Here is a 214,497-nt window from a genome sequence, read left to right as displayed (position 1 = left end):
ATTTACTTTAGAAATATTCTCCAGTTCTCTGGTGAATTTAGCATACTTTAGCAAATACAAACACATTTTGTTGTGATATATCATTTAATAAATGCTTTGAAATGAGTTTTGTGAACTGTTACTTAAGACATAAGAAATACATTTATGCAAAGTATAGGCAAAGAATATTTATATTTATATAAAATAGAAGCAAAGATTACAGCAAAGTGCTGTATAAGATTACAAAAGTCACCATTACTTGAAATAATCATTTTCTAAGGGCCTATCAATTTCTCAGGTAGCTGGATTAAGGATAGGAATGTTTTCTCTTAATCAAAACAAACAATTGTAGTCCTCTTTATTCTGGTTTCTCACAGAGAAGCAAAATGTTTCCTACTCCCAAATTTAGAAAATAGATTTTAAGTTTAGATATAGTATGAATTTCCTCTTTTGCACACCTTTCTCCTTATGTTTGTATATTATTGTTTTCCTATCCTTTTCAGAAACAAACCTAAAGGGCAAGAAATACATTTGTTTCTAAAGATTTTTTTTTTCATTTTGCTCAATTTTTAATTAAAATTCATTAATGATCTTATCTTTCAATTAATTCTAGAAATTAATTAATTGACTTTCTAAAATGTCCATGAAAGTTGTTTAAGAAATATTCTTCCTACAAAATTTTCTTTTGATGATGAACCAGTATTTTAATTGATGAAACTTTATGATTTGTGAAAACTGAAATTACCAGTGTGAGTCTTTAGTCTTAAGGTAGATGCAAGATCAAGACAGAGTCATCAAAAACCTGTTCACTAATATTTCTAAGCATATAGATACAGATATACATATTGCCTTAAGACAGGCTTGTAAAACCTGAAATAATACCTAATAAAATGCAAATCCAATTTTCTTACTTATTATCCTACTCTTGGTGTAGGAAAGATTTCCCAGGAGGAAAAATATTTGAAATACAGAACACTAAACATTTAAACAAATATATGCATGGATCTATCAAGATATGGAAGGATTCTTTAAATTAGTCCCTTACCTTTGCAGAAGATGCAAAGTACCACAACCAAATACAAAAATATCAACTTCATGGTGGTGATTTGGGACCTAGAAATGAAGAACAGTCATGGTGGAGAATCAGATCTGCAAGGGCTCCTGTAACTGGAGTTTTTATACCCACACATAGCACCGTCTTTCATCATGGACTAGGTATGGTAAAGTTAGTGACGACAGGGCAAAAGTAAATATCATAGCATGCCCCAGATGAAATCCATCTCAAGTTAGTTTAGTGTCTTATTTCTGTGATATCTTCTATCTTGAATCAAGTCCAGCTCACACCAAACACAGACAATGCCTTCTTGCCACCCTAAGCAAACAGCTGAGGCAGGAACTAAAAGCCCCAGGATTAAAAACCAATATGCCAGTGATATATATTTATCTGTACTCTATTGATCATTGCAAAAGTCTTAACACCTCAAGAAACTCAAATACTGTGATTAAATATTGTAATTGTCTCTCCCTTAACAAGAAAATGAATTTTAAACATTAACCTACCTTGAAACAAAGAACTCTTTACTTATCGATATATTATTAGGTATTTCCTTAGAGAAATATGTAGCTATCACATAGGGTATATGCATAGGTATAGACATACTAAGACATATTTAAGTGCAATATGTTTACAGTAATTGCTTTATTACTCACAAGGATACATAATTCTCCAGTAATATACATTTTACCATGAACTTTATAATCAGATATGTAAGTAGAAGATGTATGAAAATGAGAACATCTGAAAAAATGTTTTAGGACAAAAATTAAATTGAATAGAAAATGCCATCCATAAATTATATATGTAGATGTTCTGGGATAGAGGGAGCAAGTTCAAATTAGGATTTAAGAAGAGAAGATCTAGTCTGTGCTGAGAAAGGTAGAGGGGATTGACAATTAGAGGAATGCCTGATACTGATCAGCTGGACCTGAAAACTAGAAGGGCCGACTCCATGGTTTTGATGATGCCATCTGCTTCTCATCTGCTCGCAGTCACTACCAAGCAAAGACTTCAGTAGCCAGAGGGAAAACAATCTTTATTCCCTCCAGAAAAGCAGAATAATCCCAAGAAAAGGGAAAAGTAGCCAAACATCCCTTTCTTTCTTCTTTATTCACTCACGCCTCTGCTAATCTAAAGGAAAAAGCGATGCCTGCCTTCTTCGAGGGCCTCCTCAGTAAATACTGAATGCTTGTACTCCATGCTCCCTGCTCCAGAGAATCTCCTTAGTCTACTTACTGAATTCTTAAATCATTTTGAAAGTGGGAAGAATTCCACAGATTTAAATATTTAAAATTCATTTTCCTATTTAAGGTAACACATTTACTGAAGGCCAGGCATTTTTTAATCTGACATCAGTGAAAGTATCAGATTTTTCCCTGTGGGGCAGAGACCTGGAGAGTGGACAAACAGGAGACACAGGAGCACTGAGGAGAGGGCTGTTCATGCCACGAACAGAGAGGGAGGTAACAAAGGACTGACTTCACAGACCATAATTTTTCCAAAACCCAGCTCTGATTGTCTCAATAATTCACAAATAAAGACTGTACATTGAGGACTTTTCTCCAACACAGAAATTAAAAGTATAGCTAAGAGGGAACATTGCCACCGTTACTGCTGCCATTTAAGACATACTTTTCTTTATCATACATGACTTCATTGTGAAGGAGATTTGGTCCCGGAGCACCCATTTATCAGGTGATCGTTATGACATAATTACTCTTTTATGTGCTTGACTGTGAGCTTAGGTATGAAGGAGACCAGAATGAAACATTAAGTTACCTAGAGACTTTTGGGGGAACTAAGAATACACAGAAGATAGAAATTTTCTATAAGTCGGGTTTAGTAGGCAATCCTATAGACGTACCAAGAAAGGCAGGATTTCTTTTAGCTTGGGAGAATCAGGGAAAATTTCATGGTTTCATAGTCTAAGGGCTAGACCAAGGCTTGGACTTGCAGAATCAGGGAAGGATTCCAAGTGGAAAATGCATTATGAATAAGGTCAAATGCAATTTCAAATATTTCAATGTCCTCTCTCTTTCCAGATCACTTCTTCTAGTAGTGTGATTATAACAAACTACTGTTTCCCACTCAGAACGATAATGCATTGAGCCTATTTACCTTTCATTCACCCTCACTTCCCTCAACAATTCAAGTACCTTCTTCCTTGGTTTAAAGTCTGTGGTCAATCATTATCATTCCCTTGCATGAACCCTCAGTTCCCTTGACCCTCTCTATACTTGCTTGGCAAAACCACAACCATGGCTTAAATTAGACTCTTTCCTTTTCTCTACCTATACCAGGCAGATGAACATGATAGGGTAAAAACACATCGTCATGCTATCTTGTCTCACTTAAATTCATTACCCCAACTGGATCTTTAAGACAGTCAGTTATACTTTGTAGTCCCTTTGCTTCTATGCTCTTCTGCTTCATATTTTTTCTCTTCCCCAATAGCCAATATCTCCTTCCCATCCTCCCTCTTGTCAATGACCTTACTTCTAAATTTCCTAAGAAAATAAAAGCCATCAAAAGAGAAACTCTACATCCCCATGCAAGCACACCTACTGGTATTTGTACCCTGAACTCTGCCTACCTTCTTATTAATACAGATGAACACTATGTGCTGCCACCTAAGCTTGACCTCCCATTTCTGTCCTGGATTCCATCCAGGAGAATCATGCCAGGAATTTGCTCATTTCTATCCGTATCATCAAGGTTTCCCTCCTCTTTTGGCTTACTCCCAACCATATAAATATATGCTGTTATTTGTCTTTACTTAAAAAAATGAATAAATATAATAAAACAAACAATTTTATGGTATCTGAATTATATCTCAATAAACCTGCATTTTTAGCTATTGAACTCACTTCCCTCCAGTTCTATTCCCACTCCTCCACCGCCCTTAATGGTTAAACTTCACAAAGGAGCTACCTGTGCCAATTGACTCTGGCTTCTGACATTCTCTTGGAATGGACTAACTCCCATTGTTTTTGCTTCAGCACTGCACACAATGTGCTCTTGTCAAGAACACTGGATTCTTTTGTGAATCCAATGGTCAGTTTTCAGTCCTTATTTTATTGACCTCTCAACCTCATTTAACACAGTTGATCAATTCTTCCTTCCCAGTACACCTGACTTCTGTGATTCCCAGTTTTTTCCTGCTTCCTTTGTTACTCCCTCTTCTGCCGATTCCTTCTCATCTACAAGACCTCTTAACACGAGGATCTGGAGGCTCAAATTTGAATCTCTTCTTTTTTTCTAGCCACTTTACTTCCTTGGTGACTGTACCCAAGTTCTATGGATTTACAAGGCCCACTCCATCAGCCCAAACTCTGATCTCACCTCCAAACAACTCGCTCTTACCCTCTTTCCTCCAGCCTCAGAGGCCTCTCTGCTGTCTTTGGTGAAGCTCACCAGACAGAATCCCATGTCAGAGCCATTGCATTTGCTGTTTCTCTCCCTGGAATACTCTCTCTTCGGCTATCCACAGACTGTGCTCGCTCACCTTATTAAAACTGGAGTTTTAATGACATACTTTGCAAATAGCTAGCGTCCACTTCTATATGTTATAATTATTTTCCTCCAGAATAACTCTTTTCAGGGTTATAATTAAACTTTAGCCTTAAGAATTAAAGCCTCTCTATATGTAAAACATTTAAGTTATGGATAATTTGCATATATTTTAAACAGATGTCCAGAAAGATGGTTAGATAACATAATTATTTGTCACTATTACTATTTTTACACTATTAAATTTAATATTAATTAAAATTAATATTCTAATTTCAAAGTAAATTAAAAGCACTTTTAAATTTCTTCTAAGTTATTTTTACTTTTAAGCAATTGCTAATTCTTCCCCTAAATACCACCCCCTCACCTCATAAATCTTTGCTCAAATACTATCTTCTCATGGACACCTTCCCTGAATACTTTAAATTACAAACCTCATCCCATGGCACTTCTTCCCTCTCCCCTCTTTCTGCTTGATTTTTTCTCCATAGTTTTCACCACCATCTAATGTATCCATTTTGATTTAATCTGTTTAATACATTTAACTATTGTCTGTTGTTAGTTCTAGAATGTAAATTCAATTAGGACAGGTATCTTCATGTCGTTTGTTCACTGCTGAGTCCCAGTGCCTAGAAAAGAACCTGGCACATACTTGGTGCTCAATAAATACTGAATGAATGATTTAATGAATAATTTTGGGGGGGGCTCAAAAATAAACATTACATTAAATAATAATGTCAATAATAATAATCATAATTAGGTGTTGGTACTGAAGCTATTTATATTGAGATTCACTTCAACATAATATAGCAGGCATTCAGTTAGACACATTGTACTGAAACAAAGAAAATCTTGATGGTTAAGAAAAAGTTCCCACCATTTGAACCTTCTAGTCCAGATTTATTCTCAGTTAATGACACAGGGAAAATGCTATACTAACAGTATTATAGTTTTGTTTGATTTCACCAACTCAGATTTGCCTAGTACTGAAAAATTGTTACAAAGTTTTAAGATGTGTCCTAGAATTTTTTCACTATAAGGTTAATAACTATAGATAAAATTTGGTTTACAGTGGCGCTAAAAGTCAAGAAGACAATAAAATGCCAGTAAACTATATTTATATATGTGGTCTTGGTATGAGTTTTTTTTTCAATTTTCATTGAGAACCAGATAATTCAATGCTTATGCATGAAAGCATGTAAGCTACAAACCACATTTGTTTGACCCTAGTGCCTCTCTCCTCCTCAGACCACTCCTTTTAGGATTTCACTTCAGGTTATTCTTTTTTACCTTCTAAAGTTTCAAAGTATCCGTTATTGATATTATAAGAGGAAAAGTATTTTTAAAGGAATTGAAACTATCCACTTAGCAAATGTTAAATAGTGTTCTTAAAATAATTTTTCTAGGAGGTAGACCCATTTTTGTTCTGGAGCATCTCATTATGTAGCTCCTTTTTACAAGGAAATTAAGCACTTTAACTCTTTTGTAATAGTATATTGTTTGGATAAAACCATGTAATAATGCTAAAACATACACTGCATAACTACGGTACATAGCTTGAAAGCACATCCAACAAAAAGAACAATAGTCAAATGTTTCCTTCTTGATTTTAAAGGATGTGGCTTAAATGTCTGTACACATAATGATATACTGCCAGAGGAAAAGTCAACAGTTGAAAGAACAATAGCATCAGGGTGGGCAAGATGGTTTGTTTTATCAATAACGTTTATTCCAGAAGCAAACACAGAAAATGTTAAACCGTGTCTCTTTGGATTGTGGAACAAGTTCCCTACTTTCATATATTATTACCTGAAATTATATTCAAAAGTTGAGTGTCTGAAAATTAGAAAATTTTTACTATATGGGAAGACTCATACCAAAAAAATAATACAATTGAATTTTTAAATGAATATTATTCAGTTATATAAATAATTAAACTAATATTTAACATTAGATATAGACAATAAATAATTTTCTACAGTAAATTGCCACCTCCAATTTAACTTCCCCAAATTTTCTTAGAGTAATACTTAGTAAGCAGAAGAAACTGGTAATGTTGGAACAGACTTTCAGATAGTGATTTAGAGTAAATGAGAAATTTTGCAGGGTTCTGAGCAGGCTATTATAGTGACCTTGATACTTACAGCTATTATGTCAACTTCTCTGAATAAAATTTTAAAAGGAATTTGAACACCGACCTTCTCTTGATAAAGAGGTTTATAGTAAACCATACCCTGACTATAGCTTTATGTCTTCTCTCTGCATTTGTATCATTGAAATGGTTTCTTGTGCTCAATCTAAAGCATATTTTCAAAGATCCCTCTACCATTTGTCCTTTAAAATTACCCCCTCACCCCACTTATTGTATCAATTCCCTCTTTCTAGCTTTCTTCTACTTCTTAACATGCACTGCTGTCTTTTCATTCTTGTTGCACTTCTTAGTTAGGCATACTTCTCAACCCACTTCCATCAGCTTTCCATCCTATAAACCCTGTCCTCTAAATGGTCACCATGGACGGCTTCAACACCACATTTATTTGCTGTATTCAGTCCTGATAGATCCTTATTGAATGTTCTGTCTCTTTTGATTCCACTGATCATCTCCTCCTTTAAACTGTCTCCTCCTTGGGCTGTCCCCTTCTGTCTGTTCTGAATACAGATGTGTTCCAGAGCCTTCTTTCTCCAATGTGACCCTCTTCATTGGCCATCTCACACTTTCACATTTTTAAATCATGGTGCTATAGAATGAATTGTGATCCCTCAAAAATTCATATGTTGAAGTCCTAATCCTTAGTACCTCAGAACATAACCATATTTGGAGATAGGCTCTTTAAAAAGGTAATTAAATTAAAATGTCATTAATGTGGGCCTCAATCCAATACAACTCATGTTCTTATAAGAAGAGAAAATTTGAACAGACATGTGTAAGACAATCTGAAGACACAGGGAGAAGATAGCCATCTATAAGCCAAGGAGAGAGGACTAGAGCAGTCCCTTTCCCCACAGCCCTCAGAAGGAAACAACCCTGTCAACACCTTGATCTTAGACTTCTAGCCTCCAGAACTGTGGGAAAATAGATCTCTGTTGTTTAACCACCCACTCTTTGGTACTTTGTTATAGCAGCCCTAGCAAACCAATACAGATGACCTCTCAACAGATCACTTCCAGATCTGCCTTTGACCCATAATTTCTTCTGAGTCTTGGATCAGCATTCACAACTGCCTACTGAACATTCCCACCTGTATGTTTTACAAGAAGCTGAAATAAATGTCAAAAATGAAATAATCATCTGCCCCATAGCTGCTACGCTTTTCTACTTTCCAGTATGTCTTAATACTCAACACTCTAAGCTTAAAAGTTCAGAATTATTTTACATGTATAGTCTTAATTGTAATGTTAAAACTGAGTAAGACAGTATGTGGTGATGTTAACTAGAAATGAGTGATACATTTCACTACCTATGAATCATTTATTCCTTATCAAACCATATGCCCTACTGACACTTGACAGACTGGGGGAAAAAAAACTAAACCCAAAGAGATAAGAACTCCAGAAATTTATGAAAATTTTTAGCGTATGTTTTCAGGACAATGTTACCTCATTAAGTGCAAGTAATTAGTGTGACCTCTTTTTAAATTGAGAGATAACATGCATGAGTAAGTAAATAAAATATAAATGTGTAATCTAAGAAATTGTTATACAACAAAACCCCATCTAATCAACAACTAAGTCTAGAGATAGAACATTTTCCAGCATCCTAGAATCCCCCACCTGCCTGCTTCTCAATCATAATTCCTTTCCTCCTTTATAGAGATGATCACTCTCTTGACATTTGTAATCACCATTTCTTTACTTGCTTATAGTTTTGCCATCTATCTATGCATCCTTAAACAAGAGTTCAGTTTTTCTTTTCATTTTTGTATGAATGGAAGCTTACTGTGTATATTCTTTGTGTTTTGCTTCTCTCACTCAGTGTAATGTTTGTGAGAATCACCCAGGTCTTTTTATTTGACATTCTGTCTATGTGGAGATATCTTTTAATTTATCTAAATTTAGATTCTCAAGGTTTCTTGTATAAAAGATTGGTATCTTTCATCAGTTCTAGCCAGTTCTTTGCCATTATCTCCTCAAACACACCTCTCCCCTATCCCTCTTCTGATAGTCCAATCAGACAAATGTGAGAAATTCTTACTCCATCCTACAAGATTCTTGACTACTCAGTATATATGTTTGATCTATTTTGCTATCCCTGCTGCATTACAGAAAATCTCTTTGGATTTATCTTCAAGTTTATTAACTTTTTGTTCACCTGTCTAAAATGCTATTAAACTCATCTATGACACTTTTAACTATAATTATTATATTTTTCCTTTTTAGAAGTTCCACTTGATTCTTTTACAAATCTCCTTAGTCATAATTATGGTTTCCTGACCCCTGAAGAAATTGTCAAGTTTATCTTTGTTTCAGATTCTGTTTCACAATTCTACAATAGTATTTGGACTCTTAGACAGCCTCTGAGTTGATCCTGAAGCTTCTCGCTCATGTTGTCTTCTTTTCTTGTAGGCTTTGTTTATTAAACTGTACACTGCTTATTATCTTGAAAAACTTATTTATGTTATTTAAGAGAAAGGATAAATATCTATTCCTCCAGAGAATATGTAAGTTTTCTTTTTCCAGGCACCTAATCAATACCAGTGGAACAGCTTTCAATAGTCTCTTGATGTTTTTTGGAAACACATGTCATGTAAATTTGGTCTGTAAATCTATTACGAATTCAGAGTTACAATATCTCAGATTCTTTTATAACCACCTTGCTATGCTCAGCACCAACACAATTTTACCTGGAGGGAGAGGCTGCAAATTGTGGGATGAGTGAAGTCTGGTTTACCTTTATTCGAAGAGTATACTTCTTTGGGGTTACAGCTTTATTTGAGGAGTGAATCTACAAGTAGACTCCCCATGTTGGGTAGGACTTCATTTATGTCTTCTGTCCCTATAAATCCTTCAAAACCTCACCCCAATTTCACCAGAATTAACAAATTCACTCAAGCGATTGGTTGTTTACACATGTATTTATTACTTTCAAAATATATCAGAATTTTAGTTATCAACCATAGATGTTGTTCATTGCCACCCAGGATCCACTCCCCCAGTTGCTGGGAAGGTTGTAAACTTATCTGACAGCCTGCTCCTAGAGATGCCTCTGCTGAAAGTGTTGAAATGCCCAAGGTTACTCTGCCTTCTTCAGGTATCCCACATCTAATAACTGGCCTGGGGCCCTCACCCCAACCTAGGACAACCCTAATGTAGAAGCTTCACAGGTCTCCATGAAGTTAACTGAGGCCCTGTTATGTTTGTGACAACACTCAATTTCTCCTTTTACCCGTTGTGCTTGCTTCCCCCCTGCTCCCCCCGACCACGTGTGGATTCAGGGAGCACAAACTGATGAACTTCCTGCACAATAATTTCTATCTCAGAGTCTGCTTGCCAGGGAATCTCGCTTGCGACATCTTTTTGCAACTGATTTTATGTTAATTCAATTCTTGTGAGAGAATAAACTTGTATGATTTCAGCCCTTTAAAATTAAATGATGACCTTAATGATGTATGGGCCCTTTTATGGTCAGTTTTGTAAATGTTCTTTGCATTTGAAAAAAAAGGGGGGAGGGATAAATTAGGGGTTTGGGATTAACATATACACACTACTATATATGAAATAGGTAACCAACAAAGACCTACTTTATAGCACAGGGAACTATACTCAATATCTTTTAATAACTTATAATGGAAAAGAATCTAAAAAAGAATATATATGTGTGTGTGTGTGTATATACACATATATATATAGCTGAATCACTTTGCTATACACCTGAAACTAAGACATTTTAAATCAAAGTTTATTACAAAATAAACTTGTAACTTTGAGAGCTTATGTATAAGTTTGTTAATTCAAGATATTAAATAAAATATCTAGAGTGAAAAAAACACATACGGTAAAGATATTGGTTGCCATGTTCTTCATATGTCCATCATGTCAGTTATTCACTGTGCTGTTCAAACCTCTGCCCTCACTCATTTGTTCTTCTTCTGTCTAGTTGCTCCATTATTGAGAGAGGTATGTTAAAATCTTTCACTCTGTTGTCTAACTATTCCTTGTAGTTTTGCTAATTTATGCATACCATCTTACGGAAAAACCCAAATGAACTTTTTGCCAACCCAATATTTGAGAATATGTGATTATATAAATTTTAATGCATATTGTGCATATAAATTTAAAATTTATGTCTTTACGGTGGATTAAACATTTTGCCATTATGAAATAATCCTCTTTATTTCTGGTATGATGTTTGCCTTTAAGTTTTTTTGTCTGACATTAATATTGCTGCCTTGGCTTCATTTCGGTTATTAATTGTATATATGTATTTCAACACTTAAATATACTTAAATTTTAGACGTATCATATAATGCACACATGGATTTTTATTAAGTCTCAAAATCTTATCAAGTGGATCATTTAATTCATTTACATTTTATTTAAGCACTGATACATTAGGTTTTATACCTATGAACTATTTTTTATCAGTCCCCTTTTTTTGTTTCTATTTAGTCATTTCTTACTTTCATTTGGATTGAAAAATATTTTGTAATTTATTTTTTTCCCCCTCAACTAATTTGGGAATTATATACTCTGTACTTATTCTTTTAGTGGGTACTCAAGAATTGACACTATATACATTGTCAATATATACATATATATCTAACAAAATCTAAAGACTTTGCTTTCTCCCTAGCTAATTCCAGGACTTTAAAACACTTTTCATTTAATTAATAGCTTGGGTGATTTTTTAAAAATAATATAGATGATGCGAATTTGGGTTGTAACTCCAGGAAGGATGACTTATGGGCCTTCCCAGAAGCTTGCTGTCCCCAGTAGGGAGAGGATGGGACAGTTCCGCTTCTCGCTTCCGGAGACGTATCCCTTCATGTTCCAGCCCAGTGGGAATACCTGTCTATATTTGATTCCTGACCTTGGAGTGTGTTGGGATTTGTCCTTTGTCCTTCAATCCTTTTGAAGCTGAGAAAACTGTCGCTATGTTCACTAGGATCCGCAAATTCTCACAGGAAAAACAGCTTTGGTGTTCTGCTTAAGTCTTTGTCTTCACCTTCACTTTAATTTCAGCTTGATACTTCTATGCCATCTTACCAGATCTTTTCCTTCTGTTTACCTAGGCTTTTTAGTTTTCAGCAGATGGACTTCTCCAAATCATTGCCAACTGGAAACAAAACCAAAGCCAATTTGTTTTCATACTACTTTTATTAACACAAAGTCAGTTTCTCCCAGCTTCCACTAAATAAATGCTAAGCAAATATTCAAAGTATTAGTTTGACAGGATGCCAAGTTACTAGCTTTCTCGATCTCTGATACCCATGATATATAATCCAGAGGCCTTAGTCTGTCACTCAAGTAACACAGCAGAATGAATAATCAGCAGAATATTGGCTCCGTCTACCAGCTTCAGACATCAAAATTCACCTTTCTCTCATCAACAAATATAAAGCAGCTAACAGTTCTTTTAGGTTTGGGGATAAAAGTGATAAGAATATGCTTCTCACAACAACTGTATGTGATAGTATTTTTGTCCCTTTTGACATCTGAGGACATTAACATGAAGACAGATTAAGCAACATGGCTGGCACAAGGAGATGGGGTCAGGCCCAGGAGCCCAGAGCATATCTCCTAACTTCTACAAATTTTTTGAATCTGACACATAGAACAAAAAAAGAAATTTTAAAAGATTAATTCTGCTGTGTGTGTAAACTTTCAAGGGAGATTTTTCTACATGTTTTTGACAGGTAGGCCTTCAACTAGGGATTGAAGACAGGTTGACTATTTCTTTACTTTTTCCATTATGTGCAATTCTGCTATAAAAACCTCCTTCAGTCACTGTTTCAAGTTATGTCAGTTTTCTCTCTTCCTATTTACATTACCTTGAAAATGTAAAAATTACTTGAAGGAACAATTAAATAATTTATAGACCAATTTATATCATGACATTTAGAAAGTAAGTCAACACCTGGAGAACCATATTCTTTAATATAAAGTCAATAAACCAAAAAGTGGAGGTAAAGAGTAAAATGTCAATAGTTATGGATGAAGGACAACTTATTTATCTGTAATTGACACATACTAATTATCTTTATGGAACACCAAAATGTACAAAATAATTGAGGGCATTTTATGAAAATGGGATTGAGTTGACTTAAAAGACTAACATTTCACTAAGGGTACTGCTACATATTGTTACTACTTGTGTTTACTTTTGAAATAAATACATATCAGTGAAGACATTCTATTGTATGTGGCTGAATTTATGTTCATCTTTGAAATAAAATCTCTCTCGCTAAACAAAGATACTCCCACCTTTATTCAAGAATTCTAGTCACATAAAACTGAAATGATCTCATTTATTTTATAATCTCCTACTGCAAGAAGAAAGAACTGTCCAGAAATTATCAGAAATTCATAGAAGGTTTTGAATGCCAAATTAAATTTCCCATATATAATTATGTGCCAGGAGCATTGTGCTAGCCAGTAATGTAGCTCAAACATAGTGGATATGAAACAGATAAATTTTTTAAAAACCCATATTGTAGGAGGGGAAGGGAGCAAAGAGATGTTGAGTGTAGTACATGGAAGTTACATAGAAAAAATAATTCTGTGCTAAGGCAGAAGAGTTTTCATTGGATGATCTTCCACCACACCGCTCTCTCTACTCCCACTCCTACCCCACCCCCCCAACAACAAAAAATCAGAGTAATCTCACTCCACTCTGTACACAAAACATTACCCAGCTCAGAATAGGGATGTACCATCTGGAAATCAGCAGCCACAGGCAATTCATTGGAGGAGAGAAAATCATAAACCCTATCAAGTACACTGATCTTCATATTAAAAAATTAAGTATGTCCATAGTTAATACCATTGACAGAGTTGCACTTAATATGCTTATTTCAGTAAATACAGAAAAAAATCCTGTTAACTCTTTGCAAGTACCACTTTCATTTTGACACGAGGAAATCCCCTTGCTGTAATAGGCCGACATGGAATTTAGACCAATGTAGGATAGAAAAGTAAATCAGTAAGCAGCAATAGAACTGACAAGAAGGCAATCTTTTTTGCTACTTCTGTTCTGTTTCATCAATATATCTTACCGTCCAGATGAAAAATAAATAGTTCACACATAATCAATAATGCCTGCCAGAATTAGATTCAGAGAAGCTCCCTTTTCTTTATATCTAAACTTCCCTCAAAGTATATTTTCTGTTAAGATAAATGCTTACGTTTTGATAATGATTAGCAGTTTACACTAGGGTTCAAATCAGAAAAAAAAATTAAATGACTATTTTTTTAATAAATCGGTTGTTCTAAAGTCTTATTTTTTTAACAGTACTCAAGAGTGAACCATTCTTCTTAAGAAAATTTTTATGAGAATTTGAAAATAGAATACATTATGCCCATTGGGTTTTATCCCGAGATCCTGACAACTAGTTGTACTATAGAAAATTGAATAAAGCTCCAGGAGAATACTTCAGTTAGCAACTCCTATAGCGGAATGTCACATACACAGATGAATACAAAGTTTAGATGGATTACAGACTTATATGTGAAAAATAAAACATTATCACAAAGTTTTAAAATTCACAAACATGCTTTAAAAAATGTTTATTGCTTCATTTAAATACAATGTTCATTTACCTATTTCTCCATAATTGTCTTTGGCATATGAATACAAAGTAACAATGAGAAATATCACAGGAACAAATAGCTCCATCATTTCTGACTTTTTTTTGAACTACACAACAAATTAAAATATAGGTCCTCTGAAAAATGGAGAACCTTTCAGGGTTAAGAATTTAGTAATTACCCTTAATATAAAGAAATTTAGTCTTCATACAATAAAATTCTCAGTTTTGAGATTATTAAATGGGCTAGTTATCCTATCATAGGGAATTGTTTGAAATTATAAATATTGGCCAGGGTCAACAGATTTACCAAAAATGTATTTTCTTAAAGCAGAAATGACATTTAAATGGTTACCTAGGTACTCAGCCCCAATACTCCTACCATGGGAATTTTTTTAAACAATTTAAGTATAATTTAGAAGACTAGGTTAACAGGTACAATTATAGCTAAAGCTCCTCTCTTCTTCAGCAAACTGGTATGTTACATTCTTGTCCCAATGGTCTTAGTGGGAGTTGTAGAATTCTATAATTCTGAAAATAGTTTCTACCTGAATGATGTAGAATTTGCAGGGTCACAAATTTAGGAAGAAGAGTAGAAACATTTGGAGTGAAGAAAATTAGGAACAAGTAGCCAGTGGTCTGGCTTAGCACTTAGAATCAAAATTAAAACATAAAAATATCACTTGAAGGACTGAACATTTTATTTACACCAATTATAAAACTTCAGGGTTCCATATTCAAAGGCAGAGTTGTAACATAGGAAAAGAGAGTGGCATGTCTTTCTTGGAGAGGAGGATTTTGACAATATGTTGGTTTCTTATCAGCACGTTTCATGGCATTTTCTTTTAGATAAAGTGAAGTTGTATGAGATGTACTCCTTGCATCAGGAACAAAAAGAACTCACATCCCAACAAAGGGCTTTATTAGTGCAAATTCACTGACTATTTACAAGCATATATGATAACTTCATTTAAAAGCAATCTAAGAAGGAATGTATTACATGTAAAACTGTTCTAACATTTTTATTCTATTTTATAGAATATCTAGAAAGTAGTCCAGCAATAGACCTGTCAATCACAGAATATAAAATAAAGTTTACCTTCATTATGAGTAACAAAACAAAAAATTATCCACTTTGTAAATTTCACTACGAGTACTGCAATTAAGTACTTTTTCGATTTCCTTTCATTACTTAATCCACAAGATTAATTAGGATATATAAGAAACATTAATTTTATACATTTTTACAAAATAAAACCTATAAACAGTCCTTCATATACACAGTAGCAAACAGCAAGTAGTGGAAATACCCTTTTTTTTTTTTTTTTTTTTTTGCAGTACGCGGGCCTCTCACTGTTGTGGCCTCTCCCGTTGGGAAGCACAGGCTCAGGACGCGCAGGCTCAGCAGCCATGGCTCGCGGGTCCAGCCGCTCCGCGGCATGTGGGATCCTCCCAGACCGGGTCATGAACCCGCGTCCCCTGCATCGGCAGGCGGACTCTCAACCACTGCGCCACCAGGGAAGCCCTGAAATACCCTTTTTATATATAAACATTTTTAAAAGAATATTTACAAGATAATAATTTTCCCATCCAAAGACAAAGATTTCCAAGATCTCTCTTATTCAACAGATATTCTTCTCATTTTTTCAGCTAATTCTTTTCTCACTCCAATATGTTTTTCTAAATTTTTCACTTCATGTGGAAGATTGATGTCCCAAACAGACAAGCAGGACTGTATCTCTAGAAAATTAAAAAACAAATCATGTTTCAAAGATCTGCCATGAGACATTTTTATTTTACTTTTTGTTAATTTATATTTAGTTGCCTTGGACAAATGTGTATGTGTGTGTGTGTGTGTGTGTGTGTGTGTGTGTGTATGTAAATAATGTACTAAATTATTGCCATTTATAAGAAATTACATTTGGAAAATGTTTAAAATACATTCTATAATGTATTTTGTTCTATAACTATTAAACTTTAATAAGTGTGGACCTTTAATAACCTATAACACTTCATTTTCTGAAAGAAATAAAGATTTTTCAAACACTGTTCAAAATCAGACATAATATGGATATAGGTAATATGTAAGGAAAAATATCCACATTTAGTTTAGGTTTGAGCTAGTTCTCATTTTATAGTGGTTGAAATCTCTATTTCACCTGAAAAATAAATACTTAACACTGCTAAATAACTAAAACTTAATTTTAAACATTTATATCTAAATTATTTGCACTATAACATAAGGCAAATACTAACAGCCATAAAAGGGGAAATCGACAGTAACACATTCATAGTAGGGGACTTAAACACCCCACTTTCACCCATGGACAGATCATCCAAAATGAAAATAAATAAGGAAACACAAGCTTTAAATGATACATTAAACAAGATGGACTTAATTGATATTTATAGGACACTCCATCCAAAAACAACAGAATACACATTTTTCTCAAGTGCTCATGGAACATTCTCCAGGAGAGATCATATCTTGGGTCACAAATCAAGCCTTGGTAAATTTAAGAAAATTGAAATTGTATCAAGTATCTTTTCTGACCACAACGCCATGAGACTAGATATCAATTATAGGAAAAGATCTGTAAAAAATACAAACACATGGAGGCTAAACAATACACTACTTAATAATGAAGTGATCACTGAAGAAATCAAAGAGGAAATCAAAAAATACCTAGAAACAAATGACAATGGAGACACAACGACCCAAAACCTGTGGTATGCAGCAAAAGCAGTTCTAAGGGGGAAGTTTATAGCAATACAAGCCCACCTCAAGAAGCAGGAAACATCTCGAATAAACAACCTAACCTTGCACCTCAAGCAATTAGAGAAAGAAGAACAAAAAAACCCCCAAGCTAGCAGAAGGAAAGAAATCATAAAAATTAGATCAGAAATAAATGAAAAAGAAATGAAGGAAACAATAGCAAAGATCAATAAAACTAAAAGCTGGTTCTTTGAGAAGATAAACAAAACAGATAAACCACTAGCCAGACTCATCAAGAAAAAAAGGGAGAAGACTCAAATCAATAGAATTAGAAACGAAAAAGGAGAGGTAACAACTGACACTGCAGAAATAAAAGAGATCATGAGAGATTACTACAAGCAACTCTATGCGCCAATAAAATGGACAATCTGGAAGAAACGGACAAATTCTTAGAAATGCACAACCTGCCAAGACTGAATCAGGAAGAAATAGAAAATATGAACAGACCAATCACAAGCACTGAAATTGAAACTGCGATTAAAAATCTTCCAACAAAGAAAAGCCCAGGACCAGATGGCTTCACAGACGAATTCTATCAAACATTTAAAGAGCTAACACCTATCCTTCTCAAACTCTTCCAAAATATAGCAGAGGGAGGAACACTCCCAAACTCCTTCTACAAGGCCACCATCACCTTGATACCAAAACCAGACAAGGATGTCACAAAGAAAGAAAACTACAGGCCAATATCACTGATGAACATAGACGCAAAAATCCTCAACAAAATACTAGCAAACAGAATCCAACAGCACATTAAAAGGATCATACACCATGATCAAGTGGGGTTTATTCCAGGAACGCAAGGATTCTTCAATATACGCAAATCTATCAATGTGATAAACCATATTAACAAATTGAAGGAGAAAAAACATATGATCATCTCAATAGATGCAGAGAAAGCTTTTGACAAAATTCAACACCCATTTATGATAAAAACCCTGCAGAAAGTAGGCATAGAGGGAACTTTCCTCAACATAATAAAGGCCATATATGACAAGCCCACAGCAAACATCATCCTCAATGGTGAAAAACTGAAAGCATTTCCACTAAGATCAGGAACAAGACAAGGTTGCCCACTCTCACCACTCTTATTCAACATAGTTTTGGAAGTTTTAGCCACAGCAATCAGACAAGAAAAGGAAATAAAAGGAATCCAAATCGGAAAAGAAGAAGTAAAGCTGTCACTGTTTGCAGATGACATGATCCTATACATAGAGAATCCTAAAGATGCTACCAGAAAACTACTAGAGCTAATCAATGAATTTGGTAAAGTGGCAGGATAAAAAATTAATGCACAGAAATCTCTGGCATTCCTATATACTAATGATGAAAAATCTGAAAGTGAAATCAAGAAAACACTCCCATTTACCATTGCAACAAAAAGAATAAAATATCTAGGAATATACCTACCTAATGAGACAAAAGACCTGTATGCAGAAAATTATAAGACACTGATGAAAGAAATTAAAGATGATACAAATAGATGGAGAGATATACCATGTTCTTGGATTGGAAGAATCAACATTGTGAAAATGACTCTACTACCCAAAGCAATCTATAGATTCAATGCAATCCCTATCAAACTACCACTGGCATTTTTCACACAACTAGAACAAAAAATTTTGCAATTTGTATGGAAACACAAAAGACCCCGAATAACCACAGCAATCTTGAGAACGAAAAAAGGAACTGGAGGAATCAGGCTCCCTGACTTCAGACTATACTACAAAGCTACAGTTATCAAGACGGTATGGTACTGGCACAAAAACAGAAAGATAGATCAATGGAACAGGATAGAAAGCCCAGAGATAAACCCATGCACATATGGACACCTTATCTTTGATAAAGGTGGCAGGAATGTACAGTGGAGAAAGGACAGCCTCTTCAATAAGTGGTGCTGGGAAAACTGGACAGGTACATGTAAAAGTATGAGATTAGATCACTCCCTAACACCATACACAAAAATAAGCTCAAAATGGATTAAAGACCTAAATGTAAGGCCAGAAACTATCAAACTCTTAGAGGAAAACATAGGCAGAACACTCTATGACATAAATCACAGCAAGATCCTTTCTGACCCACCTCCTAGAGTAAAGGAAATAAAAACAAAAATAAACAAATGGGACCTAATGAAACTTCAAAGCTTTTGCACAGCAAAGGAAACCATAAACAAGATCAAAAGACAACCCTCAGAATGGGAGAAAATATTTGCAAATGAAGCAACCGACAGAGGATTAATCTCCAAAATTTACAAGCAGCTCATGCAGCTCAATAACAAAAAAACAAACAACCCAATCCAAAAATGGGCAGAACACCTAAATAGACATTTCTCCAAAGAAGATATACAGACTGCCAACAAACACATGAAAGAATGCTCAACATCATTAATCATTAGAGAAATGCAAATCAAAACTACAATGAGATATCATCTCACACCAGTCAGAATGGCCATCATCAAAAAATCTAGAAACAATAAAGGCTGGAGAGGGTGTGGAGAAAAGGGAACACTCTTGCACTGCTGGTGGGAATGTGAATTGGTACAGCCACTATGGAGAACAGTATGGAGGTTCCTTAAAAAACTACAAATAGAACTACCATATGACCCAGCAATCCCACTACTGGGCATATACCCTGAGAAAACCAAAATTCAAAAAGAGTCATGTACCACAATGTTCATTGCAGTTCTATTTACAATAGCCCGGAGATGGAAACAACCTAAGTGCCCATCATCGGATGAATGGATAAAGAAGATGTGGCACATATATACAATGGAATATTACTCAGCCATAAAAAGAAACGAAATTGAGCTATTTGTAATGAGGTGGATAGACCTAGAGTCTGTCATCCAGAGTGAAGTAAATCAGAAAGAAAAAGACAAATACCGTATGCTAACACATATATATGGAATTTAAGAAAAAAAAATGTCATGAAGAACCTAGGGGTAAGGCAGGAATAAAGACGCAGACCTCCTAGAGAACGGACTTGAGGTTATGGGGAGGGGGAAGGGTGAGCTGTGACAGGGCGAGAGAGAGTCATGGACATATACACACTAACAAACGTAGTAAGGTAGATAGCTAGTGGGAAGCAGCCGCATGGCACAGGGATATTGGCTCGGTGCCCTGTGACAGCCTGGAGGGGTGGGATAGGGAGGGTGGGAGGGAGGGAGACGCAGGAGGGAAGACATATGGGAATATATGTTTATGTATGACTGATTCACTTTGTTATAAAGCAGAAACTAACACACCATTGTAAAGCAATTATACCCCAATAAAGATGTTAAAAAAATAAAATAAAAAATAAATTATTTGCACTATAAAGAAGCTACCAATTAAAAATGCCTAAAGTTTTATAGCATATGTAATATTTACTGTAAATGTATAAACACATAATATGTTATAATCATTCACATCATTGCACTCTGCTTGGAATCCAGTATATCCTATTAAACATTACCTTTTTGATGTTGCATACCTTCAATACTCTTCCGGTTATACCCCAAAACCAGCATGACGTTTTTAAGGCTTCCTTTACAAAAAAATAAAAGTTTTCTGTTAAAACAATATAATAAGTTGGACTTCAAAGAGTACAACTGTTCATATTTAAGACATAAAAACCTTGGAACTTAACTTACAATTCCATTATTTATGAGATCCCTCAACTATACTGAATAAAAAAACTCTCCAAGATGACCAGAAATTTTTTAAAGTTAGAAAATTTGTGATCTACTCCTTATTATCATTCTTATTAATTGTGTGAATCTGAGAAAATAGCTTAACCTTTCTGCAAAATGGGTTCAATATTTATACAGTACCCCTCCAGCCAAAGTTATATGTCGAAGAGATAGTGTGTGCGAAAGTGCTTTGGATACTATAAGGCACTGGTCAAATGTGAAGCATCTGGATAGAGAGCTGCATGGACAGATAATATACTGATACCCTGTCACATAACCATACTTTATTCTCAAGTCATTCAATAATTTATTCAACAAATATTTATAAAAAGCCTCTATGTACTAGGCCCTAGGCTAGGCCATGGGAATAAAAGGGAACAAACACAAGCAGAGCCAACCCACATGGAGTTTACGGTCTAGTGAGGAGATTAGTTACTACTCAGTAACTAAGTTAACTAGGCAGAAGATGAAACCACACACATAAAACCTTGAGGTAGGGTGAAGCATAGTATTTAAGAGGGACTGAATGTTCTTCTAGACCAGAAAGAGCAGAGAGGAATATGGCAAATGATAAGGGCTAGAGAACTACAGTGAAGCCAGATCATGCCATACATTGTACATTAAGTTTAAATTATTTAAAAAATCAATAAAACCCATTGAAATCTCACTATAATGTCAGTAATGAACAACCATTTGGATGCCAAAGTATTGGGCTGGCCAAAAAGTTCGTACGGAAAAACCCGAATGAACTTTTTGGCCAACTCAATACATACAAATTAAATTAAAGGATAAAACAACCTTGGTGAGTAAGACTAGAGGGACGACCCCCTGCACACCTACTACTTTGCTGGTGTGGACGTGTGTCCTGGTAGTCACCAGTCACTAGGAGCACCTCATTCTAACTCCTGTGCAACTCTGACACCCATTCATGGACAATGGGTGAGATTGAGGAGAAACATTTATCTCAGCCCTTAATATATTCCTGTAAAAGGAATTTACTATTCTCTTTACCCTGTTAAACATTTTATTTCTCATTTGCTAAAGCTACATTAACTCTAGTTTTGCAGAACTTAACCCCATTTTTGTGATCAACTCTATATATACTAAGTCTATTCCCTAAAGCAAATAGTCAAAAGAAGATAGTTAAGTGTGAGTATCATGTGCTATCATGATTTTTTCATACTTAAGTAGAAAAGGAGTAACAAGATAAAACATAAAAGCTTGAGTAAAACATTATGATTTGTCAATATTTGTAAATTGTGAAGTTCGGCATATATTGCTACAAGAATATAAATTTATTTATAGAATGAAAAACTAGTAGGAAGCTTAAACTATGATCAAAATAAACATCTGTTTTAATTTCTTTGGTCAAAAACTTAAAAATACTCAACATTATATGTTTTTCTCTTAATTATAAAGAACAAAGAGAAAGTAAGACCCAAATTTAGTGTCAGTTAGAATAATCTGCTTCTCTTATGGGACTAAAAACATCAATTCCCTCCGTGTTTTTAAGGGCCCTATTCAAAATACATCCTGCAAAATTTCACTGTGAACTTCTGAGACACTTCACATGACGCTGGAAAGTGAAGAGAAAACTTAAATTTAAAATAAAAACATATTTTTATAGTCTTAGAGAATATGAAAAAAAAGATCTAAAGGAAAGAAACTTGCCTAACTGTGCAGTCATCATGGCCCTAACAGAATCACAAAAGCTGTGAATTATACAGATGATTCGACGAGCTGAAAGATCAAGGAGTAAGATATGGCCCCCCCCAGTCCCTATCCAGAGGGCAGTGTTCTTCTGGAGGCAGAGAGTTTTCACTCTCCCAGAATAAGACATTTGGTGTTTCGCTTCCTTGTTTGCTTTGACCAGCTCCTCCCTAAAAACCGTAAGGAAAGTATGCATTAATACTTTTTTCAGAAATAAAGAGATAAAAAAAAAGTGTGTCTCTCTCTGTATATACAGACACACACACACATATATAACATTTTAAATTATGAATACATGACAGCATACATTACATACTATTAAAATTGTACAGAACTAATTTTGCTAAATATAGTATGTCAAAGAGTCACGTTTTACTACATAAAGCATAAATGACCAAAGATAACACAATTGTCTCCTAACTTCAAGAGATTCTGAAATAAATAAGATAGATACAATTTTTATTAATAAGCCTATGTAATCCAGCAAAAAAAAAAAGAACCAATTTGTCCAATATAAAGGAAAAAAAAGTTAGTTTCAAAAGGTTTTTATGAAGTCTAAAAGTTATAGAGGAAAATAAAATTATAATCATCTACATGTAAAAGATATGAATACAAACGACTGAATTTTTCACTGAGCTAATGAGTAATTCATGACAAAAATGAGGTATCCAGAAGTAAAAGAATTTCATGAAGTAAGGGACCCTTTACCAGGCAGAACTGTCAGCTCTTCTGAACATAAATTTCCTCACCATCCAGAGAAAAACTAAGAAGGTGTTAGGAAAGTAAACTCTGAAATCTAATTTTATGGATACAGTATATAATCTAAATGTTCTCCAGCAGATAAAAAAATCTATACTGTAAAACCAGAACAAAACTATGAAGTAGCTAGCAAATAAGGCTGGCAATGGTCCTGTGTGCCAGCAGCAGCAAACAAGGGATGTGCTTGATGGGAAGTCTCCGACACACTGTATCAGACTGAGCACTGCGGCCTCAGTCTGGCATCTTGATCTTCCCTCCTTAGTGCACTGGTCAATCCAGTACATTTTTTCACCCATATTTTATATTGTTTTGTGACTTTTTCTTTGTAATACCTTGAGGAAACCATATCTATTATGTGCCTATTTTTTTTTCAAAAATGAAATTTGTTGGATACCAACAGATGGTGCTGAAAAGCATTAACAATTTTGTTTCTGAGGGTTGTTTGTTTTTTTTTTTTTTAACATTTTTCCATTTAGAAGTAGAAAGGAAGAAAAATAAGCCATACTTCCTCTCTCTGTGAAATATGAAGTGTAAGGACAGCTCTTACAGGCATAAAATAAAGAACCAATGACACTGTACCTACAGTCAACAACATATTGTACACTTAAAATTTTGTTAATTGGGTAGGTCTCATGTAGTATTCTTTTCACAATAAAATTAAAAAAATAATAATTTACTTTAAAAAGTGCACACAGTCTATCAGTTCACAGAGTTTTTCAGTCTTCTTGTCCCATACTTCCACAAATGGGCTATTTTTCTTAGCAACATAAAGAGCCGTGTCTACCACCACTGCTATGATGTTGGAATCACTGAACGATGCATAAGAAAACCTAGGGGGAAAGAAAAGAATGTCATTTCATTTTTCTAGTATTTCAAAATATAATGCAACCTTATTATGTTAGCTCTTAATGCATATAAAGGATTAACACTATTTTGAAAAAGAAACAGGCTAGAGTATTTGGCAATTATTTCATATTATCCCCTGAATAGAATACTTTGCGAACAAAAGTCCAGGACCAGAGAGCTCCACAAATGAATTCTACCAATCATTTAGAGAAGAGTTTTAACATCTATCCTTCTCAAAATATTTCAGAATATTAGAGGAAGGAATGCTCCTGAATTCATTCTATGAGGCCAGCATCACCTCAATACTAAAAACCAGACAAAGAAAACACATAAAAAAGAAAATTACAGGCCAGTATCACTGATAAACATAGATGCAAAAATCCTCAACAAAGTATTAGCAAACCAAATCCAACAATACATTAAAATGATCATATACCATTATCAAGTAGGATTTAACCCAGCAATGCAAGTATTTTTCAATATCCACAAATATCCACAATATCCACAAATCAATCACACCACATTAACAAACTGAAGAATAAAAATCATACGATCATCTCAATAGAGGCAGAAAAGGCTTTTGACAAAATTCAACATCCATTTATGATAAAAACTCGACAGAAAGTAGTCATAGAGGGAACATATCTCAACATAATACAGGCCATATATGACAAGCACATAGCTAACATCATTCTCAATGGCGAAAACCTGAAAGCGTTCCCTCTAAGATCAGGACCAAGACAAGGATGCCCACTCTCGTTACTTTTATTCAACATAATACTGGAAGTAGACACAGCTATCAGACAAGAAAAAGAAATAAAAGGAATCCAAACTGGAAAGGAAGAAGTGAAACTGTCACTGTTTGCAGATGACATGATACCATACATAGAAAATCCTAAAGTTGCTACCAGAAAACTACTAGAGCTCATCAATGAATTCACTAAATTTGCAGGATACAGAAATCTGTTGCATTTCTATACACTAACAACGAACAATCAGAAAGAGAAATTAAGGAAACAATCCCATTAACAACTGCATCAAAAAGAATAAAATAACAAGGAATAAACCTACTACAGCAGATAAAAGAGCTGTACTCAGAAAACTGTAAGACTCTGATGAAAGAAACTGAAGATGACGCAAACTGATGGAAAGCTACACCGTGTTCATGGATTGGAAGAATTAATATTGTTAAAACGACCATACTACCCAAGGCAATCTACATATTCAATGCAATCCCTATTAAAATACCAATGGCATTTTTCACAGAACAAGAACAAATAATTTTAAAAATTTGTATGGAAATACAAAAGACCTGAATAGCCAAAACAATCTTGAGAAAGAACATAACTTAAGGAATCACACTCCCTGACTCCGGACTATATTACAAGCTACAGTAATCAAAACAGTATGGTACTGGCACAAAAACAAACACATACATCAATGGAATATAAGAGACCAGAAATAAACCCACCCACTTATGTTCAATTAATCTACAACAAAGAAGACAAGAATGCACAATGGAGAAAAGACAGTGTCTTCATAAGTGGTGCTAGAAAAACAGGAAAAACAGCTACATGGAAAAGAATGAAATATAGAAGATTCTCTAACAGCATATACAAAAATAAACTCAAAGTGGATTAAAGACTTAAATGTAAGATTAAGTACCATAAAACTCTTAGAAGAAAACATAGGCTGAGCACTCTTTGGTTTAAATTGTAACAAAATTTTTTGGGGGGATCTGTCTCCTAAAGCAAAGAAAATAACAGCAAAAATAAACAATGGGACCTAAGTAAACTTAAAAGCTTTTGCACAGCAAAGGAAACCATCAACAAAATGAAAAGACAACCTACTGAATGGAAGAAGATATTTGCAAATGATACGATTGATAAGGGGTTAATATCCATAATATATAGACAGCTCCTATAACTCAACATCAGAAAAAACAAAAAACCCAATTAAAAAATGGGCAGAAGACCTGAACAGACGTTTTTCCAAAGAAGACATACAGATGGTCTGCAGGCACATGAAAAGATGCTCAACATCATTAATCATCAGAGAAATACAAATTAAAACCACAGTGAGATATCACCTCACACCTGTCAGAATGGCTCTCATCAAAAAAACCACAAATAATAAATATTGGCAAGAATGTGGAGAAAAGGGAAACCTCATACACTGTTGGTGAGAATGTAAATTGGTGCAGCCACTGTGGGAAACAGTATGGAGGTTTCTCAAAAAACTAAAAATAGAACTACCATATGCCCCAGCAATTCCACTCCTGGGTATTTATCCAAAAAAATGAAAACACTAATTTGAAAAGATACACACACCTTAATATTCATAGTAGCATTATTTACAATAGCCAAGATATGGAAGCAACCTAAGTGTCCATCAACAGATGAATGGATAAAGAAGATGTGGTATATATACATATAAAATAGAATAATACCCAGCTATAAAAAAGAATGAAATTTTGCCATTTGCAACAACATGGATGGACTTAGAGGTTATTATGATAAGTGAAATAAGTAAAAGAAAAACAAATACTGTTTGATATCACTTCTACATAGAATCTAAAAAATAAAACAAACTAGTGAATACAACAAAATAGAAACAGACTCACAGATACAGAGAACAGACTAGTGTTTACCAGTTGGGATAGGGAAGGGGGGGAGGGCCAAGATAATGTTAGGGGATTAAGAGGTACAAACTACTATGTATAAAATAAATAAGCTATAACAATATATAGTACAACACAGGGAATATAGCCAATAGTTTATAACTATAAATGGAATATAAACTTTAAAAATTGTGAATCACTATGTTGTACCCCTGGAACTTATATAATATTGTAAATCAACTATACCTCAATAAAAAAAGAAAGAACAAAGAAAATTATACAAAATACATGTGTTAAATCCATATCTTTAGTAAAATAATGAGTTGCTGCCTCTCAAATTCCATGTTTAATTTGATACAGAGATAATGAAAATAATAAAAAATTAGATTGATAGATACTACTAAAATTACTATGAGTTTTCATATTTTATCCCAAATGTGATTAGACTGGGTGATTTTTTAATGTTCCTCTGCTTTCTAAGTTCTATAATGAATATTTAAATTTACAATAGAAAAATAAAGTACGCATTTTGAAAGATCTTTGTTTGGGATTATCAATAGCATTACTGACTTGATTGTAAAGAATAAAAATGAAAAATATGGTAAATGAGTTGCATAGATAAGAATAACTTACAGCTGATTTGTCCTGGTCTCAATCCGTTTCTGAATGGTGAAATCATCAGAAAATGAGAAAACTTTTGTACCACATCCTCCCCACATAATGTTTTTCTCGGTTGAATTCACGGATTCACTCAAACACATCAGTGGAGTGCTGACATTTCCTATATTGAGTGTCTTCAAAGGAGCAGCTCCTTTACACTTTGCCAAAAAGAGAAAACACATTCAGTAAATTGAGTAGCCACAGAATGAAACAGTGTAAAATTTCAGCTTTCTAAAAACTACTTTCCCATCTTAAATGGTTAGAGGTATTAAAATAAAAATTCAGGATACATTTTTCAAAGGACTTATAAAAACAGGATTTAATTCAAATGGTATTCAATGTGTTATCCTTATAACCAATCTCTTCACTTCTCCATGCAAAACTTGTACCGGAAGTAACTTAGGGATTATACTATAATTACGTCTTTGTCTCTCATTAGATAATAAGCTTTTTTGATAACAAAGAGTATGAATGGGTAGGATGTTGAATGACTAGATAGAACCACAGATGAATGATGGATGGAGAAATTAATTCTTTAATGATAAATGTGAATCTTAATAACAGAAAGTCACATGATTTCTTCAAGGTTAAAGAACAGGTTAACCACCTAGAGAAATGGAAATGAAACAAAAGTAAACAAATGGGACCTAATGAAACTTAAAGGCTTTTGCACAGCAAAGGAAACCATAAACAAGAATGAAAAGACAACCCTCAGAATGGGAGAAAATATCTGCAAATGAAGCAACTGACAAAGGATTAATCTTCAAAATATACAAGCAGCTCATGCAGCTCAATATCAAAAAAACAAACAACCCAATCCAAAAATGGGCAGAAGACCTAAATGGACATTTCTCCAAAGAAGATACACAGATTGCCAACAAACACATGAAAGGACGCTCAACATCACTAATCATTAGAGAAATGCAAATCAAAACTACAATAAGGTATCACCTCACACTGGTCAGAATAGCCATTGTCAAAAAAATCTACAAACAATAAATTCTGGAGAGGGTGTGGAGAAAAGGGAACCCTTCTGCACTGTTGGTGGGAATGTAAATTGATACAGCCACTATGGAGAACAGTATGCAGGTTCCTTAAAAAACTAAAAATAGAACTACCATACGACCCAGCAATCCCACTACTGGGCATATACCCTGAGAAAACCATAATTCAAAAAGAGTCATGTACCACAATGTTCACTGCAGCACTATTTACAATAGCCAGGACATGGAAGCAACCTAGGTGTCCATCAACAGATGAATGGATAAAGAAGATGTGGCACATATATATAATGGAATATTACTCAGCTATAAAAAGAAATGAAACTGAGTTATTTTTAGCGAGGTAGATGGACCTAGAGACAGTCATACAGAGTGAATTAAGTCAGAAAGAAAAAAATAAATACCGTATGCTAACACATATATATGGAGTCTAAAAAGAAAAAATGGTTCTGAAGAACCTAGAGGCAGGACAGGAATAAAGACACAGACATAGAAAATGGACTTGAGGACACAGGGAGGGAGAAGGGTAAGCTGGGACGAAGTGAGAGAGTGGCACTGACATATATACACTAACAAATGTAAAATAGATAGCTAGTGGGAAGCAGCTGCATAGCACAGGGAGATCAGCTCAGTGCTTTGTGTCCACCTAGAGGGGTGGGATAGGGAGGGTGGGAGGGAGGGAGATGCAAGAGGGAGGAGATATGGGGATGTATGTATACATATAGCTGATTCACTTTGTTATACAGCAGAAACTAACACACCATTGTAAAGCAATTATACTCCAATAAATATGTTAAAAAAAAGAAAAAAAAGAAAGAACAGGTTGGTAGCAAGCCAGACTTAAAACTTGTTTCCCCTGTTTTTTCCACAATGTATTTATAAGAAATTATCTACTTCACTTATATAAAAATGGAATTATTTCCATCCCTAACCTTATAAAGCAGATCTCATTTATCAATTCATCCTTGGTTCATTCCTATAAAATATACAGTTAATCAGTAAGTACTTATAGAGAATGTACTGTGTTCAACACTTCCTGAAGCAATAGAAAGGTAAAAAGCAGAATATATGATCCAGAATCTCAGGGAGTTTATATCAGTTAGAAGGAAGGTGGTGATGAGTAAACATAAAACAAAGAACTTAAATTCTCATGCAGAATGCATTCAACATTTACCTTAACCGTTTTATCTTCAAAAATTGCTAAGTTGCCATCAGCAGTTCCCACTAAAAGGAAATTTTTCTGCTTGCTAAAAGAAAAAATGTCAGAATTGTTACAAAAATAATGCTTATATTGACCAAGATGGTCTTAACATCCCACCTACCTTAACTAAACTTTAGATAGGTTTCTTCCTGATTATTGGCCTCTACCTCCTTTTCCTTAGAGCATTTACTTGAGAAAACTTACATTGCAACTTCTTTCTCTGCCCATTTAAGATGTAGAGCTTCTTCAAGTTTTACAACTCAAGAATGTCTTTTCTCAAGGATCTGGGTGCCCTCTCTGAAATGTCATCAGGAAGGATGGCACCCCTTCTCCCATTCTTTGTGGGAGGGTAGGAGCCTACTTCAATAAGCAACAATCAGCAAACACAGATAACCTAATCACACTGACCCTCCCCCTCCCCCAATGTCCTCCAGTACTTTTCCACTAGCTCATTACAGGGTTTAAAAAATCTCCCACCTTTTATTTCAGCAGAGCTGAGTCCAATCCCTCTCCCCTATTGCAATAATCTTAAATATAAAGTCTTCCTTGCCTATTTGACTTCATCTGATGAAATTTTTATTTGACAGTATCCAAATAATTTCAACTCCAAAATTGCCAGTGGAGTTTATATTTTAGCCACCAAAAACTTGGACTTCACATTTTTCTAATACTTTTTATTTTCCAGTACTGACTTAAACCAGAGAAGTATATGGTGCATAATCTAAATGGCTCCTGGAAATCATACTGCCCCAAATATTACAGCAACCAACCTGTTACACCTGAAATTCTGCCATTTCGATAAATTCCTGAGATAAAATCTTTTCGACTGATAATGGTTAAGCCATTTCACTATTGACAACTTCTGAACTCATCTACTGAAGTTTTTTTTCCAATTTGGTAGTTAGTTAAGTGATATGCTTTAGACTGGCATTAACAGTTTATTGATATACATGTATTCAAAGTAAGAATGAATGAGAACTCATTTTTGAAGAGGCTCTACAAAAATCAACTGATGTGCTGAGTGGTGAAGAGTTAGAGCCATAGTTGAGATAAAACCAGGAGCAAGGCTGGAAGCCTGAAGAAATGACTGACCTATTTTTTAACTGTCTCAGCTTGATCTGTATACAGAAAAATGCAAATATCTTCGTGGCCTCCTATAGTTCCCTTTAATATATGCAACCAATGGAAAAATGTTAAAAATGAGCAACCTTTCTTGATACTGTAACAATTTTGCACACAATTAAGTCATCTAAAAGATATGTAATTTTCCCCCAATGGTCAAAATCACTACCTTACCTTTGCTTGGAAAAGGAATTGCAATACAAGCAAGTAACAGAATCAGTCATCTTTTCAAGAGTGTGCCTCTTTCTCTCATCTTCAGTATTGACGACGAGGAGCATGCCAGACTGTGTTCCAGATACAATCCAGCTTTCCTTTTCAACAGGAAGATGCACCAAGGCTAGGCACAATATTCTACTATCAGTAACTTCCTGTTAAGAAAAGAAAACACGCTCTAAAGGACTTGGTTCTAGCTTAAGTGACCAGAACTTACATAGAATGAAAATATTATGTAATCCACATACTTAACTCTTTTTACTTTCTTGGTTTTCATTTTTAAAACAATGCCAATTTTATTTAACTTTCAACAATAAATGAGTTAACTGGCAAAAAAAAAAAAAAAAAAAAAAAAAAAATGCCTGCCTAGAATGCACCTGAAACTAAAAATTGAAAATTACTTCTCCGTATCATTTCCCACTCCATCAAAATAATATAAGAGGATTGTTCAACCTTAAGAATAATGTTTAGGTACAACATTTCTTTCAAGGCAACAGTCAAAATATAAGGTTTTTTTAAGTCTAGAAATTTACCTTATATTTCCCAATATAATTTATTGATCCATCTTGCAGAAGCCATGCCCAGATCTCCTCTATCACCCACCCCCAGCTGCTCTGAGTGTTGGCTACTAAGAGCTCAGAGCTGCACCCTTCACTACCTTCAGCTCATGGGAGCTGGCTTGTTAAGAAATGGTTGGGAGGTTATGCCACCCCTACCCTTGGGCAAATTGCAGCTGATGACTGACTGATAAGTGGGAATGAAATACTGGACCCCTTGCCTGGTGAAGGGATAAATCTGTGCCGTTATTCACATTCCAGAGTTTCTTGTGGGTAAAGACTGAGGCTAGACTTCCTCAGACACTACATTTTTGCTAAGCTTCTTCCCCTGATCTATGTGGCTTCCCATACCTCCTTAAAAGTTTCTCTCTCCTTGAATCACTCATATAAGATTCTCTGTTTCAGGCTGTGTTTCTAGCATTCCTGACCTAAGACACACATATACTGTGATTTTAAAATAAAACACACACTACTTCATTTCATGTGAATACACTTGTTTTAACAGGAAGCTAATTTAATAACACTCCTATATTATATTATATATATTATATATATATTATATATTATATATATATATTATATATATATATATACACATATATATATATATTATCGCAAGTAACTTTTTTTTTTTTTTTAAAGAACCAGTCACTGCAGTCCACTTGAAAGTCATGGACACCCTCGGGAATCTCACGGGCCTGGTTCTTGGCTGGGCCCCTGACAAAAGGTTCTGCCCAGCGGTTGAACCCAAATAGCTGTGTCCAAAACCAAATGCCGGTTCTTCAAGTCCTGGACACTTCGCACCTGCACACTGAGTACCCCTAAGTAATTTTCAATTGGTTCATGCTTTAAAATAATTTGCAAAGTGAGTTTTCTGGAGTTTCACTAATTTAAATGGTATTTGGACTTACCGCAGAAGTGTATCTTTCTGTATTTAAGTCAAGAAAGGAGAGCTGTCCTTTGTCAGTGTGCCCACAGCCCAGCCAAATGCTTGCATTCTTGCTGTTATGATTCATAGCAACCATGCATTCAACAGTAAAGTTTTTAGGTATTGATATACGCCTCATCAGACAGATTAACTCAGCTGAATTCAAAATGTCAAAGACCTGAGAAAGTTTAAAAATTAACAAAATAACACACATCAGGTTAACACATGCTCTCTTGAAAGATCATATCATTATGCATAATGTAGTATTAAATGTTACAGCACTAAACCTAAATCTTATTTAAACTGTGACCCATTCGGAGCAACAAGATTAACAATCAAACTATAGATATTAAGATAATACTTATTTTTAAGCTATGCATGATATACGCACTTTTGTACATATGGTATGTTTTGTAACTTGAAAAGAAAATCTCAAAAGTGCCAAATGAACAGAATTTAGCAGAGTCAGGAACTATTCTTCATTCAGTTTCATACCGCAGAGACGCATCATGTTGAAGGGCCCACGATAGAATACACCTTCTACCAGTTGAAGGGAAAAGACATTTTGATTTTGGTAACAAAACTCACAAATCACCTCTAGATTCTGTTTTTATATTTTTCCTTCAAGCACTAACGAACTAAAGAGATGGCAGAGAGCCAGTGCAAGGAAACAGAACCAGGGGTCAGGAAAATGGAATTAGAGCCCTGCGTCACAGCCACTTACCTGCCACTCATGAGGCTCCAAGACAGCTCCATTTCTCCCAGTGACTCATCTGACAAAGGTGATGAGTTTACGCACCTTGCCTAGTACACACTGTATTCTAAAGACTAAACGGGTATGTGAAAGTTTCTGAAAACTGTCATGTGCTAAAAAAAACCCTCAAGATTGTTATGTAATCTGTAAAATACAGGTGAAATATAAGTGAAAATTAAAAGAAGAAAAAGTAAAATAATAATTAAGCTCTGGAAAATTTTGCTTTGATAATTTTTTTTTAAAGTCTGTGTAATTAACACTGGTAGCAACCAAAATTAAAAAGTCAGTAAGGCAACTAGTCAAGATGATTATATGATGTTTGATAAAGGCAGTGTATACATGTCCTCAGCTATTTCTGAGTAGGAAATTTAAAATTGAACAAAAATTTTTCAATGAATTATTATACAAAATTGAGAGTCCACAACATAAAAACAGCTCTTATTTTGATCTATTAAAATCTATTTCATTTAAAACATAGTGAGAGTTCTGTTTCCAATAATATGGTGGAAGAGGTTATTTGGACAAAACTTCCAGCTGAATACAACTTAAAATGCTGAAGAAATTATTTTTTAATCTCTTAAAAACATTAAAGATCTGACAACACCATATAGAATTTTCAGGCCAAAATATTAATGAAAGACAGAATCCAGAGAGGTCAGATGAACCCTGAAGCCCAATTTTCCCTTTAGGCATTTATCTATTGAAGCAAAATTGATGTGCGGTTTTTAGTGCCTTGTGAGGCCAGTGGGAAAGAGTTAAACCTATGACCTGCCCAAAGTGGAGAATGTAGTCTTGTTCCCATAAAACTGGGATCCCAAAAGGACTGCATATTTAGAATAAATGAGAACCAGATATAAAGCCACTCCACACTCCCACTCTCACTGGTTTATAAGAAAAGTTGCCTTGGGACTTTACAGACACAGGGGGAGAGAGCAAAAGAACCCTGAGAAACTGTTTATTAATTAATAAGCTTGTTCTCAAGATTTGTAGACCAGATTCTCATCACCTGGGTGATTCAAAAACATCTCAAGCCAGGAATTGAGTGTAAAGCAATTTATAGCAAGATAATCCAGAAAAAGATGTGCAAGACCTAGATGCAAAACTTTATTGAAAGACACTTAAGAAGACCTAAATACAGAGATAACCCATATTCAAGAATAGAGAGACAATATATCATAAGGATATTGTCTACAGATTCAATGCAAGTCTAATCCAAAGCACAATAGAATTTTTCATAAAAGTTGACAAAGTGATTTAAAATTTTATATGGAAAAACTAGACTGAAGAACAGCTAAAGCATTCCTAAAGGATAAAAATAAGGGGGGAAAGAGACTATTATAAAGCTTCAGGAATTAAGACAGGATTGTACCGGAGGAAGAACAGGTAAATTGACCAATGGAAGAGAATGTGTGTGTGTTTATCTTTGAGTGTATATTACAGAGTGGAAATGGAAAATAAAAAGATCAGTAGAAGACAATGGAAGAAACAATTTCATAGATGAAGCTGGAAAAATTGGTTACCCATATGGAAAAAAGGAAATTGGACCTAGATTAAAATGTCATTTCCTGATAGATTCAGAACTTAACTATTAAGAACAAAACTTTTAAACATTTTGAAGAAACAATAGGTAAATATTTTTGTGACTCTGAGAGAGATAAGGACCTTTTAAAACAGGACCCTAAAATTAATAACCATAAAAAGTATTGTTAATTATCTCTGTTAAAATGAAGAAAATCTGTTAATCAAAAGGCACTCTTTAGGAAATAAAAATGCAAACCATGAATTGGGAAAAGAAATTTGCAACATATATAACCAACAAAGTTTTAGTATACAATGTATAAAGAAGCGCTTTTTAAATTTTATTTTTACAAAAACAACTCAATAGAAAAATGGCTAAATAATGAACAGGCATTTTCCAGAAGAGGAAACATATATGTGACCAATGAATATATAAAGAGATGCTCATCTTTATTAGTAATTAGGAAAATGTAAATCAATACACAAGACTGAATCTATTTGGAAAAAATTAAGAAGTCAGATAGTACAACGTTTAGGGAGAATATATTAAAAAAAACAGCTACCTTAATATACAGGTGATGGAACTGTTAAGCTAGTACAACTTCTTCAAGAAATGATTTAGATATTCCCATATCCCATGATTCTGCAATTCAACTCCTGGTTAGATACCACAAAGCAATTCTGATACAATTTGCACTAGGTGACATGTACGACCGCACTCATTAACAGCACTATTTATAATAGCAAAAAACTAGAAACAATACCAATACCCACTGATATGATCATGGGTAAATACATTGTTGTGCATTCAAACAATGGAATGGAATAGTAGGGAAAGTAATCAACAGCTATGTTCAACAACATGAATGAAGCTTACAAAATAATGTTGGGAGAACAACTGAAAAAACTCAGAACAGCACGTGACTATGATTCCATTTTAAATAAATTATAAACTGGGTAGTAAAATCATAAGAAGAAAAATAAACAATGATTATCATGAAAGTCAGGAGACTGGCTACATATAGAGAAAAGAGGGTGATGCAATCAGAAAGAGGCATATGTGCGTTTCTGGGGTGTTGGCCCTTTATTTTGTGCCTGGGGTAGTGACGGGATAGAGGAGTTTTGCTTTATAACTGTTTTAAACTGTGTGTGTTTGTTTATATGTTTGAGTATATATATTTGAATATTACATATATATTTTTGATGTTCTGAACAAAATACTGATAAATTTTGACTACACAAATACCTGGGCAGAAGTAGGTCTTTCCTGAGGATTTTCTTTCAAACATTTTTTAATTAACTTCTCAACCATAGGCCATGGGGCACAACCATATTCTTTAACTGGATCTAAAACATTAAAAAACATATCACGCTTAAACACTGGACAAATCAGAACAATTATTTTATTTCTTCTCAATGTGTATGAGAGGTCCAGACATTGCAAAGGAACCACTGATCTCTATAATCCCATATATATCATGAATCTACTTATCACCCTTAAAGCTAATTTTGTTAACTGTCTCCACTAGAGACATCAAGAATGAGTTCTTAATTTTTACAGTATAAAAAGAGACACAAATACCAACTGAATAAAAATAGATTTTCCTTTCATACCTTCATTTCAAATAGACTTTGAAAACACTTTTGTTCATATAATAGACTGCTTTGCAAATACTTTTTATTTTAATATTCAATGTAGACAAGCATTTAATCCATTTAATCCAAAGTTACCCCCACAGTCACTTTGTGCACATTTGTTTTTTTTATAAGAGGTATGCCATTTTTCTGATTGGTATAGAATACAGACCTGAAAACTTTCACTGGAAAGCTAACTGATAAAATGAGGGAGATGACCTAGATTGTGCACAAAGTTTAGTCGAATAATAATAGATTTCCTTCTGTTGGGAATCTTTAAAGGTTCCCCAGAAGGAGATAGTTAAAGCTGTATTCCCTGCAGATGGAACATAGTATACACTCAAAACTTTTCTTAAATGAAAAGAAAAGCAGAAAATATGAGAAACTAAATATATTTAAAAGAATACTTTAGAATGAGAACTGAAGAGTTAAGGAATGAATGACAAAGCCCTAGAATTTCTTTAAAGCATGAGGCAACCATTCAAAATGAGATTTGATTTCATTAAATACTCATTTACTAATTCTTACTAATATTTACTACTAAAAATTATTATTGTAAATAATTCAAGCTTCCATTCCTGCATAGAAATTACTTCACTCCAAGAAAATGAAAATAGCCCAAGCTAATGGACACTTAGTAACTCCTTACAAGAAGAAAAGTCACTAAACCTGGAGTTCTAATAGTATTTCCTTCTCTGAGTATTCTTCTAAATATAATACCAAATATATCAATATTTGGAATATTAAAAAGAAGCCCTATAAATTCTATTTTTCTCATATGATTTTATTAATATGTCACAGAATTTAAGAATATTCATGGACTAAAAAAATTTTCAGCTGTGAAATGAATTACTATACAACTACAATTAAATAACTTGGAAATGAAGCTGCTATTAAAAAATAATAATAATCTTTATTGTAGATAAAATAAAACTTACCAGGTAATTTTCCTTGTATTGCCAATTCATCAAACTCATTTGGGAACTTCAAACCCTCTGCTATTCTACCTCCAGTTGTCAAAATATCATAGAGTAGCAAACCAAATGAATAAACATCAGCCTGTTGGTTATAAATAACATTTCCTCTGGCAACTTCAGGTGCACGAAACCCTGAAAGTAAACAGACATATTAATAAATATGCCCAACCCCAGAACTTATACACCCAGGGAGGTATATACTTAGGCATATGTGCTGATGAAGAGACAGGAAGATGAGTTCTAAACAGGCCACATCACCTCTATAAGAAGACATCTTAATCAAGTCAATTAACAGCCCTGTCCCAGGACATTTCACCCCAAGGTCCATCTTGAAGAATAATAAGGATAAACATTCAATAATAAATTATTAAGTGATATTTCATAATTAAATAAATAAAGCCTAAGAGGGGGGAAAAGTCTACATCATTCTTAATAATAACTATTCCCAGAGCAGTGTTTCAAACAGAGGAGGAGACAGGAGGGAGATTTCTAGACTTCACTCCAAGTCACTTTAACCTGGCTGCAATGCTAATGGCCTTATCATTCCAAGAATTGTGACTCTGCTCCTTGAACCCAACTGAACACTAAAAAGAAAACCTCGAATAAAACGAATAAAAGCCCTCTCTCTCAGGTGTAAGTTCATGCCTGAAATTCTCTGAAAGAAAAATAAAACCTTTCATTTTGCAATAGAGATAAATCATTTTTAAGCACTTCAGGGAAAAAAAAGTAATTTCAACATTACCTGTAATAGTCAACAATCTAAGGAAAACCAACTATGTTCTATATATAAATATTTGAAAAATAAAAACATTAAATTATCACTTTTTGACTATTAACTTCATGAAGATTAAAAACAATAACAAACCCAGAATGGGAAATAGGTGCTCTAATTCAAGTTTTGAGGGAATTTTAATTGATAAACCTTTCTAGAAGGTAATTAGTATTTCAAAATTCAAAATATGCCTACCCAGCAATATGATTTTTAGAAATTTAATGTTTAAAAATTAGTTTCATAAATGGGAAATTTTTAATTTACAAGTCTATTAATTAAAGCCTTTCAATATATCAAAAAGTTCGAAAAAATTAAATATACATCAAGATGTGGTTAAGTAAATTACTGAAATATTATGTAACTGTTAAAACTGGTATTTGACACAGAAAGATGTCCCTGAAATATTAAGTAGAAAAAGAAAACAAAGACGCAGAATTTACAATACAGTATGTATATAAAACACTCAAGCACATTAAATCTAGATATATCTCTTTGTTGCCGGAGTGTTATTTCCACTAATTTATTAGAAACACATCTTTTGACCTGCTCAATAGCATTTGCTGCTTTCAACTCACAACCTTATGTTTTGCAAATCAAATCTTAATTTAAAACATCATGGAGTATTTCAACCAAAATGGGGAGGGGAGGGGGACTGAGGGCATCAAGACCTAAGCTACCAACATAACATTTAACTATCAATCTAAACCATAAGATCCTCCAAGCTACTCTACATGTATCCTTATCACTGAGGACTTCCCTGGAAAAGCAACTGCAATTTCTTCAAAAACTTTTGCCTTATTTTTCAGTATACTGGTCACCATAGTAGTAACAGGAAGAATAACATTTCAAGCTACTCAATGTATTCACCACTGAATTTAATTTGGGATGAAAATGAACACTTTTAATGTTACTTGTCACCGGAAGGCTAGAAATAGAAACATTTCCTGCCTGTTTACAAAAGAACAGTGTTGTCACCTGATCTAATACTGTGAATGATCTATGGCAGTTATGGACCATGCTACTGTACTACACGGATACCCTCTTTAGCACTGATGCCCCTCAAAGACTACAAATGTTAAGTACTAACTAAAATCCTAAATGTACGTTGTATTAGGCTGTTCAAATAAGTCGTTTATTTAAACATGTATCACTTCTACTTCTAGGTAAGATAGAATAACAGGGACTAGACTTACCATTCTGCATAAAACAATGAAATAACTAGACAACATGTATGAAACTCTGGACACCAGGAACACAAGACAGTGATCTCTGAGAGAGAGCAAACAAACAAGATGAGTTTTCTGAATGCCCTTCAGAGGACAGGGAAAGGGAAGGCAAACAGAGCCTTCTGTGTTAAGAAGGGGGCCCCCTGTGTTAAGAAGACAGAGCAGAGGGCTTCCCTGGTGGCGCAGTGGTTGAGAGTCCGCCTGCCGATGCAGGGGACACGGGTTCGTGCCCCGGTCCGGGAAGATCCCACATGCCGCGGGGCGGCTGGGCCCGTGAGCCACGGCCGCTGGGCCTGCGCGTCCAGAGCCTGTGCTCCACAACGGGAGAGGCCACAACAGTGAGAGGCCCGCATACCGCAAAAAAAAAAAGAAGACAGAGCAGAGAGTCCAGGAAAGAAAAGACACCTAAGGAATGTGCCAGGCATTGTGCTAAACACTTTACATGAATTTCTCATCTGATTTTCACAACAATCCCCTACAACAGATACTATTATTAGGTACTACTGTTGAACCAAGGAAAGGAATTAGGTAATTTCTCCAGCCCTGGCTAGTAAGTGGTAGAGCAAGGATTCAAACTAAGACACTGACTTCATAGCCCAAGTTTAACAGAATCTAGACAGTCAATAATCATTAGGTCATATATATCTATCTCCAGAATCCACTGCGGTGCCTAGAATGTGCACCATTGAGAAAGATTAATTTAAAACAGACATTTGCTCTTTTTATTTGAACATAAGTCTAAATGCTATTCATATTTACTCTCATAACTTTTTGCTTATATCACAGGCTAATACTCTCAAAATCTAGAGTAAATGCTAATCATCTTGTTAAAAGTTTTTCTGCAAATAACATTTTCCCCAATGTGAGACAATACCACAATTTGAGCTGCCCATGTTATAACTGATTTATAGAGGCAATGACACTATTTATATGATGAAGAGATGGGAATCACCTGGGGATCATTTAAATAACCTCAATGTCTGGGCTCCACCCAAACTATTTAAATCAGAATCCTGGGCATGGGGTCCTGCTACCCGTACATTTGAAAGTCCTCCAGTAGCTTCAAACATGTGGCCACATTGAGAGCCCCTGCTCCACACCTACTAAAATACAACTGTAAAGGACACAACCCTAGGGGATATATCCCTTAAGCCCTACATGTTATCTAATATACAGCCAGAATTGAAAAACATAACCAAAGAATCCTCCATCCTCCATCTGTCACTTAGACCGCATGGAACTTCTTGCAGTTATCGGAATGAGACAAGTCATTTTCTACCTTAGCACGTTTTGCCTGAAATGTCTCCTCCCACTTACTTATTTATTTACTCAAACCTCAAACTTCTCCTTTAAGATGTCATTCCAGAGTCACCTCCTCTATGAAGGAAGTCCTGACGACCCATAGCTCAGTTAACCACTTGCGTCTTGCACTATCACTGTACCTTGAACTAGATCTCCTGCTGAAACTAATACAATGCTTTATGATTATTGTTTACAGCCCTGTTTCTCCTGGCAAAACGTGTGCTTCTGGAGATGAAAATTTACATTTATTAATGCCCATTCTCCAAGTTCACCACTAAAACAGCTAACACACTTGGCGCAACTGCAACATGCCAGCTCTTCTCTATGTTACTTACATGGGTTACCTCATTTTACCCTTAAACAACGCTGAGGTAGGCATTATTTTTCTCGTCACAATTTACACAAATGAAAAGTGAACCCCAGAAAGTGAATCTTGAGCACCACACAGCTATTAAGTAGTGACACCAGTTTGATATTTGGTAAACATTCAATAAATTATTGCCAGATGCATGAATAAATGAATAAAAAATAAGAATACCTTTCCCTTAGAGAATTATTACAAGTCACAATGTTAAAATAATTGGGAAAATATGATGCATTTGTCTAAAAACTATATTTAGAGATACTTTTCCAGAGAAGTCTGCATTTAAAATACCCATAGATCAAAAACATGAGAAATTTATAAATTAGGTCTGACTATATATCACAAAGTACACAGAAACATATACTTTCTTTTTTACTTTCCAAAAAGTCTGAGTAGAGCATGTTTCATAATTTCTACCAGATGATTGGTATAACCAGAGAATAACATTTTTGTTTACCCAAAGACTGTTGTATTTCTGTGGATGTTGGCGGGGTGAAAGCCATCAGTCAGCATCCATCTCAGTCAACAGTGTAACTGTCATAAGACCCAGAATTAACCGTTGCTACTAACAGGATATAATACATACATACCCATTTGACTGAGTTAAAGTTGAATCTCTCCAAATTATTTGAAGTTGAAAGTTTCCATCCCATATTTACCTTTGAAAATGTAGACAGACACACTGCTGTGGTACTTGCCAATAACCGAATTGTTTCTACCTTTGCGCTCCAGCTATGATGGTACCTGGCCAGGGGCTGTGTTCTCAGGAAGGTTGGGTTTGTGTCTTATGTGACCCTATAGACATTTTTAATGGTCCCTAAGCTTTATTTAGTTTCCTTATCTGTAAACCAGGAATAATAATAGGACTCATGTCAGAGGGTCATGAGGGTTAACTGAGATAATCAACCTATGCAAAGGGCTAAGCATGAGACAAGCACTCTGTTCGTGCCACGAAAGGTTTGCTCCCATTACCATATTCCCTGAGACAACAGCAATGAACCCACACTCACATGCACACACGGTGTTAATGCACCACAGTAAGAGTTAGTATAAAACTTCACAAAAGTTTAACAATAACAAACACATGGTGTTTTGTTTCTCTAAAATTTCCAAGTTAAACCTTATATTTTGTTTCTCATAAAGTTTCTAAGTATAACATTAACAGGAAGATCCATTAAAAAGGAAAAGACAAGGAGAGAACTAAAATCATATGAGAGGGAATGATTTTCTTCTCAAACATAATTGCTCTGGGGAAGGAAAAGTTTGGTGATGGTGGCAGCAGTGGTGACAATTACTGTTATTTAAAATTTTTAATTTGAGTTTAGGGCTGAGGTGATTAGAAGTGCTCTAACAATAATAAATACAGTAGAGATAAAGAGAAGGTCCAAGATATAGCAAGGAAAAATGCTTACCATGTATTAAGCAGCCTGGGGGAAAAGCGGGCAGAACAGAAAGAATCGGGCTCTGGGTTTCCCTGTCATGATCTTGCTCCATACTTGTGTTACTGCACATTGATACAGCAGATTAAAAGGGGTCAGGAACAAGTATCTGGCTTGGTATGAAAAATCAGTTGGATACTGAACTATAGACAGGTGTTGACCCAAACCAGGAAGACACATAAAATGAAGGGCCATGAGTTTGAACAGAGTTGAAATGAGCTGGCTGCTGGCTTGCCCAGCCCCCTGAGGGAGCACAATCTACAAGGATCAGAGAGGTCCACTGCCAAGTAGGGGGTTGAGGCTTCAACAGCAGGATTTCCTCTCCACGAACACAGTGACGTGGCTGGGGGGAGGGGGAACGAATTGCAGGCCCCAGATGAGTGGCCTGGCCCACCTTCATGAGACATGACAGTAATGAGCAGATCTTCCAAGAGAAGAATGCCGTCATGTGCCCATTTCTAGGTGGGTTTACGAGGCCTGTGGAATCCCATCTTCTAAGACTATTCTTCCAAACCTGTACGTGACAATATTTGTGGTTTCTGGCCCTGTAATTTTGCTTTGTTTATTTGGATTTTTAATAACTAAGGTTAAGTAAACCTCTTTAAGTGTATGTCATAGTTGTATGTGATCCAGGAGAGCGACTACAGGCATACCTTGGAGATATGGCAGGTTTGGTGCCAGATCACCTCAATAAAGCAAGTATCGCAATAAAGTGAGTCATACAAATTTTTTGGTTTCCCAGTGCATATAAAAGTTATGTTTACAATACTGAAGTCTATTAATGTGCAACAGCACTATGTCTAAAAATAATGTACAATCCTTTATTTAAAAATACTTTATTGTTAAAAACTGCTAACGATCATCTGAGCTGTTAGCAAGTCACAATCTTTTTGCAATAGTAATGTCACTGATCACAGATCACCATAACAAACATAATAATAATGAAGAAGTTTGAAATATTGTGAGAATAATCAAAATGCGACACAGAGACCCAAAGTTAGCAAAGGCTGTTGAAGAAAACAGCTCTGACAGACTGGCTTGATGCACGGTTGCCACAAACCTGCAATTTGTAAGAAACACAACATCTGTGAAGCATAATAAAGCAAAGTACAATAAAATAAGGTATGCCTGTATAGGACTTAAAGCCAAATAGCTCTGGATTCAAATGTCATTTAGACTGAGCTTTATCTTGGCCACTTACTGCATGACTTTGTGCAAGTTACACAATCTCACTGAGCCTCAGCTTCCTCATTTTATAGATGAGAAGATAAAAGCTAACTTTCAGCCCTGGCATGAGGATAGGATACCATGTGTCTAATGTATCTGGCCCTGAGCCTGGGACACAGCAGGTGCTGAAGAGATAATTATTTTATTATTATTGAACAACCCAGAGACACTTGAGCCAGAAAATATACTTTGAAATGTTTATGAGAATGCACACTCTACTTCCAACAGATAGCCATGTAAAATGAAAGAGATGATATGTATTTGGAGCAAAAATAAAACCAGGCATTGGAAGCTGGGGCCATTTGCTTATCTAAGGACAAAAATGGGGAAAGGGGAAGAGGGTAGGGGACAATTTTGCCTAGTCAGATATCCTCTAAAGTACTTTCTTCTGTCTTAAGAATGTGTTTTAACTGATCTTCAATCATCAAGATGATGTAAAGCCACCTGTAATTTTATTTACAAATAACTAACCATGTAAGATTTCTCCAGAGCTAGAGCTGCCCCCCACTAAACAGATGTCAACCCTTCAATTTTCTATTCCCACGCAAACTGAAATCTGAAAGACAAGATGTCTGTACAGATTACTTGCCCTATGACTGTTTCTTACTAATCGGAAGCTGAGATTCTGATGAATCTATTATTAGAAGAGGAAAGAGAGCTGAGAAAGGGAGGGAGAACTCCACGTGGAAAGAACATGTCTGAGTATAAGATCATGAAAACCCAAGAACAAAGGAAATAGAATTTTCACTGGTAGAAAGTCAGTTTACAGTTAAAGTAATAGGAGTATTACAGCAGGCATGACAAGAAAAGAGTTGGGTATGACACTTAAAAGCAATATTAAAATCTAAGGTAAGAAAATGATGCCTGTGATTTCTGGAGACCATAAATATAACAGTACGCAAAATGGGTATGTCTCATTTTACATAGTAACATGACTCTACAGTACTTTTAAGTATTGAAGCATTAACAACCTATAAATTATGAAGAAAGAAAAACAAAGTTCAATGTTTGAAGGTTTAAATTACTGTACCAGTCAGAACCCTCCTACACTATTGGTGGGGATGTAAATTGGTACAGCCACTATGGAGAACAGTATGGAGGTTCCTTAAAAAACTAAAAATAGAACTACCATATGACCCAGAAGTCTCACTACTGGGCATATATCCTGAGAAAACCATAATCTGAAAAGATACATGCACCCCAATGTTCACTGCAGCACTGTTTACAATAGCCAAGACATGGAATCAACCTAAATGTCCATCGACAGAGGAATGGATAAAGAAGATGTGGTACGTATATACAATGGACTATTACTCAGCCATAAAAAATGAAATAATGCCATTTGCAGCAACACGGTGGACCTAGAGATTATCATACTAAGTGAAGTAAGTCAGACAGAGAAAGACAAATCTCAGATGATATCACTCATATGTGGAATCTAATTTTTTAAAAAATGATACAAATGAACTTATTTACAAAACAGAAACAAACTTAGAGATATCAAAAACAAACTTATGGTTACCAAAGGCAAAAGTGGCGGGGAGGGATAAATCAGGAACTTGGAATGAACATACACACACTACTATATATAAGAAAGGTAACCAACAAGGACCTACTATATAGCAGAGGGAACTCTACTCAATATTCTGTGATAAACTCTATGAGAAAACAATCTAAAAAAGAAAGAATATATGTATATGTAAAACTGAATCACTTGGTTGTACACCTGAAACACAACACTGTAAATCAACTATACTCCAATAAAATTAAATTAAAAAAATCTTTTAATTAAAAAAAGTTTTTAAAAAGAATAAGAAAGTATGCTTGTATCAAGAACAGTGCAACTAAGAACTCCAGTCCCAAAGTCCCTACCTGAAACTCTTGGAGTTAGAAGTATTTAGGAATTTATACTTTTTCATATTTAAGAAAGTAATAATGCATATAACAAATTACATAAAATTCAGTGGGATCAGAGCCAACACCCTGTACTCAAACATGTTTATATTTCTGCTGTGAAACATACACACATTCACAGTGAATATGAGAAATAAAGATCCTAACAAGGATCAATTCAATCGGGTCAGATTTTGCCACCGAATCAGTTATAAAAAAAAAAACTTTGGATTTTCAAAGTTATTTGGGTTTCAGAGTTACAAAAAAGGGTTTGCGAACCTGAATTTGGTTTGCCTCATTTTTAGGTAAGTGTTATCAGTAGCTAGACTAAAACTTTGAGGTTCCTTTTCACCACCTCTGGAGTATTTAAACATTTTTAAGTCCAACTTTTAAAAATATAACTTGACATAAAACATACTCTATTTATTTAATTTGTTTTTTACCCTGGAAAATTACATCAGTTGATTTTTTTGCCCTACAGGATATAATATTCAAAATCACAAACGTACTGGTCACAATTATTCACATTCTGGTCACAACAAATATCTGTTCACAGTGTGATAGGCTACAGTGTTCTCTTGATTCTCCTGAACTCACAACTGAAGTCAGTGGTTATCCATTCTGAAGAGGGAATTATCACACAAACCTTGTCACCCACCTGGTGTGCCCTCTGACGTTTTTATCCCCATTCTACAGCAGTACTGAGCAATCCCATAGTCCGCAATCTTGGCAATGATGGCGGCATTGGGATACAGGGTGAAAAGCAACACGTTGTGGGGCTTCAAGTCACGGTATATAATCATGGCTGAGTGGAGGTATCTGCCGTGAAATGCACAGGAAACCTTATTAAAATGTGATTATACCATAATAAATTTTGTCATTATTTTTAAAAATATATGTTTATTACACAAAGCATCAAAAATTCTGTGCTAAGTTTCACCTTCAAAGTTAAGAGATATTGCAGAAGGAAATCAAAACCTACAAGTCCAATATTACAGAGCAAGCTTATGCTTTTAAAACAAACAAAAAGACACGTCAATCCTGATAAGTGATTTAAACTTTAAGGCACAACCACTTTAAGCAAAGTACCAATTTTTGAAGACTTACCTTTTGTATACTTTAAAAACTACTTAAAAGGAATTCTGAATTCCCTCAATACCATGTGACTATTTTAATTAGTTTAAAATGTAAATATGTTAAATAAGAATTGATAGTATTTTGTTATAACTCCCATTTATTTAAGTTTTAATTTTCTTAAAACCACAGAGACGTTTTTCTTAGCTTTTAAAATTCTCTCTATTCCATCTCTCCTTTGATATTTATTTTTTTCTGACTAAACTATTTCCTAATTTTTTGGAAAATATTTTCTACTTTTTCAATAGTAATAAATCAAAATAAAAGACTTTTCTAGCTATCAATACTGTACCGTTTGAAGATGTAATTTACTTTAAAACCCAATTCCGTTATAAATTATCAAAGAACATTTTAGACCAAGAGTTGGAATGAGTAAAACATTGTCTTGGGAAAGGTGATATGGGGGATTTTAAAGTCTTTCCTTTTAGAAACAGATCCATTCAACCATCAGCAACTAGAGCTGGACACTCACTGTAGGTGAAGAATAAAAACTAGTTAATATAAAAAATAAAAAGTTTTCATCTCAACCAGGTCTTGTCCATTCTGGAAACATGGCCGAAGAGCCATTACTTTGCCCCAACTACTAAAGTAACTCTATTACCTTTCCTTACACACTCGTAAAATTCAGATTTCCCCCACTCTGTTTACCCTGCCCTGTGACATTAAATTTGCCATAGCTCTGCACATGATCTCACAACTACATTATGTCTTACCTTGAGAAAAGAATTTTTCATAGAACTTAATAGAGGTAAATTTAAATCCATCGTTTGTGGCTTTTGGTTTAGGTTCACATTATATCAATAAATATTTACTCCATTACCTAATACCAATCACTGCTAGGGGCATTAGGAGCAGAGTGGCAGCAATACCCTGAACTTTCCACTGATTGATGGGAGTGTATGTATCATTTAACGGCATCAACTAATGCAGGAGAAGATTCTTTCTCTTCCAGGATGTAGTTAAGACATTTGACATTAGGCCTATTCCTTTCAGTAAACATATTTTTGGTTGAAAAGTAAGATAGATGTACTAATGAAGTTGACCTTAATAATAAGTTATGGGCTTAAAAGAAAAATTTACTAAGGGCTTACTGGAAAGCCATTAGCTACTTTGCCCTGCTGAAGAGAAAAGCTGGGAGATTAAGAACAAAAAAGTTAAAGCCAAGTCATACATAATTGAATGGCATCCAAATCCTTCATAATGCGTGCCTCTTTCAGAGTATTTATAGAATACAGACTCTCTCGGAATATTTTCCAAAGGTTAAAAAAAATTAGTTAAACTTAATTTGAAATTATGTCAGTGGGAGAGAAAGATTATCTGGATTAGTTAAAATGTTCAGTTATAGAATTTAATCTTAAAACTGCAGTTTTAATAGTTTTTAATAGAATAGCAGAATAGCTTTCAAAATATTAACAAGTACAGATCTTGTCTTACTAAGAATAATTCAGCCATAATTTATGTATTACATGACAGCGAGCATTGTCAAATATTTTATTAAAACAAACTGGTCTAAACTCAACTAGTCGTTTTTAAATTGTGATTATCATCAATGTTGCTAAGAAACTCGTATAACTTAAAGTAAACTTTATCTCATCCTAAAGAGAATTACTCTAAAAATAGAATGTCTTCATTCATTTAACAAATATATATTGGGCATCTATGAGGGACAGTCACTGGGGATAGAATGTCATCTTTGTCTCCCTGCTCTTGAGGGGCCACAATCTAGGAGAGACAGGTGCTCAAATAAGGTTGCAGAAATGTGATGAGTACCAAATGCTAGGGAAGCCAGAGGAAGAAAAGCACAAAGGTACAGATAGCAAAGCAGACTCTCCCACTAGACTATAAGTTTTAAACCTTGATAAGAGCAATATAATCCCTATCTTTCCTTCTTCAGCAGCCAGCACAAAGTCCTGCATGGAGACTCAAGAAACATGTGTTAGCCAAACCAACTCTTCATGATGCAGTCAGACATCATTGTGGAGATGGTATGTGAGCAAATTCTAGAGGAAAATGAGTTCTCTAGGCAGACAATTTTTTGAAAAGACAGGAATGACAAATGCAAAGACAGACATGGATGTCAGTGAGAAGTCAAGCCCTTCAGCATGGTTAGAACGAGGGCAGTGGAATGGGAGGAGGCTGGAGAGGCAGGCTAGAGGATACATAAAGAGTTTTGACGCTATGGCCAAGGAGTTTAGATGTATTCTGCAGATAACTTGGAATGCCAGGGAATTTCAAGGATAATTAGATTTTTATTTTAGAAGAATATAATATCAGAAATGTTCTGATAGTTCCCCAGAGGTACCGGACCAAGTCAGCAGTAGTGGCATAAAAATAAATTAATCAATTAAAAAGATGATGTAAAATAGTCAAGGACCTGGCGGACAAATGAGTACTTACTTTTGTGGGAGAGGGGGTTGCTCTGGATGTGACTACGAAGACCTTTGTTGGCAAATGGGAGATACAAGATAAAGAACAGATTCATGGTGGAAGGAAAAAGAGAAAGCAAATTCAATTTTGAACATACTGAAACACAGAAGCTTATGGGAAATATAGGTGACCATATCTTCAAAGTTAGTTGAGAATTATAATAAAGAGCTCAAAGCAGCAGACAGTTAGAGGTGTAAACTAATAGCTGAAGGCAAGACTGCAAAAGAGAAAATATGGAACATGAAGAAAGTTCCTGTATGTCACTCTAAACAGCACCATCATTTAAGGGACTGCAGAGGCGTGCGACTTTATTGTCTCTTTCTACCTCCATAGTTATAGCTCTGTGCTAAAATATATTTGGGAAGACAGACCCTAATGCTGAGATTTTTAAATACTTAGTGCTGGGAGAAGATCGATTGCTACTGAAATCTACTAGCCTCTTGTAGCACAAGACCCAGAAAGCTCCCTTGGCATTATGCTGAGAACAAATCAGGCAAATGATAGGAAAATATGATGAGATTTCACTTACTTTAACAGAAACTGCTGGATTTGTTATTTTAAGTAAGGTCTTCAAGTTATTTAAGAGATGAGGTCTTTCAAACAGTGATGAATTTTTAAAAAAATCAATTATTCATTTTATAAATAAGCACTTTGGGAATTATGTGGAAGATTTAGGGAAAAACCAGGACCTGGAGTCGGTTTAATCAAGGAAAATGACCAATACAGCTTTTGAAATACATAAGACATAGTTGCCCTTTATCTAGATTAATTTAGTACAAAGTTCCCCCTGGTGTTCAAAAGTGGATGTAGCAACCCAGATCCAAATCTTTGCATTCCTGTTTCATATAATAATCTGTGTTTTTCAATAGCTTCCGGACTCTTTCAGGAAAGGAAATCTACTCATTTTATTCTCCTATTATATCCCCTATACAGTATTAATAGTTATATCGTATATATCAATAGTTTAGTTTTATTTGTTTGTGATCAGTGTTTGTTCTCCTTACCATCCATTCTATTTACATTTCTGGATACTGCTCAAAAGGAATAGACACTATTTAAGAAGGAAAGGAATAGAAGGAAATTTGCATCCACTTTGTGGCTACCATGCACCAGGCACTGTCTTCCTTCCTTCCTCCCTCTCTCCCCAGTGGCAACATGTGTAATGAGAACGCACCGTTCTAGGTGCTGAGGTACAACGGTGAACAAGAGGAAAAATCCTTGCTATCGTGGCACTTAGATTCTGGTGGCAAAGACAGACAATAAACAAACTTTTAAAATAAAAACATAAAGAATACCCGGCAGTGATAAGTGCTACAGGTGCCAAAGAGACACAAGGTAGTCAGGGACACCCTCCCTGAGGAGAAACCTGAATGAAATGAGAAGTGAGCCAAGAGGATATCTGGAGGTTCGACATTCTGGCCAAGAGAATAGCTGGCATAAAGTCTCTGGCATATTCCAGAAGCCTCGGGGAGGCGAGTGGCTGAGCACAGTGACCAGAGTGAGGTGGGAGAGGGTTGGTAACAGGAGAAAGATGTGATCCAACTTCCATGCTAGAATGATCACTCTGGCTACTGTGTGAAAAGCAGGTTATCTGGGGGGCAAAGGTGAAAGTAGGGAGATCCGCTGGGCGAGAAGAGATGACAGCAGCTTAGACACTGCTGGGAGGGAGAGAAGTTAGGAGAAGGAGCTGCATTGAGATATGTTTGCTAAAGACATTTGCTGAAGGATGAGCTGTGGGATGTGAGAGAAAGGAAGGACTAAAGGATGATTCCAAGGTGACACAACTGGGTGACCGGAGATGGAGAGCAGTGGAAAAGGGGGAAATCAAGAGTTTGACTTGGGATGTCTTCAATTATTACAGAAGAACTTGAAACACTATTCACTAAGTATTAGGCACAGTTTAGAGACTACAAGAAAGAGAGAATCAGAGATATAAAATCAAAGCAAGTGTGTGGACAGTCCCTCTGTCTCCAAAGGCCATGGCCTTTCCACCCTCCAAGGCTCTGTCCGGATGCCATCTGGCTGCGGGGCTGGGTGCACCTCTGAGACACACTATGGTCTTACAGGACAACCCAACTCAAATCACTCCAGTCCCCTTCAGAAATATGGCCTCATCTTTCCTCATTAGAATTACCCATGATAACTGACACTTTCCTTGATACTTTGAAGCCTTACCTATATTTTTTAGGGAAGGTAGGTCAATACAGGGTTAAGATCATGGGCTCTGGAGAAGGCCTCCTGGGTTCCAACTGTAATTCTGCTAGCTATGAGATCTGCACACTCTTCCTACTCTTATTTTATGAAATTATAAAATCTGATCAGGGAAATGGTAGTTTTACACCCAAATAGTTTGTGAAATATTACCAGGACACATTGTCACAGGGCAGCGCACTTCTCAAAGTCTGAGAGTAATTTTGGGCTCACACTCATCATGCCCTGAATAGAAAACAGCATGACCTAATCTATTACCTCAGACCATCAGCCACATGTAGTGCAATCCTGTGCTGCAGCGTTCTGGTGAGACTGGCTTTGTCTTGTTGAAGCAGGCGATCCAGGGAACCCTTGGAGGCTAACTCCATCACCAACATTCGGGGACGAACCCCAGCTGCCAGCAAAGATATTAAGCTGGGATGGTGGAGGTGGCAAAGCACCACCAGCTCCTGCAAAGTCAAGAATCATTTCAGAGTCATAGACAATCAGCTTTTACCCAAGTGTCTCCTTCCTTAAGCCCATCAACACTTGGAGCACTTTTCCCTGAGTGACTGGATTATAGCAAACTTTCCATTTCTTCTTTGAGCTTTTTTACATTTTCCACATTTTCAGAATTAAACCACTGGTTTTGCAACCATATTCTGAATTAAAATTTTAAGTTCTCTTTTTCCGTTTGCTCTGCTTTACTGGAACATTTAATGCTAGGACAGGACACTGTCCTATTGTGGCACACTAATAGGTCATGTCAGTTTTGCCTACTGAATCCTCCTTAGCCACAGAATCCTTCTCAGCCCAACATCCTGAGCAGCCACTACTAATCAACTGCACTTTGAGGCATGTGAGGTACAACCTGCCTATTATCTCTGGTTTAATGACTAGAGAGTTTTCTGGAGAGAAATGTCTAAGTCTAGAGAAATGTATGGCATTGCCCCTGCCTGAAACTCTCTAATGACTTCCTGTTACTTTTATTGGGTTGGCCAAAAAGTTCGTCTGGGTTTTTCCACAAGGTGTTACAGAAAAACCCAAACAAACTTTTTGGCCAACCCAATAGATTAAGATCCCATGAACTTAAACAGCCATTGCGGCCTGACCCGATCTGCCTTAGCCCATCTTTCAAACCTCATCTCCTTTCTCTCTCTTCCTTATTCACCACCCTTCTGCCACATTGGTGTTCATTAAATCCCCAGCACCGCACACACCCAGCTCCTGCCTTCCAGCCACAGAGTCTTTGCCCTTGCTGATCCCTCTGCCTAGAAATCCCTTCACCCTTCACACAGCTAAAGGCTTCTTGCCATTCAGATCTTAGCTCAAAACTCTTACTTCCTCAGAGTGACCTGCCTTGGACCACCCTTACTAAAGAAAGCAATCACCAGGTGCAACAACCTCTCTCTAATCCAAGAAGTTAGCTGGAACAGAGAGGTCTCCAATCTGATTCCTAGGCCACATCTTGTGAGACTTTACAACCTGTTTCATGATACTGTTGTTTTGAATTTCATACATGTTATTCTGTATATTTCACTCTACTCTGAAACTGTATTTAGTTGAAATTTATAGCTTATGTGGTATTAAACTGATTCATGTTTTTTTGTTTTTGTTTTTTATGATTTTGCGGCACGCGGGCCTCTCACTGCTGTGGCCCCTCCCGCCGCGGAGCACAGGCTCCGGACCCGCAGGCCCAGAGGCCATGGCTCACGGGCCCAGCCGCTCCGCGGCACGTGGGATCCTCCTGGGCCGGGGCACGAACCCGCGTCCCCCGAATCGGCAGGCGGACTCCCAACCACTGAGCCACCAGGGAAGCCCTGATTCATGTTTTAAATTATGATTTCTGCAGAAGCTCTGCTTCTTAACAACCAGCTTCAAAGATGAGTATCAGTGCCAACTGCATTTATCAGGAAACTGATGTGTGAAGAATTCTGCAAGCTGAAGAATAAAGGCTCAACGCCCTGAGAGGGGCTTTTTCAAGAACACGGACTTCAGACTGCAATCATACTTCCTTAGTAGATAAAAATCTTTTTTTCTTCTATGTCTGATTAGCTCAGTTGGCTAAAACTGATGAGAACAAGTCAAGTTGGCTTTGTTTTCTTTCATAAGCACAGACTGGAGCCTAATCCAAATTTCCTATCCTAGAAAAACAGCTCACTGATTGCAAAGAGAAAGGAACAAAAAGAGTGTAACAGATCAGCCCCGATTCATGACCACAGGTAGAATGACCCTTAAAATGCAGCACTGAATACAAGTGTTTTCCTTTCCTTTTCTTTTTTTCTAAAGAGGCATATTACACACACTCCATTGTTTCTATTTCTTCTACTATTTCCTTGGTTCACCTAGCTGCCCATACACTAATCAGTCCCATAAACCTTTCTAGTGTTCTGATTTCCAACAAGGTTCCCTGAGCACATTACATAAAATTTGAAACATATTGAAGACTAATGATCAAGACTGAAAAATTACAATTAATACAACAAACTGCCTACAGATAGAAAGAGATTGTGCTCACATTTGGTTCACTGACTTATAAAATATTATATACAAAATATTTATTAGCTTATTCCTAGAGCTACAGTGTAATTTTTGGTACTAATAATCAAAATTACTCCAGGATATTTTACACAGACATGAAATTATTTTCATTATTCAGAGTAACTAATATATTGCAACTGTATTTTTTGTTGTTTATATAAGTTATTTAGATTCAGATTCAGGCACAATTTTTTTTTAATAAATCAAGAAAAAAATAAGAAAGAACAGATTCAAAAATATGGTTGAGTTCTGGTGTAAGACTGCAGAATTCACATGGATTTTATCTCTCCTCTCACCCTGTCTCTCTCACTCATCCCTACTGTTAGGACTCAGAAAAAAGAAATAAATCCCCACCAGTATTCAAAACAAGAGAGGGTACTGGAGTGACCACTCTTTGTTATGCATGCAATCAACTTTCACTCTTCCTAACAGTACCCTGACTTTTGCTGAGGTATCCAACCCTCAGCCAAGCAGTCCATGAACTTTAAGGGGAACTGACCCCAATCTCAGCTTCAGGGAAAGGTGGGGATATTTTAAATAATACCCTGCTCATTATCACAGTGATTGGTTCAATAACACAGGCCTAAGCCAATCAGCAACAGTACTGCCCTGAACATTGGAGCTTGCAGAGAAAAGAACGTGTGACTTAACTGAGGCCAAGAGAAGTTTTTAAATGGACTACTGTTGTATGGATTTTGGTTCCTCTGAATTACAAAAATGCAAAAAAGGTACCCTCTTTTCTTCTGTGCTTGTAAAGCCTGGAACAAAAATTCTCAGAATACTGTCTTTGTTTTTCAACAGGAGTAAGCTATTTCACTCCATAAAGAAAGGACAAAAGTAGGATTTCATAACTAAACTCAAGTAAACTTTGAGGGAAAATACGGTAATTACAAATGCATGCAAAACAAGAGTTCCAGGAGATTAACAATGTATGATTTAATGTAATAATACTGTTGCATTTCTTACTTGTCTTAACAGTCTAAGTGATGTATGTTTATTAAAAATCTTCACAGCCACTTCTTCTCCTTCATAGGACGCTCGATAAACAGATCCAAAACTGCCGTCACCTTTTGAAAAGAAAGTACAAAGCACTTAGGTTAATCTGTGCAAGCAGAAAAACTCAATAAATTGTATCTTTTGTAATTACATCTGTTTCAAAGATAAATATGACCCACTAGTTTCACTGAATCAAGTCTCCTTTAATGCTTTCTCTTCCTTCTTCTACTCCATGAACTAAGATGGAGTTTCAGGGGGAAACGAAGGCTATAGTAACAGTTAAGTATTGGATTCAAAACAGGATTGGGCAAATAGAAGAAGGAAAAGAGAAGGAAAGCAAGTGGAGGGGGAAGGGAGACAAGAAGAGATGGAGACTTAAATAATAGACATATCCTGCTCTGATTCCCTTCAATCTGAACAAATACTGACAACAAAGAAAAAATTTAATGAGCAGAGAAAAGAAATACACTCTAGGGAAACATAAAATTTTCTGGTGGGAGTAGTAGAGATTTCTAATTTTTTAAAGCCCTTCCCTATTTCATAATCACTGCCATATTAAATTGGAGTATGGGCTGTCGTACCCTTCAGGTAACTAAGAGGAAAAATAAGGTTAAGGACTGCTATTGTGTACTTGTGACACAAAGGTGTGAAAAAATTGACACATAATACCACTGAAGTATCTTCTATTGTGGCTCTCTGGAAAAATAGTCCATTACAGAGGAAATGTACCCCCTCCCATAACTCTTCAGATAGACAAACAAAACCCCATATATGTGTATTTTAAAATATTCAGTTGACCCTTGCACAACACACAACATGGGGTTAGGAATGCAGAAGCCCCGAGTGCAGTGGAAAATCTGCACACTGCTGTCTCTGCCTCAAAAACAAAGGAACTGAAAAATGTCTCACCCAAGGAAAGGAAGCTGAAAACAGTTTAGATACAATCAGGACTCAAACCCTAGTTCTTTTGATTTCACACACTATAATCCCTAATTGAACACAAACTTTTCCCTACATTTAGTTAAAGATCTGTAAAATAAAAATACAGGTACTGTATTTATTGAAAAAAAAATTGCAGATAAGTGGACCCATACTGTTCTAATCTGTGTTGTTCAAGGGTCAACTGTATTTACAAAAACAAGTCTACTAATATTCACAAATCTATTAATATGTGTCATATTAGTCACTGCCTAATAGTAACTGCTATCTGGGAAGGAAAGGGTTAACCGAAGCCCTAAAATTCACTCCTGTCCCACAAAGAAAATGCCGAAGGGAGGGAGATGAATGACCTCCCCCAGATCATCCCAGCATAAAGATACCAGGGTGTTTCTGATTGTAAAATGTTTTTAGAAGGATTTATCTGATTTGTTCAGATCAGTGGCTCTCAGCTAGGGTGACGTTGCTCCCTATCCCCAGCCCCCACCTTTGACAGTGTTTGGAGACAGTTTTGATTGTCAAATCTGAGACGGGGTGAAGAGATACTACTGACATCTAGTGGGTAGCGGCCAAGGACGCTGCTAAACACCCTGCAATGCACAGGACACCCCTCATAACAAAGAATTATCAAGTCCCAAACAGCATCAGTGCAGAGGTTGAGAAACCTTGACCTAGATTGCTTTTTGTATAATAAACATGGAATTTATGAGTTTACGAGAAATGGGGCTAGAGAATGGGGAGTACTCTTATAAACATTTTCCTATCTGCATAATTAAAGAATATAAAACACAGGTGCTTTTGAAGGTGGTCAAAAGGTACAAACTTCCAGTTATAAGGTAAATAAATACTAGGGATATACTGTACAACATGATAACTACAGTTAACACTGCTGTAGGTTATGTATGAAAGTGGTTAAGAGAGTAAATCCTGAGAGTTCTCATCACAAGAATAAAAATACTTCTTTCTTTTTCCTTTATTTTTTATATATATGCAATTATGGATGTCAACTAAAGCTACTGTGGTAATCGCTGCACCGTACATGTAAGTCAAGTCATTATGCTGTACACCTTGAACTTATACAGTGCTATATGTCAATTACACCTCAGTAAAACTGGTGGAAAAACACAGGTGCTTCAAAAGTGAACTTTTTGAACATTTCTACATAACATTGCTCAAAACATGTCCATTAATCTGAAACACAACTTAGTGCACTAAAAGGGTATATTTGGGGGAGCTGTATCTGATGGCTTGAGACTCTTTCAGAGAAAGAAAATAGTATGTCTGGTACTTGTCTGTATCTTTCAAATCACAAGTCAAGTTTGGTGTTGGTTAAGATCTAAGATTCAGTGTTAACAATTCAGCATTTTGCATTAGCCTACTATTACTAATATATTCACTCTCAGAGTGCAAAGGCATTTAAAATCATTCAAAATTTCCCAATCAATGTAAAGAATAAAGGTACAAAGGAGTTTATTTACCCCTACATGTCATATCCCAAATTTTGGACATTGTTTGTTAATAATATTAATATCCTGACACATCGTCTCATCATTCTCTCTGTGGAAATTTAATTAAAATAAAATGTATACACACATAACAACAACAAATACTCCACAAAGTAAAGTCAGAATTGTCTTCAAATACTTTACATTAAATCAACTCAATACGCTCCATAGCTCCCAAGTATTCTCAGGAATGTTTAGAACTTGAGTACATCACCAATTTAATGCTTCTGAATTTTTAATCTCAAATTGGCTTTTTATGAATATTTTAATGAAAATTTATGATTGTCATACTTAGCAACAAAATTGCTACAATGACTACTTAGAGGTGTTCTTCCTTTACTTATTCTTTTTGTGACTGAAAAATGGCTGCATTATTCAACTGAAAACTTCCTAAATGCCTTCCCTATCACTGAAAATTAAAGCAAATGCAAGGACATATTTCATAAATATGTGTGCTTCCATGGTGGTCCCATCCTCAACTCAAACCCAGCCTACAAAAGTGTTGGGGTTTTTTTTTTGGCCGTGTCGTGCCACATGCAGGATCTTAGCTCCCTGGCCAGGGAATCAAATCCGCGCCCCCTGCAGTGGAAGTGCAGAAACTTAACCACTGGACCACCAGGGAAGTCCCAACATGATATTACTTTAAAATATATTATCTCAAAGGAAAAACGTTACAAAAAATATATGAAGACACTAAAAACTATGACAATATAATTATATGTAAATATTTTCTAGATTATAAATAAAAGCTGCACTCTAATTTTTATTCTCAAATCAACAAAAATAGTTACCTAAAAGAAACTCTGGAGCTTGTTCAAATTCCAATTCATCATTATTCAACATAATATTTCTAGGCAGGTCAGCCAAAATCAAGTCAGGAGCAATCTGAGATATTGGAACGGTGAGCCTTGGTTGGTCTGGATTCACTAGGAGGTCTCCTGAGAAGTACATAAAACATTTTTTTTTAAAAGGTAAACTATTAAGGTTGTACATAAGTTTGTCCTTTTGATTTACAGAAATAATCACATATTTTCTATGATTTCTAATCACTCTTTAAGGTTTTCTTACCAATCTTATTTTTCTCTAGAAACTGAGAAAGTTTTAAAAGTTGAATTAATACCTATCTACTAGGAATTTTAAATACTCATTCCTAGGTTCACTCACTAGAAAGTAGAATTCAGAACTGCCTTAGACTATTGATACATGACTAGGAAATTATATATTCTTTACTTTTACAACATTCTTGGAGCACTTAGCCTATGGTTATCATTGCTAAGTTACTTCCATGTATCATCTATTTTAATCCTCATAACAATTCTATGAGGTAGTTTTGGTCAGTACTCTTATTTCACAGATGAGGTTATGTTGCTCAATAGCCAGTATTCAAACTCTCAAACCAACATTTTTTCTGAATCTAGAGTATAAGATCTTACTGGGTAATAAATATATTTTTCTGAACTGTCACTACAATTGAATGTAGTATCCTCTAACTCATCCCTTATGGATAAGAATAATTTTTACATTTATTTCAAACCTCACTTCACAAATATTGAAAGGATCACTTAAAAACATTTGTAAGTTGTATCAACACATACCTTCTTCTACTTTCTTCATCAAGTTGTCAAGTAAGATTTTCTGATGTTCTTCACCATCATTAAAACTATATAATGCCCACTTCTTCAACAGAGTTTCTCCTTCACCACAAATATCAATCTCCAATAACCCTGGAAACCACTCTTCCATGAGAGAGTCAATGTGGTCCACAACTTGGCCCAAAAGAATACAGCCTACATAATCCAAAGAAGACTTCATCAACACCCTAGCTGAACCTTATTCTGTCACAAAACTGGAAAGAACCTTATTCTGTCACAAAACTATAAAGTTTTTTTAAAAAGTTGAGATTTCTTTAGTGGTACAATTCAAAGTTTTTAATTAATTTCCTTACCTTTTCTACAAGAAGGAACTGTAATTTTTAAGAAACTCTCTGGGTGATTATCTAAGACTTCAGATCCTACCAAGCAATAAGCTTCAGGAGACCAATTCAAGTAGATGCCTTGTCGCCAATACATTCTGTTTGGGCGAAGTGCTCGTTCTGAAAGAAGTTTAAATGAACCCACATATAGTCATTAATTATTAGCGGCTCCATAAATTAAAGGGGAAAAATTCACTGCACACACCACAAATGACAGTAAGAGAGATATATTTGTTTTGAAGGAAAGTACTGGAATCGTTAATGACATGAGTCCCCATCCATATCTATTAAATATAATATTAAATATTTTATCCTCAATTTTGGAATGAAGTAAATAAAATGCCCAGTATACAACCTAAGATAGATTTCAGGTTCATGGTGTTAAGTAGTTTTGTATGTGTAATAGATGAAGAAAGAGAATCATAAATAAGTTCCCATAACTTTTAAAAAGAGGTTGGTGGTCATGCTAAAACCAACACTTTGACGTGATGTAACTTTCTATATGTCGATTAACTGCAAGCAACATAAGGTTTACTTCAGAATACAGTACCATCTCCATAAAGCTGATTTTTAAGCACATAAAAAATTATTTTTTCCCTTTGGAGCACTAAGATCTCTCTTTCTTCCAGGAGGAAGAGCTAGCATTATAAACACCCATTTTTATTCTTTTTTGTAAACCCCCCAGGGATTGTGCAGCAGAATAGAGCTATTATAGACCCTACACAGAATGGTCTGAATGGTCAGGAACTGTTACACTGTTAAACAAAACTCCCTGACTGCAGTGGTGGCCATTCCTAGTTTTTCTTTGCGCGCACGTGCGTGTGTGTGTGTGTGTGTGTGTGTGTGTGTGTGTGTGTGTGTATGTGTAGGTTGGGTGGGTGTGTTTAAACAAATGATGCTTACTAATTTCACCTTTTAAAATTGCTACTTCTAGTCTGCTTTGGCTTGCAAAGTGAGATAGTCATAGGCATTGTAAATGTGTCTAAAATAAGCACACATGGGCTTTGAGGAATTTTCTTCTTAACAAATTGCATGAATTTATTTGAGTGTATGTCTTTATATTGGCCACTCTGAGGTCTTTTGAGCTTATTTTCTGATTTTCAGCTGTCTTTCAAACAAGTAAACTCTGGGAAAATGACATTAATTTTAATATGCTTTCCTCCTAACTTCTCTAAATATTAATTCTTCATTAAATACATACCTCTTCCTGAAAGCATGTAAGGTGAAATTTCAAGTAATCGATTGATTAATCTCGACCAAAAGCCCATTGGAAAATAAGGCATTTCATACAGTCGAATGATAATTTCAGAGTTCTCACAATGGGGAAGCTCTATTACAGGTCTGTGGTCCGACAAACTAAAGATAAAAGGACACTGTCATTATACAGCTTCATAAAATACCCAATCATGTTGACCAAAGTGCTTTACTACTTGAAATCAATGAATTGAAGATAAATATTCTAAGCAATTGCACTTTTTATAATGTTCTTTCGCTACATGCTCTTCCTACTCAAAATTTAATGGTTATTTAATTAATTCAAATGCATGATCAGATGTAGATGCATGAAATTTTTTCAATAATCTTATTTATACTATAAATAAATTATTACAGTTCGTTATGCATAGACGAGTAAAGGGATTATGTAAAACTTGAAAAAAATTCATGTCCTAGAAAAGAGTTATATCTATTTTTAGAATTAGTTACCATCCATCAACCAATGCAACTTGCACTTTTCAATGTCATATTACTTTGTAACATTTCCCAGGTGCTTATAAAGCAGTAAGAATTTCTACAGTACAGGGCTATAACTTAGGCCTCCATTGTGTTGCCCATACCTCTGAAAATTCACAGCCATAAATTATTTTAAGACTATGTTGAAAACTCATTATATCCCCAGAATCTGCGTAATAACTCTTCCAGTACCATGTAAGGACACACACACACACACACACACATGCACACGCACACACACACACACAGACTTATCTCCACTATTAATCTTTATTAAATAAATTAGGCAGTGCTAAATCAAATAGTAATTATATACATAAAATCGGTCATTTACTGTATCTTTAAATGTCAAATTCAGTGTTTTCATTAAAAGAAAATGTTATACTTCAGTACAAAGTTTACACAAGAAGAAAAAAGTTAGTACATTTATCACAGACCAAAGTTACTTTGACTACTAAAACAATATAATATATGGTGAATTTCCATAGGGTAATAAAATTTTAAGTTTTGGCTTACCTGCTTGGAACCAGCAAATATTCTTCTCCTGTTGGCAAGGCAATCTGGAATTTTTCTAAGAGTTTAAAGTACTGTGACATGTAGTTCTTTGGAAATCTCTTTTTCTTTGAAAGAAATTTTTCCACATCTCTACGTGAAATAATTCCCTTAGGATGTTTTGGACAGCCCTCCACTTTCACTGTCAAAATCTGAAAGATTTAAACTTATACATAATCACTAAAATTTATTTTCTGGAAAGTTTTGAATTTAAAACATTTCCTGTGCTCAGTAAAAATGATTAAAACAATTTTAATGTTGTCAAGTACAACACAGGACCTAATTTCTCTAGCTAGCAGCCAGGTAGCCTAGAAGCCCAGTGGGGCATGTACTCCCTATACACACAAAAAAAATTTTATTAAATTAAGGGAGTTAATTCAGATCAGAAATTCTGGAGATCCTCTGAAACCAATGAACCACAAGCCTTCCCCAACTCCAATTAACACATCAATCCAGTACCCCACATCCTTGTTACAGTCTCATCAATAGTATATTCCTTGGGAAATTATCTTCCAGACTGTGTTACCACTACAGGTTTGCAATAGAAATGTTACTTTACATTTATATAATAGGAGATGGTTTCCATCAGCGAGAAGAGAGGTAGCTTAGCACATTGCAGTGATTCTCAAACAAAGTAAGTAACCCCTGAATTCCACTGGACTCCACTCAGTCTGGATCAGTAGGTCTGAGATGAGGCTTGAGAATCTGCTTTTTTAACAAGAAACTCTGATGATTCTAATGTGGAGACCATACTTTGAGTTTCGATCATCATCATAACAATTAAAAATATAAGTTCAGAAGAACTCAGGTTCAAATCCAGGCTCTACTGCCAATTGTGTGACCTTGGGAAAGATATTTAATTTCTTTACCCACAGTTTCCTTCTCTGTAACATAAGATAATAAAAGTGACTGTCTCTTAGATTGCCATGAGAACAAAATAAGATACACATAAAACATGCAAAATACATACAACAATTTTTAGCAAATAGCAAGCCCTCAAATGTTAGCCATTATCTACATATTCCTATTCATTTTACTTGGCCAAATTAATTTTCAAAAGAGATTTGTGCTTAATTTTCTTTAGTAGATCTATAATGTTTAAGGGATACTTAAATAGGAACAAACATTATTTACATTATCATGTAGCTGGGTAAAATACTGGACTGTAAAATCCGTAGGCCCGAGGACTTGTCTCACTCAACATTATGTTTCTATTTTGTACGTATACCGTCATTGAATCAATGAATACATGACTGATTGAATATAATGATATCTAATGCAATGTATAATGGGTCATTAAATAATAAAAACTATAATTTGGGACTTCCTCCATATTGTATAGTTTATAGCCCAAACTGCTCTTACACTTTAGGTAGTGAAGAAAACTGCTGTTTTAGTGTTTTTAAAGTTGCTAAGACCTGTCTGACAAACTCACTCTCTAGCCCCAGCCATACTTTATATTTTCTTTGTAGCATTCTGTACCACCTAACATGTTAAGGATCCATGTTTTGGTTATTTCCTCCCATTTGAACGTCAACTCCATGAATGCAGGAAACTTGTTTTGTCTACTGCTATCGCCCCAGCACCAGAACAATATCTGGAACATCATTAGGTGCTGAATAAATACTGCTGAATTCGTGAACTGGGGGAAAATAAAGTTTGGAGCATTTTATCCCAGGGTTAGGTTCATAGGCACTGGAGTCAAACCACTTGGTTTGAAATCATAACTCTAATTCTCCCTGAATATGGAGTCAAACCACTTGGTTTGAAATCGTAACTCTAATTCTCCCTGAATATGTAACTTTGGATAAATTATTTAACCTCTCTGTCCATCAATTTCTTCATCTTCAAGAATGGGCACTAATAAAGTACCATTTAAAAGAGTTGTTCTGAGAATTAAATGAGATAATCTTTGAAAAGCATATAAGTAACCTCTCATATGTCGGCCATTTTTGTATACTTATTCTAATTTATTTTACTTAGCCAAACTGATTTTATTTTATTTTATTTACTTTTTTTTTTGCAGACAGGAAAACCTTTTATTTTAAACCACAAATAGTCAGCAGGTGGCCACAACTATCCATGTTTCATTAAAATCACATAAAACCTAGGTAGAAAAGCACCACTGATTATTACTCTAGAAAAACTGCATGAAAAAATTCAAATACACAGTAAAAACACCACAGTATGCACAGGACTAAATTTTTAAAGCAAGTGCATGGAATGGTGAATCAATTTTACAGACAGCTTCCTATACTAAATTGGTATTTATTTTACTCAAGGATGATGGGAATTTCAAAAAATCATGACTATGAGAAGGTAAAATGTCCTTCCTTATATATTTTTGTATGCCAACTAGTAGAGTCCTAAAAAATTAGCATTTACAAAATACTCGGTAAAAATAGCTTTTAAAAGTTGTCCAAAGAGGTACATAAAATCAACCCCAATTTTCATGACAAATCATTCTCTTTCGTTTACAGATTCAGTTTTCTGTGCCTTCCTTTCCAGCTTCTTGCTTTTCCTCCTTCTTCCCTTTAGCACCTTTTTTAACCTTTGTTGCCAGTTCTTTCTCAGTAGGGCTCATGTGAGGATCTATGCACAGGATAAGGGCCTTAGCAGATGTTTTTCTTGGTTTAGGTTCAGGTTCTGGGGCAGCAGCTTTCGCTGACAACCTGGCAGACCATCTGGTGGGCTCCTGTTTAGTTACTTTGGATCCATCCTTGCCCTCTGGATTCTCTGGAGACTTTCTCTTCGGCATAATGACTACGTTGGTGCAGCTAAAAAGTAAAGCAACGGGCTGGAACTGCTGGCACCGCCGCTGGATGCTGCCCCTGCCGCAGCTGTTCACGCGCAGGGCTCGGCGTAGCACGGCCTCCGACAAACTGATTTTAAAATATAAGTTTGTGCTTGATTTTTTTAGTAGATCTATGCTGCACTACCACTATCTGTAGCAGATAGTTTCCAAAGATGGACACATTAATTTTTTCTCTCTCTACATGTGGGCTGCTTAATCCTTCAAGATATAGAATCCATCCATTTCCCTGAACAAGACTTGTGGTTGCTCTGCTCACTAGAATGTGGTAGACCTGACATTTTACCAGTTCTGGGCCTGGCCTTTAAGAGGTCTAGGCATATATGAGAGACCACATGGAGGAGCACCAACACACCAAAAATGTGAGTGTAGCCTTCTTGGACTCTCCAGCCCAACTCAATGAGGAAGCCAAGCGAACGACCCCTGTCAATGCCATGTGGAGCAGAACCACTTGGCTGAACCCAGTCAACCCACAGAACAGTGAGAAACAATAAGCTGTTGATGTTTTACTCCAAGTTTACTTGTGTACGCTAGGTTTTGGGGTATTTTGTTATATAGCAATAAAAAACTGAAACCTTATCTTAATTTTATCACCTTTGAAAGACCTCTTATTATTCCTTCAGCCTGGTAACTTCTAAGGCTAACTTATGCCCTTGTGCAAGGAAAGAAAATTTTCCAAATTTCTCACACAACTTTTTATCGAGATTAAATTGCCATGCAAGTTTTATAATACTCTACCAGTAAGTCCCTTTCATATCTCTTTTATCATATAGTTAAATGAGTTTTGCAAATTTCTCTGTGTGTTGATGGAAACTTTAATAAGTTTAGTGACCTAACAGCTCTGGGCACAAAGAGGGTGGCTGGGCTCATTAGAGCTTCTACACCATGAAATTATTTCTTCCCTTGTCTTGATGACTCACTTGGAGGTGAATAACCCTATTTATTTTTGCTGGTTTGGTGTCAGGCAGATCATTCTGTCTTCACGTGATTACTTATGGCTTTCATTCTCTTTAAACCTTAATAAAAATGACATATTTCAGTATATCGCATAAATAAAAATGATGGCATTTATCTTTCACATTAAGAAATTTTACTGACCCTTTAGATCTATCTTTCAAAATAACTTGAGCTGTTCAAATTCTTGACTTAATTTTCAATTAAATTAACATGTTTATAGTATAACTAATAGTATAACTATGCTAATGAGAACTTTCATGGAGTTTCAACTTAATTACTCCATAGTATCTTCAGGGATTTTATTGCATCATGATGGAAATTTGCTTCTGTTAAAAGATAGTGATTCTGGGCCTCCCTGGTGGCACAGTGGTTGAGAGTCCGCCTGCCGATGCAGGGGACACGGGTTCGTGCCCCGGTCCAGGAGGATCCCACATGCCGCAGAGCGGCTGGGCCCGTGAGCCATGGCCGCTGGGCCTGCGCGTCCGGAGCCTGTGCTCCGCAACGGGAGAGGCCGCAATGGTGAGAGGCCCGCGTACCGTAAAAAAAAAAAAAAAAGATAGTGATTTGATGGAAACCACTTTGTTATTCTATTGAATAAGATGTACCCACTCTAATATTATCCACATGTGTGCAACTTTAAATAGTCCCAATTTACATGGAAACACATCACTTTTTGGTGCAACTTTAGCCTTTTCTTGACTATACAGAGTTCAGTTATTTTCTGATACAGGTGCCACCTAACAACAAATCTTCAGGGTATAATTAAAACTCCCTTTTCTACACAGAGTGCATATAACTACACATATTGTTTTATTTAGCTCCATACCTGGCACACTTTCCAAAACTACATGAATACATCTTTACAGTTTTGAAGATTTTTTTCATTTCCTGAGATCATAAGTCTTTAATTACCAAATAGGTCAAATATAAACTTTTGCTAAAACTTACTATTCACTTATACTGAACTAGGGAGGCAATGTAGAAGATAACATTGTTATTATCCTTATTTTACAAGTGAAGAAACAAAAGCTTAAAACATTAAGAAATGTCAAAGTGAGTAAGGATTTAGGAGAGATCTGAACGCAGGTCATGCTGACTCTAGAGCTTGTGCTCTTGACCACTATACCTTCCTGGCTCCATTCTCATTAGGTAGATGAGTAAAATCACACTTTCCATGGCATATGTGCAGAAGGATGAAAATCTACTTTAAAAATATCTGCCAGACGGGCTTCCCTGGTGGTGCAGTGGTTGAGAGTCCACCTGCCGATGCAGGGGATGTGGGTTCGTCCCCCAGTCCGGGAGGATCCCACATGCCGCGGAGCGGCTGGGCCCGTGAGCCATAGCCGCTGAGCCTGCGCGTCCGGAGCCTGTGCTCCGCAATGGGAGAGGCCACAACAGTGAGAGGCCCGCGTACCGCAAAAAATAATAATAATAATAAAAACTGCCAGAATAGTAATAACTGTCCCATTACAATTAATTGCCAATTGCAACGTTTCAATACATTCTCAAGTTCTGTGGTATAGGATTTAGCCACAAATGAATTCCCTCTTTAAAATATCTTTCTTATTCTTCCTTAGATGAAATTTAGGAACTACTATTCAAGATTACCTGAGGGAATTTAATTAACATTATAGTTGATTAGAAGTGAGCTTTCTGGGGCTTCCCTGGTGGCGCAGTGGTTGAGAGTCCGCCTACCGAAGCAGGGGACGCGGGTTCGTGCCCCGGTCCGGGAAGATCCCACATGCCGCAGAGCGGCTGGGCCCGTGAGCCATGGCCGCTGAGCCTGCGTGTCCAGAGCCTGTGCTCCACAACGGGAGAGGCCACAACAGTGGGAGGCCCGCGTACCTCCAAAAAAAAAAAAAAAAAAAAAAGAAGAAGAGAGATTTCTAACATAAAAAAATACAATCATTTTAGTGACTCAAAAAATTATACTCATAAACAAAATAGCCACCAGTGAGTGCACATGCTGGAGACGCCCTCTCCAGGCTCACTTCAATTCATGATTCATCCAGATGCAGTTGTTCTCACCCAGGGTGATTTTGTGCATCCTAAAATATTTGGCAATGTCTGGGCACATTTTTGCTTGTCATACTGGGAAGGTACTACTGGCATCTAGAGGGTAGAGGCCAAAGATGCTGCTATCATCCTACAATGTACAACAAAGAATTATCTGGCCCAAAATGTCAATAGTGCTGACACTGAGGAATCCTGAGCTAGTGTGTTCTGTTTGAATGGTTTTCTGTGGCAAATCTATAGAGGTGGATTATGATAGCTAATTAATATAAACTCATTGGTAACTGTTATTGGGAGAAGAAATAATTTTCCATATGAAATATAAATAGAGAAAAGACAGCCATAACCACCACTATTCAAAATTTTTAAAATTGTAAGCATTTAGACCTTACATTCCACTGAAGAGTCAAAATTTTCCTCCATGTTGTCTAGACTGAGGTTTCAGAGGCTCATCAACCCAATTTTCGTATATGTACTTATCCCAAAGATTTTCACAAAGCTTTCATTCAATTGAGTATATCAATAACCAAACCAAAGCTATCATCAGGATCTAGAAAAGTACTACGGAACAGAGCAGTACAAACACCTGTCTGTGACTTGAAAACAAAGACATTAAAGTAAATTCTAAGATGCCTTCTCTTCTTTCATGAAGTTCTTCTTTATGCAGTCTTCTACACAAATTGTTCTACAGTTTTCTATATTCACAGTAGTTTCTACCTTAACTGAACACAAACTCTATAAAACTCAATGCTCTAGGTGTCACTTGTAGTTTTCTTCAATCATTAATCCCATGCCACAAAAATATAATATACCAACCTGGGCCATGACTTTACAAAGCCACTTGGGTTCCACAAAATATAAGTCACTTAACTGCAAGGCTGGGTCTTGAAAATGAAGGAGAACCCCTGGAGTAAAAATCAAGAGTGAAACATGGAATTTAGAATATGCAAATATCAAGGGGCTTTAGAGAGAATCTAGTCCAACCTCCTCATTTTACAGATAAGTAAACTTCAGTGGCAGAGCTGAGACCCGAACCCAGGCAACCCAGCTCCCAAGCCCTGAAATCCAAATGTTATTTTAGAAAGTTATCTTTTGAACTATATAAAATGATCATATTTAAGCATATTTAAGACAAAGCCATACATTGAAGAGCATGTATTTAGAAATAAATAGAAATTCATAAATATTTTTGGCTTTCTAATTACATACTACAAAGACACATCTTATTTTCGAATACAGGTAAGAAACACAAAATATCAAAGGAAGTTACTGGTTTAAGAACAATGAGGAAATGAATGGATCAGATTCAATCCACATGAAGATTATTTTTCATACAGCAGAATCTGGGGATCAAAAGCAACTTCCCAACCACTTACCCGAGCACTACAAATCAACTCACACATTTCTAGCAAGGTTATATTGATCAAGTACACAATTAGCACCAAAGTCTGTTCAAGAGTTTTCATCTGTGAGGTCATGCTGACAACATGTTATGCAACAGAGCAAGATCTGCCACTCAGTAGCTGCATCATCTCAGGCAACCATTGATCCTCCAAGTGCCAAGTTAAACCATCCCAATAATAATTCTTCTTTTCAGTGTACAAATAGCCTCCACATAGGGTCTCACAGGTCCTGAATAGTACAGTCAAGTTCTACAACCCATGTTTTAACTCCTGCTCAGAGACCTGTTCCACTACTGCCCTTAGATAATTTCTAAATTTTTCTCTTATGACATAAAACATGAATCAACATCAATGCTCATGATGATCTTTCAAAAAGAAAAACAAATCAGTTACCTATTAAAGAATTTTGTCAATATTTTGTTAAATTTTAAATGTAAGTTCTATACAAGGTTCAGGTGCATTTTCACAAATTACTACAGCAGAGCTTTCAAAGAATATGCAATAAACAAACCTGATTCATTTAGGAAGTGAACTGCATGAGGAAGCTCATTTTCATCTAACTGCAGCTGATGTTCTTTCACAAGCTGTAATAATCGTTTCTGGTCAATTACAGGAAATTCAACTGGCACATTTTTACGCTCTGATAAAATGATTTTCTCAAGTTCTACATAGCAGTCTGGAATCAGCTGCCCAACAACAGGCTGATCTCGGATCTATGAAATTACAAATGACAAGCTGTAAAAATCCATTTTATTCATCGATTTGTCATGTGGGTGGTAAATTCTATGCTAATCATTCAGAACTGTATTTTTTAATAAAATAAAAATGTAATGTAAAACCAATTAAATTGTGAAGAATAAACAAGATGATCTTAAAATAAGAAAAAATATGAACACAGAAGCCAATTTGGAAAGAACTATCAAATAATATTACATGGAAATATTTATCTAGCTATTCAGAAAATCCATGGCAAAATCCAAGATAAATCATTGACTGTAAATAAAGGACTTTCTGTTTTCTAAGACATTAAACTTACATGCAATAGATAGGCTAGCATAAGAAGTCAGCAAGTATTGTAAGAGCGTTTGAACCTTATTTATTAGATGAAAATGTGATCCACAACCCAAGGTAAAACTAAATTTTGTTCTTGCTATTTGCAAAATGTTGTATTAGTGGAATGTACATATCAACAGTGAAATCTGGAGACAGACATAAAATTTCCTCACCCAAGCTATGCTTTTTCGTGGAAACTTGAACTTGGAAAAATAAGAAATCATCTAAACCCCAATGATTCTTATATGAGAGGATGATCTGGGGTCTGTTACACTTAGAATCTAACAACTGTCTACTAATCAAGAGATACATAAAATAAAATTTTAAAAGAATGACCTTAAAGTGATAGTTTCTATAATTATCTTTTCCAAACTTTTTTCTTAAAAATCTAATTTTAAATAGAAATGCAACCCTAACAATAGTAACTAAAATACCTTTGAGAACCACCAGGTGGCACACTCTCCCCATTTCTCAACCCATGAATATATTCTTGTATATTCTTTTTACCTGACAATAACTAACATAATTTCTACTTGAATTCTTCAACTTATTACAAATAGAAATTGGGTTTTATTACACACATGCACACACACACTTTAACTTGCTCTTTCTACTTTTAACTAGAATCTTAAGGAACTTGATTTACAGCAACTGTAACCATTACTTTCATATTTACCTCCAAACATTCAAGATTGTTTCAATGTACGCTTTGAACCAGAAAATTAAATATAATTTCACTAACCTGCACTTTTCATATTCTCTCTCTTCATCATTTATAAATTAAGATAAAAAAGAAATTCAGACTGAAATTTATGTTTTAACCCAAGAAGGGAAACCTACATATAAAAGTAAACAAGAGTTCTCACAGAAAGCAATCAAGGAACAAAAGGATGAACTTTACAGGGCTGGATTACAGGGCCAGCAAAGGATCCCACTCTGCTAAGGGGCTGGACAAGATTGAGAGGGATATGGTTGGCACTGAATTCTGTTTTGTCCTCCTTGTTTTAAGCTTTATTATCAGGTCACCAACAGCCAAAAACAAAAAACCTTTTATTCTGAAGTCTGCACAGACACATGTTAATAAGGGTGAGACAGGGAAAGATTAGAAAAGAGCCAAGATAAAAGGAAAAGATGAAAAACAAATGAAAGGGCAAACAAAAAAAGATTTCTAGTAGATTAAAAGCTGTTGTTTGAATACAGGTTGAAGCACCTCAGGGAGGAAAGAATATTCAAGTTCTGGCAGGTTTATTGTTTTGGGGTCATCTGAGTCACTATTCTGCAAAGCAATCAAACAGATTTTCAAACCAATATGCCAGAATGACGTATCCATTAGCAATAGATACCTTTCTTCAAATAATACTGCCATTTCTCAAAGCATTTGTTTTACTTCCTTATCTGGTATTGCCTTCAGAGTTCATGTACAAGTGCAGAAAGAAAATTGGTCTCATTGATTGATAGTGATAAATTGTTATTAGCCTAAAGCAATACCAGTCCAGCTTGATGAACCACCTTATCCAGACTTTGCTTCAACTAAATTCAGGCTTTCTCAAAACAAACTCATCCTCCAAGAAGTCTTTTTTAAAATATGATAAATGCTCTAATACCAGTGATAAAAAGAGAAGATATTAAAATATTATAAATAACAACAAAGTTCTGTAAGCACAGGTATAGTCTCAAAAGAAAACTCCCTGGGTAAAGAGAATATTTAATTGAATATATTAATTTTGCATATTTGTTTCTTAAAAGTCATATTACTCTTTAGTCATATGTCCCACAAAAAAAGTAAGAAAATCTACAAATAAATGATATTTCATTCTTCTTATATAAAATGTCACTGATCCACCATTTGTAAAAGCTTTTAGTGACTGGGATAAATGTGCTGAAAGATACAAATGTGCAAATTCTCTCCCTGGGCACCACAAAGACCAGTTTATAAATGGCTCATTACGTTTTGGATAGGAACATAATCTGTGGAAATGGAAAAGAACTAAGCTAACTAGCCAACACATTATAACCAAGGTGACCATATAATTTATCATCCAAACTGGAATGCTTCTGAGAATACAGTGGGACACAATTAATAATTATGCTGGGACTGTCCAGGCAAAACAGGACCCTTGTTATAAGCCATGGCCTTGATCATTAGTGCTAATGAGCTAAACGAACAGAGACTAACAGTGAAATCCACCATTGTGTTGTTATATTGAACTATTCAGGGTGTTTTTCAGTACAGTTCATACCATGCTGTCTGTAGAACCCAGGTAAAATTTCTTTCTCTTGCAAGTATTAATAACAAGTGTTCTCACTGTTAACCAATTTATTTGTGTTTTATGAACTCTATGAATTACATTTGTCTTACCAGAAGAAAACTTTGAAATCAAAAACATAATTCCCAAAATGAAAAAACCCAGTTTGTATGAACTAAAAATTGCTTAGACATTGATGAAAACCAAATTAGTGACCCTGATTATCAGATGAAAGAAACTTCTCCCAATATTGAGAAAAAAATATTTGGAAGGGAGATCACAGTGACAAGAGACATGAAGGAACAACAAAGAAAATCAAGGAGAGCATAAAATAAGAACTCGAAAAGAAAGGAGCAGATGGAAAATATAAGAAAGATAACCCCAAGACCCCAACATTCGTCTTTATCCTTTGGATTGAATCACCACTACAGGAAGTTGGGAGAGAAAGGGCATCAGAAACATGTCCCCAGATTCTCTCAGGAATATTCTCTCAGCCTCTCAGATATCCTCTTAGTTTCTCTCAGTATCCTCAAATTATTTTTATTCCCACTTCTATGAGTTTGAAATAAAGTATAGCATAAATAGTTTTAAAATTGAAAGTACTTTAATAATGTTAACAGCTCTGAAAAACACCCACAATTTTAAGATAGCTGCTCTCTTCTCAAGACTTTTGACATTTCTTAGCAGTTGCACAACATGAGAATTAATAAATCATATTTATCTACTACCTAAAGTCGGCAATGAACCATGTTACCTTGAAATTGAGGCTCTCATTTATGATGGTTTTCCGAAGTTTTGCCAAAGCATCGGATTCCTCAGTGGCATTTACAAAGTGGTAATCCCGTATTGCAGGAAACCCTCGTTTGTTCAAGAGCTCCTTGGTGATTTTACTGATACAGGCTTTGCGCTGCTTCTCATCAGAAACATCCAAATGTGTCCCAACAAGAATCACAGGGGACGAAGAAGCACGAGCCTATGGGGAAAGATACAAAATACTTTTGTGTTTTTTTTTTTAAATCAAGACTGCTTACATTTCCACTGACATTCACTTTCTATGAAATTCACTTGAGTGGAAATGAGAAATCAAGACTTCTAAGAAGAAAATAACAACTTCCTTTCCTTCCTTAAACCTAAGAAAAAACTTACCCTTACGAAATTTTAAAAGTCAATTTTATGCCCCTTCTTATCCAATTATTATCACTTTTCTTTCAGGTGGCCTATGTAACAGTAATAGTATATTTTTCTTTTGCTTTTTCCGTGCCTTAAAATGGGTTATTCTCTAAGTGTGCTTTGGTCTTCTAAATAAAATAGTATTTAATAACCCCCAAATTATTTCAGAGTGATACAATTTGTTTTATATTTTCTCTTCCTTACCTGTAAATTCAATCTCCTTAATTCATATTAAAGTCATTCAGTGTGGAGTCTACAATGAAAAAAGTCACTAAAGCAAATATTACTGCGACTATAGTATTTTCTCACTTTGGCTAGCTATAATAAAATCAAAAAAAGGAAGTTTAAAAAATTACCAAAATGACAAAACAAGCTTGATGGAGCCGAAATTTCCTGACAAATCTTTTCAAGGGCTTGCCTCACAGAAGAGCCCACTGGAGCATCATTCAAAGACCATTCACTCTTACTTTGGTCTCAATTCTGAAAAGTCATATATATTTAAAACCATATATACATAAATTAATAGCTGACAATATGACAGCAAGGGACAAATTGGAAAAATTGCAAAATTCCAAATATACTATTAATCTGGGACCATTTAAAACTGTAAGATCTGAAGGACTTCACACTAAATTGCCTCTGAAGACAGAGTTGGTGATGCACAGATTGCTTTTTTTCACTATGGTTTATTTTAAATTAGGGAAGTTCATATTACCCTTAAGAAATAATATCAGGGAATTCCCTGGTCACCTAATGGTTAGGATTCAGGCTTTCACTGATGTGGCCCAGGTTCAATCCCTGGTCGGGGAACTGAGATCCTGCCAGCTACGTGGCACAGTCAAAAAAAAAAAAACAGAAATAATATCAAATAATATCAAAATAATATCAAAAATAGTTTAATTTATAAACTCTCAATTTTTATAGCTTAAAAGGGTTTCCAGTTTCTATAACTCTCACTAATATAGAAAACACTATTTTCATGTCACAACTTAATTACTTTCCCAACTCAAAATTTTAGTGCTTCTTTCTTTTAAAAAATTATTTGAAGAGACTATTTGAAGCACCTGTTTGCCCCAAATAAATTACCTTACATACCAAAAAAAACCCAAGAATTATTTTCTATTTTCAAATGATTAGAACAGATCACCTTTATATTGAAGAGCCAAGGCTTCATGGCATCAACTTCAGCTTGCCCTTTGCTGAGGTCATAGACAGCAAGATACAGGGCTCGTTGGGTCATAAAGTGGGGGTGAGTGCTGTAGAATTCCTCACAACCTAAATAAAGATTAAGAATTTTTTAGTCTTCCAGAAAATAGGCAAGAATTCTTCATCTTCTTCAAAAATAAAATTAAGTGATACTATCCACTATTTATCACACAAGGAAAGAGAAAAACTATAAAAAGATGATGGTTACATGGCTACACTGGCTTTTTACTAGGGACTGACAACTTTTCACATGTGTCAGCTACTTAGCTTCAGCTGGCATGTACTGGTTCCTAACATTTCCTTCCATGGCTTCTCCATTCTGGTGGCAAGGGTAGAATTAGGAGAAATAAGTGGCTTTGGAATAATTCCATAGGATCCACCAGGTCTCTTTGCAGTATTGGAAGAGAAAATTCAGTTTTTAAGTCCCTGTTTTAAAAAGATGTGTGAATAAAAAATTCTAGCAAAATAAATACCTGCAAAATCCCACACATTTAGAATGAGGTCTTTCTTCCCTTTGCCTCTTATTTGGATGGGCCAGTCTTTCACGTCTATGCCAACTGTGGCACCTTGCATCCCAAGATCTGATTTCTTGATTTTCATTAATTGCTGCAACAAGGTGGTCTTACCACTCCCGGTATTTCCCACAATCATAAGTTTCATTCGGTTATAGGGCACAGCTTTTTTTAACCGCTGTTGAAGAAACCTGGTATTTGAAAAACAAAAATAAAATAAACTGCTTAGCAGTGTACTTATGATATAGGTGAATTCTTATGCACTGAATTCTTTCAAATATCAAACTGTTCTAAAATACAGTATGCAAAAGAGTGCATAGCTCATGTAACTAATAATGCATGTGTCTTTCAAGGCACTATTAATGCATATATTTTGTTAGTATGTTGGTGTAGTTGATAATGATCGGCAGCATTATCAAATATAATGATATTCTATCACCAGAAATAATCAAAATTTCAAAATATGTTTGTAATACTCATTAGAATTTTATACACACACATAATTTCTTTAAATAACACAAATAAAACCCTAAAAATTATAAAGTATAATTTTTTTTTTTTTTTTCAGTATGCAGGCCTCACTGTTGTGGCCTCTCCTGTTGCGGAGCACAGGCTCCAGACACGCAGGCTCAGCGGCCATGGCTCACGGGCCCAGCCGCTCCGCGGCACGTGGGACCCTTCCGGACCGGGGCACGAACCCGTGTCCCCTGCATCGGCAGGCGGACTCTCAACCACTGCGCCACCAGGGAAGCCCAAAGTATAAAATTTTACAAAGCACATAGGATAAACAATCAAGGTAGAGTATATAAGCATACTGCTATACTAAACTTTGATAGTGAGGTCGTATTTGGTACATTATACATGTGTATGCATACATATATTCACGTATGGTATACATAATGTATATATTCATATATATCATACATGCATATACATAATGTAAATGGAAAGGGAGAACATATTGGTTAAATTATAAACTGATACATATAAATGATTATACTATCAGCAGATAATATGTTGCTGTTCCTAAGTCTTAATGCGAAAATAATTGAAACTAACTAGAAGTGCTGCAGGTGGCTAGCAATACCACCTTTAAATTAATAGTACATTTAAATGTTCTCAAAAATAAAATGGAAAATTTAATTTTTATTTAAAAATAAAATGGTTTTCATCACCAATAAACAAGAAAATCAATGGTCCAAATGTCTATTTATTAAGAATTCATTTTTTGTCATTCTTTAAAAAAGCAAATGAGGACTACAATTTCTAAATTACTCCAGGTCTATGTTCTCTCTAAAAATGTTAAATATGTTTAAAAATATTTAGTTATATAGTAGCTTGATAATATAGCATAACACATCGAAAACCAGTTCTACTAAATGTTTAGTAAGAATTGAATAAATTTTTATATGAACATCTTTTCCAGTTTCAGGAAGGAAAATCATGGGAAATAATTGTGTAGGGTGCGGGCTAGTCACATTTATTTAGCATAGTTGGTGAAAAGATCTTTTTTGTTTTTTCAAATTAAATCACACTCAGGAGAACGAAAAAAACCAAATCTTTGTTCATAAAAAGAGACAAAAAGCTAAATATAAGTTAAGAAACTTTAAAGAAGAGATTTAGGTAACTGTAGTTCACTCGTAATGCAACAATTATTAATTGTATGCCAGACTCCGTGTTTGGTGCCAAGAATGAAATAGTAAATGTAGCCATGGTCCTTGACTTAGTGGACATTATAGGCAAGTCAAGGATACATTAAGAGGTGATAACTGAGCTGAAACCTGTAAGATAAATATGGATAGCAGTAGTTTTGTGGAAATAAAAATAAATGATTTTACAGGTAGGTAACAATAAGAGTAATGTGCTCAAACAGTAACAATAAGACTAATGTGCTCAAAGAGTAATTAATGTGCTCAAACAGTAACAAAGAGTAGAATAAAGTTCATTATTAAAGATATTTGAAGTTCATAAAATATAAAACCAGAAACAGTGATACGTGGAAGTTTTGGTGGTTTCAAAGATGATCAAGTTGAGTAGGTTATCAGCTTCCTAAGCAAAATTGATGTAATTTTATATCATTTAAGTAACTATAATGCTTTAAGATATAATAGACATACAATAACTATTTGCTATATGAAATGCAGCTTGAGAAGTTATAATACTATGCTTTATTTCTTTAGATTGTATAACTGGTAACAAGAGACCAAATAGTAATAATTTCCTTTTAGAGTCCCTTTCTACTGAAAAGCATGATAAGGAGAAGCCATTCTGTCAACCTTAACTTGGCTAGGAGGAAATGAAAAACTCTGCAGTGGCACCAAACAACCCCGTTTATTAAATAAAGGGCAAATGACAAATAAACGTTGGATGGTACTATATATTTTTTTCTTAAATTGTAACTATATATCCATCAAAGTCACAAAGAAAGGATATCTGAAACAAATTTAATAAAAACAAATGAAAATAAAATTATCTAACCTTATGATGTCTTTGGCTTTACATCCTATGTGTTTAAAATCAAAATTAAGATGCAGTTCATCCAAAGGAAGATCCCATATTTTGCTTAATTTCCCCATTTCATTGGGAAAGGATCTCAGCTCCAAGTTGTAACTAACATCAAGAGATGTCAGATTTTCAAGACAGCCAATCTCAGGAGGAATCTTAATGAAATAAAAAAGGGCAAATCCTGTTGGTGGGAAGAAAGAAATGTGTGCTGCCAAAACACAAGATGCTAATATGAAACGAGAGGCTCAGAGATCCCATCAGCACCTTGCACAGCCTCTCAACGGAGTTCTAAAACAAAAACGGAGTTCTAAAACAAAAAAGGTTTGTCATAGTTTTCATTATAAATGTTTGAAAACATACATATAAAGGACTTACTCCAATCTATGTCATTTATTTATAATCTTTAAAAACCCATTCTGCCTCCTTAACATATTTCATCACTTCACAACACTGAAAGTAAAGAAGTTCTTTTTATGTATCCAAAACCAATCATCTGTGGCTTCAGTCTATTCCCTCACACTGTGTTTTTCAGTAAAACTAAACATCTAATCATCACAGACGTATGTACAACTTACTGTTCTTAAAATACAACTAAATGTTTATACCTTAAGTGGCATAAATATTGGAATTTCTTTCTGTTCCAAATTTTTAAGCAATATTCATTACTTCTATAATAGCAAACATTAATTTGCTGCAAAAAAAGTCAGGTATTCCAAAATATTCAGAGTTATTCTGAACCTCATGGTTTCAGACACTTTACTGTTTTTTTGGCTTTTATAGGCAACAGACTTGAACCTAGCAAAAAAAAAAAAAATTTCTGGGACGAATGGATAATAAATTTCAGATTTATAACAGAGACCTGTCCATTTGGGTGAATGCAGAAATTTAAGAATGTGGAAAAGAATGTCAGCTGAAAAACACAGGCTATATATGGCCCGGAGGCAACTTGAGAAATACAGCATGTCTGAGAGTCTGTTAACAGATTAGCGATTTTGTGATAAATTGTCACACTTAAAGCATTACACACATTCATAATTAAATATATATATAAAAATATTCAAAATAAAATAGAGCACAAAAAGTGATTTTTTAAGGAAATTAAGCATTGTTAATATACCCATTTACCTCAGGGTAGGATTAGATCTTATTCAAAAAGTAAGCAATATCAAATAACAGATTTTGAAATGATCATTTGTGATAATGCAAATTATAAAAGCATATTTTCAAACTGGAAATAATTCTAAACAAATAAAGATGACCTCTTACCTCTTTCAGTTTATTATGAGAAAGATGTAGTTTCTCTACTCTAGACCATGCACATGCTTTTTCACTCAAGTCCAAGATACTGATCTGATTATGACTAAACAAGAGTTCCCTTAAGTTCAAAGATCTCCAGTGCACAGGACCTGGTAGATATTGGATATCATTGTTGCTCATATCTAAGGACCGCAGGCTGAAACAATACAATGTCCAGATAAAAATCAAATGAGTGTTTCCAAAATACATGAAATAACATCACAAGTAATTTTCACCAGAGTGAGAATAAGGTATAACTTTAAAACTAACATTATTTATATATGAGTACATACGTGTTTTTTTGTGTACATAAAGGTATATACAGGCTAGAAAAAAAAGGCATGTCTCAACAGGAACATTTTAAAAAGGACCAATAAAAACAAAATTGAGGCCTAATTTCCCTACTTCAGAAACATAAAAATGTCAACCATAAGGAAAGACCAAGTGTTTTACAAACACTTATGATGCATGAGAAATCATAATTAACAAAGGCAAAACCAGTCATTAAGATTCCTGCCTTCTATACAAGATTTACAAATATGTAGCCTCCATTTCTCTGTTCAATTTCACTCATACCTGGAGGGATTCTTCAGAGGTTGGGTCCTTAAGTTTACTATCATTTTTAGCAGCCAGCCTCAGTGTGAAAAATATCATAACATTGAGCATGACGTCTTGTATACAGCAGGCCCTCAATGTAAATTTGTTGCTTTCAGGCAGGAATAGCTACCCAAAATTTGCAGGAAATAGCAGAAAAACACATGTCACATGTAAACGTACATGTGTAGGAAGAATAAAGATAGTCAACAATTGTGGTATATTTGACTATGTAAAAGGTTGCCTGGACTTTTACTACTGTATACTGATCCCTTTCATCCAGCATATTTGAAGTATTATGAATTAATTCTAAGCTCAAATAGCTGTACTGCCTGCTAGACCAAGATTCAGATCTGCAGAGCAACATTATTGCTCTAATTTTTAAATGATCTAGATTTTGCCCTAGTTACCTTATAAAAATGTTGAAAACAAGAAAATTAATTTGACTATATTAAAGATAAGACATGTATGTCTAACAAACAATGCAACTGAGACAAAGTTGAGAATCGTCAGGTTGTTCAAAGGCAGTGTCTCTTAGCTTTTAGACTAAGCTTGGAGACTGAAGCTGGCCAACCACACGCTCATTTGTGAAACAAAAGAATAAATTTAAAAAATACATATAAAACACTAAAATGTATGCCTGAAGATGGTGTCTAAAGGTATAGTGTAATTAGGGACTGCATAATATTTTTAGTTCTCTGGGAAGAAAGCTTTCTTATGACATGCATCTTCTAATAAGCTTTTTTTTTTTTTTTTTGCGGTACGCAGGCCTCTCACTGTTGTGGCCTCTCCCGTTGCGGAGCACAGGCTCCGGACACGCAGGCTCCGCGGCATGTGGGATCTTCCCGGACCGGGGCACGAACCCTGAATCGGCAGGCGGACTCTCAACCACTGCGCCACCAGGGAAGCCCTCTAATAAGCTTTTATAAATAGGTGGCTTCCAAACACATTTTCAAGAATAAATTATGTTTAAAATATAGGACCGCCCACCTGTATTCTATAGATGCCTGTATGTCAGAATTAAGAGTCTGAAATCAAACCACCAGTGTTTAAGAACTGTGACTTCGGGCAAGTTACTTTCTCTCTCATGAAATAGAGTTCTCATTATAAAGTGGAGATGATAACAGTAAGTATTTCATAGGATTATTAGGAAGATTAAAAAGATGATCCACTGTTAAGCAGTAAACTACAGTGTCTGACACATTCTAAACCTAGACTTAAATTAACTATTATTCATCTGTCTCACACCTTCCATGGCTAAATTATAACTAAGTATTATTTGCCTGTATATGTATATATTTGCACATGTACCTTGATGGATTTTATTTATAATAAATAACACTACTAGAATAGTTATTTAAGATTACAACACATTTGAAATCTAATTAATGCCTGGATTTTAATAGGAAGCTTTTATTTTTAATGAAATTAACCAAAAATATCCCCAAATACTTGGAACGACATAAATTATCCTATTCTTCACCAAAAATGTCACTCGAACATAACAAGTATAATTTCAAAGTTAATAGTGTTTTAGCAACATAATCCCCAAAGCAAGTGAAATTTTAAAAGTTAAAGTGATAGCCGGTACAATCTCATTTGATTATAATAATGCAACAATTAATTACTCTTAAATTGTTTCTACACAACAGCACATTAAATTAATATAAAAGTTGAAAAGTCCAAATAACAATTCACATCTTTTGTCTAATATTAAAAGTCAAACATTCATAGATTTAAAAACATTAAGTTTAGTAGGTTTAGAAATCAATTACATTTATATGTCTAAGTTAAAACCATATTTCTGAAGGTTCTGTTCCACCTCGTGTGGTTTTTAAAGTTAAAATAGTAAACTTACTGTGGAAGATTTAAAATTGCTTCTGGAACACATGTAAATCTGTTTTGAGATAATTTTAGGCTTGTCATGGAAGAAGGCAAAAAAGGCATAGCAGCTAAGAGAAAATGAAAGTGAGATAATGGACATTTTAATAACTTTAACTAGATTTCCATTAGATTCTACAATAAGAGCAGCTACCAATGATCTGTCACATAATTTAATTTCCATTCTCACACTGACAATAAAATAATTCTACTTTTAAAATAAATTAATACTACCACAAAACATTAAAACAATACACCATAATTATAAGACTCTTTTAACCTGAAAGCCACAAAAGTGTCTAAGTATAAATTCATCTGTCCAACATCTGTACAAAGTAGAAATCATTAGAATATTCATTTCAAATTATGTGTGATATTATGGGACATACATTATAGATTAATTCAAATTACTCTGAAGTAAGTCTAACAAAACATTTTGGAATATTTTACTAATCCACAATATAATATAAAAATAAAAATTTTCTATAACACCATCTTGTAAAGAGTATTCTATGGAATAATTATGGATGTTACTTAATAAAAGTATTCTTTGATCATATGATCTTAAGAGATTAGGGACCTCTCCACAGAGATTTCTACCTTGAATTTGGTGTTATTTCGATACATGCTTTTGTACTTTTATGATGTATGCATCCACAGGTAATGCATATTACTGTTTTGCATTACATAAATATTATCATATCGTACATGTCTATATTCAATTTGCTTTTTCATGTAACAATTTTTTTAGATTTATTCTTCATGTTGATAAATACATCTTATTCATTTATTTTAACTGCTACATAGCATTTCCATTGTATGAATATAGCCAATTTATTCACTCTCCTGTTGATAGACATTTACATTCTTTCCAATGTTTGGCTACTATGAAAAATGCCATAATAAATATTCCTATGCTTATGCTTACTTGCTGAATACTCAGTGCCTATGACAATGTTTAGCAAATTGTCAAAAAAAACCAAAAAGCAAAAGGGTCTTCTGTGAACAGTGAGAGGATGCCTCTGTTGTATATAACCACTAGTAGAATTCCTGAACAGTAGGGCATCTACAATTTCATTAGAAATGCCAAATTTCCCTTTAAGACAGATATGCCAATTTTGTCAGTTATTCCTAAGGTATTTTATATCTTTTGAGACTAAAAATATATACTTTACAAAAAAAAAGGGATTAGGGAAACATTATGCAAAATAAAATTAAATATTTCAGAGCTGTCAATATTCTGGTATATTTTATGAATTTCCAAAAGGGAAATACAGTACGAGGTACCTCCAAGGAATAAAATTCTATGGAACATAATTTTGGAAACTGAGCAAATCATACAGACTGTTTTCTCATCTGTAAAATAGTGAAGCTAAATCAGATGAACTCTGAGATTCTTCAGAGATCTGAAAATCTGTGGTTCTATGAAAGTGGCTTGAGAAATTATTTCTTAGCATTTTCAAGGTTAAAAATATGGGTTATGTTTTATCCAGAAAATCTTCGAGGGTCAAAATGTTCCAGGACATTACTAGAAGCTATTTTCCTGAGAAGCAGAAAGGTACATGCTATACTTCACCTATTTCCAAAAAGTATTTGTAGCAAAATAAATTAGTAGAAATGATTCTCCAATTAGGAATTAAAAGTCTTAAGGTTCAGATTCTATATGGAAGACTGATAAAATCAAAGAACTAAAACTTCATTTCACATGGGAATTTTTTTTTTTTTTTTTGTGGTACGCGGGCCTCTCACTGTTGTGGGCTCTCCCGCTGCGGAGCACAGGCTCCGGACGCGCAGGCTCAGCGGCCATGGTTCACGGGCCCAGCGGCTCCGCGGCATGTGGGATCTTCCGGGATTGGGGCACGAACCCGTGTCCCCTGCATCGGCAGGCGGGCTCTCAACCACTGCGCAACCAGGGAAGCCCCCACATGGGAATTTTTAATGGTTGTGGTCCCACTCAGGTATGACCTCCATAATGCGTCTTTCCAAATATAAAACCACTTCTAAAATTATTACAAAGTCGTGCAGTGCAAACATTTTTTGAACATAGGTATGTTCAAGCTTTCACAACTAATTAATTAATTCTATGCCCCTGAACATGTCACACAAAAATCTCAGAGCTTCAATTTCCTCAGTCAAGCAGAGATCATACCTGTCCTACCCTATAGGATTTTTGTGAGATTCAGCTGAGATAACATATTGACCATAAGCTAGCCTTAGGGTCCCTCAGATGCTCTTCTTTCCAGACTTAATTAAACGTCACAGACACAGACACACTTCCCTGCCTCCACAGTCTGGATCAGATCCCCTTGAGGTACCCTCATAGCATCTTGAAACTTCTCCTCACAGCACTTAGTACGATATACAATTACATTTATTTATTCCATCATTATTCAATGTCAGTCTTCTGCACTTAACTACACGTTCCTTAAGGACAGAGACTGGGTTGCTTTACTCACTAGTGAGTGAATCACTCTATTCCCCAGTTTCACTCTCATGGTAAGAACATTGTCAATATCCAAAGAGGGTGGAAGGAAGGGAAAAAGAAGGAAAATAATTCTATGCAAATTAATATGGATTTTATTGTTAGTAGTTTCTCAAAGTTCTGGGAAAATAAAATATTTTAAGGTAAGTTGTCAAACTATATTCTGCAATTAAACAATATTAAAAATTATTTTACCAAGTCAGGTATAGGTATGTGGGTGGCAAGGTATGCATGGCCTCCATTAAGGAAGATAAAATAGGGAAAGTTCCCACTTATTTCCATAGAAGTATTCTGTTCCTCAATATTAGAACTTTCAGACAGGCTACAAATGAACATAATTCCCTGTTGTCTCACACGCTACGAGAACATAGAGTATTCCAGGATTTTTAACAAAAGTGATGATCATATTGTGTATTATTATAATATTTTGCACAGAGCAAGAGCTCAATGAATACACATTAACCTAACTAATTTAAAAACTTTTAAATAATTAATTTTATTTCTAAAAAATAATAATAGTGGGCTTCCCTGGTGGCACAGTGGTTGAGAGTCCGCCTGCCGATGTAGGTAGGGGACACGGGTTCATTCCCCGGTCCGGGAAGATCCCACATGCCGCGGAGCGGCTGGGCCCGTGAGCCATGGCCACTGAGCCTGCGCGTCCGGAGCCTGTGCTCCGCAATGGGAGAGGCCACAACAGTGAGAGGCCCGCGTACCGCAAAAAATAATAATAATAGTACTTATACTCCAAAAATCTGCTGAAGAAACTTCAGTAGGAAACTCAGTATTTCTGCTTCAAGCAGTTCAGTCAACTTATAAGCATTTTTAGTATAATCGTGTAAAAGGAACCACAGTTTAATGACTATCTGCAGTCCAAGATATTGACATTTTAGCCTATGACAATAACAACATGTTAAATACTGTAATACAATTTTTAATATTAAAATTTTAAAATATTAAAAACGCCTTTTTTTAGAGCAGCTTTAGGTTTATAGAAAAATTGAGCAGAAAATATAGAGAGCTCCCACATCTATCTATTCCCCTCACCATCACCACCCCAGACACATGCATCTTTTCCCCATTATGAACAACTAGAATAGTTTGGTATACTTGTACGTATAATTGACGAGCCTATATTAATAAATTATTATTAACTAAAGTCCACAGTTTACAACAGAGTTCACTCTTTGTGTACTATATTCTGTGGGTCTTGACAAATGTATAATGACATGTATCCACATTACAGTATCACACAAACTAATTCCACTGCCCTAAAAATCCCCTCTTCTCCACCTAGTCATCACTCCCTCCCTCCAAAATCTTGGAAATCACTGATTATTTTACTAACCCCTTAGTTTTGCCTTTCCCAAAATGTCATATAGTTGAAATTATACAGTGTGTAGCCTTGTCAGATTGGCTTCTTTCACTTAGCAATATGCATTTAAGTTCCCTCCACATTTCACGGCTTGACAGCTCAATTCTTTTTATCACCAACCTGCTAACTTGATATTTAAAACTCCAGCATAATATTTAACTGAAATGCCACCTTTAAATCCCCACCTAAAATGTCCATATATGGCTCATGCAATTACATTTATTTGTTGCATTCGACCCATACAACACTCAAAAGGACGGAAGGAGAAGACTCATATAAAACACTTACCAAGAAAATTCATTCTGGCACTTAAACTCTCCACTTTAGGACAAGTCTCAAGAAAGTCCTCTGATAGAGATGAAATGTGGTTTTTACTAAGGTTTAAAATCTTCAGTTCCTTCAGGCTCAAAGGGGAATATATTCCTGATATTTTATTTCTAGTCGTAAGAGACAAAATGAGGATTAAATTGCATAAATTCACATGCTTTGAAAATAGTCAAAATATCTTCAAAAATAGCATTAAAGCACATTTATTAATTTTAAAATTAGTTTTAAAAATTTAAGTCAATTGAAAGAAGCTGTATTATGAATTTCCTCAGTCTTTTATCACATTACCATGTAAAAGTCATTACTATGGAAACAATGTCATTGTATGTCAACCTTATGAAACTTCAATGTGAGGTGACCCTTTTTTCTTCAATGAACCCCTTTCTTACCCTTCTAAAATGAGCTGTTCAAGTTTCTCTACCACATCACCGAGATTCTCAGGAAGAAAAGATAGCTGATTGTAGGACAGGTTAAACTGTTTCAAGGTTGAGCACCTCACAGCCCGATCCAAAACTACTGAGGGTCCAATGTCGTTTCGAGAGACGTCAAGGTTGGCAATACAATTCATTTTCAACAAGTAAGGGGGAAATGATGTAAATTTATTACTTTGCAAGTCCAAATGTGTCAAACACTTCAGAGTCTGGAAAGACAATATTTTAAAATTTTTTAATGAACCACCTGAACAACTTAAGTTTAGCTAATATTTCTGCCTTCCATACTTCTGGTAACTAGAACCATTAAGAATTTTCCAAAAAACTGAAAACACAATCTACAAGAGAACTTCAGTATACTGACTGGTACTACCTGCTCTGCTAATAAAATGGGTAAAGCCAGGAAAAATATAACAGGTAGAAGGTCAAAAGCACGCTCATAGAAATAAGGTTTAGAGTCTAATTCAGCTTTTCTCGTAAACTATTCCTGCAATGAGTAAAATGGAAGAATACTTTTGAACTAATGACTTAATGAATAAGCAGTATAACATAATCCTGGGAATATAGTTTTTAACACTAGCTTTTAGAAATTGTTACACATTTTAATATAAATAAGATTTACCATAAAGTAGTCATGTATATAATACACATTTTATTTTATAACCTCCTTTTTATTTTCTATTTTTTTATTTTTTAATTTATTTAATTTATTTATTTTTGGCTTCATTGGGTCTTTGTTGCTGTGCACAGACTTTCTCTAGTTGCAGTAAGCAGGAGCTACTCTTTGTTGCAGCTTGCGGGCTTCTCATTGCGGTGGCTTCTCTTGTTGCAGAGCACAGGCTCTAGGCACAAAGGCTTCAGTAGTTGTGGCACGCAGGCTCAGTAGTTGTGGCTCGTGGGCTCTAGAGCACAGGCTCAGTAGTTGTGGTGCACAGGCTTAGTTGCTCCGCGGCATGTGAGATCTTCCCAGACCAGGGCTCAAACCTGTGTCCCCTGCATTCGCAGGCAGATTCTTAACCACCGCGCCACCAGGGAAGCCCTAACCTCTTTTTTCAAATGAAACGTTTTGTTTCAAATCTCTATTTTCTATTTTTAATCAATTTCCAATTTTACTATGATAATAGCAAAACTTCCATTTATGTATCATATCAATTTTTAAAATGTTTCGTATGAATTATTGTCAAAGGGCTAAACTACCAAAAAACAATCACTTCCTTATTCTCCTCCTTATATATCAATATATGTACTTATTCTCATATGGAATTCTAAACAGTTTAACATGATTATAAAGGCTTATTAATGGATCACTGACCAAAAAATCGGTTTCAAAATTTCTATCATTGTTTCAGATACTACAAGATTATTCAGAAGGAAAGATTTTTACATTATTTATTCCCAAGGTTTAATCACCAAATTTTCTTGTAAAGAAACAGCTAAAAGCAGTAACAAAAAGTCCCATCTAGTGGTGCTGACTTGAAATTTCCTTAGAGAAAGTTATGAGCTGGCCCAGTCTTTGAATGCCCTAATGTATCTCACCTTGCCATGCTCTCTTCATTCTCTTTGTTTCCACTAGGCTAAATTCTAGTTTTCTTTTACTTAATATTTAGCAAATATTGACGGTCTACCAAGGGTCAGTCATTAATTCCTTCACAAATTAGTTCAGTAATCATCTATCAAACGTCTACTATATGTCATACCTTAGTAGGCACTGGGGATACATGTGAACAAGTCTAAAACAGTTCCTGTTCTAAAGGAGTTTACAATTTTGTGAGGACAATATACTTTAGATCAAAATTTATAGTAATGAGCACTGGAAGAAAAAGAGTGGGTGCCGGGGAAAGGTAAACCAGATGGTAGCCAACCTAGCCTGGAGGGAAGACAAGAGAAGAAAGGAAGAAGATGGTAAGGAAGTGGCATTTAAAATGAGGTCCTTTGAAAACTTCCCTAACATGGGAAAGGAAATAGTCAATCAAGTGCAGGAAGCACAGAGAGTCCCATACAGGATAAATCCAAGTAAAACACACCAAGACACATATTAATCAAACTATCAAAAATTAAATACAAAGAAAACATATTAAAAGCAGCAAGGGAAAAATACCAATAACATACAAGGAAATCCTCATAAGGTTAACAGCTGATCTTTCAGCAGAAACTCTGCAAGCCAGAAGGGAATGGCAGGACATATTTAAAGTGATGAAAGGGAAAAATCTACAACCAAGATTACTCTACCCAGCAAGGATCTCATTCAGATTTGATGGAGAAATTAAAACCTTTACAGACAAGCAAAAGCTAAGAGAATTCAGCACTACCAAACCAGCTTTACAACAAATGCTAAAGGAACTTCCCTAGGCAGGAAACACAAGAGAAGGAAAAGACCTACAATAAAAAACACAAAACAATTAAGAAAATGGGAATAGGAACATATATATCGATATTCATACTTAAATGTACATGGACTGAATGCTCCAACCAAAAGACACAGACTGGCTGAATGGATACAAAAACAAGACCCATATATATGCTGTCTACAAGAGACCCACTTCAGACCTAGGAACACATACAGACTGGAAGTGAGGGGATGGAAAAAGATATTCCATGCAAATGAAAATCAAAAGAAAGCTGGAGTAGCAATTCTCATATCAGACAAAATAGACTTTAAAATAAAGACTATTACAAGAGACAAAGAAGGATACTACATAATGATCAAGGGGTCAATCCAAGAAGAAGATATAACAATTGTAAATATTTATGTACCCAACATAGGAGCACCTCAATACATAAGGCAAAGGCTAACAGCCATAAAAGGGGAAATCAACAGTAACACAACCATAGTAAGGGACTTTAACACCCCACTTTCACCAATAGACAGACCATCCAAAATGAAAATAAATAAGGAAACACAAGACTTAAATGATACATTAAACAAGATGGACTTAATTGATATTTATAGGACATTCCATCCAAAAACAACAGAATACACTTTCTTCTCAACTGCTCATGGAACATTCTCCAGGAGAGATCATATCTTGGGTGACAAATCAAGCCATGGTAAATTTAAGAACTCTGAAATCGTATCAAGTATCTTCTCCGACCACAACACTATGAGACTAGATTTCACTTACAGGAAAATATCTGTAAAAAATGCGAACACATGGAGGCTAAACAATACACCACTTAATAACCAAGAGATCACTGAAGAACTCAAAGAGGAAATCAAAAAATACCTAGAAACAAATGACAGTGAAAACATGACTACCCAAAACCTATGTGATGCAGCAAAAGCAGTTCTAAGAGGGAAGTTTACAGCAACACAATCCTACCTCAAGAAACAAGAAAAATCTCAAATAAACAACCTAACCTTACACTTAAAGCAATTAGAGAAAGAAGAACAAAAAAAAAAACCCAAAATTAGCAGAAGGAAAGAAATCATAAAGATCAGATCACAAAGAAATGAAAAAGAAATGAAGGAAATGATAGCCAAAAAAGATCAATAAAACTAAAAGCTGGTTCTTTGAGAAGATAAACAAAATTGAAAAACCATTAGCCAGACTCATCGAGAAAAAAAGGGAGAAGACTCAAATCAATAGAAAGAGAAAGGAAAAAGGAGAAGTAACAACTGACAGTGCAGAGATACAAAGGATCAGGAGAGATTACTACAAGCAACTCTATGCCAATAAAATGGACAACCTGGAAGAAATGGACAAATTCTTAGAAAAGCAAAACCTACCAAGGCTGAACCAGGAGGAAACAGAAAATATAAACAGACCAACCACAAGCTCTGAAATTGAGACTGTGATTAAAAATCTTCCAACAAACAAAAATCCAGGACCAGTTGGCTTCACAGGCGAATTCTATCAAACATTTAGAGAAGAGCTAACACCTAGCCTTCTCAAACTCTTCCAAAATATAGCAGAGGGAGGAACACTCCCAAACTCATTCTACAAGGTCACCATCACCCTGATACCAAAACCAGAGAAAGATGTCACAAAGAAAGAAAACTACAGGCCAATATCACTGTTGAACATAGCTGCAAAAATCCTCAACAAAATATTAGCAAACAGAACCTAACAGCACATTTAAAGGATCATACACCACGATCAAGTGGGGTTTACCCCAGGAATGCAAGGAATCTTCAATATCTGCAAATCAATCAATGTGATACACAATATTAACAAATTGAAGAATAAAAACCATATGATCATGTCAAAAGATGCAGAAAAAGCTTTTGACAAAATTCAACACCCATTTATGATAAAAACCCTCCAGAAAGTAGGCATAGAGGAAACTTTCCTCAACATAATAAAGGCCATATGTGACAAACCCACAGCCAACATTGTTCTCAATGGTGAAAAACTGAAACCATTTCCTCTCAGATCAGAACAACACAAGGTTATTCACTCTCACCACTATTATTCAACATAGTTTTGGAAGTTTTAGCCACAGCAATCAGAAAAGAAAAAGAAATAAAGGGAATCCAAATGGGAAAAGAAGAAGTAACACTGTCACTCTTTGCAGATGACATGATACTATACATAGAGAATCCTAAAGATGCTACCAGAAAACTACTAGAGCTAATCAGTGGATTTGGTAAAGTAGCAGGATACAATATTAATGCACAGAAATCTCTTGCATTCCTATACAGTAATGATGAAAAATCTGAAACAGAAATTAAGGAAACACTCCCATTTACCACTGAAACAAAAAGAATAAAATACCTAGGAATAAACCTACCTAAGGAGACAAAAGACCTGTATGCAGAAACTATAAGACACGGATGAAAGAAAGTAAAGATGATACAAACAGATGGAGAGATATATCATGTTCTTGGATTGGAAGAATCAACATTGTGAAAATGACTATACTACCCAAAAAAACGTACAGATTCAATGCAATCCCTATCAAACTAGCAATGGCATTTTTCACAGAACTAAAACAAAAAATTTCACAATTTGTATGCAAACACAAAAGACCCCAAATAGCCAAAGCAATCTTGAGAAAGAAAAACGAGCTGGAGGAATCAGGCTCCCTTACTTCAGACTATACTACAAAGCTACAGTAATCAAGACAGTATGGTACTGGCATAAAGACAGAAATACAGATTAATGGAACAGGACAGAAATACCAGAGATAAACCCACGCAATATGGTCACCTTATTTTTTATAAAGAAGGCAAGAATATACAATGGAGAAAAGACAGCCTCTTCAATAAGTGGTGCTGGGAAAACTGGACTGCTACATGTAAAAGAATGAAATTAGAACACTCCTTAATACCATATACAAAAATAAGCTCAAAATGGATTAAAGACCAAAATGTAAGGCCAGACACTATCAAACTCTTAGAGGAAAACATAGGCAGAACACTCTATGACATAAATCACAGCAGGATCCTTTTTGACCCATCTCCTAAAGCAATGGAAATAAAAACAAAATAAACAAATGGGACATAATGAAATTTAAAAGCTTTTGCACAGCAAAGGAAACCATAAACCAAAAGAAAAGACAACCCTCAGAATGGGAGAAAATATTTGCAAATGAAGCAATTGACAAGGCATTAATCTCCAAAATATACAAGCAGCTCATGTAGCTCAATATCAAAAAAAGAAACAGCCCAATCCAAAAATGGACTGAATAAGTACAGACATTTCTCCAAAGAAGATATACATATTGCCAACAAATACATGAAAGGATGGTCAACATCACTAATCATTAAAGAAATGCAAATCAAAACTACAATGAGGTATCACCTCACACCAGTCAGAATGGCCATCATCTAAAAATCTACAAACAATAAATGCTGGAGAGGGTGTGGAGAGAAGGGAACCCTCTTGCACTGTTGGTGGGAATGTTAATTGATACAGCCACTATGGAGGTTCCTTAAAAAAATGAAAATAGAACTACCATACGACCCAGCAATCCCACTACTGGGCATATACCCTGAGAAAACCATAATTCAAAAAGAGTCATGTATCACAATGTTCACTGCAGCTCTATTTACATAGCCAGGACATGGAACCAACCTAAGTGTCCACTGATAAAGAAGATAAATGTATAAAGTAGATGTGTCACATATATACAATGGAATATTACTCAGCCATAAAAAGAAACAAAATTGAGTTATTTGTAGTGAGGTGGATGGACTTAGCGTCTGTCATGCAGAGTGAAGTAAGTCAGAAAGAGAAAAACAAATACCGTATTCTAACACATATATACGGAATCTAAAAAGAAAAGAACATGTTTCTGAAGAACATAGGGGCAGGACAGGAATAAAGACACAGACATAGAGAATGGACTTGAGGACACGGGGAGGGGGAAGGGTAAGCTGGGACGAAGTGAGATAGTGGCATGGACATATATACACTATGAAATGTAAAACAGATAGCAAGTGGGAAGCAGCCGCATAGCAGAGGGAGATCAGCTCGGAGCTTTGTGAACACCTAGAGGGGTGGGGTAGGGAGCTTGGGAGGGAGACACAAGATGGAGGAGATATGGGGATATATGTATATGTATAGCTGATTCACTTTGTTATAAAGCAGAAACTAACACACCATTTTAAAGCCATTATACTCCAATAAAGATGTTTAAAAAAAAAATGAGGCCCTTGTAACTTGGGGGATTTATGCAGGTAAAGAGGAGAATAGAGTGGGGATATACTTTAGACATTGGGGTAGCGTTAGGGATCACCTTTTTTTCTTCTCTCTCCCCAGATATACAAACTTTAGGGGAAAGATACCACTTAAATATATTTAAAAATCATGCAATGTTGCTCTTAAAATATGTCAAAATTATGGTAAATTTTAAAAATTAGAAAAAGGGAAATGTACTGGCAACAACACTAGTTTATAAAAACAGGTATAATTCTTTTTCAAACTTTGCAGTTCAGTTCAAGAATTTGTTTAAAAATTTAAACATTTGTATTAAGATCGTTTTGTCCGTATATTTTCTTTGACTTCTGATCTATAGTACATAAAAAAAGGATGAACAAAGTCAATAGTCAGAGGACTACCCTATCAGCAGACTATTTTATACTTTAATTTTTATGAAATAGGAACTTTGAGCATAAAAATCAATTTTTAAGCTGCATATAATTTCAAAACTCAATTAATGCCTTATGGATAGTTTAGTTGAGCCTCTGTATTTTGCAGATAAGAAAATTAGGGTCTACAGCAGTCAGAGTAATATGTTCTTATTGTCACACAGTTGGTAGCTGAGCAGAGCCAGGATCACCAAACTAGGTCTAACCTAATTTAAACAGTTTAAGTTGTCCTACTAGAATTAAATAATTGAAGGCATAATCAACACATAGCCTTGCTAGACTTTAATACTTACCATGTAGCATCAGGACAGAAGCTCGAATTCCTTTTTAATCACATTTCCATTTCCATTACCTGTCCCCAAAGATGCTTCTGGAATACCACACAGACTAAGATACTTGTATGACAACCAGAAGAATGGGGGAATTATTGTCCAATGACACAAAAACAGAACGTTCCTTTTAAAGATTTAAGCATGCAAGTTAGATATAAATGTAAAAGCTCTTCAAATATCCTGAGAATTATAAGGATAAATTAAACTTACTTCACATAGTTGTTGTGGAAAGCTCGTGAGTGCATTCTGGTGAAGTTCCAGCTTTTCAAGATGCTCCAAATGACCACTTATACAGGATTTCTGGCTCAGGGCATCAATATCTCTTAGTTCATTTGCTGAAAGGTCTAAAGATGTAATATATTCTCTCTCAGAAGACAGGGAAGAAATGCTCTCTGAATGCCTCATATGTGATTGGAATTTTGATGCTCCTTTTGTCAAAAACAAACAAACAATGGAAATATAAGCAAGAAATTTAAGTTCATATGGTAAACGTTTATGGATCACCTACTACTGTCAGGCTCTCTTCAAGGCACTGGAAATTCAACAGAAAACCAAACTATGGAACTTACATTACAGTGGCAGAGATAAACAGTAAATAATAAATATTTAATCAGGTGGTATAAGTAGTGTAAAAAAACAACAGACCTGAAGAAGAAGAACATCAAAAGTGGCATTGGTGAGGGTATTATTTACATTTCAGGAACACAGTAGAAAGGATAAAAAGTGTATGATGTATAACATCATAAAGGCTAAATTTTTAAATCTATAATTGTATTTCATTTTTCTACAGTCTATGGAATCATTAGGTAAATATAATTTGAAGGTTATGTGAAATTGGCATCAAGAAAATTTGCATAATCAGAGGAAATTTATCAAAGTGCTGTATTCTGCTCAAAATATCTATTTACTTGTGATTACTTTCAAATACTTACTGAGTGAATCATCTGAAGTCAATATTTTTCTTTTTCTCTTCAGTAAATCTTCATGATCAAACATGGGTCCCTATTAAATATTTATAATAAAATTACCATCATTTTTTGGAGCAAAGAGAACATTTTCCTATCTGGTTTCTTTAGGAGTCACTATAAGATTACTAGCTAAAATATTCATGGGACCAAGCCATACCATAAGACACAGACCTAGTCTGGGCTCCATAGACATGAAGCTCTAAAAAGAAAAAAGAGTAAAACCATTTTAAAGTGTACAGAGCACCTATATGCCCCAAACATGCTCAAAAGTCTACAAATGTAAATTTAAAATCGCATACGTGCACGCACACACACACGTGTGTATAAAGAGAGAGAGTTTTCTCACATTAGGGAATTTCTGCACCAATAGCTCCTAGCTTTGGCACACAATTTCAGTTATTGAAAGAATGTCAAAAAATATACAATATTTAACTGCAGTTTTTACAGTATAACTTACCAATGAATTGGAATGTCTTTGCAAATTTGGTGAGCAACGCTGCAAGGCAGGATCTCGGTAAAATTCTCCTACGCTAATTGAATTTGATTTCTTTTTCACAAGAAATGAGCCTTCACTTCCTATTTTTAAACAATAACATAAAGGCAAGTAAGAAAAGCTGACCTAATCATAAGATGCTAGCATAGTAGTTCAATCACAAAACATTAAACACATTTTCATGAATGGAAATTGCCCAATTCCTTTTGTAACATCTTTAAAATAGAAATGATAAACTGTGTCAGCTTGTCATTTTCAAATTCAACTACATTATTCTTCATCCACAAATATTTATTGAATGGCCGTCACAGACTAGACACTGAGTAAGTGCAGGATAAAGATAAGCAGGAAAAATAATCCAGGCCTCATATGAGCTCATAGTACAGCAGGAAAGAGCCAAGTAAAAAAATAGTACAAGTGCTACAATAAATACATGCATGTTCAGGAAGCAGAGAAAGTTTATACATAAATCTGATCAATGTTATTCCTTTCTGTTTCTCTGAATTTTGCTTAGAAAATTTTCGAATCTTGTTTTAAATATTGGAATCACACTAAATTATTTAACATTCAGTAATTTTGAGTACATCTCTGTTTGAATTACATATTTTATAGTTTCATTTATGAAATGACATTAAAATAAACACAATGAGTTTAGTTGGCAATATTGTTTTGAGAGAGAAAAGAATTACTTTTAAAATTATGGATTTTCAAGAAAATAAGGATCAATATTAGTCATATTTTAAGGATAAATAATGTAGAGCCATTTTTAAGAACTCATGAGATTTTAAATTCTATCACTTTTTATCTTAGAAGCATAAAGAATTAATTGTGTCAAAACATTATAAAATTTACAAATCCAAAAATCAATTATTTTTACGTTAGCATTTCTGATGTTTTCCTTTATTTAAAAATATTTAAAGAGAATTCTTCTTTCATCTATGATGGTGTAACAAACACTGAACTTAACCTCCCCACAACGAACAACTAGAAAATTGGACAAATTTTTTTAAACAACTGGTTTCAGACATTGGGCTGCAGAGAGTACAGGACTGTGTAATCCCTGAAAGAAGGGAAACAAACTATGTGAACCTTATGATCACCCTGGCTTTCTGCCTGGAGGCAATTTAAGGGCCATAGGCACAATGAGAAGGAATTTAAACAAAGCACAATGGCTTTCTTGAGATGAGGAAATGGAGATCAGTGTTCATGGAGACTAACTTAGCTGGGAGTTCCAGGAGAGAGTCATGGAAAAATAGCTCCAGTAATCTGCATAGGGATTTCCTATAGCTGTGCTCTAGAAGAAATGTAAAAGGGAGCTCTTCAGGAGGAAGGAAATGATACTAGATGCAAACTTGGATCAATATAAGGAGGTTAAGTCATCAAAAAAATTATAGTATTTAATGTATGTTCACCCAGTAACAGAGCTTCAAAATACACAAAGCATAAACTGATAAAATGAAAAGGAAAATTAACAAATTGACAATTACAATCTCAACATTTTGTTCTTAAATATAACAAGTAGAGAAAAAATCAGTAAAGATATAGAGGACCTGAAAAACACTATCAAACAAGTTGACCCAATTTCACCCAACAACAACCAAATACACATTTTTTTAATTGCACATGAAACATTCACCAAGATAGACCACACAGTAGTCCACAAAGCATGTCTCAATAAATGTAAAAGGACAGAAATCATCAGAGTAGGTTCTTTAACCACAACAAAATGAAATTTGAAACCAATAAGAGAAAGCTATGTGGAAAAATGTCCAAGTATTTGGAAAATAAACAACTCTTCTAAATAACTCATGAGTCAAAAAAATCACAAAGGAAATTAGAAAATTTCAAAAGTGAATGTAAACAGAATATATAAAAGTTGTGGGATGCAGCTAAAATGGTGCTCAGAAGGATCTGCATGGTCTTAAATGTTTATATTATAAACTTAGAAAGCTCTAAAAATCAGTATTCTAAGCTTCCATGTTAAGAATCTATAAAATAAGAGTCAAATAAAATCTAAATAAGTAAAAAAAAAGAAAAAGAAAGAAAAGAAAAAGCAAAAATCAATGAAAAATAAAGTGGACAATCAATACAGAAAGTCAATGAAACAAAAACCTGATTCTTTGAAAAGATCAAAAAAATTGATAAATCTTGAGCTAGACTGAAGAAGGAAAAAAAGGAAAGACAAAAAATATCAATGTCAAAAAATATATATAAAAAAAATATATATATATATATCAATGTCAAGAATTAAAGATCAGATATCACTAATGATCTTATAAACATTAACAGGACAATAAGAGATTATAAATAACAATAAATAAATTTGGCAACTTATGTAAAGTGGACAAATTCCTTGAAATTTCAAATTACAAAAACTGACAAAAGAAGTAACAGAAAAATCAAAAGAACCATAAATTTATTAAAGTTATTATATTTATAATTTAAAAGCCTCCCCCCCTACCACCAAAAAGTATTCCTAACCTACAAGGCTTTACTCATGAATCCTATTAAACATTTAAGACCTCTCCTACACAAATTCTTTCAGAAAACAGTGGAGTCAGGAGCACTTTCCAATTCATTTCAAGAGGCTAGCATACTCTCATAGTTACAACAAAACAAAACTACAGACCAATATCCCTCATAGATGCAATATCCTTAACAAAATTTTAGAAAATCAAATCAAATAATATATTAAAAGGATAATACACCATAACCCAGTAAGATTTACCCCAGAAAAGCAAGTTTGGTTTAACATTAGGAAATCAATCAATGTAATTAACTAAATAACAGAATAAAGGGAGAAAATATGCCCATTTCAACAGATGCAGAAAAGCATTTTCCAACACCCATTATGATAAAAAGTCGCAGCAAATAATTACTAGAAACAAGTTTCCTAAACCTGATGAAGGATAGCTATTAAAAAAAAAAAAAAAAAAAACTACATATAACATCATACTTAATGATGAGAGACTGAATGCTTTCCCCCTAAGTTTGGAAGCCAGGGAACAATGCCTACTCTTACCACTTCTATTCAGCATAGTACTGGAGGTCCTAGGCAGTGTAATAAGACATGAAAAAGAAGAAGAAGAAAAAAAGATATACAGGTTAAAAGGAAGAAGTAAATCTGTCTGTATTAGCAAATGGCATTATTGTGAACATAGAAAAATCTGTGGAGTCAACAAAAAGCTGTCAGAACTCATGAGTTTTGCAAGCCCACAGGATACATTAACATACAAAGAAATCAACTGCATTTCTATAAACCAGCAGTGAATGAACTACTGGAAATTGGAATTCAAAAACAATACTATTTACAATAGCATCAAAAAACATGCAATACAAAACAGTGGTGGGAGAAATTTAAATGACAAATAAACGGAAATAAATACTACATTTATATGTCAGAAGACTCATTATTAAGACACCAGTTCCCTCAAATTTATTTCTAGATTTAATCTAAAGAAATTTTTATTTATATGTTAATTCTATATTATATAACAATAATATTATTTATACATTAATTCTATATTAAATGTATATCTAGATTTAATTCTAATAAAAAATCCCAGCATAAAATTAATTAGTTGATTCAAAATGCATATGGAAATGCAAACAATCTAGTATAGTAAGAAAAATTTTGAAAAAGAACACCACCAGAGAACTTATACTACCAGATTTCATTAAGCTAAAGTAATCAAGACAGTATGGCATTGGCATAAGGATAAAGATTTAAATCAACGGCACAGAATAAAATCCCACTCCTAGGCATATACCTGGAGAAAACCATAATTTGAAAAGATACATGCACCACAATGTTCACTGCAGCACTATTTACAATAGCCAGGACATGGAAGCAACCTAAATGTCCATCAACAGAGGAATGGATAAAGAAGATGTGGTACACGTATACAATAGAATATTACTCAGCCTTAAAAAAAAGAACAAAATAATGCCATTTGCAGCAACATGGATGAACCTAGAGATTGTTGTACTGAGTAAAATAAGTCAGACACAGAAAGACAAATATCATATGATGATATCACTTATATGTGGAATCTAAAAAAAGGGTACAAATGAACTTATTTACAAAACAGAAGTAGAGTCACAGATGTAGAAAACAAACTTATGGTTACCAGGGGATAAGGAGGGGAGGGATAAATTGGGAGACTGGGATTGACATATACACAATACTATATATAAAATAGACAGCTAATAAGAACCTACTGTATAGCACAGGTATGTCTACTTCATACTCTGTAATGGCCTATATGGGAAAAGAACCTATAAAAAGAGTGGATATATGTATAACTGATTCACCTTGCTGTACATGTGAAACTAACACAACATTGTAAGTCAACTATACTCCAATAAAAAAATTTTTTTATTTTTTTTAAAAAAGAATGCAGAAACAGAACCACACCTATATGGTCAGTTAAACTGGACAAACATGCCATTAATTCAATGAGGAAATATAGTATATTCAACAAGTGATGTTAAAACAACTGGATATCTATGTGGAAAAAAATAAATGTCAATTCTTCACTGACACTATATACCAAAATTAACATGGATTATAGACCTAAATGTAAAAGCTAAGAATTTAACACTTCTATGAGAAAACATAAGAGAAAATATTCACAAATTTGAGATAGGAAAAGATTTCTTAAATGGGATAGAAAAAGCACAAACTAGAAAAGAAAAAACTGAAACACTGCACTTTTCAAAATTTAAGACCTCTGCTCTTTGAAAAATAATATTAATAAATGAAAAAACAAGCTATAAACGAAAGAAAATATTTGTAATTCATATATCTGTCAAATGACTTCTACTTAGAATATAAAAAGAACTCTTAAAATAACATAAGACAACAAGACAATTAAAAGTTAGGAAAAATTTGAACAGACACTTTGCAAAGAAAATATCAATATATGAATGGCCAATAAGAACATGAAAATATTCTCAATATCAATAGTTTTCAGGGAAATGAAAATTAAACCCAAATAAGCTAGGACTGCAGCCTCACTAGAATGGCTAAAATTAAACTGACTTACGATACTAAGTGTTATAGTGTAATGAGGATTCAGAGCAACTAGAATTTTCATACATTGCTGGTGGGAGTATAATATGGTATAACCACTTCAGAAAACAGCCAGACATAAAAAAGGACATACTGTATCCTATTTATATGAAACTTGAGAAAATACTAATTTAATCTATTGTGACAGAAAGCAAATCAGCGGTTGCCAAGGGACAAGGTAGGGGGGGACGTTTTTTGTAAAGAGACATATAAAGGAACTTTTTTGGATGATAGAAACGTTGCATAACTTAATAGTGGTGATGATTACATGGATGTATAAATGAAAACATATACTTAAAATGGGTAAATTAGTATATCTCAGTAAAGTTGCGGGGGTTTTTGTTTATTTATTTATTTTTGGCTGCATTGGGTCTTCGTTGCTGGGTGTGGGCTTTCTCTAGTTGCGGCGAACGGGGGCTACTCTTGGTTGTGGTGCGCAGGCTTCTCATTGCGGTGGCTTCTATTATTGCAGAGCACAGGCTCTAGGTGCGTGGGCTTCAGTAGTTGTAGCACATGGGACCAGTAGTTATGGCTTGCGGGCTCTAGAGCGCAGGCTCAGTAGTTGTGGCGCGCAGGCTTGGCTGCTCTGCGGCATGTGGGATCTTCCTGGACCAGGGCTCGAACCCATGTCCCCTGCACTGGCAGGCAGATTCTCAACCACTGCACCACCAGGGAAGTCCCAATAAAGTTGGTTTTAAAGAATGTTTGGACTTGAGACATGAGATTTTGGAATAACTCTTATTTCTGCCCTCTCAAATGTCTTTATTCTATCACCCAAAGGTTTCAATCATACTATTTTAATAAAAAAGCACCTCACCCTATTTTTACCAAACTGTATTATGTTAAATGTCAGCCTTAATCACTGCCATTAATATCTTGCCATGTTAAATTTTTGTTATTTCAGGAGTTATTAAAATATTATTTTTAACTCTAATAAAGATAAAAATATTTTTTATTAAGCACTTTCTATTTGCAAACACTCTCCCAGACACTTTACATACATTTTTCCAAATTCCTATAAATAATCCTGGAAGTTTAGCAACACTGCCTTTAATAAGGGTAAGGGGCTTAAACAAACCACAGAAGTATCTAGTCGATGATGGAATATGGAATCCAATTCCAGTCTGAGTCAGTGTTTTCACTGCAATAGCCACCACTCACTGATTATGGGCAGTATGATAACACTTAAAAGTGTAGACATACATTTTCTTCATTGCCTTAAGTAGTAGTAAAGTAATAGTAAGCATTAACTATTTCCACTAATGAATACAGTTTTCCTCAAGATTTTCCAAATGAAGTAAATCAGATTTTTGTCTCAATTTCTACTGTTCAATGCCAGAGGGTAAGTGTTTTAAAACATAACTGACTCTATTGTTTAGTAATAATTACCTTCACTATCCAGGTCATCACTTTGAGCAAATACACTGTCAACATAAGACTCAGGAATGAAGGTCCATTCATCAAATTTATCAAGTATTTCTTCAGAAAAAGTCCCACTGCTGCCTGAGGCTGTTCCTTCTTCCACAGCACTTTTCATCTGATATCTGAGCACCATTCTCGCTAGGGTGGATCCTATATCTAAAAATAAAACGATATACCAGCAACAACTTTTTATTTTTCAACATCTTTATTGGAGTATAATTGCTCTACAATGTTGTGTTAGTCTCTGCTTTATAACAAAGTGAATCTGCTATACATATACGTACATCCCCATATCTCCTCCCTCTTGCGTTTCCCTCCCACCCTCCCTATCCCACCCTTCTAAGTGGTCACAAAGCACTGAGCTGATCTCCCTGTGCTATGTGGCTGCTTCCCACAAGCCATGCCATTCTCTCACTTCGTCCCAGCTTACCCTCCCCGTGTCCTCAAGTCCATTCTCTACGTCTCCATCTTTATTCCTGTCCTGCCCCTAGGTTCTTCAGAACCTTTTTTTTTTTTAGATTCCATATATATGTGTTAGCATATGGTATTTGTTTTTCTCTTTCTAACTTATTTCACTCTGTATGACAGACTCTAGGTCCATCCACCTCACTACAAATAACTCAATTTCGTTTCTTTTTATGGCTGAGTAATATTCCATTGTATATATGTGCCACATCTTCTTTATCCATTCACCTGTCAATGGACACTTAGGTTGCTTCCATATCCTGGCTATTGTAAATAGAGCTGCAATGAACATTGTGGTACATGACTCTTTTTGAATTATGGTGCTCTCTGGGTATATGCCCAGTAGTGGGATTGCTGGGTCGTATGGTAGTTCTATTTTTAGAAATCAATAATTATACAAGCATAAACATATATCATACCAAAGTTCCTTATATAGTCTCCTACTTCTAAGATTTTTTATTCTTACTTCAAAGTCACTTTACAATCATGATACTGTATAAAGTAGCAGGCAATGAACTTAAATTTTTTTTTAAATTTACACAAAGCTTTGGTGTTGGTGACAAAACTGAACCTTTATGAAACTAACTTGATCCAGGAAAAGGTCTGGGCCTTGAAGCCAGACAGGCCTGTACTCAAGTCACCTGCAAGTTATACAAGCTCCCTAAGTGTCAGTGTCCTCACTCGGGAAGTGAAGACAACAATATACACAGCACAGGATTATGGAAAAAATTAAAGAATATGAGGCATGTGAAGTTTTTAGCAGAACACTTAGAACACAGAAGATAAGCAATGATATTCTTATTTTTATAAACTATTTGCTGAGTGATTCATTCTATTAGGAAATTTGATGAAATTTCAAAATTCTTCTTAACATTCTTCTTGCTATTTTACTGCATTTTATATTACGCTCTATTTTGACGAAATAAGTTGGCAGAGTTCTCATTGTCCTACATATATCCTGGAAAATTTCTTCAAATATTACTCTCATAACTCACATTACAACATGTGTGCGTAACTCAAATAGTACCTGGAAAATGTTTTAAAGCTTTGAATTCAAAATGTTCTTTACTCAGACCAGTTGTCAAAAAATTATGACTATGCCCTCCAATCTCTCAAATGACATTATATTTTTTAAATTAGGTAAGACTTGTCAATACTTGTAAAAAACTTCATACAGAAACAAAAGAATACCCTGAATGTATATCTCCCTTCGTACCTCTCCAAAGGCCCACAATTCCTCTCTATCAGAGATCAAAGATTAAAGTAAGCAGGTTGTTGGCATGAGACCAATTGAAGTGATAAAACATAGACTCTAATCATATTTCATTAGTTTCCAAGGTCCCCAAAGGCAACCAGGGCACCCATTTCTGGATTATTTTCTCAACATGGTCTTTTCACATTCGAACACTTATGACTTCCATATCCCAATTGTCTTTTCACCAATATTAGTATACTAAAAACACTGTTCTCTAACTGTTTTTTCCCTTAAGAATGCATTCTAAGGGCTTCCCTGGTGGCGCAGTGGTTGAGAGTCCACCTGCCGATGCAGGGGACACGGGTTCGTGCCCCAGTCTGGGAAGATCCCAGATGCCGCGGAGCGGCTAGGCCCATGAGCCATGGCCGCTGAGCCTGTGCATCCGGAGCCTGTGCTCCACAACGGGAGAGGCCACAGCAGTGAGAGGCCCGTGTACCGCAAAAAAAAAAAGAATGCATTCTAGGGACTTCCCTGGTGGCGCAGTGGTTAAGAATCCGCCTGCCAATGCAGGGGACACGGGTTCGAGCCCTGTTCCGGGAAGATCCCACATGTCGCGGAACAACTAAGCCCGTGTGCCGCAACTACTGAGCCTGTGCTCTAGAGCCCAGGAGCCACAACTGCTGAGCCCACGTGCCACAACTACTGAAGCCTGCACACCTAGAGCCTGTGCTCCACAACAAGAGAAGCCATCGCAGTGCGAAGCCCGCGCACCTCATTGAAGAGTAGCCTCCACTCGCTACAACTAGAGAAAGCCCGTGCACAGCAACGAAGACCCAACACAGCCAAAAATAAATAAATTTATTTTAAAAAAAAAAGAATGCATTCTATATCTGGACATTTGGATTTGCTAGATGTTTTTCTCCCAATGAATGCAAAGCATTCCACTGCATGAACATACCATAATTAATTTGAATAGTTCCTTTCGGGGAATACTTAGGTATTTCCCTAATTTTTTGTTATTATGAATAATATTTTTTTTCTAATTTATTTATTTATTTATTTATGGCTGTGTTGGGTCTTCGTTTCTGTGCGAGGGCTTTCTCTAGTTGTGGCAAGCGGGGGCCACTCTTCATCGTGGTGTGCGGGCCTCTCACTATCGCGGCCTCTGTTGTTGCCGAGCACAGGCTCCAGATGCGCAGGCTCAGTAGCTGTGGCTCACGGGCCTAGTTGCTCTGTGGCATGTGGGATCCTCCCAGACCAGGGCTCGAACCTGTGTCCCCTGCATTAGCAGGCAGATCCTCAACCACTGCGCCACCCGGGAAGCCCTATGAATAATATTTTAATGTGCATCCTTGAACATAATTTTTGTGCACATTAAGAATGCCTGGGGCTGCCCTGGTGGCGCAGTGGTTGAGAATCCGCCTGCCAATGCAGGGGACACGGGTTCGAGCCCTGGTCTGGGAAGATCCCACATGCCGCGGAGCAACTAGGCCCGTGAGCCACAACTACTGAGCCTGCGCGTCTGGAGCTTGTGCTCCACAACAAGAGAGGCCGCGACAGTGAGAGGCCCGCGCACCACGATGAAGAATGACCCCCACTCACCGCAACTAGAGAAAGCCTGCACACAGAAATGAAGACCCAACACAGCCAAAAAAATAAATAAATGAATGAATAAATAAAATTAAAAAAAAAAAAAGAATGCCTGTATCATGGACCCCTATCAGCATATTCCTGGGTCAAAAAAGTATGGGTGTACATTTAAAGTATTAATGGATATTGCCAAACTTTCCTCAAAAGAGGAAGATTTTAATTCATATCTATAATGTGTGAAGTGCCTGTTTCCACATATGCTTATCAACATAATTTCTTACCGAATTTTATATTTGCCTATACTATATTTAATGAGCACTTACTATGTGAAAAGCACTAGTATAGATGCTAGTGGTAACTGTCATCAATGTACTTAATGTATACAAGATCTATATTAACTTGAAATTACATCCTTAAGTGAAATGCGAAGTATACTAACTTGAAAATGCAAAGTATATATGTGTTTATGTTTCCATGAACATATTTTAATTCATATGTAAGCATACAAAAAGTCTAGGGAAAAAATCTACATTGATTACCTATAAGTGAAAAAATACGTTGTTATTTTCTTCCTTAGGATTCTTATGTTTTTCTATTTGTAAATGCACATTGATTATTTTTATAATAAAAAATAAAATATGTAACAAAGAAAAGAAACCTGACAGAAAGATCCCACTGTTTTGCTCTATCTTTATAAAATATGTATTTGCTGGCTCATAAAGAACTTAAATATAATGTCAGTTTCAAGCATTTCTTGACCAAAAAAAAAGATATCCAAGCCTTTACAATATTTTTGGCTTAAGTTGAACCAAACTGGAATGAAAAATAACTAAAAGATTAGTGATTTTTAAAAATACTACTAAAATTAAAACTTGTACAGACTTTTCCTGTTAATACTTACTTGTCTCTTTTCTTAAATTAGATGTCTTATCTGGAAATAGAGGACCAAGCCAAGAAGGTTCAATTTTTCCCATACAAAATCCTCCAAGGCAGATGCTATTATTGGCCAGATCCAGGGCAAGCCTCTTTAAGAGTAAGCTGATGATTTGGCTGTCGCCTTTCCCAATGCTGATTGTTAGAGCTTTCCGTACATCCTGCTCACGGGATCCACTATTCAGTAACAGTTCTACCACTTTGGGACTGCTCGCTTTCTCACATACCTATTAAAGAAAAAGAGAAGGTAAGCACATTAACAACCTGTCATTTTTCCTTTTAAGAGACTGATAATCAAACTTGGTGTGATTTTTCGCTACATCCGTAAATTCAGAATGAAACAAAATAAGGCAAAACTCATCCTTGAAATAGATTAGGAAAATAAAATAAGATTAGCACCACAAATATCAGAGCAGCATAAATCAAATAAATCTGCCACATGAGAGTCAGTTACCATGAAAAAGGCAACATGGTATGAAATAAAACTCATAGGCTTGAAGTCAGAATACCTGAGGCTCCAACAATTTACACGTTTCTCATACTTTCTGGACTTCTGTTTGCTCATTGGAAGACATCTGGGAAACTAGTACCTTAACACAGTAAATGCTACTGCCCTGCCTTCATTCGTGACACAGAATAACTAAGTGTGACTATAAATATCATAAAATTTGCTAATGCCACATGCAAAGGACAGTCATCATTTACTTCTGGTTTTCCAGGACAAGAATTTTAATTTCCACAAAAACATATCTTGTCTCTCAGTTTTCTACCTTTCCCTGAATGTTACGTTTTCAGAGCAGGTCCTCAAGGTGGGTTAGCATGCTAGCTGCTACAAAAACTACAGTGACCATAGTAAGCAGAGAGAAGCCTTAGCAACCTGCAGCATAGCACACTGGCCCAACCCAGCAACAGCTTCTGAAAGGCTATGGAATGTGATGTTATCAACTAGAAGAACAAAGTCATAGATAATATAAATATTATATGCCAGGTACTGTGCTAACTTCTGTAAACACATGACCTCCAATCCTTATTTTTAAAAAACCTATGCTGTAAAAATTATTACCCCCATTTTATAGATGAATATTTAGGAAAAATATGTGATTTGTCCAAACCCTTAGAGCTAGTCAATAAAAGACTTGGATTTGAAATCAAATCTGCTGGCTCCAAAGCCTGTGCTCCTTTCATGACCCAATATTAAGGATTAAAAAATAAAAGGAAAGAAGACCCTAAGATTCAGGGTACCAGGTCAGTGGAACAAGATGCTTGGGGAAAATTCCTGAATTCTTCAGAATTAAAGTGTGTCCAAGAGGTTTGAGGGGACAGTCCTGTGGTGTGATGGCACCAACTTAGTGCCCATAGGTCTCCAGGATCACCCACCTTCAACCCATTCTCCCCAGAGCCACTATAGTACTTTTCTAGTCTGGATATGATCAGGTCATTAACCTATTTTAAAATCTTCTAAAACCTTTCTGCTCCAGGACATTCCCCTAAATACGACATGCAATTTTTCAAACCTTATTACCTTCATTTATGCTATTTCTCTTGCCTCAAATATCTAATTCTGTTCTTCAGCCAGTAAAAAGATGTTCATTCTTGAAGGAACAGTTTTAAACTCTCTTGCACATTAAGTCCTTGCTATCAGCTTTCCAGGCTACACACACCCTTCTTCCTCCGATGCCCATCCCATTTTGTTTAACATAGCACTTAGCACACTGAACTAGACATGCTTATCTGTTTTATAACTAGAATGAAAGGCATGGATGCTACTGCAATTCAATTTGTACCTCTGTACCCTAGCACAATGCCTAAGGAATATATTTAATTTAGCAAATTATTAAAATCCTTTAAGGGCCCACAGGAAATTTTAAAGGAAGGAAGGGGAAGGGAGGGAGGGAGGGAGGGAGGGAGGAAGGGAGGAAGGGAGGAAGGGAGGAAGGGAGGAAGGGAGGAAGGGAGGAAGGAAGGGAGGAAGGGAGGGGCAAAAAAACTCATTTCTTCTCTTGGAGCCCAGAAATCTTTTATCTTTAAATTATGGCATTTACTGCCTACCTTGTATTAAGGTGATTTATGTTTTATCCTCCCCCATCTCCCAATAGACACTTTGAAACCATCTTGAAACAGGAAACACCTTTTCTATTCTTTACTGAATATCTAGCACTGTGCTTTCCACAGAGAAGATGCTCAATACATTTTATAGCAGAATTTTCCTCAGGGGACCCAAGCTATCCAAGCTGATTTCAGGGATATGGTGCCATGAAGAGATAAATATATAAGAAACAGTATCAAGGGGCTTCCCTGGTGGCGCAGTGGTTGGGAGTCCACCTGCCGATGCAGGGGACGCGGGTTCGTGCCCCGGTCTGGGAAGGTCCCACATGCCGCGGAGCGGCTGGGCTCGTGAGCCATGGCCGCTGAGCCTGCGCGTGTGGAGCCTGTGCTCCGCGACGGCAGAGGCCACAGCCGTGAGAGGCCCGCGTACCGCAAAAAAAAAAAAAAAAAAAAAAAAAAAAAGAAACAGTATCAGACAAAAGAAATAAAATTATGAAAGTAATTTCAACTTCATGAGAAGGAAAAAAAATACTGCTCAGATACAGTTTTGTATTTTAATAATGAGGATAATTCAAATATAATCAAACTGTAATTTACTATCCTTTGCCATCTTGTCTCTCATATTCTAATTTATAAATAATTCAGCCCACAATCAAATCCTAATATTTCAAACCAGCATTCAGTAATGAATGTACAACCCCCTCCCCCCACCACCACTATCATGAATCTGTTATGTAAACAAAAGATTAAAGCAGGCAGATTTTCCACTACTTACCTGTAGAGTGTCCTCAGGCAAGTTACTTAACCCTTCTGTGCCTCAATTCCTCTCCTGCATAATAGGATAGTACTAGGACTTATTCCTAAGGTTGTTGTGAGGAGTTTTATTAAGTAAAGGGCTCAGAGCAGGGCCCAGGTGATAATGAACACCACAGAAGTGTCTGCTATTATATTTATTCACAATTCATTATCCTTGCTCTTCCCACCATGACTTGATGAGTCATCTTCAGGTCTCCATTCATGCATTTTCACACCCGATATTAATCCTCCATATTCTTCTCTACCAGTCATGTACATTACATTATTATTATATTCACCTCAGAAAACCTAACAAGATTAAATCTGTCCTTGCTCTGAATAGTTCTTAATTATGCAGCATTGGTGCATGAATAGTCTTGATTATGTTACTTTACAGTGGTACAAAATAAGGTATGTTCAATCAATCTACCCACAATATTTAATCAACATTTATCATGTTAGATACAAATAATCTCTGACAACTAGGATAAATTCTTTACATTTAATACACCCATGGATGTAAAGATCTGATTTTAAGAAGAAAAGATATAAATAAGTACATTAAGTCCAAAAGAACTTGGGAAGAAGAATAAGGTAAAAAGCCTTTTGTATAGAAATATTTGGATAAATTGAGAGAAAAGTAGAAAGCACTCCCTGTGGTGAATGTAGAGTAATTGCACTCAACTGATTTTAGCTATGTTGTGTCCCTAGGAAAAATCTGAAGGGGAAGTTTCTTTTCAATCCAAGTAACATTAACTCAATGATCTCAAGATCACACAAAAGGTACACAATAAAAACATATTAAATTATTGAGGAAAATAATTTAATTATCTTTAATAACAGAGAAGCAACTATTTTTAATGTTGCTTGCTTAAATGAAAATATGACTAATTTAAATAATTTGATTATGTATTTGGCATAAATTAATTCTGCATGAAAATGAGTTACAGGTTCAGTTTCTTTTTAGGTAGATTGCTAATAGGTGCTAACTTAATCTTACAGTTGACAAATTGATTTGAATCCATAGGTGACTGGGAAATTAAATAAAGTAAGGCTTTAAAAGTAAATTATTGGAAAACACAGCACTCTGCTGGTTATTTAATAATGTATATTAAATCACTACATAATTGCTTTGTTGGAAATATTAAGTAACCAGAAAATATATGTAGTGCTTCCCGAATGCTATTATAAATGCTAAAATTTATAGAATGAAGACAAACTTGAAATAACATGTAATACACTCTGATAAATACGTACCGAATTCATACTGTATGTAAAGCAGTGAGTTAGATATTCTGAATGATACATAGATGAACCTTGTACATCTCTACTTTCACATAACTCACAAAATATAAAGAGTGTACATAAACTGTCACGGACTTACACAAGAAGTAAATCTTTATTTTGTATGGAGGTCTGGGAGTGTGGGGAGGGCTTTATTAAGAGAAGGAATTTAGGTTAGATTTTGAAGGCAAAGAAGAATTTGATATATGTGTTTGCACAGTGCATGAGGGAAGGGAGAGAAGGGAAGCAGGCCCAGTGCCACACAACTGCAGGGTGGCCCACAGCAGGGTTGTCAATGGGTACAGCACCCCAAAGTGTGCAGTACACAGCCTACAGGGCCACATGTGGTAGCCCTGAGGGGAGAATTTTCTAGAGAGAGAAACTGAAAACAGAGAAAATAGCTGAAAGATGATCAAAACAAGATAAAACCATGTGTTGTATGGTGTGTGGCTGGAGAACGATTTGCACAGAGATGCATAGTAGGAGACACATTTGAAAAGTTATTTATCAACTTAACAAGCTAGGTAGAAAAATAAAATGAATGATTAGATAATAACACCTAAGGGACCTATTACCTCTGAAATTCTGTGAATCTAAACTCCTACAAATCACAAGCATTTGTTCAATAAACTGATAAATTCTGTAGTGTAGAATAATAGGATGTAGATAAGAGCTATACAATGGCAGAGTCAAATAACAGAAAAAAACAAAAGTGAGTCCTTGAATATTTACCTGACAAATTAAAGAAGCTGCTTCTTTTGCTCGATTGGCATCCGCTCCCAACAGAAGCAAGCATTCGACCATGATGCTGTTATTCTGATCACATGCTCTCTCTAGCATCACACTTTTTAACTCATCATCCATGGCCAATTTTGCAAAGCACTTGCAACAAAGATTTAGAAACTAAAGAGAACGGAAGTGAGGATTAGAGTCAGCTAAATGTGTAACAGTTAGAATACAGGTGAAAAACATTGTACCTGTTGATCCTTTTGCTCCATGATGTTGGAGGACAACTGATGGAATATTACTGAATCAAAGGAATGATGCACCAGCAGCTTGGAAAAAGACACTGACAATTCCAGTACCGTCAAGATTGTCCGAAATCCCTGAAAGTGTGATCAAAAATAATAATAACAAAGCAATTGTGGACAATAAATAAATAAATAATGTAAAAGAGAGACTGTATATGGTACTTAAAACCTTGGATGTTCACTTAGCTAAGTAGATGTATTTATTAGGTTTGTACTTTAAAGCTATAAACCTTGAGACAATGAAACAAATACACCTTGCTCTCTCATTACTAAGAAATAAGCAGGTGCACAGAGAATAAGATGCTAGTTAACAAACTAGCATCTAGCAAAGCAGGAAAAATACCTAATACACCAAAATTTGCCTTTTAAAGATTCCCTGCCTGAAGCCATACCTACAGGTTGAAAGCCAGATACTAATCAGGATTAGAACAGCAGAGTCAGCAGTGCCACAAATCCAAATAGACCAGTGATATGAATTGTTTATTACAAGATTGCAGATCAGGTTCTCTAGATAGCTTAGCATTTCCGCCAAAGTTTTTGTGCTATCTTCTTAAATTTTAACCTCAGACAAATGCGAGTTCCTAGATTTTATTCACATTGAGTGCATCTGAGAGAAGCTCTAAAGACACTCTGAGATTTACATCCTTATAGCAAATCATTTATAAAGAACTGATCAGTACATCATTACTTTTTAGAACCACCCCAAGAGTTGTGAACTTCTGACTTGACTATTATATAGCTTGGGTAAACTCACCAAAGATCCACTTAACTTTAAAAATTTTTATCTTTCTAGTATATATTAATGAAATCATCTAAATGTTAAAATTATTATTTTGAGCTCATAAGAGGCTGAGTTTCTACAAATGCTTCCTAACATTTGACAGGAGAAATAGTATTAATCTATGCAGGTCTGAGCGGCATGTGGTCCACTAACCTCTAGAGCAGAGGTCCTTGCAAACTCAAATGAATGCAATAGCAAAGCAGGTAATGCAAATGCATAGAAGGCATATAATTCAAGTTAAAAACTTATAAACACTGAACTGGCCAAATAAAATATGTTGACAAGCCAAATTTAGCCCACTGGTCAACAGTTTACAACCTCTACTATAAAAATCCTAAAATTTATGCTTAGATGAATAAATACTGACTGACACCTTCATACCTGCACAAAATAATTTCCTTTCCCTAGGATTACTTATAATCAATTCTGCCTTGGCTTTAATCAGCCTAGGTTGAGGTACATTAAAAAAGCAGATTTAAAAAAAAAAAAAGCAGATTTATAAAAGACATTTTGGTTCTAAAACACATTTTTGCTTGTGTGTTCAGCACTTTAAAATTTAAAATCTTACATGCATTATCACATTTACTAATAATGTCTGTGCAAAGATTAGAGCTTAGACATTTTCACTCCTGGTGAAGGCTGCCATTTATGAAAATATTTGGTTTATGAAAATTGTTAACTCCATTACTAAAAAACCACAACCAAGGCAGAAACTCTTAAGGAAACTATTTGTTTTGCTAACATTAAAAGAAAAACACTCTGAAACAATTTACTTCTTAATCTCCCCTAAATTAATCTTAAACCAGTATCTTGGATTCCTTATAGACAGTTAATATAGATCCCATTTTAAATTTTGCTTGATGAAAAATGTTTAAAATATTGTTTCACTGCAAGAAAAAAAATCAAGGGGCAAAATTACTAGGTAAGCAGCTAACAATAAAACACAGAGAATGACAAACTTCAGAATAATTATAACTTTTACTTATCTAAAATCTAAGCAAATAAAGCTCAGCTAGCTGAAATTTCTTTAGCACATTCTGTGCTCTTTCATGGAAAAGATAAATGACAAATAAATATACTAATTTTAGAGATTTAGTAATGAAACAGGATATTTTGAGATTCAATCCAATTATCTTCATCTACTATAATTAAAATACTACAAAATGATAAAAAAAGGTTTTCAGTTAACTAGAATATACCCATTAACGCAAAGTGGGAGTTACACCAGCTGCTCTGAAAGAGAAATCTGTGCAAGATCGCAATTCCCTTCAAGATAATGCACATACTTTCATCTGTATTTCACCAATATCCTTAAATCGTTGTAGGCTGGAAATCAGAACTTTTGCCAGCAGATGCCCAGTGCCTATGCATAAATTCTTCTTTGTAATCAAACATCCTATAAGACTTAAACCCAGACACTGAATTTCTAAAAAAGAAAAAAAGAAACAAAATTTATTGTTTTAAATCTCAAAACTGAAGAAAAAATTCAAACATGTCCAACCAACAGCTAAAGGCCTATAAAAATCTAAATCCTGAGTTCAATTGTACCAACCTTGGTCATCTGGATACATCTGCAGTGTGTGAAGCACCGAATCAATAGCATCTTCCAGGGATAACACCTCTAATGCATCAGGAAAATGTGCTATAGAAGAAATTACTTTTAATCCACATTTCTGAATCCCAGGATTTCCAATGAACTAAAGTCAATAAGAAAATTAAGAATATTTGCTGTTAAAAAATGAATTCTAATACTTACCTTAGTTAAAGCCAGCTATACACTGATAAAATATAAACTAAGTAGTCTAAATAAAATTACTATCCTTGATTCTGCCTTATATCATGAATTACTTTTATTTATTATTAAGAATAAGAGCTAAGGGCTTCCCTGGTGGCGCAGTGGTTGAGAGTCTGCCTGCGGATGCAGGGGTCACGGGTTCGTGCCCCGGTCTGGGAAGATCCCATATGCCATGGAGCAGCTGGGCCCGTGAGCCATGGCCACTGAGCCTGCGCGTCCGGAGCCTGTGCTCCGCAACGGGAGAGGCCACAACAGTGAGAGGCCTGCGCACCACAAAAAAAAAAAAAAAAAAAAAAGAATAAGAGCTAACATTTTAATGCTTATTAAGTATCTGTTCTGTGCCAGGCACTATACTAAATACTTTTACATGCTCTTCTTTGCAGGGCATTCTTATTAAACACATACTAATATGATTCCCATTAAAAGATGAGTTTACAGAGGGTTAGCGGGGTGGAGTAGCTATTCCTAAATTCTCACAGACTGTACACTACTGGGAAGACACCAAATCAAGGACATTTGCTCCCACAGCCTAAATTCTCAACCAGAAAAATCAGTGCTGTCTCTCACCATAGAAAATACTAATTGAAAATTTACTCTTTACGTGCTTTACATGCCATATCTCATCTGTTCCCCCTCAACAGCCTCATCCAATAGGTTCAACAGACTTTAAAGATGCAGGGACAAGGTGGCCATATGTGCGTGGGTTTATCTCTGGGCTTTCTATCCTGTTCCATTGATCTATTTTTCTGTTTTTGTGCCAGTACCATACTGTCTTGATTACTGTAGCTTTGTAGTACAGTCTGAAGTCAGGGAGCCTGATTCCTCCAGCTCCGTTTTTCGTTCTCAAGATTGCTTTGGCTATTCGGGGTCTTTTGTGTTTCTATACAAATTGTGAAATTTTTTGTTCTAGTTCTGTGAAAAATGCCAGTGGTAGTTTCAAAAAATCTAGAAACAATAAATGCTGGAGAGGGTGTGGAGAAAAGGGAACAATCTTGCACTGCTGGTGGGAATGTGAATTGGTAGAGCCACTATGGAGAACAGTATGGAGGTTCCTTAAAAAACTACAAATAGAACTACCATATGACCCCGCAATCCCACTACTGGGCATATACCCTGAGAAAACCATAATTCAAAAAGAGTCATGTACCAAAATGTTCATTGCAGCTCTATTTACAATAGCCCAGAGATAGAAACAACCTAGGTGTCCATCATCAGATGAATGGATAAAGATATGGCAAATATATACAATGGAATATTACTCAGTCATAAAAAGAAATGAAATTGAGCTGTTTGTAATGAGGTGGATAGACCTAGAGTCTGTCATACAGAGTGAAGTAAGTCAGAAAGAGAAAGACAAATACCATATGCTAACACATATATATGGAATTTAAGAAAACAAAAAAAAATGTCATGAAGAACCTAGGGGTAAGACAGGAACAAAGACACAGACCTACTAGAGAATGGACTTGAGGATATGGGGAGGGGGAAGGGTAAGCTGTGACAAAGCGAGAGAGAGGCATGGACATATATACACTACCAAACGTAAGGTAGATAGCTAGTGGGAAGCAGCCGCAGAGCACAGGGAGATCAGCTCGGTGCTTTGTGACCGCCTGGAGGGGTGCGATAGGGAGGGTGGGAGGCAGGGAGACGCAAGAGGGAGGAGATATGGGAACATAAGTATACGTATAACTGATTCACTTTGTTATAAAGCAGAAACTAGCACACCATTGTAAAGCAATTATACTCCAATAAAGATGTAAAAAAAAAAGAAAAAAAAAAAGATGCTGGGACAAGAGCTTAAGTCACACAGCTAACACGTGTCAGGCCTAGTACTTGAATATAAGTGTGTCTGCTTTAAAAGTACAGAATCTTAATCACTATCTCTTCCAAACTTTTCATCTCAATTCCTCCAGAATTTGACATTATTTGACAGGTATTCCAATAGAGTCCACTTCTTTTCCCAGGCCATCCTTCTCATTGACTGAGAAGAAAACAGGCAACAACACACTTTCCAACCATGTGACAATCACAATCACACTTCCCCTCTTTTGATGTCTGTGACATATACCTAACTCTTACAGTCTGCTTTTCCATGGTGCTCTTTAAACTTCAACTATGATATGAATGCCTACCTAACAGTTTTCCTTTCAAAAATTACAATGCTATCTTTCTGAGGACTTCTGCTTTCATAGACACTAGTTTCATGGTTATCTTCACTCCAAATCTCTGACTGACCCCACCACATGTTCAACTATAAGGCTGAAATAGCTTCCAGCCAGACCTCAAATTCCGATGTAGTCTCTTCAACCAAAACCTCCTACCTTCCAGCCTGTCTCACTTCCATACTGTCAATGAACAGATTTTCATTCATTTCCCAATCTAGTCCCTCAATACCTCTAAAGTGTCCTTACTCAGCATCTTTCTTTGTATTGGTTATGGGGAGAAGCATCATTTTCTCATCCTGTGTCCTTCTCCTCCACCCCGTAACTGCTCACCTTGGACATCACTTCATCTATCATTTCAACAAGACACTCATATCCTTGCCTCCCTTGGCATTTTTTCCCATCATTATTTCCGTCTTACCAACTCCTTGAGCAGTAATAATATATCAGCTTTGAAGCCAATTAAATTTGAGTTTAAATTGTCTCATCACTCAATAGTTCCATGAATCTGAGGACCATTAAAAATGAATGAAATAACATTTCCTGAGAAGTAGTATTTACTCAGAAGGTATTATTCAAGAAATATAAAGAAATTCAAAGTGGTGCAAAGTGAAGCTGGAGGGATGGTTCAGTGTCTGTCTCGACTTCTTCACCTCTGAAATGATCCTAATAATGCAGTGTTGTTAGGAGTGTGAAATGAGATAACTCATCATCCATGCAATAAACATTGAGTGATGGCACAGTTCAGGCCTTGGGCTGAACACTCTTCTCAAAAGTGAAAGCCTTCTCACTGGGAGAGAGTATCCCTAACTTGGGCTTCCATTCCATCGAGCTACCACTTTTCCTTCATTTCTAAACTTATTAATAGAAAAGTCTACACCCACGACCCCCACATTCTTCCCACCTCTTAATTTCACATAATCAGACTTCTGTCCTAACCACTCCAAATTAAAACCATTCAAAGAAACAAGTCCTTTAACAACTGAATTGCTGCTTTTTCCTCCCTTGATTTCCATGACACAGTAATCCACCCCCCCCACCCGACCCCCCCCTCCCCGGCAATTATTCTCAAACTTTAAAACCATTCATTTACCCATCTCCTTCACAATCACTTCTTTCAACTCCAGAATTTATCCAAAGAACTTTTCTTAAAACTCTTCTATTCATGGATGGAATTTCATACACTATCATGGCTTCAAGTCACCATAACAACAATAGCAACAACCATAAGGATAATGCCAAAACCTAAGCAGCGTTTGCTATGTGCCAGACTTTCTTTTAAGCACTTCATATATATTAACTCATTTAATCCTCACAACAACCCTATGATGTAGACACACAATTATTCTCCCTATGTTACTGATGAAAAAAAACCTGAGACACAGAAACATTTGAGCAGATAACTCAAAGCACAAGTTTGAACTCTCTTAAGCTCTAAGCCCATGTTTCTCTTTGCTTGACACCAGTATCTTAAACTCAGATGTTCAAAGTTAAAAGTTTATCACCTTCTCAAAGAAAAAGAAAAAAGAAAACTCAGACTGTCATTCTGAACTTTCTGTTTTAATTAATAGTACCATCATTTCTGCCTCCTAAGCAGGGCCAGCTTCCGGGGTGCACACATGTGCAGTAGCACAGTCTCTGTGCTCAGAAGGGCCCCACACCTGGTTTAATGCTCTGCAGCTACCACCTTGAAATACTTAATAATTTTTTTTTTTTTTTTTTGCGGTACGCTGGCCTCTCCCGTTGCGGAGCACAGGCTCCAGACGCGCAGGCCAGCGGCCATGGCTCACGGGCCCAGCCGCTCCGCGGCATGTGGGATCTTCCCGGATCGAGGCACGAACCCGCAACCCCTGCATCGGCAGGCGGACTCTCAACCACTGCGCCACCAGGGAAGCCCGAAATACTTAATAATTTTTAAACAAGAGGTCCTGCATTTTCATCTGTTACTGGGCCCCACAAGTTATGTAGCTGGTCCTGCTCTTAAGCTCAAAATGCATCCATAGGCTTATTTTTATGCTAAAGTTAAGTCAAATTGATATTTATAAAGTACCTGTTCTTGTCTTAATACCATCACCTCTAACAAGTTTCTACTCAACTATTGGTTCTGCTACCCTGAGCTCCCCTAATCTCTATTTCAGGTGCAGTTAGATGATGACAAATGACTAGCAACAGGAAATCTGTGATTTGTCTATGCAGAAAGAGAATGCAGAGTATCACATTATTACATGTGATGGAGCTCAAAGAAACTATTTGATGATTTTAAATAGTGGTGTCTGATTTTTGACAGTTTCATAAATTAGAAAAATATATATATATATACACATATATATGTTATTTACAAGCTTACAATGGACTTTCTTTCACTTATCAAATGGTCTATCTTGAAAATAATGATTTATTGCATTGTTGTTCAAATGGGGATTGAAATTAATTTACTAGCAAGTGTTGTCCACATGAAATTTTTGAAAGTACCAATGGTGGACAGCTACAAACATTGATTAGAAACATCCTATTACCTATGCTTCACAATTTTCCAGATTTTTTCAAAGAATACAAATGGTTTTGCTAATGAGTGAGCTAGCCAGCTCAAGGGGAAAATGCCCACACCATTCTCTTTCCTGTCAGCTAAGTCAATTGCAACTCAGAAAAACTTTCCAGAAAAAAAATTAATTGAATGTACAGCTAGAAAGAAGACACCATAGTACATGACTAACACTAAGATAGACACTAAAGTAGATTTCAAGAAAAAGAATCCTTTGGGGTCCCAGATAAAAATATCAAATCCTTTAAAAATGGGAAAAGAATCAAGTTGGTCTCAGACTTCTCCACTAAAACATTCAGTACTAGAAGACAGTGAAATGCCTACAGAGTTTTCAAAGAAAGAAAATAAAACACCAATACTTTGCAACCAACCAAACTGTTTTTTCAAGAGTCCAAATATAGAAACAACAACAAAATGTTCAGGAAATGGAACTTTAAAAAAAAAAACAGACCATTAAACGATAAATGGAAAAACTATAACAAAAGAACTTGCAGTGAACACTGAATCCACATGACTGTAGGCACAAGATGAAAACAAAGTTATTAAGTATGGTTATAGAGCTGAATGTAAATATTTTAAACCTCATCAAATGTAGAATTAATTTATTTAACAAAAGCTGGTGATAAGATAGGTAGAAATAGTGGAAGATAGTGTGAATACTTCAATTTTCTCATCTTTTATAGCCAATGGTCAAAAGATACTTTTAAATCTAATAGTAATAACATTAACTAACATTTATTGACCGAATACTATGTGCCAGGCATTGTACCAAGTACATGGCATGAATTATCTCATAAAATTCTTCATAATAACCCCAAGTGAAAAGCCATTTATTGTCTCCATTTTATAGATAATGAGACTGTAAATAACTTGTCCAGAATACATTTGTCTGTAGGTGGTAAAGCCAGATTCAAACCCAAATATCCTGATTCCAGGACCCACACACTTAACTATTAGAATATGTTGTAGAGTTAAAGCTATAAGAGTAAACACCATATAATCTGCTTTAATTGAGTGATAGAGGGGAGGAAGACATAAAGATGTGAAAATATGCTAATTTCATCAAAAGTGTGCATAATGTGCTAACATATATGAAGGAAAAAAAAATGAGTACCTGGGTGATACATTCATATTCATGGAAAACTGTAGATAATTCCATGGCAACACATTGGGAATCTCATCTAGTTGTTTTTAATCTCTATGTAGAACTACATAACTTGGAAATAATATAATTTATTTACTTAGGACCTATTGATAAGAATTGTATTGTCAGGACAGACTAAATTAAGCTGTAGTAACAACCTCAAAATTTCATAGGCTGGAAAAAGAAAAGGTTCAATTCTTATTCATGCTTCATTTGTGTTACCGGTCAGGAGGGGTCTCTGTCCAGCACAATCCCTCTGGGAGCCCTGCTAATGGAGCAATCACCATCTCAGACATTACAGGTCACAGTGCCTGAGACAGTGTTCTGTAGCCGCAGTCCCCAGCCTTTTTGGCACCAGGGACCGGTTTCGTGGAAGACGATTTTTCCATGGACCAGGGCGGGAGGGGATGGTTTCGGGATGATTCAAGCACATTACATTTATTGTGCACTTTATTTCTATTATTATTACATGGTAATATATAATGAAATAATTATACAACTCACCATCATGCAGAATCACGGGGAGCCCTGAACCTGTTTTCCTGCAACTAGATGGTCCCATCTGGGGGTGACGGGAGACAGTGATACCCAAGTGTGTTTCTTATGTCCAATCTACTCCATAATCTCGCTTTGGTTGCTGTCACTGCAGAAAACCCTGCTTCACAAAGACAGGACGTTGGAACTGGAAGCAGGCTTTTCAGTGCTTTTGTGGCAATCTCAGGATATTCCACCTTGACTTTAATCCAGAACATATGGAGATTTGAAGTTGTCTCAAACATATGTTTAAGTCCATTTGCAATCTCAAGCAACTGATCCTCTTCTACCACGGACAAAGTCAATTCACCTGGCTTATTCACAAATGGGTCGCGCATCCATTCCTTCCCAGTTTGCGGGTCTTTTGTGCTTGGGAAGTAATGCTCAAACTCTTTTGAAAGCTGAGATAGGTGATCATGCACCAGCTGGGAGAAAGAAGACCCTGGCTCAGTCTCTTTCAAAACCTCTGCTAATGTTTGAAACATGTCAAAAATCCCAGTGTTCACTCGTCACCCCTATAATTCCAGTTTGGCTTTGAATGCAGCCACTTTATCTGCTGACTTGAACACAGTTGTCATTCTCACCTGAAGTGACAGAGTGATTGAGTGATTGAGTTCATTGAGCAGGTTGAATATGTCACACAAGTAAGCAAGTTTTTCGACATATTCTGTGTCACTGAAATGTGCTGCCAGTGGTGACCTTTTCTAAAAGAAATCTCTGGAGCGGCTCTCGTAACTCAGAAATGATGGCCAGTGACCTACCTTTAGAAAGCCATATCACTTCTGTGTATGAGGGAAGACGTGTGTGCTCTGCGTCCATCTCCTCACAAAGCTGTGAGAACAGACATGAGTTAAGGGCATGTACTTTAATGTGGTTGATAATTTTAATCACATCCTGCAAAATGCTGTTAAGTTCAGGTGACATTTTTCAGCTAGCCAGCATTTCTCTATGGATGACACAGTGCGTAGACTCACATTCAAAAGTGACCTCTTTGACCTGAGTAGTAAAACCAAAAAGCCGTCCAGTCACGGCAGCCGTTCTGTCCGTGCATATACCGTCACAAAATGACCAATTCAGTTTTCCTGATATGTAGTCATTCAAAGACTTGAATAGTTCTGCAGCTGTGGTGTTGGCTGGCAACAAAAGTGCACATAACATATCCTCATGCACATCCTCCTGAAAATATATATCGCACAGAAACAAGTTTTGCTGCCTTGTTGTCAACATCGGTAGACTCATCAACCTGCATTGCATACCACGGTGACTCATTAATCCTCTCTAACAATTGTCCCTCAGTATCCTCTGCTATTTCATCAATTCGTCTAGTTATGGTGCTAGCTGAAAGAGGAACACATGCCACTTTTTGAACTGTAGCCTCTCCTAAAAGTTCACGACAAATGCCCTTAGCAGCAGGCAGGATCAACTCTCCACCAATAGTAAAGGGCTTCTCAGCTTTAGCAATGCGGTTAGCCACTAAGAATGATGCTCTTAGTGCAGACACATTTGATGAAGTGGTGGCCTTCAATAATTGCTTCTGTTCTTCATGTTCACATTTTTTTCTTTTGAAAAACTCCAAAGGCTTGTCTTTTAATGCAGGGTGCTTGGTCTCCATGTGGCAAAACAGTTTTGAAGGTTTCATGGCTTCGCTGGATAGCCGGTCACCACATATTATACAAAGTGGGCTTGGAAAACGTGAATCACCTGTTGCAATGAACGCTTAATTTAAGGACTCGGTATTTTCTTTTATATGCAGCTTTCTTTTTGTTAGCAGTCTTAGAGTCTTCTACTGTCTCATCATTGGGTCTTTCTCCCTTTTCAAAGAAGCTCTCCAGCGATGTTTGTTTTTTACTCATTTTGGCTAGGGTTAGCTTGTGGAGGGCTTACCAAAACTGACTGAGACAAGTGTGCAGTGAAGGAAAGAGGCACGGATGGAAGTGGTAAATAAAATAATGGGAGGGCCACGTGTGGACTAAAATAAGTGTCAGATTCTGACTTAAAGCCTGCACCAGATGCAGCTTGTCACTTGCCACTCACTGATGGGGTTTTATTTATTTATTTTTTTAACATCTTTCTTGGAGTATAATTGGTTTACAATGGTGTGTTAGTTTCTGCTTTATAACAAAGTGAATCAGCTAGTCAGAAAGAGAAAAACTGATAGGGTTTTGATATGAGTCTGCAAGCAATTGATTTATTATGGTCTCTGGGCAGTCAAACCTCTCTGCTAATGATAATCTGTATTTGCAGCCACTCCCCAGCGCTAGCATCACTGCCTCAGCTCCACCTCAGATCATCAGGCATTAGATTCTCATAAGGAGCGTGCAACCTAGATCCCTCGCATGCACAGTTCATAGTAGGGTCCGCGCTCCTATGAGAATCTAATGCCGCCACTTTTCTGAGAGGAGACGGAGTTCAGGCAGTAATGTGAGCGATGGGGAGGGCTGTAAATACAGATGAAGCTTCGCTCGCTCGCCTGCCACTCACCTGCTGCTGTGTGGCCCGGTTCCTAACAGGCCACGAACCAGTACTGCTCCATTGCCTGTGGATTGGGAACCCCTGTTCTGTAAGATGCCTCACCAGCAATTAAATGTTTGGTCCAGAAATGACAGATGTAACCTCTACTTACAACTGCTTGGTCAAAACCAGACACATGATCCAATCTAACAACAAAAGGGCCAATAAATACTATCCCAGAATCACCAGAAGGTGGAGAACTGAAAACATTTGGCAAACAACACTAATGATTACCACATAAACATTTAGCTTGTTACCACATTTTTCTTACTACAGATAATGCCACAATAAACATTCTTGTTTAAAAAAACTTTGCGTACATATACAGGTATATCTATATTATAACTTCTTAGAGTGGAACCGCTGGTCAGAAAACATGTCCATTTTAATTTAGATAGATATTACTAAATTTCCCCCAAAAGGTTTTTCTTTTTTAAAATTTACATTTCTTTAATAATGACTGTACGTACTTGAGAACCTTTTCATATGTTTATATGCCAAATTCATTTTTACCTTTAAATCTCATCTACATGAGATTTAATCTTTAAATGAGTAAGGTAAATATGCAGCTTCCTTTGCTTTCTCCAAATGGCCAGAGAATTAGTTCTTCCAACACAAGCAATCTATTTCCCTCTCCAGTGGTTGGGAAATATCATATATGAATTGAACATTTGCATTTGAGTCTATTTCCTAAATCACCATTATGTGACATTGATCCATCTCCAGTGCCAATGTCACACCATTTTAATTACTAAAATTTTATAATACATTTTATAATCTACTAGAGTTAGGCCATATTAATTATCCTCTTTTTCAAAATTTGACTGGTTATTCACATATATTATTTAATTAATTTTCTCAAAATTTTATACTAGCTTATCTAGTTCCATAAAATACTATTGTTATTTTTATTAAGGGTTCATAAATCCAGATCAATTTTCATTTTTAAAAAATTAGTAATTTTATCAAAACAGAGAGTATATACATTTTCCTACGTTCAACTCTTTTTTTGTATTTACTCTCAGTTGTTTCAGTTTTCTTTAGAGTAGTTTTATACACTTTTATTACTTTACTCCTATGTAATTTCTTTTTGCTGTTGTTATTATTGTTACTTTTGCAAATAAGCTCTTTCTTTCACTACATATTATTTACAGTTGAAATAAATATCTTCAGTATTTAAACTGGGTACATTTTGCTTTAAGGTTTTTGAGAAGCACACAAGCTCTTTGACTTGTGTCCATTTAATCAGAAGATTGGTTTGACTTTGTAAGTTCCCTGGCTGAAGACAGCAGCATTGTCACTGCAGACAAAGCACAGATGTGACCAAAATGCTGAGAGTCCTATTTTCTACTGTGTTCTCCACAGACAATACTGGGCAAATCGATCTCTCTAGAATAGGTGACTGAATGTTTCATGTGCAGAAAAAGCTAAAAGGATCAAGCAAAAATGGAATGTCAATATTTCAGACATTTAACTTCAGCCTGAATGTTACTGGATTTATACATACATATTATATGTGTATATATTTACATACACACATATATATCTCCAAACACTGATTCACTTTAATAAATACTTTTAATAGTCTTCACATTGTAAATCTTAGTTGAATCTCAAATTCTACCTTATTTGGAAGTCTGCTCTCCAAGAATAGACCTATTTTTAATGGTAATTCATTTTATTACATCAGTAGTATTTGGACCTAAAATTTCTGATTCCTTGTAACATTTATTCAGAGTGAGACATGCAATCACAGAATTTTAGAACTAAAAAAAAGATACACTCATCTTTTAGAGCATTTTTTCTCAACCATGGTGAAGAATTAGGGGAATTACACAGGGGAGATTTTTTTAAATAAATAGTGTCACTTCTGTTTCCCCATGACCTTAATTCCCTGCCCACAAATGACAGCCACTGTTTAGTAAGATGCTGTGTGTCATTACTCAAGTGTGGCATGGAAAATAAAGGAAGGGGTAGGGAGGTTCTCAACCACTTCTCCTGGGATTATATAGCAAAAGAAAGTAAGACCTGGGAGCAGAGTGATCTCCTTGGCATCACAGTACTGATGGCAGTAAGCACAGTACTTCTCCCTTGACCGCCCACTCCTTCCACTCTATCACACCCGTATTCGGTAATGTTAGGAAAGATGGGATAACCAGAATCAGAGTTACCAAAAGGCTTTTCTGGTACCTCTTGCTTCTCACCAACACCATGAACAAAATTAACTACTCTCTCCTCTATGTTCCTAAAGTACTGTTCATAAAGCTAGTGCAGCTCATAAGTGCTAATACAGAACAATCTAATATGTGTTTTATGTTTTATGCATGGCCCAGCCAGATTATGAGATCCATTACAGAAGGATACAAAGCATATTCATTTCTGTCTCCCCAGTGTCTAACACAGTTCCTTCCATATACTTATTTTCACCAAATATTTCTGGAATTAAATTCAACCGATGGCTATACTCAAGAATCATATTAAGGTCTGAGTACAAATGACTCAAATATATCATAAACAATTACATTATAAAGTTCAGTTTAAATCGCATTTTTGAAGATCTCTCTGCAGGCTCTTCTAATTAATTCATGACATTTTTCAAAGTATACTAAATCACAAGGAATTATTTCCATTAATTGCTTTGACTACTCTCTTCCTTTCATGAAAACATTAACCTAATCTTCACATCTTTACATCTTTACTCTGATATCTTTTCTAAAGAACCAATTCATCTTATGTTAAATTTCAAAACCATCTTAATTCCATCAATACCTTTTGCACTGCACAATATAAACATAATGCTCCTCTTCTCCTTTTTCAGATGTAGTATGATTATTAATTTATTAATTATATTATTGCAAATGTACATAGATCTGTAAATACCCAACACTGGGAGAAAACAATGCCCACTGAGCCATTTCAGAGGTTATCCCTAAGGAGTAAAATGAAAACAAGCACAGGGAATCAAAAAAGACTTTAATGTGTGCCCTGTGTGTCTTCATGGACTGAACCTTTCAGCCTGGGACCAGAAAATAAAGACAAGCAGCCAGGAGGACAGAAAGAGAAAATAGCAGTCATGGCTCCTGACAGAGCTCGTGAGGCTTAGCTGCACATCTAGAGTTCTCTTTCTGATTGAACAGACTCGACTGGATTTATCAAAAGAGCCTGTCAAAGTCTGTAGTTGACGGTGCACTTCTCTTAGCTGGAATGGCACATCTCTTCACCCCCTACATCCCTACTGTCATCTTATGTCTCTAAACATATAACTTCCTACTATCATAGTAAACGGAACATGGAAAACTTAGGCTAATAAAAGCCCCCCTACTTCCCCAATTTCATATTGTAGTTAAGAGTATAAAGGCAGAAAACCTATATTATACGTACCCTGTTCAAAGCCGCTAGGACCAATTTGTGAATATCATTCCTGAAACACTGTTTTTTAACCATACTTAGCTTATGCTGATATTCAGTATCTTCCCTGGATTCTTCTGGGATGCCTAAATGCAAAAATAAACAAATAAACAAATGTTTTTCTCATAAAGATTTGGGCTGAATAGATTGTCACTTATTAGGAATGATTATAATTAACCCAACAATACATATATATGCTATACCTTTTTCTAATCCATGGTTCCTTACCAAAGAAATAACTCTTAGCTTTAAGAAATTTCTAAAAACAGTTCATCACTGAATATAAAATAAATACAGTGTGTGCGGATGTTCACTGAATTTAAAGTAGCAAGAAGTTACTATGGTGGAGGAATTTTCTGGAACAAACAATCTCTTTTGTATGAATAGGCTGTACTCATTACAAGAAGCTAGAAGATTTTTATGCAACAATGGACAACTTGAGAAAAGATCAAAGTTACTTGGACTACAACATAAAAAGGTCAGATATGAAATGCAGACATAAAAGAGCAGCTGGAATAACAGTGGAAAAAAAAAAGTTTTTAGTTTCAGCATTATAATGGTAAAGAGCATATAGTTTTATTAAAAGTCCTCTAAGACTGTATAAAAGTATTAAGTAACTTAAAGAAAACATATTCTTTATTCAGCTACATTGTAGCTGAACTAACCCAAAACTGTTGGAAAAACAGGAAGTCAAAAAATATTGGTTATACAATAGAACACATAAGTAAAATTATTATGAATAAATAACATTTCTAAAACCTATGACTATAGAAATAATTATTAATAAACAATTCCTTCTAATCTTTCACTTCAATAATTTGTATTAACACAAACTATAAGTTGACTGCATATAACTTTTCATTTACTTAACAAACATTTGAATGCCAACTACATGCAAGGGATTTTGCTACATGCTGAGAATACCACAGTGAATATGACAGGCATGATTTTCACCCTCCTAGAACTTTCAGTCTTCATTTTAAAATTTATTCAAACAGGTCCTGACATTCATTACAGCTGTATGACCTTCGATAAGTTACTTAAACTCTCAGTGTCTCATTTTCAGTGACCAAGATCACATTAATTGCTGAAGCTGCCCATTACATCACAAGCAGATGTGACCATTAAAAGCAGTCCTGTTGAGAAGTAAAATCTTCATGCCATATGTAAGGAGACTTATTAAATGTCTTTCTTATGTTAAGACCAAATGAATATTCCCAAAAGTTCATCTCTGGTCTTTGTTATATTACTTGAGGTTCTACTATCCAGAATGGATATAATTTCCTTTCCACATAATAGTCCTTTAAATTGTTTGAACTGCAAACTTTTTGAAGGCAGGATCCATAACCTAATCATCTCCAGGTTACCAAGAGTTCCAAGCAGAGTGCTTTAGGTATAACAGTTGTTCCACATACACTTATTGCACAAATGTGTCTTTAAAAAGCACCCACTCTGATTCAGGCTGCACAAGGTGAAAACCTGGCTCCGTTACATAAGCTGTGACCTTAAAATCTCTATATCTTATGCCTCAGTTTCAGCATCTGTGATATGGGGTGGAAAAGTAGAATCTGCCTTATGGGTTGCTACAAGAATTTTTAAAGTTTATATACATAAAGTACTTTGAATAATGCCTTACACATTTGTTACTAACTATAAATGAGTGAATTTTAATAGCTTTCATAACCTCCTGCATTATCTCCTCTCCAAATTAAACAAATTCAGCTTCTCTTATTGTTCTTAAGGATGTGGTTTTATATTCATAATCACTTTCCTCTATACACTTCCCAATATGCACATGTCCTTTCCTAAAGAATTTTTTCCTCTAGAACTGACACTAAATCAAGAAAGAACAAGTCAAATGATATTTTACTAAAATAAGTAGGTCTTTATTATTATTTTTTAAAGCAACAGGCTCAATCACTTCAATAAGTTATTGTTATAAAAAAGAGGAGGAAGTGAACAGTACCAGATTGAAAGAAACTTAAGAGACATAATACTAGCTGCAATATGTGGCCCTGAATTAAATTATACACATTTGCTATAATGCACATCTTTGTTACAATTAATAATCTGAATGTGGTCTAGTTAATAAAATTAATACATGTACATCTAAACATAAGTACCTACTTCAGCACGTCAAAACCAGAATCATATTAAACCTCAAAACTACTGGCGTACTGATATTATAGTTACTCACTGACATACAGAATGATATAATATAGAATGATAAAGTATAGTATGGTACAGTTACAGCATGGTAGAGTATGGTATCGTGTGGTATGGTATGGTAATATAGTAGGTTAGCATAGAGTGAAGTAGATGGTTAAACCTTTACCTAATAGAGAAATGTATTTATATGTTGATATGCTTATAAAATATGTCTATTAATATGGTGGTACCATAAAGTACCACCATAAAGTTATAAAATTATTTTCAAGGGCACCTGTTTAATACACCTAAACATTATTATAAAAAAAAACATTTAAATACATCATTTCATACATCTAAATTATTACTGACTATCAATGTTGCTTCAGGCTCAATCTCAGAACAATAAAAGAAAAGAAATTCTACATTCAAAACTTATTTTTGAACTAAAAGAATGTTATTAACTAACAGATGATTCATAATGTCTTTTGGTTATCTTTAAAACTCAAATCCACTGTCAAAAGAAGAAGGTTGACACCTTTAAGGGTAATCAAAAGGATTTTGTTTTGTTTTTTACAATCTACAAAGTTTAAAAAAATTCACAATAATATTTTCAAGCAACACTATGTCTGTTAAATTATATCTCTAAAGTTGTGTGACAACTATGAATGGGACATCATGATTCAATTCAAAATTTATTGAATAGCTATTTTTGTTCAAGTTACCAGGGGGTTAAAAAAAAAAAAAAAAGGCATGACTAAAGAAAGCCCTCTCCTTGAAAAAATCTATACTCTTATACAGAGAATACTCTTATACTCAGAAACATAAAATACCAATATGACTACAGATAATGGTAGATTTAGGAAGATTTCATTTAAAAAGGACCAAAAAAAATGGGCTTCAAAAGAATTGGGACTTTTACAGAGCGAAATAATAATAACATCCCTGATATTCAGTAGTCAGAAAGTCACGCCAAATGTACCTCCTAAACATCTCCCACATCCATCCTCTCCTCTGTTTTCTTTGCTGGGCCCCCACCATATCTCACCTATCACAGCCTCCAGCCTAATCTCCCTGCAGGAGTTTCCCCTCCCGTCAATCATTATCCACACCACAGTGCTACTGTTATAAATTGCAGATTTGGTTATGACACTGCAATTTTGAAACACCTTAAATAAATTTGAATTGACTTGTGCTAAAAAAAAAGCACAAATTGCTCAGTGTTGTGTTCAAGGCCCTTCCCTCTCAGCCTCTGCCTGTCCTTCCACATTTATCCCCAGGACTGCTTTCCTCACATACCATGCTCCACTCACCCCACACCATGAGCACTTTCTCTTTCTGCTTCAAATGTCCTTCCTGGCTTTTTTACCAGGTCAGCCTTATTCACCCGTCAGGTACAAATATCACAATCTCTGGCCTACTCTTTTGAATAAATTATCTGTGCCTCCATCAATACTCTCATAGCCTTTTATAATACATATATCTATAATAGCTCCTCGCAACTGTCTGGTAATTAACTATCTGTCTACCTCTAGGCTCCTATACATAGTACAGTCATGTCTTGTTTTACTTGTCTTTCAGACCTTTGCAGTCATCACAATATATAGAACATAAGAGGCACTTAATAACTACGTGCTGAATGAATGGGGGAGCAGTTGTTTTAAATGGGCTTTGGAGGACAAATAAGGTCATAACAGATGTAAGCAGGAAGTAAATGTGGGGAGGATTGACACTATTGTGGCTCATGAGTAAAAGCTACATGGTTATATTTGAGAAAGATTAATTCAACCACAGAGTAAAAGAAGGACTGGAAAGAGGCAAAAGAGGAAGTGTGAAAATTAGTTGGGTATTATTATAATTCAGACAGGAAAAAAACAAACAAAAAAACTTGGACTTGGTAAGGTCAACAGAAATAGAAAAGAAATAGCAGAAATGACACTCTCCTTGGAGGTAAAGCTCGACACTATGTTGCAGTTATTTTTTCTGGAAATAAATTATTGATATTTCTTATTAAATTTTAATCTAAATTTATCTGACTCTTCCACATCATCATTTTCCCTCTATTTTAATTTTTGGGCTAGTGAAAAGATTACATTTGGTTGGCAGAAACTGGTCCTTTAATTTTTGCCTAGAAAGTTGATATTTCATGAAAAGTCAAAAAATCCACTTAAAATGACATCTCTTCCCACAATCAATTATGTAACTTACCTGGAACTATAAAATGTAAAATAGCTCGAAGTGCCTCCAGCTGCACTGATACTGACATCTCATGACTTCTCATAACTGTTATTATTTTGCGGGCCACTGCTGCCATTGTATCCAGGGAAGTGTTACTAGAGATAAAATATTGAAATGCTTATTAAGAGTACAACCTGATTCCAATACAAACACCAATTTGAAACAAGTACGAGAAAACAGATCTATTTTATCAGAAAAGGCTGATGTGAATTCGGCAGTATGAGCATACACAATTTAAATTCTAATTTAGTTAAACTTTGACGTCAAGAAGTTAAATTTACAGTAAACTGGGAATTCTTTGATTTAGTTTCCCAGAACTAACAACTTCCTTCTGATCTATACGTGGGTCACTGGCAGCAAGCCTGGAAAGTAGGTGTTATTATTTGCATTTTCCAGGTACAGAATTTAGGCTGACAGAGGTTAAACATCAAGGTCCTATCACTGGAATGTGACAGAGCCAGAGCTGGAATGCAAACTCTGACTGCCAAGTCCAGAGAGCTGTTTATTGCATAACTACCTGCCTCTTCCAGATTAACACCACTAGACTTCTTATATGGTATTCTTAATTATTTTTTGCATTAAGTCTTGGTTTCTCTAAGGTATTTTAGCTATACTTTCTTTTACATATAAATAAATGTAGATTTCAGTAGGTGCTACAAACTGTAATAGAGGCAGCCCTTGCTTTACACAGTGCCCTACTGACTAAAACTTCCGCATATCATAACTGTGTCCTCACTTCGCGTGGGTCTGTGGTTACTGACATATAGTCCCTTTTTTCCACTTTAAAGTCCCAGCTTAAACACATCCCCTCTTTGTAGCCTCTCTCCTTTGCTCGCCCTAGCTTGGTTCACCAAGACCCTATGATTTTACACATCCTGCCATTGAATTATCACACTGTATTGTAATTATCTGTTTATAAATTAGTCTCCCCAACTAGACAGGGAGATTTTTAAGGGCAGGCACATTGTCATAGTTAACTTTGAATCCCCACAACTGGAAATTTACACATTTAATATATGAGAAAACAGGCAGAAACATTAATTGCCCAGAATGTACAAAATCTTAAACTGTCAGTTATTCCACTGCATTTTTGCCTCATATATAAAGGTTCACACACTGCCAGGACCATAAAAATCACAATTTAAGGTAAACTTAAAAATAACAATTAGAAGCCATATCTTGATTTTATCTTTTATACCTTTCACATAACACAATAATCTGAAAAACTGTTTAAGGTTATGTTCTATATAACTGTCATTTTTCAAAACATAGTCAACACCAAGCATTAAGCACAAAAGCAAACCTTCAATGTATTTCTACTTTATCACCCCTTTCAATATGTAGATAAAATAAGTCTATGTATCACTGACATGAAATTATATTGCAAAATGTTTCACTCTTCAAATGCCTTGTTTTTCCTTTTATTCTTAAAATTATGCTCAAAATATTGATATTCTACCTGGTCCAATTAATATATTCTATATAAATTCAGAAATATGTATTACCTTCCTTCAAAAAGATGATTTAGCATTTTACAGCCACTTTCAGCCACTTCAGGAGAATGTATATGCTTCTGCATTAACTCCAATACATTCAGATATATTCCTTTTGATAACAGGATCTTTCTGAAATTAACTACAAGATTTTTTAAATGTTACTTGTATAAACGAAAGCACATTCTCATAATCTTGCAAAAAGACACATACTATTAAAATAATCCAAATTCATAGGAAGGTATTTAAACTACATATTTAATTTATATTTCATTGGCAACTTAAAGATCATTAATTTTTTTAATTTAAAATATATACCATTTCCAATTTTTACACATTTATTAACCATTTGTTGAGGTTTTAGTATTAAAGTCTCATTCACAGAGTAAACTAGTGGAATGTAACCATCATCCATGTGAAAAGAGTATTTTTTGCAGAAATGCATTTTAAAATAATGTCCTCCAAAATAAGAATGAAAGTTAAATTTCATTCTAATATTTAAAACAACTTCCTAAAATAACCATACTTATATAGAGCTAAGGCTCACTAGTGAGTTGGGAATAAGTTATAGATGTGTGAAGATACTGAGCATTCTATTGGCTCTTGGGGGATGCAGGAAGTGGGGCTGAAGCCAGGCTGGGTTGCCCTCAGCCTTGAGCTACCTTCTCCATTTACCCCAGTGGACTGTACAAACATTATCATTTCTATGTGTGCCATGATATGCAAAGTGATGAAAAGCACTGATAGAGAACAAAAATAATTACATACTTTCACAGAATAATGCCAAAGCTTAAGAAACACATAGATTGCTTTAAAACTGATTGCATATTACATGTGGAAAAGTAATTATATCCCAGCAATAATTATTACAAATTAATTTTCCTCTTCATAATAAACTTTCTTCACCAAATGCAAATCCAGTGTCTTAAAGTTTCCACATTGTCTTAAAGTTTCTATATAAATATCACTTATCTTGAAACCTCTATATAAATATCAATTCCAACATTATACACTATATTTCAACACTTTGAAGGTGGCAGGAAATGAAACTTTTAAAGCTTTAAGTACTATTTTGAAAAAATAAGATATGCATCTCAAATTGGGAAAAAAAGAAAAGATCAGACAAAACTCAGAAATAAGTGGAAGTGATATATGCATTCTAAATTACTGGCAAAAATCTGAAAACTAACACCTTTTAAAGACATCCTGAATAGCACACATTAAAATATAATAAGAAGTTGGTTATTCAAGTGTTGGTGAGGATGTGGATAAAAGGGAATGTAAAATGGTAGAGCCACTATGGAAAAAAGTATGGAGATTCCTCAAAAAAATTAAGAATAGAACTATCATATGATCCAGGTATCCCACTTCTGGATATTTATCCAAAAAATGTGAAACTCCACTGATTTGAAAAGATACATGCACCCCTATGTTCTTCACAGCATTATTTATAATATCCAAGATATGGAAACAACCTAAGTGCCCATCAACCAATGAATGCATAAAGAAGATATGACATACATATATGGTGGAATACTACTCAGTCATAAAAGAGATGAAATCTTGTCATTTGCACCAACATGGATGGACCTTGGAGGTATTATGCTAAGTGAAATAAGTCAGATGGAGAAAGACAAATACTGTATGATTTCACTCACACGTGGAATATTAAAAAATAAATAAATGAACAAACGAAACAAAAACAGAGTACTAGTGGTTACCAGAGGGGAGAGGGGCCAGGGAGTGTGAAATGTATAAAGGGGATGAACTGTATGGTGATGGATGGAAACTACATTTTTGGTGGTGAGCACACTGTAGTATATACAGAAGTAGAAATATAATGTTGCATACATGAAACTTATAATGTTATAAACCAATCTTAGCCCAATAAAAAAATTTTAATGATTTTAATTAATTAATTTAAAAAAGAATTTGGTTGTTTTGCTCAGTCAGATAAGAAGTTTTAACAGCCCTTCCTAAAATGGCTAAATTCCAACCAAGGAAATACTTTAAATTATAGAACTTATTCTAGACCAGCAGTTCCCACACTTCACAGTACATGAGAATCCCCTGGGTGACTTGTTAAAACAGATTGCTGGGTTCCACCTACAGAGTTTATGATTCATTGGGTCTATATGGCACCCTAGAAATTACATTTTTAACAAGTTCCCAAATGATGTTTCTGGTCCAGAGACCACACTATAATGATCACTGTCTTGGACATTAACTCAATTTGAGACTTGAAAATTAAGAGTAGAAATTCCATCGTACAGTACACGTTGGAGAAAAAATTATAGCACGGAGTCACTTTAGAGTTTATAGAAGACTTTACACACCTTATCTCATCTACCAGCTATCTACACAATACTCATGACTTCTTCCACTCCATTTTAGCAATAAATTATCTGCTTTACAAGACCAATAACAATACGCAAAACTCCCTCCAGGCCTTCACTTCAATAGTCACCTTCTTTCCTCACTAGGCAGTGAGGAAAGTGAGGAAAGTCACAATTTCATCACCTCTGAACCCTAATATGTATACTCCTTCTTTGCTTTGTATTTTTTCTTAGTTACCTCACATATCGTATATGCCAATTAGCCTTTTTATTTATCTTCCCCACTAGAGTGTAAGCTTCATGAGCCTGGGATTTCTATTTATCTGCTGTGTCTCAAGTGCCTAAGGTTCAATAAATATTAATTTAATTAATTAATTAAATGAAGAAAATGTTACACAAGATACTTGAACCTTCACCTGGTTAGCACCATCACAAAACCCAGTTTTTCTGGCCAAGAATCCAGTCATTTTTTCTAGAAAACTATACCCAGCCCTACACATGCAATGTTCCCAAGTGTGTTTCAATGACAAGTTGCCCATGGAGATTGGTGAACAAGCTACCTAAGTTCTTAATACTCTCATAAGGCAGAACTCCAAGGACTATACAAAGGGATCTGAGGAAAGTTAACATGGCAAGTGACCAAGAACAAAGAAGTAAGAAAGCAGAAAGAGCAGAGAACTGATTCTGAACAAAGAAACCAAGGTTAACTCCAAATGTAACTAATCCTGAGACACCGTAATAAGAATCAGCCCAGGGACTGATCAAAATTGCAGAGATCAGGGCTTCCCTGGTGGCACGGTGGTTGGGCGTCCGCCTGCCGACGCAGAGGACATGGGTTCGTGCCCCGGTCTGGGAAGATCCCATATGCCACGGAGAGGCTGGGCCCGTGAGCCATGGCCGCTGGGCCTGCGTGTCCAGAGCCTGTGCTCCTCAACGGGAAAGGCCACGGCAGTGAGAGGCACATGTATCGCAAAAAAAAAAAAAAAAATTGCAGAGATCAAGATTCTTCCCAGGGAAGACCCTGAGCTCCCCTCCTCCCATGGGCATACCAAAATTACAACTATTTACAGAGCAACTATCTATGAGAATGATCTGAAGACTAGCAGAAAAGATATTCCACAACTAAAGACATAAAAGAAGAACCACAATGAGATGACAGGAGGGGTGTAGAATGTGATGTAGTCAAGACCCACACTCCCGGATAAGGGGCCAACAAACAGGAGGATAATCACAATTGCAGACGTTCTCCTCATGGAGCAAGGGGTCCAAGCCCCTCATTGGTCTCTCCAGCCTGGGGGTACTGCACTGGGAAGATGAGCCCCCAGAACATCAGGCTTTGAAAGCCACTGGGGCTTGTATAGTGGGAGAGCAAGAGGGCTGTAGGAAACAGAGATTCCACCCTTAAAGAGTGCATGCGAAGTTTCACACACTTGGAGACCCAGCACACAGTAAGTTGAAAAGAGCCTGGGTCAGACCCACTTGCTCATCTTGGAGAGTCTCCCAGAGAGGCAGAAGGTAACTGGGACTCCCCCTGGGCACAAAGATGCTGCTGACAGCCATTTTGGGTAGCATATTCTACCACGAGGACATTGGTGCTGACAAGTACCATTTTGGAGTTCTCCATCTAGCCAATTAGCACTAGGATTCAGCTGCACCTATCAGCAGGTTGGCACTAGTCCTGGGAACCCCTCAGGCCCATAGTCAGCTGCCACGGGATTCTCAGGCGCACAGCCAGCCACCCAGGGACCTGGCACTGCCAACCAGCAGGTCGGCACCAGCTCCAAAATCCTAAGCTCTGCACTCAACTGCCCCAAGACCTCCCAGGCCTGAAGTCAGCCTGCCAGGACCCAGCACCCCCCACCAGTGGGCTAGAACCAGTCCCAGAAATCCCCAGACTGTGCAATCAGCCATGCCATGACCCAGCCTTGGCCACCAGGGACCTGCAGCCTCTGCATAGGAGGTTCAGGCAGCCAACCAGCCAGAAACTGGCCCCGCCTACCTGAGCACCCATAGTAGTTGGACTCACCACAACAGAAGAGCCCACTCAGACCACACAGGGGGCACCCCTAGAAGATATACTCTGTTAACCAGAGGGGAGTGTACTCCTAGATCTAATAATATGTTCCTACGTAAGGACACTTCTCCAAGATCAGGAAACATAATCAACCCACCTAAACATACAAATAAAAACAAAAAATTAGGCAAAATGAGACAACAAAGGAATATATTCCAAATGAAGGAACAAGATAAAATCTCAGAAGAATTAAGCCAAGTAGAGATATGCAATCTACCAGATAAAGCATTCAAGGTAATGATCAAAAAGATGCTCAACAGGGCTTCCCTGGTGGCACAGTGGTTGAGAGTCTGCCAGCCAATGCAAGGGACACGGGTTCGTGCCCCGGTCCGGGAAGATCCCACATGCCGCAGAGCGGCTGGGCCCGTGAGCCATGGCCACTGAGCCTGTGCATCTGGAGCCTGTGCTCCGCAACAGGAGAGGCTACAACAGTGAGAGAAGGATGAGCGCAGTGAGTTTAACAAAGAGTAAGAAAATATAAAGAATTAAAGAGATGAAGAATACAAAAATTGAAATGAAAATTACACTACAAGGGTTCAACAGTAGATTAGATGATACAGAGGAATAGATCAGTGAACTGGAAAACAGTGTAGTGAAAAATAACATGAGCTGAACAAAAAAAAAAAAAAAAGGAAAAGAAAACCTGTAAAATATGAGTTCAATTTAAGAGAACTTTGAGACAACATCAAGCATACTAACATTCTCATATAGAGACCCCAGAAGGAGAAGAGATAGAGAAAATGGCAGAGAAATTATCTGAAGTGACAATAGCTGAAAACTTCCCTAAACTGGGAAAGGAATAGATATCCAGGTCCAGAAAGCACAGAGAGTCCCAAACAAGATCAACAGATCGAGGTCCATAAAAAGACATATTGTAATTAAAATGGAAAAAACTGAAGATAAGGAGAGAATATTAAAGCAAAAGAGAAGCAACTAGTTATATACAAAGGAACTCCCATAAGACTGTCAGCTTAAATTCTGCAGAACAGAAGGGAGTAGCAGGAATGATACTGGATGATAATGATAAAAGGAAAAAATACTCTACCCAGCAAGGCTATCATTCATTTGAAGGAGAGATAAGAGTTTTACAGACTAGCAAAAGCTAAGAGTTCAGCACCACTATGCTGTACAAGAAATGTTAAAGAGATGTCTCTGGTGGAAAAAAGAAGACCACAACTAGAAAAATAAACTTTATGAAAGGACAAATCTCATTGGTAAAGGCAAATAAAGTAAAGGTAGTAGATCAACCACTTATAAAACTAGTAGGAAGGTTAAAAGAAAAAAGTAGTAAAATCATCTATGCCCACAGTAAGTAGGTAAGGGATTCCTACAAAACAAAAAGATGCAAAATATTATGTAAAAAACACTGAATGTGGAGAGAGTAGTAAAAATGCAGGAATATTAAAATGCTTTCAAAGTTAAGAGATCATTTTCTCAAGAAAGTAACATTGGAAAAAAGAAAAATACAACAGATTAATGTTTTATATGTGTGTATGTGTGTGTCTGTATATATATCTATAATATATATATAGGAATATATACTCATAATAACAAAATAAATCCATATTTGATCAATAAATTAGAAATAAAAAGTTAAGAGATCAACTTAAAATAATTTTATACACACACACACACACATCCCTCACAGTAACCACAAACCAAAAATCTGTAATAGATACATACTGAAAAAAAGAAAATAATCCAAACATAAAACTAAAGGATAGTCATCAAATCATAAGAGAAAGGAACAAAAGAAAAAGGAACAAAAAAGAACTACAAAAAAAAGCACCCATAAATAAACAGCAATAAGCACACACCATAAATAATTACTTTAAATGTAAAGGGACTAAATGTTCCAACCAAAAGACATAGAGTATCTGAACGGATAATAAAACGAAATCTACCTATATGCTACCTACAAGAGACTCACTTCAGATCTAAAGACACAAACAGACTGAGAGTGAGGGGATGAAAACAGGTATTCCATGCAAATGGAAAAGAAAAGAAAGCTGGGGTAGCAATACTTATATCAGACAAAATAGACTTTAAACAAAGACTGTAACAAATAACAAGAAAGAACATTACATAGTGATAAAGGGATCAATCCAGCAAGAAGATATAACAATTATAAATACATATGCCACAACACAGGAACACCTGAATACATAAAGCAAATATTAACAAACATACAGAAAGAAATTGACAGCAACACAATAATACTAGGGAACTTTAACACTCAATTTACATCAATGGACAGTTCATTCAGACAGAAAATCAATATGAAAACACTGGCCTTAAAAGACACAATGGGGCTTCCCTGGTGGCGCAGTGGTTGAGAGTCGGCCTGCCGATGCAGGGGACACGGGTTCATGCCCCGGTCCGGGAAGATCCCACATGCCGCGGAGCGGCTGGGCCCGTGAGCCATGGCCGCTGAGTCTGCGCGTCTGGAGCCTGTGCTCCGCAACGGGAGAGGCCATAACAGTGAGAGGCCCACGTACCGCAAAAAAAACACAAAAAAACAAAACAAAACAAAAAAAAGACACAAGGAATCTGATGGACTTAATAGATATGTGTGTGTGTGTGTGTGTGTGTGTGTGTGTGTGTGTGTGTGAATATATATCACTCTCTATCCAAAAGCAGCAAAATACATATTTCTTTCAAGTGCACATGGAACATTTTCCAGGACAGATCACAGGCTAGGCCACAAAACAAGTCTCAATAAATTTAAAAAGACTGAAATCATATCAAGCATCTTTTCCTACCATAATGCTATGGGACTAGAAATAAACTTGAAGAAAAAAACTGCAAAAAAACACAAATATGTGCAGGCTAAACAATATGTACTAAACAACCAATGAGTCACTGAAGAAATCAAAGCAGAAATTTTAAAGATACCTGGAAATAAATGAAAACACAAAGAAAAGAACCCAAATTCTATGGGATGCAAGCAGAAGTAGTTCTAAAAGGGAATTATATAGCAATACAAGCATACCTCACAAAACAAGAAAAATCTCAAATAAACAACCTAACCTTATATCTAAAGGACCACAAAAAGAAGAACAAACAAAACCCAAAATTAGTAGAAGGAAAGAAATCATAAAGATCAGAGAAGAAATAAATGAAACAGAGACTAAAAAATCAATAGAGAAGATCAATAAAACTTAGAGCTGGTACTCTGAAAAGATAAACATAATTGATAAACCGTTAGCCAGACTCATCAAGAATAAAAAAAGAGACAGAGAGAGAGGACCTGGCCCAAATCAATAAAATCATAAATAAAAAAGAAGTTACAATCGAAACCAAAGAAATATAAAAAATCATAAGAGATTACTGCAATTATATGGCTATAAAAAGGACAACCTAGAAGAAAAGGACAAATTCCTAGAAATGTACAATCTCCCAAGACTGAATCAGGAAGAAATAGAAAATACAAACAGACTGATTACCAGTAATGAAATTGAATCAGTAAAAAAAACAAATAAACAAACAAAAAAAAACTCCCAACAAACAAAAGTCCAGGACCAGACAGCTTCAGAGATGAATTCTACCAAACACTTACAGAAGAGTAAACGCCCCTACTTCTCAAACTATTCTAAAAAACTGAAGGGAAAAGAATGCTTCTGAACCTGTTCTACAAGGCCAGCACCACCCTGATACAAAAACCAAAGATACCACAAAAGAAAATTACAGGCCAATATAACTGATGAACATAAATGCAGAAATCCTCAACAAAATATTAGCAAACTGAATTCAACAGTACATTTAAGGAATCATACACCACGGTTTATCCCAGGGATGCAAAGATGGCTCAGTATTCACCAATCAGTCAATGTGATATAAGACATTAACAAACTGAAGAAAAAAAACAGCATATGATGACCTCAACAGATGCAGAAAAAGCTTTTGACAAAATTTAGTATCAATTTATGATAAAAACTCTGAACAAAGTGAGTTTAGAGGGAACATATCTCAACATAATAATGGCCTTATATGAAAAACCTACAGCCAATATCATACTCAATGGGGAAAAGCTGAAGCATTTCCTCTAAGATCAGGAACAAGACAAGGATGCCCACTTTTGTCATTTTATTCAATGTAGTATTTGAAGTCCTAGCCACACAACACAAAGAAATATAGGGAATACAAACTGGAGAGGAAGACGTAAAACCGTCACTGTTTGCAGATGACATGATATATATAAAGAAAATCCTAAAGATGCCACCAAAAAAGTATTAGAACTAATAAATGAACCTAGTAAAGTTGCAGGTACAAAATTAAAATACAGAAATACATTGTGTTCCTATACACACAATGAGAACAAACTATCAGAAAGGGAAATTAAGCAAACAATCCCATATACAATTGCATCAGAAATAAATCTAACTACAGATGTAAAAGACCTATACTCAGAAAACTATAGACACTAATGAAAGAAAATGAAGATGACACAAACAAATGAAAAGCTATTCTGTGCTCATAGATTGGAAGAATTAATATTGTTAAAATGACCAAACTACCCCAGGCAATCTACAGGTTCAAAGCAATCCCTATCAAAATACCAATGGCATTTTTCACAGAACTAGAACAAACCATTCTAAGATTTTTATGGAAACACAAAATACACCAAATATCCAAAACAATCTTAAAAAGAAGAACAAAACTGGAGGCATCACGCTCCCTGATTTCAAACTAATACTAAACAAAACAGTATGATACTGGCAAAACAAACAAACAAACAAACACATAGCTCAATGGAACAGACTAGAGAGTCCAGAAATGTACCCACACTTATATGTTCATTTACTCTCCAACGAAGGATGCAGGAATATACAATGGGGTAAACACAGCCTCTTCCATAAATGGTGTTAGGAAAACTGGACAGCTACATACAAAAGAATCAAGCTGGACTTCCTTTTCACAGGATATACAAAAATAAACTCAAAATAGATTAAAGAATTAAATGGAAGACCTGAAACCATAAAACTCCTAAAAGAAAACATAAGCAGTATGCTCTTTGACAATGATCTTAGCAATATGTTTTTCGATCTCTCTCCTCAGGCAAGGGAATCAAAAGTAAAAATGAACAAATGGGACTGCATCGAACTAAAAAGCTTTTGCCCAGTAAAGGAAACTATCAACAAAATGAAATGGCCACCTACTGAATGGGAGAAGATATTTGCAAATGATATATCTAATAAGGGGTTCATATTCAAAATATACAAAGAACTTATACAAGCCAACATCAGAAAAACAAATAACAAGACTAAAATATGGGCAGATGACCCTAATAAACATTTTTCAAAGAAGACTTAGGGATGGCCAACACACAAGAAAAGATGCTCAACATTACTAATCATCAGGGAAATGCAAATCAAAACCATAATGATTTATCACCTCACAACTATCAGAATGGCTATCATCAAAAAGACCACAAATAACAAATGTTGGCGAGGATGTGCAGAGAAGCGAACCCTCATGAACTGTTGGTAGAATGCAAACTGGTGCAGGCACTATGGAAAACAGTATGGAGATACCTCAAAAAATTAAAAGTAGAACTACCATATGATCCAGCAATTCCACTCCTGGCTATTTATCCAAAGAAAACAAAAACGCTAATTCGAAAAGATATATGCTCATGCTAAGTGAAGTAAGCCAGACAGAGAAAGATAAATATCATATGATATCACTTCTATGAGGAATCTAAAAAAATGATCCAGATGAAGAAAGACAAATATCATATGATATCACTTATATATGAGGAATCTAAAAAAATTATACAAATGAACTTATTTACAAAAAAGAAATAGATTCACAGACACAGAAAACAAACTTATAGTTACCAAATGGGGGGAAGGGATAAATTGGGAGTTTGAGATTAAAATATACACACTACTATATATAGAATAGATAACCAACAAGGACCTACTATATAGCACAGGGAACTATACTCAGTATCTTGTAATAACCTATAACAGAAGAGAATGTAAAAAAAGAATACAAATATTTACAAATATTTACATATTACAAAGTGAATCACTTTGCTGTACACCTGAAGCTAACACAACATTGTAAATCAACTATATTCCAATAAATTTTTTTAAAAAGAAAATATATATATGCACCCCTATGTTCATTGTAGCATTATTCACAATAGCCAAAATATGGAAGCAACCTAAGTGCCCATAGATACATTAATGGAAGATGTGAATATTACTGAGCCATGAAAAAAAGTAAAATCTTGCCACTTGCAGCAACATGATGGACCTAGGGGGTTAGACTAAGTGAAATAAGTAGGAGAAAGACAAATATCCTATGATTTCACTTATATGTGGAATGTAAAAAGGAAAAGAAGTGAACGAACAATGAAACAAACAGACTCATAGATACAGCAAACAAAATGGTGGCTGCCAGAGCAGAGAACAGTGGGGGATAAGTGAAAGAGGGGGAGGGAACTTAAGCGGTACAAACTTCCTGTTACACAATAAAGGAGTCATAGGGATGGAATGTATAGCATGGGAAATATATTCTATAATAACGTAATATCTTTGTATAATGACAGATGATAACTAGGCTTACCATGCTGCTCATTTTGTAGTGTATAGAAATATAAAATCACTATGTTGTGCACCTGGAACTAACAGTGTTGCAGGTCAATTATATTTCAAAACCAGAATCATAGAAAAAGAGGAATTTGTGGTTACCAAAAGCTGGAGGAGGGGTGGAAGGGGGGATTGGATGAAAGTGGTGAAAAGGTACAAACTCCCATTTATAAGATAAATAAATACTAGGGCTATAATGTACAACATGATTAATATAAGTAACACTGCTGTGTGTTATATATGAAAGTTGTTAAGAGAGTTAATCCTAAGAGTTCTCATCCCAAGGAAAACATTTCTTTCTTCTTTTATTTTGTATCCATATGAGATGATGGATGTTCACTGAACTTATTGTACTAATAATTTCATAATGCTGTACACCTTAAACTTATACAATGCTTTATGTCAATTATATCTCAATAAAAATGAAGAAAAAAGCACAAGAAAAAGTATTTTAAAAAGTAAAAATGATACATCTTCCAACCTAAATACTACTGTCTTGCATGGAGCAGGATAAGCTTTCATCAGGGGAAACAACAATGGTTCCACCTAATCAGAGCATGTGACATCTACCTGGCCACTTTAAACTACTTATGAACTGAACCACCAGTTTAAAAAAGGAGCTACTCTCCTGGCTGATGTTACTGATCCAATTACCAAGGGGAGACAGGTTACTGCTACACAATGGTGGTGAGGAAGACTATCTGAGATCCAAGGTAATCTCTAGTCTTGATACCTGCATCCCCAACAGTAAAAGTGAATTGAAAACTACAGCAACCAACACACTACTATAATATATAAAATAAGTAACCAACAAGTACCTACTGTATAGCACAGGGAACTATACTCAATATTTTGTAATCACCTATAAGGGAAAATAATCTGAAAAAGAATATATGTATGTATAACTGAATCACTGTGCTGTACACCTGAAACTAACACAACATTGTAAATCAACTATACTTCAATAAAAATAAAAAAATTTTTAAAAAATTTAAAAAAAAGAAAGAAAGAAAACTACAGCAACCAAAAAAAGCAGTATGACTGAGGACTTTGACCTTTCATGGATGAAGGTTTGGGTCACTCCAGAACCAGGAGCAACTGAAGTTCTGGCGGAGGACATGGGAAATATGGAATGAGGAGATGAAAACAGAAACTATAGATACTAACTAAATATATATACATATACACATACACACACACCAACTACGACCTAGTGACCAATTACAGAAATGAGTACTACTATAGTAGCTTTAGCTAATGTCTCCAGGATTCTTACATGTATGTGTCAATATGTATAAAGTAATCCTTTTCTTAAAAAAACAACAACAACAAAAAAGAATCAGTTTAAATCTCACAAAATCATGGTTGTTTTGTTGACATATCAAAGATATCCAGGGAGTTAAGAACTACAACACCAACACAATGTGGTTTGTACATGGTAAGGGTTTGTCTCCTCTCTAAGGGGCCTCACACAAAAAACAGCCAAGGCCAGTGCTCATTTTCAAGAGTGAGATCCCCATCCAGATCTCTGCACAGTAGAGGATGGGTGACTCAAGAAGAGCAGTTTCCTTTTCTGCCACTCCTGCTCTGACTCATTATCCCTTGAAGGCAACCCCTGGCTATCCCTCAGGGCTCTTGCCAGCCCAAGCCTCTTATGATGGCCTTTTCAGTGCCGTCAGAGAGGTAGAGCGAGAAAGGAGGAAAACAAAGAAGTGATTTTTCTCTTGATTTGACTTAAATAATAGTGTAAGGAAACATGCATGAGGAGGTTTCTTTATTCTTTTCACTCTAACCAGGTTCTCTACTAAAAGCTGATGCTAACACTGGTCTTATTTTCAAGCTTTCAGTGTTTTTCTCTATTTTTCTCCCTCCAAAAATATCCTTCAAGAGCTGCCAAGTCCCAATGCCTTTATGATGAATTTTCTCCCAAGATTTTCTGGCAGTATTTCCTGTTTATAAGGGCAGGAATCAGAGCAGCCTGAGACTCAGTTTTAAACCTCAAGTGTTCTTCCAAAGGTATAACAGCCATTTTTCTCTCCTTAATAATGCAAAGCTATAAGATTTACATGTAAAGGACTATTTTTTTTAATTTTTATAATGGACAATTTTAGCAGATTTTATAATGGTGAATATCTCTCCACCCATTGCATTCCTAATAAAATAACAAGAAGAGTGTATAAAGGAAACTGGGGGAAAAAAGTGACCATTTGGCGATTATTATAGGTATCCAAAAAAAATACCACTGGACACAAGTTAAAAGTCCATCAACAAGAAACTGGACTATAAAATAGGAAATAGGCATACATTGGGAAACTACACAACCATTAAAAACAATAATGTGAGAATTTACATTTATCAACACAAAAAAAGAAATGTAAAATTTGTTTATAAAAAATTATATGATCCCATTTCTCCAAAAAATATAAAGCATATTGTATATGCCATGTGTAAGTACATACACAGAAGTCCAGAAGAACATCAAAATGTTATTTTCTTCTTTATCCTTTTATCTATATATCAATATATCTATATATTAGATGTATAATTTACATATTTGAAGTTTTTACAATATATTGCTTTTATAATTTAAAAAATACCACAAAACGTGTTTCTTTTTATTAAAAAATATGGTGTATCTCTTACCATTTTGTTCTAACAGAGTCGACAATGCATTTGCAGATGCCTGGAAGACTTCTTTTGATGAAGAATGCATCAGCATCGAGAGCATCACTTCCCTGTGAGCTGGGAACCTTTCACAAATTCAACCACAATATGAATAGTAATCTCTTTAATAATTAGCTCAAACATTCACTTACTGTTATCTAATCTCTCTAACAACAAATAAGGGCAGATAAACAATATTTTATGCCACCTCTACTCACAGGAGTGAATTACAGTTAAACAGTTTTGTATTTAAAAGTTATATTCAAATCCATGAACTAGTAATAAAGTAGTATTTCTGTTTCTTCAAAGTAGATAAGCAGTAGACGGAGAAAATAAAAGACTCAGCAGATATATAAAGAGGTGCTAAGGGTAAAAAGATTAAGTGAGAAAAAGATGATGTAAGCAAGAAATGAAAAATTAAAAGTCATAATGAAGCAAAGTGAAATTTTTAATGTAGAGCATAAATATGTTTTAATGATGTATTTATTTTAATGATCTCCTATGGATTTTGAGGAATTAGTGTCTATGAACTGAAATTTATAAACTGCAACATGAACCAACCTTATCCTAATTTCTTTAAAAGATTGCTCAAAGCAGATTAGAAGGCTGGTTTAACATATATTTTTCAAAATTTACTGTTTCCATTCAAAATAGATATTTAAATAAATAGCATCTGTGTCATTAATTCCCTTCTGATTGGCAGTAGATCACTCTGCTGACAGGCTGTCAGGATTTGAGATGCAGAATATTACTATTTAAATTTCCAAGGTAAGTAAGTCATTCAAAATTTAAAATCCAGAGGATATGCAGAGCCAACAGTAAAAATCTAAGCAGTTGCTCATGGACATGAAACAAATCTGATGTACTCAGAACTCGTGTATCTGTGGGAGAGATGACTGGTCTTACAAGGTTTAAATGTTGCTCCCACAGAAAGCATCCTCAAGAGCTGACAGCTACAAATAACCCTCTCAAGAGAAGAGAGTTCAACACTGCTACACCAAGTGGGGAATCACTATAGGAGGCTTCTAAGCACATCTAATTCCTGATATTGACAACCTGCTGGCTAGTAACCACAACAGAAAAGGTCACAGATTGCTCTCTGATTCCTATCACTTGAGATTAATTAATATGGCATTTTAAATGATTAGCCAGAAAATTGAAAGTTTCTTTCTTGATGATTCATAATTTACCGAATGACTCTTGATTCTAAATCTCTCAGTAATAACTCTCAAACAAATCACCTTTTACTAACTATCCAAGGCAATGGGATCAAAATATACATCCACAAGTATTTTGTGGCAACACTTAAAACATAAATGCCTACATCAAAAATATTTCAAACAATAAAAATTTCAGTTATGGTATTTCATGTGGATTGATTAAAAATATGACTGAAATTTTCTATCATATAGAATCAAAACTACTGACTGGCCATCTTCATCTCCAATCTTCTCATGTAAACTGTTTTGGTACATAAGGAGATTATTCAGGGCCCAACATGCAGCCTCCTGGATTAGGGAAGGAAAAAAAGAAAACTGTCAAAAAATAAATTATTGAACAAACAATTTTGAAAGACTATCAAATTTATGAAAGAGTCTAACCTGCACATGCTTGTTCTTTCTATGCCACGTTAATGCTTTGTAGCAGGCTTCCAGCCAAAACAATTTATCTTCTTCATCATCATTCTCCTGATTCTCATTCTTTTCCTCTAAGTCTTGATTTAAGAAAATGGTCTCAGCTTGGAAAAAATGTAAACATGTAACTTACTTACAGTTTGAATGACCAACTAAGTCCGTATATTGAAACATTATCAACAGAGTGAGGTATTCTTTAGTAGTGGCCCTGGTTATTTAAAAGACCTTTTTAATATATTACACACTTCATCATACTGCTATCCCATCTAGATAAATTACCAAATGAGCAAGAGGGTACCAAACAAAACTAATAGGCTAGAGGAAGATTAATTAAGGAAGTTAACTGCTAATAATAAAGCTAAATCAAGGATGTATTTACTGATATCTGAACTGGGAAGGATGTACTTACCACAACTTTTAGTTCCCTTGAAAGTATCATCTATTGGACAATGAGTTACATTAAGACAGAAAAGGCATTTAAGGGCTCCTTCTCCACATATGACTTTCTTGTTATAATGTTAATATTCAAGATAAAATGCACCTGTAAGAATTTCCTTGTTAGTTAAGTTACTTACTGAGGAGAGCTAAACAGCTGAGTGCTGCAATCTGTAATGCTGCATTCTCTGAATACTGCTGCACAGCTTTCACCACAAACACATGCACCTCGTTTAATACCAGAATATTAAAAAAATTACCTGAAATTTAAGTGAGATATTAGTGGAAATTCTCATCCATGGAACTTAAATTACCTTTAATCACATAACAGTATTTAAATCAACAAATTTGAGTAGTGATGACTATTCTTAATGACATTAAAACATATATTTACTTTAATTAAAATAGTTTAAGAGGATTGCATAAAGTATTGAAAATTTATTTTACGCACTCATTCAATTATCTTGCTTAGACAACGGAACTGACTGGGCAAAAAAAAAATTAAATGTTTGAGTTATATTAACTTGTGTTCATTGACTCCCTCTCATGTCATCATCATATTAAAACAATGAGGTATCTGTTATTCATGACACTACAATATTGAGTGTACAAAACAGCTTAATTTTCCTGCCTTCTAAAAGACGAGGGGAAAAAAACCTTCCTTGTCATTAAATGCTTTTGCTGAAACAGCCTTCTTTCACTTAAAGAATAGTGCTCAGAAAACCCATTGGCACACTTATCATTACCTGATCTTGTCTATGATAATCTTAGAAGAAAAATATGAGAATATTTTACTACCTCTAACCCAACCCAGGAAGACATCCCTTACGTTTTTATACTCATTCTTCTCATAGTCATATAGAAATCTAAATCCTTATAAGGAAAACACTTGTAAATGACAGTCCAAAAATATGTGCCTCCTTCCACTTAGCTTATCTGTAACTCATTAACAGTCACCAAGTTTCCTTCTAGGAGTAAGAATGAAACTCCTAGTTAGCTATATGTGTAATTAGATGATCCCTGAGACACACAGCCAGAATTGGAAAAGATTCTATACCATGAAAAGCCTAAAGCCCACACTAAATATCAATCAAGGCTTCAAAATCAAAAGGCAGATTAACTAGGGGTAGCTCTTGTTTATCAACATCTTTTTATGTTCATGCCTCTTCCGTATTCACCCATTAAGCTGACATACTCCCCAGCCCTTAGTGGTCTCTCGTCTTGGAGGGTCATTTCAAAAAGCGTTCTTTTCCACTTTTACCAGCTTATCTAAACTTGGGCTGTCTCACCTCCTTTTCCCTAGTATTATTCCCATGCCACTGCCAACAGCTGCTCTACCACTGAAAACTGTGTGACTCTGAGCAAACATCAGTGAGACTGGCCTTACCCTATTTTCATTTATATTTAATTTATGTGAAAATATATAGTAAATTATATAAGGCCTTTAAATGCATTAACCCCATAATTGAATTTCATAATTTGACAAAATGCTTAGTATTTATTTACTGACTTTGGGTTTTTATTTTAATTATGAGGAAGAAGTAAGTTTTATTCAGCTTCTTTGAAACAGTAACAGGGACAATAAATTCTCTAGTCACTAAGAAAGTACCTTTAACTAAAGATCAATTTGAGGAAATTCGCTGGTGGTCCAGTGGTTAAGACTCTGCACTGTCACTGCCAAGGGCCTGGGTTTAATCCCTGGTCAAGGAACTAAGATCCCACAAGCCTTGAGGTGCGGCCAAAAAAAGATCAATTTGATAACTTTTTACTTTCAAAAAATGTCACAGAACAATATGAAACTTATAATAGTTTATATGGTTTATTTAATTTCAACAGTATAATGTCAACCACCCTTAATGTGCTATTGTAGACCTATTTGAAATTCAAGTACAATTTCCTCAACATGACAATAAAACCACTTCCTCGTCTGGCTCATTTAAAGGATTACGGTAAACTCACATTCTTAGTATGTCATGCAAGTTTTAACTTGAGTGGTAAATCGTAGAACATGAAATAGAGAATTCTATATTAGTGTGCTACTATATTACCTAGATTTAAGAAATCAACTTTTGAATTACTTTACAACTTTACCAGATATCAGCTAGCTTGTACAACTGTGTGCTTCTTCATGAAAATATGAGTAAAATTCTCACCTGATAAAAGAAATAAACTAGTAAATGGCTACAACATTTTAGAAGAAATGCTTTGTTTTGCTTATGAATGCAGAAATTCTGTATTTTACCACTTACTGACTACATGATCTTGAATAAAACATACAGACTTGCTAAAATAGGTCCTCATCTGTAAATATGGAGATAATAAAAATATCACATCTCCCAGGATTGTTTCAAGGATCAAAAAATTATATATTGTATATGAAACTACTTTAGAAAATATGAAAGAAATGTGCAAATAAGACATTATTTTCATATCTCCACAGTTTTGGTCAAATGATAAGCATTCAATAAATGCTTATCAAGGAAAGAAACAAACCGAAGTTGTGCATGCAAATTAGAATTCAATTTATAAAAATTCCATTTTAACTGAAACTACCTAGGAATATTCCTAAGGCTAAAATCAATTGCAGAATTATACAAATTCTGAATACAGGGGATATAGCCATATTTATGTAAGTAAAAATATAAGTTGCTACAATAAAAACATAAAAATGAGTTTTTTCAAATGAATGATGTTTTTTCCCAGAGTTATAGTGATGAAAAGTCAAATGTCTATTATAATAATCCTGATTTTGCACAAAACATTTCTGGTGATCCTTTTTAGAAAAGGTTGTCGGAACCAATTTCCAACAGTTAGGGATCCTGCCTTACTATTCACCAACCATTTACTTTTTAATGCGTTGTTCTCCTCACAAAAACATCAAGGAAATCTCCAAGGTGTGTATTGAGGGAGTTGGGGAAGGCTCAACAAGGAGCTGAAACAAGAACTGTGAGCTGAAAGCAAATGGTCAAGCCAGAGTAGCCATGTGGGAAAGTATGAGTCACTGTGATCAACTAGCCTTGATCAGACTAGCCTTGTACTCTCTCCAAAGGAGGGTAGCTCAATCAGAGTCTCCCACTTCAAGTTTGAATCTTAAAAAGATTCTAAAGTGGTCCCAGATCAGTCCTGTGCCCTAGCTTCTGGCAAACAACTCTGGATGAGATGTTTAGGTCCTCAGGATTCTCAGAGATTAAACTCAATCAAAGAAAAACTCACAAACATACAGGAAAACAAGACTCCATGACAGACAGGCAGTCAGCACAGGAGCAGTAGGTTTAAACTCTCAAGAACTTCATATATTGGAATTATCAGATACAGAACACAAGATAGCTATGTATTAATGATTAAATAAATAAAATTAGAATAAAAGAAAAGAGAAAGGGGAAGAGAAGAGTGAATAAGAGTCAGTCAAAAGTTACCTGGCAGATCTGAAAATAAATATATAAATTTTTTATATTTTAGATTTTTTTATAAATATATAAAAAATCTAATAAAATGACCAAGTTGAATTTATCATAGGAGTACAAAGTGGCTTACTGTTAGAAAACCTGTACAGGCAATTCTAATTCTCCATATTATCAAGATAAGAGGAAAACAAATGATCTTAAATTTTTTTTAAATATTTGATAAAATTCAATATTCATAATTCTTTTTTAAAAGCCCACATATTAAAATAAAAGCAAACAAGAAACAGAAGGAAACTTCTTAACTTGATAAAAGCTACTTGTCACAAAACAAACAAGATTGGGGATTCCCTGGTGGCACAGTGGTTGAGAGTCCGCCTGCCGATGCAGGGGACATGGGTTCGTGCCCCGGTCCGGGAAGATCTCATGTGCCGCAGAGCGGCTGGGCCCGTGAGCCATGGCCGCTGAGCCTGCACGTCCGGAGCCTGTGCTCCGCAACGGAAGAGGCCACAACAGTGAGAGGCCCATGTACCGCAAAAAAATAATAATAATAAAAAAAAAACCAAGATTAACAACAACAATAACAACAACAAAACCCCATAAAATAAGCATTATTCTGGATAGAAGAATATAAAGCATTCCCTTTAAAATCAAGAAAACGACAAGGATGCCTACTATCACGGCTTCTAGTCAACACTGTACTAGTAATTGTGGGCCATGCAAGAAGACAAGGAAATCAAATTAAATAACTGCTACACAGAAAACTTAAGAGCATTTATAAATAACTTTTTAGAATTAATAAGAGTTTAGGTAAGATTAATATGCAAAAAATCATTTGCATTTCTTTACACATACACAGTTCAAAAATACAATTTTAAAAAAGATACCATTTATAATAACAAAAATAGGGTACCTAGAAATAACTAATAAGATGTGCGAGACTTGTATGGAAAAAATTATAATGTAAAGTTGTCCGTTCTTAAATTGATCCATATATTCTGTATAATTTTAATCAAAATCCAAATAGAGTTTTCCAAGGAACTGGACAAGTTAATTCTAAAATGTATATGGCATTGTAAAGGCCCATGAAAAAAGCCAAGCTGTAACCAAAGAAGAAGAATATATAATGACTTTACCTATTAGCTTTTGAGATATCAGGACTTACAGAGCTATAATAATTTAAACAGTTTGATATGGAGGCAGGCAAATCAAATCAACAAACACAACAGAACAGCAAAAACAGAAATACATATATTACATGTTATAAACCTATAAATAATACATACATATTATATACATATATTCAATATATGATACTACTGGGAAATGGCTGAACCATATAATAAATTGTGCTCTCCATATTATAAATGGGGGGGTTAATTGAATTCCTACTGTATAAAATAATTCCAAACAGATTTTAACACTTTAATGCTTAAATTAGAAAAATTTTGGATAAAATGTGGAATACATTTATTATGTTAGGCAAAGGAAGGATTTCTTAAAATACATTAAAAAGGTTAAATCACAAAGCAACTAATCATGAAATTAAACTATACCACAAAAACCACATAAAGAAGATAAAAAGACAGCTCACCAATCAAGACAAAATATTTTCGATACATATAACTGACCACCAAAACATTATTAGCCAGAACTAAGAATCAATTTTTAAGAAGATAGACTATACTATGAAAAAAAAGAAAAAGGCAAACCAGGTACTCCACAAAAAGAGGAAGCACCAATAGCAAAGAAATATTTGAAAAGATATTCACCTTCCTTTACACTTTCATAGCAAGAAAGATGGTAGTAGCATAAAACAAGACATAAACCAATGTCCGTGGATAGGAAAATGGATAAATAAATTGTGGTATACTCACATCATAGAATACTACATACAACTATATGCAAAAATATTCATGAGTCTTATAAACAAAATAGTCTTTAAAAACTTGCAGAAGACAACATTCAGCATGATGCCATTTTTATCAAGCAAAAACAAGCAAACATTAACAATTTTGTTTACAGAGATAAATGAATGTAGTAAAATTTAATTTTGAAAGCAAAAGGTTTATTAACACAAAACTCTGGAGAGTGTTAACCTCTGTAGAGAAAGTGGAAGAAGGGCAGAGCCCAGAGTAGCTTTACCAGCACTGGTAATGTACTAATACTTAAGTTGGGTGAGGAGTTCTTTTGCACTGTGCTTCACATTTTCTATATGTTATGCTTATTTTTTTGTATGTATCAACTATTTACACAATAATACTTTAAATATAGCATAACAGTGATAAGACTTCTCATATTGCACATTTTTATTTTTGCCACTCCTATTAAAATTCCACCTAAGAATGGCAGAACAGTTTGCTAATTTACAATATTTCCATCCAGTGTATGTCAATATTTACTTAAACATAAGCATATGTATGCTATATATACTTACATCATATAGACTGCGATAAATTAACCAAGAATTATAACTTACCTAATGTAAGCCTATGGAGCAAGCAGCAACTCACTTCTTGGATTTTTTCACTGATAGGGAATGCTATCATGGCTTCTACCACAATATTATAACACCTGACATTGCCACTCATGAGGACTTCAACATTACTGCCTAAATTTAAAGAAATCATAATTTTCAATAAGGTAATAATTTCCCCTTTTAAATATGCATACAAAGACACCTTACAGAGATTTTAAATATATGGCAGTATAATGGCTACATTTCCAAATTTAAATATACTGTTCTGTCAAATAGCTATAAAAATACTGTTGCTCGATGTTAATATAATACAATTTAGGACTCATCTCTAGCATTAAGGGAAAGTTGCTTTATTCCTGTATTTTTGGCTTAAAAACTTAAAATAAAGGGAAAACTGAGAGTGCTTTTTATATAAGTCAAAATATGTAAAGTTTTGGCTGTAAGTTTTCAAATAAATGGATTTGGGGCCTGTTTCCGAATGAGGCACTATACCATTGGATAACGGATTTTAATTGCTCCTTTCCTCAAACCAACAGAAAGAAAATCAAGATTATATCAAATAGAAGAGGCAGAATCAGCTATCATCTATTTCCTGTCCATTCCAGAAGGGCAGCAGAAGAGCAGCCATTGTAAAAGGCAGCAAAACCGAGCTTCCTGAAGGCTCTGAGATAGACAGGGAAAAGAATGGATGAAGGGGAGAGGAGGGACATAATATTAAAATGTATAACTAAGGGATAAACATAGGTGAACCACAAAGGAAGGAAAGAATCCACTGGGAAAGGCAATTAATCAATAGAGTATGTGAACCTATGTGGAGAAAACTAATTTATATGTCTGAATGAAATGTTGACTATTCTTAAAACAGACAGAAAAAAGGTGTTTGCAAAACATTTTTCTTTCTTTTCTGGCACAATCAAACTAACCAACTGTTTTCCAAAAACTACATTTTTAATGTTTAATTTGTATTTAAAAAAACACTAAATATGGAAAAAGAAGGAAATGAAATGAAAGGAAATGGCCTCAACGCAATTACCTCCTTTTATTCAGAATCAAAGATACAACTTGCTCTAGATTCAAGGTAAAGTTTAAGACACTTGCTTTTTTTTAAGTTTTAGTTGCTGCTTTCTTTGACCTTTCTTTATGAATGAGCACATTTACGCTGGAGTTATGGTGATGTGGGTGGAAAAGAATGAATTTCAAAACAACCAGCACAAAATAAATAAATAAATGTATAGCCAAGGAAAGGTAAAATGAAGAATATATTCAGTTTGTTGGCAGTAGATGACTCAGAGAAGTTTAAATTCCATTTCCTATTATTGTTCTGCCCCATCTACTTCTAAGAGTTTAACTTTCCATGGATAAGAAAATGATGGATTTTATAACCATTATTAAGAACGGGCATTCTTTCACAAGGCGATTAGTCTCACATCTGTGAGATTTCTATGTCTGAAACCATATACGCATATTATATATAATAAGCTACATATGTATGAAATACAAAGCATGTAGTAATACTGTCAGTGTTTTAACCACACTTACTACATTACATTACCAGGTACTATTCTACATTTTTCACATTATTTAACTGATTTAATCCTCACAACTTCACATGTGTGAAGATGAAATTATTACCAGATAAATGCATGTGTAAATCCTGTACAAGCCCAAACAGGTAATACATGAAATACAAAATGCTCATGTGCACTTACAAAAGTAATAGAAATCTGATGTATTATTTTTGTCCATTAGTATTCACTGGTAGCATACACAGCAAATTAATTTCTTCTTATTTGTACTTTTTTTGTTATAAAAGTGGCTAGATTTCATAGCATCACCCAAATGCTAAACAAGAATCACAATAAAGTTCCAACTCCTTCCTGTGGCTTTTCAGGCCCTGGGATCTGGTTATGTCTCCAGCCTCATCCACTGACTCTCATCGAGCCCTTCCCCTACCTCCATGAAATGGCACAGGAGCAGATGCTCAGGGCTCTACATGTGTATTACACACACGCATGCGTGCACACACTTATAAATACAGTTTACTGAGCTACTTTTATCCTCTTGATTCCTCTATGCTATCTTTTGCTCCAGGATCTTTACGCTTAGGATGCCCACTGCCTGGGATACTGCCTGCACTTCTACTTCACCTCACACCTCTCCGCACACAAAGCTCTCCTCATCATTCAAGACTCCGCTGAGAGATCTTGCCTCACTCCCTGTTTGTTCTCAAAACCCTAGGTACTTCTGCCAACACTTGCCCTATAATACTTCGTAATCACTTCCATGCTTATCTGTATCTTGTGGGGTACTATGGGGTCAGAAAAGGAAAGAAATATGTTTATATCTTCTGCTACTGTTTCTCCAGCACCAAGCCCAGAGCCGGTAGCAGTACAGCATCAATAAATAAAAATTTATTAAATGAATAAATGAATGAGTTTAGCATCTACAAGTTCCTAAATAATAAAAATATTTTTGAAACACACTCAGAAAGAAGATATATTGTAATTTTTCAGATTCAAAAATGAAACCATGTATGCAGGCTACTTACAAGGAATTGCTAGGGAATATAAACAGTGCAGTACATGAAACACAATTTCCTCTTCATCTTTAAAATGTTTTAATGTACTTAGCAATATCATATAATCTTTATTCTCAACAAATTCAGTCAGTTGCTCCTCTGAAACTAAAAAATGAAAGACAAAATACCGAAAGAGCTCAAACATGATATAAAAGTTTAATTACTCAAAAATATAACATTCATGATGATTAGATAAGACAGTAGATACAACAAACAAATTAAAAATTATATTTTAGCAAAGAGCACTTCCTAGGAATTTTATAACGGGGAAAATAGCTATTGAGGTTAAAATAATTGTTTTGACCCATATTAGTTATTCCATGTTTTGAAATGTAGTGACCATGTAGTGACCAAACTTCTCAGAAAAATAAAATTATTTACAATTTCATTTGAAAGATTCTAGAGAAAACTAATCAATGAATAATAAAGATGGCCTACTGAAATGAACATATCACAATACTTAAAATGGAGTGGTTGGGCTTCCCTGGTGGCGCAGTGGTTGAGAGTCCGCCTGCGGATGCAGGGGACACGGGTTCGTGCCCCGGTCCGGGAAGATCCCACATGTCGCGAAGTGGCCGGGCCCGTGAGCCATGGCCGCTGAGCCTGCGCGTCTGGAGCCTGTGCTCCGCAACGGGAGAGGCCACAGCAGTGAGAGGCCCACGTATCGCAAAAAAAAAAAAAAAAAAAAAAGGAGTGGTTAATGGTACATTGTTGAAGGGCAGCTCAGCTAAGTGGATGAGTTCAAGAGGAATGAACTTTAGCAAATAACAAGTAATTAGACTTTGAAATACTTTATCTTAATGGTCTGACTTCATCAGAGATCAAAAATTGTCATCATTAATTTTCATAATTAAAGTCTTGGGATCAAGCCAATGAGTTTCATTTGGAGTCATTTTATTGGGTGGGAACCTCAAAAACATGTATAAAAATCTGGTTTATCTAGCCTGAGAAGGACACTGACATAAATGTTAGTGTCACTGTTCATAATCAACATTACTTTTTGCTGTTCAACTTTACACCAATAGTCCATATAATATAATGTGAAATTGACTGGGTTCTTCTAATAAATGAGAAGTATCACCAAACCTTCTCATTTTATGAAACAGTTTCCAGAGCATAGTTTCAAATTTTGAAAATTAACTTTACACGTGCCACTAAGTAATGGGGAACTTCATATTCTTGAAAACTTCAGAAATGTTTCTACTTTACATATACAATCACAACACTGTCAGCGCTGATCTATCAAATAAGATCGTCTTTTTAACATTCCCTGGCGCTTCTCCATATGTCCTAGATGGATCCCACAATGCTGGTGAGTGATGCTAACCCTTCTTTCATGAATAAGAATGTGCCCCTTAAACTGCAGCACAGAAGATTATAAGCCCTCAAGACAGTAATTCCTCAAACTCTATTCTGCCCAATTCTTATGAAAAGCTTAGTTTCAAGATATGACATTTAGAGAAGACAGCCTGAAAGACATGCAGTTCCTCCATTCCTCTCTTCCACCATCAGAGAGCTGAGCCCCATGTCCATGCTGTTCTGACTCTTGATAGAATCTCTTTCACTGAAATACACTTTGTGTTCCTTGCAAACTGTATGTATTTTATCAACTTATCCAGGGAAACCCAAGGGAGTATTTTCTCAAGTCTCCCATGAGACTGATTGCTTCTTCTGATTAATGAGTTTACTTTTATCTCAAGTAACTTTGTAACCAATGATGTTTACCTCTTTGCCTGATAGGAAGCAAAGAACCAAATTTCTGGTCCATCCCTTTGCAAAGATACAGGATCTGAAGTAAGCAGTAAATTTAACCTAGCTTCATATCATTTTCCCTTCACCCATTTCCTCATTCATTTTTCTTTTCCTCTAATGTATTATAAATATCTATAAGCTATTTGAAGTCCTTCTGGAATAAGACAGGGAATTAAACAGTAGAATTTCCATTCCTGGAGCTTCCAGAAACTAGAGTAGGTAAACTGATATGAACACAGGGCCCACATACGTTATTCTTATCCTAAACTCCTAGCACTGTTGGCTTTCATAATGACACAAAAGGTGCTCTCAAAAACTGTGGTAAATTGAATTGTAATGGAGATAACTAGCTGTGTACTCTCAGGCAGGTTGCTCATTTCACTTCTCTGATCCATTTCCTCACCAAGCCAGTGGAAGGACTAAAGGTTCCAACCAACTATAAAATTACATGGCTATCTCTGTCATCATTCTCAGTGCCATGTGATAAAATACATATTAGTCTTTTTCCTAAAGGACACTTTGTAAACCTCTTAGCTCTTTATCCAGAGCCTTTAGCAATTTCTAAAACCTCTGGTGATGACTTATAAACCCAAACTTAACCTATGCTTGGCTTCACAGTATTGCTTTTTCTTCCTTAACTCCTACACATACAGTTTGCAAAGTGAACCTATGCCTTGCTAAGCAATGGAAGAAAGTTTACTACAATTGCATAATTGATAATCCATGAATGAAATTCATTCTGCAAAAACAAGCAATATTTCTGAATTAACCCCATTACTTATCCTTGACTGACAATCCAACTTTTAATAAATAGTACAATTTCAGATATTTTCTTATTATCATAATTATATCCTACTTATCCCACTATAAACCGTTTCTTCTTACATAAATATCAAAATAAAGAATTTGACATTTTAAATACCTCTCTCAAACAGCACATGTAAAGCTTTGCATCCAAGTTTCTGGACTTCGTCATTGGCTGAAAATGTGCGCATGGCATCAAAAATTAACAAGAAAATATCATTGTCTTCATCCAGTATCAGCAAAGTGATTTTACCTATTTCAAAGAGAATATGCTCCAAGTAAATAGCTGCTTTAACATTTAATGTCTTCATTTTTACATGAGGGTTATGAATGGTTTGTGGACTTCTCTTTCTGATGAACCACGTAATTGCCTCAGATGTTAGACCTATCAAGCTTTACGGTCTTTCTAAATGAGATAAACTCCCAGTACACTTTCCTATAACTCTGTGATTCCCAATCAATACCCATAGCCAAGACCTTTTGCCCCGAATTCCTGAAACATTTCTACCTGCCTCTTAGACAACACCACCTGAATACTCCATGGCCACCCAAACCTAGCCTACTCCAGTTCCATCTCTTCATCAATAACCACCATCCAATAGTTACCAGAGAAACTACAGTCATCTTCCTTCTTTCATCCTCCCTCTCTCTTCTCATTCTCTGACTAGCCAAAGAATCAACTCATTACCAAGTCCTTCAAGTCTAACTTCTAAATATCTCAAAAACTCCTTTTGAACTAGGCCCCTCCATCTCTGTCTTGTTCAGGACCCCAACACGTCTCACCTAGAATGCAAACACAATTGCATAATTGCTCTGGTAGGTCCAAATCCCTACCTAACTAGTTTACCTGCTGCATTATATTTCTAAAACACAAACGTGATCTGTAAATCCCTTGCTGAAGTCTTCTAAGGCCTTCTCGCACTCCTCAGTCTGACAAACAAGACTTTTCACAGACTACATGTATCTCATCAGCCTCACGTCCCTCCCTGCACCACTGACTCCAAACATGCTAAACCCCTTGCTCATCATGAACACATTTCTTTTGATATCTTTTTGCACTTGCACTAGCTGCGTGGAATGCCCTTGCCATTTTCTGCACCAAATATGATCCTACCTTAAATCAAGAAATAACACAAACAGTACCTATTCTGTCAATAAAAACTGTAGGAGTGGTAGTCGTAGCAAACACTTCTATAGCACATAACATGTCAGACATAGGTTGAAGTATTGATAGTTCACTCTAACACGTGTAAACCACCACAACCCCGTGAGGTAGGTGCAATCCTCATGTTAGATAGAGATAAGGAAACTGAGGCACAGAAGTGATGCAGTGACTTTGCCCAAAGTAGAACAAATAAGAGGCAGAGCTGGATTAAAATTAAAGCAGGTCATGACCATGCTCTTAACTCCTACAAATGAGCTTAGCTGCTGTCTTCTCTTTGTTCCTATCGTGGTTTTCTTCATATCTCTGTTAGAGTACTTTCCTCATTACATTGAAATCATTTCTTTAAATGCTTTTTATCTCTTTGTCAGTGCTATCCAATTCCGTAGCCACCAATCACATGAGGCTACTTAAACTCAAATTTAAATCAATTAAAATTAAATAAAATTAAAATTCAGTTTCTCACATTTCCAATGTTCAACCACCACACGTGGCTACTCGCCATGATTTTGAACATATACAACATTTCCTTCATTGCAAAAAGTTATATTGGACAGTGGTGCTGGACTATGAACTTCTACATTGTAGGAACTTTGCCTCACCTGTCTGAGAGTTCTCTAGCAGCCAGCACAGCAGTAAGTGCCAATAACTATTACCTCAGTTAACAAATAAGCCAAACAAAAAAATGATTCATAAATTAGCCTCTAATAAGTACCTGAAATGAACTCTAAAACACATTACAAATTTTCCTAAAAGCTCAAAATTCTTAATGTTACGTGGAAGAAATTAACTAGTCTTTTTAAAACACATGTCAAATTTACTATTTGTCTACATGCTGCTAACCTTGATATATTCATGTTGGGAGATTTCTCAAATTCATAAACCTCCTGTCCATTGCCAAATGGAGAATAAATCTTTACCTCCCCACCCCCACCAAAAAACAAGATCCCAAGGATGAGTTTAAATAAATTATGGTTAAGACTAGTTAGTACATCCCATTATATATTTTAATAAAAGGCTCTGGTGAAGTGGTGAGTACCTTCTGGCCTTTCCTATCCCTCTTCAGTTCATTCTCTGATCTTCACTCTCTTTCTTCCTTTCTCTTTCTCCTATTGGACCTTCATCACTTAGCATGGCCAATGAGGGCCTTTAAAAATCTTACCACCCACACATCCAGCCCCTCCCAGGCCTCTGCAACGCTGCACATGCTGTTTTCTTGACCTAAAGCACCCTTCACACTTTGAAGGAAATCCACCCTATCCTTCATGCTTAGCTTCCCTGAAAGGAGCCTTTCTTCTCAGAACCTTACATCATAGCAAGTGTCTGTCACAGCAATGATCACAACTATTGCACTACAGCAACATTCTTTATTTTCAGGTCCATTATCCTCCAAGTATAAGTTTACTCAGGGAAAGAACCTGACATGTGAAATCAGACCCTGGTTCTACTACTTTTTGGCTGAGGCAATCTCTCTATGCTTCAGTGTTCTCTAGAAAACTGAGATAAAATAATAAACTCAAGGGATGTTTTGAGGATTATGCTTTTAAAAGCATATTAAGTATTTTACATGTTAAGCCTAGCATTTAGCAAGCACTCAAGAAGAAATGCTATATATTTTTATTATGACGTATTACTATTATGTCATACTCTAGAGCATATATTATAGAAAACATATTAGAGATATAATGAAGTACAATACAGTCAAGACAAGGACATGTATGGCTAACAAACTAATGAGAATGTGAGATGTGGGACCAGATCTGAGGAGCAAAGCTGGGGACAGACATTAGATTTGGGAGTAATATATAAGGTGACGTTTAAGGCCAAGATGTTGGGTGGTATTTTTGAGAGAAAAAGTGTAGAGAAAAGAGATAAGGAAAGAAAATGGAGGGGCTTCCCTGGTGGCACAATGGTTAAGAATCTGCCTGCCAATGCAGGGGACACGGGTTTGGGCCGTGGTCCAGGAAGATCCCACATGTCACAGAGCAACAAAGCTCGTGCGCCGCAACTACTGAGCCTGTGCTCTAGAGCCCGCGAGCCACAACTACTGAGCCCACATGCCACAACTACTGAAGCCCACGTGCCTAGAGCCCATGCTCCACAATAAAGAGAAGCCACCCAGTGAGAAGCCCACACATACAATGAAAAGTAGCCCCTGCTCCCCGCAACTAGAGAAAGCCTGCACGCAGCAACCAAGACCCAATGCAGCCAAAAATAAATAAATAAATTTATTTTTAAAAAATGGAAAATGGAAACAGAATTTTGGAAATCATCAATATTGAGGTTATATTATGTGATTATACTTTAAAAAAATAACATCAAAACACATATAGCAAATGGTTTAAAATGTTTTTTTCAGTCAACATTAAAAATGTGTGTATATACTACCTGAAGTTAGGAGAAGATCTAAGGCCTTCAATCCAACTGTTGACAGGTTGACACTGGCATTATGAACTGTTAGCATTTTAAGAATCAGTCTGTAATTAAAAACAAAAATCAAGATCATACCTAGATGTTTGCTCTTTTAGATATTGTTTTTTACTCACCTACATTTTTATTCATCTCATTGTATTTCATTCCCTATATTGAAGCTAGTGTATTTTTTCTCCCTGTAAACCTGAGCCAGGTTTATGATGACTAACAGGGAATTATTATGAGTCTCCATAGAAAAGTTATAACTTTTTCCTCTAAATATTCAAATTCAACTATTAACTATTTCACCCAATTCTATATCCAAAATAATATTGAGTTATATGCACCAAGGGATCAATCATTTTATATGTGATACAAACTTGTAAATTATGTTATACACATTGATATTATTATAGAGAGATGTAATTAAAATGTTAGCTTGTATATAAAAATTAAGAACCATTTGAATATTTAAATTATTGATTTTTACTATTTTTGAAAGAGAAATTGATATTTTATAACAGAAAGTGAACCTAGTCTATCAATAGTATTCAATTAGTTCAAATGCATTAAATTTGAGCCCCTGAGTTATCAATTTTAAAATATGCAATCTTTAGTCTATTCCTACACCAGTGCTGTTTGGCTTTCTATTGTTAGAAGGAGAGCCTCCATGGCTTCACCTAGATCCAAGAAACTTGGCACGTGGTCTCCAGGTGGTGAGGTGAGGAACTGAGAGACCCTGTCCTTCGACTCTGTCAATTCTCCTCCTACCTATGCTGCCCCTACCTCTCCCTGCACCACTCCCACTATTCCTGACTTCAACACCACACAAGAGATTTCTCCTTTAGTACTGTAAGCCTTTGGGGGGATAAAAGTCCTTGAATATAAGGAGATATGTTTTACAATAAATATTTGCTGGTAATGATCTAATATGCTCCACTGTAGAGAGAGTGTGTCTACACTGTTCACACTACTTCTGGCCTAAAGGAGTGTAATACCTGATGAACAGAAGATGAATGAATGATGAGTGAGTGACCAAATAAATGAGTGAATGAAACTTCCTGTAGAAACGTTTATGTAAGTTAATTTGAACATTTGGTTTATACCAGAATATGACTAGATGAGTTTCCATTGCTCCCTAAAGTTATAGATGGCTAATCTTTGGGGATCTTGGAAATTCTCATCCAAACCAAGGGACACATAACATTACAACTACTAATTGCAGGCATATTTTGTCTAATTCCTCATTAAATGCAGTATTCTTTACTACTGACTCATAGAATTTCAGAGATTTCAGAGAACACCTATTAACTGTAATTAGTCTCTTTTCAGAGCACAGTCTTTAGATGCTAGAAACCGAAGAACAGCAACACAAGTTTATCAAAGATGGAAAAATGTATAAGCACGGACATGCTCGCCTATGAACAAACAGCTCTGATTTGTCAAAATCTGCAGTCACAGTTAATACTAATAACTAATGCAAAGATGTAAAATTTAGTTTTGCATTAATTACGTTTTCCACAAGCAATATGCCTTTGGAAGCAATTAGTATTCACTTCTCTGTGGTAAAGAAGAGTCACATTAGGTATAAAGAACACCTAAAGTTGATGACAGAAGATATTTTGTTAAATGTCAAGAAACAAAGTTTTCCAAAAAGGATTTTCCTGGAAACACATTTTTTTTTCAGAAAAGTTTTTCTTAACTAATTATGGCTAAAGAAGTAGTCTCATTTAAGAAGTCATTATGTTGCAAACTGCAATAATATAGCTGGTAAATAGCTATCAGGATTTGGCTGCAGATGTGCTGAAAGATAATTTCCTCTTTTTTCTTCATTTTGAAAGCTGTAGTTTAAGCTCATTAAATATATATGTATGAATATACATAAATGTACTTTTTAAAGACAGTAAAGCATAAATTTCTAAATTACTATTTATAGAACTAACATTTTAGTTCCCATATTTTTGTTTTGAAGAAGTAGTGGTTTGTGTCAGTTCTACTATTAAAAAGTAAAAAAAGAGGGGCTTCCCTGGTGGCGCAGTGGTTGAGAGTCCGCCTGCTGATGCAGGGGACACGGGTTCGTGTCCCAGTCCGGGAAGATCCCACATGCCGCGGAGCGGCTGGGCCCGTGAGCCATGGCTGCTGAGCCTGCGCATCCAGAGCCTGTGCTCCGCAACGGGAGAGGCCACAACAGTGAGAGGCCCGCATACCGCAAAAAAAAAAAAAAAGAAGAAAAGAAAAAATCTTTCCTTGGTTTGAATTCATAAACAGTCATCAACAATCTACAACTTAATCAATTGTATAACTATTATTATATTACTAAAATAATAACAACACCTGACTTCTTACCTCAAATGTTAGTTTTCTAATTCAAATAGATTATAGACTTCTGAGTCAAAAGCTCTCTATAAATGTAAACCATTGATTCAGGGAAAACTATATGTATTTTAAAGGATTTTTACTAGATTGGCTTGGATTGCAAATATAATGTATCAAGGGAAGGGTTGTCATATGTACAGATAAATACTCAATGCAGTTTGTTTTTACATACTTACTGGTGAACCCCTAGGACTTCCCAATCATGTCCAATATCCTGGGGACCCATTAAGCTTTGCATTGTATTTGGACAGATTTCTATTAATTTGCATAAAAGTGACCAACCCACCTAAAAACAAGAAAGACAAATATTCACATTTTTTAAAAAACCACACAAATAGAATATATTCAGTCAAAGAATCTCTTCATTCTTAATAGAATAGGTGGCTACATTATTTTAAAATAATTATTTTAAAACAAAATGATACTCTAAAAATGCTTACTGAGAAAAGCAACTCATATACTTAGAATACATCTTTCTTCAAAAATCTACTGAAAAGGCATACAAAAATATGATAACATTTCTGAATGATGAAGGCAATAGACTGCCTATTGTCTACATAAAAGGAAATAAAACACACAAAAAAAATAGTTTTAGAGGACACACCAAAATTATGAAGTACAGGAAAGGCTATTCTCAGGCCTTCGTACCTTTTAAGGCATATCTACCTGACAGATTTTCTTCTAAATATTTAGTACTTTAATTATAAGAAGAAATGAAGTAGTTTGGAATGGAGGATTAGGGGAAGTTGGAGATTTTGATGGCAAAGTGTAAGTTATCTGGAAAGACTGCTCCCCAGATAATGGAGCTAGAAAAAAATAGCAAAAGAAGTAGTATCGTCTGATGACAATGTAATGTCTTTCATAGGTAAAAGAGACAGGCATTATGAGATAGAGAGGAGGTAGAATTTCTCAGTGGACCCCTCTAGATTTCTTCCGTACACCTAACTATGAGCTGATGAGATTTAGACATCACAAGTGTCCCTAAACTCTCTCACATTCCCAAATTAAGTATGATCTTACTGATGCATTTTAAATATACCTTCGTTCAGCTCATTTATACATGATGCCAACTTGAATAAGCTGCTCTTTACTTCTGAAAAAAATACATTTTTTTACATACGATATTTTAACTCCAAACTGGAGATTAAATTTAACTCACTTTTCCTGTTATAGTTTCCTCCCCAAATTTAAGGACTCTTCAATTCTTTCTACTATATTACAGAACTAAACTTGATATGGTCAGAAAAAGAAAATAGAAAATGCATATACATGCAGATCTAGAGATTAATGAAAAAGTGCCTAAGCACGATGTATGATAAATACCAATATAATATGAATCCTGAAAGCAGGATTCGCTAGAATTACTCAGGGAAGAATATAATACAGAAAAGGTAGAATTTGAGTCAGATTTCAAAAGAATTATAAATTTGGTCACTCAAAATAGGAAAATGGAAACTTCTAATACTGATGAGCTGTGAGGAAGGAAAGTAAGATGCTAAATGGTGAGGAGGCTGCCAAAGAGGGGCCCATTGCTAAATGAGACTGGATACGTGAGTTGGAGCTGAGTGGTACAGACGGTTGAGTGACAAGGGGAGAAATCTCTATGCAACCAAAAAGGAATAATGCCACGTTTCCTACTTGTTTACAGGAATAAACAAGGGGTATTTAATAAGATAAAAGTGATTACATAAGATCTCGTTACAATATTATTTCCAGATCTTTTCTGGATTAAGCATGAATTGCAATACTCTGTCATCACTTCCTCTTACACGATTTCAAATTCCTTGAAAAGGAAGCAATTTCTGACAGCTATTTTTACCTATATTTAAGTAGACAACCTCCTCCACGTAAGCCGAACAGACATTGACAATCCGGATGTCATAGAAACTGGCTATTTTTGTGCTTTCATAAAATCATCAAGACTTTTTTCCCCAAGTATTTCAAAAATTAACATTTGGAACAGTTTCTGGTGGGAAATATAAAATCATAAATCACACAGGATACTATACTCATCTCTGCACCTGCATGGCTAACTCAAGGAGAAAACCTGTTTTGTTTTGCTTGATGAAACAGCAGCATCAGCAATTGCTTTGCAAAAAGACTGAGGCAACTGAGCTTCCAAGATTAAATAGAATTGCTAGCAGCAAAGCAGAGGTAACAATTGATCCATTAATGTATTCAATTAAAAGCTTATCTTTCAAAAAGAGAAGGCTCCCATCCTGCACAGTTATAATACAATTAAATTGGTAGTTTCACTTTATTATAATTATTCTGTAAACTCAAGCATCTAAGTAATGCACAATGGGAAAGAGTCTAGGGGTTAAAGAAAATTTTAGTCACTTTCATATATTTCACTCACTTACATCAAAGGTGGAAACTGTGGATAAAGAGACGTAATGTAAACTGAAGAACACAGAGAAATGATCAGATGACTGGCAGGAAAAGAAATTTATAAGACAGCAGCCTAACTACCAATTCTCTAAAGATTGTCATTTATTAAGGAGAACTAATAAAATATGAAAAGACATTGAAAATAAAAATTCAGAGTCTGGAATGTCATGTTAAATGAATTCTGAAAACAAACCTTACTATTTACTTTTGAAGGGTACTTTACCTTAACTCCTTAAATTCATCAAGTGATTTTAATTCAGCACCTCCAGCTGATTCAAGATATAAAGCTTTAAAGAATATCTAGACTAATTTCACCAGTAATATGAAGAAAGCTGAAGGAAAAAATTTTTTTTTCTTTTAAGTGGAGTATTAAAATATCAGTAGAGCTACCCCACTCCACATCCCTTTGATAAGATCAATGATAATTTAAATCGATAATGTCATTGTGCGTAGCACGGCCACAGCATTTGTATCATACCATTGTACTTTTTACTTGCGTAAAAATCTTATGACATCAGCACCTACTATATGATGGAAAAAGATTCTGAAGGTGTGTGAAGCTTGAGTCCTGACCCTGTCACTAGCTCTGCGATCCTAAATGAGCTACTTATTCTGAGGAAAAAACATTCAGTGTGATTTCTGAGAGGATAGTGAGAGTCCAGCAAGAATCAAATGATATAATATACATAATGCCCTTTGTAGAGTAATATATTGTGCTGAAACTAATAATTCTATTCCATTAAATTACCAAATCAAAAGACAATTCCTTATTTTCATTTATCTCTGGTACCTACTGGGCAAGGATATTGAGTGACATTCATAACTACTCCAAACAAACATGTCCAGGCTCAGGCAGTTTCTAAAATGAAGAAGAATTAGGTGGTGGGAATGTTGCAGGCTTCCCTGGATTCTCAAGTCTAGCACTGCCTCCTCTGGACCCTGCAGACCAAAGGCCACCCAGGGCCCAATTGTTCTGAGTTGTACCTGGCAGAGGAGACTACCAAGAACAGAATCCAAGGAATGGAGGCTGCCAGACAAGGCACTTTGGAACACCAAAGCAGAGGCAAGTAAGAAGGATGATGTGGGTGGAGAGTAGCAAGCACAATAGGCCAGTTTGCCATGAAACTCATGTTTCATGGGCAAAATTCAGACATTGGGTGTTAAAAAGAACAGTGTCTTTATCATGTCTCCATTTTTTCATGATCTTATTTGCTAACAACCTGAAAATCAGTAGTCAGATGGGAAATATTTCAGTTGAAGAAAAATAAAAGTAACCATTTATCTGAGATATAAACATCTTCATATAAAAGAAGCTAGATATGTTTCACCCAAACTAGACATAGCTAGACACAGAGATTAGCATAAGATAGACAGATACAGACTTAAGAGATCCAGATAATTCTTACATCTGTCTAGCCTCTCAAGTAGGTATTAAGAAACATTGCACCTCGATAGAGTTCAAAGTTCAATTCTCTTTCCCTTCAGGATCTAACATGCAAATGAAAAAAGTAATTTCAGTTCCCCAAATCTCAATATCTACAAAGGAAGTTAACCTTAGGCAGTAATTTTGTTTTGACTGTAAATCATCCTTAATTATCATCTTAAGGCTCCTTTTTAAATATATCTAAGATATGTAACAAATTTCTGGGTTTCCTACAGTGCAGTTTCTAAGATTCACTTTTACATTCATTTTATATGAAAACGGTTGAGAAGTATAGATTTAAACTTACAGGGGAATCCTAAAACATCACTCTTTAGATAATACATTGTGTACTACAACTAAAGAAGGTTAGAAATCTGTCTTCAGGTTTAAAAAAAAAGAAAACCTTAAACCTATGAGAGTTTGCCAGTAACTTCATTTTATTAAGTTAATTATTATTAGTTCTATTACTGTTCATTATTCCTCTTTCCCAAACTATTCACAATTGTGTCATCTGCAGGACATGCTGTACATTGGGAAGATTCTTAGAATAATTTTATTTAAGCACTGATGATCTAGCCATCTAGCCAATGTCAGAACGAAACCTCAATCCATTATTATTCCCCTCCCACCACCATCCATATTCTGTCAGCCGACTGTATAAAGTTACTTCTTAAATACAATTAGGGAGCACACAGTTGGCCCTCTTACACCGTTAACATTTGATAATGATTTGAAAACGCTTCCATCTTAAAACCACAGTCAGCGGTTTGTCAGGACAAATCTCAGAAATAACCCAGAACTCTGGGTATAGAATATTAATAGAAAAACACCTATTTCCAATGAGAAGGGGAAATGGGAGAAATGAAAACAACTCCTTTACCTGCTGCACACTAGCGACTCTCATATACGAGTCCAAGACGATCAACAGAGGCACGTGGACATTTTTGTCTTGAAATAACTTGGAGGCTGGAAAAGAAGGGGGTTAGGGAAAAGTAGCAAAGTCACGATTCATGGCACCCCTTTTAAGTCTGAAAAGGAGGGAGAAAACAAAAGAAGTGAGCTCAAGACCTTCCTAGAATTATCAGCTCTTTTCTGCCCTAAGGAGTAGAGGGTTTGCGGCTCCTCAAGAATCCAGGTTTGTGCGGCCACAAAGTTCGGGGGGAGAAAGTTTGTAAAAAAAAGGCCGGGGGGGAAGGAGGGCCGGGGCGGGGGGGCGGTAAAGGGACAGCTCCCTGGCAAACGATTACCGTGGTCGGCGTAAGTGAACACGAGCATATCCTCCAGGATTTGGACCAGCGTCTCTATCTGTTTTCCTTCCTGGACATTGTTCAGCCTGACTATCAACTTCTTCAGAGTTTCCTCATCCTCCTCCTCGCAGTCCTGGCAGCTGCCACTGGCCATGACCGACCCTGCTTCAAACCGGCCGCCCCTCCCGCACCAAGGCCGGCCGCTCCGGTCGGAAGACGAGCCCAGCTCACCGCCCGCAGCCAGCGCTCCCGGCTGACCCCATCTGCACCCACGCCCGCCCATTTATGCGAAGGCGGCGGCTCCGCGTCCGGCGCCGCCCTCCCCCGCCCGCTCCCTTTCCTCCTCTGCTTCCCCTTCCCCCACCCAGGGCCAAAACACAGCTCTGGGGCCTGCGAGAGGTTCAGCTGAGGTGCTGTGCCCGCAGAACCGTGGCAGGCAGGCAGGACGCAGCAAGAGCCCGCCCGGCCCGGGTGACAGTGGCCGTGGCCCCCGCGCCGGCCGAGACGGGACCCCGGGCCGGCGCAGCCTCCCGAGACCGGATCCCACTCTCCGCAGCGGCGCGGCCGGGAGTCGCGCAGGAAGAAACCGACTCAGCGGACTCCGCCAAGTGCCCAGTCCCCGGGCGCTGCAGCGGCCGGCGAGGCGCGCGGTGGGCACCGCGGCCCACGCGACCCGACCCACCAGCCTTGACTCCTGCAGCCCCGCGGAAGGTCTGGGAACTAGGAAGAAGAAAAATAAAAGCTGCCGCGGATCTCCAGATCTAAGAATAGAAATCGGGGCGTTGGGAAAAGAGGGAGCCGCCCAGTTGGCCCCTTTTAGGAAAACATTCTCTTTATAGTTACCACTATAGGGAGATGAGTAATTTCCCCCCAAGGATGGACGAAGATTTAAGCAACCAAAATGTACCCAGTTAAATGCTTTTCTATGGTTGCTGTGGCATTTTTCCTGTTAGTTATCTTGAAGCTCTGCTGGCCAAAAGGCCACTAAAATTAGCTTTTGAAAATTTGAGTTTCAGTTCAGTGCAATTAAAACTAAAGAGAGGGCTTCCCTGGTGGTGCAGTGGTTAGGAATCCGCCTGCCAAGGCAAAGGACACGGGTTGGAGCCCTGGTCCAGGAAGATCCCACATGCTGCAGAGCAACAAAGCCCGAGCGGCCACAACTACTGAGCCTGAGCTCTAGAAAGCATGAGCCACAACTACTGAAGCCCCCTGCCCTAGACAGCCCGTGCTCTGCAACGAGAAGCCACAGCAATGAGAAGCCCGCGCACCGCGGCGTACAGGGGCCCCCACTCACCGCAACTGGAGAAAGCCCTCGCAGCAAGGAGGACCCAATGTAGCCAAAAATAAATTAATTAATTTTTTTTAAAAAAAAAACTACAGAAAAACACAGGATAAATGAAATGAAGAGGTGAGAGATACAAACCTAAACATTGTTCTCTTGGTATTCAAAATTACTAAAGTGATTAAAAAAAAAGTACCGCAGTAATGTGTTTTTTCAGGAAGAGAAACCCGAGCAAGAAAAATTAAAGACAAGTCTGGACAAAGATAATCTATTGCCTTCAGAAGATCTCTTCTGGGATGGGGGCGGGAGGGGGGGATCATTCACAACGGAGAAGATTGGACTGGAAGTTAGATCATTTTATTTCACTTCTATTACCCAATTCTGACGACACTTCTGAAATGGATAAGACAGCTACTTATCCTTCTTTTACTGATGAGGAAATGGAATTTAGAGTCGATAAGAGAAGAGCATTGTTGGTGTCACACAGATGAGAACTTGAGAGTCAGGACTTAAATGCAGGTAGATCTCCTAACCCTAAATTGAAGGTTGTTTACACTCTACCACTTTAATCAAAATGAGGTAGGCTTGGGCTTCCCTGGTGGCGCAGTGGTTGAGAGTCCGCCTGCCGATGCAGGGGACACGGGTTCGTGCCCCGGTCTGGGAAGATCCCACATGCTGCGGAGCGACTGGGCCTGTGAGCCATGGCCGCTGAGCCCGCGCATCCGGAGGCTGTGCTCCCCAACGGGAGAGGCCACAACAGTGAGAGGCCCGCGTACCGCAAAAAAAAAAAAAAAAAAAACAGACATTGCTAATTACAGTAAATTACCAAAACAAATTCCAGATGAGTTAAAAAGTTAAATGAAAATAACAAAAAGAAAATATAAATTAACAGTTATTTAATCTTGGTATGAGGAAACATAAAAACTACAGAAGATTGATGTATGTAACTCCATAAAAATTCTAATTTTCTGCAGTCAAGGAAAACAACATAAATAAAACTAAAAGGCAAATGGCATACTGTAAAAAGAAAAGTTGCAATACATATGACAAAAACAATTAGCCTTAATCTTTTAAAAGTTCTTACAAATCACTGGATGGGAAATGACAAGCCACAGGTACCCCAGAAGAAAAATGGATTAAAGTTTTGAACTGGAAATTCACTGTGAATGGACAATAACTATAAGGAAAGTATATTCATAACTATACAAAAATTGTGTTCCTAAATATCAATAACATAGTTTTAAAATTCAATTTTCTGTGTGTATCAGTGCATAATAACAATGAGAAAGAGAGAGAGAACTTGGGAGTAGATCTAACGAAGTATTTTTAAAACCTTTATGAAGAAATTATTAAACTGTATTAAAAGGCATTATTAACAACGTATAAATGAGTGAATAGGCCATATCAATTAATGAAAAGATTAAATATCAAAAAGATGCCAATGTCCCCACAAAGTAATAAAGAAACCGTGCAAGGCTAATTAAAATCTAAGCAAAAAAAAATTTTTTTTTTTCAGCAAGAGTGAAGGGCCTAGAAGAGCCAAGACACCTTCGAAGAAGGACAAAGCAGGAGAATTGCCCAATCAGACATTGATTCAGGGCTTCTGATAGCCTTTATCAATTTTCCAGAGGAGGAAAAAGTGCCTAACAATGTCTTCCTGTGAATTAGAAAAATGTGCACCTCCTTCCAGGCAGACACAGCCCTGTGCCAGGGTGCACAGAGCAAGATTTGGATTTCAGACTCCACCCATCCTTTCAGCCTGGTGTCCTAATGCAGGGCGTAACCTCTGCAACATATGAAGCAGTGTGTTCAGTCTTATTATGATGCTATAATAACAGGCATGTTTCTGGTACTGTGCAAAAAAAATCAATGAAAGAGTTAGAACCCAGAAACATACCCTTATATATATGGAAATTATATGAGAGATGTTGCATTGAGTACCAGTGGGAAAAGAATAGATTATTTGATAAATGAATCTGAAACAATTGGTTGTAGAAAAAACCGCAAATCATATCCTTACCTCATGCCATACTAAAAAATAAATTCCATATTGGTCTGAACAATTTTATATGAAAAATGTAACTAAATGTTTTGAATGTTTTGAGGGGGAAATGACCTTTTGAAGACCTTAAGGTACAGAAAGACAAGATATAATCATCACAGTCTATAAAGGAAAAGATTGTTAAATTAAAGTACATTAAAATTTAAAACTTCATACAAAGACTCCATCAACAAAGTTAAAAGATGACCACAGGCTGAAAAATTTTTGCAATGCATATAACCAAGAAAATATTAATAAGAAAAGGTAAAAAGAGCTATCATAAATCATAAAAGATAGGCTAGTTTTTATATAACAAATTATATAAAAGGCAATTACAGAAGAGAAAATGCCATTTAAACCTGATGCCCAACCCCACTAAAAATAAAAGTGCAAATTAAAGCCATAATGAGATATGATTTCACACCCCTCAGATTAACCAAGAATGTAAAGTTTGATAATGCCAGTGATTGGCTGGGATATGGAGGAACTAGAACACTTATACACTACTGGTGAGAGTATAAATCAGAAAAATCACTTTGGAAAGCAATATGGAAGTATCTAGTAGAGTTGAAGATGTAAGTATTCTGTGACCCAGCACTTTCTCTCCAAGGATATTCCTTAGAGACAGTCTCACATATACATAGAAAATTCATATTAAAATGTTCAGTTCGGCATTTTTTGCTTGTAATGAAAATGAAAACCACTTGAATATCCATCAACACTTACATTTCATATATTCATATAATAGACATATAAATCTGTGAAAATTATTGAACTAGAGCTTCATGTATCAACATGACTAAACAGCAAAAAAATATAATACCTTTTTAACAGTTCCAGTAGTATATATATCCTACTGGGATATCAATACTCTAATACTAAACATACAAAGTTCCATAGTAAAAGTATAAAAATTATGCATGGGACTAATAAATTCTAGTTAGTGGTTAACCTCTGGGGAGAGGAAAGTAGAAATGCATCCAGGAAGAATACACTGAAGGCTAGAATTGTATCTGTAATTTTTTTTCTTAAACTTATTATTGGATACATGGATGTTCGTTACATTATTATCTATGCTCTGTATTCCTAACTTATTTCATAATAAAAATAAATGTATTTTCTACTTCACTGGTGCTCAAAGTAATAAATAAAAAATAGATGAATTCCTTTTATTCATCAAATTGGCAAAGAACTCCTTGAAATTTGTTTGGAAGTTAGTATATGAGGAAATAATAAATTATTAATAATATATAAAAGTTGGACATAAAATTACAGAATTTTGATTCAAGTTTTGCAAAAATAACCAAAAAAGTACATGCCTAATAAACTACTGAAAGTAGATAAGATAAACACATGTGTAACAGGCGTTCTTGTGAGGTCATAGAATTATAAGTGATTTTTATGCTTCATGTATTTTTCAAATTTTTCACAGCAAATAATGTATTATAATAAGAAATAAGGCAAAGAAATTTATAAAATACAAAGTTTATAAGTAGAAAACTTATTTGGAGAATATAACTTACCACACTAATAAATATAAAATATTTTACATGGCACAAGCCAAACAGGAAAATTCAAACTGAATTGTAGCAGACTCCCTGGATATATGCTATAATTCAAAAGTCTACATAGCCCAAAAACAATAATCCAAGTAATGTAAGCCTGTTCTCAGAAATACTACATTGATGGCTACAAATTCCATGAGAGCATCTTGAGTATTGTTCTATACCCACACTACAAAACAGTTTCTGGCACAGCGTAGCCATTCCATGAATATCTGTCACTTGGATGAATAACTGAATGAATGTAAATGGAAGACCAGAGGAGTAAAATAATCTTCCCAAGTCATCACTAAAAGGCAGAACTGAACTATATGACAGTCTCAGACTCTCAGTCCAAACTTTTTCCATCATTTTGTTGTTCCATGTGAGTTTCATTAAACCAGAGCAAGGCTGCCTAATCACTGAAACTGCACTTACCTTTTATCATCTATGCCTTATATATACAGAAAGCAACTTTTTGTTTCTGGTTTCTGAACTAGAGATAAAAATTACAGCTGTGCTTGTGATGTGATATTCTTCCCCTATCAGCTGAAATAATCTCTCATTAAATCAAATCCAAGTTACTCTGAGATTAGAACAGCAGAGTATCCACAGTCTTCATGCTTGGTTTGCTCAGGAAATCAGTCTCCAAATTTATGCTAATATTATATTCTAGTTTAAAATTTTTAGAAGTATGTATATATATTAAGAGTATTATAGAAAAATAAAAGCAGTGCCATAGAAAACCAATTCAATGTCTATTTCACCAAAAATAGATCATTGCATTTATGTTGCTGGGCATATTATAGGTGGTCAAAAATATTTCTTGAATTGAAAAATATAAATTATTATTCATAGTACTTAATCTCTACTGATAAAATAATATTAAGAACAAGAAAATTAAATGATGCATCTTTTTTATCACATATCTTCATAGGAAAAAAATAACGAAATTTCTTTTTAGGAGAAACATTATTTTTACAACTCAATAATTAAATGGTATCTTTAGAACATAGTTTCATATCCCTGCCAAGGGTAGTTATAAAATAAAAGCACATGCAAGCTTAAGTTCCAAATGAAGAGATATATATCAATCATATCTTTCACCACTAGTACTAGAGTTTCCAAAAAATTTAGATGACTATTATAAGTGAATGATTTTACTTAAATCTATCATAAGAAGCATATATCTTTCTAGACTATTTAAAAATTTGATTGTTTAATTAGTTTAGAGTGATTTTTTGAGATTAATAAGAAGGCAAATTTGGACTATAAAAATAAACATATTCTAGGATATTCAGTTATTAAGTCAATAACTATTGTGCACCTACTGTGTCTGAGCTCTGCTTGTGTGTTAGGGACCCAGAAGACACAATCTCTACCCTGAAGTAGTTCATAGTCTAGTGAGACAGATATTCAAAAAATTATGAAGCAAAACAACACAGTGAAAGTGAAAGAAGAGGCCCAGCAGTTACCAGGAGGGGTGAGAGGAGGAAAGGGAAGAATGGAGGCAAGTGTGTAAAAGGGGAAGTGTTTACCATTGAGGTAAGAGCAGGAAGGACTGAGAAGTGCACTCTGGTGTGGGTAACTGAGAGACCCTACTGACAAGTGTTCTGTGCAGGACAAGCCCTGAAGCCCGAGTGCCGCGCTCACTGAACAGGAATTCTAAGGGGAATGAGTGCTTTACATGTGCAGTTAGTCTACAGGTATTTTTCATATATTAATGAGGTATTACTTTTCATATTTCAAGTATCTGAAAGAGCACTCTGAATCTACTTCTTGCCTATTATTATCTCTCCATTAGTGTCACCTTTTCCCCAAAATTAGTGTTTCTTCCCATGGACAAGCAAGAATCCTGCTAAAAAACATAAGTTGCTACCAACAGTTGGAAAACATATTTGTTTTATTGCAAACCAGAAAAAGCCAAGAGAGAAAAATGTTAATAAATGGCCTTGCTGTTATTGGCCGCCAGAACATGGGAACTATGGGGTAGAGTTAGCAACCTCCACAAGAACTTGGGGGAAAAATGAAGCCTAAAATCAACAAAAGCAGATGAGGCCAAAAATAATATATTAAAATCACTCCAAAGAGACACAACTGCACCCAGGCTGGCAACACTATACTTAACTGGTTAAATATGTTAACATATCTAAAGAACAAACAAATTTATGTGAAGGGGATTGGTGGTCCACCATGAAAACACAGATAAAGAACATAATAGGCAAACTTGAGTAATGCCCAACCAGGAGAGGTTCTTATTAAGACAACCTTTAGTAGTGAAGTGGAGCAAAAGCAGACTGCACAATGGGACTTCCCTGGTGGTCCAGTGGTCAAAACTTTGCTTTCCAACGCAGGGGGTGTGGGTACAATCCCTGGTGGGGGAGCTCAGATCCCACTTGCCTCGTGGCCAAAAAAACCAAGACATAAAACAGAAGTAAAGTTGCAACAAATTCAATAAAGACTTTAAAAAATGGTCCACATCAAAAAAAAAAAAAAAAAGTAGACTGCACTGTTGGAGAGTGCGTCTTGACCATTGGATTTTGGACCTTCTGATGAAGCTACCCTATTATGAATGAATGAATGAATTAACTTAATTGTTTATTGAGCCTCTGTTATGTGCCAGAGGGGATATGTTATGTGGGGATATGAAAGTAAACACAGAGTTTACAATCCAGGGGTGTTACTAGTGTTGAGTGATAAGTGCTATAATGAGGTACGTGTAGGTTACAACGAGAGTACATTGAAAAAGGAATTTTTGGAATAGGAAAATAAAATGAGAGAAGACTTTCTTCTAATCTGGAAAGCACAGGCCTGGAGGTGACAGAGAACATGACAAGCATTCTAGAAATTCAACAATATTCAGTATGAATAGAGCCGGGGTGCAAAACAGAGTTGATGCAGGTTGGATTTTTCAGGAAGCAGATTCTGAGACAGAGCTTAGGGTTGGGGGTGGGGGGGATTATTAGAGAGCACTCTTTACTATGGAGTATGGAAAGGAGGGAAGGAAATAAGGTTGAGCAGAGAGAGAAGTTGGGCTGTGATATAGTGTCAGCAGAGGGCTCAGCCAAACCTACCAGGGACTCTGGAGCTGAGATGGCCCTCAGAGTGATTCCAAGTTGAGATAATGGGACCAGGTCTTTATTCCTCCATGTGGACCAGTCAATGGATAGAGGTATTTCTGGGAATGGGGAGTGGCATGACCTTGTGTGAGAGAATTCTCTTTAGCTAAGGCAGTTCTGAAAAGGGATGGCAGCTGAGGGCTGTCTGCCAACAGTAGTCCCGGGAGGTAGCAGAATAAAGCTTCAGTCCTCAAGGCAGATCTGGTAGCTGCATTACAGCATGACTGCAAGACAGGTGAGAGATAAAGCAGGGATGGTAAGCCAAAATCACGTCATGAAGGGCATTGTAAGTCATGTTAGGGGCTTTGGCTTTTACATAAGGAAAACAGGGTGGCCACTGCAGAGTTTTGCTTAAAATAGTGACATGTGAAGATTTGTGCTTCCAAGTGGTCACTATGGAAGGGGTATTCTTTAGTGTGGGAAAAGAAATTGAAAGGACAAAATTGGAGGAAAGTAAGATTGTGTTTGGATGCTCTTGAAGGAATCCAAGAGAGAGATGGTGGTGACCTGAATGGCGAGGCCATAGCAGTAAAGATGGAAAACAGAAATGGATTTGAAAGAAATTTCAGTCACAGAATGAACTGAACTTGGTTATTGGTTTGATGTGAAGGTGCAAAGAAAGAAGTATGAAACTTCACTATTAAGTGATGGCGGTACCATTCATCAAGCCAAGAACCAACAGAGATGGAGCAGGGCCCAGTGGCAAGCTCAGTTTTGGAAACATAAATATTACGTCTGTGGTACATTCAATTGGTAAGGGGTCATATCTATAGGTCAAAAGGTAAGAGGAAAATGTGGGCCTCCACATTTTTTAGGTTTGCCTCCAACTTAAAAATAATAAATCATCCAGAAGGAAAAATGAAATCTCCTATAGGATAAAAAAAACACTTGGGACTGGAAAGGAGGAGTCCAAAAAAGGTGATTAAGAAAGAACAGCCAAAGATGTAGGAGGAAAACCCATTGAGAATGATCAGTAAGAAATCAAGGAGACAATGAGCTCAAGGGGCAAGGGTGCCACCATGTCTCAACATTCCCGGCAGAGAGACTGGGGGTTCCCTTGCCAAGAGCCATACCAGGAGAGTAGTGTGGGTGGAAGCCAGACCACAGGGGGCAGGAGTCTAGCAAAGAAACCATATATCCTGGAGGTGGTGTTGGGGTGGCATCAAGAGTGGAGCATTCTGTATTGTCTTATGATATAGAAACATAAAAGGAAAGGCCAGGAGGAGATAATTTATAGAATGAACTCCAAGTGGAAGCCCTGTGCACATAAAACCTGGAGTATAAATAACAGGGTTGGAATTAACCTCAGGGAGGTTTTAGAGTAACCTAAAGGAAGGAGGAAGGGGCACTGTGGAGACAGGTAAGTTTGTAGGTGGAATAACAGGAAATAAGAAGAGTTCCCATTGTAATGGTGGGCTGTGTGTGAGGTCATCTGTGAGGGTGAAGGATGGGAACATGTTGGAGTTGGGGATTAGAAGAAAGAAAGTTTTCAATTTATATTGGATGGAAGAATAACTTAACTAGGTAGCCTGTTGCTTCTAAACATTTAAATCATCTAGTCACTTTTCTGATTTCATGCTCAGCAAACAACTAGTGTTTATAAGTTGACTTCCCTGTAGTTTTCTCAAAAATTTTGAGTCATTACTATGGTTGTTGTTATGATTACAGGGAAGAAATGTACTATGCAGGATGATATGTGTATTCTGATCCTCATGACAGTTATATTTCTTATTGTAATCAGTACATTGACATTTTTGCTTTATACTACTTGGAAGGGTAAGTTTGGTTTGTGTGAATGCCCTTGAACAAGTTCATTGTGAATGTATTGTCTATATAGGCCAGGTATCTGGGCCATCAAGTCCAGGGGCACAGGGGACCATGCCAGGTTTGCCATGCACTCTGGGAAAAGGCCTCTTGGAGGACAGCCAACCAGACTGTTCCTGTTTTCCTGTCTTGAATTTTATATATTCTTTTAAAACTTTCCAGTATTAATTATGGGACACATCCAAAGCCAGAGCTAAACTAGGAAAAATAGAGTTGGAAGTATCACAACAAGATACAGAAAACAGTTTAAGGCAATTCCAAAAGAATCAGAAAGGGAAAATTTTGACAAAAAGTAGAATAAAACTTCTGATGTATTGACAGTCATCTTCTTCTCTAAAGGCACATCAATTCATTCCTTCATTTACTCATTCAGTATATAAGTATTGATCACCCACTACCTACTAGGAAGATGGTTATGAACAAGTGAGATTAGCTCCTTTCCCTACAGTGTCTACTGCCAAATGCCGCCAAGATGAAGAGTTTGCAGAGGGAATAATAGAATAGAACAGAATAGAAAGTATACGTAGCTATGTTAGCCTCTTGTGACAAATTTCTTCTACAACTCAATCCAATTGTTGAACAATTGACAAAGCTTAACCAAAAACTCTTGTGCTATATTTACCATAGAAAATAGTATTAAGGTACTAAAAAAATCTTTTAAAATGTAAATACTGTTGCTTGAAAAGAAAATCAGAGAAGACATCAAGGAATTATCACCTTTATTTTTCTGATTTGAAGAATAAACAGAAGAGAATGATAGAGGACATTTCTATTCAACTAGTACAAATATTGCAACTGAAAGATGTCTCAATGATAAAAAATAATAAGTTAATATAAACATCCAGAGTAGGATTTTATCATCAAAAGGTATTATGTCCTTTAGGAATAGAGCAAGGTCTTTAGACACAAGGTTTTTAAAATACTAAAAAAGCAAATCACAGGGGATCCATACAATATAGAATACACATTTCATCATATTCTGTAATAGTGACCTGGCAAGGGTAAGAGACATAGAGAAGTTGGAATATTACCCAGCCATAAAAAAGAATGAAATAATGCCACTTGCAGCAACATGGATGGAGCTAGAGTTTATCACACTAAGTGAAGTAAGACAGAGAAAGACAAATATATGACATTGCCTATATGTGGAATCTTTAAAAAAAAATGATACAGATGAACGTATGTACAAAACAGAAATAGACCCACAGACATAGAAAACAAACTTAGAGTTACCAAAGGGGAAAGGTGGGGGGCAGGGATGGGAGGATAAATTAGGAGTTTGAGATTGACATATACACACTACTATATATAAAATAGATAACCACCAAGGACCTACTGTAAAGCACAGGGAACTACACTCAATATTTTGTAATAAGCTATAAGGGAAAAACTGAATCAATTTGCTGTACACCTGAAATTAACCAACATTGTAAATCAACTATACTTCAATTAAAAAAAATTAAAAAGAGAAATAGAGAAGATGAAAGTGGTAACAGAAGTTCTACTGGCTGCAAAAGCTAAATCAGGTTTGTTTTTTTTTGGTTTTTTTTGCGGTACGGGGGACTCTCATCGTTGTGGCCTCTCCCGTTGCGGAGCACAGGCTCCGGACGCGCAGGCTCAGCTGCCATGGCTCACGGACCCAGCGGCTCCGCGGCATGTGGGATCCTCCCAGACCGGGGCACGAACCGGCACCCCCCGCATCCGCAGGCGGACTCTCAACCACTGCGCCACCAGGGAAGCCCTAAATCAGGTTTTTTATTGTTATGCATTCACACATACACACGCATACACAGTCTGTCTGTAAACGATCCCAAAGAGGAGTAAAAAACCTTTAGAAAGCTAAGATCTTAATGCCCAGAGCACTTGCAACAGCAGAGAGAAGAAAGAGAAAGAGAAACTACAGCTAGTAGATGTAGAACTAGCCATGAGAGAGTGACTGTGCTCCTCCCGTGTGGGGTATTTCTTCATACTTATGGCTCAAAAATATTATGAAAACATCCTGGGCAAAGTTTAAAGCCATTTTCCTTGGCGTTGAGTAATGCTTATGTAGGGCAGAAAAAATTTCTTGTCCCAGATGACTACATATGAAATAAAAGGGTGGATGGGTCACTGGAAATAAAGGGACACAAAATTTCCTGAGCACCTATAAATCCTACTTTATTCAGGACATTTTGCATATGTAATGTGTTTAAGCTCAGCAATCCTAAGACGCAGCTATTACTCCTATTTTTCAAGAAATAGTTTTAGAGAAGTTATAAATTGCCTAAGTAAGACATGGAGCTGGGATTCAAACACATAACTGTGTAACTGGAGATGATTCTCACCAGGAAGAAATGGGCTGTGAAAAGTCATCACTATGTAGAGACAGAAAGGGAGAAACCCCCCATGGCCCAGATCATCATTGCAATGGTTGGTACGGTTTGCTTTGGCTGAAAGCATATTAAAACCTCAGATAAGTCTCTTTGACTTTGACTCACGATTTAGAGTCCACAAAATGAGAAAGACTTTTTCAAAAATTGAGAACTAAATTTGGGTTCCTACACACTTAATTTACACATCATAAAATGTAACCTATACTTTATTGGCCAAATGAGACTAGGGATCCACAGAGAGTCACAGCAGACAAACAGCAGTTCTCTGGAGCTGTCATCCCCTGCTCTGTGCTAACATCAGGTCCTTCATGATCTTCCAAATATGCCTGGAGTCCCCAGGATGTATATCACATGTGCCCCCAAAGTATTCTTTTGACTACCAAGTAGGAACTAACTTAATTTTTTTCTTCTCTTCCTCGATTAGATTATAAACTCCATGAGTTTTTCTCACTCCTGTGCCCCCAGAGTTTAGCCATTTTTTTTTCCAATAAAGGAATTTTTTTTTCATGGAAAGGCATTTTATTTTGAATTTAGCAGTGTGTACATGTTAATCCCAAACTCCCAATCTAGCCCTTTTAATGGCTGAGCTATATTCCACTGTACATATGTACCACAGCTTCTTTATCCATTCATCTCTCAATGGATATTTAGGTTACTTCCATGTCTTGGCTACTGTAAACAGTGCTTCAATGAACATTGGGGTGCATGTATACTTTTGAATCAAGTTTTTCTCCAGATATATGCCCAAAAGTGGGATTGCTGGATCATATGGTAGCTCTATTTTTAGTTTTTTAAGGAACTTCCATACTGTTCTCCATAGTGGCTATACCAATTTACATTCTCACCAACATTGTAGGAGGGCTTCCTTTTCTCCGCACCCTCTCCAACATTTATTGTTTGCAAATTTTTTGATGATGGCCATTCTGGCTGGTGTGAGGTGATATCTCACTGTAGTTTTGATTTGCATTTCTCTAATAATTAGTAATGTTGAGCATCTTTTCATGTGTCTCTTGGCCATCTGTATATCTTCTTTGGAGAAATGTCTCTTTACGTCTTCTGCCCATTTTTTAATTGGGTTGTTTGTTTTTTTGATATTGAGCTGCAGGAGCTGTTTGTAAATTTTGGAGACTAATCCCTTGTTGGTCTCATCATTTGCAAATATTTTCTCCCATTCTGTGGGTTGTCTTTTCATTTTGTTTATGATTTCCTTTGCTGTGCAAAACATTTTAAGTTTAATTAGGTCCCATTTGTTTATTTTTGTTTTTATTTCCATTACTCTGGGAGATGGATTGAAAAAGATATTGCTGTGATTCGTGTCAGAGAGTGTTCTGCCTATGTTTTCCAAAGCAATCTTGAGAAAGAAGAATGGAGCTGGAGAAATCAGGCTCTCTGACTTCAGACTATATTACAAAGCTACAAGACATCAAACCAGTATGGTACTGGCACAAAAACAGAAATATAGATCCATGGAACAGGATAGAAAGCTCAGAAATAAACCCACACACCTATGGCCAATTAATCTACAACAAAGGAGAAAAGACTATAAAATGAAGGAAAGACAGTCTCTTCAATAAATGGTGCTGAGAAAACTGGACAGCTACATGTAAAACAATAAAATTAGAACATTCTTTAATACCATACACAAAAATAAACTCAAAATGGATTAAAGACCTAAATGTAAGACTAGATACTATAAAACCCTTAGCCATTTTTTTTTAATTCAGGGATATAGTTGATAAATATTGAGTGAATGGGGGATTGCCCCTGTTTCTACCTCAGCAAAAGCAAGATGACTACTGCTAACCACATGCTGAGGGCGCATGGACCTCTGCTGCCTGAGCCTGGGAGACTATCTCCAGTCCCCTGAAAATAGCAGCCATGTCCTTCTATTGTAGCCAGCTTCTACTGAAACCAAAGCTGCTGATGCCCTCCATATGCAATGAATGCCCCACAAATGTTATTAATGATAGTGATTTTATTTACCTGATTTCTGTAGTCCTCTCATTCTATGCCTCAGACTAGAGGACAATCTACATAACAAGTACTGTGCTGTTCTCAGAAATACCTCACCCAATGGGGAATTTTATTCCATTGTTTTTGAAATAACCCTGTCTCCCTAGTTCCATTGTCCTCTTAGAATACTCATCCCTAAGCTTATTATATATTTGTCTATTATATATAAGCTTATCATATAAATAGATGCATATGTATGCATATATACACATATGTATATAGCATATAACATATATAGTACAAATTGCATGTTTATTATATAATATATATTATAATATATAATTGTGTACATATATCATATATAGTACATATTATATGCCATACAATGTACATATTATATTGATATATGTTTATATTATATAATTATTATATCATATAAATATATATTATTACAGTTATATAAAATTTATTATGTATGCATGTGTACACATAAACACATATATAAACTTATCATAATATATGAAAGGGAAAGAAAGGAAATAACTTTAAATAAAACACAGTGTGTTTGGGTTTTAATTTCCACATGTTGCTTTCTAGAAATTGTTGCCCACCTTAGCTTGCACCTGAGGGAAATGGTTCTGCTCTTCTTTGTCCACCTGCATTATCTCTAATTCTGTATCTAACATGATTTATATCGTGGACCATATAGCGCAAACCATCATCTACGTGAGTCAAGAGGTAGCAGACTTTTGTTATTATCATCATTGTTTGAAATTATTTTGGATTTTTACTCTCAGTATCTTTCCTTCCACTTCCAATTTCTAACTGGTTATTCATGCCTTTTGTGTTTCTTGTCCGAGATTTGTGGGACTCAGAGAGAAGATTCCTTCCCTCCTTTTTATTATCCTAAGGCCTACTCTTTTTTAAGAGATTAAGTGCCAATGAAAAGTGAGAAGGTGTTATTTGGAGGATAAAAGGAAAAGGAGCAGGGGAGGTAAGATTTCCCTAAGATCCAAAATAAATGTCCAAATTGAGGGGTGGGAGAGCTGGGGAGACAGGACAATGATCAGGCTTTAAAGCAAATTCCTTCCAGGTACTCAGAAGGCTGAGCTCTGGTCAGGGGCTTCCCAGAAGCAGCTCAGATCCACGAACCCCTGTGTAGACCAAAAGCAGATATGGGTGAGACTTCTGCAGCCTTGCACTAGGAGCAGGACCAAAAGAACCCTGGAGCCCATTCAGCCATTTCCTGGATCACATATAAAACTCTCTGATTCTGTGCAACTTCAAGGAAGGATCCAGACCCTAAATGACAGACATCAAATGTCCTACCATCCAGACGAACAGCAGCTTGGGGTTAGAATTCAGCTAATTTAAAGAAAATGAAAATAATGATAATATTTGCACAATTGTGTGTGCCATCTGAGATTTGATCCTACTATTAAAACTTTTTTAATTTTAAATGTAAAATTTCTTTGGTGCTTCTGCACCAAAGAAATGAACTCATTCATTCAACAAACACTTATTGAAGGACTTCTAAGTGCCAGGGATTTGGGATAAAATGGTGAACAGGACAGATAAGCCAATGTTTGCAGTCTAGCAGCAGGGTAAACTAGTAAGTGGAATTAAATACAGTATGCTAAGAATAATGATAAGGTAAGATAAATAGGAGAGATATAGGAGACCACTTAACTCAGACTTAGAGAGTCAGACAAGAGAATGTTCCTCCAGCAACAGACCTGGAGAGGAGAGAGTACACTGAGTACTGATGAAAGTGAAATAAACATGGAGTTTAAGGTGGGGAGTGGCGAGAATGAATGAGTCCATAGAGGCCACCAAGGTCCAAGTAACTGAAAACAGTGTTAAAGGACTTGGGTGTTTAATTGATTGCTCCAGCTTTTCATATCTACAAATCTTCATCAGGTCTCTAAAGTTTTCTTTCTCACATTGCCTTTGCATATACACTGGCTACAACTACTGGTTCAGCAGGAATAGCATCTCTGATGTGTAAATTTGTTGTTAGTATTTCCATTTGTGTTAAGAGCTGTGCCATGCAATAGGCAATAAGAGAAGTTCTGAGTTGCAAATGTTTGTAACCAGAAAAAGGCCATTTCCAATCTGGCTATTACCTGAAGATGGCCCCTCCTTGCACAGGACCCTTTTATCTCTGTTTCACTTCCTTTGTTGCAATATCAAACACCCCCACGATTGTGGCAGCTCAGGTCCACTTCTGTTTAAAATAAGGAAGGGGAAATTTGGTTCCATTTTCATTTTAGGTTTAATATTTCAGTTCTGAAAATGAGCCTACCTTCAAAAACTAACCAGATTAACTGATTTACCAGATTAGACAGAAGTCTTACAACTCACCCAGAACTACACAGGCCCAGGCAATGTGGAGCTAGACACTGATGGGTGGTTTGCTCAAGGGTAGGGTAATCTGAGCCCTCCTAAAGTGAAAATTTGATATGATTATATTTTTAAAAATCTTCTTTCAACTATGTCATCAGCATTTGGAAAATTTAAAACACCTTAAACATTAACTTTGTAGTTACTGGTTCAAATGCAAGGAGTGTTGCCTTAAAGATAGCTAAATTTTTTATTTTCCAAAGCCTGGAAAGATTCTAGTGGATGCTCTACCTGTTCAAGGCAGTTGGATGAACAAACCATTGTTATTCAGCTGAGTTTATGTGTAATGGAGTTGTAGCTTAAAATTTAATGAAAGTTACAAACATTTGAGAGCAGACAATGGATCCAAAAAAATATCTCAAACTGTTTATTGTACTCCTGAGTGGAAAGCAAATTGGAAAAAAGTCAACCTACACAATAATCTCATAGCCAACTAAAGAGTAAAATTAGTTTATAAGGTGATATGATTTTGAGCTCACTTAGCATGATAATTTGTCTACTACTTTGTTATAGTTGAACTTTATCAGTTTGGGTGAACTCTATTTGGGACCCATGATAAGGGCTGCTACAAAGTTTATGTAAAATGCCATATTTTCCCTGCTCTGTAATATCTGGTAGTGCTGTCCACCAGGTCCTCATGACATAGGCTGATATTACACAGTGGTGTCTAATACCTACTGCCACATAATCTGGTCTTCTGTGAGTAAACTAGGCAGACTGTGTGAAGGGCCAGCATGGCCGTAGATACCTTAAGAGTTTCAGTCCCTAGGCTATGAAAGCCAGTAAGTTTGCAGTTTGCTTGGAGTCACTGACATAACTTACCAACTCTTTAATTTCAATTGTACCAGTGAGGTGGGAGCCATCACACACTCTGGTCATCTTCCAGGATAAGAGACAAGATAAACCTTTAATGATGCAGCATTGCTGTGTGACATGGGAGAAGCAGAGCTTTAATCCACAATTACTCGGGACTTTACTGTGACTCTTTTTTTTTTTTTTTTGCGGTACGTGGGCCTCTCACTGTTGTGGCCTCTCCCGTTGTGGAGCACAGGCTCCAGACGCGCAGGCTCAGCGGCCATGGCTCACGGGCCCAGCCGCTCCGTGGCATGTGGGATCTTCCCGGACCGGGGCACGAACCCGTGTCCCCTGCATCGGCAGGTGGACTCTCAACCACTGCGCCACCAGGGAAGCCCTGTGACTCTTTTAATGTGAGATACATTTAAAGCCAGAGTTTGAGGAAAATGTATCTGTGTGACCTCTTACATTAATAAGCAATGGGCAAAAAATTTTTCATTCCAACAAAGTTGTAAGCTTTAGAACCTCTAGGCAAAATAAATGGAAGTTAGGGGTTTATATCTATAGAAAAATAAGCAAGGAAGATGGACTTAATTGATATTTATAGGACATTCCATCCAAAAACAACAGAATACACATTTTTTTCAAGTATTCAATGTGTATTCAACAAAATACACATTTTTTTCAATACACATTTTTTCAAACAGAATACACATTTTTTTCTCTATAACAGAAGCAAGGAGTCCAAAACTGAGGGCACTTTGAATCAGTTTAAAATAAGAAATATGAAATTGGGCATCAGCATCTAGCATACTGTTTTTCCTATGGTTAGTGCTCAAAATATATATATATATGTAGAATATAACTGAAAAAACTTATCCAAAATATGTGGCCTTTGCAATTTAGCAATATTAAAGATGTATTATGGAAAAATATGCAAAGAAGGCTCAAGCCACTGTATCAAGTAGTTATTTCTAACTCTGGCAAAATTTTTATATATATAAAAAGAACTTGAACATCTTACCCATTATTATATGAGTTCATATTAACTCAGCATTAAAGTAAAAGAGATTATGACTTCATATTTGAACTATAATATCCATCATGGCCTGTCTTACTAGATTTTGTTCCTGGTGCAAACTATTTCAATTTTAGATGAACATTTTCTCTAAAAGTTTTTCTGATTGTAACTACTCTGGGTAAAAGAGATGAAAATTTCTGGGAAATTTTCTTAAGGTAAAATAGAAATCCGACATTGAGAGGTTAAAAATTAATTTTTTAGAGGGCACACCTTAACTAGTAGATTAAAATTTTATATTTTTAAACAGTAATCTATCAATTATGTCTTAAAGTTTTAAGGTTTAAATCCTCTAAAACATTCTGCAATATGTCAACCTTTAAGTTATTAGTGAGTGTCAAGAACCACTTAGAATTTGGATCCCGTAATGGGAAGAGGCCAAATCCAAAAATAACACCGAGCTAGGCCTTGGTGACGCCGAGAGCTGACCTGTTCTCACAACTAGGCCTTGCTGTTCTATGCAGCCTAAAATTTCATAGAACATTAACATCAGACAAGGCCACTCTGTGACTGTGATAGATCAAGACAAAAACTAGAACACTATGCAATCATGTTTGAATACATACCAAAACGTGAAATTTGTCCAATTCACAAAAATGATGAAACATTCCCTGTCCCAGCTGCTATACACTGTTTGAACTCATATGTTGAAACCTAATCCCCAATGTGATGGTATTAGAAGGTGTGGCCTTTGGAAAGTGATTAGGTCATGAAGGTGGAGCCCTCTTGAATGGGATTAGTGCCCTCACAGAAGAGACCCCAGAGAGCTCCTTTGCTCCCTCTGCCATGTGAAGACAAGCAAGAAGATGCTGTCTGAGAACCAGGAAACAGGCTTTCACCAGACACTGAATCTTGGACTTCCAGCCTCCAGAACTGTAAGAACTGTAAGAAGTAAATTTCTGTTGTTTAAGCCACTCAGAATAATGGTATTCTGTTAGAGCGGCCTGAACTAAGACACTGGCTAACAGGAGTGATTGCTGCTTCTTTTTTTTTTGCCATACGCGGGCCTCTCTGTTGTGGCCTCTCCTGTTGCAGAGCACAGGCTCCGGACACACAGGCTCAGCGGCCATGGCTCATGGGCCCAGCCGCTTCGCGGCATGTGGGATCTTCCCGGACCGAGGCACGAACCTGTGTCACCTGCATCGGCAGGCGGACTCTCAACCAGTGCGCCACCAGGGAAGCCCTGCTTCTTTATCAATTATATCTTTAGACTACATCTAGCCTTTTCTCCTAGGTAAGATCTATTTAGGTATCTAATCATAGAATCACAGAATTGTTACCAGAGTTTTCCTCTTCACTTCCTCCTTTCTCTCAGCATATAAACTTTTAAAATAATAACACTTCCTAAGTACTTTCCACATATCAGCTCCCCTTTTATTCTCACAAATGCCCTGTGAGGTGAGCACGCAGAGGCCCTGTGAGATTGAGCAATACTCAGCTGATGAGCAGCCTGGGATTCCAATAAGCCCAGTCTGGATGAAGAGCATGTGACCTTAACCACTACACAAAACTGCATCTTATAAACAAAATGAAGCATAAGCTGAACTCTATTTCCCCTTTCTGGTTCCATCTCTCTCATTTTTTGTCACAGTTAAGCTTCGGTGTCCTCACTGCCTACCTTCTCTTAATTCCCATTAACAACAGTATCATCAGAGTGCTCTGCCTTCCATGCCCCACATTCTATCAAAACCACCAACAACCTGAGAACAGCTTGGAGACAGGACAGGCTTTGGAATCATACAGACCTGAATTTAAATCCCAGCAAGTTATTTAACTCTTCTAATTTTCATTTTACCTCATGCAGTCCTTGAGAGATCAAATGAGATAACACATACAACGCACCTTGTACATTATTATCATTAAAAATAATATATCGGGCTTCCCTGGTGGCGTAGTGGTTGAGAGTCCGCCTGCTGATGCAGGGGACACGGGTTCGTGCCCCGGTCCGGGAAGATCCCACATGCCGTGGAGCAGCTGGGCCAGTGAGTCATGGCCGCTGAGCCTGCGCATCCGGAGCCTGTGCTCCACAACGGGAGAGGCCACAACAGTGAGAGGCCCGCATACCGCAAAAGAAAAAAAAAAAAGAAAAGTGTTTGTAATATATTAAGGACTCACTAAATATTTACTGAATTAAGGAAGGTCTCATGACCAATGTAGGTGCCCTGCTAAATTGTTTTAAATAAAAATGGGCCAATTGATTTGAGTATTTCTTTCACACCCATCTCTAGATGCATGTCCCACTTATTTTAAAAAAATATTTAAGGATACAATGCAGATTACAGATCTAAATCTTATTTTTCTACTGACCTTACAAAAAAATGTTTAAAGAGGGGTAAACAGTGACAAAGAGTATGATGAGAATGCTTTGGAACAGAAAACATATCAGGGTGGCATCAAGAATGTCCTTACAGAGGTGAAAGTTATAGATGTCCCTCCCACTCTCTAGTACAGATAGTTTTCCCTCTGCAGAAGTAGAGCGTTAGGACAGGAGCAGGGATCACATGTGATTCATGAATTTGATGTAGCAGGGTCAAAGCTACTCATATAAAGTCCCTTGTCCAGTTCCAGAACCACCAACACCATTCACTACATTTGTACATATCAATGTTCAAGCACTAGAGCTCACATTGGGAGATATAATCCTGTTTGTTGTCCAGACCCTCTTATAGATTCTGCTGAGATTTATATTCTTGAGCATGAAGTAAGAAGAAAGATGAAAAGACAGTATTTAATTTGAGGAAGGAGCTCTGTTCCTCTTGTTTTCTACTTGAAAATATGACAGTGCCTAAAAGATAGCAAGAACAGTATCCATGAGCTGTGCAATGCAGCTAGGCATTAAAGTATTAGATAAGGTTCAGAGAGTTCCCTGGTGGCCAAGTGGTTAGGATTCCAGGCTTTCACAACTGGCCCAGTTTCAGTCCCTGATTGGGGAGCTGAGATCCCATCCCATAAGCCACGAGTCGTGACCGACCAAAACAAAACAAAACAAAGATAATGTTCAGTAGGGACAAAAGTAACATAACCTATTGAGATAAAAATAATCCATACTCTACTAACATGACAATGACTATGTGACTGTGACTCATCCCTTAGCAAAGATAGGAGTCTCATTAGGTCTTGAAAATATCAGTTTAGGGTGCTCTTTGGTCAAAAGTAAAACACCAGTTACTTTTAGGAAGGAAGCAAATTATGAAACAGGAAGTTTGCCTTGTTTAGTTACTTTAATATGCATCTTACCTCTAAGACAGTGAAAAGTTATGGGTCAAGAAACTTTGAAGATGACTTAACAAATCTGGAGAAGTGAGAGAACACATAACTAGAGTAATATAGGAGGTAAAGTAGCTTCTGTATGTGAAAATATCTAAGACCGTTTAGTCTGAAAAGATGAAATAAGATGAAATCAAAGTTCATAGTATGATAATAGGTTTATACAGGACACATGGAGACTCCTTCATCAATCACTGGTTTTAGAATGGAGGGGACAGACTTGATAGAACTTCAGGACTATATAGGAATTTAGAAGTCATTCTAATCCAATCCCCTTATTAAAAATCAGGGAATTGAGACCTTGAGAGGTGAAGTGACATCCTGCTGGTAATAACAGAGCTAGCACTAGGCCTTATTTCTCTATCCAACCACCTCTCTTTGACTCCATTTAGAGTTCTCATACTGCTCCCTGACTGGTAAGTGATGCCTACAATGGAACCCCTTTCAGGCCTGTTCAACTCATTCTTGCTTTGCAGTCCTGAGTTAGAAAACAGATGAAGTAATTTATTCTAAGGTGAAAAGAACAATAACTGTATGCCTTACCTCCTCCATGGATTTATTTACTTTTTTAATTTTATAAATATATTTTAATTGAAGCACAGCTGATTTACGATGTGTGTTTGTTTCAGGTGTACAGCAAAGTGATTCAGTTTATATATATATATACGTATATATATATATATACGTATATATATATATTCTTTATCAGACTCTTATAGGTTATTACAAAATATTGAGTATAGTTCCCTGTGCTATACAGTAGGTCTTTGTTGATTATCCATTTTATCTATGGTAGTGTGAATAGGTTAATCCCAATATCCTAATTTATCCCTCCCCCAACACTTTCCTTTGGTAAGCCATAAGTTTGTTTTCTATGTCTTTGGGTCTATTTCTGTTTTGTAGATAAGCTCATACATATCATTTTTTTTTTTTTAGGATTCCACATATAAGCGATATGATATTTGTCTTTCTCTGGCTTACTTCACTTAATATGATAATCTCTGGGTCCATCCATGCTGCTGCAAATGGCATTATTTTATTCTTTTTTATGGCTGAGTAATATTACACACCACATCTTCTTTATCCATTCGTTGATGGACATTTAGGTTGCTTCCACGTCTTGGCTATTATAAATAGTGCTGCAATGAATATAGGGGTACATGTATCTTTTGGAATTATAGTTTTGTCTGGATATATGCCCACAATGGGATTGCTGGATCACATGGCAACTCTATTTTTAGTTTTTGAGGAACCTCCATACTGCTCTCCATAGTGGCTGTACCAGTTTACATTTCCACCAACACTGTAGAAGGGTTCCCTTTTCTCCACACCCTCTCCAACATTTATTGTTTGCTAATTTGTCATTTGTAGATATTTTAATGACAGCCATTCTGACCAGTGTGAGGTGATACCTCGTTGTAGTTTTGATTTGCATTTCTCTAATAATTAGTGATGTTGAGCATCTTTTCATGTGTCTATTGACCATCTGTATGTCTTCTTTGGAGAAATGTCTATTTAGGTCTTCTGCCCATTATTTTATTGGATTTTTTTTTGTTATTGAGTTGTATAAGCTATTTGTATATTTTGGAAATTAATCCCTTTTCAGTCACATTATTTTCAAATATTTTCTCCCATTGTGTAGCCTGTCTTTTTGTTTTGTTTATGGTTTCCTTTGCTGCGCAAAGGCTTATAAGTTTGATTAGGCCCCATTTGGGTTTTTTTGCTTTTATTTCTATTGCCTTGGTAGACTGACCTAAGAAAACATTGGTACGATTTATGTCAGAGAATGTTTTGCCTGTGTTCTCTTCTAGGAGTTTTACATCATTACTCTTTGATGTGGGAGATAATGAGAGCCAGGGCCACTCTCCTGGACCTTCTAAAATTATACAACCTAGATACTTACTAAGTCCTATTAAAAACAAGACTGCAGGCTCAAAATGGAGTCATTTATGGGAAGGCCTGTGTCACCAAAATGAGACTTAACATAATTACAGTTTTGGTTCTCTCAGGAACAGAATCTTAAACCAGTCAATCAGAAACCGTCTGGTCAGTATTGGTTAGGTAATCTGCCAGATAGACCCCTGCCATCCCCTATCAGAAAAGTAAACTTTGGATAACCACTCTGCTTTTTAGCTTAGTAAAGCTTCCTTGTTCCTGCTCCCTTCTGCCTATAAAATCTCTTGCCTTTTATAGCTCTTCAGACTCCTTTCTATCTGCTAGATTGGATGCTGCCCAATTAGTGAATCCCTGAATCTTCAAAATTTACTCAGCTGAATTTTTTTTCACAGTTTTCTTGGTGACGATGGAATCCGAAGTTTCAGAGACAACTAGAAATGCAGGTGTTGGTAGCCACTGAATCCTTTGGATTCTGTCTTCCTTGCTGTTTCTAAGAGCCATAGGTAAGTTCCTCTAGGATCTTCATCCATGCTTTCACTATTACTGACTTTCTAGTCCAAGCTTAACAGGTCAGCCCAGACTGACAGGAGGCTCTATCAGAGTACCAGTCCTTAGAGCTTTGTTAGTCCACAATTGCTGTCCAGGGCTTAACAGGTCAGCTTGAGCTGGCAAACCAGTCCACCTGGAACTCCAGTCCCTAGCCCTTGGCCAATGCACAGTACTGTTTCTTTGGTTACTGCTGGTGTCCATAGTTCTGCTTCTTCAGTTACTGTTGGTTACTGTTAATGTGCACAGGAGGTAAAGAAATAATAGATCTATTATTTTTAAAGGTTTTTTTGATGTGGATTTTTTTTTTTTTTTTTTTTTTTTTTTTTTTGCTGTACACAGGCCTCTCACTGCTGTGGCCTCTCCCATTGCGGAGCACAGTCTCCAGACGCGCAGGCTCAGCGGCCATGGCTCACGGGCCCAGCTGCTCCGTGGTATGTGGGATCCTCCTGGACAGGGGCACGAACCCGTGTCCCCTGCATCGTCAGGCGGACTCTCAACCACTGCGCCACCAAGGGGGAAGCACGATGTGGACAATTTTTAAAGTCTTTTATTGAATTTGTTACAATATTGCTTCTGTTTTTTCATGTTTTGGTTTTTGGCCACAAGGCATGTGGGATCTTAGCTTGCTGACCAGGGATTGAACCCTCACCCACTGCATTGGAAAGCAAAGTCTTAACCACTGGACCACCAGGGAAGTCCCGAGATCTATTGTTAATGGGAGTCTCAGAAGCCAAAGTTGCAAAACTGGTGGGTATAGATCAAGCATGTAGAAGCTGTTAGAGCACTCACCACCTAAATCTAAGACTCTCATGCTAGGATAATTTGGTACCCTGTAAAACACCATAAAACTCTCAACCCAGGGGCACACCCCTCTTAGGTTAATTTAATTCTGAGACACCCAAGGCTTATCTAGAGAACTAGGATCTTCAAGATCCAAATAATTTAGTGCTCCACCTTCCAGCACACCTTATTTTTAAGAAATATGGTCCTGGAAGCTGTAGATATCAATAATAATGGCAAAATCTTACTAAAGGTGTACACTGGAAAGCCACGGTTCCCAAATCAACAAAGAGAATGGTATACCAATTTTAATTGGCCTGCAGAAAGCCCCAAAAGTCTTCAAGATTCCAAAATAGCTTCAATGAAGTATTCATTGCACAAGGCTATTAAAAAATTGAAGACACATGAGATATCCCCCAAAAAGGCTATAAGACTAATATGACTCCTACTACTCGCCTCTACCTTCCTTTACCTGAGCACTCACATCTACTAATCCTCTATCTGAGTTGCCTTTCTACTCTACAGAGAATATTAAACAGTTATCTTTTTCATTTCTTTCTTTTTTTTAATTTTTGGCTGCATTGGTTCTTCGTTGCTGCACACAGTCTTTCTCTAGTTGTGGTGAGTGGGGGCTACTCTTCGTTGCGGTGCGCAGACTTCTCAATGCAGTGGCCTCTCTTGTTGCAGAGCACGGGTGTCCAGGCTTCAGTAGTTGTTTCTCTAGCGCACAGACTCAGTAGTTGTGGTGCACGGGCTTAGTTGCTCCAAGGCATGTGGGATCTTCTTGGACTAGGGCTTGAACCTATGTCCCCTGAATTGGCAGGTGGATTCTTAACCGCTGCGCCACCAGGGAAGTCCCAAAACAGTTATCTTTTAAAATAAAGCTACATCTTGGGTAACCACCTTCAGGTATCTTTCACCTTTGGGACAAAGACCAAACCAAGGGCCACAGTTAAAAAATTTCCTAAACCCAGAAAGCATCCCCAAAACTTTTCTAAAGAATTTAATCTTTATCAGGGCCTAAGACCCCAGACTGGCAAATCCTTACCACCTTCTGCACATGCTGGTAGGACCTGGTGAAGCCCAAAAAGAGGTGCAGGAAGCAGAATGGCATAACTTCAAGAGTGATATTGATATCAGTCTCCAACATGGTCCCCTTATGAACCAGAAAAAATGATGAAATAGCAGACAATATTTTAAAAGCTATTGCTAGAGTTCCTTACCCACACTGATTGGTCTATTATTCAAACCTGCAAGGAAAAGAAAGATGAATCTATGTCAGACTTTAAAGCTCATCTGGAAGCTTTTTTCCTACAGCATGAAGGAAGGGCATGGAAAGGTAGGCAAGGACATGCCTCAAGAGAAACAAACTATTTCCTAACTTTTACTGGGTCTCTGTGACACTTCTTACTCTTGACAAAGCCATTGTAACCTTGGAAGCAAAAGCTGTCATTGCTCTGCCTTTTCCTAGAGTGAATGTTTGCCTTTAAATTTCCCTTCACAAGTTTACCCTCTGAGAATGTTACTCTCTGAAATGCTCCTGGGGTGTACAGAATAGAGGGAAAGAAGAAGCAAGACTCTCATCACTTTAAAAGTAGAGTTAAGGGCTTCCCTGGTGGCACAGTGGTTGAGAGTCCGCCTGCCGATGCAGGGGACATGGATTCGTGCCCCGGTCCGGGAAGATCCCACATGCCGCGGAGCCGCTGGGCCCATGAGCCATGGCCACTGAGCTTGCACGTCCAGAGCCTGTGCTCTGCAACAGGAGAGGCCACAACAGTGAGAGGCCCGCGTACTGCAAAAAAAAAAAAAAAAAAAAAAAGGAGAGTTAGCAATTCATGTCCCAAAGGGGAAAAGATAAGTTACTGCAAAGACAGGTTGAGTCATATTGTCATATTCAGTCATTGAGACTAACTGTATGTTTAAAGGGATAAGTATCTGTAGCAAAATGAGCTCAACCCCTGGGCCTATTGTTTCTTTGTTTTTGTTTTTGGTTTTTTTGAGAATATAAATTTTTGTTTTTTTAAACATCTTTATTGGAGTATAATTGCTCCACAATGGTGTGTTAGTTTCTGCTTTATAATAAAGTGAATCAGCTATACATATACATATATCCCCATATCTCTTCCCTCTTGCATCTCCCTCCCACCCTCCCTATCCCACCCCTCTAGGTGGTCACAAAGCACCGAGCTGATCTCCCTGGGCTATGTGGCTCCTTCCCACTAGCTATCTATTTTACATTTGGTAGTGTATATTAGTCCATGCCACTCTCTTTCTTCATCCCAGCTTACCCTTCCCCCTCCCCGTGTCCTCAAGTCCATTCTCTACAACTGGGTCTTTATTCCTGTTCTGCCCCTAGGTTCTCCAGAACCTTTTTTTTTTTTAGATTCCATATATATGTGTTAGCATACAGTATTTGTTTTTCTCTTTCTGACTTACTTCACTCTGTATGACAGACTCTAGGTCCATCCACCTCACTACAAGTAACTCAATTTCATTTCTTTTTATGGCTGAGTAATATTCCATTGTATATATGTGCCTCTTCTTCTTTATCCATTTATCTGTCAATGGACACTTAGGTTGCTTCCATGTCCTGGCTATTGTAAATAGAGCTGCAATGAACATTGTGGTACATGACCCTTCTTGAATTATGGTTTTCTCTGGGTATATGCCCAGTAGTGGGATTGCTGGGTTGTATGGTAGTTTAATTTTTAGTTTTTTAAGGAACTTCCATACTGTTCTCCATAGTGGCTGTATCAATTTACATTCCCACCAACAATGCAAGAGAGTTCCCTTTTCTCCACACACTCTCCAGCACTTTTATTGTTTGTAGATTTTTTTTTTTTTTTTGCAGTACCCAGGCCTCTCACTGTTGTGGCCTCTCCCGTTGCGGAGCACAGGCTCCGGATGTGCAGGCCCAGCGGCCATGGCTCATGGGCCCAGCTGCTCTGCAGCATGTGGGATCTTCCCAGACCGGGGCATGAACCCACGTCCCCGGCATCGGCAGGCAGACTCTCAACCACTGCACCACCAGGGAACCCATTTTTGTAGATTTTTTGATGATGGCCATTCTGACTGGTGTGAGGTGATACCTAATTGTAGTTTTGATTTTGCATTTCTCTAATGATTAGTGATGTTAAGCATTCTTTCATATGTTTGTTGGCAATCTCTATGTCTTCTTTGGAGAAATGCCTATTTAGGTCTTCTGCCCATTTTTGGATTGGGTTGTTTGTTTTTTTGATATTGAGATGCATGAGCTGCTTGTATATTTTGGAGACTATTCCTTGGTCAGTTGTTTCATTTGCAAATATTTTCTCCCATTCTGAGGGTTGTCTTTTCATCATGTTTATGGTTTCCTTTGCTGTGCAAAAGCTTTGAAGTTTCAGTAGGTGCCATTTGTTTATTTTTGTTTTTATTTCCATTTCTCTAGGAGGTGGGTCAAAAAGGATCTTGTAGTGATTTATGTCATAGAGTGTTCTGCCTATGTTTTCCTCTAAGAGTTTTATAGTGTCTGGCCTTACATTTAGGTCTTTAATCCATTTTGAGTTTATTTTTGTGTATGGTGTTAGGGAGTGTTCTAATTTCATTCTTTTACATGTAGCTCTCCAGTTTTCCCAGCACCACTTATTGAAGAAGCTGTCTTTTCTCCATTGTATATTCTTGCCTCCTTTATCAAAACTAAGGTGACCATATGTGCGTGTGTTTATCTCTGGGCTTTCTATCCTGTTCCATTGATCTATATTTCTGTTTTTGTGCTCGTGCCATGGGACTGTTGTTAAAGAGAATCTTGGGAGCATGTCATCTCATCAAACAGAGCTTGAGGAAATTAACCATTACAAACAAGTGTCTTACTTAACTAGTCATGTACCCAAGCATTATTAGTAAAATTTCAAGCAAATACCCTTTTGCTCTAATAACCTAAAAATTAAACAATGACCCTGTAGGGGAGCAAAATTTGCCACCCCAACATGTCTCTTTGGCATGTGAATTATTTCAAGTTGAAATCAATCAAGGCCCAAAAAGACTCAGGAAGAAACTTGGACCTTCCCCCTTAATGCCTAAAAGAATGTGTAGGTAGAGGACCTTGTCCAAGATGGGAACTATTACCATGGATAACTATAGTATGAACTAGGTGCATAGACAGGAAGGAAGAAAGCAAAGTCTGTTTGTTAAAATTTCACTCTGTGTCTCATTGTCTCTGAATAAGCAAGCAAACATCTGTTTACCAAACTTGCTTTTCCATGTTTATGTAAACTGCCTTCTTCCTCTTGAGGTCCAAATCATTACCCCAACATCCCTTTTTATCTTTAGCTGAAAACTGTGTTTAAGGTGAGGGTTTCAGCCACTTTAGTGAGTTACTCAGTTTCCCTGGGTGCTTCCTGGGTATATATGTTATTGAAAGTTTGTTTGATTTTCTACTGTTAATCTGTCCCACATCAATTTAATTCTTAGACCAGCCAGAAGAACCTAGAAGGGTAAAGGAAAACTTCTTCCTCCCTGACAATATCTACACTCACAATTATTCATCTCAGCGCACATGTTAGAGGTGATCCCAAGGGCTCATCTCATCTGTCTTCTCATATTGAAATCTTCCCAAAGTCAAGAAGATTCCACATTTTAAAATAGTCTAGTGGCTTTATCAAGAACTTTGTGAATTTTCTTAAACTTTACACATAAACATTCTTACTTGTTTAGTTTGGAGCTTATAAGTAAATGGTTATGTTAAAAATAGTTCACCAAAGAAGATCAAGATGACAGAGTAGGAGGATGCTGGGCTCATCTCTCCTCACAAACACATAGAAACTACAACTATATATAGACCAGCTCTCACTGAAATCAACCTGGGGACTAGCAGAAGAGATTTTCTATAACCAAGGCTGTAAAGATAGATCCACATAGAGTCTGCTAAGAAGGAGAAAGAAGCATCTGTTCAAGTCCTGCACCCCTAGTGGAGGACACAGAAAAGGAGGGGGAAATTACAGGCTTGGGGATCTTCCCTGGGGATCAAGGAATTCAAGTCGCTTATTAGGCACCCCAGCTCTGAGGTCTAACACTAGGAATATGAGCCCCATAGCTAGTTTAAAAACCAGTGGGGCCTACTGGAGAGGTGTAGAAACCAAGACTCTGCTCTTAATGAGCAAACACACAGACTTGCTTATTCCCAGTCACAAAGTGTAGGCAGCAGATTGAAAACTGCACGAGACTCTGACCCTTGCCAGGATTACACCAGTGTGCCCCCCAACATTAGCTCATTCCAGGATCCTACTCCAGACCCTCTTGCTTCTGCACTACTTCCCACGAAGGCAGAGGCTGCCATTGTCAATGAGAGTGCGCACATGTGGAGGGAACAGAACCAGTTCTGACCCCAGCCGTGCCTCTGATCAGCATAGAGGAAGCCATTACCAGCATGCACATTGATGTACACACTCAGGAGGGAACAAGACTAGGTCCAGGGAAGAGACCACCAACACCAGAGTGGCCATTAATTTTCACCCTCGGAAAGGAATGAGGCTAGCTCCAGGATAGAGACTGCCAGCACCAGAGCACCTGCCCCTGCACACACTCAGAAAGGAACAAGGCTAAGTGCAGGGTGAAGAATGTTGGGTACATGAAGAATGCATAAGGACGCTCCCGCACAAGGACACACCTTCAATACCAGGATAGGTAGTCATTTCTCCTAATTTTACAGAGACAGAGAAAGTTAAACAAAATGAGAAGATGGAAAAATATGATTCAAATTAAAGAAAAAGGAAAAAACTCTGGGGAAAAAACCCCTAATGAAACAGAGGGAAATAATTTATGTGATAAAGAATTTGAAACAATAATAATAAGAAAGCTAACTGAACTCAGGAAAAGAATAGATGAACACAGTGAGAATTTTAACAAAGAACTAGAAAATATAAAAAAGAACCAGTCAGAGCTGAAGTGAATCACTGAAATGAAAACTACTCTAGAGGGAATTAACAACAGACCAGGTGATACAAAAGAACACATAAGTGATCTGGAAGATAGAACAATGGAAATCACCCATTCAAAACAGCAAAAAGAAAAATAAATTTTTAAAAATGGGAATAGCTTAAGGAACCTCAGAGACAACATCAAGCATCTTAACATTTGCAAACAGGGGTTCCAGAAGGAGAAGAGAAAGAGAAAGAGGTAGAAAATGTATTTGATGAAATTATGGCTGAAAACTTCCCGAACCTGGAGAAGGAAATATATATCCAGGTATAGGAAGCACAAAGATTCCCAAACAAGAGGAATCCAATGAGTCCCACACCAATACATAACATGATTAAAATGGCAAGAGTTAAATATAAAGAGAGAATTCTAAAGTCAGCAAGAGAAAAACAAAGAGTCACATACCAAGGAACCCCTATAAGTCTATCAGTTAATTTTTCAGCAACAGCTCTGTAGGCCATAAGGGAGTAGCATGATATATTTAAAGTGTTGAAAGGAAAAAAAAAAAAAACTGCTATCTAGGATACTCTACACAGCAAGGTAATCATTCAAAATTGAAGAAAAAATAAAGAACTTCTCAGACAAGGAAAAACTGAAAGTGTGCATTAGTACTAAACTTACCTTACAAGAAGTGCTAAAGATCTTTTTTAAGTAGAAAAGAAAAGGCTATGACAAGAAGTAAGAATTTATATGAAAGGAAAAATTCCACTAGTAAAGGCAAATATATAGTAAAGGCAGTGCACCTACCACTTAAGTAAGCTAATTAAAAGATTAAAAGACAAAAATTATAAAATCACCTATAAATACAAGGGGATAAACATAAAGATGTAAAATATGACATTGAAAACACAAAACATGGAGGAGAGGAGTAAAAAATGTAGCTCATTTAGAATGTGTTTAAATGAAGTTAAGTGCCTACCAGTTTAAAACAAGTAGATATAGTTGTAAGTCAACATATATGAATTCCATGTTAATCACAAGTCCAAAACTTCCAATAGATACACAAGCATACCACTAAAGAAAGGAACACAAGCATACCACTAAAGAAAATCATCAAACCACAAGACAAGAAACTAATAGAAGAAGAAAAGAGAACTACAAAAACAACCAGAAAACAAGAAACAAAATGGTAAAAAATACATACCTATTAACCACTTTAAATGTTTTTTTAATTTTTAAATTTTATTTAATTTATTTTTTTATACAGCAGGTTCTTACTAGTCATCAATTTTACACACATCAGTGTATATATGTCAATCCCAATCGCCAAATTCATCACACCCCCACCCCCACCCCCCTACCGCATTCCCCCCTTGGTATCCATATGTTTGTTCTCTATATCGGTGCCTGTTTCTGCCCTGCAAACCGGTTCATCTGTACCATTTTTCTAGGTTCCACATATATGTGTTAATATACAATATTTGTTTTTCTCTTTCTGACTTACTTCACTTTGTATGACAGTCTCTAGATCCATCCATGTCTCAACAAATGGCCCAATTTCGTTCCTATTTATGGCTGAGTAATATTCCATTGTATATATGTACCACTACTTCTTTATCCATTCATCTGTCGATGGGCATTTAGGTTGCTTCCATGACCTGGTTATTGTAAATAGTGCTGCAATGAACATTGGGGTGCATGTGTCTTTTTGAATTATGGTTTTCTCTGCATGTATGCTGAGTAGTGGGATTGCTGCATCCTATGATAATTTTATTTTTAGCTTTTTAAGGAACCTGCATACTGTTCTCCATAGTGGCTGTATCAATTTACATTCCCACCAACAGTGCAAGAGGGTTCCCTTTTCTCCACACCCTCTCCAGCATTTGTTGTTTGTAGATTTTCTGATGACACCCATTGTAACAGGTGTGAGGTGATACTTCACTGTACTTTTGATTTGCATTTCTCTAATAATTAGTGATGTTGAGCAGCTTTTCATTTGTTTCTTGACCATCTGTATGTCTTCTTTGAAGAAATGTCTATTTAGGTCTTTTGCCCATTTTTGGATTGGGTTGTTTGTTTCTTTAATATTGAGCTGCATGAGCTGTTTATATATTTTAAAGATTAATCCGTTGTCCGTTGATTCGTTTGCAAATATTTTCTCCCATTCTAAGGGTTGCCTTTTCGTCATGTTTATGGTTTCCTTTGCTGTGCAAAAGCTTTGAAGTTTCATTAGGTGCCATTTGTTTATTTTTGTTTTTATTTCCATTTCTCTAGGAGGTGGGTCAAAAAGGATCTTGCTGTGATTTATGTCATAGAGTGTTCTATGTTTTCCTCTAAGAGTTTTATAGTGTCTGGACTTACATTTAGGTCTCTAATTCATTTTCGGTTTATTTTTGTGTATGGTGTTAGGGAGTGTTCTAATTTCATTCTTTTACATGTAGCTGTCCAGTTTTCCCAGCATCACTTATTGAAGAGACTGTCTTTTCTCCATTGTATATCCTTGCCTACTTTGTCATAGATTAGCTGACCATAGGTGCGTGGGTTTATCTCTGGGCTTTCGATCTTGTTCCATTGACCTATGTTTCTGTTTTTGTGCCAGTACCATATTGTCTTGATTACTGTAGCTTTGTAGTATAGTCTGAAGTCAGGGAGTCTGAATCCTCCAGCTCCATTTTTTTCCCTCAAGACTGTTTTGGCTATTCGGGGTCTTTTGTGTTTCCATACAAATTTTAAGATTTTTTTCTTCTAGTTCCATAAAAAAGTGTCATTGGTAATTTGATAGGGATGGTATTGAATCTGTAGATTGCTTTGGGTAGTATAGCCATTTTCACAATACTGATTCTTCCAATCCAAGAACATGGTATATCTCTCCACCTGGTGGTATCATCTTTAATTTATTTCATCAGTGTCTTATACTTACCTGCATACAGGTCTTTTGTCACCCTAGGTAGGTTTATTCTTAGGTATTTTTTGTTGTTGTTGCAATGGTAAATGGCAGTGTTTCCTTAATTTCGCTTTCAGATTTTTCATTATTAATGTATAGGAATGCAAGAGATTTCTGTGCACTAATTTTATAACCTGCAATTTTACCAAATTCACTGATTAGCTCTAGTAGTTTTCTGGTGACATCTTTAGGATTCTCTATGTATACTATCATGTCATCTGCAAACAGTGACAGTGTTACTTCTTCTTTTCCGATTTGTATTACTTTTATTTCTTTTTCTTCTCTGATTGCCATGGCGAGGACTTCCAAAACTATGTTGAATAGTGGTGAGAGTGGAATCCTTGTCTTGTTCCTGATCTTAGAGGAAATGCTTTCAGTTTTTCACTATTGAGAATGATGTTTGCTGTGGGTTTATCATATATGGCCTTTATTATGTTGAGGTAGGTTCCCTCTATACCCACTCTCCGGAGAGTTTTTATCATAAATGGGCGTTGAATTTTGTCCAAAGCTTTTTCTGCATCTATTGAGATGATCATATGGTTTTTCTTCTTCAATTTGTTAATATGGTGTATCACATTGATTTATTTGCATATATTGAAGATTCCTTGCATTCCTGGGATAAATTCCACTTGGTCATGGTGTATGATTCTTTTAATGTGTTGTTGGATTCTGTTTGCAAGTATTTTGTTGAGGATTTTTGCATCTATATTCATCAGTGATATTGGTCTGTAATTTTCTTTTTTTGTAGTATCTTTGTCTGGTTTTGGTATCACAGTGACTATGGCCTCATAAAATGAGTGTGGGAGTGTTCCTTCCTCTGCAGTTTTTTGGAAGAGTTTGAGACAGGTGGGTGTTACCTCTCTCTAAATGTTTGATAAAATTCACCTGTGAAGGCATCTGATCCTGGGCTTTTGTTTGTTGGAAGATTTTTAATCACAGTTTCAATTTCATTACTTGTGATTGGTCTGTTCATATTTTCTATTTCTTCCTGGTTCAGTCTTGGAAGGTTATACCTTTCTAAGAATTTGTCCATTTCTTCTAGGTTGTCCATTTTATTGGCATAGAGTTGCTTGTAGTAGTCTCTTAGGATGGTTTGTATTTCTTCAGTGTCTGTTGTAACTTCTCCTTTTTCATTTCTAATATTATTGATTTGAGTCCTCTCCCTCTTTTTTTTTTTTTTTTTTTTTGCGGTACATGGACCTCTCACTGTTGTGGCCTCTCCCGTTGCGGAGCACAGGCTCCGGACGCACAGGCTCAGCGGCCATGGCTCACGGGCCTAGCCACTCCACGGCATGTGGGATCTTCCCGGACCGGGGCACGAACCTGTGTCCCCTGCATCAGCAGGCAGACTCTCAACCACTGCACCATGAGGGAAGCCCTCCCTCTTTTTCTTGATGAGTCTGGCTAATGGTTTATCAATTTTGTTTATCTCCTCAAAGAACAAGCTTTTAGTTTTATTGATCTTTGCTATTGTTTTCTTTGTTTCTATTTCATTTATTTCTGCTCTGATCTTTATGATTTCTTTCCTTCTGCTAACTTTGGGTTTTGTTTGCTCTTCTTTCTCTAGTTCCTTCAGGTGTAAGGTTAAATTGTTTATTTGAGATTTTTCTTGTTTCTTGTTGCATGCTTGTATAGCTGTAAACTTCCCTCTTAGAACTGCTTTTGCTGTGTCCCATAGGTTTTGGATTGTCGTGTTTTCATTGTCATTTGTCTCTAGGTATTTTTTTAATTTCCTTTTTTATTTCTTCAGTGATCTCTTGGTTATTTAGTAACGCATTGTTTAGCCTCCATGTGTTTGTGATTTTTACATTTTTTCCCCTGTAATTCATTTCTAATCTCATAGCATTGTGGTAGAAAAGACGCTCGATATGATTTCAATTTTCTTAAATTTACTGAGGCTTGATTTGTGACCCAATATGTGATGTATCCTGGAGAATGTTCCATGCTCACTTGAGAAGAAAGGGAAATCTGCTGTTTTTGGATGGAATGTCCTATAAATATCAATTAAATCTATCTGGTCTATTGTGTCATTTAAAGCTTCTGTTTCCTTATTTATTTTCATTTTGGATGATCTGTCCATTGGTGTAAGTGAGGTGTTAAAGTCCCCCACTATTATTGTGTTACTGTCAATTTCCTCTTTTATAGCTGTTAGCAGTTGCCTTATGTATTGTGGTGCTCCTATGTTGGGTGCATATATATTTATAATTGTTGTATCTTCTTCTTGGATTGATCCCTTTATCATTATGTAGTGTCCTTCCTTGTCTCTTATAACATTCTTTATTTTAAAGTCTATTTTATCTGATATGAGTATTGCTACTCCAGCTTTCTTTTGATTTCCATTTGCATGGAATATCTTCTTCCATCCCCTCACTTTCAGTCTGTATGTGTCCCGAGGTCTGAAGTGGGTCTCTTGTAGACAGCATATATATGGGTCTTGTTTTTGTCTCCATTCAACAAGGCTGTGTCTTTTGGTTGGAGCATTTAATCCATGTGCGTTTAAGTAATTATCGATATGTATGTTCCTATGACCATTTTCTTGATTGTTTTGGGTTTGTTTTTGTAGGTCCTTTTCTTCTCTTGTGTTTCACACTTAGAGAAGTTCCTTTAGCGTTTGTTGTGAGCTGGTTTGGTGGTGCTGAATTCTCTTAGCTTTTGCTTGTCTGGAAAGCTTTTATTTCTCCATTGAATCTGAATGAGATCCTTGCAGGGTAATCTTGGTTGTAGATTCTTCCCTTTCATCACTTTAAGTATATCATGTCACTCCCTTCTCGCTTGTAGAGTTTCTGCTGAGAAATCAGCTGTTAACCTTATGGTAGTTCCCTTGTATGTTATTTGTCCTTTTTCCCTTGCTGCTTTCAATAATTTTTCTTTGTCTTTAATTTTTGCCAATTTGATTACTATGTGTCTCAGCGTGTTTCTCCTTGGGTTTATCCTGTATAGGACTCTCTGTGCTTCCTGGACTTGGATGGCTATTTCCTTTCCCATGTTAGGGAAATTTTCGACTATAATCTCTTCAATATTTTCTCTGGTCCTTTCTCTCTCTCTTCTCCTTCTGGGACCCCTATAATGCAAATGTTGTTGCATTTAACGTTTTCCCAGAGGTCTCTTAGGCTTTATTCATTTCTTTTCATTCTTTTTTCTTTATTCTGTTCTGCAGAAGTGAATTCCACCATTCTGTCTTCCAGGTCACTTATCCGTTCTTCTGCCTCAGTTATTCTGCTATTGATCCCTTCTAGTGTGGTTTTCATTACAGTTATTGTATTATTCATCTCTGTTTGTTTGTTCTTTAATTCTTCTAGGTCTCCGTTAAACATTTCTTGCATCTTCTCCATCTTTGCCTCCATTGTTTTTCCGAGGTCCTGGATCATCTTCACTATCATTATTCTGAATTCTTTTTCTGGAAGGTTGCCTATCTCCACTTCTGTTAGTTGTTTTTCTGGGGTTTTATCTTGTTCCTTTATCTGGTACATAGCCCTCTGCCTTTTCATTTTGTCTATCTTTCTATGAACGTGGTTTTTGTTCCACAGGCTGCAGGATTGTAGTTCTTCTTGCTTCTGCTCTCTGCCCTCTGGTGGATGTGGCTATCTAAGAGGCTTGTGTAAGTTTCCTGATGGAAGGGACTGGTGGTGGGTAGGGTTGACTGTTGCTCTGGTGGGCAGAGCTCAGTAAAACTTTAATCCACTTGACTGCTCATAGGTGGGGCTGGGTTCCCTCCCTGGTGGTTGTTTGGCCTGAGGCAACCCAACACTGGAGCCTACCTGGGATCTTTGTTTGGGCTAATGGTGGACCCTGGGAGGGCTCATGTCAAGGAGTACTTCCCAGAACTTCTGCTGCCAGTGTCCTTGTCCCCACAGTGAGCCACAGTCACCCCCCACCTCTGCAGGAGACCCTCCAAAACTAGCATGTAGGTCTGGTTCAGTCTCCCCTGGCATCACTGCTCCTTCCCCTGGGTCCCGATGTGCACACTAGTTTGTGTGTGCCCTCCACGAGTGGAGTCTCTGTTTCTCCCAGTCCTGTCGACATCCTGCAATCAAATCCCACTAGGCTTCAAAGTCTGATTCTCTAGGAATTCCTCCTCCCATTGCTGGAACCCCAGTTTGGGAAGCCTCATGTGGGGCTCAGAACCTTTACTCTAGTGGATGGAATTCTGTGGTATATGTGTTCTCCAGTCTGTGAGTAATCAACCCAGCAGTTATGGGATTTGATTTTACTGTGATTGCGCCCCTCCTACCATCTCATTGTGGTTTCTCCTTTGACTTTGGATGTGGGGTATCTTTTTTGGTGAGTTCCAGTGTCCTCCTGTCAATTACTGTCCAGCAGCTAGTTGTGATTCTGGTGTCCTCGCCAGAGGGAGTGAGAGCACGTCCTTCAACTCCACCATCTTGGTTCAGGTCCAAAAAGCTCTTTAAATGTTAAAGGACAAAATGCTCCAATCAAAGACAAAGAGTGGCTAATTGGATTAAAACAAAAACAAAAAAACCAAGAATCTGCAATATGCTACCTAAAAGGGACTCACTTCAGTGCTCAAGACACACACAGACTGAAATTGAGGGGATGGAAAAAGATATTTCATGCAAATGGAAATGACAAGGAAGTGAGGGTAACAATACTCATGTCAGAAAAACTAGACTTTAAAACAAAGCCCATAAAGAAAGAAAAAGAAGGGCATTAGTTAATGATAAAGGGATCAATACAAGAAGAGGATATAACATTTGTAAACATACGTACACCTAATTAGGAGCACCTAAATATATAAAGCAAACATAAACCGACATAAAGGGAGAAACTGACAATAATACAATAATTGTAGGGGACTTTAACCCATGAATGGACAGATCACCCAGAGAGAAAATCAATAAAGAAACAATGACCTTAACGGACACATTAGAATAGTTAGACTTAATAGGTATGTACAGGACATTGAATCCAAAAACAGCAGAATACACATTATTTTCAAGTGCACATGGGACATTCTCCAAGATAGACCATGTTCTGGGCCATGAAACACTTCTCAAAAGATTTGAGGGAATTGAAATTATTCAAAGTATCTTTTTCACCACAACAGTATGAAATGAGAAATCAATTACAGGAAGAAAAGTGGGGAAAACACAAACACCTGAGTACTAAACACCATGTTACTAAAAATCAATGGGTCAAAAACAACAACAACAACAAATCAAAGAGAAAATCAGAAAATACTTTCAGACAAAAATTTCAGTGGACTTCTGGGAAGATGGTGGAAGAGTAAGACGCGGAGATCACCTTCCTCCCCAGGAATACACCAGAAATACATCTACACGTGGAACAACTCCTACAGAGCACCTACTGAACGCTGGCAGAAGACCTCAGACCTCCCAAAAGGCAAGAAACGCCCCACGTACCTGGTTAGGGCAAAAGAAAAAAATAAACAGAGACAAAAGGATAGGGACAGGTCCTGCACCAGCGGGCGGGAGCTGTGAAGGAGGAAGCCCCTTCGCAGGCGGAGACTGTGGGTGGCGGAGAGGGGGAGCTTCGGAGCCGTGGAGGAGAGCACAGCAACAGGGGTGCAGAGGGCAAAGAGGAGAGATTCCTGTGCAGAGGATCAGGGCCAACCTGCACTCACCAGCCGAGAGGCTTGTCTGCTCAACCGCCGGAGTGGGCGGGGCTGGGAGCTGAGGCTCCGGCTTCAGTCGGAGCGCCAGGAGAGGACTGGGGTTGGCGGCGTGAACACAGCCTGCAGGGCGTTAGTGCGCCACGGCTAGCCGGGAGGAAGTCCGGGGAAAAGTCTGGACCTGCCGAAGAGGCAAGAGACTTTTTCTTACCTCTTTATTTCCTGGTGCACGAGGAGAGGGGATTAAGAACGCTGCTTAAAGGAGTTCCAGAGACGGTCACGAGCCGTGGCAAAAAGTGCAGACCGCAGAGACAGACACGAGACACTAAGGCCACTGCTGCCGCCACCAAGAAGCCTGTGTGCGAACACAGGTCACTATCCACACCCCCCTTCCAGGGAGCCTGTGCAGCCCGCCACTGCCAGGGTCCCGGGATCCAGGGACAACTCCCCGGGAGAATGCACGGCATGCATCAGGCTGGAAATGTCACGCCGGCCTCTGCCGCCACAGGCCCGTCCCCGCACTCCGTGACCCTCCCTACCCCCGGGACTGAGTGAGCCAGAGCCTCCGAATCAGCGGATCCTTTAACCCCGTCCTGTCTGAGCAAAGAAGAGACGCCCTCCGGCAACCTACACGCACAGGCAGGGCCAAATCCAAAGCTGAGCCCCTGGGAGCTGTGAGAACAAAGAAGAGAAAGGGAAATCTCTCCCAGCAGCCTCAGAAGCAGTGGATTAAAGCTCCACAATCAACTTCATGTACCCTGCATCTGTGGAATACATGAATAGACAACGAATCATCCCAAATTAAGGAGCCGTGTGGATGAAAGGCTCTTGGTGCTGCAGCCAGGAGTTAGTGCTGTGCCTCTGAGGTGGGAGAGCAAACTTCAGGACACTGGTCCACAAGAGGCCTCCCAGCTGCATATAATATCAAACGGCAAAAATCTCCCAGAGATCTCCATCTCAACGCCAGCACCCAGCTTCACTCAACGACCAGCAAGCTACAGTGCTGGACATCCTATGCCAAACAACTAGCAAGACAGGAGCACAACCCCACGCATTAGCAGAGAGGCTGCCCAAAATCATAATAAGTCTACAGACACCCCAAAACACACCACCAGACGTGGACCTGCCCACCAGAAAGACAAGATCCAGCCTCATCCAACAGAACACAGGCACTACTCCCCTCCACAAGGAAGCCTACACAACCCACTGAACCAACCTTAGCCACTGGGGACAATCACCAAAAACAACGGGAACTACGAACCTTCAGCCTGCAAAAAGGAGACCCCAAACACAGTAAGATAAGCAAAATGAAAAGACAGAAAAACACACAGCAGATGAAGGAGCAAGATAAAAACCCACCAGACCTAACAAATGAAGAGGAAATAGGCAGTCTACCTAAAAAAGAATTCAGAATAATGATAGTAAAGATGATCCAAAATCTTGGAAATAGAATAGACAAAATGCAAGAAACAGTTAACAAGGACCTAGAAGAACTAAAGATGAAACAAACAATGATGAACAACACAATAAATTAAATGAAAAATACTCTAGATGGGATCAATAGCTGAATAACTGAGGCAGAAGAACGGATAAGTGACATGGAAGATAAAATAGTGGAAATAACTAATGCAGAGCAGAATAAAGAAAAAAGAATGAAAAGAACTGAGGACAGTCTCAGAGACCTCTGGGACAACATTAAACACACCAACATTCGAATTATAGGGGTTCCAGAAGAAGAAGAGAAAAAGAAAGGGACTGAGAAAATATTTGAAGAGATTATAGTTGAAAACTTCCCTAATATGGGAAAGGAAATAGTTAATCAAGTCCAGGAAGTGCACAGAGTCCCATACAGGATAAATCCAAGGAGAAATACGCCAAGACACATATTAATCAAACTGTCAAAAATTAAATACAAAGAAAGAATATTAAAAGCAGCAAGGGAAAACCAACAAATAACACACAAGGGAATCCCCATAAGGTTAACAGCTGATCTTCCAGCAGAAACTCTGCAAGCCAGAAGGGAGTGGCAGGACATATTGAAAGTGTTGAAGGAGAAACACCTGCAACCAAGATTACCCTACCCAGCAAGGATCTCATTCAGATTTGATGGAGAAATTAAAACCTCTACAGACAAGCAAAAGCTGAGAGAGTTCAGCACCACCAAACCAACTCTACAACAACGGCTAAAGGAACTTCTCTAGGCAAGAAACACAAGAGAAGGGAAAGACCTACAATAACAAACCCAAAACAATTAAGAAAATGGGAATGAGAACATACATATCGATAATTACCTTAAATGTAAATGGACTAAATGCTCCCACCAAAAGACACAGGTTGGCTGAATGGATACAAAAACAAGACCCATATATATGCTGTGTACAAGAGACCCACTTCAGACCTAGAGACACATACAGACTGAAAGTAAGGGGATGGAAAAAGGTGTTTCATGAAAATGGAAACCAAAAGAAAGCTGGAGTAGCAATTCTCATATCAGACAAAATAGACTTTAAAATAAAGACTATTAGAAGAGACAAAGAAGGACACTACATAATGATCAAGGGATCGATCCAAGAAGATATAACAATTGTAAATATTTATGCACCCAACATAGGAGCACCTCAATACATAAGGCAAATACTAACAGCCATAAGAGGGGAAATCAACAGTAACACATTCATAGTACAGGACTTTTACACCCCACTTTCACCAATGGACAGATCACCCAAACAGAAAATAAATGAGGAAACACAAGCTTTAAATGATACATTAAACAAGATGGACTTAATTGATATTTATAGGACTTTCCATCCAAAAACAACAGAATAGACATTTTTCTCAAGTGCTCATGGAACATTCTCCAGGATACATCATAACTTGGGTTACAAATCAAGCCTTGGTAAATTTAAGACAATTGAAATTGTATCAAGTATCTTTTCCGACCACAACGCTATGAGAGTAGATATCAATTACAGGAAAAGATCTGTAAAAAATACCAACACATGGAGGCTAAATGATACACTACTTAATAATGAAGTGAACACTGAAGAAATCAAAGAGGAAATAAAAAAATATCTAGAAACAAATGACAATGGAGACACGACGACTCAAAATCTATGGGATGCAGCAAAAGCAGTTCTAAGAGGGAAGTTTATAGCAATACAATCCTACCTTAAGAAACAGGAAACATCTCAAATAAACAACCTAACCTTGCACCTAAAGCAATTAGAGAAAGAACAAAAAAACCCTAAAGTTAGCAGAAGGAAAGAAATCATAAAAATCAGATCAGAAATAAATGAAAAAGAAATGAAGGAAATGATAGCAAAGATCAATAAAACTAAAAGCTGTTTCTTTGAAAAGATAAACAAAATTGATAAACCATTAGCCAGACTCATCAAGAAAAAAAGGGAGAAGACTCAAATCAATAGAATTAGAAATGAAAAAGGAGAAGTAACAACTGACACTGCAGAAATACAAAAGATCATGAGAGATTACTACAAGCAACTCTATGCCAATAAAATGGACAACCTGGAAGAAATGGACAAATTCTTAGAAATGCACAACCTGCCAAGACTGAATCAGGAAAAAATAGACAATATGAACAGACCAATCATAAGCACTGAAATTGAAGCTGTGATTAAAAATCTTCCAACAAGCAAAAGCCCAGGACCAGATGGCTTCACAGGTGAATTCTATCAAACATTTAGAGAAGAGCTATCACCTATCCTTCTCATACTCTTCCAAAATATAGCAGAGGGAGGAACACTCCCCAACTCATTCTACGAGGCCACCATCACCTGATACCAAAACCAGACAAGGATGTCACAAAGAAAGAAAACTACAGGCCAATATCACTGATGAACATAGATGCAAAAATCCTCAACAAAATACTAGCAAACAGAATCCAACAGCACATTAAACGGATCATACACCATGATCAACTGGTGTTTATTCCAGGAATACAAGGATTCTTCAATATACGCAAATCAATCAATGTGATACACCATATTAACAAATTGAAGGAGAAAAACCATATGATCATCTCAATAGATGCAGAGAAAGCTTTTGACAAAATTCAACACCCATTTATGATAAAAACCCTGCAGAAAGTAAGCATAGAGGGAACTTTCCTCAACATAATAAAGGCCATATATGACAAACCCACAGCCAACATTGTCCTCAATGGTGAAAAACTGAAAGCATTTCCACTAAGATCAGGAACAAGACAAGGTTGCCCACTCTCACCACTCTTATTCAACATAGTTTTGGAAGTTTTAGCCACAGCATTCAGAGAAGAAAAGGAAATAAAAGGAATCCAAATCAGAAAAGAAGTAAAGCTGTCACTGTTTGCAGATGACATGATACTATACATAGAGAATCCTAAAGATGCTACCAGAAAACTACTAGAGCTAATCAATGAATTTGGTAGAGTGGCAGGATACAAAATTAATGCACAGAAATCTCTGGCATTCCTATACACTAAGGATGAAATATCTGAAAGTGAAATCAAGAAAACACTCCCATTTACCATTGCAACAAAAAGAATAAAATATCTAGGAATAAACCTACCTAAGGAGACAAAAGACCTGTATGCAGAAAATTATAAGACACTGATGAAAGAAATTAAAGATGATACAAATAGATGGAGAGGTATACCATGTTCTTGGATTGGAAGAATCAACATTGTGAAAATGACTCTACTACCCAAAGCAATCTATAGATTCAATGCAATCCCTATCAAACTACCACTGGCATTTTTCACAGAACTAGAACAAAAAATTTCACAATTTGTATGGAAACACAAAAGACCCTGAATAGCCAAAGCAATCTTGAGAACGAGAAACGGCTTCCTGACTTCAGATTATACTACAAAGCTATAGTAATCAAGACAGTATGGTACTGGCACAAAAACAGAAATATAGATCAATTTAACAGGATAGAAAGCCCAGAGATAAACCCACGCACATATGGTCACCTTATCTTTGATAAAGGAGGCAGGAATGTACAGTGGAGAAAGGACAGCCTCTTCAATAAGTGGTGCTGGGAAAACTGGACAGCTACATGTAAAAGAATGAGATCAGATCACTCCCTAACAACATACACAAAAAAAAGCTCAAAATGCATTAAAGACCTTAATGTAAGGCCAGAAAGTATCAAACTCTTAGAGGAAAACATAGGCTGGACACTCTATGACATAAATCACAGCAAGGTCCTTTTTCACCCACCTCCTAGAGAAATGGAAATAAAAACAAAAATAAACAAATGGGACCTAATGAATCTTAAAAGCTTTTGCACAGCAAAGGAAACCATAAACAATACCAAAAGACAACCCTCAGAATGGGAGAAAATATTTGCAAATGAAGCAACTGACAAAGGATTAATCTCCAAATGTTTTAAGCAGCCCATGCATCTCAATAACAAAAAAACAAACAACCCAATCCAAAAATGGGCAGAAGACCTAAATAGACATTTCTCCAAAGAAGATATACAGACTGCAAACAAACACATGAGAGAATGCTCAACATCACTAATCATTAGAGAAATGCAAATCAAAACTACAATGAGATATCATCTCACACGAGTCAGAATGGCCATCATCAAAAAATCTAGAAACAATAAATGCTGGAGAGAGTGTGGAGAAAAGGGAACCCTCTTACACTGTTGGTGGGAATGTAAATTGATACAGCCACTCTGGAGAACAGTATGGAGGTTCCTTAAAAAAGTACAAATAGAACTACCATATGACCCCGCAATCCCACTACTGGGCATATACCCTGAGAAAACCATAATTCAAAAAGAGTCATGTACCAAAATGTTCATTGCAGCTCTATTTACAATAGCCCAGAGATGGAAACAACCTAAGTGTCTGTCATCGGATGAATGGATAAAGAAGATGCGGCACATATATACAATGGAATATTACTCAGGCATAAAAAAGAAACGAAATTGAGCTATTTGTAATGAGGTGGATAGAACTAGAGTCTGTCATACAGAGTGAAGTAAGTCAGAAAGAGAGATACAAATACCGTATGCTAACACATATATATGGAATTTAAGGGGAAAAAATGTCATGAAAAACCTAGGGGTGAAACAGGAATAAAGACACAGACTTACTAGAGAATGGACTTGAGGCTATGGGGAGGGGGAAGGGTAAACTGTGACAAAGCGAGAGAGAGGCATGGACATATATACACTACCAAACGTAAGGTAGATAGCTAGTGGGAAGCAGCCGCATAGCACAGAGAGATCAGCTCGGTGCTTTGTGACTGCCTGGAGGGGTGAGA

The 214,497-nt window shown here is 36.3% G+C and overlaps 2 protein-coding genes across 5 annotated transcripts; both read right to left on the bottom strand.

Annotated features, from left to right (window-relative positions):
* Positions 1 to 14,257: 14,257 nt before the first annotated feature.
* Positions 14,258 to 169,165, bottom strand: LRRK2 (leucine rich repeat kinase 2). Of its 3 annotated transcripts, none has more exons than XM_067696182.1 (51): positions 168,888 to 169,165; positions 168,521 to 168,606; positions 164,003 to 164,112; positions 161,427 to 161,515; positions 157,995 to 158,129; positions 155,291 to 155,425; positions 152,743 to 152,874; positions 147,003 to 147,122; positions 146,395 to 146,531; positions 146,222 to 146,301; positions 144,773 to 144,879; positions 131,133 to 131,262; positions 129,598 to 129,722; positions 125,215 to 125,327; positions 112,698 to 112,842; positions 112,432 to 112,571; positions 110,311 to 110,439; positions 110,066 to 110,236; positions 105,177 to 105,435; positions 100,993 to 101,181; positions 94,494 to 94,612; positions 94,001 to 94,070; positions 93,279 to 93,496; positions 85,662 to 85,912; positions 85,234 to 85,382; positions 81,069 to 81,162; positions 78,587 to 78,773; positions 77,294 to 77,475; positions 74,777 to 75,006; positions 74,245 to 74,372; positions 72,682 to 72,900; positions 69,140 to 69,341; positions 68,042 to 68,130; positions 61,408 to 61,595; positions 60,362 to 60,516; positions 59,134 to 59,280; positions 58,784 to 58,975; positions 57,980 to 58,126; positions 54,718 to 54,818; positions 51,490 to 51,680; positions 46,118 to 46,278; positions 37,198 to 37,368; positions 35,871 to 35,971; positions 32,336 to 32,530; positions 30,829 to 31,022; positions 29,506 to 29,578; positions 27,304 to 27,488; positions 23,882 to 24,034; positions 22,403 to 22,615; positions 20,519 to 20,586; positions 14,258 to 16,029 (listed from the first exon to the last, which is right to left on the bottom strand). In XM_067696182.1, the coding sequence occupies exons 1-51, from the start codon at positions 169,039 to 169,041 to the stop codon at positions 15,908 to 15,910; spliced, it is 7,581 nt and encodes a 2,526-aa protein (XP_067552283.1). In that variant the 5' UTR covers positions 169,042 to 169,165; the 3' UTR covers positions 14,258 to 15,907. The 3 variants fall into 3 exon arrangements, with proteins under 3 accessions (XP_067552283.1, XP_067552284.1, XP_067552285.1); XM_067696183.1 differs by having other exon boundaries at positions 20,537 to 20,586; XM_067696184.1 differs by lacking the exon at positions 164,003 to 164,112 and having other exon boundaries at positions 168,888 to 168,931.
* On the bottom strand, positions 61,605 to 69,178 carry LOC137201801 (high mobility group nucleosome-binding domain-containing protein 3-like). Of its 2 annotated transcripts, XM_067696186.1 has the most exons (4): positions 69,140 to 69,178; positions 68,042 to 68,130; positions 64,055 to 64,220; positions 61,605 to 64,012 (listed from the first exon to the last, which is right to left on the bottom strand). In XM_067696186.1, the coding sequence occupies exons 3-4, from the start codon at positions 64,199 to 64,201 to the stop codon at positions 63,926 to 63,928; spliced, it is 234 nt and encodes a 77-aa protein (XP_067552287.1). In that variant the 5' UTR covers positions 64,202 to 64,220; positions 68,042 to 68,130; positions 69,140 to 69,178; the 3' UTR covers positions 61,605 to 63,925. The 2 variants fall into 2 exon arrangements, with proteins under 2 accessions (XP_067552287.1, XP_067552286.1); XM_067696185.1 differs by having other exon boundaries at positions 61,605 to 64,220.
* Positions 169,166 to 214,497: the final 45,332 nt, after the last annotated feature.

This window comes from Pseudorca crassidens, chromosome 11, assembly GCF_039906515.1.
Source record: "Pseudorca crassidens isolate mPseCra1 chromosome 11, mPseCra1.hap1, whole genome shotgun sequence".
NCBI classification, from domain to species: Eukaryota; Metazoa; Chordata; class Mammalia; order Artiodactyla; family Delphinidae; genus Pseudorca; species Pseudorca crassidens.
This window is presented reverse-complemented; position numbering and strand designations above follow the sequence as displayed.

Bases quoted from the DNA above. Each gene is read 5' to 3' on its own strand.
- LOC137201801 (XM_067696185.1), bottom strand. From the start codon at position 64,201: ATGCCGAAGAGAAAGTCTCCAGAGAATCCAGAGGGCAAGGATGGATCC.
- LRRK2 (XM_067696182.1), bottom strand. From the start codon at position 169,041: ATGGCCAGTGGCAGCTGCCAGGACTGCGAGGAGGAGGATGAGGAAACT. The intron at 158,130-161,426 runs GTAGTATATACA...TCTTTGAAATAG, and splicing joins AGATCTTCTCCTAACTTCAG to GTAAAATCACTTTGCTGATA. The intron at 68,131-69,139 runs GTTTGTTTATTG...TTTTTACTCCAG, and splicing joins TCACTTCCTAAATGAATCAG to GGGTTCTCCTTCATTTTCAA.